Here is a 288,358-nt window from a genome sequence, read left to right on the forward strand (position 1 = left end):
CAGTTTGTCCTGGAGGAACACGTTCTGTATGATCGGTACACCTACTGTCAAAAAATCAAATCACCATTGTTTTGATTTTTGATTTGCTCATTCGATGTTTTTTCGGGCGAGGAGATGTCTCAGTGTGCCACTCCTTATTCTTCCGGTCTGTCTGAGGATCGTACTAAGAAATCCAGTATTCATCGCCTGTCATCAAACGACTGAACCATTCGTCGTCATTGGAAGATCAACGCACGCGTTTCCTTGATTGTCTTTCTGCTCAGTTGTGAGGTTTTTCTTAAACATTTTGTCATAAGCATTTCGCATCTGCAAAAATTCGGTCAAAATTTGTTGTAAAGTGAAAGTGTTTTACAGGTCATCCATCCTCCTTATTGTTAAACATCGGTCTCATCTCACAAGAGCACGCACACGTTCAAGCTTTCCTTACATTTTTAAAGTTGAAGGTGTCTCTGAGAGTGGTTCGTCTTCAACGTGTTCTCGGCCTTCTGAAAATGATTTCTGTCAGGGAGAAAATTGGACTCTTGCGAAGGAGTGTACTGCACAGGTCTGTTTGGACTTCCCAATGGTCGTACACAGTATTTCACAAGTTTAACACAAAACTCTATGGCCTAAGATTCCTCTAAGTTCCGATGCTGCATTTTCATAGCACATAACAAAAACACAACTTTACTGATGGCGCTCTCAAAAATTTGTGATGACTGCTCGGAGCTGAAACTCGGACTCGTCATCTGTAAGGGATGATCACACCGGTCTACACGAGGATAACAACACAGCGTTACCAAATCGGTCGCAATATTCTCAGTCTCATTGCTTCTCTCACACTCTTTGTATGAGGATACTGTCTACGGAACTTATTGCGAATAAATTTGGTAGCACAGTAGCAATTAATTTAAACATCATGCTTGATGGGGCAGCTTTTCACATATACCATATTTGTGACGCCATGTATCACGATCTATGATAGGTATGTGGTTCTTATGCCCACAGCGATTGTTGCCTAACAGTAAGGGACATATCTACGAAGTTCAACTGAAATCACTCCACCCACTGGTTTAGGAGGAGATGTTATAGTACTAGCTAAGAAACGCGGCCCTGCCCAGGTATTCGTTTCGTAAATTTTCTATTAGAAACCAAAAGAAAAAAGTGACATGTTCGTAGCAGACTATTGAAAAAATCTCATTTCATGTTTTCATGAAAACATCTTTGAAATTATGAAATATCCGTGCAAAGAAGTTTGCATAATGTATAAGTACAGTAACCAAATTAAGAAACCTGATCCAGAAGAGTCTTGTGTACGCTGGGTTCACCTGCTCCGCCTGTCTACAATATGGACGCTAACTGTAATGACCTGGCTGCTTTCCACTATTTCCTCCTTCCTCGTTTGACTTCAAATGAAACTGAGCAGCAGCGGAGATACGGGCGGCTCAAGTGAAATACTATTCATTCGAAGCATACGCTTAACTGAAACTTCAAACGATACTATGGATCGCGAAATTTAAGGAATTAACATTTGTCGCAAGAAGGAGATGTGCAATATCAGAAATTCCTCCCCCAATCCGGCTTAATCACTGTGCAGTGCGCTTCCTGTTCTGCAGAAGGAGCAAGAAGTGGCAAAGAGATGTGACGCGTTTATGATAGATTTATATGGAGCAAAGGAGAATCGAGATGTCACCACTGAAATGGAAGATAGAAACAGAGAAAAAAAGGAGCTGCAGTTTTGACTCCTGAAGTAGAAAAAGCAATAAAGGAAATGACGGGACGTAAATCTTCTGGAGTGAATGGTCCTGTTACTGAAGACATCAGCGTATCAATGGAAAAGGCACAGCTTTGTGCAATGGGATATACGTAAATGATACATCGCCGGAAGACATTGTCAAGGCAATGATAGTTCCACTCCCGAAATCATCAGGAACCAAGAAACTCCCAGAATACAGAACAATAAGTATAATCTCTCATGCTGCTCATATTAAACCGTAGACTGGTACGTGTAATGGAAAAGGGCGTAGGAGAAGAGCAATTTGGTTTCAGAAAAGAGAGAGATACACGAGTACCTGTACGTGAGATCCTATAGGACTAATTAGAGTGGTAAGTGGAAGATGTATAGAAAGAATAAAACGAATGAGTTTGTGTTCCACAAATCTTGAAAAAGCATGTGACCGAGAAGAGATGTAAATTCTAAAACTGAAGAAGAGTAACTAAAACAAAAGGTAACCAATTCAGGAGTTGTACGCTAGGCAGAATGTAATCACGAAAGAAATGGTTTGACAGACTAATCTGAAATGTAAATCGGAATAAGACAACGTTGTTGTTGTTACCTAACTTTGTTTCCCATGTACGTCGATGAGGCGTGCCGTGGCTGACATTGCTGCTGTTTGCAGGTTTCCGCCCTCTGTTGGAGGCCAGACCGTATCCTTCAGTTGGCATGGTTGTGGTTGTTTGTCTTCTTCTACTCTTGACTGGATCCACTCGGTTCGCAAGCGTTGCCTGTCTCCCAGTGGCAGCAGCAGCAGCGGTTATCGTAACGTAGTAACTGTTGCCCTATCTGTGGGGTGACGACGTTGTTTTTCAGTGTCGTGTGAGTGTGACTCTTCGCTTAGGGTCTCCGGAGGAGCCAGGTCCAAGCACTGCGAGAACACTCCGGGACCGCTGGCGGCGCGCGTGGACTGCCGGATGGAAGGGCTGTGGTCACGAGGGTGATCCATCTCGTCGAAAACCAGACCCTGCAGGCTTTAAGATGAGTGCATTTCAATTCAAGTAGAGAAATCTCCACCATTGTGACATCTCGCGATTCTCCATTGACTTGGTTTCGTGTTGCTGCTCGTAGTGTCGCCGAGGAGAAGAGCAGCGAGTGGAGTGCTTGGGGAAAGCGGATCTGATTAGCCTTCCTCTACTTCTTATTACTATTTACTGCGTTCAGCTTGTTGCAATTTTTTTTTTTAAGTTGAACCCGCGGTATTTTTCCTGCCTCATGGCCTCTTACGCCCCAGTTGCCTGCCCTGGGGGTTAGTGTGCGTAACGGCAGTGTACGTTTCATCGCCTTGCTGCTGGTGTCCGGTAAGGTGTGTAATTTTGACAGCTGTCGTGATTGTAGGCCGTTTGTGATTCTTCTACTCTGGTGGTAGTGATTCCTTTCTCGTTCCGGACGCTCCAAGCACAGTATTATGGAGGTGTAGTGCAGTCCGCCGGTTCCCGGTTTGGCGTGTTGTTCCATTCCTGCATTTGGTTTATTGGACGTCAGTAGCTTCAGCAAGATTACCATTAGTCATTCGTTAGACTGCCACTAGTCTGGGTTACCATCTTGTGAAGTGAATGCAACTCTTGGCTGCCAATCTCATCGCTCGCGAAAATGTTTGTTGCTGGACCTTCTCAGAGGTCGATTCCTGGAGCACCATCTGTGACTGGTCCTTATGTTTTATTATTGTATTATTTATTACCATACCTTGTAATGCCTACATTAAAGGTTATGTATGTCTAGATAATAGTTCTGGTCGCCTTCTGGAAAAAACTAATAGTGTAAGGGTTGTGTTACAAGATTACCATTAGCTTATTTCACCCGTTTCCTGGTCAGTTGCTTGTTTCTTTAAATTAACCTTTTCTTGCACTTGCTATTTTTTAGCAGGTTTCTAAATTTTTTTTATATAATTGTCGTTCCTGGTGTATATGGCTTTCAGCTGTGATTGTGGTCATATACGTCGAAAATAATTGGATATTTTTATTTTAGCAGTAAGCCTTGAAACCTTATTTATTGCCATTCTTGGCGTCTAATACCTTCTGCTGTGTTTGTGGCCACTGTTTAGTATTTCAGTACCTGTAAGTTGTAATGTCAGCAAGTTCTTAATTTATTTCCATTCTTGGCGTGTAAAGCCTTCAGCCGTGGTCTCAGGGGCTTTTTTTTCTTTTTTTCTTTTTTTTAAAAAAAACATTGTCTGTATCTGTATTTTATGGTGATTTGCTAAACTGTAACGCAAAAAGTGGCTCTGAGCACTATGGGGCTTAACTTATCCGGTCATCAGCGCCCTAAAACTTAGAACTAGTTAAACCTAACTAACCTAAGGACATCACACACATCCATGCCCGAGGCAGGATTCGAACCTGCGACCGTAGCGGTCGCGCCGTTTCAGACTGTAACGGCTGGAGTCGCTTGGCCACTCCGGCCGGCACTGTAACGCACTAAAAACACTGTTATTTACACAGTTTTTTATTCCTGCATTAATAACGTGCGGATTTTTTTCATTTGTTGTTGACTCTGGAATTTTTTTTAAATAAATGTGTCTAACTGCCTTACCAATAGTAACTGATTACGGTCTCGTCCACAATAGTAGTCGAATGTTGCTTTCCCTTGACTATTAGGTGTCAATCGAAGAGTTGGGAATGAAGACGCTAGAAGTAGGGAAGGAATGAGTAAGCATACGAAGCCGCAAGATCAACAACTGCATGAGGTTTTTCTGGCGCCTTACTACTGCTTGGAGGTAAAACAATACATATATGCGTGGTGTCTGTTCTTACGGACATGTTCGAAAGAATAGACACTACATATATATAAGGCGATGAAGGTCATTGGTCCCTGCACTGTAGTTGCTTACCTAAATCGAACTCTTACGGGAATCGGCGAGATGCCTCGAACAACGAGGCTAGTGAGCAGAGTTGTGTGGTATAAATTGAGAATTTGCATTTGACAGAAGGCGTGCTAGGATAGTCCTTGCGGCTGTGGTGACTACCGTGGCGAGATTGTATAGTGGTCAGCGCACATGCCTAGTAAACAGGAGACCCGAGGTCGAATCCCAGTCCGGCACCGATTTTCATCTTGCCATATGATATATATATCAATGCTCACTGGCTAGCTCATGTCATTAAATCGCTTGTGTCTTAAAATAATGTCTGTCAAAAGAGCACTGCATGGCCTTGAATAATGACTGCAAGAGCACGAAATGATGATCCATACGAGGAGATCTACAGAGACGAGAGTTCTTGACAAACAAGAAATGAAAGTAATAACAACAGAATATCAACCTGAACGCGTTGTACGGTACAGATGTTTGTGCAGCCGGGAAGCGGATAACTGGATGTAAGGAAATCAAATAAGATCAAGAACTACAGGGCGAAGCCAGATTTCCAGAAACGAAACGCTTATTGTGAAGCGAAATGGTATTGAAGTTAAGGACAGAAGGGTGACCAAAGGCTTCGTGTGGAATATGTCACTATACCGGTGTGGAAATTGGACACTGAAGAAAAGAGAATGAGACACAACTGAAGCATACAAACTGTGAGTTTGGTGGAGAACAGGGAAAATGAAATGGGCGGAGAAAGAGAAGAATGGTGAAGTAATCCAAATGAAAGAGCAACAAACAATCCCGTAAACTTGGTTAACAAAAGGAAAGCAGACTGTATGGGAAACGTACCGCGACGAAAATTACACCGAAGTGACAAAAGTAATTGGGACACCTCCTAATATCGTGTCGTATCTCCTTTTGCCAGGTGTGTTGCAGTGCCTCGACGCGGCGTGGGCTCAACAAGGCGTTCCACGTCCCCTGCTGAGCTGCCTCTGCAGCCGCCCATAGTTGCGAAAGTGCTGCCAGTGCAGCATTTTTTGCAGGAACTGACCTCTCGATCATGTCGCGTAACTGTTCTGTGGGATTCACGCTGTACGATCTGGGTGGCGAAATCACTCGTTCTAATTCTGCAGAATGTTCTTCAAATCCATCACGAACAATTGTGGAGCTGTGAAATGACGTCGTTGGTCGGGAACACGAAGTCCGTGAATGGCTGCAAATAGTCTCCGAGTAGTCGACCATAACCGAGGACCCAGCCCGTTCTTATAAAGACAGGCCATTATAAGGCCTCCACAAGTTGGGACAGTGCCTTTTTGTTGACAACTTGGGTCCATGGCTTCGTTGGGTGTGCGCCACACTCGAAAGCTACCATTAGCTATTACCAACTGAAATGTGGACTGACGAGGCCAGGGTCTTTCAGTCATCTAGGATCCAACCAACACGGTCACGAACCCAGGAGAGTCGCGGTAGGGGATGTCGTGCTGTTAGGAAACGCACTCTTGTCGGTTGTCTGCTTCCACGGCTCATTAACGCCACATTTCGCAGCTCTTTCCTAACGGATACGTTAGCCATACGTTCCATATTGATTTCTGCGGTTATCTTAAGCAGTGTTGCTCGTCTGTTATCACTGACAATTCTACGCAAACGCCGCTGCTCTCTGCCGTTAAATGAAGGCCGTCGGACACTGCGTTGTCCGTGGTGGGACTGAATGCCTGAAATGTGGTATTCTCGGCACACTCTTGACACTACCAAGCAATATTGACCTCCCTAATGATTTCCGAAACAGAATGTCTAGCACCACGTACCATTCATGATTCAAAGTCGTGCGGCCTTAATCAAATCGGAAATCTTTTCGAATGTGTCACCTGAGTATAAATGAAAGCTTCGCCAATGCATTGCCCTTTTATACTGTGTCTACGCAATACTGCCGCCGTCAGTATGTGTGTTTATCCCTACCCCATGGGTTCTGTCATCTCACTGTAATTGTAGCAACAGCAATCGGAGGCATAGTGACAGGGGTAATGAAAATGACAAGAATTAAACGCTGAAAAGAGGAGCGTACAAGACCACGAAGCATGTGGCCTGGAACAAATGGTTCGAATGGCTCTGAGCACTATGGGACTTAACATCTTAGGTAATCAGACCCCTAGAACTTAGAGCTACTTAAACCTAACTAACCTAAGGACATCACACACATCCATGCCCGAGGGAGGATTCGTACCTGCGACCGTAGCAGTCCCGTGGTTCCGGACTGCACCGTCTAGAACCGCACGACCACCGCGGCCGGCTGGCCTGCAACAGGATCAGACTAAGACAGCAATGATGCCAATAGGCAAAATGCTTTGTGGTGGTAATGATGAAGTATTCACTTTCATTGTGGTTTTGCTCCATTGTTAACGGTGAAGGGCGCCACTGCTGAAAATCAGAAATGGACACAGGACTGCAAGCCACAAGTACCAGACGAAGATGCGCAATCATCCATGAGAAGCAAAATGCTTTCACAATAGCTTAATAAATAACTCGGACAGCCACAGCAGGCTAAAAACGGAGCCCGCACACAGCGCCGTAATCAGAACTAGTGACGTAATGTTGCAGCTGAAAAGACGCACGCTCGCCTTTATTGCCCTGCAGGGAACGGCGCGGCTTTCTGTGCGGTATTAAACCGGGCTTTTATCGCCAGACGTCTACATTATGAGGCCGCGTCCTGCCGATTCCGGGGTGCTGCTTCAGCTGCTGCTGCTATGAGTGGAAATGTGTCCCGACTGCCGGGCAGTGACTTCACGGTGACTTGCCAACTTTTCAAATACAGTCGAATCGCCGTTAATGCCACACAGAAATTCAAAACCGCCGTTCACAGGGAAGCAATGGTTTTACAGGGTTCCCTCTATCGAGAGGGTACGTCGAAAATGCGCAGGATGTCCATAAAGTTTCATTACCATTTCAAAAAATCGCAACATGGGAACTTTCAGAGCAGGGCCAGCCGCGGTGTGCCAGCCCTCACGCGGACCGGATTTGCCGACAGCCTGTGGGTCAAGACGCGGCCTGTCCCGACTTCCCGGTAGCATTAGCTACAGCGCGACATTTCGTTTAGTATTCCGGTGTGCCATTTTCGGTCAGCACAACTCTGGTCACCTGGGCAGAAGCGTGACGTCAACGCTGTTTGCCCTTCGCGATTTGAGCGCGGTATGAAGGATGTCCACAGGTCGAGCGACTGTCAGCACAAAGAAGAGGCACTCTAGCGATCTGTCGTCGCAAGTCTTTAACAACGAATGACAGTGACAGAAGAGAGCGATGAGACTTTTCAATATCTACTATGCAATCACATAATCGATGGATCCAGCAGATTTACTATGAAACGTCTGTACAACACCACACAGAAGGAATTTAAAAATTCATTTAACAATGACAGACCAAAAACATGCCATCGACAGCTGGGATTTATTGTTTTGCGTATCAAAAAGCACTTTGTGCCAAATGTGCAGGTATGCTGCTCGTGAAGAAATTGGTGGTGTGAATAGTGAAATTTCACGTCTCACTCATCGTTCCACTGTAAACTGCAATATTTTTCCATGGGACTCAACGGAGAGTATGGAGACTTTATATATTAGTGCAAAATACCTTCGTTAAGTCGAGGGGCATGCCTGTAAAGATTTTTCCATTTAAAACTAGCTGTTGTTGAAGATATAAAGGAAGAACTATGGCAGTAATGAAAATAAGAACACCCATATTTGACTACAGACTTCGTATTTGCAGGGGACTTGACTGAGCGCTGCTCACTCTAAGTCATTGCAAGGTGAAAAACAACTGCTTTGTGATTTGATGGGAAGGTATTAAAAAGAAAATCGTGTTAAAGGATGGACCCAAACTGACATACATAATCCAGTTCCTTAAGCACATTATCGTTAAAGAGAACGTGATATTTGAGGAAGTCATTGTGGCCTTGAAAGAAGTACTTGAATAGTCTCCCAACTGCTTTGAGGGCACTGCTGATATTACGTCTGTTTCAACTGAAAGCACCCCAGTGCATGTGCAGATGTAACTGATTGACTTGCAGCGTAATTCCCATTTTAATAGCAAATTCAATGAAAAATCATTTTACGTTAAAACGATCCCGGACGTTCACGTTGCTTCCCTGATGTGGAGTTTGCACCCTTTCATAATGAGGTAGCCAAAATGCTACAATAATGCAATTGACATACGTATTAGTATGAGAGACCTTTTTCATTTACGAAACTAAGTAAGTCATGGTTACGCGGCAACCTGAGTGATTCAATCTCTGAAATTCTCTGCAACAGCCCTATTCTGACAGTTTGTACCAAGTAAAAATACACTAAAGTGCCAAAGAAACTGTTATCGGCATGCGTATTCAGATGCAAAGATCTATAAAGAATAAGAATACGAAGCTGAGGTGGAGAACGGCCATATAACACAACGAGTGTCTGCCGCAATTGTTGGATCGGTTATTGCTGGTACACTGGCAGGTTAGCAAGATTTAAGTGAATTTCAACGTGGTGTTAAAGTCGGCGCACAAGCAGTGGGACACAGCGTCTCCGAAGTCACGATGATGTGGGGATTTTCCCGTACGACCATTTCACGAGTACACCGTGAATATATGGAAACTGATAAAACATCAGATCTCTGACATCACTGTGGACGGAAAAATAGCCTGCAAGAACGGGACCAACGACGACTGAAGAGAATCGTTCAACGTGACAGAAGTGCAGCCCTTCCTCAAATTGCTGTAGATTTCAATGTTAAATCGTCAATAACTGCCAGCGCGCGAAGCATTCAAGGAAATATAATCGATATGGACTTTCGAACGCGAAGACCCACTCGTATACCCTTGATGACTGCACGACATGAAGCTTTGCGCTTTGCCTGGGCCTGTCAACTCCGACAGTGGGCTGTTGATGACTGCAAGCATGTTGCTTGGTCGGCGAGTCTCGCTTCGAACTGCATAGAGAGGATGGATGTGCTCGGGTGTAGAGACAAGCTAATGAATCTATGGAACCTGCGCGTCAGCAGGGGACTGCTCGGGCTGATGGAGACTCTGTAATGGTGTCGGACGTGTGTAGTTGGAGTGATATGGCACCCCTGATACGTCTAGATACGACACTGACACGTGACACGTACGTAAACATCATGTCTGATCACCTGCATCCCTTCATGTCCATTGTCCATTCCGATGCACTTGGGCAGTTCCAGCAGGACAATGCGACAACCCCGCCCATGAACCATAGATCTTCGCGTTGGTGGTGAGGCTTGCGTGCCTCAGCGATACAGATAGCCGTACCGTAGGTGCAACCACAATGGAGGGTTATCTGTTGAGAGGCCAGACAAACGTGTGGTTCCTGAAGAGGGGCAGCAACCTTTTCAGTAGTTACAGGAGCAACAGTCTGGATGATCGCCTGATATGGCCTTGTAACATCAACCAAAACGGCCTTGCTGTGCTGGTACTGCAAACAGCTGAAATCAAGGGGAAACTACGGCCGTAATTTTTCCCCATGGCATGCAGTTCTACTGTATGACATCTTCTTGGGTAAAATATTCCGGAGACAAAGTAGTACCCCATTCCGATCTCCTGTCGGGAACTACTCAGGAGAACGTCGATATCCTAGGAGGAACAAAACTGGCGTTCTACGGGTCGGAGCGTGGAATGTCAGATCCGTTAACGGGGCAGGAAAGTTAGAAAATGTAAAAAGGAAATGAATGGGTTAAAGGTAGATATAGTGGGAATTAGTGAAGTTCGGTGGCAGGTAGAAATTTGGAAATTTGTGGCAAGGTCATCGGTCCATAAGCCTGCACAATACTTACTCCAATATAAACTAACTTACGCTATGGACAACACACACACCCATACCCGAGGGAGGACTCGAACCTCCGACGGGGCAGCCGCACGGACCGTGACAAAGCGCCTCAGACCGCGAGGCTACCCCGCGCGGCGGTGGCAGGAGGAACAAGACTTTTGGTCAGGTGAATACAGGGTAATAAATACAAAATCAAGTAGGGGTAATGCAGGAGCCGGTTTAATAATGAATAAAAAAAATTGGAGTGCGGGTAAGCTACTACCAACAGCATAGTGAACGCATTATTGTGGCCAAGATAGACACGAAGCCCATGCCTACTACAGTAGTACAAGTTTATATGCCAACAAACTCTGCAGATGACGAAGAGATTAAAGAAATATATGATGAGAAAAATGAAATTATTCAGATAGTGATAAGAGACGAACATTTAATAGTCATGGTGGACTGTAATTTGATAGTAGGAAAAGGAAGAGAAAGAAAATTAGCAGGCGAATATGGAATGGGGTAAAGAATGAAAGAGGAAGCTGCTTGGACGAATTTTCTACAGCATATAGCTTAATCATACCTAACACTTGGTTTAAGAATCATGAGAGAAGGTTGTATATGTGGAAGAGGCCTGGAGACATTGGAAGGTTTCAGATAGCTTATATAATAGTAAGAAGCGATTTAGGAACCAGGTATGAAACTGTAAGACATTTCCAGGGGCAGTTGTGTACTCTGACCACAATCTATTGGTTATGAGCTGTAGACTAAAACTTAAGGAACCACAAAAAAGTAGGAATTTAAGGTGATGGGACCTGGATTAACTGAAACAACCAGAGGTGGTAGAGAGTTTCAGAATGAGCGTTAGGGAACGATTGACAAGAAGGAGGAAAGAAATACAGCAAACGAAGAATGCGTAGCTTTGAGAGCTGAAATAGTGAAGGCAGCAGAGGATCAAGTAGGTAAAAAGATGAGGGCTAGTACAAATCCTGTGGTAAGAGAAGAGATACTGAATTTAATTGATGAAAGGAGAAAATATAAAAACGCAGTAAATGAAGCAGGCAACAAACTTTTAAATAGTAAGATGTACAGGCACATATCACTAGGGGTGAGATAGATACTGCCTACAGGAAAATTAAGAGACCTTTGGAGAAATAAGAACCACTTGTATGAATATCAAAAGCTCAGATGGAAAACCAGTTCTAAGCAAAGAAGGGAAAGCAGAAAGTTGGCAGGAGTATATAGAAGGTCTATACAAGGGCGAGGTACTTGAGGACAATATCATGGAAATGGAAGAGGATGTAGATGAAGATGAAATGGGAGGTACGATACTGCGTGAAGAGTTTGACAGAGTGATGAAACACGTGAGTCGAAACAAGGCGAATATAATTATTCCAATCCCAAAGAAATCAGGTGTTGACAGGTGTGAAAATTACCGAACTATCAGTTTAATAAGTCACGGCTGCATAATAATGACACGAAATCTTTGCAGACGACAGGAAAACCTGGTAGAAGCCGACCTTGGGGAAGATCAGTTTGGATTCCGTAGAAATGTTGCAGCACGTGAGGCAGTACTGACCCGACGATTTGTCTTAGAAGGTAGATTAAGGAAAGGCAAACCTACTTTTCGAACGTTTGTAGACTTAGAGAAAGTTTTTGACAATGTTGACTGGAATACTCTGTTTCAAATTCTGAAGGTGGTAGGCGTGAAATACAGGGAGCGAAACTCTATTTACAATTTGTACAGAAACCAGGTGGCAGTTATAAGAGTCGATGGGCATGAAATGGAAACTGTGCTTTTGAAGCGAGTTAGACAGGTTTGTAGCCTATTCCCGATGTTATTCAACCTGTATATTGAGCAAGCAGTAAAGGAAACAAAAGAAAAGTAGGAGTAGGAATTAAAATCGACGGAGAAGAAATAAAAATTTTGAGGTTTGCCAGTGACACTGTAATTCTGTCAGAGACAGCAAACGACCTGGAAGAGCTGTTTAGCGGAATGGACAGTGTCTTGAAACGAGGCTATAAGATGAACATCAACAAACTCAAAACGAGGATAATGGAATATAGTCGAATTGAATCAAGTGGTGCTGAGGGAATTTGATTAGGAAATGAGACACTTCAAGTAGTAGATGAGTTTTGCTCTTTGGGGAGCAAAATAACTGATAATCGTCGAAGTAGAGAGGATAGAAAATGTAGACTGACAATGGCAAGGAAATCGTTTCTGAAGAAGAGAAATTTGTTGACATCGAGTATAGATATCTGTGTCGGGGATTCTTTTTCGAAAGTATTTGTATGGAGTGTAGCCACGTATGGAAGTGAAACATTGACGATAAATTGTTTATACAAGAAGAGAATAAAGGTTTTTGGAATGTTGTGTTGCAGAAGAATGCTAACTAATGACGAGGTACTGAATAGAATTGGGGAGATGAGGAAATTGTGGCACATCTTGACTAGAGGAAAGGATCGGTTGGTAGGACCTGTTCTGAGGCATAAAGGGATCACCAATTTAGTATTTTAGGGCCCCCCATGGAGGGTAAAAATCGTAGAGAGAGACCAAGAGATTAATATACTAAGCAGATTCCAAAGGAAGTAGGTACTTCGAGATGAAGAAACTTGCACAGGATAGGGTAGCATGGAGAGCTGCATCTAACCAGTCTCTGGACTGAAGACCACAACAACAATGCGACATCCCAAAATTGTTGCAGAGTGCCTCCAGGAATACTCTTATGAGTTTGAACACTTCCGCTGGCCACCAAATCCTTCAGAGATGAACATTATTGAGCATAATTCGGATCCATTGCAACGTGCTGTTCAGAAGAGGTCTCCAGCCTCTCGTACACGGATTGACGGATAGTCCTTCAGGATTCATGATGTCATTGTTTTCCAGCACTACTTCAAACGTTAGATGAGACCATGATACGTCGTGCTGTGGCACTTCTGCGTGCTCGCGGGGGCTCTACATGATATTTGGCAAGTGTACCAGTTTCTTTGGCTCTTGATTGTAATAGCATGATCTCAGCATGCCAAAAATTATTCAACAGTGCTAAAATTTATTTTGTTTTTGATCTTTGTTGTTGAGAAATATGAAATATAAAACTAAGTCACGCAGTTGCCCCGTCCCCTCCTGCCCCTCCCACCCCCACCCCCACCTCACATTCAGCGTGCTGTAGCACTAGGGGAATGTGGCACTCGTGCCAGAGTATAGCTCATGAGACGATTTCTGGGACACGCCTGTATTAGAGCTAGAGAATCGTGGCATTTTGTATAACATTTCGCAGTTTTGAAGGTGTTCTTCCTTCGTCCTTTGTTGCAATTTGATGTGTAGTTCATCAGAATGGCGATAGATCAGGAGAGGATGCACCGTGTCATCCGGTACTGTGTAACTATTGATGCCTAACTGGGAGCACTCCGCCAGCTGAAATAAGCATAATGAGGTGGCTCAAAACCTTAAAGAGACAGGCAGCGCCAAAGACCTCCCTCAGAGTGGGTGTCCCCCTGTGCCTCATGCACAGATAGGGTACAAACTGCATTTCCATGTGACCCTCGGAAGTACGTTCATCGTGCATCACATGAATTACATGAAACAAGATCAGCTGCCTATAAAGTATAAAAAAACAGTTATGCTTTCTTGCATACAATATGCAAATGGACCAAGTGCTGCTACTGACAATTGTCCACTCACGTATGCATTCATGTGTTCCATGCTAGCCTCCATAAATGGTGACAATAACTACTTGAAAAAGTGGCTGTCTTCTGACAAAGATATTTTCCACATTTCTGTGCATATAACTCGTCACAACCTTAGAATTAGTTTGGTTGGTTTATTTGGGAAGGGAGGGTGGGGGGTGAGAGGCCGAACAGCGAGATCATCGATACCATCGGAATAGGGAATGATGCAGAAGGAAGTTGGCCACACCCTTTCAAAGGAACCATACTAGCATCTGCCTGAAGTCAGTTAGGGAAATCATAGAAAACATAAATCAGTGTTGCCAGATGTGGATTTGAAATGTCGTCCTCCCACTGTGTCACCTTGCTCGCTGAGTTTAGAATATGGGGCTCTGATAAGCCACAGTAGTGGGGCAGTAGGGTTATTGCAGGAAATTTCATGCAACTGTACATGTCATGTTTCGCTGACATCAGCATCAGCACTTCCTTATTTCCGAGGTCATGTGGGGAATCACCTGCCAAGACCAGCGTTGGCTGCAAAGTGTGGCGCTTGAGGTATGGGTCGGGGGATGCTTCATCCAAACTGCCGGAGCACTGTGGGTGGGGTCATGGAGACGGGCTATGTCCTCCCTTCCCTTCCATGGTCTTGGAATGTGATTCCCAGAACGATAAGGAAGTTCTGGCCCTGACGTTTGCGAGATATGATATGTACATTTGCTTGAGATATCCCAGAATAACCTCAAGGTCGGTTCCAAGGTTATCTTGTGTGCCAACTGTCCAGCTACTGATAACCACACAACACAAGTGAACACATCCTTGATAGCTCGAAGCTTAATGTCAGGTATGCCTAATCTCGTTGCAGAGAAACCATAATGGGAAATGTCTAGAATAGTTCCTCCTACCAAAGGCAGAAGAACTGTAGCTAGCATCATCTTCCAGCATGATGGTGCACCTACACAGTGTGGTTTCAATCTGTGGGCTGCGCTTAATCATACATTTCCTGAGAGGTGGTTGTGTCGTGTTGTTCAATCACATGGCCCCCTCGCTCTTCTCATGTCATGAAAAGTGGCTTATTCTTGTGGTGCAGCGTCAAGGACATATCTTCACAAGGCTGGTGAAGACAATTCTACACTTCATGTCCGAATTAACGAGATAATCAAAACTGTTTGATGTTGAAGTGCTGACGAGCGGGGCACGCATTGAAATTCTGCCATAATAGAAAAAAGAACTTTGAAGCTGTTAAACAATTCACAGCAAACCACGATGTGTAACAGTGCGTAATAGTTTCCACGTTATGATTTTTTGATATGACAGCGAGACTATATTATCGGAAAAGTAGTTATGCAAAGACAAATTTAATAATCTTTTCTGTTATTAACTCACACCCACTTATATGTTAGGAACATAACATCATTTCTTGTACACGTAATCAACACTGATGTCCGTAAGCAGGTCCGCCGTGACATACGTAAACAATCCACTACTGCCACAAAGTGCCACACCAACGCAGTTTCCAAAACAGAAAAAAGACTGCTCCTGAGGAGAAAGAAACAATGTCGCTACAAGAAAAAGTCACTTTCGCAAAAGAATATTATGTACAGGCTGTAAGACAGTAGCAACGGCTGGAGACTGTGGTGAATTGCAGAAATATTTCCAAGGCGTCGATGATCCGCACAGTGATCGGCTGTTGATCCTGGACGTAAATAAATCTAACACATTGTGCGTGAATGGGTATGGAAATCCACTACTCTACGATTATATTATTGACAACAAATCATTGGTAACTGTAATTACCATGTAATACCTAGGCGTAGCAGTACAGGACGAAAGTGGAATGAAAGGATGAAACAAGATAAGAGTCAGTGGAAGAACTTTAAGGAAGTAAAACTCATTCACGAAAAACGTGATTTACAAAATACTTGTTCGATCGATTTTTGATTATAGATCTTCAGTCTTCTACCCTTACCAGAATGGATTAATACAAGAGGTAGACAAAATACAATGCCGAGTGGTGCGTTTCGTCACGGGATCGCTTATACGACGCCAGAGTTTTACAGATAGCTCAAAACCTCCAGTGCCAGACGCTATAAAAGTAGTGTTATGTATCACAGAAATGTTTGCTATTAAAGTTGCAACAGTGCGTTGCGGGAAGAGTCGACAAACATGTTGTTTGTTCCCACATACGTATCGCGGATGACAACAACGAGAAAATTTGATAAATTATTTCTCATACAGACATTTATCGGCAATTACTCTTCCATCACGCCATTCGAGAATGGAGAATGGAGGGGACATATGTAAGTGACACCAGAACCACACCCCACCACATACCGTAAGGGGGCTTGCGGAGTACAGATTTAAATATAACTGTACAGTACATCTTTATCTCTAGGTAAATTATTAAAAACAGCAAGAATTTGTTCTCGTCTGGGTCCACTGCGTCATATATGTCATATAAGGACATTGTTATGTCATGAGACCTAGACTCTGCTATGTTTGGTTATATTGTTTGCTACAATATGGCTATTTCGGCTTAACTGACATATTCAGATTGTCTGTGAGAAGTACGAAGTCTGGTACAATATGGCAAATTTTTAAGTTTATAATTTAAACTTTTATAAAATAATGGTGCGCTACATACATCAGGCGTTTTTGATATCTGTATGACATAGTTGTATCAGTTGCTGTCAAATTATTTCATAAGATTACTCCTTTGATACTGCTGAGCTACAATAGGTGTTACATTTTAGTTATAGTAATTAATTATATATTTTTCGAATTTTGAGAGTTTATTTGATAATGAAGTTTCATCATAGCTGCATTGACAGTTGAGTGAGTGACGTTACATGGTTACAGTTTACTTCTGTGGTATTCTCTATGTCACATCTTGCTGTTATAAGACTATATTATATTCCTTGTATGTTTCTTATTTACGAGGTTCTACGGTCATACATGATTTAATCCTATTTTTTCTGGAATTGATTGTGCCAGGTAGTGTTGCGGTCTGTGATGACTGTAACAGTTCGCCGATGTCGTTTAAGTAAATGCAAGCTCTCCATTGGCTACTTTTAATTACGTGTAACATGATCTCTGCTACGTTTCTTGTTTTGGTTTTTCCACTCATCTCTTGTTTGTAAAGATAATTTCAATAAAATTTTGTATGTAATGTTTATGTTTCAAGTCGATCTGTCATTTATAAATTCTTGAGGTTAGTTTTGTGTATTGAAATATATTTCGATTTCGCCAAAAACATTTATTAGCGGTCCTTTATGTGCAATGTGTAAGACCTCGACGGTTCGTTCTATATCGTCCCCTGTATGTCGTTCTGTTTTCAGACGGTGGAAGAAAGTTTGTGAATTACTGTTGCTATCACGAACGCTTTCTCCGTCGAATATTGAAATTCCATCTAGTCTGACGTACGTATAATTTATCATGTACTTCAACTTTGTTTTATATATTCCTAGATTTGAATATGTTGTAGTTTTCAAATCCTAGACTGTACCAAAGAATCAAGATGTCTGTAACCATGTAACCTCGTTGACTTACAGGCAATATAGCTCTCATGAAACGTCATTATCAAATAAACTTTCAAAATTCGACAGCTACATAAATAATTATTCCACCAAAAATCTAACACCAACTATAGCTCCAACAGTATTGAAGGAACAGTGCGATACAATAGTGTGACAGAAACTGAGGCATCGATGTCACATGGGCATCAAGACCATATTTTCTATGTAGCAAACCATTATTCTGTAATAGGTTCAAACATTCACTTAATATTTTGAAATATTACACCATACTACGTACTTTTCATAGATGGCCTGAAGATTGCATTCACACAGAAATAGGTCTATTGTTGTAAACAATATAACGAAACGTAGCATCGTCTATGGTCTTATTACATAACATCAAGATTATTAAGAAGAAAGAGGCACCTATTATTTATACAGCCTATAATGTAATCCTAAAAAATGAGAATTCGTTTAAGTGATAAAAAATGATCTTTTCCCCAGAAAAAATGTACACTATGCGAACACAGAGAGTCAGAAAAATATTTTTTTTCCTGTAAGCTATATTTATATGCATGAAACCTGTACACGAAACCGCAATACATTTTAATTTGTGACTCAATAACGAGATGCGTAAATGAATAATAGGCAGTTAATAAATATGTGACGGGAGACACGATCTATGATATGAATCTGACTGATCTTTGAGAGACCTAAGTCTAAACAAGACCCCAGAGTAGACGACATTCCCCCAGAAGAGTTGACATCCTCCAGAGGGCCAGCCATCACAAAACAATGCAAGACACGTTAGACAGGTGAAATACCCTCAGACGTAAAGCGGAATGTAAAAATTCTAGTTTCAATGAAGGCAAATACTGACAGCTGTAAATATTATCGAACCATCATTTTAATAACTCATGTTTGCGAAACAGTTGTAAGATGCGGAAGGTCTCTTGTTTATTTTTCGTGGTCAGTGAGTTTGATGAGAATTTTTATTCGATGAATCATACCTCATACTTGTACACTGGGCATTGTTCAGACAGACATATTTAATAATCGATACGTTACACCAAGTCATTAATTTGTAGTTGCTAGTGTGGCATTCTCGTATATTTAAGTGACACAGTCTGGTGTCGATCACGCTGCTGAACGGTTTGAAAAAACAACTAGCAGATGCATGATTCTTCGTTTTTGATTTTGGTTGGTTAGTGTGGCTGCTGAGACGAGATGAAACAAAATTACGTGCTCGCATGGCTTGTAATCAGAATCATAGCTTCACCTCTCGTTTATCATTTCAATAATGAGAATCATGGCACAGTCTTATTTCTCTATAGGAAGTGAATTCTGTGTGGACTGTTGTATTAGTTAAAAATCAGTTTCATAATAAAGTTTCTCTAACGCTAGTGCCTTCCAAGTCATTCAATAGGTTCAGTATAGAAAAAGGAAAGTAAAATGAAGGAAATTAATGAAAGACTTTGAGATACGCATGAATGGTGAAGTTAAAGAAGAAGAACGTACAGAATAGCTTTACATCTTCACTCGTAATATATATGTTTCATTAGATTTTTCTCATAAGGTTTTTTTTTCTGTTACGGCACTACAGTTTGCACTTGAATGTTATAAGATGGCATTTTGTGGAAACAGTTCCTTGTGATAGTATTCTTTCCATATTATATAACTTTTCCTTTTAGAAACCAGGGCAAAAGTTAATGAAAATTAAATTGAAGGACATAAGAACCCGTGCAAGCAATGTTACGTGCACAGCGAAGCTCCAAAGCTAAGAAGAGATGAAATAAAATGATGACATTTCCTACTGTTTAATGTTTTTGATGTTACGGTCAAATTTGAATTTAAGTTTTCTGAGTATGTTTGTTATGTCAATGACTTTGAAAACGTAAGATGAAGTATACAGTGTTAATGAACTATTTGTGATACCACGGGATGTCGACTGCGGCGTATTTTCGGTACACAGGTAATAATGGTAACAGCGGAACATAAGAATGATAAATGTAATGCTGATTTGAAACGTAAAATCAATATATTGAGAGTAAATGTGGCAACTGAGTAAAGAGGTTATCTGGTAGTGGAGGAAATACGTGTATTAAAGTAAAAGTATATGACACAATGATCATAAAAGTTATTATAAGTTTATCAGCAATGACAAAATCCGCTACAGTTGTAAAACTATGTTGAGGAGAAATGTGATTTCGGTTGAGAAAGTAAATACGAATTAATAGCAAAGAAAAGTTCATAAAGGTTTAGTGCACGGAAAGGAAATATTGGTTATTTCACTTGTGTGTGTTCTTTGCTGATATCTTTAGCCAAGTTATGTTTCAGCTATTTACTTTGGCTTCATTGAAATAAAAATGTTGAATGTGAAGCGTCAAAACAGGTCATTTATAACATTACTTAACCAGTAAGTCAAGTTTAATTTGCCGTATCATTTAAATATTTATGTGTCTTCCATTTTCTTTGTTAGTATAAATGATATTTGAAGGTTTCTTCTTGTGACTGACTGGTGAATAAAGCGTTTCTGATAGCTTTTTTTTCAGCAGCTCTAGTTCTCTGAATGCATTCGGTAACCCTTTCTATAGTTAGTCCAACTATGGTGGTTCCCTGTCCTCCTTTGTATTGTAGATAATTTCTTCAGTGTCCTCATGTGTATTCGTAGCTTGTTAGCATTTGTTTGTGTTCCATGTGTAGCCGGATAAAATAGTGAAGTAGCTCTAGTGTGTGCATACAAATAACATTTCCCTTTAATTTTTTCTTTCCATTAATTATTAAGATGCAATTTTGACACGTAAAGTTTTGCATATTTTCTTTCGTCACTTACTTTGTCACTTCTGGAATATTTTATCTCTCCTCAGATGCTAGGAATATTATTTTTGTTCTTTTCTGCTGCCATGGCTACACTGCAGTTGCAGTTTTACGTTAATACTTTATGGGAGATTACTATGTTAAACGTTTCCATTTTTACTAAGTTTTTTGTGAGAAAATTTGTTATTTCGATTTAGGTATTACATATGTCACTAGACATGTGACATCTCATGTGCCAATAGATGCAGATTAAGATTGTAATGGATGTTCTGTTATGTTTCATGTTAGGATTGTTGGACCCACTAGGGGGATAACCATCATCAGCAAGGCACATGCACAATTATTATGAAAGATATGGACATTCATTGTGGTAATCCAATGTGGTAGGCACTACTGCATATGACCACAGAGAAAGAGATTTGGCAATGTGGCACCTAATATACAGATACGATGGCCTGTGCTGCCATCAAAAAGATACTGGACATTCTTGGCATTACAGACTGATGTGCTGGTCTGGTAGTGCAAATGAGGCACCAACAGGTTTGTCGCTATTACAATTATGGACTAGTTGACCATCAGAAAGGAATACATCCCATCTGTTTTGCTCGGGCTACAATTATTTGACACATGCTTTCTGTTTCCTGCACCGATATTACTTTTACTGTGCGATGTGACAGTCATTACTGGTTCGGAGAAGATGTTAGATCGGTTGTCAGTAGAAGATGTAACATGTAACTGCCTTCCTAAATCTGCCCTCCAGTTCCATCATGAGTACCGCTTCATCACATAATACCCACTTGAATTTTTTAGTGTGGCCTGTATGTGACAATTTTGTGTTGCACTTTTACTTTCCTCCCAGAGCAGAACGGCGTCACCCATTCCCTCGTTGAATAGGCTTTGTGTTACGCTATGTGTTTCGGTCTTCTCAAACATTTAGTGGCTAGGTAAAACCCTATGTACGTATGCAACTCATATATAACCAAAAAACTAATTTCATTACAACTGCATAAGGCATTTGAGATTTAATTCTTTTCTTACCAGCCACAGTAATTTTCACAACTATTTTGAAGAATTTACTGTGCATTAAGGTAACTTAATCCCACCTTTGTTCAGAATTTCGCTGCAAATTTTCTTCTCTCTTTTTCCTATGAACTTCTACGTAAGAATTTGTCGTATGTTCTTTGATATCAGCAAGAAACATCCTGCCAAATTCTTGTTGGTAAAGGCGGGGTTCTGTAATTTATTATGAGTTTGAGGAAGGCAAATTTTCGATATGATTTTTCTTGATCGTTTCATGTTGGTTTGTTTGAATGTCGAGACAACATTAAACAAATTGACCTGCTCACATAGCTTGGACTCAGTCCTAGATTCACCCTTTCTTTTTCATTTTATCAACGAGTTACTTGGAAGAGTTATACTTTTTATAAGAAGTGAATTTTATACAGATTGTTGTAATCGTTATAAATCAGTTTCATAATAAAGTCTTAAGTGCTAGTTTCTTCTATATAATTCAGTAGGTTCAGTTTCTTTCACCGCCGGCTGATCCCGGCGGAGGTTCGAGTCCTCCCTCGGGCATGGATGTGTGTATTTGTCCTTAGGATAATTTAGGTTAAGTAGTGTGTAAGCCTAGGGACTGATGGCTCCCATAAGATTTCACACACATTTGAACATTTACTTCTTTCACCACCTCCTTACTAAACTTTTATTTCATTTTCGAGAGGCACCAAATTGTGTTTTGTTGATCACAGTTATGTAAGTAAGTGCTTAGCATAGTTACTTTTACATGCACTGCACCTGGACATGGTTTTCTTTAACTGGTTTGCTACTGCGCTACAATCTACAATTCACCACTTTCGAGCAGTACCGAGTTTGCGCTGCCACAAGGTAAGGCAAGACAGTTTGTACGCACCTGCTTAACATAGCTGTTGTGACACAGTAAGACTATTTACACTCAAATATTGCATTCCGAACTACCATCAAGGTCGGTCAGATCATAAGTTTATGCACCCTCCCCCCACCCCCCACCCCCCGTGAACCATGGACCTTGCCGTTGGTAGGGAGGCTTGCGTCCCTCAACGACACAGATAGCCGTACCGTAGGTGCAACCACAACGGAGGGGTATCTCTTGAGAGGCCAGACAAACGTGTGGTTCCTGAAGAGGGGCAGCAGCCTTTTCAGTAGTTGCAGGGGCAACAGTCTGGATGATTGACTAATCTGGCCTTGTAAAACTAACCAAAACGGTCTTGCTTTGCTGGTACTGCGAACGGCTGAAAGCAAGGGGAAACTACAGCCGCAATTCTTCCCGAGGGCATGAAGCTTTACTGTATGATTAAATGATGATGGCGTCCTCTTGGGTAAAATATTTCGGAGGTAAAAAAGTCCCCCATTCGGATCTCCGGGCGGGGACTACTCAGGAGGACGTCGTTATCAGGAGAAAGAAAACTGGCGTTCTACGGATGTGCGCGTGGAATGTCAGATACCTTAATCGGGCAGGTAGGTTAGAAAATTTAAAAAGGAAAGTGGATAGGTTAGAGTTAGATATAGTGGGAATTAGTGAAGTTCGGTGGCAGGAAGAACAAGACTTTTGGTCAGGTGAATACAGGGTTATAAATACAAAATAAAATAGGGATAATGCAGGAGTAGGTTTAATAATGAATAAAAAATATGAGTGCTGGTAAGCTACTACAAACTGCATAGTGAAAGCATTATTGTGGCAAAGATATACACGACGCCCACGCCTATCACAGCAGTACAAGTTTATATGCCAACTAGCTCTGCAGATGATGAAGAAATTGATGAAATGTTAGATGAGACAAAAGAAATTATTCAAATAGTGATGGGAGACGAAAATTTAACAGTCATGGGTGACTGGAATTCGACAGTAGGAAAAGGAAGGAAGGAAACATAGTAAGTGAATATGGATTTGGGCTAAGAAATGAAAGAGGAAGCCGCCTGGTAGAATTTTGCACAGAGCATAACTTAATCATAGCTAACTCTTGATACAAGAATCATGAAAGAAGGTTGTATACATGGAAGAACGAGATACTGAAAGGTTTCAGATAGATTATATAATGGTAAGACAGAGATTTAGGAACAAGGTTTTAAATTATAAGACATTTCCAGGGGCAGATGTGGACTCTGACCACAATCTATCGGTTATGAACTGTAGACTAAAACTGAAGAAACTTCAAAAAGGTGGGAATTTAAGGAGATGGGATCTGGATAAACTGAAAGAACCAGAGGTTGTACAGGGTTTCAGGGAGAGCGTCAGGGAACAATTGACAGGAATGGGGGAAAAACCTACAGTAGAAGAAGAATGGGTAGCTTTGAGGGATGAAAAGTGAAGGAAGCAGAGGATCAAGTACGTAAAAAGACGAGGGCTAGTAGAAATCCTTGGGTAACAGAAGAGATACTGAATTTAATTGATGAAAGGAGAAACTACAAAACTACACTAAGTGAAGCAGGCAAAAAGGAATAAAAACGTCTCAAAAATTAGATCGACAGGAAGTGCAAAATGGCTAAGCAGAGATGGCTAGAGGACAAATGTAAGGATGTAGAGGCTTATCTCACGAGGGGTAAGATAGATACTGCATACAGGAAAATTAAAGAGACGTTTGGAAAAAAGAGAACCACTTGCATGAATATCAAGAGCTCAGATGGAAATCCAGTTTTAGGCAAAGAAGGGAAAGCAGAAACGTGGAAGGAGTATATAGAGGGTCTATAAACGGGCGATGTTCTTGAGGACAATATCATGGAAATGGAAGAGGATGTAGATGAAGATGAAATGGGAGATATGATACTGCGTTAAGAGTTTGACAGAGCACTGGAAGACCTAAGTCGAAACAAGGCCCCGGGAGTAGACAACATTCCATTAGAACTACAGACAGCCCTGGAAGAGCTAGTCCTGACAAAACTCTACCATCTGGTGAGCAAGATGTATGAGACAGGCGAAATTCTGTCAGACCTTAAGAAGTATATAATAATTCCAATTCCAAAGAAAGCAGGAGTTGACAGATGCGAAAATTACCGAACAATCAGTTTAATAAGTCACAGCTGCAAAATACTAACGCGAATTCTTTACAGACGAATGGAAAAACTGGTAGAAGCCGACCTCGGGGAAGATCAGTTTGGATTCCGTAGAAATGTTGGAACACGTGACGCAATACTGACCCTACGACTTATCTTAGAGTAAGGAAAGGCAAACATACGTTTCTAGCGCTTGTAGACTTAGAGAAAGCTTTTGACAATGTTGACTGGAATACTCTCTTTCACATACTGATGGTGGCAGGGGTAATACACAGGGAGCGAAAGGCTATTTACAATTTGTACAGAAACCAGATGGCAGTTATAAGAGTCGAGGGACATGAAAGGGAAACAGTGGTTGGGAATGGTGTGAGACAGGGTTGTAGCCTCTTCCCGATGCTATTCAATCTGTATATTGAGCAAGCAGTAAAGGAAACAAAAGAAACGTTCGGAGTAGGTATTAAAATCCATGGAGAAGAAATGAAAACTTTGAGGTTCGCCAATGACTTTGTAATTCTATCAGAAACAGCAAAGGACATGGAAGAGCAGTTGAAGGAAATGGACAGTGTCTTGAAAGGAGGGTGTAAAATGAACATTAACAAAAGCAAAACAAGGATAATGGAATGTAGTCGAATTAAGTCTGGTGATGCTGAAGGAATTAGATTAGGAAATGAGACACTTAAAGTAGTAAAGGAGTTTGCTATTTGGGGAGCAAACTAACTGATGATGGTCGAAGTAGAGAGGATATAAAATGTAAACTGGCAATGGCAAGGAAAGCGTTTCTGAAGAAGAGAAATTTGTTAACATCGAGTATAGATTTAATTGTTACGAAGTCGTTTCTTAAAGTATTTGTATGGAGTGTAGCCATGTATGGAAGTGAAACGTGGACCATAAATAGTTTAGACAAAAAGAGAATAGAAGCTCTCGAAATGTGGTACTACAAAAGAATGCTGAAGATTCTATGGGTAAATCACATAACTAATGAGGAGGTATTGAATAGAATTGGGGAGGAGTTTGTGGCACAACTTAACTAGAAGAAGGGATCGGTTGGTAGGACATGTTCTGAGGCATCAATGGATCACCAATTTAGTACTGGAGGGCAGCGTGGGGGGTAAAAATCGTAGAGGTAGACCAAGACATGAGTACACTAAGCAGATTCAGAAGGACGTAGGCTGCAGTACGTACTGGGAAGTGAAGAAGCTTGCACAGGATAGAGTAGCATGGAGAGCTGCATCAAACCAGTCTCAGGATTTTTACTATGTTAGTTTTTTGTGTTACGACTGTGAGATACGTACTGTTTCGCATGACATTGTAGCACTGTTCATTGCACTGCGTAATACGTAAAGTCTATTCACCGAGAGCTGGGACGAAACATAAACAGTGTCACGTGAGCGACTACGCTCGTTTCCAGAGAAAGCATTCGGTGTTCACGTGATACGTAGGGGTGTGGAAAATCCTTGGCGCACGCTTTGCAGCTGGCGGCGTTCGGCTGGCTGCCGAGCTGTCACAGCGGACCGTGAGATACCTGGGCAACAATGTACGAAATAAATTTAACAATAATGTTAAACTGAGTTCATTCTGTCGAAGCAGATTTATTTTCATTCAGGTTGCTAACAAAACGCTCTATTAAAACACAATTAATTGTTAATTTTAATAACAATACCAGTAATAATAATGAGAAATGACGAAACAAGGTTCACTCTGTCGACCTTTAACTGTTTTCATTGCGGTTTATAATAAACCGCTCCTCTCTCTCCTCTATAATGCAGTCTAATTTCCACATTTGAGTTTCCACTTTTTCTACGACATGGAGGACGCACTTGTTGCAATCCTCTGCAGTCACTGTTCTTACTGCATCTTCTAGCAGTACTTTAACTTCCGGAATTTTGTATGTTTTGTTTTTCGCTGCAACATAGCCTTTGATTCTGGCCCACACTAACTCGATGGCGTTTAATTCACAGTGGTACGGAGCAATTCTGAGAACAGTTTTTCCTGCATTCTTCGCCATTTCATCTATTGCGTATTCGTTGTGCGCTGTTCTGTGATTTTTAACTATATCTAAAAGTTCTTTCTTCAACATACCGTCTTCGAAATCGATGTTTTTAGATTTTAGCCACTCTGATATTTCGTGCTTATTGGAATTCGCATTGGCAACTTTCTCTTTTCTCCGAGAATGGTACGGCGCGTTATCAAGAACAACAACTGCATTTTCCTGAAGCCGAGGAAGAACATCTTGAAACCACTTCTCGAAGGTTTCGGCGCACGTCTCCTCATGATAATCTCCACTTTTCTTGGATTCGAAAGTCCACAAACATCCTTCAACGAACCCTGCTTTGCTGCCAATGTGTGCGATAATCAGACGTTTCCCTTTACCTGATGGGCCCTTGCTTCCGGTGGGTAACCCGCACAGAAACGCTTGTTTTGAGGAATTTATAGTGTCATCTACCCAGACGTAACTTCGGGTATGTCCTGCGTCCATCCACGTCTCGTCCAAATAGTAAATGGGTCTGCCTTTATCTCTCTACCGTTTAATGGTTCGAAGATAACGCCGCCTCCATAAAATGATGTCATCCCTGTCTATTAGCATGCTATCGCGCCCACGCCGGACATATTTGAAATTCATTTCTCTCAATAACTTATAAAATGTAGTTCTCCAAAAATTGCCCGGATCTGCATCTTCGTTCACGACTCTAAGCACTTTGTCAATTGATGGCAATTCGTTACGAAAAAAGAAATTCGTGTACTTTCCTTCGTATCGCATTTCTATCGAAGTCATCAACATTTTCAGAAAGTTTGTCGTAATTTTCCTTTCTTGGGAGACTTCAAAGAGAGTGTGGCCTTGTACTCACTTATCACACGATGAACTGAAGAACGTCCAACACCTGTAACTGCAGCTGTTTTCGAAACAATGTCACTCATCGACTGCTCTGGATGTAAAAGTTCCGTTTTATACACATTAAGCGCCATGTGCTTCTCAGAAGAGCTTAATGATTTCTTCTTTGGTCGCTTCTTTGGTGGACTTAGAACTGACACGTCGACCTCGCTCGCTGAATCCGTGGATGACATAATGAGGACAGCCGTATGTGACGCTAATGAAATAAGTGAATATATAAAATAAGAAACCATGCGATGCTATTGGATGCGCACATAAATAGTGAATGCTCAGCGTGACTACAAACACATATACTTACTCTAATAATCAACAACGAGTCTTTCAAGCGTCTTTACAGATGAACTTAAGATATCCTGAAATCGCCGCTGTACAACACCCACTAACGAGCTCACACCTGCAACTGAGGCGGCCTGCGGACCGCACAATGTGTCGCTCATAAAGGACAAACGGTTGCACCCATCGCATTCGAACAAACTACAAAATTAAATTCAAACCTTTCTGAAACTTTTCTCGCTTACATCCCCAAAAAAGAATGTAAAGGGAAAAAGTTTGTCGCTTACTATATTTCGGACGATGATTTGGTAACAGTTCTATATCAGACGTGAGATTTTAATTCATTGCTTCACTATTACTGACTCTATTGAGCAGAAAATTTGCAGACGTCATCAACATATAGTACTGAAGGCAATTATAAAATTATTTTGCTGTGTGATGCACAGTTTAGGAGATATGGCGTGATAAATATAGAGTAACGCGAAAAAACAACTTTTCCTGAAAGCTTAAATATTTCTCTTTTTGAGTGACAATAAAATTTAATGTAATGTAAATAAAGGTGTCGGAAGGTAGTTCTAGGATCTCTTTATCATGTTCAGGTACCAAATTATAAAAAACACGACTTCCATTTTTTAATTTCTGACGCCCCTGCCTTGTACACCCCTCGACGGCAGCGCTGTGGTCATGCGCCTTGCCGTGTTTACAGTACGTCTCTTGTTTCGGTGAATGGAGTATAGTTTAACATGATAGCGTCTTTAGTACAGTTTTTGCTTTTTTAGTTCCGTTTTGTAAAAGTTAAATGGAATACAGGTACAAAATTCCACACACACACACACACACACACACAGACAGACAGACAGACACACACATACATACACACACACACACACACACACACACACACACACACATACGGCATTTAAGAATAGGAGACATTTATACAAAATAAAGCAAAAAGACATGAATTATTTATTGAAGAATGGGAAAACTGATGGAAGCTGGCCTCGGTTAAGTTCAGTCTGGGTTCCATGGAAATGCAGGTATGTAGGAACAGACAGGACGATACCTACCCTACGGCTCAAGAAAGGCAAACCCACATTTATACAGTTTCTAGATTCAGAGAATGCTTTTGAAAATGTTGACAAGCATACATTCTTTGAAATGAAATATAGAAGGGGTAAAATACAAGGAACGAAACGATGTTTACCACTTCTACAGAAACCAAAATTCAGTTATAAGAATCGAGATGTTTTAAAGGAAGCAGCAGCTGAGATGTGAGCTAGACAGCGTTGTAGGCAGAGTTGTAGTGTTACGTGCGTCAAATATCTTAGCAGCCACAAGTCGTATGCCGTTTTTCTTTATTTGACTTGTTTCACTAAGTAAACGTAAGCATCTTTAGAAATTTAGCAGCCGCCGGCCGCACGTCAAATTATCTGTCTGTGTATAGCGGAGACGTCCGCGCAGATGTATGACACATACACAAGCGGATATATCTGACGTGTTGCCGGCGTCTGCTAAATTTCTGAAGATGCTAGCGTCTGCCGGTGAAATATGTCAAACAAAGAAAAGCGACTTTTCGCTGCTAACAGTTTTGTTTGTAACGGTCGCCGTTCACCCTATAGGCGTTGAATTTTCTCTCGTGGTAATGTCTCACGTTTCATTTATTTTATCACCGATGATTTTTAATTTTTACCGCTCCTCTCATAGCAAGTTCACCTTCCACGACACATTTTCACGTAAAACACGAATCGGACCTTTTTCCCTCGGCAATTGTGTTTACAAATATTGTTCTTAACACTGCGTTTCGACGTTTCCAGAGGACATTGAACCATTAGTTAGCTTTAGTTTTTCTTCCGCACACTATATTTATACCACTGGGGTCAAGGTATACACTTATTCTGAAATTTGGAGCATCCAAAAATCGTCTTTGATCTGGCGGTCAAACGTATTCCGAGTATCGGTCTACCCATTTTTCTATGACAGTGCGTAAAGTGCTTCTGTGAGAACAACAGTTTGGTCATGATCGAGGCCATGTTTGGAGTCGGTGTTCTGAGCCTTCTACTAAGAGAAGCCAACATCCATCTCATGTGACTTGTCTAGGGCGTTTTGGTTTCGTTATGTATTGGGAAAATACGAGAAGTTCGAAAATGGTTTTATTTTTTTTAATTTATATTAGGCATATTTATTTCAGCTATTTACTCCTAATAGTTGTTAAGATTAATAATTAATTTAGATTCTGCAGTATAACTTATCTTCCGCCGTAGGCAGAGGATGCAGCGAAAATCTCCTAGTACTTTTAATTAATAATTTCGTTATGTAACATTTCTGAAAGTATTTGTATGGAGTGTAGCCATGTATGGAAGTGAAACATGGACGATAAATAGTTTAGACAAGAAGAGAATAGAAGCTTTCGAAATGTGGTGCTACAGAAGTATGCTGAAGATTAGATGGGCAGATCACATAACTAATGAGGAAGTATTGAATAGGATTGGGGAGAAGAGAAGTTTGTGGCACAACTTGACTAGAAGAAGGGATCGGTTGGTAGGACATGTTCTGAGGCATCAAGGGATCACCAATTTAGTATTGGAGGGCAGCGTGGAGGGTAAAAATCGTAGAGGGAGACCAAGAGATGAATACACTAAGCAGAATCAGAAGGATGTAGGTTGCAGTAGGTACTGGGAGATGAAGAAGCTTGCACAGGATAGAGTAGCGTGGAGAGCTGCGTCAAACCAGTCTCAGGACTGAAGACCACAACAACAACTACAACATTTTAATATGTATATCACTACCGGTGACTACTAAATTAGAGTACCCTGATAATTTTACTCCTGCGACTGGATTTCTATTTGACCGTGATCGTGCGTATAATGGTTAAGGTGTCTGACTATTTTCGTTTCTCTAAGGATTTCTATTGAAAGGAAACGATAGCAAAAGATTTGAACGAAGATCCTATAAATTACAAAGTAAACTATAATTACGTAGATGGGAAACGGTCGCCACCCTAATTAGGTAAAGTTGTAACAAATACTGCCACTCTTCATAAAGAAAGCTGACTATTGGTACCTACTTTACTTGACAGTGAAACACAATTTTTGCTTATGGGACACGAGACAGCAGCACACTTTAGCAAACAATATACCAGTGATTTGGAGTGAATAATTCAGTAGGAATATTGAAACGTTATGTCAACAACCGGCACACAGTAGCACTTACTATCTGAACAATGAAACATCAAGGTAATGGTCATCATAAGTAGACGATTTACTTATGGGGGAGCATCACTAACTTGGATATGAGGTTCTTTTATCAGTTTAATTATTGGAAAATACTGCCACTGAAACGCTTTTCAGACAAGTAAATTACCTGCAGTGATTATTATTTGTATTTTCAAGCAGCATTAATTTCCTAGAACTGTTTAGCCCAAATAGGACATGTGATGCCCGGATCTAATAAAGTTTCAATACTTGTAGCTGTTTATTATAGTTCACTCAAGTTATATGTATCAAAGTCGTACTTCTTGAGTTTTGATATTGTAGTATGAAATTTACATCTGGCTCAGCTACTGTCATGGGGACCCGTAAACTACCAGTTACTAGGAACAGATATAGGCTGATGACAACCACTAATAACTACATACACGTTAACTATGCTTTCACGAAAATTGCGTAGAGTGTTTCCAATATAAGGCTCACAGAAGAACTATGTACTTCACTAATGCACGAAGTTCTTTAGCTTTTGTTAAGAAAGATAGCTGCTTTTCAGTTCAATAAAATAGGATATTCGGAAATGTCGTAGCACTTCAGATAGGACCCTGTCTCGGTAAACAACTGAAGATAAAATACGATGCCTCAACACGAAGTTAACAGAACACAAACTTATATAGAAAGAGAAACTGATCCATGAAATTATAAAAAACTCAACCGATTTCTTGGGACGATGGTTGGTGGCAGTGTCGATCTCCTACAGCTATTCAAAAAAAGGCGACAAAAGTATCCATGACTGTTGCTGCGTTATTTGTTCTGAAAATCTCTTCTTAGCATTGGATTTTCGCAGCATGGAGCTAACCAAGGTATGCCATGAATAATACGCCAAATTACTTCCGATCCGAGGCTACATTACATAATCTTGTTGATGTTCTTGCCTCGTTCTCTTCACAAGATGCAAACCCTTTGCCTGCTAGCCGCTAACTAACTCTTGCCACAATCGAACATTTCAGTTCGACTCGCAAGATCCACCTTTTCTATCGCCGCCAAGCCAATATCGTTGTTGAGGGACTTCCCTCTAAGTTTTAGATGATGGAAAACCTTGTTTCCCTATGCATGGAACAGTATTAGCAGTAATATTTTGAGATTTCCATTCATTTACAGAACATTGCTCCTGACATTACATCCTAATTACAGTTCCATAAATGGTCATGAATAATGAGTAAAATATTTATATAGAGGTTACATTAAGGACCATAATCATACAGAAAACACATTAAGCAAAAATAGACGAAGAGGTTAGTTTAGACAATTGTAGGTAATGTCGATAATAATTTTAAGCATATTTATTGATACTGAAGTACTTGTGCCGTTTAAGAGACACGTGAGAAGTGTAAGTGGTGCCCATTTTCGCTTTGCATGCCGAAATTCTTCTGCTGATTGTTTTAAAAAGCACGACCCAAAGACACAAACACATAGGCTGAGAAATGAGAAACGCGCGTATCAAGCAATGTCAGCATTACCAGGGTATTAGACAACTATGGCATTTAACCGTCAAAGAATTTATTCCGATGCTGACTGTTTGAGAAGTTCCCCTTTCTTACTATAACCAAGTCCTGTTGGAATTAAGGCGTATTCTTCATAATTCAGGTACCAGAAAACTTTCAGATGTAGACAAGTAACCATCTGCAGACACAGTAACTCCCGTCAAACACGTACGGACCATTTAAACTTTGCTTCATAACTGCTCACCACGATGTTGCTTCATCAATGTGAACGAGACGTTCAAGAATATGTTAATCCTTCTGGCTTTTTATGTGACCAATGGCGAAAATGCCGGTTGTTAACACACTCTTATATACAACGAAGTTCGTCGCTGGTCACGAAAATCGGGTCTTCTGTCATCACATGATGCATTTGTTCCGAAGAGATTAAACGGTTCGCATCTATTTCAGTTGCTGATCCAAGGCCATTTTATAAGAGCGAGAGAGTTCAAATGAGAAACTGGCCATATGCTGCGGTCAGAAAGATGTGTAGCAGAAGAATGTTTGCATGAGAGCTGATGTGGTATTTTCGACAGCGTGCCTTACTTGCTCAATGTTTTAAGGTACAGCTTGATTATAATCAAACTTTCGCCAGTTGGGAGGGCCCCATGAAAAACGAGTAATCGCAGGATAATGAAACTTTGTGAAAACATCTTTATGGACATGGCGAAGAGAAACAGCGAATAAATCACTGAAAGACACGCACTGTAATTTTAAACGTGAGAGGGTAATACTTGTTAACTGAGGACCATGTTTACGTTCCGGGTTACAAACGTTGTTCAATGTAACGATGATCTGCATCGACGACATCTGGGAACACGATTGAAGACTAGTATACTGCTGTTGGCTACATCCCTCGCTATGCTCATCTTCAACATCCAGTGTCTGTTACCATGCCGTTGATAAAGTCTGTCCTTCAGATAACACCACAGCCAGAAATCAGACGGGATAAAACCTAGTTTTTACTCGTGGTCACGCAGTTTGGAATGATCGGCCAACTATAACTATTCGGGCGTTGAGTAACCGAATAACCTCTAGAGCAATGTGGGGTGGAAGCTCCACTGGGTATGAAAACACATGAGTCAAAAGCACCTCTCTCTCGTACAGCAGCGATCAAATATTGGCGAAGCAGATCAGAGTAACGCGTGCCCTTCGCGCTGCATGCCCTTGGTCCTTGGCGCCAAAAGGCAAGTCATGACACTAACACTACTAACAACGCAAATCCGGCATCGCATAGTCTTCACATTATTTCTATTAAGCTGTGTAGCCATACGGTAAATAGTTTTCTATCGACCTCGGCTAATGTAGCAAAAGTTTAATTATAGCCGCCCTATATTATGACCGGGGATGGACAGCGATACTTTTGACTTTCGGTTCGGGTTGAATCGGTCTCTCCACAGTTTTCCACCCGTCACAAAGTTTTCTTGCCGATGACATTGTCTGATAGTGGAGGCTGAGCTGCAACGCGTGAACCAATACTTAGATACACTGCTTGAAAAAAAAAAATAAATAAAAAAAAATAAAGCACCGAGAAGGCGAGAAGGAAACGAACTGGAACCTTACAGGTTGAAAGAGTATGTAATGTTGGGTGAATACAAAATAGAGATATATTTACAAAGTACTTGTCAGTATGAGCTCACTTATAACTTATGGCATTGCAGGTTGACGAGCCGTAAATTGGGGATCAGCACAGTATTTACCTAAAGAAGCGTGGTAAACCGCCTAAAAATCTCACTCAGGCTGATCAGGGCACGAGCCTCAGATTCGATCTGGGTCTCGCTCAGCTTCCTGTCCTTCAAGCTAGCGCTATGAACGTTGCACTAAAGGGACAGGTCGAAACGTTGTGTTACACGTGATGTATCCATATGTATTATAAAAATGTATGTATGTATGTATGTATTTGAGTGAGTTTCACATCTCCTCCTAAATAACTGGACATATTTCATCCAGACTTCGTATACATGTCTCTTACTGTCAGGCAACAATCACTGGGGTGGGGGGGGGGGTTAACAACCACCTATCTATCATAGTTCAGGAGGTATGACAACATAAACAATGAGATGCGTGAAAAACTTCCATATCGTTAATGACGTTTAAATATATTAGTTCTGTGCTACTGACTTGATCCCCAATATACACTCCTGGAAATTGAAATAAGAACACCGTGAATTCATTGTCCCAGGAAGGGGAAACTTTATTGACACATTCCTGTGGTCAGATACATCACATGATCACACTGACAGAACCACAGGCACATAGACACAGGCAACAGAGCATGCACAATGTCGGCACTAGTACAGTGTATATCCACCTTTCGCAGCAATGCAGGCTGCTATTCACCCATGGAGACGATCGTAGAGATGCTGGATGTAGTCCTGTGGAACGGCTTGCCATGCCATTTCCACCTGGCGCCTCAGTTGGACCAGCGTTCGTGCTGGACGTGCAGACCGCGTGAGACGACGCTTCATCCAGTCCCAAACATGCTCAATGGGGGACAGATCCGGAGATCTTGCTGGCCAGGGTAGTTGACTTACACCTTCTAGAGCACGTTAGGTGGCACGGGATACATGAGGACGTGCATTGTCCTGTCAGAACAGCAAGTTCCCTTGCCGGTCTAGGAATGGTAGAACGATGGGTTCGATGACGGTTTGGATGTACCGTGCACTATTCAGTGTCCCCTCGACGGTCACCAGTGGTGTACGGCCAGTGTAGGAGATCGCTCCCCACACCATGATGCTGGGTGTTGGCCCTGTGTGCCTCGGTCGTATGCAGTCCTGATTGTGGCGCTCACCTGCACGGCGCCAAACACGCATACGACCATCATTGGCACCAAGGCAGAAGCGACTCTCATCGCTGAAGACGACACGTCTACATTCGTCCCTCCATTCAAGCCTGTCGCGACACCACTGGAGGCGGGCTGCACGATGTTGGGGCGTGAGCGGAAGACGGCCTAACGGTGTGCGGGACCGTAGCCCAGCTTCATGGAGACGGTTGCGAATGGTCCTCGCCGATACCCCAGGAGCAACAGTGTCCCTAATTTGCTGGGAAGTGGCGGTGCGGTCCCCTATGGCACTGCGTAGGATCCTACGGTCTTGGCGTGCATACGTGCATCGCTGCGGTCCGGTCCCAGGTCGATGGGCACGTGCACCTTCCGCCGACCACTGGCGACAACATCGATGTACTGTGGAGACCTCACGCCCCACGTGTTGAGCAATTCGGTGGTACGTCCACCCGGCCTCCCGCATGCGCACTATACGCCCTCGCTCAAAGTCCGTCAACTGCACATACGGTTCACGTCCACGCTGTCGCGGCATGGTACCAGTGTTAAAGACTGCGATGGAGCTACGTATGCCACGGCAAACTGGCTGACACTGACGGCGGCGGTGCACAAATGCTGCGCAGCTAGCGCCATTCGACGGCCAACACCGCGGTTCCTGGTGTGTCCGCTGTGCCGTGCGTGTGATCATTGCTTGTACAGCCCTCTCGCAGTGTCCGGAGCAAGTATGGTGGGTCTGACACACCGGTGTCAATGTGTTCTTTTTTCCATTTCCAGGAGTGTATTTCGCAGATAGTATCTACGTGTGCCAGTAAAAGTACCTAAAACACTATATATGGTACCACAGATAGTCCACGAGATATATCATAAACACTGAGGTGCGTGCAAAACTGCCACATCATGCATGACATTAAAATTTATTTATTCTTTGTTCGCCACTCTATTCGCACAAATTTCGCAGACAGTACCCACATATGCTGCCGAATGTGCCTACAAAATTATATCACTGTATTACATATAGTTCAGAACATATGACGTCAAAAACTTAGAGATGCGGACAAAACTGCCGTATCATGCCTCAACTTTAAATTTATTACTTCTTTCGTACTAGCTCTATTCGCAACATATTTCTCAGCCGGCCGCGGTGGCCGTGCGGTTCTGGCGCTGCAGTCCGGAACCGCGGGACTGCTACGGTCGCAGGTTCGAATCCTGCCTCGGGCATGGGTGTGTGTGATGTCCTTAGGTTAGTTAGGTTTAAGTAGTTCTAAGTTCTAGGGGACTTATGGCCTAAGATGTTGAGTCCCATAGTGCTCAGAGCCATTTGAACCATATTTCTCAGACAGTATGTACATATGTCAGTGGATGCAACTACAGAAATATATCATAGTACGACACTAACTGCAAGAGATTTTACGTCACAGACACTGAGATGTGTGAAAAATGTCGCATCCTGCATGAAGTTTTAGTACATTACTCTTTACTACAGATACATTCCTACAATCGTGTCAGCTTAAGAAAATCGGTGACATCTCAAAGCGTTTTTGACAGTTTTAAACTGTGGCGCACGATATACTGCTGACGAAAGTTTTTAAGACGTTTTCACGAATACGAGGAACAACTTTTTTGTATATTATACTACAAGAATGGTTCATTTTTGTTCTGTTTTACTTACTGATAGAAAATTGGCAATAGTGAATACGCTGGCAATGCCGACTATACTAGCTGCTTTCACCGGTGTCCAAAGTTAAAGAAACAGACAGCTGTTTCCCCGTCCTGTGTCTAACTCACGATCCTGCACAGAAGATGGCATTCCGCTCAACAGAAAACCAGCGACTACGTCAGGGCACGTATCGTGCGGGGTAGTACGTGCAGGGTAGTCCCACGTCCACGACCGCCGTGTACACAGTCACAGACGGCGCAGTACAGCACAGAGAAGACGCCTGGAGACACTCTGCTGTGGAGGGCCACTGGAAGAATGGACAGGAAGGAGGACAGTCACAAACTGATTTGGCCGGACAGATTAATGTGAATAGTTCTGTTGTTTCTCGGATGAGGCGACAGTTTATAGAGAGCGAAACTGTATCGCGGAGACCAGAACAGGGCCGACCACGTGTGAGATCAGGAAGAGTGAAGTGTTATTTGGCCGGAAGTGCACCACCTTAGTGCTGCATTGTAACTGGCACGCTGACCTCGCAGCACCCCCTGAACGCGTTGTATCGCGGCGAACGGTGTACAGAAGGCTTCAGCGAAGTGGCCTTTATTGTTGGAGACATACTGTCTGTTTACCTCTAGCGTGTCTTCACAGAAGGGAACATACAGAATGGAGCCGTCAGCACGCCATCTGGACGGTCGAACGAAGGGCCAGTATTCTATTCACAGGTGATTTCCGAATTGGATTTCTCGACACAAATATCGGGGAAAGAGACCGATGTCGAGCAGGATCCCTAGTGGTGTCGGCAGGGATTATGTTGACCACTCGAACACCTCTTCAGGAAATTGTACGGACGGATCAGCAAGATTTAACCTGCTGTCAGGTACCGTGAGGAGATCTCGGGATCTCATGCCCAGTTGTTGCGAGGTGCTGTAGGCCCAAACTTCGTATTGATGGACAATAATGCTCGACCTCATAGAGCACGGGTGTTTCATGTTTTTTTTTTTTTTTTTTTTGGGGAACGGAAGATACAGTACACACGGCGTGGCCTGCCCGCTCTCCCGATTTGAATCCTATGCAGCATGTCTAGGATGCACTAGGAAGACGGCTTGGATCACGTCAGCATCCATCAACCACTCTGCAAGGTTTCTCACCAGCTCTGCAGGAAGAAAGGGCACTATTGCTTCAACATGACATTGATGACATCATTCAGGCCACGTCCCGTCGTTGTCAGGCCAGTATTTGCTGCCATAGATGGCCACGCCCCATACTGGCGTCATTAACCAATTGCCAGGATGTGTGTGCAAATGTGTTAAGTTGGAGAAAAACGAAGAACATTTTTGCCTACCGTTATGCATGTTGGAGTTGATTTAGTTCTGTTTTCTTCGCATTGTTTCTTCTTTACTATCACCCATTTTTACATTTTTGTGGCAAAATAAACGCAACTTTGCCAAATTTCCGTTTGTTGCCTTAATTTTGGATACTAGTATATTAATAAAAGATAAAGTAATGGCTGTCTTAGCCGCGGCCCTTACAAAAACGACTCATCTCGAGAAAGAAGCTGATTACGTTCACTATTAAGGACGGCGGCGACACACTTCGCGTAAGCATCCCGCATGTCCGATACGCAGCGAATAACAGCGTGTGTGCTCTAGGGAGATTAACCCAGATTTCTTGCTACAGCAGGAAAATTACTCAGCCGTTCGGCACGATGATGTGTGCAGACCTATTGCATTCTCCCTTGCTGACGTAGTTTCTCGTTCGTAAGAAGGTCGGGACTGTGTATAAATCGAGTACGTCACTTGCAGAGGCAAAACACGGGGCGATTGTAGGTGAGTCCGCTGTCTCCAGACTCTTCCAGTCTCGACCTCACATGCGACAGCGCGCGGGGTCGCTCAGGCGAATGCAACTGCACGGGGCAGAAGCACAATCTGGGAAACAGTTGCCGATCACATGGCCGGTGCTCCGCATGTCGGAAAAGTACTTCCAATCCAAGGCTGGCGTGTCTCTATGAAACCCCCAGTTTCTCCGACCTTTACGTCTGCGTGCGGCGAGCACTTAGCTGATTGCTTACATTCGGGTCCAGGAGGCACACGTGACAGGCAGTCGTCTGCTGTCCCTCGTGACACACATCTGTCGAATACTAGTTGTGTCTGACAAGTACGTCAGTCACTTTGTACTATCTTAACTTAAGTTTTTGTAATGTAATCATTTTTCTATCGTAACAACAAAATTGGCAGAATGTAAAGAAAGACACATCCCATTACAAGGGTAACTGCATTAGATTATGTAGGATAGGTTTTGGCCACTCTTCCCAAAGTGTACAGAGGAACATTAGTCGACAGTCGCAAGACAAAGAGACAGAAACCCGTCTAGAACGGTAAACGTGAATGAAATTCGTATTAAAATATAGAAATGTGCCTCTTAGCACCAATCTAGGTCTCTTACTGCAGAAGTCTCCACTCTTCAGTTCGAAAACTAGTTTGATGCGGCTTCCCGTGCTTGTCTATTCTATCCAAACCTGTTCGCCTCTGCATAATTACTGCAAACTACATCCATTTCAACCTGTTTATTATATTCAAACTTTCGCCTCAAAAATGGTTCAAATGGCTCTAAGCACTATGGGACTTAACATCGGAGCTCATCAGTCCCCTAGACATAGAACTACTTAAACCTAACTTACGTAAGGACATCTCACACATCCATGCCCGAGGCAGGATTCGGACCTGCGATCGTAGCAGCTAATCTAACTCAGTCACCATGAAACGGCTCCAGTCGACTGCATTCCATTACCCTTCTTTTACATTTGTTAAGGCGTATCTTATTACCTATTTTCAGGACACGATTCAATTGTTTCTTCAAATTATTTTCCGTCTCTGATCTAATTTCAGTTTAACTGACAAATCACGAAATATTTATTTCTGCCTCATCAAATTAATTTCCTGTGAGAAATGTCACAGTACGTAGTAAATGACAGAAAGTCTTCGACTGAAAAATAAGTGATATCTGGCGTTCACCAAGCAACATACTGTGCAGGCGTTTAGCAGATAATTCGGGCAATCCGCTTCGATTTTTTGCAGGTTCAAATGGCTCTGAGCACTACCGGATTTAACATCTGTGGTCATCAGTCCCCTAGAACTTAGAACTACTTAAACCTAACTAACCTAAGGACATCACACACATCCATGCCCGAGGCAGGATTCGAACCAGCGACCACAGCAGTCGCGCGGTTCCGGACTGAGCGCCTAGAACAGCTCGGCCACCGTGGCCGGCTTTTTTTTTTTTTTTTTTTTTTTTTTTTGCAGGCGATGCTGTCTTTTTTCGTCTGGCAAAGCCATCAGAAGACCAAAACGAATTGCAAAGCCACTGAGACATGGTATCTGTATAGTGCGGGATGTGCAATTAACACTAAATAAGGAAGAGTGTGAGTTCATCCGCATGAGTACAAAAAGAAATCAGTTAAATTTAGTTTACACGACAAATTACACCGATCTGAAGGCTGTCAGTTCGATAAAATACCGAGGAATTACAATTATGACCAGCTGAGGTTGGAACGATCACATACATAATGTTGTGGAGAAGGTAAACCAAATACTTCATTTTATTGGCAGAACACTTTGAAAATAGAACAGGTCCATTAAAGAGACTGCCTGCTCTAGGCTTCTTTGTTCTCTGCTGGAGTACTGCTGTGCAGCATTGGATGGACCACAGAGGATTAACGGAGGATATCGACAAAATCACAGAAGGGCACTTGGTTTTATATTACCGGGAAATATGGGAGGGAGAGTCGGCAACCATAAGACGCAGGTGATTTTCGTTGCGGCGAGATCTTTGAAGAAAATGAATTCACAAACTATCTCCTCTGAATGTGAAAATATTTTACTATCACTAATATACATAGGGAGTAATGGCCATCATAATAAAATGAAAGAAATTCGAGCTCCTACAAAAAAATTGTATGTTCATATTTATCACAAGCTGTCAGACAATGGAGCGGCAGAGAAATAAACTGAAGGTAGCTCGAAAAACGCTCTACGAGGCACTTACGTGAAACCTGTAGAGTAGTGATGAAAATGTATATATATTGGCGAATGAAAACCCAAGTACAACAGCTATGCATCACCTACTTGCTTGGGTCCTAATATTGCCGTATCGATTGAGGTAGTCAATGTTACACACTGTCCTTGCAAGAGCACCTCGCGACGTATTCGAGGAGTTTCCCCCTACCTGCCAGAGGGATGATGTGGCTCTAGCAAGATGGGGCTCCAGTGCCATTTGCAGAACCAGTCGTGCTGCATTAATCCGTAGCTTCGGCAATCGGTGTATCGGATGGGGAGGACTTGTAAGTTGGCCAGCAAGATCCCTCCAAGTCACTCCGTTAGACTTCTTCCCCTGCGGCTACGTAAAAACCTACTTCTGTGGACTCAGTGGACGAATTACATGCAAACAATTGTTGCAGTGGCCCACATATACTGAATGCGCAACACACTTTCAATCTAACACTGGACATGATATAACATTTATAGTGACATGAAACTTGGATGATAAAGCGTTCAGACGAGAAGATATTAGAAGTTTTCGGCAGGTCGTCCTATAGGTGAATGTTCATGATTATACGGGTAGACAGAGTTACTAACGAAGAGGTACTGAATTGGGGACAAAATGAATCTCTCGCACACCCGACGAGAAGGAGGCATCCGTTGGAAGAGCATATCCTTACAAGATAAACTCTCAATAGCATCACCCTCAGATTTAGTGGTAAAATAGTACAGTGGATATCCCGTGAAAAACTGAACTCAGATCAGGCATGAAAACAGAGAGAAGCTGTACTGAATTGTGAAAAAAGAAGAAAAATAGAAAAGCAAAATAGAACCGTGAACAATCCAAGCTCAAGATGTGTAGCATCGAGTGAATTTACCTGTACGACGGCGTCGTGTTTGTGTGGTCACGGTATTGGACTGCAAACCGGGATAAACCCGCTCATGTCTTCATCGTACCTTGTTTATTTATTTACACGTCAAGTTCCGTAGGACCAAATTGAGGAGCAACTCTCCAAGGTCATGGAACGTGTCAGTACATGAAATTACAACATAAAAGTAATAACAGATAAAAATAAATGTTCGTGAACCTGAAAAAAGGCAGTCCATAAGTTTAAGTAAACACTATCAGCAATATAATAAGAATCGGCTTAATTTATCAAGGAACTCCTCGACAGCATAGAAGGAGTGACCCATGAGGAAACTCTTGAGTTTAGATTTGAAAGCGCGTGGATTACTGCAAAGATTTTTTAATTCGAGTGGCAGCTTATTCAAAATCTATGCAGCAGTATACTGCACACCTCTTTGCACAAGAGTCGGATCCAAATGCAGGTTTGATTTATACCGAGTGTTAACCGAGTGAAAGCTGCTTATTCTTGGGAATAAACTAATACTGGTAACAAGAAAAGACAATAAGGAATATACGTATTGAGAGGCCAATGTCAAAATACCCAGCCTCGTGAACAGAGGTCGACAAGAAGTTCATGAACTCACACCACTTATTGCCCCAAACCGCCAGTTTCTGAGCCAAAAATATTCTATCAGAATGGGATGAGTTACCCCAAAAATATATAGTACCATACGACACAAGCGAATGACAATAAGCAAAGTAGACTAATTTTCGTATCGAACGATCATTCACTTCTGATACCGTTCGAATAGTAAAAATGGCAGTATTAAGTCTTTGAACCAGATCCTGAGCGTGAGCTTCCCATGACAGCTTACTATCTATCTGAACATCAAGAAATTTGAACTGTTCAGTTTCACTAATCATATGCCCGTTCTGTGAAATTAAATCGTCAGGTTTTATTGAATTGTGTGTTAGAAACTGCAAAAACTGTGTCTTACTGTGATTTAGCGTTAGTTTATTTTCTACAAGCCATGAAGTGAGGTCATGTGCTGCACTATTTGAAACTGAGCCAATGTTGCACGCAACATCCTTTACTACCAAGCTAGTGTCATCAGCAAACAGAAATATTTTAGAGTTAGCCGTAATACTAGAGGGCGTATCATTTATACACTCCTGGAAATTGAAATAAGAACACCGTGAATTCATTGTCCCAGGAAGGGGAAACTTTATTGACACATTCCTGGGGTCAGATACATCACATGATCACACTGACAGAACCACAGGCACATAGACACAGGCAACAGAGCATGCACAATGTCGGCACTAGTACAGTGTATATCCACCTTTCGCAGCAATGCAGGCTGCTATTCTCCCATGGAGACGATCGTAGAGATGCTGGATGTAGTCCTGTGGAACGGCTTGCCATGCCATTTCCACTTGGCGCCTCAGTTGGACCAGCTTTCGTGCTGGACGTGCAGACCGCGTGAGACGACGCTTCATCCAGTCCTAAACATGCTCAATGGGGGACAGATCCGGAGATCTTGCTGGCCAGGGTAGTTGACTTACACCTTCTAGAGCACGTTGGGTGGCACGGGATACATGCGGACGTGCATTGTCCTGTTGGAACAGCAAGTTCCCTTGCCGGTCTAGGAATGGTAGAACGATGGGTTCGATGACGGTTTGGATGTACCGTGCACTATTCAGTGTCCCCTCGACGATCACCAGTGGTGTACGGCCAGTGTAGGAGATCGCTCCCCACACCATGATGCCGGGTGTTGGCCCTGTGTGCCTCGGTCGTATGCAGTCCTGATTGTGGCGCTCACCTGCACGGCGCCAAACACGCATACGACCATCATTGGCACCAAGGCAGAAGCGACTCTCATCGCTGAAGGCGACACGTCTCCATTCGACCCTTCATTCACGCCTGTCGCGACACCACTGGAGGCGGGCTGCACGATGTTGGGGCGTGAGCGGAAGACGGCCTAACGGTGTGCGGGACCGTAGCCCAGCTTCGTGGAGACGGTTGCGAATGGTCCTCGCCGATACCCCAGGAGCAACAGTGTCCCTAATTTGCTGGGAAGTGGCGGTGCGGTCCCCTACGGCACTGCGTAGGATCCTACGGTCTTGGCGTGCATCCGTGCGTCGCTGCGGTCCGGTCCCAGGTCGACGGGCACGTGCACCTTCCGCCGACCACTGGCGACAACATCGATGTACTGTGGAGACCTCACGCCCTACGTGTTGAGCAATTCGGCGGTAAGTCCACCCGGCCTCCCACATGCCCACTATACGCCCTCGCTCAAAGTCCGTCAACTGCACATACGGTTCACGTCCACGCTGTCGCGGCATGCTACCAGTGTTAAAGACTGCGATGGAGCTCCGTATGCCACGGCAAACTGGCTGACACTGACGGCGGCGGTGCACAAATGCTGCGCAGCTAGCGCCATTCGACGGCCAACACCGCGGTTCCTGGTGTGTCCGCTGTGCCGTGCGTGTGATCATTGCTTATACAGCCCTCTCGCAGTGTCCGGAGCAAGTATGGTGGGTCTGACACACCGGTGTCAATGTGTTCGTTTTTCCATTTCCAGGAGTGTATAAATAAGGAACAGGAGTGGCCCCAACACTGATCCCTGGGGCAACCCTCCCCCACCTGACAGTACCCCACTCAGACCCCACATCACAGCCGTTAGTAACATTGTGAATAATGACCTCTTGCTGCATGTTGCTAAAGTAAGAAGTGAACCAATTGTGAGCTAAAATCTTTTCAAAAAATTATGAACATCCCGTCCGGTTATTGACGTTTACGTTCTCCTTCTGTAGTCTCGGCAGTTATACTATTGGTTACAGAATACGTCTCATGTTGTAAGAATGCATTACCGTCCCAAATAAACGTGGTGTATAGTGAGTACAGACAGAGGTCGCATAGGCCCTCTCACAGATATGAAAACCACAAACAAACTGGTGCGAACTACGTTACAACAAAGGAATTCAAGAGGAAAAACTTCCAAAACCGAAGACAAGAGTCATAACATGTGTGGAACTTGTGTATAACAAATTGGAGGTACATATGCACGGAGGTCGGTTCCTTACACTTCACTGTTACTGACGAACGTAACGCTACGATACAGGCACGAATATTGAATACAGTAAAATGACATGTCAATGACCAGACAGACAAAATTCAAAGTTTTGTTAAAAAAAATAGGGGCCGCAAAAGATATTTGGAGCCGGATCTCCCACTTCGCTCTCCAGCATCGTGGCCAGACAACCACGACGCCGCGGCCATTCAGATTCGCTCGATGTTGCACGTCTTGAGCTCAGGCCGTACACTGTATTTATTTTGCTTGTTTTTTCACAGTTCAGTATATCCCCTTTCTGTTTTCGTGCTAGAACTGAGTTCAGTTTTTGACGGACTGACCACTGGGTCATCTTTCCACTAAATCTGAGGGGGACCTGATGTGGAGTTTCCCTTGCTGACTATAAGGAATAGTTAGGTTATTAATGGAGGGAGGGAGACCTAAATTCCGACAAAGTAAACAGGTTGAAACGAATGTAGTTTCCAGTAATTATAAAGGAAAGAAAAAACTTGCACAGGGTATAAGGGCCTGTAAAGCTCAATCGAACAAGTCTTCCGAATTGAAGACGTAAACAACATTGTACACTGATCAGAACAATAATGAAGTGAAACCTAAGTGGCTGTGGTGTATTCTCATTTACGACCAGTGACCTTCTGGACATTCCTTACTCATTCAATATACGTGGTAGGTTGACTAAACTTATTTGTTGTGATAATAACGTACCTGTCTGTTTGGTCATTGGATTCTTGAACACACTGCATACCTGTATGTATTTGATTTAATGAACGGCACGGTGGTGTAGTATATTTGGCACGCCGCTGGTGGGACGGATGTCAGTAAATAAACGGTACAAACAGAAGCAGGCGAGCCGAGGACGAGCGGACAAGGGGCGTCAGTATGTGCGCGAGGCTGTCTACTCCGCGGATGTTTGACCTTGGGTCAGCAGTAACGGCTATTCATAGGGCGGCGGCAGCAGCAGCAGCAGCAGCAGCAGCAGTGCGAACTCGGCGTATACACGGCGGCACACTCGGCTTTTGTGAGCGGGCGATCTGCCAGCGGGGCCGCGGCCCCATCTCCTCCAGTCCGCCTTCTCTCCTTCCCATTGTGTTTATCGCCAAATCACAACAGGAATTCCGCACCCTGAGGTAAACTGTTTTGATGTGGGAATATAATCGACAGTACGACTGCACACACACTGACGTCACAGCTCTCTGTTTTCTTCCAAGTGTGTCAACAGTGAGGAAACAGTGGCGTTGAAAACAGATTTGTAAGCGTGTGTTGGCTCCTCCACGGTGCGAAGGGAAACCTGTCAATAAATCGCAGCGAGATGGCTCAGAAGGTGGGGCCTTACTCGCTTGTGTTTCATGTTTGTAGCAACAGAAGGTTTTCCGTTTCAAACGTTGTACCTCCTGTCTAGTGATTACTCCCAGATTGCTTAACCCTCGTAAAATCTATGACTGCAGTTGGTACCAATTCGCGGATCCCTCCAGTTTGCTATTGCCATTATAGGGTATTTTGTACTTATTTTGTATGTGACATACTGTAACCTCCCCAACATACTTTTTTTCTGAATAAAATTTAGCCCAGATTTATCTCCCACTCTATAAACGTCTACATATTACCGAAATTATGTACCCAAAAACTGTTAACCAAATTCAGTTCGTATGCTAACCTTTGCTTAAAGAGAACCTAATTTGACCGGGTTGACTGGACTACACTCTTTCAAATTCTAAAGGCAGCAGGGGTAAAATACAGGGAGCGAAAGGCTATTTTTAATTTGTACAGAAACCAGATGGCAGTTATAAGAGTCGAGGGGCATGAGAGGGAAGCAGTGGTTGGGAAGGGAGTGAGACAGGGTTGTAGCCTCTCCTCGATGTTACACAATCTGTATATTTAGCAAGCAGTAAAGGAAACAAAAGAAAAATTCGGAGTGGGTATTAAAATCAATGGAGAAGAATAAAAACTTTGCGGTTCGCCGATGACGTTGTAATTCTGTCAGAGACAGCAAAGGACTTGTAAGAGTAGTTGAATGGAATGGACAGTGTCTTGAAAGCAGGATATAAGATGAAAATCAACAAAAGCAAAACGAGGATAATTGACTGTAGTCGAATTAAGTCGGGTGATGCTGAGGGAATTAGATTAGGAAATGAGGCACTTAAAGTAGTAAAGGAGTTTTGCTATTTGGGGAGCAAAATAACTGATGACGGTCGAAGTAGACAGGATATAAAATGTAGACTGGCAATGGCAAGGAAAGCGTTTCTGAAGAAGAGAAATTTGTTAACATCGAGTATAGATTTAAGTGTCAGGAAGTCGTTTCTGAAAATATTTGTATGGAGTGTAGCCATGTATGGAAGTGAAACATGGACGATAAATAGTTTGGGCAAGAAGAGAATAGAAGCTTTCGAAATGTGGTGCTACGGAAGAATGCTGAAGATTAGATGGGTAGATCACATAACTAATGAGGAGGTATTGAATAGAATTGGGGAGAAGAGGAGTTAGTGGTACAACTTGACAAGAAGAGGGGCTCGGTTGGTAGGACATATTCTGAGGCATCAAGGGATCACAAATTTAGCATTGGAGGGCAGCGTGGAGGGTAAAAATCGTAGAGGGAGACCAAGAGATGAATACACTAAGCAGATTCAGTGGGATGTAGGTCGCAGTAAGTACTGGGAGATGAAGAAGCATGCACAGGATAGAGTAGCATGGAGAGCTGCATCAAAACAGTCTCAGGACTGAAGACCACCACAACAACAACAATTTGACCGGAACTGTATGTGATCGGACTGCAGCCTGTCTTATATTATATGCGCAACTTAAGTAAAACAATTATCTGGCCCTAATCAAAATTTCCTCTTACCTCGTGCCTTGACAACATTGTTGCAGACTTCTCGAAAGCACAACAGCAAACAGGAAGCAGGCAGCGGTTAAGCTAGATTGCTGTTCCTAAATAAAATTTCTAACTGTTGCATATCACATGTGCAATGACAAACAATGGGGTGGGGAGAGTTACTCTTCCTATGAAATGATATTCGAAGATAGTGGTTTTAGAATCAATTATTATTCAAAGAGACAGAGTAAACCTTTGTGTGATCTTCACACATGACATAGGTGTGAACAATACTACGAATAACAAAGTGAACAATGATTTAAAAAGGGCACAATATTAACAGAGAATTTCTATAAAAATCTAACAGTTTAATTAGTTATATGTTGATGCATGACTCTGCGATGTGGGAGTAGCTCTGAGCAAGTAAACGAAGTTATCTAGCTCCCAATAATCATTTCTACAAATTATGTGCGCATTGGTGCAGTCTTCCCTCTTCAAGAAAAGTTAACATAATTCATAATTTATATTCATTTCGGTTTCCAGCTTACACAACATATTGATCCCTGCTGTCCTTTACAATAAATATTTCTTCACCAAACAGGCCAAAATCACGCCGGTCGTAGTGGCCGAGCGGTTCTAGGTGCTTCAGTATGGAACCGCACGACCGCTACGGTGGCAGGTTCGAATCCTGCCTCGGGCATGGATGTGTGTGTCGTTCTTAGGTTAGTTAGGTTTAAATAGTTCTAAGTTCTAGGGGCCTGATGACCTCAGATGTTAAGTCCCATAGTGCTCAGAGCCATTTCAACCGTTTGAATTTGAACAAAAATCACACGTCAACACAGCACTACTAAATACGTCCATCACCTACCATACTTCAGCTACGAATGTATCAGACTGGGGAGAAGCAAAAAGTGCCACGACAAGAACAATGATCGTTTAACAGTAATGTAACTTGCTGTTCCTCTGACGTCCATATCGATAACATACAGAAACCAAAATGACATGACCACCTTAGGATACCACTGGAGACCTTATAATAGTAATTAACTAGTCCATAAACTAAAATTATGATTTTCTACAAATAAAATATTGAGCAGTATAATTTACGATGGTTTAGTAACAAGGTAAAATCGCCCACATGAGCTCTCGATGTGAGCTCGACGGTACGGAAAGCCTTCTCTCTCTTTCCACCTTCCGGCGAAGTGCCGGCGTGCCTCAGTCCGTCTCTTTACACAGGGTGATTCAGCTCCCCCTACCGATGCCGTCTTATGTAGATTTCATAAAACACGCACATAATTTTGACATTCTGTTGTTCGCTACCTGCAAAATTATTGAACTACGTAGTTACAAACTACAGCGTCACTCACTTGATTCAACATATCAACGTCACTACCGATATTTGGATTTAGGTTATGACATGTTAAGTATGTCTGCCATCATTGGTGATGATATGGCGCAGAGGAATATCGAAATTCTTCATTACCCGTCCAAGTTACGGAACATCGGTGCTGTAGATTACCTACTGAATGGCTGTTTTCAGCTCAGCAATGATTTTGGGTTTATTGCTGTACAACTTGTCTTTAATATAGCCCCACAAAATGGAGTCGCAAGAATTCAGATCCGGAGACTATAGCGTCCAATCGAGGCCCATGCCAGTGGCCTCTGGGTACCACTGAGGCAGAATGCGGTCCCCAAAGTCCAACTACAGGACATCATTGTTCCGCTTCGATGGGGTCGAGCTCCGTCTTGAATGAACCACATCGTGTCGTAATCAGGGTCACTTTGGATGTTGTTGTTGTGGTCTTCAGTCCTGAGACTGGTTTGATGCAGCTCTCCATGCTACTCTATCCTGTGCAAGCTTCTTCATCTCCCAGTATCTACTGCAACCTACATCCTTCTGAATCTGCTTAGTGTATTCATCTCTTGGTCTCCCTCTACGATTTTTACCCTTTACGCTGCCCTCCAATGCTAAATTTGTGATCCCTTGATACCTCAAAACATGTCCTACCAACCGATCCCTTCTTCTAGTCAAGTTGTGCCACAAATTTTCTTCTCCCCAATCCTATTCAATACCTCCTCATTAGTTACGTGATCTACCCACCTTATCTTCAGCATTCTTCTGTAGCACCACATTTCGAAAGCTTCTGTTCTCTTCTTGTCCAAACTAGTTATCGTCCATTTTTCACTCCATACATGGCTACACTCCATACAAATACTTTCAGAAACGACTTCATGACACTTAAATCTATACTCGATGTTAACAAATTCCTCTTCTTGAGAAGAGGATAATGGGGATAAAATCATCTTTTAAAACCTTCTGGTACCGTTCGGTAGTCTCGATCGCGAAATGCGGATTGTCAGCCCCCCAAAATGGTTCAAATGGCTCTGAGCACTATGGGACTTCTGATGTCATCAGTCCCTTAGAACTTAGAATTACCTAACTAACCTAAGGACATCACAGAAATCCATGACCGAAGCACGATTCTAACCTGTGACCGTAGCGGTCGCGCGGTTCCGGACTGAAGCGCCTAGAACAGCTCGGCCACTCAGGCCGGTTTGGTCCGCAAAATGCGCCTATTTTGCTTATCAACGTACCTACCCAAAAGAAAGTGGGCTTCGTCGCGAAATCAAACCATGCATGCGTATGCTAATTTCCACCATGCCCCGCGGCCAACAGTTGCAGTGTGCACGTCATAACGCAAACAGTTCAGAAGTTATGACGATTTTATTTCATATAGTTCAATAGTTGTCACCCTGCATGAGTTTTACAGCCTAATAGTATCCCAGATAACTGCTTTTACGAAGAATAAATGTATACATAATACACTCCTGGAAATTGAAATAAGAACACTGTGAATTCATTGTCCCAGGAAGGGGAAACTTTATTGACACATTCCTGGGGTCAGATACATCACATGATCACACTGACAGAACCACAGCCACATAGACACAGGCAACAGAGCATGCACAATGTCGGCACTAGTACAGTGTATATACACCTTTCGCAGCAATGCAGGCTGCTATTCTCCCATGGAGACGATCGTAGGGATGCTGGATATAGTCCTGTGGAACGGCTTGCCATGCCATTTCCACCTGGCGCCTCAGTTGGACCAGCGTTCGTGCTGGACGTGCAGACCGCGTGAGACGACGCTTCATCCAGTCCCAAACATGCTCAATGGGGGACGGATCCGGAGATCTTGCTGGCCAGGGTAGTTGACTTACACCTTCTAGAGCACGTTGGGTGGCACGGGATACATGCGGACGTGCATTGTCCTGTTGGAACAGCAAGTTCCCTTGCCGGTCTAGGAATGGTAGAACGATGGGTTCGATGACGGTTTGGATGTACCGTGCACTATTCAGTGTCCCCTCGACGATCACCAGTGGTGTACGGCCAGTGTAGGAGATCGCTCCCCACACCATGATGCCGGGTGTTGGCCCTGTGTGCCTCGGTCGTATGCAGTCCTGATTGTGGCGCTCACCTGCACGGCGCCAAACACGCATACGACCATCATTGGCACCAAGGCAGAAGCGACTCTCATCGCTGAAGACGACACGTCTCCATTCGTCCCTCCATTCACGCCTGTCGCGACACCACTGGAGGCGGGCTGCACGATGTTGGGGCGTGAGCGGAAGACGGCCTAACGGTGTGCGGGACCGTAGCCCAGCTTCATGGAGACGGTTGCGAATGGTCCTCGCCGATACCCCAGGACCAACAGTGTCCCTAATTTGCTGGGAAGTGGCGGTGCGGTCCCCTACGGCACTGCGTAGGATCCTACGGTCTTGGCGTGCATCCGTGCGTCGCTGCGATCCGGTCCCAGGTCGACGGGCACGTGCACCTTCCGCCGACCACTGGCGACAACATCGATGTACTGTGGAGACCTCACGCCCCACGTGTTGAGCAATTCGGCGGTACGTCCACCCGGCCTCCCGCATGCCCACTATACGCCCTCGCTCAAAGTCCGTCAACTGCACATACGGTTCACGTCCACGCTGTCGCGGCATGCTACCAGTGTTAAAGACTGCGATGGAGCTCCGTATGCCACGGCAAACTGGCTGACACTGACGGCGGCGGTGCACAAATGCTGCGCAGCTAGCGCCATTCGACGGCCAACACCGCGGTTCCTGGTGTGTCCGCTGTGCCGTGCGTGTGATCATTGCTTGTACAGCCCTCTCGCAGTGTCCGGAGCAAGTATGGTGGGTCTGACACTCCGGTGTCAATGTGTTCTTTTTTCCATTTCCAGGAGTGTATATGAAGATAGTAACGGTTCCGAAAGAACAGATACCAACGATGGCCGTGCAGGTGTCCCCATTGAGGTATGTCAACGGTACCTGTTGGCAGCTGAGGGTTTCGATTAATTATCATTTCTTTTTAGAGAAGCTGCATGGTCATCGTTGGTATCTGTTCTTTCGGAACAGTTACTATCTTCATATAGTTAAAGGCAACCCGGCCATTGACCTTCTTCTGTTCGAATGCGCACATTTTGCCCGAACTCTTACGGGAATCGTTACCTTAGTTGGCCAGGTTAAGGAGATAGGGAAGCAAACTCGTCTATCGCTTTGTCTAGCGTTAGTGTTCTGCAACGTATTTACAACTAACATGCGTACAAGTTTACACGCACTGAGCTGTTTATTTACACGTACATTCTTTATTTCATCCAAGGGAACAAGGAGGACGAGCCTCATTACAAGGAACTCATGATGCAGGTTTTGTTCACTTTACTTGTCCATAAGCTAATTCTGTTGTGTCGTATTGATATTTTTCAAATGGTTCAAATGGCTCTGAACACTATGGGTCTTAATGTCGGAGGTCTTCAGTCCCCTAGAACTTAGGGCTACTTAAACCTAACTAACCTAAGGACAGCACACACATCCATGCCCGAGGCAGGATTCTAACCTGCGACCGTAGATTTATATTGCCCCATGACAGAACGTCCTATGAACCTACGACATACCCACTGAGCACTCAGTTCTATTCAGAGACAGTAAAAATGGTACGTACATTCTGTCTGCCGCGCTGGATTAGCCGAGCGGTCAAAGGCGCTGCAGTATTGGACTGTGCGGCTGGTCCCGGCGAAGGTTCGAGTCCTTCCTCGGGCATGGGTGTGTGTGTTTGTCCTTAGGATAACTTAGGTTAGGCAGTGTGTAAGCTTAGGGACTGATGAACTTAGCTGTTACGTCCCATAAGATTTCACACACATTTTAACATTTTGACATTGTGTCAACTTTGGTGTATGCAGTTAACTGTGACTGATGTAAATAAAAAAGTACACAGTAACATGATTGTATTCCTATTACCTCCTTAAGGTGGCTTCTCTGACCCCCAGGTTCCCTACCTCAAATTGTTCAGTGGAGCATCCTCTATGCCCTGTCAAATTTTTGCATGGTCTTACGGAAACATCCTGTATGTTATTAAAGGCCTCTCGAAACTTTTTTCTGACTTCTGTGAAGGGTAATCTCAGGAAGATGTTTAGGGATTTTGACACTGTTTTCATCAACAGATAGACTGACTGACGAGTTTGGCCTGTTTGTGCTAGTTATAAATATTTCTTGCAAATTGACTCAGCTATGATGAATTAATATCCGCTAATACTTTTTCCTGTTTATATGTGAAGCCTAATCTCGGGAACTACTTCAGGGATTTTGATACGATTTTCACTAACAGACAGATTAATACACGAGGGACTGTTGTGTATGTAATTTATTATAGCTAAGCTAGCTGCAGACAACCGGCCCCAAGTTAAGCCGGGAAAATATGAATACTGTTCTGTAAACTGTGTTAAACAACAACGATGCGTGGAGCGACGATACAACAGCTTACAGCCAGTAAACATGTTACATATAATAATTCCCGGACAGTTGAAATAATATAAATGTGAGAGTGTACTAGATAACAATAATAAAATACTATTGAGTGGCTGATATAACTTCTTAACTCGGATACTGTTTGACCTGACTGAGTTTCTTTACGTCTCGTAGATAACTAGGACTCAACATGTTAACTTGACACTATGCAACGCTTTCAATTCTGCAAAGCACGGTTGTACTGCGTGTTATATAGCTTACCTAAAGGCAACATTTTATTTACACTGAAAAGTGGTGAATATGCCTACGACACTTTTTCGCCAAGTACGGAATTGTGGCGGGGTCAGGGATTTTCTCTGCCTCGTGATGACTTGGTGTTGTGTGATGTCCTTAGGTTAGTTAGGTTTAAGTAGTTCTAAGTTCTAGGGGACTGATGACCATAGATGTTAAGTCCCATAGTGCTCAGAGCCATTGAACGGAATTGTGAATGAGCAGTTCTTTTGTGATTATCTTTGTGTCTTCTGTTAAGTACTTTAGCTCACCTGGGTAAGATATTAGACTGACGAACAGTAATTAAGAATCTGTCAGCTAAGACAAATCACTGCGACCTCTTTCAGGGATGAATTACAACTTCTTTGTATTCTTCCCTCATCGGGGCATCTGCCATACTCAGAATTATATGTACGTGATTTTAGCACACTAGATAAGATTTTTTGGATACCTTAAAAGGTTAAATGCCTCAAGCTGAAGACGTTCTGTTTCGGTACTTTATGATTTTCGCTGTTTTGATGGTCATAAGCTGAAACGACAGAGTTCATATACGACATGTTGGAGGTGTCAATAAATAAGGTACTTGCAAACTCTGTATATTACGAAGCAAGAAGTAAGAAGTATGAGCTCGCGAAGCCGGTGTGTAGGCCTGGAGCCTCATTCCACAAGTTGAAGAGGCTGACTGTCAGCCACTAAGCGAACCGGCAGCAGACTGTGCCGCACGCCAATTTCAGACCTACGAGGCCATATTTGCATAATGGAGTGGGAAGACAAGTCATGATCGCGGAATTTCAAAGATGCCCCTTGTGAATCGACTGGGAGGCTCCAGCCAGCGACTTCGCAGGTTCATTAACAATCCAACACGCCACTTCCCTGCCATAGGTCTCACCATTGTACAGGGCTATTACAAATGATTGAAGCGATTTCATAAATTCACTGTAGCTCCATTCATTGACATATGGTCACGACACACTACAGATACGTAGAAAAACTCATAAAGTTTTGTTCGGCTGAAGCCGCACTTCAGGTTTCTGCCGCCAGAGCGCTCGAGAACGCAGTGAGACAAAATGGTGACAGGAGCCGAGAAAGCGTATGTCATGCTTGAAATGCACTCACATCAGTCAGTCATAACAGTGCAACGACACTTCAGGACGAAGTTCAACAAAGATCCACCAACTGCTAACTCCATTCGGTGATGGTATGCGCAGTTTAAAGCTTCTGGATGCCTCTTTAAGGGGAAATCAACGGGTCGGCCTGCAGTGAGCGAAGAAACGGTTGAACGCGTGCGGGCAAGTTTCACGCGTAGCCCGCGGAAGTCGACGAATAAATTGGCTCATGCCACAACTGGAGACCGACAGCGCCGACTTCATCTTTCAACAGGATGGTGCTCCACCGCACTTCCATCATGATGTTCGGCATTTCTTAAACAGGAGATTGGAAAACCGATGGATCGGTCGTGGTGGAGATCATGATCAGCAATTCATGTCATGGCCTCCACGCTCTCCCGACTTAACCCCGTGCAATTTCTTTCTGTGGGGTTATGTGAAAGATTCAGTGTTTAAACCTCCTCTACCAAGAAACGTGCCAGAACTGTGATCTCGCATCAACGATGCTTTCGAACTCATTGATGGGGACATGCTGCGCCGAGTGTGGGAGGAACTTGATTATCGGTTTGATGTCTGCCGAATCACTAAAGGGGCACATATCGAACATTTGTGAATGCCTAAAAAAAACTTTTTGAGTTTTTGTATGTGTGTGCAAAGCACTGTGAAAATATCTCAAATAATAAAGTTATTGTAGAGCTGTGAAATTGCTTCAATCATTTGTAATAACCCTGTAGGTCAGTCTTTAATGGCTAATAGTTATTCCAGACGTAGCAGGTTGATATCGATGTATCTTATTGTGCCCGGGGCGCATACCAAGGGCTTGTGAGGTGGGCAACGTTTCGTCCAGTTGACACGCGCACAGAGAGAGAGAGAGAGAGAGAGAGAGAGAGAGAGAGAAGCCCGTTATAATCCTAGTGATCAACATACAAAGGCTTGGGTTCAGAGATACAGTTCTAATCACTGCTAAAAGGCAGTGGAGCTCACATAATGATGTGAACAGAAAGCTGACTGCTGTAATTGAGAACGATGAGATAGTTGGCGTAAATATAAGTGTGTATCTAAGGGATGGGCCAATCAGAACTGGATGCAGCGTATTCTGCGCGACAGGAAACTCAAATATATCGGAAAAGAAATTGGAATTTCATGCGACGTTTTATAAGTAGGTCTCTCTGTGGACCAGTTCCCTCACCTTCCACATGTTACCGAAAACTACAGAGAGAATCTCAAGTAGCTAGTACTTGTGTTTCCAAATCATACTTTCGTCATTAGCGGGGACTCTTAGACATTGAGTAGAATAATTACAGCGAAAAGACGTCTTCCTGAACAACACCAAATACTTTCTCTAAAAACTGTTTAGAATAGTTGTAACAAATGCCCAGGTGCCCATCCATCACATTATGACATGTATTAAATCCAATGGCAGCAAGCAGATGTGTCGTCTATGAACACGTCCACAGTGAAAATGATACCAATGACAAGAAACGATAGCGCGCATTATGGCAGCCTCCGATGCAATTTCCACTTTTCCACGGGTTTTAAGAGTGTGACAGTCACCCCAGCCCCGTGTAACGGCTCTCATAAAGCAGGAGGGCGTAATTTCAAGCACTTTTTGTAACTGTTTTCAAATAAAAATTATAAAACTTCACCCCGACTTCTCATTTACCTTGATACCACAAATACATTCACAACGTTTCACTGCAGACTTATTACCACGATGGCTCGGATGATACGTTGTATGCCTAACCTCTAGGCGGCATGCATCGCTGTTCAATGACGCCTACCGCCGTACGCTAAGGGAAACGGCACATATATATAAAACAGTAGCAGTTTCGAAATATTTAGTGTTCATGCTTATCTACATTAGTATCAAGATATTTGTTGTTACCTGGAGTGGCTATTGGCACACAAGCTCTATTGACAACTGAAGTCTTGTTTATAAGAATTTGCCGGCCGCGGTGGTCTAGCGGTTCTGGCGCTGCAGTCCGGAACCGCGGGACTGCTACGGTCGCAGGTTCACATCCTGCCTCGGGCATGGGTGTGTGTGATGTCCTTAGGTTAGTTAGGTTTAAGTAGTTCTAAGTTCTAGGGGACTTATGACCTAAGATGTTGAGTCCCATAGTGCTCTGATCTATTTGAACCATTTTTTTATAAGAATTTTTTCCTCATACTAGATTGTTCTTCCACTTTGTTGCTATCATTCCAGCCAAGTTTACAGTGCACCAACTTCTTTGAATATTTAATTCCTGCGTCTTTACTGCGACTTTCATAGAATTCTACGACGTTTCTAGTTAACCTGGTTAGTTCTATTCTTTTAATATGCCCACAGAATTTAGACCTGCAGTTTTTCATATCAGAATATGTGTTGGTAGAGTATTCAATTTATTTATATGCACTTGGTCTGTATGTTCCTTCTGCCGTATAATTTGATCCTAAGAAGTTCCAGTTTATTTTTCGTTCCTGCTCTGGAGTGCTTCGATGTCTTTCTATTGATAATGAGTATTTCAGCTCCATGAAGACTCTCTGCTTTAATGACAGTGTTACAATGTTATTATCATTATTAACACCATTATTATCAATTTCTAGCGACCATCCCACATGATACTACTGCATAGTCCCATTTTTTTCTGTTCCGATTATAGCAAATTTATACTACGCAAGACTAGAGTTTTCATAAAACGAGATTTGTTTGATGACTACAGTGCTGCCGCCAAATTTATGAACTACAGTGTACACTTCTCATACCTGACATTATATGAATTTTCCTTATCAGGGTTTTTGAGCGCTGGGCACTCCATGTTTTTTAGAAATACATGCTGGTAAGAACAATTTCAATTTTGTTGCGGTAAATGTCACATAGTTTTGTTAACCAAAGTGCGACAGGATGTATATCAAGGTCAATGACCTATGTCACAAACGTACATAAAGTGTGCCAGACAGCACAGAGGTATTTAGTGGACATTTTAGGGTAAATCTGATCTTAACCTAGGTCAGAAACATCAAAAATATGAGCCAGATAGTTCATAGCTGTAGCACCATCCTAGATTGTGATGTCACTGGCATTGCGGACTTCAGTACCACATTTAAGGGCAGATTTGGTCCAGAACACCCTTCATATACCAGTAGTAGGGATACCAACTGTCTAGCGCATTTTATTTCCACTTGAAATGAGGTCACGTGACGTTACAAAAGTTAACCATGTGCGGTGGATACTACGCATGTAGGCGACCACATTGACACCTGCGTTTTCAGAGATAAGTGGCCGCCATCTTTTATTTTGTCGTCAATTGTATCGCATACCTCAGTAAGTCATTCAAGTACAAATTTCAGCCAGAATACCCAACAAATGGCTGTTAACTGTCTGTGCCAAACAGAACCTCGCTGTAGGCGGTAGTGTAATAACCCTCGTCTTTTACCGATATGAATTTCACGCCAGCGTAATCTTGCATTTTTTTTAATTTCCCACCACCTTGATGACGTCATTGCCCCAGCCTCTAGACAACGCCCAGCTCCTACGTGCCGACAACCCAACGGAAAAATGTCAAAATGAGTCAGATAGATGGTGCTCCTACTAGGTATTTAGTGGGCATTCTTGCACACATTTCACCTCTGTCTTTTCGAATGTCTGGTCACATGAGGTAAATAAAGTGTGCCATATAGTTTACAGGGCTTCTAAGTACAGCTACCAACTATCTGGCGCACTTTATTTTCATTTGTGACCTTATTCGTGTGATTATATACCAAAGAAAAGTAGCAGAACAGCCGTGAGTTTTGAAAAGTTATTTCATTTAAACGACCAGTTTCGGCAATTCATTATTGCCCCTATGCACTCCATGTATAGACAATCATATTATCACTAATCTGTATGCGTGGCCATCCTCCGTAGCCTACACAGAAATACTTGTTTTGCAAATGTACTAAACAAACCAAACTGCAGGAAATACATAATAAGCTCACAGTACTTACCTCTTTAAAAGCACATTATTCAAACAAATAGCTATAAGTAGTGAGAAAAGAATTATAGCGCTTCAGAAAGAAGAAGGAGAAACGCGGTGAACTGCGCGAAAGAAAAAGTTCGGAATTCAACTTTGCGCATATGTTTTTTAAATGAATGGTAGTGCGGCCTCCAGACCAGATGAGAGGAAACGCAGATGCCAAAAACTATGCCCTAGAGTAAGAAAAATGATAAACGCGTTTGGGAAAAGTAAATTAAGTTCCATCAAGGAAAGGCGATTTTATTTACGAAACAAAATGTATCGATACTTGGATAACTGGAGCCACGATTTTCTCGATTCCGTCAATTGGTTTTTTTAATGTTGTTTTCAAGTCTTCGTACCAGACACTCGAAAACGAATTCACGTAATCGAATATTGATGGCTCCAGTTATACATGTATCGATATATCTGATTGTATAACATGGAGTGCATAGGGGCCTGAGGATGGCATTAATGCGATGGCGAAATTCATCGTCTAAATAAAATAACTTCGCAAAACGTACGGCTGTTCGTCGAATTTCCTTTGGTAAATATTTGACAGGCCCCTGATCCGTATCCACAATGGATCAACAAAGATTTTATTCATGTAACGCCAGGAATGTAAACGAAGTGCACTGCATATAGTATATTACGTATACATGTACAGCTGTTATACATGTTTTTATTCACGTTTTTAGTGTTTATGTTTCCCGAGCAACACGCATCTGCCACGACTACGCAGCATCAGATCACGCTTGGACTAGAGATGGGTGATCCGCTCTTGAACTAATTCATAGAGTTGAATCTTTCAAAGGAGTGAACAATCAGTGATTCAGAAAAAAAGAACGGTAGCTCCAAACGTTTCCCACGGCAGAGAGAGAGAGAGAGAGAGAGAGAGACGGAGCATATCAGCAGCGCCTCTGCTGGTCAGAGCACAGTGCACGCCACACAACAGAGCCAGCGCCGGCCTCTGCCCTGCTTCTACCTTGGCTGCCTGCATTGTGCAGTGCCCCATTGGATTTTGTGTTTCACATATGCCGTGCCGTCTCTGTGCGTCGTCTGCCGCTTGCAGTGTCTGGCGCAGCTTAACTTCGCATCGCACTCTGTCGGCGATCGTTTCAGTCGCACGTCCTGCCCTCTGGGCAGTTGATGCGAGCAACAGGACAGAGAGCCACCTAGCGGATAACATAGGAACTACTTGCAACAACCTGCTCGCAAGGGAACGGACGATTTGTCTCGGAGCGGGTGAGTTCACTGCTCCCCCCACCCTCGGAACTCGCCCGCTCAACGTTCACCCCACCGTCTCGACTCTAGCCAGAGCGTTGAGCAAAGCGACTCAGGTGTCACTCTGGTCTCTGCGGTCTCAGCTCACGCAGTAATACAGCTCGTGGCTCGACCTGCTCGACTCAACACATCTGCATCGGAGTTCGTCCCTACTGGATATTGTTCTTCGTAGTAATACTGCTATGTATATTACATTATTATGTTATGTATACATCAATTGTTTTTATTTTATTTTTATTTGTTTAAACTGATTAGATTAGGTTCCTGACGACTCCTCTTACTATAGGATTTTTATTATGGACACTCGAATTTACGCTTTAATTACGAGCGAACCGATAAACGTATCGCAAAATGTGATACACCAATATTTTCCTTGTTTTATTCTGCGTAAGGCTATATGCAGCACTTTCGTTTTACAGTCAAATTTATATTTTTTTTCTTATTCTGGTACGGATTTTGCGATTTTAGGCGTCTTCGGAAGGAAACGTTCACTTTAAAAATATATGGCTTGCGATGTATTTGTATGAGGTTAATGAAATTTTAATACATTATAGCCAAATATATTGTTAATGTAAATCTCAAGTTACAACATTTTCCGATCACCCAAAAAACCATGATAGTGCAAAATAAATCAATAATCAAAAACTTTGGCATATTGTGGAAATTTCAATAAACAATACAAAATTCTTACTCATTACCTGTGTTACTTCAAAATAGGATCAAATAAGATCAAAATACAGGTATAGTACTGGAATAAACTAAGTTTAAAGGGCAATGTTCCTTCCATTTATTTTCTATTGTAAATGAGTGGTGAGTCATGAAAAAGAGCTGATTCATTTCAGGGAGTGAACAGTTCTGATCCAATCTCAGAAAAGAACAGTTTTGCCCATCGCTAGCTTGGACGCCTTGTAGTGTAAGCACCCACTGGCGAGCTCCCGGCTACTGTGTTGTATCAGCAGGTCTGCCGGCGGAAGCAAAAGGGGAATGTAAACCGTCGGGCCGCAAATTAAAGCCCCGTGCCAGATAAGACGACAGGCGTATAAAACACTGTGCGCGCCTCGCCTACTCTGGCCCAGCGACTTCTAATTAGACCCAAATTGCTTGCCTCTTTGCCTCTTTTACGCCCGGCCGAGCGCTACACGAGTCAGATCCGGCCCGTGTGATTTTTGGCGCGGCCTCTCTGCACACAGGGCCGGACATGAGCTGTGCCTCGTCTGTTAAGGACGCCTCTGCTGACGGACGTAAAAAATACCTCTCGTAACTCACCGAATGAGAGGAAGTGGATTCTGCAGATGTGAAAGTGTGGCGGTTATCAAATTACGCTCGAGAAACATTTCAGCGTCGGCAGCCACTGCATGGACGCTCTCGGTGGTTCCTGAAGCCTAAATGTGATTATAATGACGGGAAACAGTTCATGTCTGCAATACTTGCGCAGGATTAGATAATTAAGCGGATAAAATAGTCGTCCCAACACAACAAAATTTGATTTTCAGTACAAAATGTGAGATTACAGTTAAATTTCGAAATATAACCCCGTGATGCCAAAAAGGTTTCAATGTAGCGAACTGTAGAGTGAACAGGCCGCTCCACATAAGATGATGCGGAAAGGCAAAGTTGCACAACGTATATTGTTGAACATCTGAACTTCAAACGTTTTGATCCAATTAAACGTGAAATATGGGTAATATGGCTTGCACTGGGTATAGGGAAATTAGAGAGACCTTTCGAGGAAAGAGAACCTGTATGAATATCAAGAGCTCAGATGGAAACCCAGTTCTAAGCAAAGAAGGGAAAGCAGAAGGGTCGAAGGAGTATATAGAGCATCTATTCAAGGGCAAAGTACTTGAGGACAGTATTATGGAAGTGGAAGAGTACGAAGACGAAGACGAAGTGGGAGGTATGATACTAAGTGAAGAATTTAACAGAGGACTGAAAGATTTAAGTTTAAACTAGGCCCAGGGAGTAGACAAAGTTCCATTACAACTACTGATAGCCTTGGGAGAGCCAGCCCTGACAAAACTTTACCATTTCGTGAGCAAGATGTATGAGACAGGCGAAACATCCTCAGACTTCAAGAAGAATACAATAATTCCAATCCCAAAGAAAACAGGTGTTGACAGATGTGAAAATTACCAAACTATCAGTTTAATAAGTCACGACTGCAAAATACTACTACGAATTCTTTACAGAAGAATGGAAAAACTGGTAGAAGCCAACCTAGGGGAAGATCAATTTGGTCTCCGTACAAATGTTGCAACACGTGGGCAATACTGACCCTACGACTTATCGTAGAAAATAGATAAAGGAAAGGCAAACCTCCGTTTTTAGCATTTGTAGTCTTAGAGAAAGCTTTTGACAGTGTTGACTGGAATACTCTCTTTCAAATTCTGAAGGTGGGAGGGGTAAAATACAGGGGGCGAAAGGCTATTTACAATTTGTACAGAAACCAGACGGCAGTTATAAGAGTCGATGTACATGAAAGGGAAGCAGTGGTTGGGAAGGGAGTGAGACAGAGTTGTAGCCTATCCCCGATGTTATTCAACCTGTATACTGAACAAGCAGTATAGGTAACAAAAGCAAAATTCGGAGTAGGAAATAAAATCCATGGAGAAGAAATATAAATTTTGAGGTTTGTCGATGACATTGTAATTCTGTCAGAGACAGCAAAGGACCTGGAAGAGCAGACGAACGGAATGGACAGTGTCTTGAAACGAACATTAACAAATGGAAAACGAGGATAACTGAATGTAGTCGAATTTAATCGGGTGATGTTGAGGGAATTAAATTAGGAAATGAGACACTTAAAGTAGTAGATAAGTTTTGCTATTTGGGGAGCAAAATAAATGACAATGGTCGAAGTAGGGAGGACATAAAATGTAGACTGGCAATGGCAAGGAAAGCATTTGTGAAGAACAGAAATTTGTTATCATCGAGTGTAGATATACAGGGTGATCATAAATTCAGTATAAATTTGAAAACTGAATAAATCACGGAATAATGTAGATAGAGAGGTAAAATTGATACACATGCTTGGAATGACATGGGGTTTTATTAGAACCAAAAAAATACAAAACTTCAAAAAATGTCCAACCGATGGCCCTTCATATGATCAGAATAGCAATAATTAGCATAACAAAGTAAGACCAAGCAAAGATGATGTTCTTTACAGGAAATTCTCAATATGTCCACCATCATTCCTCAACAATAGCTGTAGTCGAGGAACAATGTTGTGAACAGCACTGTAAAGCATGTCCGGAGTTATGGCGAGGCATTAGCGTTGGATGTTGTCTTTCAGCATCCCCAGAGATGTCGGTCGATCACGATACACTTGCGACCTCAGGTAACCCCAAAGCCAATAATCGCACGGACTGAGGTCTGGGGACCTGGGAGGCCAAGCATGACGAAAGTGGTGGCTCAGCAAACGATCATCACCAAACGACGCGCGCAAGAGATCTTTCACGTGCCATCTGTCGGACATTTCATGAACTTTGTTTTTGTTTTGGTTGTAATAAAACCCCATGTCATTCCAAGCTTGTGTGTCAATTTTTACCTCTCTATCTACATTATTCCGTGGTTTATTAAGTTTTCAAATTTATACTGACTTTTTGATCACCCTGTAAGTGTCAGGAAGTCGTTTCTGAAAGTGCAATATGTGTATGGATTGTAGCCACGTATGGAGGTGAAACATGGGTGATAAATAGTTTAGCCAAGAAGGGAATAGGAGCTTTCGAAATGTGGTGCTACAGAAGAATGCTGAAGATTATATGTGTAGATCACGTAACTAATGAGGAGGTACTGAATAGAACTGGGAAGAAGAGAAACTTGTGGTGCAACTTGACTAGAAGAAGGGATTGGTTGATAGGACATGTTCTGAGACTTGAAGGGATCACTAATTTAGTACTGGAGAGCAGCGTGGACGGTAAAAATGGTAAAGGGAGACCAAGACATGAATACACTAAGCAGATTCAGAACGATGTAGGTTGCAGTAGGTACTGGGAGATGAATAACCTTGCAGAGGATAGAGTAGCATGGAGAGCTGCATCAAACCAGTCTCTGGACCGAAGACCACAACAACAGCAGCTCGTGTAGAAATAATGAGACCGAACTTTCACCAAACTATGGAATAAATCTCTATGTCACAGTTGAGTCACCTTTACTTAAAAGGGTAGATTTGACTCTAAACATTGAATAGATGAGACAAAGAAATATTAAGTGCATAATAGTCAAAAAGAATTTTTGAACATGGACGATAATACTTGAGGACAGAGGGAGGTGGTGGGTGAAACTGGAAACGAAATGCTAATGATGCCGTACAGTTTGGTACTTCCATCCAAACCGTCAATGATGGTTAAATTAGTTTACCGATTGAGGGAAAGATCCAGCAAATGGCGTATGAGCACCAGAACCCTTGCCTAAGCGCATGACGAGTTAAACTAGCTGAGTGCGTGAATTAATTTAAAAAAGCAACACACACACACACACACAGTATATCTTAGAAGAAGGGTGTGGATATGTCTGATGGAATGAAAGTGATCGTGTTCAGATCGAAAGCAGTAATCTGCTGCAATGGATTGCTAGAGTCACACTGAAATATTACATAGCACATACGGAATCTACGTCTGTTGCAGCAAGCATGAGTTTACGCCTCTAGGCCTCACCAGATGTTGAGAGAGCTGAGGTTGCCGTGGTGCATTTGATACGGCTTATATTGTGTAAAGTATTCGAGCCAGTGATAGTGTGTACTATGTAATCTACATTGTCGAATAAATATTGACAGCGTGCTATACTTTGGGCAGGTTCTTCGATGTGATAGACAGTTGGCAGCTGCAAATTTTCATCTCTTTTACATAGTAACTCACTTGACAACTACAAATAAGTGCTCACTTACTAGACAGACAATAACTCTACGATATGAACACGAGGTCAGCGGAGTTACTTTGTCCACTCTCATAGGAGAACTGCACAGGAAACACGTGGCAGGTGAAGTCTGTCTGCAAATTAAAAGCGAGCAGTGCTGCCGGGGGAAGAAGTTGAGCGGCCGCTGTACAGGGTGCCCAAGAATCAATTTTCCCTCCAGCGCTGTAGGATGGAATGCAGAGTTATGCGTAAATTCAGTCCATACGCGTTCCTTGCGTTAGTATTATTGGTAACTCATACCCGCATTCCATATAATCACTTGGTGATAGGTAAATATCCCCGGCATGCTTGTACACTGCGTCGCCAGCGATTCATAAGGCGAGCTGCCGAACGGTCAGTATAATTTTGTGAGACACCGTACAGTTGCTTCTTGGGACGTGGTTGATAAGGTAGAGTTGGGACAAGTCAGATCGCTCTTCACTATTGTGACCTATGAAGGAGGGAAGTGCGTGACCACAATCCGCCGGTCTACGTTACCTCATTCGTGTGTCCTCTTAACCCCTCCACATTGTTACATCCCCAGAACACAATCAATTATTAAGGTTTTCCTACAGTTTCTGTGGTACACAGATTTAATATCTCTTGTTAACCCAATGAATTTAACAAGAAATATCAATCACATGCCATTAAAACACTGTTTTTAGTTCCCTGTGATTTCCCACTCACTATACAGCGGAAAATTTTAGTCTTAGAAGAAAAATGAATAGAATCTTTTCTGCAGGAAATTTAATTTTGTTTGATTTTGCAACGGGAAGCACTTTCGACATACCAAGAAGAAAATTAAAAAGTAACCAATAAACGCCATCATGCAGCACGCTCACACACCACCTGTCAGGATTTTCAGTATGTTCTTCATGACACTCCTCCTACCATTGTACAGAAATTTCCGGCTACACGAATTTTTTCCGTAAATTTTCCTTTGATGACGGTACTATATGACTCAGCTGCTGCTACGCTTACTCCGACAATGGCGATCTTCCACTGCAGCTATATATTGACCTCCTCTTTGAGCATCCTGTTAGTGGCTTGCATTTTCTACCTTTTTAATCGTCAGCGAGTTGTCAGTGTATTAGAACAAAAGATTAAACTCCACATGCACTTCTTCGACAGGATGATTTGAAGTGATGCATCTACGGTGAGTCACAAGTTAGCCGTTCTGCTTAGTAACACAGTTGTTTCACTCTAAAACTTTACTGATTGGTGTTGCAACAAACCATGTCCTTGCTACATCAGCAGGCTCAGTCCCAGGGCAATATGCCGGTTTCCTGTATCTGCGGGAATGAGGCTTCGTTCATGCAAGCTCTTTCCATCGTCCTTCTATCTGGGTGCTGGTCTGAGTCAGCTGTGGTGTATTAGGGACGAATGAGTGTCCCGTATGTTTTCGGGTGTTTTCCAGCTCCTGTTGGAAACATTAAAAGCCGAGACCGAGTTACGTGGCACTGTGGTCAACACACTGGACTCGCACTCGGGAGGACGGCGGTTCAAACCCGCGTCCGGCCATCCTGTTTCAGGTTTTCCGTGATTTCCCTAAATCGCTCCAGGTAAATGCCGGGATGGTTTCCTCGAAAGGGCGCGACCGACTTCCTTCCCATCCTTCACTACTCCGTTGGTACGAATGACCTCCCTGTTTGATTCCTTCACCCAAGTCCACCACCACCTAAAAGCCCACGTTGCGAACAGCTTCATGATGAAGAGAGCTACTTGCAGGAGCACGAATTGGCCGATGGAACTGCTTTAATAATGTCTGAGGCTCACTAGCAGACAACGTTAAATAAACTGCCTGACAGTAAGTGAAGCACCCACAAGGCGTAGTCGGATGTCAAAGCAACTCGTATAGGGGCCCGAACGGCGTACTGTTGTGAAACAGGTGTATCAACACGTGACAGAGCTCGGAAGGGCCCTCATTGTGGGCATACAGTTAGACGGCTGGTCGAATCGTGCGATATCCAGAATCGTGGAACATTCATATGTGACAATTGCCCAATGTTTAACTGCATGCGAACCTCTTGGCAGGGTTACACGTCGTCGATGATCCAATCGATCACGTCTCTCCTTCAGAAGGAAGGATCGCCAAGCACATCGTAAACTCTTCACATCTGTGCCAGCCGCCCAAGAACAAGTGACAGTCTCCCTGCAACATTCTTTATTATTCTGCGCCATTCGTCAGATATTAGCAGCCGGACTAGGGAAGCACAGCACCACTTACAGGCTGCGATTAACGCCACGAGACAAAAAGCTGCGATTCAGGTGATGTCGTGACGGGAAGCATGGACCGGCGATGAATAGCAGCTCGCCGTATTCAGTGATGACTCGCTCTCCTCCACTATACCGGATGGCCGTCGTCAGGTAGTATGGCGCTGACATGGATACAGATCCCATTCTTCCAGAGTTTAGGACAGATATACTGGTATTACTCCTGGCGTCATGGTATGGGAAGCCATCGTGTATGACGCCAGGTCTCGGCTGGTAGTGACTCAGAGAACTGTGACAGCACAACGGTACGCCACGACATTCTGCGTGCTCAAGTGGTGCCGTTTTCCAACAGCAGAATGCTTGTCCACTGGTGACTCGTATTTCTATAAACTGTCCAGGTGCTATGGATGCGCTCTAGCCACCAGAAAATCCCCACATTGTCGCCCATAGAACATGAGCAGCATCACCTCGGACTTGAGTTTTGTTCAAGTGCCAGGACGTCAACGACCAATTACGTCAATTGGGGTCATTTTGTCTCAAGGGAAGATACAACGGCTTCATGACACCCTTTGCAAGAGAATCACTCATATATCCAGACCAGCAGGAGTGAAACGTCATACTGTTAATTGGGTACATAGTGCCAACTTTTTCCAAATATGCCTGTGTTTTGTAATCACTGAAATAACATCACATAGTCCATCAAACAGTCAAGTTCCATTTCACTCCTTCTTTACCGTCTAAGTTCCTCAGTCCTTTTCTCAGGCAACGTATTAAAAATAACTGTGTAGCGGCTTGTAGCTCGTGAAAGCGGCAAGTCCGCCGACAGTCTCCGTGCGGTATATGATGCAAGCTTGGTGCATTATGAGGGGGAGGCAATTTTTGAAATGTATTGCTTAATTCGATAGCGAGTGATCTTTGGTGACCTAACTTTTGAAATACGGAAGGAAGCATGGATGGATCCAGAAGTGCTATCCCATGTAGGGGGCTTCTATCAGACTGCGGTTCCAGTAGCTATCTGGTGGTGGTGCTGAACCATCGTGAGATATAATTGAAGCTAATAAGTCACTTTTTTCCGAGATAATTCAAGTGTGGTGTTCAACAGCGTGACTTCCTTCCCTATTAACATTAAATTGCTACACTGTTTTGTCATCGGCGGAAGCTGCTAGGAGACAGCTGGAGGACTACATATTGCAGTCCAGTGGACCTATCTCGGAATCTTCTTGAGAGCAATTGGATAGCTCCAGGGGTTTCATTATAGACTCCAGCTTAGCGGCTAGACCTCTCTGGCGCGTTCGGTACACAGACTCGTTTTAATAGTGTAGTTGTACTGAGAATTGTTCCTGCTGCGCCGCTAATACTTTTCAAGTTGATCTACTGGGCTGGAATTCTAGTAGTTTATCTCGGGTGCCGCGAATCACTAAGAGTGGTTTGGTTCATGCTGCGGCCGCAACGCACCTGCAGCTATGAGTTTAGGGAAACGAGACGTTTCAGTACCGATACTAGAGAAACGTGGTACGGCTTTCCTCACGTCTGTTTCATTCTCTTGCAAATGATTTTTGGGAAACAAAGTTACACAATGTGTCTCATCCAAGGCAGACATAAAAGGCAAATTCACTCTCAGCGAAAAAGGTTTTCACCAGCAGCAGTGCTGGTATGATACAGTGACCACAAACTGGGAAGAAAACTTTTTGAAGCTCTATGTCTGGAATGCAGCTTTGTATTTTTGTGATACATCGACCGCAGGTAAGCTGGAGAAGATGAAATTATAAGCGTTCGCGTGAGAGAACGCGTGTCTATATGAACTCCGGATCCGGACCAAAAGAGTAATATATGAATCAGCAGAAGTAACTGTTCTGGCAGCCGCTGCAATAACCCCTTACCCCATTTCTCGTGAAATGGAGAGACTGATCGGAATCCCTCGAAGAATTGTGCTGCACATTCTTTGCAGGCGTAAATACCACCCGTATCACGTACTAACTCAAGTGCTTTATGTAAATGCCTTTAAATTTCGCCTGGAATATTGTCAGTGGGTTGTGCAGCAAGGCCATGACTTCGTGCGTGGGGTACTATTTATTGATGATGCCAGGCTTACAAACAATGGGAACATTAACTCACACAACGAACTACTGGTCACCAGAAAACCCACAATGGCTTCGTGAGGTAAACCATGAGTGTCAGTGGAGTGTCAGTTTATGGTGTGGCACTGTAACACATCACACCATTGGCCAGTATTTCAGTGATGGCACTTTTAACAGGCGACGGTATGAGCAGTTCTTCACATGTACCTTACCTGAACTGATGGAAGACCTACCTCTTCATTTGCGTCAAATAACGAGGGTTCAGCACGATGGATGCTACGCGTAATGCCATGGAGGCAAGAGATGCACTGAACCAACAATTCCCAAATCGGTGGATAGTACAAGGCAGTCCTGTTCAGAGGTTTCCAGCCCGGTCGCCTGACCTCACCCACCTGAACATGTTTGTCTGTGGACACGTGAAATATGGTGTATCAGCAGGTTCCAACAACAATGGACAGCATGAAAGCCCGTATTACCGGGGCATGTATGCAATAACACTAGAAGCACAGACAGCAGTCAGTCGACCAGTGTTAGAGCTAGCACAGCAGTGTTGCCATGTAAATGCCAATCCGTTCGATTGTACGTTGTGACATTTCTGACGTGAGATACGTGATTTCACACAAGCGTGTGTTTTGTGTGTTTCTGAGAAGACGTATGTTTGTTTTATAGCAAGTATTGTACGTTTATGTGATCGTTTCATCTCAGTTCCAACGTAGTGATCACAGATGTTCAGTGTCATGGCCTGTATCTGTCATGTACCATTATATAGATCCTTGGTCAGCCATTAATTATGTTTACCCTGACCGGTGATTAAAAAAAAGAAAAAAGAAAATGTGTGAAGGTCTTAAGGGGCCAAACTACTGAGGTCATCGGTAACTAAGCTTACGCACTACTTAATCTAACTTAAACTACCTTACGCTAAGGACAACACACACACACACCCGTGCCCCTCGGGCTCGAACCTCCGACTCCGACGGCGGGGAGGACAAGGCGCCATAGACAGTGCGCATCTGTATTGTTTCCAGTCCACTTAATAACAGTGTAAACATCAATATGTACAGCATCTGCTGCATCGCAGGACGTCAATCACGCCGCTATTACGAGCAACATGTGTTTCACGCTTCCATCACAGGATCTGCACTAGCGACGCATTTCGTCTATTTCAAGTATGTTTCTCTGGATGTAATTGACGCATTTGCGCTGCAACCAGCGTCATTATTTTGCGATATTTTGTATTATTGATAGTGTAAGAAATAATATGTGGTGTCCATTACAAAAAACTTTAGTTTGTGTTGAAAGTAATATTCGCTTACGTTTTCGAATGCCTAATGATATTTACTTTTATAACCGCCTGTCTAACATTCATACCTATGAAAACCATTTTTCAATATCTATTGTCGTTACAGATGTACTTGCACTGAAACGTATATCGCTGAAGGTTCTCTGAAACCGACTGGATCCTAACATCGCTACGGTTATGACTAACACTAATTTTAGTTTTCTGTTATTGGAGCTCATACTGTTTCTGTTCGTCGAGTATTTTCTTGTCAAATTCTGCTGTATGTTATGTCAGCGTCAACCGACAGGATGACGCGGGGCCATATCCATCAATCGCAAGCACTGACATGTCGATATCCAAAAGAGGAGATGAAACTTCGTGGCAGATATCTGCCACACTCCGCTGGAAGGTGGAAAATTCATTCTGAAAAGAGGACCTGTTAATATGTTAGTGTATCACGTGATATTCAATGCTTTCGTAAATATTACAGTGTGTAACACAATTATCGATATTACTTATAGTGATCTTATCTAAATTATTTTTCTGTTTCTATTTAATGTGACTTCTGTATAAGAATTCTCTTTGATGTAACATCGATATAAAAGTTTTATTCTTCATTTAAGATAATTTCTGTAATTGTAATTAGTCTACGAATACAGTTTCGAAGCCGGGCGGTGTGGCCGAGCGGTTCTAGGCTCTTCAGTCTGGAACCGCACGACCGCTACGGCCGCAGGTTCGAATCCTGCCTCGGACATGGATGTGTGTGATGTCCTTAGGTTGGTTAGGTTTAAGTAGTTCTAAGTTCTAGGGGACTGATGACCTCAAAAGTTAAGTCCCATAGTGCTCAGAGCCATTTTTGAACAGTTTCGATAGTAATGTGGTTTAAAAGTGTGTAAAAGCTAAAAAATTAACTGTAATACAGGTTCATGCATAGCGTATGAAGGTTTGTAATCATGTAAAACTTCGAGGTAAGTCTGTCCGCAACGGAACTGGCTAAGAGGGAGTAGAAAAGTAGGATCTGGCGGTCGAACTACAAGGCTCCTGCGCATCTTGTGAACTGAAAGAGGCAAGAAGAACTGCAAGATTAGGTAATATAGCCTCGGATGCGAAAGTAACGCGGCTTATTATGCATGACACACTTCGGTTAGTTCCGTACTATGAAAATCCGACGATAAGAGGGGAATTTCAGAGCTCGTCACACAGCAAGGGCGATGGGTGCTTTTTCCGCCCTTGTCTGAATAGCGCAAGAGATCAGTTGAGTACTGTATAAATGCATAGACCAGTCATGTGGTTGCTTTTTCAAAAATAATGTGGTGTTCTGTAAACTTTATGTTGAGCCACCGTGTCTGATGCTTCGTCATCGGCCTGGATAGTGTCCTGTCCCAGCTGCTACGACGAATTCGAGTCTCCTGTTTTACTGAGCTGAAAAGCAATCATTTTCCTTAACAAACGTTAACAAACCCTATGGTGTTGTAAAGTACGTAATTATTTAGTGAGCATAAGTTTTGAAATACAGCAAGTAATTTTTATGAATGGACAGTTAAAGCATTCATTTCAAAGATTGTTTAAATTAAAATTATAGTATATACAATTTCACACGTAATGGAATTAACAGTGTTTCCCATTTTGTGTTGGACCTATCGTGTTCAGTCGCGAACTGAATCTATCGATAAATTAGTTTATGGGCTCCTATGCTGTTTCTTCAGCTAGATTTAAATCTCATATTACAATAATGACCGTCTCTTGTTATGTAATTACAGTTTGATTGATTACAACCTTGGTTCGACTCCCGTGTATTTTGCTATTGCTTCTTCCCAATAACAGTCTTTCCAGAATCAAAAAATAGTCCGACATATTTCCACTGCTCACAGCCACCGTCACGAAGAAAATCCTTTCACAGGAGTAACATTATCGGCGTAGTACTAATATAATAGAAGCTGGTACTGCTATAAACAGAGAGATGAATTTTACCATGATAGGTGTCTTTTGAGTATTAATCGATTGTACAATAGTGTCATATCTTTGCTCTAGAGCTGTTACATGTGAGCGAGCAGCGATGTTGTAAGCTGTATCGCAGGGTTAGGTAATCATCTTTGGTGTGCGCGTAGGCGCTGTGGCAGATAGTGGTTTGCTGCGTCAAAATGAGGAAGCAGTTGTAACGTTGTGTTTCAAATGTAAAGCCTCAATTTATCGATGTGTTCAATTAACATTATTATGTAATGGTAACTGATCTGGTAAGGATGAAGTGTAATAGAATCTTTAATTTACGTGAAGAGGAATTATAAGGTAATTGTTTTTAAAGACACTCTTTCATTATTGCAGCGCCATTTTTCACCTACCTTTCTCTTAAAATTTTTAATTAATCATGACTTTTTCAAAATTAGGAAAGGAACAAAGTGAGTTCAGAAAATACTTTGATTTGCAACTAACAGAGAACTCACTGCACCTCACGAGCGTCTCTGTGCAGATACAGTAATCTGCAGGTTTTGCACAGCGACGCGCAAGACAGAGCAGTACTTCACCGCGTTATCCAGCTTTTCGGAGAATACAGGTAAGTTCTAAGTCTTTTCTTTTCCTTTTTTTAATTAGGGCCATTTAGAGACAGATTTTTCTGTGTTGTCTATCAGTTTCAGTTCTGGGATCTATGATCTGTTTTGCAAAAGGAATTATAGTAGGTTTTATGTCAAAGTTCGTTATTCGGGCAGTTTATACTGTTAAAAATTATTGCAGTCAGATTATTCAATTAACCCGTATTACAGGCTTGCCTTCAGATGTCAACAGCTCAATTTTCTATTACTATTAATTATCGCTTCTGCACAGCTCTTATTAATCAAAACACAGTACGTCAGTTATCTTTTTATCATTTGAAGAGAACTTTCAGCCAAAGTCGAGAGGATAAATTTGGGAAAGCTTTCGAATTTTATATTCAGAATTTTTCATTTCGTGTCTATCAAGTTCTGAATTATACTCCACATCTCGTAAGAACAATCCAACTCTTGAAATTAAGTTATGCCCTGGCCTTTGAGAGTTGAGAACATAGTGTAGAGGACAGCTTCTTAACTCCCACTGAAATTCCTAAGTAAATGAATTTTGTCGGAGATGATTCCGGAAGCCTTTACCAACTTTAAAGGCCGTTAGTTTATTAGTTTCTAGCAGCGTCTTTCATGATTTAATGCTTAATTTCAATTCTGTTCGGCGAGCGGCTTCCTATCTCTCACTTATAATTGCGTCTGCTAATTCGCGGCCCACTGTCTTTAGAGTTTTGAGCTCCTGCGGCGCTTCTAATCGCATTTGCCTCGGTGCGATAACCTGTTCTGCGGCTGAGCGCGACGAATATTGAAGACTCGCGAAACTTTTCGCTCCGAATTTAATTTCGTTATTCCACTCTTAACTGAATCCCAACTTCTTAACAGATCATATCACCTCATAAGGCCTCATTTTCTGAACTGGGGTTGCAAATGCATTTCTATTTTGCATGTCTGTTTTACCTTATCTTTTCTCCGTGTGATGTCATCGCTGTTACTTCTCCACACTATTTTTACTGTCAGGCAGATGGTATCTACTTCCGCGCATGAAAGCCGGCCTGCGTTGCTTGAAGATGGCATATTGCGTCCAGCATTCTCAGTCATGGCAAAAGCAACTTCTTCAAAAATTTGTGGCGCAGCTGTCCGTTGGCATCTCCCATGATCATTTCGAAAATCGCCAGTTAATTCGAACTGCCGAATCGTGTTCTACAACCCCAGTGCGGAAAGTGTATCTCCCCGTATTCCTTTAATAAGTCCACATTCGCGAAGAGCAGCAGCACTACTGTTGTGTTTTCGTAAAACAGCTTTACGAGGAAAGCCCTGCTCACCGTGTTTAGTCCCACGTTGACTGCCTGTAATGCACACTGATGGTTGTGTTTCATACCTACGCCGGCGTATCAGTACCGGCACGTAAGGGCAAGTAATGACACCAGTACTACTAACAGCGCCAATCATGCAGGGCACTATCTGAACAAAAGAATGATTCAAATGGCTCTGAGCACTATGGGACTCAACATCTTAGGTCATAAGTCCCCTAGAACTTAGAACTACCTAAACCTAACTAACCTAAGGACATCACACACACCCATGCCCGAGGCAGGATTCGAACCTGCGACCGTAGCGGTCCCGCGGTTCCGGACTGCAGCGCCAGGACCGCACGGCCACCGCGGCCGGCACTATCTGAACATCATTCCTATAATGTAGCAAATAAAAAACACCTTCAGCCGTCTACAATTTCATTTTATTTTGCTACCACCTTCTGCGTTACATTATACCATCTTCAGGCCCCCTCACCGAATGATGGGAAGAATCCCAACTCTTGATCAATCGGGGTGGGTTCAGCGTGCAGTCACTGGTATCCCAAGACATCTTTATAACAACACGATCCCTTAGATAATCGTTTTTTCAAAATAGTTTACAGGTACCACTGACTGCTGGCTCCTATTTCGATTGTACAGGAGTCGGGATTCTTCCGACATGTCGGTCAGGGGACCGGAAGATGCCGTAACGAACGCCGAAACTGATAGCAAAATAAAATGAAATTACAAATATAGGTGGCTGAAGGTGTTTCCGATTTCTAGTTTTATGCTGAACAGCCGAGGCACCGCAACCATCCTAGCTAAAGATGGATGTGTGTAGACTTCATTTCTATAAACCTGAGTACCAAAACGGTAGATTGTTTTCCGACTACAGTGACTCACGAAGCGAAAGTTTAATTACAACCACTCTGTACATCAATACTCTGTGGCAGAGGGTATTTCTGGTACCACCAACTGATACCGCTCGCCCCTTTCCCATTTGCGAATGACTGTTGGGAATTTTGATTGTGGGTAATCCTTCGTATTAGCTCAAATTCCTCGAATTTTCTCGTTGTGGTCATTTCGCTAGACGTACGTGGTAATATGTTGTTCGATAGTTCCCAGAACGTACTTCTCTGAATTTCTACAGTTAAAGCCCTCTGTGAGGCAAAACGCCTCTCTCGTAACTTCTGCCACTGGAGTTTGTTGAACACCTACGTAATGCTTACGCGCCGACTGAAAGATCGTACGGGAAAATCCCCACTTCATCGCTATGTCGGAGATGCTGTGTCCCATCACTCGAGGGCCGACTATGACACCACGTTGAGACCCACTTAAATCTTGATAACCTGCCACTGTAGGAGCAGTAACTGATCTAACAACTACACCAGATACTTGTTGCCTTATGTAAGTATTGTCGACCGCAACACCGTATTCTGCCTGTTTACGTATCTCTGCATTTGAATATGTATGCCTATACCAGTTTCTTTGGCGCTTCAGTGTAAATGATTCCACCACACACATAGAAGTTGAATCCTATCAGCCGCCACGTATGTCGGAATCGGAGTGCTAACCTGCGCGGCTATCCGCTCGGGTCAACACTGTTGATATACAGTGTCCAGTGACATTAGAGACTCAATAACCAACTTTTGCAGCATTTTCAGAGTCAGTGATATTTTGGACGGTGCCGACACGGATGTGCGGTCATGCTGACTCCGGTGCCGTGGCCAACTGCCCTAGGTTTCTCGGTTGAGGATCGATGGTGCGAACAGCCCGATGGAACTAAAGCCACAGATTCTCGTTTGGATTTAAATCCGGTGAGACTGTTGGTCGGAAGTACAGTAAACTCATCCTGGTGCTCTACGAGCAACGCACGTATACTGTGAGCTGTGTGACACGCTGCATTGTCCTGCTGGTAGATGCCAAGGAGCCTAGAAAAAACAGATTGAATGTGAGGGTAGACATGGACACCCATGGATAGATGTAGTGGTGATTCATTGTGCCATACAGAATGACGAAAACACTCAGGAAATACCGTGAACACATTTTGCAGCCCATTACGCTTCCTTCTAAGGCATGGACTCTGCCGACGATTGTAGCAGCGTATTTGCTTTCAGGCATTTCAAGCCGTACACCCGAACTGCAATCTGTCTGATGAAGCATGATACGTGAATGATCTAAACAAGCCACCTGTCACCACGTCCGTTCACTTTCCGGAGTGCAAATTCCAGCCTTCGTCACCGATGAAAAGCAGTCAGCACGGGTGCACGAAACAGACGCCTGCTGCTGAAGCCCATAAGCAGTAACGTGTCATGAACGTTCGTTGAGGAGATATTGTTGGTAGTTCCTTGGTTTATCTATGCGGTCAGATGCTCAATAGCTGTACGTTTATTCGTCGTTACACATCGCCACAGCCGTCGTTAACCCTTATCGTGTATGGCCCATTGTGAACCACAAATGACCTTTTCACTTTTGGCCCGAAAGCCAATGATGGTGCCCTTTTGGACGTCAGATAAACCGCTCTGATTCCGCATTACGCCAACGACCGCACTGTATTCCTCGCTTCTCCTACACTAGTGGACCGTGCAATATCGCTACTAACTTAAATTTTGGCAGCAATGAAACTTCCTTAATCTGGTTAAGGGTTCACTTCTGAACATCTTGTAACGAGAGCTTTTAATCGTTAAGAGAACAAAATTTCCAAAAGCTCTTCGCCAATGAGATTTTGGTAAAAAATGTACATCATTCGCTACTTTCGTCGTGTAACCCTTCCCCGAACCCGCTCTACCCATACGGACTTTGCTTTGTGGAGACACTGCGTTAGCAGTGCCAGATAATTTTTCCTAGTCTGTTTCAACTCCCTAACAATATTAAGTCAATATAATGATCGTGACATAGCACATACACTCTAAGACAAAAATTGAAAAAAATAATCGCACAACTAACGAATTATCAGAATGGGATGGTTCAAATGGTTCAAATGGCTCTGAGCACTATGGGACTCAACTGCTGTGGTCATAAGTCCCCTAGAACTTAGAACTACTTAAACCTAACTAACCTAAGGACATCACACACATCCATGCCCGAGGCAGGATTCGAACCTGCGACCGTAGCGGTCGTGCGGTTCCAGACTGTAGCGCCTTTAACCGCTCGGCCACTCCGGCCGGCAGAATGGGATGGAAATCGGTACCTATGATGTACATTTCCAGAGAAACAGATGCTTCCAATTTCAGAAAAATTGGATGAATTATTCTGGAGACACAGCTTCGTAAAGAAACAAGTCATTAATGCGTTGATCCACATCTGGCCCTTATCGAAGCAGTTTTTCGGTTTGGCATTGACTGAGTGTGGTTTTATGTCCTCCTGAGAGACAGCATGACATACTCTTTCCAATTGGCGCAATAGATCGTCAAAATCCGCAGCTGGTAAAAGGCCCTATGGTTAATTCTCCAAACGTTGTCAACTGGGGGTAGATCCGGCGGCCCTGCTGGCCAAGGCAGGATTTGACAAACACAAGCAGTAGAAACGCTCGCCGTGCGCCATAAGGACTTATTTTACTGGAATCTAAGCCCAGCATAGCTTGCCAAGAAGGGCAACAGACCGGGGCGTAGAATGCAGTCGACGTACCGCTGTGATATTAGGATGCCGCGGGTGAGAACCTAAATGGTGCTGCTGTGAAAATAAATGGCACCCGGTGGTCGGGGCGGACGGCCGGCGACAGTCAGGTTGGTACCCCACCGCTGCGCTGTCCGGGGCGACTGCAGACACGTCTTCGCTGACCATCGGAGCTCAGTTTGAATCGGGACTCATCACTGAAGACAGTTCTACTCCAGCCAATGAGATTCCAGGACGAAGCCAACTAAGCGACAGAGATAGACCACCGCACTATTGACCTGCTCAATTTGTGAAGCTCTTTCTCTCTGGTGGATGACATCGGAAGTTCACTGAGGCTTTTTGCAGATGATGCTGTGGTGTATCGAGAGGTTGTAACAATGGAAAACTGTACTGAAATGCAGGAGGATCTGCAGCGAATTGACGCATGGTGCAGGGAATGGCAATTGAATCTCAATGTAGACAAGTGTAATGTGCTGCGAATACACAGAAAGATTTATCCTTTATCATTTAGCTACAAAATAGCAGGTCAGCAACTGGAAGCAGTTAATACCATAAATTATCTGGGAGTACGCATTAGGAGTGATTTAAAATGGAATGATCATATAATGTTGATTGTCGGGAAAGCAGATGCCAGACTGAGATTCATTGGAAGAATCCTAAGGAAATGCAATCCGAAAACAAAGGAAGGAGGTTACAGTACGCTTGTTCGCCCACTGCTTGAATACTGCTCAGCAGTGTGGGATCCGTACCATATAGGGTTGATACAAGACATAGAGAAGATCCAACGGAGAGCAGCGCGCTTCGTTACAGGATCATTTAGTAATCGCGAAAGCGTTACGGAGATGATAGATAAACTCCAGTGGAAGACTCTGCAGGAGAGACGCTCAATAGCTCGGTACGGGCTTTTGTCAAAGTTTCGAGAACATACCTTCACCGAAGAGTCAAGCAGTATATTGCTCCCTCCTACGTATATCTCGCGAAGAGACCATGAGGATAAAATCAGAGAGATTAGAGCCCACACAGAGGCGTACCGACAATCCTCCTTTCCACGAACAATACGAGACTGGAATAGAAGGGAGAACCGATAGAGGTACTCAAGGTACCCTCCGCCACACACCGTCAGGTGGCTTGCGGAGTATGGATGTAGATGTAGATGTAGATGTAGATGTAGAATAAATCATCCAGCTCGACTGAAATGTAAGAATTCATTTATTTACTCATCACTTCCACCGGTTTTAGTTCCATGCAGATAATACCTTCGTGGTGCGTCGTGCCTTTTCTTTTTTATCTAAAGGTGTATTTAAAGTTGAAGATTCACACCGAAAGTTATCAGCCACGAAGTACCGGTGCTAAACGGTTCGCATTGACCCTGTGCCTACAGTCATGTTGTACAAATGGAGATGATGTCTTAATTATTGACGACGCCTTTTGCACAATTATTTTATTAATCTCCATTGCATGATGTAATTTTAGATTTTTTACTTCTGATGAAGGTATATTTATATATACCGAAACCTCGGTCAAGAATTTTAATAAATTTTAATCCTGAAACTGTTTTGGCTGTCATCCTTTATCGTGAAGAATTTCAACAGTTGCTGTTCCAGCCATGTTTAAAATCTTGACTTAATAATTTCCCCCTTATTGGTTTGGGTGAAATAGTTCGATTGTCCAGATGAGATGAAGTAAAGTTATCTGGTCACATAGCTTGGAGCCAGGGTTATAATTCCATCACTCGTTTACCATTCTAGCAACTAATCTCATGGCAGATAATACTTTTCAATATTGATTTTTATGAAGATGGTTGTAATTGTTGGTGAATCAGAGTTTCACAATATAGATTTTGAATTCCAGTCCCTTTCAGTTATTTAATAAGTTGAGTTCCTACCAGCGTCTTCTCACGAAAATTTTGTTTTCAAATTGTACGTCGCCGCATTGCACACAGTGGCTAAAAGTAAAGCGTAATCTACTTAGGCTTTCTGTGCGTCCTTGCATTTCCCTTAAGCAAAGTACTTTTTTCTTAAACTTGTGACTAATTTCAATCAGTACCGAGTTTCCGTTGGCACAAGATGTGTCACGAAAATCTTTTAGGATCAGTACAGTGCAGTGTTACTTTCGATTGTGCCTCATTAAATGTCTGAAATTTTGTTTAGTCAGTTTTGACACTTAAATTTAGAGGCTATTTCCCAGCAGCATCTCGGACATTTGTTCTTTCAAATTTCAATTTGTAATTTTATTGAATTGTTCCATTACTTCGTAGCGTTTTTCTATGCGTGTAATAAACACAACAAACACAACTGACAGAGACATCAATCGTTAGTCATATATTCTCTTCACTATTTACAACTCTGTGCCAACGCTGGGGTAAATTTTTGATTCTGCGACTGTAGAAATCATGATGTTTCGAGGCAAAGAACTCGTCGAGCCATGTTCGGGGCCCATTTTCATCCGGAAAGTGAGTTTCTTGAAGGTTGTTCGACAGAGAGAGGAAAAGGTAAAATTCTGAGGGTGCAAGACATCATGAATAAGGTGGGTGCGGAATGACGTCCCAAACACAAATTCTGTGGTAGTGTTTCGTCAGTCTGGCAGAATGCGGGCGGTTGTTATACTGGAATTGCATCAGTTCACGAGTTCTTCCTCGTCTTTGTTGTTGGGTTTTGTCTGCAAGACAAGTTGTTGGCAACAAATTTCAGCAGTGATGGTTACAACTCGGGGGAACAATTCGTAGGACACCACACCGTCGCTGTTCCACCAGATGTATAATATTACCTGTTGTGGCTGTGCACAGGTCTTTGTATGGGGAGTTACTGTTTTGTTTCCGCTCAACCATTTCTTTCTTTCTCGTATGTTAACATAAAGACGCCATTTCTCTTCACCAGTAACGATCCAGGATAGGAATATCAGTGTCGTTCACGAGCCAGTTGATTTTATTTATTTAATCGTGTGGCTAGGGTCCTCCATTGGGAAGTCCGTTCGCCGGCTGCCGGTCCTTCTATTTGACGCCACTTCGGCGACCTGCAGTCGATGAGGATGATAGGATGATGATGATGATGACAGCACAACACCTAGTCCCTAGGCGGAGAAAATTCCCCGACCCATCCGGGAATTGAACCCGGGCCCAGGGGATTGACAATCCGTCAGGCTGACCATTCAGCTACCGGGGGTGGACAGCCAGTTGATGACAAGGAAGCAATGATACATATATGTTCCCCTGCTGATTTTTGTGATTTTGGCTTACAGAATGCGGTACACATAAACCCGATTTTTGAAGCTTCTACATTACATGCACATATCGAACGATGTGAATGATCAAAGTTCATTGCACTTGCCAGTTATACATTACACGGACGTGGATCATTGTGAATTAATGGATTTAAATGATCTTCGTCAAACCGTCAAGGTCTTTCTCAACGTGGAGAGACACTAATGTCAAAACGATTCCCATCCAAACAAGAAAACAATTTCCTTGCCGAGCACTGGCCAATGGCATTATACCCTTATGTCAAATGTTTCTGAGTGCCTCCACTGCTGTCGCCCCTCTCTTGAAATGAGACACTATAATACGTCAGAAATGATCCGATTTCTCCACTTGGACGCTCCATTTTGAACCGTTTACAGCGCCATCATTATCTCCAAATAAGAAAATAGCAAAATATAAAATAAAATACACTATGTGATCAAAAGTATCCGGACATCCCCAAAAACATACGTTTTTCATATTAGGTGCATTCTGCTGGCACCTAGAGCCAGGTACTCCATGTCAGCGACCCCAGTAATCATTAGACATAGTGAGCAGAATGGGGCGCTCCGCTGAATTCACGGACTTCGAACGTAGTCAGGTGATTGGGTGTCACTTGTGTCATACGTCTAAACGCGTGATTTTCACAATCCTAACATCCCCAGTTCCACTGTCTCCGATGTGATAGTGAAGTGAAAACGTGAAGCAACACGTACAGCACAAAAGCGTACAGGCCGACCTCGTCTGTTGACTGACACAGACCGCAACAGTTACAGACGGTCGTAATGTGTAATAGGCAGACATCTATCCAGACCATCACACAGGAATTCCAAATTCCATCAGGTCCACTGCAAGTACTATGACAGGCGGGAGGTGAGAAAACTTGATTTCATGGACGAGCGGCTGCTCGTAAGCCACATATCACGCCGATAAATGCCAAACGACGCCTCGCTTGGTGTAAGGAGCGTAAACACTGGCCGATTGAACAGTGGAAAAACGATTGCGGAGTGAAGAATCACGGTGCACAGTGTGGCGATCCGATGATCCGATTGCAGGTTGTGGGTATGCCGAATGCCTGGTGAGTGTCATCTGCCAGCGGGTGTAACGCCAACAGTAAAATTCGAAGGCGGTGGTGTGATGGTGTGATCGTGTTTTTCATGGAGGGGCCTTGCACCCCTTGTTGTTTTGCGTGGCACTATCACAGCACAGAGCTAAATTGATGTTTTAAACACCTTCTTGCTTCCCACCGTTGAACAGCAATTCGGGTATGGCGATTGCATCTTTGAACACGATCGAGCACCTCTTCATAATGCACGGCCTGTGGCGGAATGGTTACACGACAATAACGTCCCTGTAATGGACCGACCAGAACAGAGTCCTGACATGAATCCTGTAAATAACCTTTTGGATGTTTTCTAACGGCGACTTCGTGCCAGACCTCACCGACCGACATCCATACCTCTCCTCAGGGCAGCACTTCGTGAAGAATGAGCTGCCATTCCCCAAGAAACTTTCCAGCACCTGACTGAACGTATGCCTGCGAGAGTGGAAGCTGCCATCAAGGCTAAGGGTAGGCCAGCACCATACTGAATTCCGGCATTACCGATGCAGGGCGCCGCGACCTTGTAAGTCATTCTCAGTCAGCTGTCCGGATACTTTTGATCACATAGTGTAGTAACAGCAAACTACAAATAAAAATGACAATCGATAAATGAACAGGAACTCTAAGTTACGTACTATGAGTAGGAAACTGCCTGTTACCAGGCACCTGCTGATTCGCAGTTTCACGCTCCACAACCACTTCTACACATATGCCCATATTAAGGTACTATTCAACAGGAAAATACGATTCAATTTTCTTTATGTACTTACGTTATGCAGACATCGCTGAACAACGAGAGAAATTTTTCCCTCTTTTTCTTTCCTGGTTCATTTATTCTGTATCTGTATCTTTGATAGTTTATAATATTTTTGTTTTCTTCCATTGTATGAAATTTGCTGTTTTTTCCTTTATTTATATTGCTACATGAATCTCTGATTAGGTATGCAAGCACTGTTAAATTAGCAGTTCAGTACAGAATTTCACACGATAGTTTATTTTGTGTACAGTTTCCGGTTTTCGGATTATTTTGTTTAAAGTTAATTCGTATACAGTTATACGGTTTCAGATGGTTTTGGCGAATCATTTTATCAGATATCATTTACATAAGCATACCAAATGCATTGTTTAGGATTACAGTACAGTTACACAGGAAGTGTAAGAACAGCAAGCCACTGCACCTTGATTTGCAGAGCACATCAACAAACCCTGCCCCACTGCCATCAGGTCTGCCCCTGCGTTGGTGGTAGGGGTGTCATGCCGCGCCCTCTGTCAGAGGAAACAGAGGAACTGAGCGAGAGCCGCTTTATGTAGTGGGCAGTGGGCAGAGGGGTTCAGCGGGCAGCGATACAGCTGCCTCCCCGTAAGCCCGCAGCTCTGATCGGACGTTACGCTGGGCGTCGTAAACTCCGTTTACGGGCAACGAGTCGAATGTCAAGGGTCAGCTGGCCCTTCACCAAACCCCCATTATTGTGCGCACAGATATCTTCCAATCTTTTCTATTCTTCCAAGCACCGATGGCAAAATTAGGGAGACAGCCGGTGTCATTAAATTCCTATGAGTAGGAAACTGCCTGTTACCAGGCACCTGCTGATTCGCAGTTTCACGCTCCACAACCACTTCTACACATATGCCCATATTAAGGTACTATTCAACAGGAAAATACGATTCAATTTTCTTTATGTACTTACGTTATGCAGACATCGCTGAAAAACGAGAGAAATTTTTCCCTCTTTTTCTTTCCTGTTTCATTTATTCTGTATCTGTATCTTTGATAGTTTATAATATTTTTGTTTTCTTCTATTGTATGAAATTTGCTGTTTTTCTTCCCTTTATTTATATTGCTACATGAATCTCTGATTAAGTATACAAGTTATTAATATATGTTTATTTTCTTTGTAATACTTCTAATAAATGAACAGTATAAAACTAAATGTAATATGCACATCCGTTGTGTGAACTGTGACGCGGGAGAGATACCGATAGTCACAGTCGAACAGTGTCAGTCAGTGTGTGTGTAGTACCGTGGCGTAAGCGCTTTTATGTTGTGTAATTCTGCCAGACAGAAACGCACGATAACTGAAGGCTCGTTCATATTTCTCGGTCACGGTATAAACTTAATCTCCACGTGGACGTTATCAAACTAAATGTAAGATTATGAATACTGTGAGCTTCATTGAGTGCTTTAAACACCAGTGACAATGCGCACGCGAATGGATCGTGATTGTGGTTGCTAGAACCGAACTGGTTTGCATACAACTGCGTTGCATAGACTGATGCACTTTATAGTTATTATCTTGTTTGCAGCTTAATGAACTGCCTCGCCTGAAAACATTAACTGTCGTCCTGAAGTGTCTCAAACCGTTATGACGTGTGTACTCTTCTCGCCGGAATTGTGAATTCGCGATCGTGGTTGCTAAAAGCGGACGGACTTTAACCTCGTGATCGGCGATTGAAAGTGAATTGTATACTGTTTTAAAAAGCTGTATAGGACGTTAGGAACGGTAAAATATGTGTAAGGAACGTTGTAATCGTACACACAAGAACTTCGATTTGTACAACAATAGCAACGTCTGATCGGCGTGTGACCAACGGAATGATACCGAAGATAACACGACTGCATGGAAAAGCCTACACTAAGCAAGAGGAAATATCAATGGCAGTTTCACGACTGATGGAAATATAATAACTACGCCTCCAGTACAAACGAGCTGGCTCTGATTTCACGACTTTCCGGGTAAAAAAAAAACAGGTAAGCTGCAACGCCAAGCGCTTTGCCCCCTGTGCAGACTTTATAAACATCTCACGCAATTTCAGTTACTCTTTTTCTTTTGTAACGAACCTTTCTTAATATTTGCTTTCTTTAAAAATCTATGTAAATTCAGTGAAGTGAATTATATTCTGTATTGAGGTTGTTGAGCCACTACTAATGTAAGTAGGCTGTTTATGTTTTCTTTATGTAAGTAGGCTGTTTATGTTTTCTTTATGTAAGTAGGCTGTTTATGTTTTCTTATTGGCAACGTTACGTAGCGCTCTATATGAAAATCACTGGCTGTGCTGTGTGCAGTCTGTGGCTAGTTTGCATTGTTGTCTGCCATTGTAGTGTTGGGCAGCGGCAGCTGGATGTGAACAGCGCGTAACGTTGCGCAGTTGGAGGTGAGCCGCCAGCAGTGGTGGATGTGGGGAGAGAGATGGCGGAGTTTTGTAATTTGTCATGAACTGCTATATATATTATGACTATTAAGGTAAATACATTGTTTGTTCTCTATTAATATCTTTCATTTGCTAACTATCCCTATCAGTAGTTAGTGCCTTCCGTAGTTTGAATCTTTTATTTAGCTGGCAGTAGTGGCGCTCGCTGTATTGCAGTAGTTCGAGGAACGAAGATTTTTGGTGAGGTAAGTGATTTGTGAAAGGTATAGGTTAATGTTAGTCAGGGCCATTCTTTTGTAGGGATTTTTGAAAGTCAGATTGCGTTGCGCTAAAAATATTGTGTGTCAGTTTAAGCACAGTCTTGTATAATTGTTCAAAGGGGACGTTACACTAACAACTGTTATTGCTCGGCTTCTGTCATAGTCTTTTGTGTTATTGTCGCTACTATTACACGTGTTTTAACGTGTATTTAGATGATTGAGTTTTTATGCATGTGTGCAGTTATTTATTTCACGGGAAATTTGGTGTTTTGATTTGTTATGTGCCGTTCGCTGTAAGTTGTTGCGTCAACTATTAGATTCCGAGCGCCGACCAATCACAGCAAGCCTGCCGATGCGCTATTGGTGCAAGACACGTTACCGGCGGAAAGATTGATTTTGACATATTTCAGCTATGTAAACTAGGTTTACATTCGTAGTACGTCATATAACGGCTTACGCATGACCAAGTGCGTGTTTATTACGGTTATAACTGAGCAAAATTACAGCCATTTCCTTTATTACTTACAATTTTATCCATGAGATTTTCACTGTATTATGTCCACTTCGTGTTTGTTACCAAATTGTTACCAAATTGAGACGTAGTTACTTCGGAAGTGAAACGGGTTCTTTTGAGTTTAAATAATGAAAATTCACGGGAAAGTAGGTGTCTGAAAACCGTTTTCTTCAATATGTGAAGACGGGCGGAGGACTGAAATTATTGGCAAAACGTGGGGCAAATAATCGAAAATGTCCGGTAGAAGGCAGTAACTACCATTTGGCCCACACATACGCGCGCGCACACACACACACACACACACACACACACACACACACACACACAGCTGTCTGTTTCTCCGCTGATTTACATCAGCCTACTCCAAAGAGGGCGGCTAAGTGTATCCATGGTATGCAGACGTCTGGAACTATCTTTGGCCCATAAATAAGCTGCCAAAGTGTTGACTCGCTAGACTGCTCATTGCCGCGACCTGGTTCGGGCACTGAACATCGCAACTAAGAGGCAGAGTGAGCTTCACACTTTTAAGGTATTCAGAGGCAACATAATACGTGATGTTCTAGAAATGTTACGACAAACTTCGAGGAGTTACAGAGGATGTGCTGAGGATCAAATCCATGATAGTAACCTGTGTCAGAGAGCGTCATCCAACGACGCTACTTAGCGGAAGTAATAGCCGCTCCATGCTTACCGCTAGGCCACCGCTTCGACAGCGAACTGTAAACGATGGCGGCCAGTAAGCAGAACGTCTCGCAATGTTGTTGGGTTATTCAGTGATTGCTACTGCTTGCACGATCGTCAGTGGAGAGTATGCTGCATAGACAGGCCTCGTCTCCTACGAAGATGACGTTCTGTCGCCTCGGTGGATGGTGGTTTCTGACACGGGTTTCCATCTGAAGTTTATTTTTCTTCTGTATACCGAAAAACATAGGAGATTTTGGAGGGTTCTACGAGAAAAATAAACTGTGAAGGAAACCCGTATTCGACACCGTCAACCACCGAGGCAACGGAGTATCGCATTCATAGAAGACGAGACCTTTCTACGCTGCGGCTAACTGCATCTTCACCTCTGGCTGTGGTGGCAATCGGTTGAGATCACTGAATAACAAACAACATTGTGAGGCGTTCCGGCAAGGACCTGTCAGCGTACCGAGTCACATTTGCTGCTGAAAGAGTGGCCTAGAGGCAGGCGCCGGTGTCGCAAACTTCGAGGCTCTGTAGCGGCGTTCGATGACGATTCCGGACACGAGTTCCTACCCTTCCCGATGTGTTCCTCTACACACCCTCTACAGCCCCTCAAAATTTGTCACAATATCCATGGAACACTCTGTGTAGTAGAAATATACCAATAGTTCGTTATCGAACATTTTTACCTGCCTCCCTTCTCATTTCCATTACCATTACTGTGGGTCTATGGATAATAGGGGCATCTCACTCCAACAATATTTTTATGCCAATAATATATCATGATTACAGCGTGTTTCCGTAAGAGCGCGCAAAATTTTTAGAGGAGATAAAGAATGTTCCACTGAACAATTTTAGGTAGGGAACCTGGGGTTGGTGAAGCCAGTTTAAGGAGATATGGAAGTAAACTTGCCTACCGCTTTCTCTATCATTACTGTTTCCCAGCTAATTTACAGCTAACATACGTACAAGTTTAGGTGTACTGTACTGTTACATGTACATTCTTTATTTCCTGAAAGGAAACAAGGAGGACAAGCCAGATATTCTACCTGGCCGTCTGAGTGGCCGCCTGTACTCGAGGTTCGTGCAAAGAGCTCTGCCTGAGTTGTGGGCTGTTCGTGAGAGGACGTTGATACAACACGACGGTGCAATGCCTCACTTCAGTGTGGATGTCCGCAACCGTCTCAGTGCTGTATTTCCTCGTCTCTAGATACGAATGGGACGTCCAATTCCATGGCCTGCCATGTCACCTGACCCGAATCACCTGGATTATTTCCTATGGAGATATCTAAATCCACGTGTGTATGAGAGACCCTAGTGGATACGGAGATGGAATTAGTCGCTAGAATTGTAGATGCCTGTGACGTGATTCGAAACGCGCCGGGGATATTTGTCAGGGTGCGCCAGAATATTGCTCGTCGATGTCATGCTTGCATTAAGGTTGATGGCCTCCAATTTCAGCACATTTTCTGGGATACATTCATTGCGTCAGTGATGGTATTTGCAGTCAACTGTGACTAATGCAACCAGAAGTAGTACACAGTACTGTTGTTTTATTCCTATCATCTCCTTATGATGGCTTCTCCGACGCCAGTTTCCCTACCCCAAACTGCTCAGTGGAAGATTCTCTATGTCCTGTTAAAATTTTGCACGCTCTTACGGAAACACTCCATGTACCAAATTTGTTTGCAATTGCGTTTACAATTTATGTTTTTATGACACGCTTTTCACCCGCACTCTCAGCCATAGGGGTCTTTGAGATGTTTTACTGTACAGTAACCAAGTTTGCCAGAAACTGATTCAGGCGTTACAGAGATATTCTCATATGTAACTGTCTTCATACACCCACCACCTTCACCTAGGGGTGAAACGTCATTGGGACAACCACCAATGAGCCAAGCGAACCAAAAGACTAAGGATTCAATACTGATATCGGCCGTTATAGAATATTTTTGTACTGACCTACGTATGTCCCTAATTTGATTAAAATTGCCCAGACCTTTTTGAGTTATAAATCTATGTCACGCCCTTTTCACCCCTCCCACACGCCTCTCAGACCCACTAACAGGAGTTTATACGAAGAATGAGTTAAGTAAGTGCATAATTTAGTTAAAATTGCCCCAGAAGTTCCTGAGTTATACTTCCGTGTGACGCCCTTTGCAACCCACCCACAGACCTATGGCAGGTGCTTCTCTTCTGAAACTATGTGATGAGTATAACAAGTGTGCCTGAATTCGATCCAGAGGTTCAGAGCTGATGTCGAACGTACATACATACATACATACAATGATATTTATAAACATGCTGGGTGATTCCGTGATGATGTTACAAAGTTTTGGGGATGTTCGATAAGCGCAAAAGTATTCATATCAGGTAAGGAACTCTGCTCTGGAAACGACCGAGTCGAACGTTATAAGCGATAATCGTTTTGATACTTCTGACAGTGGAATACATGACCTGTTGCTACTAGGATGTAACATATCCCACTTCTTATTCGTCGATGGGTGTGGTACCAACATATAGAATCCCCAGACCTCTTTGGAATGAGGGTTCGTGAACACCTGCATCAGACATTCCCTGAATAGTGGAGAGGCAAAGGAGGTCCTGTTTCGTGGTCAGTACCTTATCTCACCCCGTTCAGTATCCTCTTGTGGGGCGATGTGGATAGTCTTGTGTAGGAGACGCCTATGTAGACTGAAGAGGATCTCCAGGCAAGAATTCTCGCTGCCTGCGACACTGTTCAAACGACGCTGGGGGTGTTAGAGTGGGTACAGAAGAACTCTATAGGGCGATGCCGTGCCTGCACTGACCCTTGGGGACTACATTTTGAACAATTGTTGTAAATGTAGTTACCTTGTGAAACTTGTGTAGGTAAACGGAATTCATTGTTGCTGTACCGTAAACTTAGTATTCTCAGTCTCTCTGTCATCAGTTTACGTGCGTTCATCGACAGCACAAATTCTCTGAGGATAATGCGGAATGTTGAGCACAAATTTTGTACGTCATGATCGTGTTTCGGAATACGGTGCCCTCAGTTTGAGGGCTGCTTGAAGCTATGGTCGAAGCTGAGTAGATTTTAGCTCACACCTTTCGACTCGGTCGCTTCTGGACTAGAATTCCTTAGCTCAAATTCAAAGATTTAACCTTCTCCATCATCCCTGAAAGTTTTTGACACAATCACGGAATCATCCTATATACACAAAAGTACCACGACCGATTTGCTGACCGAGGTTATATCATGTTCAACCAATAGCATATCAAGACGAACAGCAAGTCAGAAATGAACCGCCGTCTATCGCGCTGAGGTCTTCAGCATTCCGTGCTGGAAGTGTATTGTTTTGCTCGAACACACATTCAGGAGCAAGGATACCATTTAAGAAGCAAAGTGTACTCACTGTGCGCATGCACACTCGTAGGTTACTTCTTTCTGATAAACATCATTGGTTTGTGGGGCGTTCAACTGCGCGGTCATCAGAGCCCATACAAAGTCACAATTTTTACACAATCTAATTTTTTTTTACACAGTCCAACCTAGCCACTGTCACGAATGATGACGATGATGATGACGAAACGCTGAGGAAAACACAGACACCCAGTCCCCGAGCAGAGAAAATCCCCGAACCGGGCCGGGAATCGAACCCGGGACTCCGTGATCTAGAGGCGGCAACGCTAGCCACTAGACCATGAGCTGCGGACATTGCTTCACTCTGATATAACTCGCACACTTTGCGAAGCTTTTTGTAGACTTACGGCATATTGTATTACTGAAGCACCCGGGTGTTGGAGGTCCAACGACGTATGTTTGTGGTCGCGGTCGGCGGTTGTCGCTACTAGGACCCCGTCAGATGATCTTCCTCCAGCGATCAGGAAAGCGTGTTTGACAGGCCCCCTGCTCATTTCAAGCTTCTAGTTGATATTTTACAGTATGGCGAATGTACCCAAGCACATCGTTTCTCAGGGATAACCAGACGGCGAAAAACTCACTGGCGAATGTCCTCCGCGTCTGTTGGTCAACCACGTTGCGTTTACCGGTATTTACCACCGTGTAGAAGCAGTCTCCGCGATGTCAGAGGGCCACTAACATAAATCTGCGTAAAAGTAGAAAAACATACGCCGAAAAAAGTGTCGCATTGTTAATGCTTTCTGAACATGGATTAAAAACAGTCTTGAGATCGAGTAATGTTTGTTGGTAGACGCTCAAATCTCTCAGTGTGAACTATTCTATGAATACAGTCTAGGTCATTTTCGCACAGTGAGATGCACTGCCTCAAGACATGCAGGATAACGCAGTAGATAAGGTCAGTATTCAGGGATGTGACAGGAACGATCATTCGAAGCAGAAACGTCCGGTCATCATTGGCTGTAAAATGCATACTTGAAGAGGTACGAGCAGTTCTTCTTCACCGATACTGCGAAACAAATATCTTCTACAGCAAGCCGTTTGCTTTCCATATTTCGAGAGGTGTTATTATGCACCAAATAAAGAATAAATTATCTCATAAGCATCGGCCCTAAAATGTATACCTTAAGAGTCATTAGCTCCTATTCAGTATAAGCGATGTGTTTAACAGAAACGAAATCGCAAAAGTACTCATTGCTCGTAATATACTTTAGGACCATTAGGACCCATGTTTACCGGCCTTTTTATTTCGTGTTACTGTCTCTCTTTATATGGAAAGCAAACACGTCGCAGAAGAAGATAGATGTTTCACAGTATCGAAGGCGAAGAAGTGCTCATAGCTCTTAAGGTATGCATTTTACAGCCCATGTTCACTAGGCACTTTTGCCTCGAAATCGTTTCTATTATATATATCAGTAATTACCACTCGTCCTAGGACACACTGTATAGACAGTTACTAACTATAACGCATGAAACTGTGTTAAAACTTTGACGTAAGAGTATACCCCTTAATGAGTAGAATATGAAAGACTTTTTTAAATCCGTTCGATAATTATATAAAATATTGTAAATCCATTTTTTGGTCCCCTGGAAACTGTTACATAGACAATCTGCAATCTGGCCACCGTGACTACTCGGCCGTTTAATGATACAGGTCTCTACCGCGGATTTTTCCCGTACTATTGTCTCTCTCTCTCTCTCTCTCTCTCTCTCTCTCTTTCTCTCTCTCTCTCTCTTTCTCTCTCTCTCTCTCTCTCTCTCTCCCCCTGTGTATGTTTGTGTGTGTGTGTGAGTGTGTGTGTGTGTGTGTGTGTGTGTGTGTGTGTAACTCTATTAACATTACTGTAGCGCCCTGCAATGTTAATCTAAATGTTGTCGCTAATAATGCCAAGTTAGAAGTAAGAGAGAGTCAGAAGGCTATACTACCGTCAGATAAAAAAAAAATTGTCAAAAGAAATCAAAGAATATGTTGCGTGGTATTCATCTGTCAGGAACGAAACTCCTAAAAGGACAGGTTTTCTCCGTGTGAGTCACCTGCTTGATCCTCTTGTCTCCTTGGCTCGTTGCCCCTTTTGTTTGCAACGTCACTGCCGGTAATATAGACGGGCGGATCGATGTTTGAAATATTAACGGCCTCCTGTGAACGGTAGAGCATCACGCGCGACGCGGACTAGCGCCACGTCAGACAAGGACGATCTCTTGTCACTCTTGGCTCTGCTGACCTGAACCAGGGTACCCGGCAGTGGATACAGAAGGCGGCTTCTGGTTCATCGCTTCCCTCCTTCCTGTCAAAAGAGTGACAAAGAACAGCAGTGTGCGAAATGGGGACAGGCTCTTATCTTACAAGGAACTTAAGTTGGTTAGCTGTAAACAGTTTTATCCGCCCAGTTGTTGGACTCTTGGTGGACTGTTGTAGCCTTGACTATGAACGATGACTGTAGGTCCCCTCCAGTTCAGATGAGTACTTGTATGTGTAGCAACAGCTTGTGTCATTTATGTATTCTCGACAGGTAAATTTTGTGTTTATGTTAAAATGGACATTTCACCTAATCAATCGGCAAAATTAGTTGCTCTTTATGAACACACATCTGTGACCTAACAGACTTATCTCTGTTGTTGACGTTAGAAATTTTAGTGTTTCAAGACTTATTACATCATACAGTGATTACGTCATACATTAGAATTCGTCCTCATAAGGCGAGTAATGAGCTTCTGATTTATTGGTTACTGGGATTGAAACTGACTCCAGCGGTATGGTGTAGGCCTCTTGATTATGGCTGGAAGGCACAGAAGCGAATAAAGAAGCACTTCTTAATATTGGTTCGATTGGCTCTGAGCACTATGGGACTTAACTTCTGAGGTCATCAGTCCCCTAGAACTTAGAACTACTTAAACCTAACTAACCTAAGGACATCACTCACATCCATGCCCGAGGCAGGATTCGAACCTGCGACCGTAGCGGTCGCGCGACTCCAGACTGAAGCGCCTAGAACCGCTCGGTCACTCTGGCCGGCACTTGTTAATACTTGTCGTCAAGAAAAGGATGGATGCATGGCCAAAATAAGTAAATGTTGGAGCTTCGATGACTGGAAATCTGTAACTTTCACTGATGAGTCACATTTTATTGTTCAAAGTTATAGAGGAAGTGTTGTCGGGCGAAGCACCCATGAAACAATGAGAACTGAGTATACTGAACAGGCTATAAAATATCTTCCTAAAAAAATGTTTTGGGGTTTCTTCACTGCAAGTGGCCCTGGGGCACCAGTTCCAATCAGCTGATGGCGTGATGAATTCAATCAGAAATTTGTAAATCCGTAGGCGCAGGAACGTGCCGTTCCCACAGACTTTTGCGGATAGTGGAGGAACGTTTCAACGTCACACATCTGAAGCAGTCTATACTTAATGTGTTTCAGTGGCCTGGTATTTCACCAGACTTAAATCCCATTGAGAAGTAGTGGAGTACTCTGAAAAGGCGTCTTGCTAAAATGGACTGTTCAACAAAAGAATTCTTGTCAGTTAATACGGTAAAAGTGTGGATTCATGACACCGAACTACGAAGCGTTTGCTCTAACCTGGTCCAATCTATGCCAAAGTGTGTTCAGGAGTTCATTAAAGCAAAAGGAAGACACATTAGTTATTAATGTTCAGTGAGCTACTAACTGTATTATACATACAGTAATAAATGTGCACAGTTGTCCCAATTAACTGCCACACTACTGTAGGAAGCAATGAGCTGGAAGAGCAAGTGGGGAATCGTGTTCACAGAAATGCTTGCTATAAGTAGCAGAAAGGAAGTGGAAGACTCCCAAGTTTTAGCAACAGTTAGTTTGGTACTGAGATTAGCAGTACAGAAGAAAAATCGCGGTAAGTGTTTATGCAATACACATGAACGACGAAGGTAAGACTACGGTACTCGTAATCTGCGAAGTGAATCGCACTCTTGAACTGATATTGGCCATCCTACTTCTGGGGCTTACAGTACATTCAACAAGCTTACTGTGTACGTTCTGCTTATACACTGAACCATGCTAAGAACCAAGAATCTTGGCTGGGTGCAGTTTATATACATGCCGTTCCCATAGTCTCGACTTGGTTACTAAGGTGTTCATCTCTCTCTGCATATCAGATCACATTCTTCCATAAGTGTAAGAACTGAATTTTCATCTGTTAGTCATTTCTCTTACGAAGTTGAAACCTTCAACAGCTATCTCAGTCACACTTTGGCAAGTTTTTACGTTTTGTTGACACACTTGTGTTACACCTTGTCGTAATATATAGTGCTATATTATCAACGTATTTGTTTCACTGCTAACTTTGTCACATTTATTTTACGACTGTTCACTTAACAACTACTCCATATTACCATATCGATTACAGCGTTCGACTACAACTCCAGCTTATAACGACAGCTTACGTAACAGTTCCTTCCTCTAAAGCAAATTTCATTTGAAACTTCCTGGCAGATTAAAACTGTGTGCCCGACCGAGACTCGAACTCGGGACCTTTGCCTTTCGCGGGCAAGTGCTCTACCAACTGAGCTACCGAAGCACGACTCACGTCCGGTACTCACAGCTTTACTTCTGCCAGTATCTCGTCTCCTACCTTCCAAACTTTACAGTTTCATATCAGCGCACACTGCGCTGCAGAGTGAAAATTTCATTTGTTTGGTTGGTATGTTTGTTGGTTTTTTACAGTTCCTTGAGTTAGAAATAACCAGAGATTCCAACTGAGTCTAACTAATGTGAAAAACTGAATACCTTTAAGAAACGTCATCTGTCCTTCGTCTTTAACTTTTCACAGCAGATTGCAACGCCTTCAGTTGACATGCACTACCAGAGTTCATAGAGTCACTTCGTGAAATTCCGCCATGACGCCACTCAACTTGGGGAAGAAGCACTTGTATACGAATATTTCCAGTCCCTGCAGAATGCTTTTTGACAACTTAACTTAAATGATTGCCATGTAGTGCCGCATTGTATAGGTATTTACCGCATATCATTCTCGGCAACGACGACATTTGTGATAATTACATAAAGAAGCAAGAAATATAAAATTTATAATTAACAGAATTCAAGAAAACTAAGTTCAAAAATCGTTATGCACCCAACATGACTTAATTTCAAACGCCCCTGAACTGCGCATGGTCCTAACCTACTTTGTAATGATATCTTACACAATTTCGGTTCAATGTTCAAAGGCTACTACTGTTACTTCGGTTGCTATGTCTCACACGACAAACAAATGCCATATAACACAAGAATCACATTCACTGATATCGTCAATAATTTATCATCTACTGTGTCTTCTGGACTTTTCCGCACTTCACTACCTTCAGCTTTTTGTACACGTATTTCCCCTGCTGGTTCCTTGTATCGTCAGTGCCTCTTCCATTAGGTGGACTAGGAACGCTCACGGGATCTCATCACAGGGCCTCCTTGTTCTGTTTCTTGTCATTTCGTCTAGCGTTATTCCCAGCCAACCTTCACAGGATGTTTCTGTAACAGCGTGCGAAAACGTAGCAGGGCATAGAGAATGCTCCACTGAACAATTTGAGTAGGGAACCTGTGGTAGAAGAAGCCTGCTTAAACAGTAAGTAAACTTATCTACCGCTTTCTCTAGCATTACTGTTTTCCAGCTTATTTTCAACTAATATGCGAACACGTTCACCCGTGTTGTGCTGTTTATTTACGTGTACGTTCTTCATTTCCTGCGCGGAAACAAGGAGGACGAGCCTGATTACTAGCAAGTCATGATCCAAGTTTTGTTTACTTTACTTATCCGTAAGGCGGCTTTGATGAATCAGATTTACATTGAAAGAACGTGCTGTGAATCAACGACAGACCCATTCATTACTCAGTGCTATTTAGAGACGTACAGTACAATACGTTGGAGCAGTACCGGTTCGGTTCATACTTCCTGGTCGCTGGATTGGAATGGGAGGTCCTTTTCTATGGCTTGCGAGGTCACCTCACTTGAATCCCGTTGATTATTTCCTGTGTGGATATCTGAAGTCACTATTGCATGAGACCCCAGTGGATACGGAGATGGCATTAGTTGCCAAAATTGTAGCTGCCTGTGATACGATTCGAAACACACTTGGGATATTTGTCAGGGTGCGTCAGAATCTTACTCACCCATGTCATGCTTGCATTTAAGTTTATGGCCGTCAGTTTCAGAAAATTTGGTAAGAAACAGTAAAAACGGTACGTTCATTGTGTCAGTGATCCTGTTTGCAGATAACTATTGTAAATAAAAATGTACACAGTAATGTGATTTTATCGTATTATCTACTTAAGCTGGCTTCTCCGTCCCCAGGTTCCCTACCTCAAATTGTTCAGCGGAGGATCCTCTATGTCCTGTTAAACTTTTGCACGCTCTTATGGAAACACCCTTTATAGTAGTAGTGTAAGATTCACTACAAGGTCCTCATATCTCACTTTTCTGTCCCTACTTGCTATCATTCGGATGCATCATTCCTATGTTTATTGGCCAATCCTCCACTGTTTTTAAACTTTTCCCGCAATAAATTTCCATGTTTTACTTCCGTCAGCGAATGCTAGCAGCATACGCCAGTTATAGACATTCCATTTAAGACACATTAGGAATTTAATTCAGAACACAGTGTTACGTTTCCCAAATGAACCCTAAGCTACCTTTATCCTGCTATTTATTTCTCTTCGTGACTACCCGCTTGTTGTTCCTGTTGTCCTCAGTACGGAAATTCGTCAGTAGGTTTTAAAGTCATTTCATTATTAAACTCCCTTACTTTTTTATCGCATGCACTGTCTTGGTGACTTCTGTTGTATGGGCACTAGGTAGTGGCATAAGGCCTGATGCCCACGAAAATAAAACCACAAATAATGTAAACACTGAACGTGAAGACACTTCATATAAATACTTTCAGAAAAAAGCTTCCTGGCACTTACAGGGTGTTTCAAAAATGACCGGTATATTTGAAACGGCAATAAAAACTAAACGAGCAGCGATAGAAATACACCGTTTGTTGCAATATGCTTGGGACTACACTACATTTTCAGGCAGACAAACTTTAGAAATTACAGTAGTTACAATTTTCAACAAGAGATGGCGCTGCGGTCTGGGAAACTCTATAGTACGATATTTTCCACATATCCACCATGCGTAGCAATAATATGGCGTAGTCTCTGAATGAAATTACCCGAAACCTTTGACAACGTGTCTGGCAGAATGGCTTCACATGCAGATGAGATGTACTGCTTCAGCTGTTCAATTGTTTCTGGATTCTGGCGGTACACTTGGTCTTTCAAGTGACCCCACAGAAAGATGTCACAGGGGTTCATGTCTGGCGAATAGGGAGGCCAATCCACGCCGCCTCCTGGATGTTTCGGATAGCCCAAAGCAATCACACGATCATCGAAATATTCATTCAGGAAATTAAAGACGTCGGCCGTGCGATGTGGCCGGGCACCATCTTGCATAAACCACGAGGTGTTCGCAGTGTCGTCTAAGGCAGTTTGTACCGCCACAAATTCACGAAGAATGTCCAGATAGCGTGATGCAGTAATCGTTTCGGATCTGAAAAATGGGCCAATGGTTCCTTTGGAAGAAATGGCGGCCCAGACCAGTACTTTTTGAGGATGCAGGGACGATGGGACTGCAACATGGGGCTTTTCGGTTCCCCATATGCGCCAGTTCTGTTTATTGACGAAGCCGTTCAGGTAAAAATAAGCTTCGTCAGTAAACCAAATGCTCCCCACATGCATATCGCCATCATCAATCCTGTGCACTATATCGTTAGCGAATGTCTCTCGTGCAGCAATGGTAGCGGCGCTGAGGGGTTGCCGTGTTTGAATATTGTATGGATAGAGGTGTAAACTCTGGCGCATGAGACGATACGTGGACGTTGGCGTCATTTGGACCGCAGCTGCAACACAGCGAACGGAAACCCGAGGCCGCTGTCGGATCACCTGCTGCACTAGCTGCGCGTTGCCCTCTGTGGTTGCCGTACGCGGTCGCCCTACCTTTCCAGCACGTTCATCCGTCACGTTCCCAGTCCGTTGAAATTTTTCAAACAGATCCTTTATTGTATCGCTTTTCGGTCCTTTGGTTACATTAAACCCCCGTTGAAAACTTCTTCTTGTTGCAACAACACTGTGTTCTAGGCGGTGGAATTCCAACACCAGAAAAATCCTCTGTTCTAAGGAATAAACCATGTTGTCTACAGCACACTTGCACGTTGTGAACAGCACATGCTTACAGCAGAAAGACGACGTACAGAATGGCGCACCCACAGACTGCGTTGTCTTCTATATCTTTCACATCACTTGCAGCGCCATCTGTTGTTGAGAATTGTAACTACTGTAATTTCGAAAGTTTGTCTGCCTGAAAATGTACTGTTGTCCCAAGCATATTGCAACAAACGGTGTATTTCTATCGCTGCTCGTTTAGTTTTTATTGCCGTTTCAAATATACCTGTCATTTTTGAAACACCCTGTAAATCTACGAGGGTAATCCCAAAAGTAAGGTCTCCAACCTTTTTATAAGTACAGAACTCTGTTTGTGTGGCAGTTGGTCATACTGTTATGAAGAATACTTCACGCTCTGTGTATAAAGATGCGCACGCCGCGCTGGGGCGCTCAGTTGTGGCTTGGCAGCTGCTGAGAATGGAGCTCCCGTTGGATACTACCGTCAAGGGCGAATTGCGCCCAGTTATTCGTTTATTGAACGCAAAGGGCACTGCGCCTACTGAAATCCGGGCAATTCAGAAACGGAGAAGAGGAATGCTGAGCAAGGGCGTACTCATTCCCATGACAACGTTCGCCCACACATCGCTCGGCAAACCGTTGCTCTCCTGCAACAGTTTCGGTGGAACATAACCATCCACCCTCCCTATAGTCCTGATTTGGCACCCAGTGAGTACCACCTGATCCCTAGGTTAAAGGCACATTTGGCCGGAAAGCGATTCAGCTCCGACGACGAGGTGAAAGGAGAGGTTCATAACTTTCTGAACAGCATGGCAGCGAGGTGGTATGACATGGGCATACCAACTACCACAGCGTCTACAAAAATTCATCGACAGAAATGATGATTATGTTGAAAAATAGCTAAATGTTCAAGCTGTAAACGGATGTAAACCATTGTAGAAATAAACAGGTCTGTGTACTTATAACAAAATAGACATTACTTTTTGGATTACCCTCGTATATTCGATGTTAACAAATTTCTCTTCTTCAGAAACACTTTCTTTGCCATTGCCAGTCTACATTTCATATCCTCTCTACTTCGACCATCATCAGTCATTTTGCTCCCCAAATAGCAAAACTCCTTTACTACTTTAAGTGTCTCATTTCCTAATCTAATTCCCTCAGCATCACCCGATTTAATTCGACTACATTCCATTATCCTCGTTTTGCTTTTGTTGATGTTCATCTTATACCCTCCTTTCAAGACACTGTCTATTCCATTCAACTGCTCTTCCAAGCCCTTTGCTATCTGTGACAGTATTACAATGTCATCGGCAAACCTCAAAGTTTTTCTTTCTTCTCCGTGGATTTTAATGCCTACTCCGAGTTTTTCTTTTGTTTCCTTCACTGCTTGCTCAATATATAGATTGAATAACATCGAGGAGAGACTACAACCCTTTCTCACTCCCTTCCCAACCACTACTTCCCTTTCATGTCCCTCGACTCTTATAACTGCCAACTGGTTTCTGTACAAATTGTAAATAGCCTTTCGCTCCCTGTATTTTACCCCTGACACCTTCAGAATTTAAAAGAGAGTATTCCAGTCAACATTGTCAAAAGCTTTCTCTAAGTCTGCAAATGCTAGAAACGTAGGTTTGCCTTTCCTTAATCTTTCTTCTAAGCTAAGTCGTAGTGTCAGTATTGCCTCACGTGTTCCAGTATTTCTACGGAATCCAAACTGATCTTCCCCGAGGTCGGCTTCTACCAGTTTTTCCATTCGTATCTAAAGAATTCACTTTAGTATTTTGCAGCCGTGGCTTATTAAACTGATAGTTCATAGTTCGTGCATTATTTTCGTCTTACTCCAATTAACCTTCGGGCTTGTTTAGGACACTGCAGTCACAAGCGTCATAGCATAGATAGTTCTCAGCAACCATTGCAGGCCTAGGATTTTTGACCATTATTATTACGTACTTGTAGGTAATCATGCCGATATTCTGCTTAATACTTGGATATGTAGTCACTTAACATCTCACCCAGATAGCGGCCGGCGTTAAGACACAAATTCCAGGATCTGTGTGGTGCGCCGGCCTCGGATCGGATCCGCCCGGCGAACCAACGATGAAGTCCGGTGTCCCATTCAGCTTGAATGTGGTTTTGCGGCTGTTCCCCATATCAGACTACATGACTACAGGACTGGTGCCCGCGTACCTATTCAGTGACACAATTTGCCAACATTTTCATCATTTCACACGCGAGAACACTAGACGAGAAAGGGTGAAGTAAGCACTGGCAAATCGAGACTAACACAGAGAAACCGTGAAGATACGGGAAAAATGCGAAGAGAATGAGGAAGAAGAATGATCCGTGCGTGGCTCGTGTTCGTGCCATCTATTACTGAACACCCTGTTTTGACCGTTCTGCCACCTCGTTATGTTAGTTTCAATTACTTTTGTCACTGAGTTGCCGCTCTGCCTGCCCGTGAGCGGCAGCTGCGGCGCTTATTGATATAGGCCCTGCCGTATTATATTTGCTGCATTTGTCGTATGTCGACCAGTTAGTTCGAACGTGCCAGTAATTAGTTCGGACCTGGCAGTGTTTGAGTTGGCACGCGGCACAAGTTCAGTCGGGGCGCAGCAGCAGTGAGGTCCGGACCGCCATGACTCAACCGACGGTTGCCGGCACACATTATTGGAATGGCGACGAAATTGGTTGGTCGTCGGTCGGTCGTCTAGCCGGACGACTCGTATTCTGCCGACGATCGCTCATGGGTTGGCTATGTGTGCCGACTCGTCATTCGTCCCTGTTGTACAGTCACTGCTGTTAGCATTGTCTGGTTCTTCGTGCAAGTGTTCGTGAAACCGTGTGTAGTTTGTGTGAGTTTGACTGACAAGTTATTTTTAATGTTGTCGGCGTACTGGCTCTGAGGAGTCAGTCGGTAGGCGTGGAGCAGCGAAGAATTCTCGGCGGGGCGTAGTTTGGCAGGGGCCCGCTGGCGGTCTCTACACGGTGTCTGAGAGAGTGGCGCTGTTCCCATTGCTACGAGGTCAGTTTCTCAACGACCCTGAACACGAAAGTTGAGTTCTGATTTAACCTACCAGCAAGTCAAGACTGTTCACATTGTGACGTTTGGAATTCGTTGTAGCTGTTGGGATATTCTCGCGAGCAACAACGTGGTTTTCAAGTTGGAAAATTCTAGCCACCCTCCAGTGGAGTTTCACTGTATTTGGTTATCTGAATTGAAGTGCACCAGCGGAATCTTCTGCCTTGTGGCCGTCAACGTTCCGGTTACCTGCCTTGGACGTTGACGTAAGTTTCAGGCATTGTAGTTTCCTCATCGTGTTGTTGCTGTCCAGCACGGTGCGTAGTTTGACAGGTCCGTGTATGGTTGGTTGTGGGCTGTTCCGTTGAACTACCTGTCGTGCCCTGGTCGGGTGAAGTGGAAGTTATCTTGTCGGTGAGTCCGCTGACCGTCGGTCGGTTGGGTTGTCATCGGACCGTGAATGGTTGGCCCGACTGCCTGTCTCAGCTAAGCGGGCGTCAGTGTTTGGATTACAGGCCGACCCTCGAACATCTGGGCGCCCTTGTGTGGACTGCCTCATTTTTTTATTTGTTCTTGTTGTTGGTACTTTTATGGCGTCTAGCCGGTTTTGTGTTTTAAATTAGAGTTGTTTTACGCTTAAGGCCTTCAGCCTAGTTTAAAGTAGGCTACTGTTTCACGTAAGATCTTTGGCATTTAAAATTTTTTTGAATTTTTAGGTCTTCGGCCTTCAGGTAATTTGAATTTAACTTGTTTACTTCAGCCCATTTAAAAACTGTTTTAAGATAAGCCTTGCCTTTTATATTTCTTATTATGTTTTAAGTTACAGACCTTCAGCCGTTGGTCGTCTTGCGGGACTTGATCGTTTCCTTCCTGGCGCGGGGATGTCGGGTAGCGTCTTCCATCTGCGGGGGCGGGTCCGAGCCAGTGTTTCTCTTGTGGCTTTTCTCGGCCGTTGTCTTGCCTTCATTTAGCAGCTACTAGTCAATTTCATTTCGACGTGTGGCTCCCCAGGTTGATGTTTGAGTGGAGGGGGGGGGGGGAGGTTGAGCCGTGCGTAGCTCGTGTTCGGGTCATCTATTACTTAACACCCTGTTTTGACCGTTATGTTAGTTTCAGTTACTTGTGTCACTGAGTTGCTGCTTTTCCTGCTGCTTTGCTTGCCCTGTTCTGCGGGTTTAGCAGGGCGTATTTTTGGTACGGTACTTAATACTGGCCGGCCGAAGTGGCCGTGCGGTTAAAGGCGCTGCAGTCTGGAACCGCAAGACCGCTACGGTCGCAGGTTCGAATCCTGCCTCGGGCACGGATGTTTGTGATGTCCTTAGGTTAGTTAGGTTTAACTAGTTCTAAGTTCTAGGGCACTAATGACCTCAGAAGTTGAGTCCCATAGTGCTCAGAGCCATTTGAACCATTTGAACTTAATACTGATGTCTCCTTTTTTCTTTTGAAGCATTTATAGTCGTAAGATCTAGGAAGATTTATTAAGAAATTAATGGTCAGTAGTGCAAGTTCCATGCGCAGTTACTCAGAAACCACGACCTTGAAACATAGTTGTAACAAATTTTATAATTCTTCATTAATTAACACTGTGATAATGATTTCTTAATTACATCCTTTTAATTGCCGATTATTCTCTTCATAAGAGGTTTTCTTTCTCCATTGACCCTGCAGTTTGTAAGACGTCAAAGTATATGCAGGAATATTTCTAGTCCAATTAAGATGTTACAATTTTTATTTAGCTTGTGACAGCTATTTAGACTACAAGATTGTTTCGACTGACTTTCAAGTGTTGCGTCAAGTTCTTATGACGCACAAAATGCCCTGGAGCTTTTATACCTTGATACAAATCAATATAAGTGTGTCAATTTGCAAGTCTATTTTTGAAGCTTGCATCTGACAGTCGCTGCTCATACTGATTTGTATCAAAATATAAAAGCTCCAGGATGTCTTGTGCATCAAAGAACTAGACTCAGCGCTTGAAGTTGACAGTAAGTCGAAAGAAGCTTGTAGTGTAAATAACCGAAACTAAATAAAGTTGTAGCAGCTAAATTGGACTAGAAGTATTCCTGAATAATACGTTTCTCACCGCTGTATTGTAATGTGCTATAGCTGTGTTTAAATTATGTTATTATGATGCTAGCCAAAATAATTACATAGCACGCCAAGAAAACTGAGATAAGAAAATTAAAATTAAAAAAAAAAAAACAACTTCAACATACATAAGCTAGGAGGGATGCAACCCGCAATGCTTATCCTTTCTTAGTCCATACCACTAGAGGCGCTGCTATCGGTCTGTGTTTCCCTCTTTTAACACGGGAGTTGGCTTCTCTTTCTTGTCGTTCTGTGGTTTCACCTACGGTCCATCAGCGTTTATCAGCGTCAAGTCTGCAGCCGAAGACGCGGCCCAATGGCAGGCACCGGCACCTGTAACTCTGACGCTCTGTAGCGTCGCTCGATGACGTTTTCGGACAGGGGTTTCTATCCTCGATTATGTTCCTGAAGGCACCATGTACAACCCGTCAAAGTTTGGCTCAACAAATCTGGAACACTCTTCATTTATCAGCAGTCACAGTCCCCATCACGTCATTTATGGACGAAATTTCCATTTCTTTGGAGTCGCTAAGTGCTCTCATTATGAAACACTGGACGAATATAATCTGGGTAATTTGCGCTCCATTATAAGCAAAAACCAGTTTTTCGCGCATCTCATTTTTATGACGTCTTAACTCGTGAACTACATGTTGTACAATGATATGATTTATCAGGTAAACTCTGTATGTGTATACTGTCTGAAAAGTGCGCTGCAATTAGAATTAGCAGTAAATAAGAAATAAGTTGAAACGTCATTCCTAAAGCTGATGTTTTACTCCATGAACAGAGGAAATGTACGTGTAATTTTTTATTTTATTTTCATCATTTGGTGGAGAGGCTGTCACCGAGAAAAAGTCCCACAAAGGTTTGGAACAATGTGTAAAATTTGTTGCAAGTCGCTAAAGTGCTCTCATTCTCAAATAGTTGATGAATGAACTCTCGTTAAATTGCGCACAGAGGGTGGGCTGCCTCAAGACGTATACACAGTTTCAACCTTTAATACTCGCATTATCGTGTCAAACGTGTAATATAAAATTATATCTCTAAATGAGTAGATTAGACACAATTTTAATTTTTTTTAAATCGGACAGTAATTATATGAAACGTTGAAAATTAAACTTCCATTGCCCCTGGACGCCGTTAGACACATAATGTAGAAGTGGTTTTGAGTTCTGGGATAGCGGATTTGGTTACGTAGATGTGCTGCTCCAGGAAAGCAACGGAAGGAAGGGGCTACCTGTTGATCGAGAGGCACCGTCTTCACCTGATTTGCTTTGTTAGCCATGGACGCGACTATACTGTAGCAGTGCTACATACAGTATGAGTATCGAAGGAAGTACAGGGAGATTTGGGAAGAGCCTGTACAGTACGCCCTGAGTAGAATGTATGAGTTCTAATTGATGTTCAATAGTTGTTATCCCCTGCGCAGAAAACAGCACGTAGGTCCTGAATCCGTAAACCTGAGTCTGTAATAAACTCATAGCGAAGAACTGATATGGTAAGAACAATTAAATTTTCAATTGGTTTGTTTATATGACATACCACTCGCTTTTTATTAGAAAGAAGCAAAAAATTGCACAATTATTCCACTTTATGAATCAAGTAATTTCCAGTCTTCAGATATTCATAAAAAACATAACAATGAATTGCGTATTTGCGTAATTAGTGTCAAATTCCAGAATGAAATTTTCACTCTGCAGCTGAGTGTGAGCTGATATTGAACTTCCTGGCGGATTACAACTGAACTACTCAAGCACGACTCGGGAGCCGCTTTACTATGAAATTGTTGTCAGTTACACTAAGAAATAACCAGACATTGCCTATTAAATCCTTAACTGATACCGACTAAGGCAGGCAACACGTCTGTCTTCCATGACTGCCGAACCAACTCCGACCTTACAGCCGAACCACTTCGCCCGCCACCCAAGTTGGGCGCGATCCGAAGGTCTCCGAAGTGCTTCGTCCGCCTTCTCGTGTAATTATCGTTTTGTTATTCTGCTGGTTATTAACACTTTTGAAATAATGGAGTGATAGCCTGCTATTGAGAGATGCTTTCACGTGAAATGCAAGTAAATACGCGGTTTAGTTTCTCTAATGTTAGTAACAGAGTTTTATCATTTCGGCGCGCTACTTCCTAACGCGACAGCCAGTCGCAGACGAGGACCACAATAAAGGCTGTCTTTCTCGCGATACCCGTACCGAACAAACCACCTGTCATAGTCACGTCACACCACATTATCTCATCTTGCCAGTGCTTCCTTCTCGACTGCTCTAAGAAGAGCTTTCTGTAGCCGAATATGATGGCTGTAAATCCAGAAATACTACAACGAATATTTCTGTAGATTAGGATCTGAGCGCTGCCTGTAGTCGTACACGTAGAAGCGATGATAACTTTCAGCTTGTAACGGAACATATTAAAGGCTTTACTGTGCCGAAGTATGCGATACCCTCCAAATTCAACCAGTTTAACGTGTATTTATGATTATAGAAAAGTTATTGTGTATGTTAGCAATGATTGCATAAAATGTCTGCATAAACAGTCAACCCATTAAATTATACTGAATAACTGACCCACACAAAAGTTAATATCACTTGATCACTGATACAGCAAATGTCATCATGTAAAAACACTAAGTTCATCTTAAATAATTAATATGAAGTACGAAAAATAGAGGCCAACTTAGGTATTTTGGATCTCCTTAAATAAAAATCACCCAGTGTAACCTATTTGTTCACTAGGAGCGTTTTCACTCAGTATTCACGAAATCAATCCTATTTTAGACGAAAACCAATGTAATTCTTAATAATTCATGTTATTTACTTATTTATGCAAATTAGAGAAGTCAATTGACAAACTTCTAAAAAACGGCCTTTTTGTAACAAAGAATTATTCTGTCAAGTCAACAAATCTGTCTGTCATTTTAATAACATGTTAAATTATGTCACTCGATGCAAATTAATAACTTTTCTGCACAAATTATGATAACAGCTGTACATGTGACTTGTAAACTATATCTCTTTTTAGTAGTTCTTTGACAATGTTATAAATACAAGCAGCAAGAACGGTCGGAAAGGCAGTCGGAATGTCACTTTGGTAAAGTGTGTTTGTGTGTTATTGTTTGAGGTGGATAAACAATGCAAAGAACATGTGACGGAAGTACTTCTTTGTGTTGTGTCATGGTCTTTGGTGGACAGTGGAATTAAGATGGCCACCAGAGTAATAAATATTTGAAGTTTACATATTTGTTGGTTTCGCTCGTTCTTTATCATCAAAAGCATATAAAAAACACGGGACCTCATGTTTTTAACCCTAGACAACCAGATGCAGAGCCAGCATCAGCATCGAGAGACAGCAGCGATCCAGCAAGTAGCAGCGATTACCACAACACAATGCATTTTAATGGCGCCAACCTAACATCAAGTGCTAACAAGCTCCGTAAATGGGAGTGAAATAGTGCGATTATAGCAATTAGCAATATCTACGACCAGGCGACCATTACAAGCTGACGTGTTATTGTCGGCGGTGAGGCGGTCAGTAACGCGCCTGCGGTGCTAAGAATAGACGAAGCCTCAGTTCGTTACTCACCTTTAGTTGTACGTCTTGGCAGGCAGCTGGCGTCCGCAGTGCCTCACACCAGCCGCTGAATGGGCCATCAGTAGTACGACCGCGCCGTCGGCGCCCATAGTGATGAGATGGCGCTGTTCACACTGTACGTACACTGGTGACCGCGACGCTGTTTTGAGCACGTGACGAAATCAGCTGATACAGACGAGTTTGATAATGGGCAGAGCGTTATGGCCCGCCGCATTGGACGAGCATTTCGGAAACGGCGTAGCTGGTCGCCTCTTGGCGCACTACTATCGTGAACATCTGCACTCGTAGAATGTGGTTGAAGGAAGGTGAAGCCACTAGTAGACGACAACGTGTTGGACGTTTACGCAGCAGCCCATAACGTGGAAGTCAAAGCTTCGCCAGCCCTGTGATGCAGAATAAACGGCGATCTGTGCCAGATCTGACGATAGAGCACAGTGCTACTATTCATTTATTTTCTACTTCCTTTTAGTCTGTTGTTGTTGTTGTGGTCTTCAGTCCTGAGACTGGTTTGATGCAGCTCTCCATGCTACTCTATCCTGTGCAAGCTTCTTCATCTCCCAGTACCTACTACAACCTACATCCTTCTAAATCTGCTTAGTGTATTCATCTCTTGGTCTCCCCCTATGATTTTTACCCCCCACGCTGCCCTCCAGTACTAAATTGGTGATCCCTTGATGCCTCAGAACATGTCCTACCAACCGATCCCTTCTTCTCGTCAACTTGTGCCACAAACTTCTCTTCTCCCCAATCCTATTCAATACTTCCTCATTAGTTATGTGATCTACCCATCTAATCTTCAGCATTCTTCTGTAGCACCACATTTCGAAAGCTTCTATTCTCTTCTTGTCCAAACAATTTACCGTCCATGTTTCACTTCCATACATGGCTACACTCCATACAAATACTTTCAGAAATGACTTCCTGACACTTCTGACTTCTGTACTCTAATAAAAGAACAGACCGAAAATTGCACATGAATTGGGATGCATAAAGTACATCTACAACCGCGTTGATACTCCGCAAATCACAGTTAAGTGCCTGGTAGGATTCATTGAACCATCTTCATAATAATTCTCTATTACTGTAGTCTCGAACAGCGCGGGTAAATAAGGAACACCTGTATCTTTCCGGGTGATCTCTGATTTCCCTTATTCTCTATATAGGTCAGTGTGAACAAAAGGAGTGAGTTGGTGATTGAAATTTCTTGAGAAGATTCCGCCGAAAAGAGACACACCTTTATTTTATAATGTTCACCCGAAAACCTGTATCATGTCAGTGACACTCTCTCCTCTACTTCGCGATAATACAAAACGTGTTGTCGTTGTTTGAATTTCTCCAAAGTACTCCGTTAATCCTACCTGGTAAGGATCCAACACCGCGCGACAGTACTCCAAAGGAGGACGGACAAGCGTACGGTAGACAGTCTCTTTAGTAGAACTGTTACATTTTATAAGTGTGTTGCCAATAAACCGCAGTCTTTGATTCGCCTTCGCCACAACGTTTTCTGTCTGTTGTTTCCAATTTCAGTTGTTTGTAATTGTAATTCCTAGGTATTTATTTGAATTTACGGCCTTTAGATTTCACTGATTTGTCGCGTATCCGAAGTTTAACTGTTTCACTTTAGCACTCTTGTGGATGACTTCACACTTTTCGTTATTTAGGGTCAGTTGCCAATTTTTGCACCATGCAGACACCCTTTCTGTATCGTTTTGGTATTTGTTTTGATCTTCTGATGACTTTACTAGACGATAAACAACAACATCATCTGAAACAAACCTAAGACGGCTGCTCAGATTGTCTGCTAAGTCATTCATGTAGATAAGGAACTGCAGGGAGCCTACAAGACTACATTGGGGAACGCCAGAAATCATCAATTATTACGAACTGTGACCTCTCTGACAGGAAATCACGAATCTAGTCACATAACTGAGACGATATTCCATAAGCACGCAATTTCACTTCACGTCGCTTGTGTGGTACAGTGTCTAAAGCCTTCTGGAAATCTAGATACGCGGAATCCATTCGAAATCCCTTGTCAATAGCACTCAACATTTCGTGTGTGTAAAGAGCTAGTTGTGTTTCACAAGATCAATTTTTCCTAAATCCGTGTTGGCTATGTGTCAATAGACTGCTCTCTTCGAGGTAATTCATAATGTTCGAACAGAATTTATGTTCTAAAGTTCTGCTGCATATCGACGTTAATAATAAGGACCTGTAATTTAGTGGATTACTCCTACTACCTTTCTTGAATGTAGGTATGACTCGTTCAACTTCCCAGTCTTTGGGTACGGATCTTTCTTCGTGCGAAAGATTGTATATGATTGTTAAGTATTGAGATTTGCATTACTATACTCTGTGAGGAACCTAATTGGTATACGGTTTGAAATGGAAGACTTGCTTTTATTAAGTGATTTAAGTTTTGTCCCTACTCCGTGGATATCTGTTTCCAAGTTACTCATGTGGGCAGCTGTTCTTGATTCGAATTCTGGAGTAATTACTACGTCTTCTTTGGTGAAGAAATTTCGGAAGGCTGTGTTCAGTAATTCTGCTTTGGCTGCACTGGCCTCGATAGTATTTCCATTGCTATTACGCAGAGAAGAAATTGATTGTGTCTTGCTGCTAGCATACTTCACATACGACCGGAATCTCTTTGCATTTTCTGCCAGGTTTCGAAACAAAGTTTCGTTATGGAAACTATTATAAGCATTCCTCATTGAAGTCCGCACTAAATCTCGAGCTTCTCTATGAGATCGCCATTCTTGGAGATCTTGCGTTCGTTTGAACTTGGCATGTTTGTTTCGTTGGTTCTGCAATAGTGCTCCAACACGTTTTGTGTACCATAGGGGATCATCTCCGTCGTTTGTTAATTTAGTTGGTATAAATCACTCAATTGCTGTTGATACCGTGTAGATTTAATATGATATATGTTTTTATATGATTTCAAATGTGTTAGTAATAACTAAACTTTATGCTACTTAATGGGGGATTAACCTACAAAGACTAACTATATTAAAACAAATAGTAGCTTAAAAAAGTCTGTATAGTAGCATTTGGCCGTCTGGCACATAGATATCCGGAATCCAGAGGGGACGCGCTACTCGTCTATTACAGGATGCGGCATCGTTAGATTGCAAATGTTGTAATGTACAATTCTGGACTACATTACTGCAACACTGTGCTACACAGCACGTACAATACACTACAGTGTTATACTTGATACTAGAACCGAGCTGGATCTCTCATTTGTCTGGGCGGCTACCCCTGGCGCGCTAAGGTGAGGTGCAACTCATTATTAGCAGGGGCTGCTCTCATGTGCCACGTATGGTGTAGCGGTCGAGAGAGGGACGGCTGTTAGGGTGTCAGGCAGTCCTTCCTGGTCCTCCCCGAGGCGCGTCTTCTCCTCACACGATGTAGCAGGTGGATGCTGAGCCGTGTCGCGTCTCGTTATCATGATGTAATAACCCTTTTCGTTGTCTCTCAGACGTTTAGGCTTGCAGTTCGTAAGGTGATGTCTTAACTGTGAGCAAGTTCAGTTTATGCCACAGTTCCAGATAAAGTACTCCAAGTCAGAGAAATTATGTGCAGTCCAAGGTCACGCGCTGCTTAGCACGAAACCCAGTCCACACTAGTTATATAATAATTGTATTTTTTTTTAGTGAGATAATGAAAGGAGATAAGGAAATTTATTGTCTATAATACACCATACAGTCACCATTGATCTTAATTTTACAATTGCCATTTCCGACTTTGGCTCATATAAACAAATATTCATCAGCATTTAATTTCTTCTTCTTCCTCGTTGACAAAATGAATGGCATGCTGGGAACCAATGTACCAAAAGGCTGTTTAGCCAACAGTCCTGTAGTCTCAGTAATACTCAAAGTCTTCCAAGCAGTAATATTGGCATCTGGAAAAGCTTCAAGGCCCCCATAATCTGCGTGGTTGCCCCATACAACAGCCAGTGTCAGCCATGTACCACCTCCAAACACAGCTTCTACACCACAAGTGAAGTCAAGCCGCAGTCCACACATTGGGACGTCCAATTAATTGCTGTTTATTAAACTGTCCAGCCAAGTCAATATCAATTGCTTTTAAGCTCCGATACACAGGTACACCGCGCCGCCAGCGACGGCGGTAACCTAGACGTCGCAGAGGCATTGCTGAGGCTCGTTGACCAAGTGTTTTTCGTGGACTGCGTCTGACCTTCACTTGTGATGTACAATCTGTGTTTGGAGGTTCAACATGGCTTACCTTGGCTGTTGTTTGGGGCAATCGTGCAGACTAAGGTGGCCTTGAAGCGTTTCCAGATGCTAACATTTTGGCCTGAAAGACGTGGATTATTGCGGAGACAGCTGGGATACCAGCAAAAGTTCCCTACGGTACACTTGTTCCCAGTATGCCACTTGTTTTGTCTACCAGAAGAAAGAACAAGTTGAATGCTGTTGAGTATTTGTTTATATGGGCCAAAGTCGGAAATGGCAATTGTAAAATAAAGATCAATGGTGACTGTTGCATTTCAGTATGCATTCCTCTCCTGCTCTGCAACATCTTGTCTAACGGCACACTCCCAGACGATGTCAACGCTCCACATTCTCAAGTGTCCGTGGTGCACTGTAGTATTTTTATTAAGTAGCCGGCATCTCGCAACCATGTCCCGACAGGTAGAGTACAGCTCCCTTGGTGGGAAGGAAGTATGTCTTTCTTTTATGTCAGAAAGGAGCTAGTAGCTTCTCCTCCCTTTTACTGCCCTGTCCCAGATTTCTTGCCATTATCTATCAATGTATGCCTTTATTGCCTTATTCGGTAAGGCTCTTGTGCCCGGCGTCTCCTTTACCTTATCGAATTCACGCTTTTTGAGCCACTATCTTGGACCTCTCTCTCTTACCTCTAGGTCTAGACGTAGCAAACCTTAAATTACCAGCAGCGCCTCAGTCGGCCTGTCAGGAGCAGAACACTCCTCTGCGCTCGACGTAAAGCCTGTGCTGTACTTACCTATCTGGTTTTACAAGCCCACACGCTTGACCCGTAGCCCACAGTAACTAGTACGACTGCGTTGTGGTACGTTCTTATAGCACTTAGTGGCAGCTGAAAACTACTTTGGTCAACTGTTGCTATTTTATTTCGGTTTTTAATGCCTCTGTCAGATGATATTAGTACTTGCATAAAAGTTTCGATTTAGTCGATGTTAATTCCGTGGCACCTATATCTCCTTTTCTTTTACATTCCTTTTCTTTTATTCTGATTGTATGATTTCTCTTCCTTGGTCATGTTCCTTTTCGTAACATATACACTGCTTTGTGCGCTGCTATGGTTAGTTTATTTTCTACATACCAGTTGCTTAGTCTTTCAATAACTGCCCTACTGTTTTCCTCTAATTTAGCCCTTGTGTTAGCAGGTCGTCTTTGTAGGTGATACAGCCTCTAGGAGTTTGTTATACTCTTAAGATCGTACAATAATGGCCGTATGCTAAGATACGAGAACTCTGTATCACAAACAGAGCCTGTGGTCAGCTTTTGTTGACGTCTTTCACTTTTCTTTCCAGGACATTCTAACTGCACCTGCCTGTCTGTACAATAATCTCGTAGACTGTTATAGAGACACAATGGACAGTCAATCTGTCTCAGTCTTTTGAAGAAAGCAGTCCACCACAAATCATCAAACGCCCCAGCAATATCAATCATTATGTATATCACATACTAGTCGAGTAAGGTGTTCACAATATTCATTGCACTATTTATCGCATCCTCGGTAGATTCCCCTTCCTTGAAACCGTACTGCAGGTGGCTTGTGCCTACTGCTTGTCTGTGGTCCCTCAGGCGACGGCACTGAAACTTTTCCTGTAATTTGGCTAGGGCATTTGCCAAACAAATCGGCCTGTGAGATTTAGGTTGTCTTTGGTCTTTGTCTTCTTCCCCTTTTTTTAGTATAATGATATTCGATATAGTCCAGATTCTGTTTACCCAACCCTGCAAATGACATTCGTTTAATAATACTGTAATGCACGGCACAATTCGGTCCAGTAGCCTATGCAACACTTCTGCGAGTGTTCTATTAAGTCCTCGTCTATAAATTCATTACTGTCAGTCTTACTTCCTCCTGGACAAACGGAATCACAGCTGTTATTTACATGCTGCTCTCGTAATTCAGAGCGAAGATGCTGATGGCACTAGCCGGCCAAGGTGGCCGTGCGGTTCTAGGCGCTCAGTCCGGAACCGCGCGACTGCTACGGTCGCAGGTTCGAATCCTGCCTCGGGCGTGGATGTGTGTGATGTCCATAGGTTAGTTACGTTTAAGTAGTTCTAAGTTCTAGGGGATTGATGACCTAAGATGTTAAGTCCCATAGTGCTCAGAGCCATTTGAAACATTTTTTGCTGATGGAACTCTGCCTTTTCCATCGTCGTATAGGTCGGCAACAAAGTTTTAAGTGTGTACTTAGCCGATGTTGCCCAGTCTGACGTCATCATGCCGTCGGATTTGCTCAGGGTTGATACTACAGTAAGAGATCGAACCTTATTTGTTGTAAGTTTGTATAGAAAACCTCAAACACCTCTTGTCCAACGAGTGCCTCGTTTGGTCAGCACAAACTTGAATTTTTGTGCGCGACGACCTGATTGGCTAGCTTCAATAGTACATAACTAGGAAACGGCGCAATGTATCGGATTTTTTTCTTGACGTTTATGTCTCAGAACAGCCCGCCCAGCAACATTCGTACAAGCGTTTAAGACATTATCTGACCACCCTGTATAAAGCATGCTGCGGGACACTTAAAGCAGAGCTGTCATTGTCGTAATGCGACTTATCTGACGTCCTAAAGGGCATGTCATTTGTTTTAGGGCCAAGGGTGGAAGCATTTCCGAAGGAGCTGTGTTTGTAAACAGTTCGCACGCCGCTGTGGTTAAATTATATCGTGCATGGCAGAAAGGCGCTATCCACAACCGGCAATGAGGCGACGGTGGTGCACCGTGCGCGATAGATTACGTGAGGGAGCGATGGTTGCGGAGATGTGTAGAGGCGAACAGATGGGCAACAGTTGAGCAACTGACCGCTCAGCTGAACTGAGGGACTACCATCGGTGTCTCCTCAACGCCAATTCAGCGAACTTTGCTGCGTATGGGCCTTCGCAGCAAGTGTCTGGTTCATGCAGCTATGTTCATTGCTGTTCATTGACGACGAAAGCTGAAATTCGCACGTCAGTGCAGCAAGGTGACGTCTGCTTGGTGAAGACAGGAGACTTTTTTAGATAAATCACATTTTATGCTCCGTAGGAAACATGACCTTTGACGCGTACGGCGAGAACCGTCTGAAACAAAAACCCCTGCATCAATGGTCGGAAGTGTCCAGGTTGGGGAATATTCCTTGCGTGATCTCGTCATTCGGGAAAGCAGAATACATCAACATGAGAATGCATCTATCCTTGGAGACGGTGTCCATCCCTACATTGTTTTCCCTCGACACGATGGCTTCTACCGTCAGGACAATGAACTGTGTGACACAACTCGCAGTGTACGTTCGCAGTACGGAGAGCAACAGGATGAGTGTGCCGTACTCCCCTGGCCACCAAATTCTTCGGATTTGAACCCAATCAAGAATCTGTGGGACCACCTCGATAGGGCTGTTCACTCCATGAATCGTCAACCGGGAATCTGGCACATCTGGAGTCGGAATGGTTCCGCATCAGCCCGCATCTCGTGGTCGTGCGGTAGCGTTCTCGCTTCCCACGCCCGGGTTACCGGCTTCGATTCCCGGCGGGGTCAGGGATTTTCTCTGCCTCGTGATGGCTGGGTGTTGTGTGCTGTCCTTAGGTTAGTTAGGTTTAAGTAGTTCTAAGTTCTAGGGGACTGATGACCATAGATGTTAAGTCCCATAGTGCTCAGAGCCATTTTGGTTCCGCATCCCTGTCGGTACCATACAGAAACTCATGGACTCTCTTCCTGCACCCCTCGAAGCGGTTCGCGATCCAAAATGTGGTCATTCAGGCTTTAGACAAGTGTTTCATTAACGTGGGCAGACACTGTATTTCCTTCGAGCCAACATGACTGATGTGCATTCCGACAAATGACCATGTTGCCTGTTCTCCCGTCGAGCAAGCCACGAAAAATCTAAATCGGAGTGTTTGGAGGGTTCTTAGAAACTTGGTTGTACATAATTCGAATCTGATGCCATAAGTATAGCACCACGTCGCTCTGCACTGCAGATGAAAGACTTAGAGGTCAGCGGTATGCACATATACAGATGGCGTAGTACTGCGCAAACGAGGTATAAAATGGCAGTGCACTGGCGGAGCTCTCATTTATACTCAGGTGATTCATATGAAAAGATTTCCGACGTGATTTGGCCGGACAGCACGAATTAACAGACTCTGAACGCGGAGTGGTTGGTGGGGCGTGAGGCACGAGACATTCCATTTCAGAAATCGTTGGGAAATTTCGTATTCCGCGACACGCGATGTCAAGAGCGTGCCAAGAATATAAAATTTCGGGCATTACCTCTCACCTCGGATAACGCAGTGGCCGACGGCCTTCACCTGACGACCGAGAGCAGCGGCGTTTTCTTAGAGTTGTCAGTGCTAACAGGCAAGCACCACTGCTCGAAAGAACCGCAGAAATCAACGAGGGGCCTACGATGAACGTACTCCTTATGGCAGTGTGGTGAAATGTGGCAGCAGACGACCGAGCCGAGCGCCACTGCTAACAACAGCGACATCGGCCGCAGCACCGCTCCTCGGCTTGTGACCATGTCGGCAGACGACCGAAAAACCGAGGCCTGGTCAGATGATTTCAGGTATCGGTTGGTAAGAGCTGATGGTAGAGTGGCACAGACCCTACGAAGTCATCGACCCAAGTTGTCAACAAAAACTCACTGTGCAAGCTCGTGGTGGCTACATGATAGTGTGAGCTGTGTTTGCATACAATGGACTGGGTTCTCCGGATGCTCAGCTACTTGGAGACCATTTGCAGCCATTCGTGGACGTCGTGTTCCCGAACAACAATGGAAGCTTTTTGGATGACAAGGTGCCATGTCACTAGGCCACAGTTGCCCCCCGATTGGTTTGAAGAACGTTCTGGACAATTCCAGCGAAAGGTTTGGCCACGCAGAGCGGCCGACATGAATTCTTTGGAATATTTACTGGACGTAATCGAGAGATCAGTTCGTGCAAAAATTCCTGCACCGCCAACATTTTCGCAATTGCGGATTGCTACAGAGGCTGCATGGCTCTATCTTCTGCGAGACACTTCCAACCGCTTGTTGAGCGCATGCCACATTGGCTTGCTGCACAACGCCGCTTTTTGTCACCTTACTATCTATTCCGACCTCTCGATCTATTACAGATAGATTGTTTCAGCTGAAAATACTTTGAGAAATGTAACCTGAACTTCTACGTTACAAACATTTATTCTCATGTAACATTACAGATATTTTCAGCCAACACATAAAATTATCCGTCTGTTTAAACATCGATCTGTCGACTTGCATTTACATTGTCAGCTTTCGTCATGTAATTCAAAATTCTCATATTTGGTTTCAGTTTTAGAACCTGTCCACAGCTCTGCTGACAGGTATGGGAAATGAGACAAGTCCTGTTGACCGTCACATAAAAACCGTTTGGATGGAAACCTTTCATGAGATAATTGTGCGAAAGCCTGATAGATCAATCGACACTTTATTCAGAAAAGCCTTTCGAAGCAGCAGGCTTATTTCACTCGAATCAAGAGGTCAAAATACCTTGATCGTATAACTAGTTTTGCTTAACAGATCATGTATTAACTGCCATTGATTAGCTAAAATATGAATAGAGATACATCGATAACCTTCGAAATACATTGCAGCACCACATCCAATTACAGTTTTGTAATGCTCTGATCAGACTGAAGAGTTTAACATACATCAAAATAACTTCAAATTTTTTTTGTTACTTTATAGCGACTTTATTTTTTGTATGTTTCTAGCCCTTCCAGTCGCCTTTCAGCCCGGTTCAATCAGTGACCTACAACAAGATACGCATGCAAGCAGAACCAGTAGTTTTTGAAGGATTCTGAATGATATATGGGAACACTGAATTATTGTGCTATAGACCATTAACATGACTTAAAATTATATGAAACTTATGCAATTCATAAAACACGTGGTAATTCAAATGAAGGGCTTGTCTGACGCCATGTGAATGACCTCACATCATCATCATCATCATCATCATCATCATCATCAATTAAGACTGATTATGCCTTTCAGCGTTCAGTCTGGAGCATAGCCCCCCTTATACAGTTCCTCCATGATCCCCTACTCAGTGCTAACATTGGTGCCTCTTCTGATGTTAAAACTATTACTTCAAAACCATTCTTAACCGAATCCAGGTACCTTCTCCTCGGTCTGCCCCGACTCCTCCTACCCTCTACTGCTGAATCCATGAGTCTCTTGGGTAACCTTGCTTCTCCCATGCGTGTAACATGACTCCACCATCTAAGCCTGTTCGTCCTGACTGCTACATCTATACAGTTCATTCCCAGTCTTTCTTTGATTTCCTCATTGTGGACACCCTCCTGCCATTGTTCCCATCTACTAGTACCTGCAATCATCCTAGCTACTTTCATATCCGTAACCTCAACCTTGTTGATAAGGTAACCTGAATCCACCCAGCTTTCGCTCCCATACAACAAAGTTGGTCGAAAGATTGAACGGTGCACAGATAACTTAGTCTTGGTACTGACTTCCTTCTTGCAGAAGAGAGTAGATCGTAGCTGAGCGCTCACTGCATTAGCTTTGCTACACCTCGCTTCCAGTTCTTTCACCATATTGCCATCCTGTGAGAATATGCATCCTAAGTACTTGAAACCGTTCACCTGTTCTAACTTTGTTCCTCCTATTTGGCACTCAATCCGTTTATATTTCTTTCCCACTGACATTACTTTCGTTTTGGAGATGCTAATCTTCATACCATAGTCCTTACATTTCTGATCTAGCTCTGAAATATTACTTTGCAAACTTTCAATCGAATCTGCCATCACAACTAAGTCAACCGCATATGCAAGACTGCTTATTTTGTGTTCACATATCTTAATCTCACCCAGCCAGTCTATTGTTTTCAACATACGATCCATAAATAATATGAACAACAGTGGAGACAGGTTGCAGCCTTGTCTTACCCCTGAAACTACTCTGAACCATGAACTCAATTTACCGTCAACTCTAACTGCTGCCTGACTATCCATGTAAAGACCTTTAATTGCTTGCAAAAGTTTGCCTCCTATTCCATAATCTTGTAGAACAGACAATAACTTCCTCCTAGGAACCCGGTCATATGCCTTTTCTAGATCTATAAAGCATAGATATTATTACTTATATTACTTGATATTATTACTTATATGAACTACAGTTCACTCTTGTGACCTCACAATACATAAGAAATAAAGAAGTAGCCTGAGCTGAATAGGAGAAGACCTCACACAATACTAATGAAAGTATCAAGTTGGGGCCTTTACAGCTACAGGCGTGTTTGTTTTCAAGATAGCGTTGTATTTTAACAGCCTAGTGTGAAGTTGGAAACACTGATGCTATGAGACAGTTTAGTGCATCTCAATTGATCTGTTGTTTACGTCTTGGAGCCAAATACACAAATATACTGTCACGTTTCGTTTACACATTCAACATCAACTATTATTTAAAGCACAAAAACGGATAGTGGTAGTGAACCTGCAACCTAGGAGAACCATCGATCACAGGGTAAGTAGGGAAACTGTGGTTAGTATGGGCTGGCGTTTAATATGGGCCACAAGGTCTTTCTCGGGTTTGCTGCAGAACTGCCGACCATTGCAGTGCTGGAATAAATATCAGGCATCACACAGTCATTTACTGGAACTTGTACAACGCACCAGTTGAGTTGGTGTCACTAGCAAATACTATATGTTTTTGAGTGTGTTTTGGTGAGAGGTTTATTCTCTTACGGGTACACACATAAATACATACACACGTACACATATACATACAAACATACGTCTCCAGCGACCACAGGCCCTGTAAACTATGTGCTGCTTCCACAAATTGCCTCCATTCCTTTCTGTTTTGTGCTGGGTTCCTCCCGATGCCTTTAATCCCCAGGGCTTCCAGGTCCTCCGCTAGACTGTCAGTCCAGGTCTGCCTCAGACGTGGTCTTTGGTTTCCCCTTGAGTGCCTTCTTCACCTGCCTTTCTCGTACGGACTAAAGGCCACGATCACTGGATTCGTCTGCTCTGTAGCTTCTGTAGGACTGTTAGTTGTTTCATCAGGAGGCTGATTCTCTACATTTTCCTCCTCCTCCATCCTTCGTTATCTAATATCTGTTCCTAAATCTTCCTAATTGTTCTTCTTTTAAATGTTAATAGTTCTTCCTTTTCTCGTTTACTCGTGCTCCAAGTTTCTGAATCATATATGGCCTTTGGGCGTATTATTGTTTTGTAGATTCCCGTCTTAAGGTTCTCTGATACTGATTTTGAGCTGAAACTGTCCCTGAGGAATACACGCATTTCATTCTCACTACTGTTCTTTCCTTGATGCCCATTGCTATGCTGTTGCTATGTAGAACAAAACAGAAATTATGCCACCTATCTCAAGAAATTCTTCCTACTCTTGCCTTCTTCCCTGTTGTATGAACTCCATTTCGTCTTGATTCGCCTTTAGCTAAACATTCTGTGCGTAATTATCCATTTTCTGCTATATTTCTTTCAATTTATGGTTTGATTCATTTAGTAGTACATCATTAGTATTTGTGAGACGATTGATATTATTACCTATATGAACTACAGCTCACTCTTTTTGCCTACATTTCCTTATTACTTTCCCTAAATAAGAAATAATATTTTCATACTAGTATTAATAGTTAAGTAGTCTAATGTACGTTGCACCGTAATAATGAAATTCCGCTCTCTCGAGCCAATTTATGCTGTACCACGTTTTAAAGCGCAATAGCGGCCAAGTATTATAGGTCACATAAGAATTTATTTTTGTTTTGTTTTCAGGACGTAATGACAAGGCTGAAAAATGGGCGTACCCGTGAGAATGGAAGGAAGTGGTTCGAAACTAGACTGACGCGAGCGGTCTCAGGTGTTTTGGAAGCCGAAACGACTGGAAGGGTTGCTGCTGATCGTTTTAATGTTCCTGAAGCTACACTGCAAAGGAGATTGAAATCATTGTAAGCAATCAGCAGTCACCTATGACACCTCAGATGAAGGTTTCTCAAACGCTGAAGAAAATTACGGAGGACTGCTTGTAGCACAATGAGACAGATAAGGGAACGATACTCCGAGACGAGCCCTAGAACGGATAGAATCTGAATGAAGACCAATTGTATGACCAAGGACAAGATGTAGAGACCAGCTGAAGAATAATGTCAACCGTTGAAAACTACAAAGGGAGGAGATGCAAAATTACAGATTGTGGGAGAAAAGAGAACATTGCAAGATGTTCTGTCAGCGAACTCCATAAGCAGGAACATTTCAGGAAGGAGAAGAAGAAGAAGAAAGATTCCAGTTCAATTCCGGTTTCAAAGATGAATTCCTAAAGTTGGCTAAGGATTTGGCAGAAAATTTAAAACTGCCTCACAGAGTTTACAGAGAAAATAAACTGGAAGGTGATAGTTTCTATCAAAACTTTATGAAGAAGCGTCCAAAATGTCTTACAGAAAATCTCAGTCCACAAGTATAATGTGTGGTGTCAGGTTCAGTCGACCATAAGTTGAAACTTTTTTAACAAATATCTTTTCATCTTGTATTTTCGTTACATTTAGCAACGTATATTTTGTTGTATGCCCCATACCACGCGACAGTTTTCTTAACATGTCGAATTGTAAGTTTTAGAAAATCTTTTCTTGCTGTCTTTCGTTTCGGTAAGAAATCTTTTTTTCCATCTTTTTCACAAAAACATGATTCAAGTAGAGGTTTTATGCAGTTATACTTTATTCAAAACAACAACAGACATCCTTAATGCCAGCTTAAGTGGCTCATACTAGCCGACGTTTCCCTACATCCAGAGGAGTTGCGATATAGTGGGGCCTCGTATTAATGCTATTTCAAATAACCATAATATGTGAGTGGGAAAGGATGTGGTTATAATCCTGGTCTTCATTTTCTTTTGTTGCAAGAAAAATACTTGCTAAGTCAGCTAATCCTTCACGGTGAACATCATTATATGTTATATGACGTCAGCGTAGACACCTGCCCATTCATGCACACTTGCACAGGTGTGCTGCCAGCGTAGGCTGTAGTTTCCTCCAGCCAGGAGGCGCTAACGATAAACGTAAACATTCCATGGTACGCAGTCTTTCACTTTCAGTCGACGTGTTTTAATGATACGGTCCCTGTTGCGTCCCTACCACAACGTGCTTCAGAAAAGTGAACAGAATACTCATGACGACAGTGGGCCGAAGAAGAGGAGTAAACAGATCAGAATACAAGTGAAGAGAGGGGAAAGGAAAGAGTGCTAGTCATCTAACTAGACATAACGTAGAATTATCGGTAAAGACACGGGGCAAAACGAGGGAAAGTGGTGTAGGCAATGGTGGTTGGTTTTGAGGAAGCCCAATGGGAGAGCCGTCATTGGTACCAGAATTAGAATCTGTGGATCATTTCATTGTGTATTTATTTGTGAGATATTCTGGGTGTGAAAATGTAATGAGTCATGACATTAGCATTTTTAAGAACTATTACTGAAAATATTTTATTGTACATATTTGTCTGCACGAGCAAGCACATGCTTGTGGACAAATAGGCGGAGTATTTTCATGGTAATAAGACAAAATTTCAGGGGTAGTGGAAAGGATAAATGTTTCAATTTTGGATAAGGAAACTCGGCCTCGAAACGAATGGGTCGAAAGCTGTGAGTGAAAAGGGAAAAAACTGAAGGATATAGAGTGAGAAAATTTAAACTTTACCGTCTACTTTGCCGATGATACAGAATCAAACTGCTCAATTGAAAGGAACATTTGCCAACGGAAAAAGAGGAAATCGCTCCTTTAAAACCATAATGAAGTTTATTTAGGAGTCTAATTTCCGTTCTACTTCGTCGTACAAACTTTCCTTTTCGTTGTTTAGAGTTTTACGTTATTGTAATGCCTGTGTATCTAAAGAGTATGATGCAGTGTTCCTTCAGAGATGCACACATGTCCGTAGGAACAGGCACTGCGGCGAATACAGCCGTTCTGGAAGACAGAAAATTTATTGGCATTTGCGTGCTTGTCCGAAGTAACATTGCACCGTACTTCTTACAAATACAGATACTGCACTATCCGTCGATACCAGGCTAGAGACTTTTGATTAAAATTTCTCCCCTGCTCAGGAATTACGGTATACATGCGACTGCAGGTTAATAACGCATGGACGACTACAGGTGGAAATTTATGTCTGGACCGTGAAGCGTGCACGGATAGCCGAAATGATTAATACCACCGCTCACGACAAGCGAGAACTTAGGAGTCCCGGCTGGGATCGAGTTTCCAGCGTCGTCATTGCAGCCTACAGGTGGAGGCTGCCTGTATTCTCAACTGTGAATGCATTTCCTGTGTTTAGAACTATGTTTTACTTGAAGCCACATGAATGTATATAATGTACGAAAGGAAAATAATATACTGGTGTTTCCTTAAACGTCTGTTATAGTTGGTTGCATTCATTTAGGTTCAATTTTATTTTCGTTATCAACAGTGTGTCTCACTGTACATGTATTCCGCTTTTAGCACCGTCTACGGGCGTGTTCTATGTATTTCTCTTTCAATCTCCTGCATTCTCTTCTGCCTGCGTTATAAAAAAAAATAAGAGCTGACATTGGAGAAGTTTTATCTCTCCCTCTCTCTCTCTCTCTCTCTCTCTCTCTCTCTCCCCTCAGGGACTGTCGTGCTGCAAAGGCTTGCGTGCTCCGTTATGATCCTGAGAGCTGAGAGTGTGGGAGGGCAAGCTGCTGGCAAGACCGCCCAATTTAGACTGGCCAAGCGTCAGTCCACATGGGATCCTGGGCAAAACAGGAATGCAATGAATCCCATAATAGGGGTAGAACGAGTTCCCCTGCGAGAATGAACTCTGAAATGACACTCGGTTGGAGAAAGTTCCACAATAAAGGTGGTCATGGTAATCATCTTCTCCTTATTTATAGTCTAGAGACTATTTTTCTCTGATGCGATACATTATAATTTATTCTCTTTGATACGTAATGGGCGGTAATACAATGCAGCTGCCCATGGAGGTCCAGGTTGAGCGGTAATTTCCGTATGGTAGGTATGCTCATGCATTATCGATGTATGCTGGAAAACATGTTTCCAATTTTAGCTGCCAGGTGACACTGTCTGTGAGACGGTATGACAGGTAATCTGTCGTTTGGCAAGCCATAACGTGAGTCCAAGAGTATGGTTCTCAAGAAGAGAGACCGTGCGTTGTTAGTCAGACCGTTTTGTGTGAACGGCAGCAATTACAGTGCTGCACTGAGAGCGTATCGCCGACTGAAAATGACTCTAAGAAGAGACCCGATGTCATTAAAGGGCTTAAACAAGATGATAAAGAAATTCTAAAACACGGGTGAGCTTGGTGTGGCCTCCTATCCTCGTGGAAGTTATTGACGACGTTGATGCCGCTGTAACTGACCGTGCCGCAGGTGCCCTTCGTACTGTCAGCGCTCGTGCTGTGTCACAACAATTGGCCATTCAGTGGTCAACACTAAGGTAAGTTTTGCGGTGTACTTTATACTGCTACCCGTACGAGATACAGACGATGTTGCGACGGAATTCTCATGATCCGCAGCAAGATTCTGAATTTGCTCTTCAGTTTTTTTGACACGGATCGAAGCTGGTAACATTTGCCGAGGCAACATTCCATGGAGTAATGGGCCATATTTTACTCTACAGGATGCTGCGCATACAGGGCACTGTTGAATTTTGGGTACTGTTAAACCACGTGTTGTACACAACGAGCCACTGAACTCGTCTTATGTGACAGTGTGGTGTGGATTCACAAGCACCTTTATTCTAGATCCGTTTTTCTTGTAAGCAAATGCACCAAGAGGGCCTGTCAGGTATACCGTGACGTCTGCACGTTATCGAGACGTCCTTGCACAGCATGTGATTCCTCATTTGGCAGAGCGCAACAGTGTGGAAGCCACCGTTTTCATGCAAGATGGGGCAATGCCTCTGGACGTTCGCCTAGTGAAAGATCTGCTTAAGGGGCTCCGGAACGCCCTATACTTGCAATGTTAAAATAACGCTTATAAATTCCATCTTTCCTCACAAAGTATTTGAGGTAGGAAGTTGAACATTTTACAGATTATTTATTGGAATATGGGCTACAACTTAACACAGGGATTTTACAAAATTTTAGTTCAGTTATTAAAGATGATTTTTTTCAATTGTAATGAAAATTCACAACAATTTTTTGCAATTTTTTATTTATATATTCAAAAATATACAGTTTTTTGGAAAAAGGCTGTGTTAAATTATGCAGAAGGTACTGTGTAACATTTACTGAAAGTTTGAAACAAATATGTTTGGAAGATCCTTAGAAAACATGTAATTAGTATGAGAAAATAAAAGCTTTGGGAATCGAGCGACAAAGATTGGATTAACTTTTTAGTGCATTCCAGGTCCATAGGATGGATTATCTTCATCCTCTGCAAACTCCTCCTCCAGCTTCCTCTTGTTCCTCCTCCTGTTTACTTTTGCTTGTATTTCTAGACTCTTTACAGCCCTGTCTGCAGCCCGAAGGCGTTCCTTGTCTAAAGCAAGCATCGCTCGTACCATGTTAGAACCTATCTTCCTTCCCATATTTCTAAATACCTTGCACCTTACAATGTTGCCAGCATTGAAAGTCGCAACAGCATCATACACACCAAAGTGAAGTGTTTCTATTCCAACAAATACAGTCTTGGGGATTCTCGACCATATAACACTATTTACACTTTCATTGGGGTTTTGAGTTTTTCCGTGAATACACTTTTCCAACAGTTCAGGTGCTGCTAAGTCTCTGAAAATAGGTTTTATCACCCCCATTACTGCATGAGGCAGACTATGCTTATGAGAGTACACTTCACCAGTTAGCAATCCTTTGTTATATCTAGACCAACTGTCTTCTTCTTTGGGACACAAGCTATGTTGGGGATTTTCATCGGTTGAAGAAGTATGAAAAAAAAGAACCCAAACAGCCTTCTTCATTTCGTCGACACTTTGGATTTCTAATTTCTAATAACTGTACTTTTACTCATTATTATACTTCAACAAAACAGAGACTCAAGAAACAGGATTAATTACGAATATTTTCGAGATAACGACAGAGTAAATAAACATGAAACAATCGACAATCACACCAGCGATATATATTGAACCATCACTGGTTAGCCACAACACATACTTTATCTCACATCACTAAAATGTACCTGATGAACACGGACGTTTATAATAACACCATTTGACAGTATTTTAACAGCGCCACAGTGGGTCACGACCATGTAGAACACATTTCAAAAAAAAATTTAAAAATAGTTGTAGTCTTCGGAATTGAATAAATTATATATCTATTAAAAGTTAATAGTCTGCAGATTCAGAAAACGCAAAAAAGTAAAAATTGAACTTTTCATGATTTTGAGCCTTTCCGGAGCCCCTTAATGCAACCTTCCACGAAGTGTTATTCCTAGAAGGTTTCCAGACCTGCAACATCACCTGATCTGAATCCATGTGACATTCGGCTCTAGGGCTGTCACAAAGAGCGCGTTAGCCAGGGACGCGGCTGGCCGCGGTGGCCGTGCGATTCTAGTCGCTAGTCTGGAACCACGTGACCGCTACGTTCGCAGGTTCGAATCCTGCCTCGGGCATGGATATGTGTGATGTCCTTAGGTTAGTTAGGTTTAGGTAGTTTTAAGTTCTAGGGGACTGATGACCTCAGAAGGTTAAGTCCCATAGCGCTCAGAGCCATTTGAACCAGGGACGCGTTCGGTCTCTACCTGATCGGTAGGCCAGTATACTGTAACACACGGCTCAGATTCCACCGGAACTTCTGCCAACGACCGTTGATGACGTCATTTTACAGACGTAGCAACTCGACGACGTCTCCGGTCCTGTTATTGAGCAAACTGTGTAAGTGGCAGTGAATAATAGTATCAACATTTAGCTTTTCACTCTTGTTTCACCGTTTCTGACCACGTCCCGTTCCTAATCCATGAAACATTTCTATACGTCATTCTATTGCGTTGATAGCGCCAGATTAGTTCCAAAGTTGGAACAAATTTTTTTGTCTAGAGTAAATCGGTTGCGCATTAACGCATTACAATATCTACAACGTTTCGTTAATTACCTCGAACAGTGGACCTCTGCGAGCAGCTGCACTTTATCGTAACCACCCGGAATAATCTGGTGTGGTCGTTTTCCAAAGCAATTATATAAATATTGTGTTAGCTTTATACAGTGATGAGGCAATGATCAGTGCTCAAGGCAAGACTGGTGTTTCGGGAACTTGGCAAGATAAGGAAGGTTATAAGCTGATCAAGACTAATAAGCAGTCAATTCAGGGTCGATGCGAGCCGCAGATTGGGGAATCCACTGCTATTAGAGCCTTTGAAAAAGGGCACGTTGTTATGGCCCGACTCCCTGTAACGAGCGTCTCGGAATCGAGTCAGCTGTTCGACGGCCACTGTGGTGAGTATATACATGTGGACAGTGGTTGCAGGACGGCGAAGCCACGAGAATGCGAGTTCATCACGCACGTCTGGGGTGGGAGCGATTTGCGGCTGATGTGACGACAAAGTAGACTGCTGGTGCAGGCGCAAGTGTTTTGGAGCAGATTGTTCACCGTTTCACCACAAATGTAAGCGTAGCCAAAGCCTAACACACAAACAAAAGCTAAACGAAAGCAAAATTAGCGCAATACTGACATAAGAAGGGCCGTGCATGAAGTATTGAACGAATTCGCAAGTGAAATTCCATCTACTGATCCGACAGAAAATCCTACGGAGTTTTTATCTTATGTTAAGTCAGCGGAAAGAAGCCAGCTTTTCAGGCACTCTGTGACCTCAATGGTTTTTAAACGGATGATGACATAGCGAAGGCTTAAACACTAAACGTCTATTTCCAAAACTCTTTCAAAGAGGAAGATTGCACTGTGGTTCAAATGGTTCAAATGGCTCTGAGCACTATGGGACATAACATCTATGGTCATCAGTCCCCTAGAACTTAGAACTACTTAAACCTAACTAACCTACGGACAGCACACAACACCCAGCCATCACGAGGCAGAGAAAATCCCTGACCCCGCCGGGAATCGAACCCGGGAACTGCACTGTGGTTCCTCCCTTAAATCGTCGCCCGAACGACAAAATTACAGATATCGAAATAAGCGATTAAGGGATAGAAATGGAACTGAAATCACTCCACAGGGTAAGGGCCACTGGACCTAACGGGATACCAGTTCGATTCCACGAAGATTGTGTGAGACAACATGCCTCTCGTCTAGCAGCAGTGTACCGTTGGTCTCTGGAGGAGCGAAGCGATCTTAACGAATGGGGAAAAAAGCACAGGTCATACGTGTTTTCAAAAATATTTGTCTAACAGATGCACAAAATTATAGGTCTATATCTCTGACGTCTGTCTGTCGTAGAATTTTGGAACATTATACTGCAATGCTATGACATTTCTGGGAAAATCTCCATTGTATGAATAAACATGGGTTACGAAAACAAGGCTAGAATGAAATACACTCCCTCTGTTCGTCCACGAGACCACCCATACATCAATAGATTCAGGCGTCCAGGTAAAAGCCGTGTGACTTTCAATACAGTTCCACATAGCCGTCTAATAAATGAAACACAAGCCACGGAATACCAGGCAAACTGTGTCACTGGGTTTCTAGCAAACAGCACAAAGCACGCAATTCAAAACTCGATGTTCAATTTTATTCACACAATCTAAGGACGCTATTAAGAGCTTACTTAATTTTACAGTATACTTGTACATTGAACATTGATAAGCACACACTAATAGAGTATGATCTTTGATACCTGCCTCGAATCTTAATTCTACAGTGCGGAACTTATTAGAAACCGTTACAAGGATGCAGCAATAAAAAGTCCCCTACCCTGTTAGTTAGCTGTGGCAACCAAGCATTTCCGTGGAGCGCTAAACTCTGGTGCAGAAGGTCATGGTTATAGCTGATCTGGAATTAATTTGCATCACCAATGATGGAGAGTGCCCTGGAAGTTGCGTTTTCACTGAAAGAGAATCGCAACGGTTATTGAAAGCATTTTTTGTTGTCCATTAACAGCTAATGGCGGGGTCGCGAGTCGGAAGAACGCCGTCCCGTGTTTACAGAGGGCGGTGCGCTGTCTGTTAACTCGCAGGCAGCACCGTTTGCAGGCGGAAAAAAAAGGAAAAAAAATACTGAACAGCGAACAGAGTATAAGGTATCTTTTATCAAACTTTCCCCCCGCCACTTGCCTCTACGAGACACTAGTACCTCACGAGGGAGAGCTATTAAATAACTTCATATTTATGCGTCACTGGGTAGTGGTTATTATCCAAAGCATTCGTAATGTGATGCCATTTTATTGAAAGTAGCGTAATGCTACTTCTTTCAATCAGTAGTAAGAAAGCAAAGTACGCAAACTACAGCGATGTTATGTCAATCTTCTTTTCAAATAATAATAATCTGCATACGAACGAAATTTGTTGTATTGTTTATAACTATTCCTTTTCCCTATGTGGACGCTAAGCGGTACAAATGTAAGTTCACCGCACTGTGCTCCTGTTTGAGTATATCAGTTTACTTAAGCAGTCAGCATGGCGCGAAACATACCGATAACCAATATTTACTTTTGGCATGTTGAATGAATGGTAATATACAACTATTTTACAAGGAATCTTTAAAAGAAAATAAGAATTCAAATTAATGATCAGATGTGGAAGGTAAAACACTTGTGTCCCGTGCTGTTCGAGTGGATCCTTCTCATATATACTTTTAAAATATATAAGTGTCTTGAAAATACAATGAGTGGCACGAAAGCAACTGCTTCGACAGCCACGTACTGCGTGTGTGCTGCCATTCTCAGCCTTTGAGGGGAAGTTTTTAACGGAGATGTAGGTGGATGTAACACACTGCTGCTGTTATTGACGCATAATAACTCTTTATCATTCACTGCAAAGATAATCATGACTTCAATAGAGTAATTTCATATTTTGTGATCTTTGCAGTCACCGGGAGTAACGTACGCTATAAACAACGAAGCATACACTTTACTGGGTTCTGGAAAAAACAAAGTATGTGGACATACGTGCTGTTCAGAATACTGCTGGAGATGTAAAAAGAAAAAGATGTGCAATTGGTAGTGCACAAAGGTAATAGTACTGGTAGTTTTCCCAATGTCTCCTGTTAGTTCTATCTCGTACGGGACCGATGCTCTTGAACAGTAATGTAAGATGAGACACAGAAGTGGTTTGCAAGCATTCTTAACTGCAGACTTAACGCATTTTCCAGAAATCCTGCCAGTAATTAAGTGAAGTCTGCCAGTTGCCTTGCCAATTACTGGTATTTGTACTCACAGGTATTTGTACAAGTCTATCGGTTCCATTTGTTTAACACTGAGGCTGTAGTAGGATAGTGCTTTTCATCGTTTGTGAGTAGTGCACATTCTATGTTTCTGTAGATTTCTAACAATCTGTCAATGCTAGCACCACTTCGATATTTCATCAAGATCCAGCTGGATATTTGTGTGGATTTTTTTCAGATAGCCTTAATTGTAGAAATGTGCACCATCTGCAAATATTCTCAGCTTAGTTCTGATATTGTCCATCTGATCATTAATATACAATATGGGAAACGATGGTCCCAACACAATTCATTGTGGTACACATGAACCTAGTTATTCTTCTGTCTATGACATTGCGTTATCTCTACTAATAAATCCTCAGTGCAGTCTCAAATTTTGTTTGATACCCCTTACAATCTGTAACATCGATTTTTTCTCGGATCATCAGTATTCTGACCGGTTGGGTGCGGTCCGCCACAAATTCTTTTCCTGTGCCAATGCCCTCCTGTTAGCACTTAGGCCCATCGTCTACAATTATTTGTCAGATATATTCCAGTGTCTGCCGTCCCGTACTGCGGCCCCCCTTGCAATACCATGGAGGTAACTCCTTCATATCTTGATTCATGTCTCATCGCCCTGTTTTCTGCAAGTTCCTCTACCTGCAAATTCTACGGAGAAACTCGTCATGTGTTATCACTCCACATAATTTTCAATATCAGTCTACAGTACTACACCTGAAACATTTCGATTCTTATTTTCTGTTTCTTCCACAGTCCACGATTCACTTCTATACAATGCTGTGGTCCAGATGTACATTCTCAGAAACTTTTTATCAAATGAACTCCCATATCTGATTCAAGTAGTCTTATTTAGGCCCTTTATACCTGTGTCAGTCGTTTTTGTAGGTTCTCAATTCTTCGACAGTCATGTTATATTGCCTCCAACACATCTGAATTCCTTCGCTTCTTCTACGACATAATGCCTCGTTATGAGGTCAATTTTATCACTAATCTCATTTCCACTGTCCCTAATTACTTTTGCTGTCCTTCGGTTTATTCGCAGTGCATATTGTGAGCTCACTGAAGCGTTCAGCCTATTCATTGTCGAGAAGTTGCCGAGAAGTATTCATCACTGTCATAAGTGGCATTCTACCATTTACAGACTACTGTATGAGTTCGAGATAAATGTTTCGACTGCCACTCCTTTATGCCAGCAATTGTCCACGGCTCGTCCCATTAAATTTGGTTTAGCGTCGCTCTTAATTAGTTTTGCCTTTCTACAGTTTACTATCGGTCCATATTCTGTGTTCAACAGACTGCATGAAACATTTATTTTATTTCGGAATTCTTACATATTATGGACATGTATGTATGTATGTATGTATGTATGTAAGTTTCACGTCTCCTACAAAATCACTGGGCCCATTTCAACCAAACTTGGTATATATATGCCTTACTGTCAGGCGAAAATCATTGTGGGGATAAGAACCACGTAACTATCAAAGGGGTGGTGGGGGTGAAAAAGAAATGTATCCCACTGCGCTTGAATTCTCAGATGCAACTCATCCAGTATTTGAGAATCAGAGCAATTAGTGACTTGCAACCATCTTTACATATAATTTCAGACCTTTTCGAAACTTCTTCTCGCTGACAACCCTTACGAAAACGATACAAGGGAAAACACTTATACTACTTTTTCGTTTTTCAAGCAGTAAAAGTACCTTATTATAATTTATTACTTCTTTACTACTAACTGTATTCGTAACACGTTTTATAGACACTATGCACATAAAGCACTGCATGTGAGTGCCAAATTATATCACTGAACGACACATAGTTCAGGAGATATGACATCAGAAACAGTGAGACGTGTGAAAAACTGACGTAGTGTTCGTGACGTTTAAATTTATTACTTCATTGACACTAACCCCATTCGTAACACTTTTTGCAGACAGTACGCACGCACGCCACTGAATGTACCTACAAAACTGTATCATTGTACGGTACCTAGATTAGGAGATATTACGTCATAAACATTAAGCACAAGACTAGACAGTGAGTGGTAAGGGCATGGACGGACGGCTATAAACAAATACCTGGCCAACGCTAGTTAAGCTATAAATTAAAACAAAAAATCATTCCTCCTGATATTCTGCATTTCCTCGAGACGAGTTTGGAACGGAAATCTTTTAACACCATTTCCCGTGTGCAGGAATAATTTTGGGCCCATTGAATCTTGAAGCAACTCCTTTCAAACAATAATAAAATTATTAGTGGTCACCAAAATGTCAATCACCGTCAGAGAAGTTACTTGTTTGGAAGAACGACGCTAGGAATGTAGGAATACTTTGCTGATATCTACACTCCTGGAAATTGAAATAAGAACACCGTGAATTCATTGTCCCAGGAAGGGGAAACTTTATTGACACATTCCTGGGGTCAGATACATCACATGATCACACTGACAGAACCACAGGCACATAGACACAGGCAACAGAGCATGCACAATGTCGGCACTAGTACAGTGTATATCCACCTTTCGCAGCAATGCAGGCTGCTATTCTCCCATGGAGACGATCGTAGAGATGCTGGATGTAGTCCTGTGGAACGGCTTGCCATGCCATTTCCACCTGGCGCCTCAGTTGGACCAGCGTTCGTGCTGGACGTGCAGACCGCATGAGACGACGCTTCATCCAGTCCCAAACATGCTCAATGGGGGACAGATCCGGAGATCTTGCTGGCCAGGGTAGTTGACTTACACCTTCTAGAGCACGTTGGGTGGCACGGGATACATGCGGACGTGCATTGTCCTGTTGGAACAGCAAGTTCCCTTGCCGGTCTAGGAATGGTAGAACGATGGGTTCGATGACGGTTTGGATGTACCGTGCACTATTCAGTGTCCCCTCGACGATCACCAGTGGTGTACGGCCAGTGTAGGAGATCGCTCCCCACACCATGATGCCGGGTGTTGGCCTTGTGTGCCTCGGTCGTATGCAGTCCTGATTGTGGCGCTCACCTGCATGGCGCCAAACACGCATACGACCATCATTGGCACCAAGGCAGAAGCGACTCTCATCGCTGAAGACGACACGTCTCCATTCGTCTCTCCATTCACGCCTGTCGCGACACCACTGGAGGCGGGCTGCACGATGTTGGGGCGTGAGCGGAAGACGGCCTAACGGTGTGCGGGACCGTAGCCCAGCTTCATGGAGACGGTTGCGAATGGTCCCTCGCCGATACCCCAGGAGCAACAGTGTCCCTAATTTGCTGGGAAGTGGCGGTGCGGTCCCCTACGGCACTGCGTAGGATCCTACGGTCTTGGCGTGCATCCGTGCGTCGCTGCGGTCCGGTCCCAGGTCGACGGGCACGTGCACCTTCCGCCGACCACTGGCGACAACATCGATGTACTGTGGAGACCTCACGCCCCACGTGTTGAGCAATTCGGCGGTACGTCCACCCGGCCTCCCGCATGCCCACTATACGCCCTCGCTCAAAGTCCGTCAACTGCACATACGGTTCACGTCCACGCTGTCGCGGCATGCTACCAGTGTTAAAGACTGCGATGGAGCTCCGTATGCCGCGGCAAACTGGCTGACACTGACGGCGGCGGTGCACAAATGCTGCGCAGCTAGCGCCATTCGACGGCCAACACCGGGGTTCCTGGTGTGTCCGCTGTGCCGTGCGTGTGATCATTGCTTGTACAGCCCTCTCGCAGTGTCCGGAGCAAGTATGGTGGGTCTGACACACCGGTGTCAATGTGTTCTTTTTTCCATTTCCAGGAGTGTAGTTGGCGTTTAGGACCAGCCATGTAGTGGCAACCTAAAAGATCTGGAGTGTTCCCTAGTAAGATACATGGTTTTTTGTGAGAAAGGCCGTCTGTAGTGGCAATAGAAAATGATGCCTACTCTTGAAGTCTAGTGCCTTCTTGCTGGATGCGGGTTTTTAAATAGGCCTCGGTAGTTTCACTCAGGCTCACTTTTGTCGGAGTCCTGGAGCAGCCACCACACGGGGCCTGGTGGACAAGCGCCACAGCACGGAGAGCTGCTACGGCCTGCAGGCTGGGTGACGCGACATCAAGTCCCACTGTCGCTCTTCAGCACTAGCGCTTCTCTCTTTGACTCGTATCATCGTCTCACCTTTACACGGGCTTCATTGATCAAATTTCTCTAATTTTTATTTCGACTCATACTTGTAAGCCGGCCGGGATGGCCGAGCGGTTCTAGGCGCTACAGTGTGGAACCGCCCGACCGCTACGGTCGCAGGTTCGAATCATGCCTCGGGCATGGATGTGTGTGGTCTCCTTCATTTAGTTAGGTTTAAGTAGTTCTAAGTTCTAGGGGGCTGATGACCTCAGAAGTTAGGTCCCATAGTGCTCAGAGCCATTTGAACCATACTTGTAAGCTGTGAGCCTGATACGGAACTAATACACTATTTCCTTTTGATTTTAGTTCAGCGTTTCGCTGCTACAGATGTGATTTCTGTACCCCATGCTGAGTGCGACTTTGTTACGGCTGTACGGCTTGCCAAATACTGCTACATGAGCTGAGGGACGGCGTTACGGCCGCTATGAAAGGCTTATCGTCCGTTTTAATAAAAATGTTCGCCGAAAAAGCTTAATTGTTCAACATCTTACTGTCTGACATCTACATCTACATCTACATCTACATCTACATCTACATCTACATCTACATCTAAATAAATACTCCGCAAGCCACCGTAAGGTGCGTGGCGGAGGGTATCCTGTACCACTACTTGTCATTTCCCCTCCTGTTCCACTCGCAAATAGAACCAGTGAAAAACGACTGTCTATATGCCTCTGTATGACCGCTAATTTCTCGTATCTTAATCTTCGTGATCCTTACGCACAACGCTTGTTGGCGGCAGCAGAACCGTTCTGCAGTCACCTTCAAATGCCGGTTCTCTAAATTTTCTCAATAGTGCTTGAACGTCGCCTACCCTCCAGGGATTCCCATTTTTTCTCGTTAGAGGATTGAATTTATTTTCGTTACTAGTCATAGTTACCTGACCTGTCGGATTAAGTAAAACACTGCAGGAATTTTAAAGAGTTTGCAGAGGTAAAAAGCATCGTGTAAACTTAGTGTCTGGTTCACACCCTTCTTCGATAATCCAGATTTAGATTTTCCGTAGTTTCCCTAAATCACTCCAGGCAAATTCTGCAATTGTTCCTTTGAAAGGGCACTACCGATTTCCTTCCCCATCCTTGACACAATCGGAAATTGTGCTCCGTCTATAAAGACCTCGATACTGACGGTTAGTAAAACCCAGTCCACCTCTCCTCGTTCTTCAACTTTGTGTACGGCTGATTTTAGCTCGTACATTGCAGTATATGATATGTACGTATGATATCGAAATTTTATCTAAAAGTGAAAGCATAATGATATCTAATGTCGTTCTCGAATTATTGATTTTTATATCCGACTGACGTTTGCGTAGGACGGGCCTGTTTCCATCCCTGCGCATCGGGAATTATGTGGTCGTGACAACCGTCGCAATTCATAAATGGTTTAAGATTTCGAAACGAAGCTACAAACTGTTTTTATTCGCTGAGATACTGAAGCAACTCGTCCGCAGAAGCAGTGAGAGGTGGACGGCTCAGGACGCATGCAGACGTCCATATCATGCAGAAAAACCCAAGCAGTGCCCGTACACGCGTCCTCAGCACCTGGGGTAGATTCAAATGGTTCAAATGGCTCTGAGCACTATGGGACTTAACATCTGAGGTCATCAGTCCCCTAGAACTTAGAACTACTTGAACCTAACTAACCTAAGGACATCACACACACCCATGTCCGAGGCAGGATTCGAACCTGCGACCGTAGCGGTCGCGCGGTTCCATACTGAAGTGCCTAGAACCGCTCGGCCACACAGGCCGGCCCTGGGGAAGGGCAATTCGGCACATGAATATGCGTCCACAACGGTGAAAAGGCTAACGTTTGTTTTATGTTGCCTTTGCCTTCTAAATCTTGATTTCACAATACATCGAAATTATGGAGTCGAATTTCGGCACATAATTCTTGTGACTGTAGTATTACCCTTCCTGTTCACCCACATTACCATGACTAGCTTCGATTAATCGCTGTTCTAACTAACTGATTGACTCACATCTGCAAGTGGGGTCCAGTCAGATAGTTCCAAGTGGCATCACCTTCATCGGGTTCCATTTCTTAGGGGAAGGGTGGGGCAGACGAGATGTAAGAACACACCAGTTTATTCAACAGGTGTTGCAGTTCTTCCCCACTGTCCCCAATGGCGCCAGTGAATCTTATCATTGGCTTCCTTTCAATATGAATTTTAATAACTCTCCTTACCCGTTTTTATTTTTATTTATTGGCCTCTGGCATTAACCATTTATCCAGAGAAATGAGTAACTACAGATCTGGTATACAATATTATGTACATAGTATAAACGTTGGAAATTACATTAATACCAGTTAAACGTGCACGGTAAACTTTGTAAGTACACGTACTCAACACAGCCATATATCACAACGTCTCACGCTGGATCCTTTGTGTCTGACTTATACCTGGATATCCCCTTCTTGCAGAAAAGCGGCAATACTGGAATAGCCCGGTGTGGACAGCTGCCAAACTGGTCCGTCACAGATGCAACTTAGGGAATTCCTGCTCTGTTCAGCCGGCCGGAGTGGCCGACCAGCTCTAGGCACTTCAGTCTGGAACCGAGCGACCGCTACGGTCGCAGTTCCAAATCCTGCCTCGGGTATCGATGTGTGTGATGTCCTTAGGTTGGTTAGGTTTAAGTAGTTCTAAGTTCTAGGGGAATGATGACCTCAGATGTTAAGTCCCATAGTGCTCAGAGCCATTTGAACCATTTTGAACCTGCTCTGTTCAAGGCCTTGAGAAACTTGCGGCGTTGTCTGTCGTAGATTGAACACTCTATTATCAAATGGTTCAGGACGGCAATTTCAATTCGGTGAATTTCGCAATACGGAGATGGCTGAACTTTCATCCTACACAGATATAAAAGATAACAGCTGTGACAACCCGAGTTAGTATTACAGTAGTGACATATAGAGAGCCTGATTTTGGAGAACCAGATTTTCCGTGGAATGCTCGGCTACATTGCGGCATAATCACTTCCTTTGGACTGTTGTACAATCTCCAGCATCAGTGACAATTCTTGATGGACTTTTTCCTTTACCCCAGCAACAAAATCTGCATGTGCAAGGTAAGTGAAGTAAGGCTGGCCATCAATCAGACTTCGTTTCGTCATGTGTTCCGTCAACTCGTTTCGTGAGATAATAGAGTGCCCCTGGTCCATACCAAACGAACATACTTATGTTGACTTTCAAACTAATAGAGTAACTTGACTAAATAGAGCACATGGCTGTTAGCGTTGGGGTCCCATTGTTTCTTTTCGAGATTCACATTTGCTGTCTTCGAATCCGTGACAAAGACGCCTCGTACTGACTTTCTGCATATCGAAGGGCCTCCTGAATTCAGATGAAGATGCTGGCTTCTGTCGGAAACTTGAACATAGCCAAAGGTAGGCGATCCGCACAGAAGTAAGCAAAGCCGGCGCCATTTCTTGTTTTCAGGTCGTGAATGAATATTTTAACTCATGGCGGGCACGTTGAAACAATGAGATGGGATACGGCAGTAGAGTTAGGGAGAGCTCTGTCCGAGTCTCTGGCGTGACAGAAGACTGTGAGCTGGTAATTCAGTACTCCGTATTCGAAGCAAAATTCAGGACGCAGAGTGTCTTTTAGGATAAGGGGTATCACATACCTTTAGTGTCTGAAACTTTGTTTGTTCTATTAGAGATGCCCTTCTCCTTCGAATTCTATCGATGTACCCGTTGTCTTCAATGAGGCTTCAAGATTTTGAAGGAGAGAACGCTCCTGAAGCTACCTTTTATTTCATTCACTTCTACTTCGATATACACTGAATAGATGAAAGTAATGGGAAACTGATGTGCACATATACAGATTGCAGTAGCATCGCGTACACAAGATTTAAAAGGGCAGTCCCTTCGCAGAGGTGCCAGTTATATTCGGATAACTGATGTGAAAAAGCTTGCAACCTGATTATGGGTGCATGACGGATACGTCGAACACGGAATAGTACGTGGAGCTAGATGCATGGGTCATTCCATTTCGGAAATCGTTAGGGAATTCAGTAAGCCGAGACCCACAGTGTCAAGGGTGTCTCGACAAAACCAAATTCCATGCATTACCTCTCACCATGGGCGGGCTTCACTGAACGACAGGCAGCAGCGTATTTGTGCAAGCGACACTGCTTGAAATAGACGTAGAAATCAATGTGGGACGAACGACGAACGTATCCATTAGGACACTGCGGTGAAATGCGGCTATAACGGGCTATGGCAGCAGACGACCGACGCGAGTGTCTTACCTAATAGCACGACATCATCTGCAGCGCCTCTCCTGGCGTCGTGACAATATCAGTTGGACCCAAGACGACTGGAAATCAGTGGCCTGGTCAGATGAGTCCCAATTTCATTCGGTAAGAGTGCGTTGACAATAAGGCGCTGGGCAAGCTGATGGTGGCTCCATAATAGTGTGGGCTTTGTTTACGTAGAACGGAGTGAGTCCTCTGCTTCAACTGAACCGATCATTGACTGGAAAATCAAATGGTTCAAATGGCTCTGAGCACTACGGGACTTAACATCTGAGGTCAGCAGTCGCCTAGAACTTAGAAGTACGTAAACCTAACTAACCTAAGAACATCACACACATCCATACGCGAGGCAGGATTAGAACCTGCGACCGTACCGGTCTCGCGTTTCCAGACTGTAGCGCCTAGAACCGCTCGGCCACTCCGGCCGGCTGACTGGAAATGCTTGTGTTGTGCTAGCTGAACACCTACAACGGTGGAACTTTCATGAATGACAACACGCCATCTTACCGGGCTTCAGTTGTTCGAGATTGGTGTGGACAATTGGAGCATATGGGCTGGTCGCCCAGACATTAATTTCATGGGACGTTCGATACGTAATCGAGAGATCAGTTCGCGGACAAAATCCTGCACCGGCAACAATTTCGCAGCGTTGGAGGTCCGACACGATATCAGACGGCATCCGAAGACTTGTGTCACGTCAGTGTATAGCAGGGGCGAAAGCTGACCATCGACACAGAATCTGAATGACTGCAGTACAGATACACGTCCGCGGGTTTCGCTGCGAGTGGCGCCGGGACGTGTCCGAGGATAGCGTGGTCGTGGTCGTGGTCCCGAGCGTGGTCGTGGGGACGTTGCGCGGGCGGCCGGAGTGACGTCCGCAATCTCGAGGCCCGGACCGGAACTGAACGGGCGGGCGGAGTGAGGCAGACCTCTCCAGCCACTCTGCGCGGGCCGGCGCGGAGGGCGGAGGCTGGAGGGTGGAGGGCCACTCAGCGCCCTGCAGACGGGCAGGCCGCTCTCCTCGGTCTGCACTTGGGTCGCCACTGTGCGCCGCGCCGCCCAGCTGTCGGCCGCCGCCCCCGCCGCCCCCGCCGCCCCCGCCGCCACCGCCGCCTTTCCACTGTGCTGTTCTACCTGAACTCCAGCGCAGCACCGCCTACGTCTCCCGCCTTTCTCTGCCCCCTCATTCACACTGCTCGCTCACCACGACGTCCCGAATACGCATTGTTCCGGAGACAGTAGTGCCTGATAAAGTGCTCATTCCAATATCCTATACAATGAATCACGCTGGTCGGACAGTGTTCAGCTCCCAGCCAACGTCACCCCATTCCCCGAATCTCCATAACTGACTTCTGAAAACGTCCCACACCCGTTTCACCATTCAGTCCAATTTATTTACTTTAAAAGATAAAAACTACTAATCGTTCCAGAGATTAGTGGAGAACAATGCAAGACCACTATTTGAAAAGTGCAGGACAATGATGGTCATGTGGAAACGGCTCTGAGCACTATGGGACTTAACATCTGAGGGCATCAGTCCCCTAGAACTTAGAACTACTTAAACCTAACTAACCTAAGGACACCACACACAACCATGCCCTAGGCAAGATTCGAACCTGCGACCGTAGCGGTCGCGCAGTTCCAGACTGTAGCGCCTAGAACCGCTCTGCCACACCGGCCGGCTCATGTGGAAACCTATCCATACTTTTCTCACATGGCGACATGAAAGCCACGGATCAAGGCAGTCACGTAGATGTAGTATTTCTTGATTTCCAAAAAGGATTTCACTCAATACCACAACTACGATTATTATCGAAAGTACAATCCCATAGGAGTATCAAGTGAAATTAATAACTCTGATGAGGATGTTTGCTCTGGAGGAAGAAGCGTGTTATCGCCTACTGACGATCATCAACAGATGTAGAAGAGAATTCAGGTGTGCTCAGAGAAATAGTTTGGAACCATTGCTGTTGTACATGACATAATTGGTATAATTCTAGATATTTCTGTTGCTAAACTGAGGACGGTGTACTGAAGAACATCACACCACTATTTACGTCATTCTCACACTAATAATTACAGTCATTAGGAGACGTGTGTCTGTAGGTTCGTTAGCGCCTCCAAGTACACTCCTGGAAATTGAAATAAGAACACCGTGAATTCATTGTCCCAGGAAGGGGAAACTTTATTGACACATTCCTGGGGTCAGATACATCACATGATCACACTGACAGAACCACAGGCACATAGACACAGGCAACAGAGCATGCACAATGTCGGCACTAGTACAGTGTATATCCACCTTTCCAGGCAATGCAGGCTGCTATTCTCCCATGGAGACGATCGTAGAGATGCTGGATGTAGTCCTGTGGAACGGCTTGCCATGCCATTTCCACCTGGCGCCTTAGTTGGACCAGCGTTCGTGCTGGACGTGCAGACCGCGTGAGACGACGCTTCATCCAGTCCCAAACATGCTCAATGGGGGACAGATCCGGAGATCTTGCTGGCCAGGGTAGTTGACCTACACCTTCTAGAGCACGTTGGGTGGCACGGGATACATGCGGACGTGCATTGTCCTGTTGGAACAGCAAGTTCCCTTGCCGGTCTAGGAATGGTAGAACGATGGGTTCGATGACGGTTTGGATGTACCGTGCACTATTCAGTGTCCCCTCGACGATCACCAGTGGTGTACGGCCAGTGTAGGAGATCGCTCCCCACACCATGATGCCGGGTGTTGGCCCTGTGTGCCTCGGTCGTATGCAGTCCTGATTGTGGCGCTCACCTGCACGGCGCCAAACACGCATACGACCATCATTGGCACCAAGGCAGAAGCGACTCTCATCGCTGAAGGCGACACGTCTCCATTCGTCCCTCCATTCACGCCTGTCGCGACACCACTGGAGGCGGGCTGCACGATGTTGGGGCGTGAGCGGAAGACGGCCTAACGGTGTGCGGGACCGTAGCCCAGCTTCATGGAGACGGTTGCGAATGGTCCTCGCCGATACCCCAGGAGCAACAGTGTCCCTAATTTGCTGGGAAGTGGCGGTGCGGTCCCCTACGGCACTGCGTAGGATCCTACGGTCTTGGCGTGCATCCGTGCGTCGCTGCGGTCCGGTCCCAGGTCGACGGGCACGTGCACCTTCCGCCGACCACTGGCGACAACATCGATGTATTGTGGAGACCTCACGCCCCACGTGTTGAGCAATTCGGCGGTACGTCCACCCGGCCTCCCGCATGCCCACTATACGCCCTCGCTCAAAGTCCGTCAACTGCACATACGGTTCACGTCCACGCTGTCGCGGCATGCTACCGGTGTTAAAGACTGCGATGGAGCTCCGTATGCCACGGCAAACTGGCTGACACTGACGGCGGCGGTGCACAAATGCTGCGCAGCTAGCGCCATTCGACGGCCAACACCGCGGTTCCTGTTGTGTCCGCTGTGCCGTGCGTGTGATCATTGCTTGTACAGCCCTCTCGCAGTGTCCGGAGCAAGTATGGTGGGTTTGACACACCGGTGTCAATGTGTTCTTTTTTCCATTTCCAGGAGTGTACAAATGACAGGAACAAGCCATTAATGCCTATTTTCCTCTGTGCAGAAGGCCAGCTGTTGAAGTGTGAATGTGTGGAAGCAAAACGTTTAGTCTATACTGACAGGCGTAGTCCACTTACAAGTAAACCTACCCAAGGGATACACCTCGATTTTGGGTTTGAATATGCAGTTCAGAGCAGAGTAAAATAAGAGACACATATTATTTTATACGTGTCCGTTATATGTGGCCGTTAAGAGGCTGAAACACTATTTGGAAAAATAATAGTTTGTATTTCTGAATGAATACTGCTGAAACGGTAACAGATACAAACAGAAAATTCTATTGCTCTCAATGTACGTTACATCGGTGCACACAGATTTGATAAAACAAAAACAATTTATCTGGAAAACACTTATTAAACAATCCAACGAGACAATTGGCACTGAGGCGCACATATACTGGGCGCACTTTCAGTGATATGAAGTTGTTTGTAGCTTATTTCCGACAAATGCGTCTTTGAAATTCCACTTCGTGATATTTGATTGAATTTGGTATTAACGATGCTATCCTTTTGCCGTTTGTCAAATGTCGAAATGAAAAATAAAGTAGAGGAGAGGGGAGGGGATATCGAAAAAAAATGGATTTCGACAAATTTTCGTGTACCGTTGTAATGTTCATTAAAAACGTACAACTTTTATTTGAAGAGATTTTCCTTCTACGAGTACAAACCTTCTTCCAGCGTTTCAACGGTATTCGTTCAGAAATATTAAACTCAATTTCTTTGAAACGGTTGTTTCGCCCCCTTAATTACCTCTTTGGCATGTATAAAAAGAATACGTAACTCTCATTTCGCCTTAGACTACAACATACTCAAAGCCGATAAGATCGAAGTGTATCCTTCATGTAGATTTACCTGTTGAGGAGTACGACCGCGCAGAAGATATCAGGTCGTAAAGTTTTCATATGTTTGTGGGATGACTTTTCGACGCAGCGAACAAACAACCAACACACTGATGTGTGGACATTTTAAAGTACCACATATAAAAATAGCTGCACTTATTCCGTTACAGCCAGTATATTAAAGACGTTGCACACAATATTAACGGTAATCTTAGACTTCCCGCAGATGATATTAACGGTAATGAAGTACTGTCTAAAAAAGCAACGCAAATATTCTGTCAGATCTTGGCACGATTTGAAAATGATACAAAGATTGGCAATTTTTTTTAAATGTTCGTAAATCACAAAACGAAACAAAACCATGTCGTGTGTGTACAATACCAGTCAGTCACAACTGGAATCGGGTAACTCATATATCTGGAAGTAACCATTTGTAGTGGATTGAAATTGAACAAACAGACAGGCTCAGTCGTACATAAAGCTGGTGGTGGACCTCAGTTCAGTGGTCGAATACATAAAGTTCAATCAGTCTAAAAAGGAGATTACTGACAAATTACTAGTGCGACGCATCCTGCAGTACTTCTCAGTTCCTTGCGACCTGTACCAAACGGAACTAATAGGCCGTATTGAATGCATGGAAAGAAGGAAAATACGAATGGTCATGGTATGTATGAACTGTCTGAGAATTTCATGGATAATCCGAAAAGAATAACGGGTCTAATGAGGAGTAGCCTCTTCCTTGCGCTTCACAGTGGTTTGCGAACTATGCAGATGTGAATGTAAGTTATCTCTTTATCAGTTTAACCTTCCATGAAAGCTATGAAGATCTTCAAAGGAAAAAAAAACATGGACCTGAATTGAACAGAAGTCTGACTGTCGGCGTAAGATCTCCACGCGGTACTGCTTCAACAACAGGCACTGAAAAACAGTACTTTATAAATATCTAAGAATTATGAAAAAGTTTGAAGTTTAGTCAATAAACACAATTGTGATGGTTAATAAAATTAAAAATGAGACACAGGGCTACAAAACTGAAAGAAATAAAGTAAATAAAAATATTCAAGTTTTGTTATTTACGCACCTGAATGACAGAAAACAACTCATTGACCATGTAAATCAGAAAAGGTTCTAACAGAAAAACATCCTTAAAATTAAAGAAAAAGCACAATAACTAGCAGCGCCGTTGTCACGTTTCAACAGCGAAGTGCAGACGGCTGCCGTAACGGTAACGCTGACTGGACGCCACAGCTGCCTACCACTGCGGCGTTGCCACAGAGATGTGAACAAAGAGCGCATTACGTGACTGGGCGTGGCGGACGTGAGAAGCAGCCGCGACAGGTCCACAACAGCTGCCAGGGGTGTTCCTTGCGAAAGGTTTTGTACTGAACATTTAGCATAGTGCAGAAATGAAAAAATTGGTTTATCTAGACGTTCTATTGGAATATGCTCCTGATAGCTCTGAAAGCGGAGAGTGTTGAAAGCACACAGAAGCGATGGACATGTGACAGTGGAACAAACTGAACGGTTTTACGGTATGCTTCATCTTACACTACTGGCCATTAAAATTGCTACACCAAGAAGAAATGCAGATGATAAACGGGAATATTTTGGACAAATATATTACATTAGAACTGACATGTGATTACATTTTCACGCAATTTGGGTGCATAGATCCCGAGAAATCAGTCCCCACAACAACCACCTCTGGCCGTAATAACGGCCCTGATACGCCTGGGCATTGAGTCAAACAGAGCTTGGATGGCGTGTACAGGTACAGCTGCCCATGCAGCTTCAACACGATACTACAGTTCATCAAGAGTAGTGACTGGCGTATTGTGTCGAGCCAGTTGCTCCGCCACCATTGACCAGACGTTTTCAGTTGGTGAGAGATTTTGAGAATGTGCTGGCCAGGGCAGCAGTCGAACATTTTCTGTATCCAGAAAGGCTCGTACACGATCTGCAAAATGCGGTCATACATTATGCTGCTGAAATGTAGGGTTTCGCAGGGATGGAATGAAGGGGAGAGCCACGGGTCGTAACACATCTGAAATGTAACGTCGTCTGTTCAAAGAGTCGTCAATGCGAACAAGAGGTGACTGAGACGAGTAACCAAAGGCACCCCATACCATTACGCCGGGTGATACGCCAGTATGGCGATGACGAATACACGCTTCCAATGTGCGTTCACCGCGATGTCGCCAAACATGGATGCGACCATCATGATGCTGTAAACAGGACCTGTATTCATCCGAAAAAATGACGTTTTGCCATTCGTGCAACCAGGTTCAACGTTGAGTACACCATCGCAGGCGCTTCTGTCTGTGATGCAGCGTCAAGGATAACCGCAGCCATGGTCTCCGAGCTGATAGTCCGTGCTGCTGCAAACGAACGTCGTCGAACTGTTCGTGCAGATGGTTGTTGTCTTGCAAACGTCCCCATCTGTTGAATCAGGCATCGAGACGTGGCTGCATTATGCGTTACAGCCATGCGGATGAGATTCCTGTCATCTCGACTGCTTTTGATACGAGGCCGTTGGGATCCAGCACGGCGTTCCGTATTACCCTTTTGAACCCACCGATTCCATATTCTACTAACAGTTATTGGATCTCGACCATCGCGAGCAGCAATGTCGCGAAACGATAAACCGCAATCGCGATTGGCTGCAATCCGACCTTTATCAAAGTCGGAAACGTTGTGGTATGCATTTCTCCTTCTTACACGAAGCATCACAACAACATTTCACCAGGCAACGGCGGCTAATTGCTGTTTGTGCCGTTGGAAACTTTCCTCATGTCAGCACGTTGTAGGTGTCGCCAATCTTGTGTGAATGCTCCGAAAAGCTAATCATTTGCATATCACAGCATCTTCTTCCTGTCGGTTAAATTTCGCGTCTGTAGCACGTCATCGTCGTGGTGTAGCAATTTTAATGGCCGCTAGTGTAAAAGTTGCATGTGAGTGGGAACACGATACAGTTTCCATAGAAATCGATTTAGGAATGCTGAAGAGTATGGTAGTGGTTCAAAAGCGCAAAATGTGGGAAATGTTATGCATCCGAAAATTAAATAGCAGAAGAAAATTAATTAAGAGAGGAGGATCTACAACGAGAGCAAAAGAAAATAACGTAAATTGAGGGAAAACATAAAATCTCAGAATGATAAACAGATTTTGGTGTAAGACGCCATTACCGACACCTCGCTGCATTTGAATGAGGTTGTGTAACAGGAACCCGAGGTGCTAGGAACATCTAGCAGAAGGAACGCGTCATTGCAGAAGGACTTGTTAGGAATGTAGCCACTGTACATGATTCTTAGCACCGGTGGTCGCGAGAAGGTACAGCCACAAGAAGACCGGACCACAGAGGTGCACGTGGCACTGCCGAGAGGGGAGACCAGCGAGTTCCACGTGTGGCTCTGTGCATCTGCAGTAGCAATTTAATCAGCATTTGGCATCACAATGACACAACGAACTGTAACGAATCGGTTGCTTCGAGGACAGGTCAGAGCCAGACGCCCTGTAGCGTGCATTCCACTCAACCCAAACCACCGCCACTTGAGATTTCAGTAGTGTTGAAAGATCCTTTCATTTGTGACATTCATTTCGCAGATTATGCCTTCGCAGCCGCCGTGACTGCAGTGAAGGGAGAGGCCCTGAGGCAACTGCGTGCAGTCTTCGCCCAAGGCCTGAGCGCAGTCGTACCCACGAACACTCCTCCTGCGACCTCGCGGAAGGACGTTCGCGCGCCTATCCCAGCGGCTGTCCCAGCAGCACTGCAGGTGAGAGGCGCAAAGAAGACAACTCCGCCCCAGCGGAACCGGTGGCGACGCCGACCGCTGCGGGAGCGTCCATCATCGCGACAGCGAGAGCGAACGGCATACATTTCTCCGACGCTGAAGCGGCGCAGCTTACTGAACAAGCGGAGCGTCTCGAAGCTGCAGTGCAGAAGGGCTGCGCCGTGCAGTAGAGGAGGACGCTGAACGGCAGCCGATCGCCGCCGTTCTGCACCAGCCTGATGAAGCTGCACCAAGTCACTGACGACAAGGCGCAGCAGAGGGCCTAACAGCAGCGCATGCGTTGCCGCGCCGAACTTTTATGTTACAGGGAGGAAGCCACTGCGGCCGGCCCAGGAGACTACAAGCGATCCCAGCCGCAGCAACCGGACTGACCCAGCTAACGACCACGCAGTACATAGGTAACGTTGCACGATACCTCACGCTAACCTTCCCTCACCTTGCATGCTCTGTCGCAGCTAGCAACCCGCTACTGCCCTTACTACCCGTCCTACTGTCGCAGAGGTTTTTTTCCCTTGGCGCTGAACTTGGCACTTTTTTTCCTCTGCCCTTACAACCGCTACCCTTCAATCGTTTTCGACCACTTCTATCTCCTGATGGACCTTGTTAATGAGTAATCTTACCCAGATGCATGGATAACATCACAGCCTGCATCCTGTGACGCCTGATTCAAAAACTAACATGTTTACGGAGGTGACAGTAGAACTTTTGGTTTGGTCACCACGTTGGTGTGGGCGTCGAGGGGCCCCATCCTTTCTGCATATTTGGAGTAAATAAACCCATGTATTGGTTAATTGGTCTTATTAGGTGGATCAGAAAGAGAGATACGTGATGATTAGACACATGTCTGAAATAATACGGGCTTTGGTAATGATAATATTTAGTTGCATGCTGTAGGTGTAAGCAAAGTGGATTTTTCCAGTGGAGGCGGGGAGGCGAAGGCCGATGAGCGCCGGATGAGCATTGTGCCCAGGGGAGGCGGCCACTGACCTGCAAGCATCAAAAGGAACGCCGCCGGGTGCCAGGTGACAGAGAGAGGGGAAATGTCGAGCAGACAGAGAGCGTCCAGCGTACGCGCTGGCGCCGCCCGGTCGCGCGCTGTTTTAGCGGCAAATGGGCTGAGTTCTGATTGGGCAGTTCATAAAAGAGTGCGGGAAACGCTGAGGTTCAACGCCCGCTGTTTGGTCAGGGAAATTTTTGGATAGGTGGAGAAATAGTATCACTCCGCGAGTGAGATGTGGGAGATTTTTGCAGCGTCGGGATTGGCTGATTAGAGTTTGGCGGCAAGATCATCGCAAAAGCATCGTGCAGAGCGAGGCAGAGAGGAGAGCGTAGAGGTGGGCCAAACGGTTATTCTGGAGTAACCGTTATCACAGTTCCAGTTATTCTTTGATAACCGTTATCGTTAACGGTTATTAATAACTGCCGAGGTATTTTTCGCTAGCGAATAACGAATACCCCGAGGGGCTACAGTTAAATAACGACATAGTTTGAATCCATCAGTTGAGTTATCAGTATAACTGCGAGTAGTGTGAAATGCCAGGAATGTCGTATGAATCGTATCATAACCTTAGCTTATTAACTCCCGGTACATTTTAGTTGATGTTAGAACGATTATTAGAATTTTGATATTATATGTTTGTAGGTTATCGGTCGCTATTAGAAATATTATCTTCGCAGCTGCGACAGAAAGTACGCAGAACTTCGCCACAGCACTGTTTAAGTAAAATGTTAACAACGTGCGTTTTAAAGTATGAAGTAATATGTAAACTGAGTACTGTAGGTTAAATTCGAAGCTTAATTTCTTGTGCTGCTCACATAAAATAATAAAGTGTACAGCCTTGTAATACAACAAAAAATATACGTAATGTGACAGATTCATTTACTCCTGTGCTGTAAAAACTAGTCCTATTGGGGAAAGTGTGAGTACGCTTGGAAACTGCTCGATTTCTCCAGCTACAGCATGTTTATAAGATATGAAGACATGCAGATCGAAACGGTTGACAGTGTTACATTTCTGGGACTACAACTCGATAATAAATTCAGTTGGGAAGGGCATACCACATTTTTTCACTCTATTATTTCATAAGGGAGCATATTCTGTGGCAACTTATCAAACGTAGCAAAAGTTTTTCGCATCTAAAAGCGTGTAATAAAAATAGTTTGTGGTATAAATTCAAGAACATCATGTAGGAACCACTGCTTCCTAGTATATTTATTCCTTAATGAAATTTGTGGCAAGTATTTCCAACCAATAGCTCAAAACATAATATCAGTACTAGAAATGGGAACAGCAATCTACATAAAGACCTAAAATCACTTACCTTGGTCCGTAAGGGGTCCAATATTCAGGAACATGCATTTTCAATAAACTGCCAGCAAGTCAGCAACCATTAAAAACTTGGTTTCAGATAAAGCACAGTTTACAGTGTGTTTGAAAGACTATTTGATACAGAAGTGTCTGATTCCACCCTCATCAATATGCTGGAAATGATTATTTTAAGTGTCTCTTTGACGTCACTACATACACATGGCAACAAACACGAAGATACATATAAATAATACAATAACATCTCCCACCAAAAATACAATCAAACCAACGGGACAACTGCGGGAAATTGGGGGTTTTAGGGTGAGGACAAGCTAGTAAAAAAAACACACCATGATCCCAAAACACAAAATGAAGAAAAAAAATACAGCATTCTGCTACACACTTCCCTTAAACAATATAGGTCAACCATAGGTGACCATACCAAAACACCAATACCCACAACTAAAAGTACGAAAGTGGGAATCGGACATTTCCCTTGACCTACATAGGTCAACCTCAGATGACGATACTAAAACATCAACACATACAACTATGAAAATGGGAATCGGTCATTTCCAGTGACCTATATAGGTCCACCACAGCTACTGATGCCAAAAAACCAACACCTACAACTGCGAAAAATAAAACCACAATCCCAAAAGTCCACAAATCAATCATCCCTACATAAATTAAATCACATTCAATACTCCATAAATACACAAAACATCACAGCTAGAAAAAAAATTAATTACCACCAGCATAATCCTGCACTGCAGACTAGATCGGCAGCCCCCCCCCCCCCAACACACACACGCACAAAAACCAACTCATAAACACCGTGCCGTAATGTCATTCACACACCACAGCACCTTTACGTCGAAGCAGACGGGTGGAATCTGACGCTTCCATTGACCCCTCCTTCTACTCTGTAGATGAATATCGTAACAGAGACTGATAGACCAGCTTAGGTAAAAGTTCTACTATATTTCAGTTTTGACAGCACTTGGTTGCAACAGTCAAGATCGGGTATTCTGTGTATGATAAATTTATTAAAAGTGCGTAACTGAGTTTTATTCTGACAGTGTATTAATTCTGTAAATATTAGCAGTTACTGTGAAATATTCACATATTTTGACAATCTCCTGACAAATGATGAGGATAATAATTATTATATTCAACTGTATTATGTTATACTTTCTGACATGTTATTTCTGATTCGCGATGGCCAGCGGCTAACTGTATTATGTTATACTTTCTGACATGTTATTTCTGATTCGCGATGGCCAGCGGCTAAATATTTGTTCGCTCCAGTAACTATCGTCTCTGTAATATCACCGGGGTCTAAGACTGGAGTCACTGTATCAGGAACACAGACACACAGCTATTCCGTTACCAACTTCCAGGTTACCTGTAATGGTAGCCCGATAACTGCCAGAGAGCGAGAACTGTGAGCCAACAACGATAACTGCCAGAGGAAAATACCGATCTCTGACAGTTATTTCCATAGTCGCTCAAATTCCGTATGTGGTACCTCTCTTTATACAACCCTTCCAAGCTAAATTGACATATGAGGTGGTGGCTTAAGGGAACGACCGTACTGTACTGCAGCTCCTATCAGCCACCGCTCGGACATTAACTTTATTTAATTGTTTGTGCTAAAAGTTTTTTTTGTTTTTTTTTTGTTTTTGTTTTTTTTTAATGTGGACTGAAGAGATCATCCTTGATGACTTATTCTTCTAGGATGGGATGTAAGGATAAAAGGAAAACACTTTATTTATTACGCATTCAGTTAGGCTTGGGCACGCAATGGGTCCTTTAGCCTGCTGTCTTTGGTGATGTCTATCTCCTGTGGAGGGTGAAATGTGTCAAGGCTGTTATGTGTGACTGCTTCCTCGTGTTATGACAGATTGCCTATGGGGGGTGAAACGTTATTGACTTCGGTACGCGATACTTGTGCCATCTTGCAGGGTTTACCGTTCCTACCGACTGTAATTGTCGAACTTCGTCCCTAAGGGCATCGATCTTGTCAAAAACTCGTAGAGCCTTGTCACGGACCTTCTCTTGTATGGTGGTCTCGTGGAGTGCGGTGCGGATGTCGACGTTTCTTGTCCACCATGGAGCTCCTGTGATCCATCGATAGCAAATGTTTTGCAGCGCTTGGAGTTTGTTGTAGTTGGAGACGCACGTAGTTCCCCACGAGGTGCAGCCATGCAACATTGTGGGTGCCACCGTTGCCTTAAACAAATGGAGTTTTGTCTTAGGGTTGAGATCCTTACTCTTCAGGAACGGAATCAACGACCTGGCCATCTTCTGGGCTGCGGTCTTCTTGTCGTCAATATGCTGCGTAAAGAGTAATTTTTTGTCGAGGTAGACACCGAGATACTTCACTCCCGGCGACCATGGGATAAATTGGTCAGCTATTTGGAGTCTGTCGTTGAGAAATGGTTTCCTCCGTGTGAACAGAACGGCTGCCGTCTTCGTCGGGTTGATCGTTATCTTATTGTGCAGCGCCCAGCGTTCCATTACAGCAAGTTGCTGTTGCATCCTAGCGATGAGCTGGTCCAAGTGTCGTCCAGTTGTCAGAAAGGCCGTATCGTCCGCATAAAAACTCGCCGTAACAAGGGGGACTGTTGGGATGTCATTTATATACAAGTTGAAAAGTAGAGGCTAAATGACAGAGCCCTGCGGAATTCCTGCGGAGATCAGTTTCATTTCGGAGTTTTTATCGTCGACTCGGACATACAGTTTCCTGTCCTGCAGAAAGCTGTCTATGAGTCTAATGTAACAATCCGCAATAGGGGTAGTGCGATGCAGTTTGACGATAAGGTTGGGCCGCCACACCTTATCGTAAGCTTTTTCGATGTCAAGGAAGACACCAATTGTGAAGTGCTGCTTGTTGTATCCTTCTTGTATCCGTTCGGTGATCCGTAGAAGTTGAAGTTCGGCAGATAACTTGTCCTTGAAACCGAATTGTTCGGGTCGTATAACATCATGAGCTGTAAGCGTGTCATGGAGCCTCTTCAACAGCACTCTCTCGAGCACCTTGCCAAGGGTCGGAAAGAGGCTAATTGGCCGGTAACTGTTGGGTTCTGCTGGGTCTTTACCTGGCTTGGGTATTGGAACTACTCGAGCCGTCTTCCATTCCGTAGGAAAATATCCCTGCAGAAGGCAGCTGTTGAGAATCTGGGTAAGGAGCACAGTTGGCTTCCTGGGCAACTGTTTCAAATCGGTGTTGCTTATGGAGTCGTTGCCCGGCGCATTATTCCGAGTCTTCCGGATAATTTTACGGATCTCTGCTGGTGTGGTGAGTTGTGGGCGGCTCTGCACAGGCGCAGCACGAAGAGCAGTCCATTCTGCTGTAACGACGGCTTCCTGTTCCTGCAGGCGGGCGTCGTTCACGGGGGTCGCTGGTGTAGACATCTGTTCTTGGTAAGTCGTAGCATACAGCTCCGCCTGGGCGAGTTCGTCATACAGGAGGCCATCTGGTCCTCTGATGGCTCGTTTAGGTGGCCGCTGGTGTCGTATGTTCTTGACTACCTGCCATTCGTTCTTGGTTCGAAATAAGAATTCATCCATCTTATCTTCCCAGACCTGCTGTCGCCACTCGGCCACTCTCCTGTGCAGTTCTCGTGTTAAGACGTGTGTTTCTCGTCGATCGATCGGGTTTCTATAGCGGAGCCAACGTCGCCTGCTCCTGTTTCTCTGTGTCTTCAGTTCTTGGAGTAGAGGCGGGAACTCGTCGAAAGCTACTACAGGGTAGACCGTGTGAGTAGTTGCCCTCCGTTTGGCTGCCTTTATCTTCTGCGTCAAAGTTTGTACCGCGATGTCGATGGCTTCCGGTGTTGAAACGTCCTGCGTCGGGCAGATATTGTTGTCAAGATATGTCCGAAATTGACCCCAGTTCAGAATTTGTGAGGTTGGGGGCGGAAGGTTGGCCGTTGCGTTTTCCACTATACTGATAACAGGTCGGTGGTCAGACGAAAGATCGTCGACGGTGCGGAGCTGGAGGTTCGTCTCAATATTTTTGATGACAGCAATATCTAGGACGTCTGCTTCTTGCCGATCGACGTAAGGAATCCGTGTGGGCTCTCGTGGGCCGTGGACTGTGATGCCCAGTTCTTCTTCCATGGCAATCAAAGTTCGTCCACGAGGGTTCGTACGCCGGGAATTCCACGCGACGTGCTTGCTGTTAAGGTCACCTCCTAGGAAGATTTTGTCAAAATTGGTGAAGATACTCCGTAAGTCGTCTGGCTCTAGGTTTTTACCGGGGCTGTTGTACGCCGCAATGAAAGTGATGTTGCCAGCGGTCGATCGAACCGTTACCGCTGTTGCCTCCTGATGTTGGAGGTGAGGTAGTGTTTCATGATGGTGCCGCAGTTCCCTTTTAAGCAGAACAGCGGTCCCTCCACCTCGTTGGCCTTGTCTGTCCGTTCTATAGACGTACATGTTACGAAATCTGAGCTCAGTTGTTGGACGAAGTTGCGTCTCCGATACAAGTGCGATGTCGATTTTGTGACGTTGTAAAAATTCAGTGAATTCTGTTTTCTTGTGTTTCATTCCGTTGGCGTTCCATATACAGATTTTCAGGTTTCTCGTGGTCCCAGGGCGATCCATCTTAAGGTGTTCCAAAGGCCTTCAATACACTTTCGATTAAAGAAAGTATCCCCACTAGTTGTTGCTGCACGGCGGTGAGAAGTTTCGCGACATCAGAGAGCGCTGGAGCTATAGACTGCATCAAATGAGCTGGTGAGACGTAGGTTTCCGGTTTCGGTCGGCATGGGGATGCTGCGTGGGCGTATGAATAATGCTGGCGGTGCTGTCGAGGTGGAAGTGCTTCAGGAGGAGGCTGTGTTACTGGCTGCCGTGTCGCCGCCGGCTGTTCTTGTGGCGTTGGCTGACGGTGGGGCGGAGGGTGTGGCGTCAGGTTGGAGTTCCGTATTACACGAGTCCTCCGTTGAGAGGGCTGCGGGGAAGACTGTTGTGTGTATTTCCTGAGAAGTTCCTGGTACTTCTGGCAGCCACGCCACGTGGCAGGATGGTCCTTTTCACAGTTAGCACATTTCGGCGGAGCCCCTCGGGGATGAGTACATGCTGAAGATCGGTGTTGCCCTCCACATCGAACGCAGCGAGCAGGCAAGCTGCAATAATTAGCTGTATGTTCGAATCGCTGGCAGTGGCGACATTGAACAGGTACTTCTTGTCTGTTGTAGGTTTCAATAACGACTTTAGTATATAGAAGGTATTTGATGTCGTAAATCTTGTAGTTTTCCTTTTGGGCTGGCAACGTGACACAGTAGGCATCTTGAGGTCGTAATTCCTTCGTCTTGTCGTCTCGATTTTTAAACTGGTGGACGTTGATGACAGGGAAACCCTTCTCTGTCAGTGCGTCTTTCAGTTCTTCCTCCGTAACTTCGGCAGGTAGACGTTTGACAACCACTTTGAGGTCCTTGTCCTCCGCGGCCTGATGTGTAAAAAAGTGGATGTCATTCGACACAAAGAAATTGATGGCCCGCCGTTGATCTTCATAGGAGTCAAAGTGATATTTGATCCTGTCTCGTTGGTAGATGGCCTTAAGACTGCCGTCAATATTCGCTTTCAGCGCCTTGTTGAGTTCCATGTAGTTCTTGGTATGGTAAATAGTAACGGGCGGGACTTTGCGTAGTAAGTTCCGGCCAGAGCCATCTATCCCATCTTTAGCTGCTTCGAGATTGACATCACTAGTCTGGTCCATACGTTCTGGAGCATCTGTAGTATCTTCCGTCGCAATAGCCGCATAACGGTTGGAAGTTTTCAGTTCTTCTGGACGTTGTCGCTTCCGAGAGTTGTTCTGCTTAGGAGATGCGTTGAGTCGTTTTCTTTGGCGAACTAGTGTAAAATCGCCCTCTCCGTCGGTGGGCTGCATGGTCCAAACTTCTTCAGAGGAGACTCTCTCCATTTCGTCGTCGCGTCGTCGTCTGGTGGAGAAAATTGTTCCACGTCGTCTACTTCTTCTTCATGCTGTGAAGGAGGAACTGTACTAGTGCGGTTGTCGTATACTTGCTGACTTTGCAGAATCATGTGTTGTATTTCACGTCTCAGTTCCCGTTGTTGCCAATCGTTCTGTGTTAGCTGATGTCTCTCGTCAGAGGGGTTTGACTTATGTTGTCCTCCGCTCTGCATTCGCGTATCGCTCGTCGTGGTCCTGTCCTCATTATGTTGCCTGTCAGAATCCGTTGTCGTTGCAGGGGTCGTCGCCGTTGTATCCGTCCTGTTGGGAGCGGCCGCCGGGATGGCCGGCGGGGCAGGCCCCACCGACCGGCCAGCGGCCGGCCCCGGCGCCACCCAACCGGCTGGCTCGGACGCGCGCGTTCCGTTGTCCGCACTCATCGGCATCGCGCGCTGAACTGTGCTAAAAGTAACGAAGGCGCATGATATAGTACACAGTTCGTATCAACAGATGGCGCGCAGTCTCACAGTTACTCCCATGGCCTATAGAACGCCTTCCAAATGGTCTACCCTCTCCTTACAAGGGAACCTCCCCATCACACCCCCCCCACAGATTTAGTTATAAGTTGGCACAGTGGATAGGCCTTGAAAAACTGAACAAAGATCAATCGAGAAAACAGGAAGAAGTTCTGTGGAACTACGAAAAAAATAAACAAAATATACAAACTGGGTACTCGATGCACAAGATATGTAACATCGAGGTTAATGTAAGCGCCGTGGTCCCGTGGTTGGCGTGAGCAGCTGCGGAACGAGAGGTCCTTGGTTCAAATCGTCCATCGAGTGTAAATATTAATTTTTTATTTTCAGACAATTATCAAACTTCAGGCACTCACACATAATGAACTTCGCTCTCCAAAATTCCAGGACATGTTCAGATTTGCTTGGACATATGCAGGATTTGACGGTCTACACACGGAAAAATTTGAAAACGTTAAAAAACATATATTTTGACAGAGCACAGGGAAAACTGTGCGACTGTGAAACTGTTGCATTCATTTGTTGCAGTTTATGTGACAAACATTTATGTTTTCATTACTTTTTTGGGAGTGATTATCACATCCACAAGAAAACCTAAATCGGGCAAGGTAGAAGAATCTTTTTACCCATTCGCCAAGTGTACAAATTAGGTTGGTCGACAACATATTCCTGTGATGTGACGCACATGCCGTCACCAGTGTCGTATAGAATATATCAGACGTGTTTTCCTGTGGAGGAATCGGTTGACCTATGACCTTGCGATCAAATGTTTTCGGTTGCCATTGGAGAGGCACGTCCTTTCGTCTACTAATCGCACGGTTTTGCGGTGCGGTCGCAAACTACAGACACTAAACTTATTACAGTGAACAGAGACGTCAATGAACGAATGGACAGATCATAACTTAGCGAAAATAAAAAATTTAAACTTTTCACTCGAGGGAAGACTTGAACCCAGGACTCCTCGACCCGCAGCTGCTCACGCTAACCACGAGACCATGGCGTTCCTGAGGTCGGAGAATCCGTGATGTTGCATATCTTACGCATGGACTACTGAGTTTGTATATTTTGTTTATTTTTTTCATAGTTCCACACAATTTATTCCTGTTTTCTCCATTGATCTGTGTTCAGTTTTTCAAGCCCTGTCCACTGTGCCAACTTATAACTAAATCTGAGGGGGGTGCGATGGGGAGGTTCCCTTGTTAGTTCCTAGCCAGACCTCCGATGAGTTGACGGGAAAGCGTAGTACGATATTCGGTCAACAGATGGCGCGAGGCACTGTTGACATTAGACAGTTATTGAAACAACTGCCTTTATTAGAGGAACGGCTATCGCAGTAACCGTCACTTTTCAATAACCGGTTATTTCTATCAGTTACGTTATTTTTTGCCACCTCTAGGAGAGCGTCTTGTGCCGTGAAAGCGGACAGTCGCAAAGTTCGGGAGCTCTGAGATAGGGACTTAGATTCTGAATACTGTGCTGTGTATGATCTAGAGTCTGCAGCTGCAGTAGGACATCAGCGTCCACGATAGGCAGTGCATTGACTACTAGTATAATTGCAGTTGATTCCGCCTTATAGGCTGGCAGTCACGTACAAGGCACACTGGGCTGCACCTTAAAGGTTGTTGAACCTGTCTTGAAACCGTTGTATACCATTTAGAGGAAATATAGGGCTTGTGGTATTAGTAGTTTCTGAGTAGTTTATTCTGCTCAAGATATTTGAGAGACTTATCTTAATTCAGCGACTTCGCAGCTGCAGTCGTCACCCCAGCAGTATCGACGGAGCCAGCACACTGGTAGACGGTATTGTAAAACTTGCAGCAGCGGCAGTAAAGCTCAGAAATAGTTGTTGGATCGTGTTCTCGCCATCCACTGAGCATCCGTGCAGTTTTGCTTACGATTCGTTGTCGGTTATTTGTCTTTTTGCATGTTGAATGGTTTGTTTCTTGGTGGTGGTGTCCGAAGTGCGCATCTAACTTCGCATCAGCTTAACATTAAGAGCTGAGAGCCAATCTCACCAGCGTAGTATATCTAAGAACAGTGTACAATTTGTTTAATTTGTTTTCATTCATGATTTGTTCAATATGATCTAATTTCTATAGTGAGATAATTTACAATAAATACAAGTTATTTACAATATCGCTTTTTATTCAGTAATCAGTGGTAGTTAGCCGTGACTTTCACATTAATATATTCTATTCAAGATTAATATCGTCTACTACCCCATCAGAAGCCCTTTACAGTGTCGAGCGAGAGCCCACTGGAGGAGACGGCGGGGGACTTACCACTGCTCGTTCTGTCTCGGTGGCAGGGATGGCCGTGTGTTGGTTAGGAGGAGGGCAGCTGAGGGCCTGCAACCAACCTGTCTGTGCTCTTGACACACTGGACCTACATCTGCAGTCACGCTCTGACGTGCGATTTGGTATAACGCCAGGAGCACTGTCGTGGTTATTCCACGCACCCTGTCTGCAAAATCTGTACTTCAGTCTGGTGATTCGACTTATTATGCTGCCATTCAGGGACAGCGTACCAGGGGATGATATCGAACAAGATAACGCTCGCCCCAATAACGCTCTCGGTAGCCCAACATGTCCTACAGGATGTCGACATCTTGGCTTGCCCTGCTCCATTCCCAGATCTGTCTCTTACCGAGCGCATGCGGGATATCATCGGACGACAACTCCAGATCCATCCATCCTTCACTGTATCGACCGACCAGGTGCAACAGAAGTGGAACTCCATCACACAGACCGATATCATTATAGCACAATTTTAAATAAAAATTGTTGTTGTTGTTGTTGTTGTGGTCTACAGTCCTGAGACTGGTTTGATGCAGCTCTCCATGCTACCCTATCCTGTGCAAGTTTCTTCATCTCCCAGTACCCACTGCAACCTACGTCCTTCTGAATCTGCTTAGTGTATTCATCTCTTGGTCTCCCTCTACGATTTTTACCCTCCACGCTGCCCTCCAATGCTAAATTTGTGATCCCTTGATGCCTCAGAACATGTCCTACCAACCGGTCCCTTCTTCTCGTCAAGTTGTGCCACAAACTCCTCTCCTCCCCAATGCTATTCAATACCTCCTCATTAGTTATGTGATCTACCCATCTAATCTTCAGCATTCTTCTGTAGCACCACATTTCGAAAGCTTCTATTCTCTTCTTGTCCAAACTATTTACCGTCCATGTTTCACTTCCATCCAAATACTTTCAGAAACGACTTCCTGACACTTAAATCTATACTCGATGTTAACAAATTTCTCTTCTTCAGAAATGCTTTCCTTGCCATTGCCAGTCTACATTTTATATCTTCTCTAGCTCGACCATCATCAGAAATTTTGCTCCCCATATAGCAAAACTCCTTTCCTACTTTAAGTGTCTCGTTTCCTAATATAATTCCCTTAGCATCCCCCGATTTAATTCGACTACATTCCATTATCCTCGTTTTGCTTTTGTTGATGTTAATCTTATCTCCTCCTTTCAAGACACTGTCCATTCCATTCAACTGCCCTTCCAAATCCTTTGCTGTCTCTGACAGAATTACAACGTCATCGGTGAACCTCAAAGTTTTTAATTCTTCTCGATGGATTTTAATACCTACTCCGAATTTTTCTTTTGTTTCCTTTATTGCTTGCTCAATATACAGATTGAATAACACTGGGGAGAGGCTACAACCCTGTCTCAGTCCCTTCCCAACCACTGCCATCTGGTTTCTGTACAAATTGTAAATAGCCTTTCGCTCTCTGTATTTTACCTCTGCCACCTTTAGAATTTGGAAGACAGTATTCCAGTCAACATTGTCAAAAGCTTTCTCTAAGTCTACAAATGCTAGAAACGTAGGTTTGCCTTTCCTTAATCTTTCTTCTAAGATAAGTCCTAAGGTCAGTATTGCCTCACGTGTTCCAATATTTCTACGCAATCCAAACTGATCTTCCCCGATGTCGGCTTCTATCAGTTTTTCCATTCGTCTGTAAAGAATTTTGCAGCTGCGACTTATTAAACTGGTAGTTCGTTAATTTTCACATCTGTTAATACCTGCTTTCTTTGGGATTGGAATTATTATGTTCTTCTTGAAGTCTGAGGGTACTTCGCCTGACTCATTCTTCTTCCTTACCAGATGGTAGAGTTTTGTCAGGACTGGCTCTCCCAAGGCCGTCAGTAGTTCTAATGGAGTATGGTCTACTCCCAGGGCCTTATTTCTGATCAGGTCTTTCAGCGCTCTGTCAAACTCTTCACGCAGTATCATACCTCCCATTTCATCTTCATCTACATTCTCTTCCATTTCTATAATATTGTCCTCAAGTACATCGCCCTTGTATAGTCCCTCTATATACTCCTTCCATCTTTCTGCTTTCCCTTCTTTGGTTAGAACTGGGTTTCCATCTGAGCTCTTGATATTCATACAAGTGGTTCTCTTTTCTCCAAAGGTCTCTTTAATTTTCCTGTAGGCAGTATCTATCTTACCCTTAGTGAGATAAGCCTCCACATCCTTACATTTGTCCTCTAACCATCCCTGCTTAGTCATTTTGCTCTTCCTGACGATCTCATTTTTGAGACATTTGTATTCCTTTTTGCCTGCTTCATTTACTGCATTTTTACATTTTCTCCTTTCATCAATTAAATTCAATATCTCTTTTGTTACCCAAGGATTTCTACTAGCCCTCGTCTTTTTACCTACTTGATCCTCTGCTGCCTTCACTACTTCATCCCTCAGAGCTACCCATTCTTCTTCTACTGTACTTCTTTCCCCCACTGCTGTCAATTGTTCCCTTATGCTCTCCCTGAAACACTGTACAACCTCTGGTTTAGTCAGTTTGTCCAGGTTCCATCTCCTTAAATTCTCACCTTTTTGCAGTTTCTTCAGTTTTAATCTGCAGTTCATAACCAATAGATTGTGGTCAGAGTCTACATGTGCCCCTGGAAATATTTTACAATTTGAAACCTGGTTCCTAAATCTCTGTCTTAACATTATATAATCTATCAGATACCTTTTAGTATCTTTGGGATTCTTCCATGTATACAACCTTCTTTTATGATTCTTGAACCAAGTGTTGGGTATGATTAAGTTATGCCCTGTGCAAAATTCTACCAAACGGCTTCCTCTTTCATTTCTTCCCCCCAATCCATATTCACCTACTATGTTTCCTTCTCTCCCTTTTCATACATTTGAATTCCAGTCACGCATGACTATTAAATTTTCGTCTCCCTTGGCTATCTGAATAATTTATTTTATCTCATAATACATTTCATCAATTTCTTCGTCATCTGCAGAGCTAGTTGGCATATAAACTTGTACTACTGTAGTAGGCGTGGGCGTCGTGTCTATGTTGGCCACAATAATACGTTCACTATGCTGTTTGTAGTAGCTTACCCGCACGCCTATTTCTTTTTTTTATTCATTATTAAACCTACTCCTGCATTACCTCTATTTGATTTTGTATTTATAAGCCTGTATTCACGTGATCAAAAGTCTTGTTATTCCTGCCACCGAACTTCACTAATTCCCACTATATCTAACTTTAACCTATCCATTTCCCTTTTTAAATTTTCTAACCTACCTGCTCGATTAAGGGGTCTGACATTCCACTCTCCGATCCGTAGAACGCCAGTTTTCTTTCACCTGATAACGACGTCCTCTTGAGTAGTCCCCGCCCGGAGATCCGAATGGGGGACTATTTTACCTTCGTAATATTTTACCCAAGAGGACGCCATCATCATTTAATCATACAGAAAAGCTACATGCCCTCGGGAAAAATTACGGCTGTAGTTTCCCCTTGCTTTCAGCCGTTCGCAGTACCAGCACAGCAAGGCCGTTTTGGTTAGTGTTACAAGGCCAGATCAGTCAGTCATCCAGACTGTTGCCCTGCAGCTACTGAAACGGCTGCTGCCCCTCTTCAGGAACCACACGTTTGTCTGGCCTCTCAACAGATACCCCTCCGTTGTGGTTGCACCTACGGTACGGCTATGTGTATCGCTGAGGCACGCAGTCCTCCCCACCAACGGCAAGGTCCATGGTTCATGGGGGGACCTTATTATTATTAAATTATTAAATTAAATAAGTAAAAGTTATTAAACAAAAATTTAAAGTGTGGCGGCAGTTAACTTTTAAAATTATTCAAAAATTTGCATTTAATGCCAGAAGTACGAAAAATTACCTCGATGAAAATGATTTATTGACAAACAGCCAAGATGGATTCAGAAAATATCCTTCTTGTGAAACATAACTATCTTTATTCTCCCGAAGTAATAAGTGCTATCCATACATGATGTCAAATTAATTCTATATTTTTGGATCAAATCAAGTTGCTTGCCTATAGAGTATCGTCTCAGTTATGAGACCGGATTCGTGATCACCTGTCGGAAGGTCACAGTTCGTAGCAGCTGATGGAAAGTTATCGACTAAAATAGAGGTCATATCGGGCTTGGACCAATGAATTCTTATAGACCCTCTGCTGTGCCCGATCTACGTAAACGATTTAGGTGACAATCTGAGCAGTTACCTCAAATTGAACGTCTGGATAGGCGATGAACAACAGCAAGTAAAAATTTTAAAAAATTCATAACGCTATGCTGTGTGTAATAATGTTATTTCATTTTGCTAACAATTTCGGTTATGAACCGTCATCAACGGCAGCTGTACAACATAGAAAAGCGGACAATTCGACTATGACAATCAAAATAAGAAAAACAGAAAAAGTATACAATCGATCAAAATGCTCACAAGAATTGTCAAAGATATATCACATTCCTTACATGGTGCAAATGGCTCTGAGCACTATGGGACTTAACTTCTAAGGTCATCAGTCGCCTAGAACTAAGAACTACTTAAACGTAACTAACCTAAGAACATCACACACATCCATGCCCGAGGCAGGATTCGAACCTGCGACCGTAGCGGTCACGCGGTTCCAGACTGTAGCGCCTATAATCGCTCGGCCACTCCAGCCGGGAATTCCGTACCTGCTTTAAAATAAGTTCTCAGAGGAAACCGTAATTGCCAAAATACTACAAAATCGAAAGTTGTAATAAAATAATCTTGCTTATCTGTTACTTCATATTTTATTTTATTGGTGTTTTTATGTAATCTCAGTCAAGTGAAAAACTTTTAATACTTCAGTTTTCTAATGTGATTATCACATACTTATTTAATGGCAACGTCTTCGGATTCGTTCAAGACTGTCATCTTTGTTCTAGAACTCCTTTGGATTGGTTTTCTGTACGTCACGTATTGTTCTTTTGTGAACGTGCCATCATACATTTATCTTGTTGCAATTTTCAATTTTACATTATCTTGGCCATTATGATTTCTAGTGATAAATCATTTTACAGTACGTATGACGTGTGACACATCTGTGATAATTTTCGTGAGTATTTTGATCGATTTTACACGTTTTCTGTTTCTCTTACTTCATTTGGCATTGTCGTATTGTCCACTTTTGTATGTTGTACAGCAACCGTTGATGATGGTTCAGAACCGCAACCGGTAGCAAAATAAAATAACATTACTGCAGACAGCAGTGTGTTATGCATTTATTAAAACGTCTGAGATTGATTGCAGATGATGCTGTCATTTACCGCCTGCTGAAGGATCGAAACTAATAGGAAAATGACTTAGACAAGATATTTCTATGGTGCGAAAAGTGGCAATTGACTCTAAATAATTTAAACCGTTAGGTCGTCCACATGAGTACTAAAACAAATCCACTAAATTTCGTTTACACGATAAATCACACAAATCTGTAGACTGTAAATTCTACTAAATTCTTAGGGATTACAATTATGAACAAGTTAAATTAGAAGGATCAGATAGATAATGTAGTGGGGAAAGAAAACCAAAGACTGCGATGTATTGGCGGAACACTTAGAAAGTGCAACAGGTCTACTAAAGAGACTGCTTACACCACGCTTGTGCGCCCTATTCTGGAGTACTGCTGTGCGGTGCGGTATGTACATCAGATGGGGATGACGGAGGACATGGAAACGTTCAAAGAAGGGCAGCTTGTTCCGTATTATCGCTAAATGGGCAAGAGAGAAATGCGGACATGATAACTGAACTGGGATGGCAGTCATTAAAACAAAGTCGTTTTCGTTGGGGGAGGACCTTCTCGTGAAATTTCAATCACCAAATTTCTCCTCAGAGTGTGAAAATATTTGGTTGGCGTCCACCTATATAGGAAGAGTGTGTAAGTAGGCTGTTTATGTTTTCTTATTGGCAACGTTACGTAGCGCTCTGTATGAAAATCACTGGCTGTGCTGTGTGCAGTCTGTGGCTAGTTTGCATTGTTGTCTGCCATTGTAGTGTTGGGCAGCGGCAGCTGGATGTGAACAGCACGTAGCGTTGCGCAGTTGGAGGTGAGCCGCCAGCAGTGGTGGATGTGGGGAGAGAAATGGCGGAGTTTTGAAATTTGTAAAAATGGATGTCATGAACTGGTGTATATATTATGACTTTTGATGACTAATAAGGTAAATACATTGTTTGTTGTCTATTAAAATCTTTCATTTGCTAACTATGCCTACTAGTAGTTAGTGCCTTCCGTAGTTTGAATCTTTTATTTAGCTGGCAGTAGTGGCGCTCGCTGTATTGCTGTAGCTTGAGTAACGAAGATTTTTGTGAGGTAAGTGATTTGTGAAAGGTATAGGTTAATGTTAGTCAGGGTCATTCTTTTGTAGGGATTTTGAAAGTCAGATTGCGTTGCGCTAAAAATATTGTGTGTCAGTTTAAGCACAGTCGTGTATAATTGTTCTAAGGGGACGTTTCATCTGTCGACCCTTAGCCGAGGATACCTCACTGGAATCTTCTGATTTTTTCTTGTAGTTTGTGTAATTAGTGTAGCTATTGTTTATTGCTAGCGCGTAATTGTAGAGAGAATCTCCTTTGTAGTTGCAGTCTTTCATTATTGTACAGTAAAACAGTTGTGGCATGCATGTAGATTTGCACCAAGTATTTCGCAGCTGCGCTTGCAATTAACTACATATTATTTTCAGTATTATGTTAATGTGTCCTCTTATTGTTCCTCTTCAAATTGTGTTTTCTGTGTTATCGTGTGAAATATTGTGACAATAATGGCGTGTGAAAAACGTAACACTAGGCTCCAAAGTAAACTGAGAAATAATAGTGACGACGAGCATAGCTTATCAGCACCACTGTGTAATGAATTAACAGACATTCGAAGTAGTAATTTATTACTGTGCATAGGGAAATGGAGCGGGCGGCAAATAATGTTGTAGACAGTGAAACAGGTAGTGAACAGGGAAGCATTATCGTTCGATCGGTCGGCAACAGCTCGCCTCAGGAATCCGAAATGACAGGACACAATTTCGCAAAGACTGTAGACTTAGGTTTTGGGTCCTCACCGTTTTCTCAAATGAGTCAAGACACATTTTCTGCTTGTCAAAATGTGAATGCTGCCGGTGAAAACGCACTGCCAAAAAGCCTAGAGAAACAGATTCCAGACACTAATACATTATTATTGCAATTAATGCAACAAATGGAACAAAATCAGAGACAAACACAGCAAAAGCTTCAAAAGTTAGACACAATGGAACAAAATCAGAGACAAATGGGACAAAGGCTTCAAAAGTTAGACACAATGGAACAACACCAGAAACAAACAATGCAAACTAGCCACAGACTGCACACAGCACAGCCAGTGATTTTCATACAGAGTGCTACGTAACGTTGCCAACAAGAAAACATAAACAGCCTACATACAAGTGGAACTCTAGAGAAACAGCTTCACTATGTTTCGATGGACGCTCTGCCAGGCATTTAATTGTGAATTGCAGAGTAATTATGCAGATGTATATGTAGATACAAAAGCAACAGACACATACATTTTTGAAAATACTTTAGGTATGGAAATATGCTTTTTATTTACCTCTCCTTGAAGTAAGTTACGTTATTTTTCCCTTTAAAACGTTGACAACGCTTTTCATGGCTCATGTACAACCGAGAAATCTGGACAAGTATGTAAGATGAAACCTTCCTACCCGGAGATGGACGAAAGTGACAGAGCCGTGTGTCCGTCAGATGCCTCACACTGAGGTAAACCTCTCACACCGGGAGAGTGAAAAACATTCACACGGCCGAATTGGCCGCAGAGGCTGGTTTATTTCAGTTGGTGTATACCGTTCAGAAAATCGAATGAACCAAAAAACAATCGAGTGGCCAATTTATTGTCAAAACGAGACTTCTTCCCCATCACTCCCACCAAAATCTATATTTCATTTTCGGTTGCATCTTAACGCCCATTTAAAAACCGAGTAATGATCCTGAGAGATTTTTGCTATTAATAAAGGGCGTATTCTTGTTTTATTTCATCGCTAGTACGGAGATTTGTGATAGAAATTTAAATATTTATTGCTGTGGTCGAAAGCTATCAGTTCTTGCGGGTGGCATTCACAGTCCATTTATTAGCAAGTTCCGCAATCAAGTGGGTATTAAAGTTGATATTTCATAAAAGTCGACACAGAATAGAGTCACCACGACATAAAATGGCTCCGAACAGCGACCTATAGTAGCAAAATTCCTATCACTACATGTCTTACCAGTCTCCCTTACTTGCATGTTGAAGCGCTAGATCTAACGAGAAACTCAGCACCCATGTTTGTGCTCCCTATACTCTCATTTCTCTTATCGGGCTGCGCTCTTCAGTGCTAAGACAGACACTGGACTCTCATTCAGAAGCATGACGATTGAAATCCCCTGCGATCCATCCAACCATATTAAGGTTTCAGAGGATTTTCCTACATCTCTGCCGGCAAATGACGGAGGTACTTCCTTTGAAATAGGACAGCCCGTTTCCCCATCGTTTCCCGATCTCGTTGTAGACGGGACGTTAAACTCCATGATTCCTTCTTTTTTTTTGTTTACTTGCAATTAAAGAAACAATGATGAAAAGGGGTTACACTGCTTCAACACCTTCTTCCTTGAACTTCCTTTCACAATTGCTATAAGGTTTATGTCGTAACGGTATCTTACTCGGCTGTATTTTGTATATTGTCCCTCATTTACTAACTAAAACATTTATTCCATCTGACAGTGTCGAATATTACATCAGGCTACATTTAAAATACTGCTTCCTTCGTGAATAAAGTAAAATTCAGGAATAATTACATTGCTACATATCCTTCTCGTGATTCTGAAACGAACTCAACTTTTGGACCCTTTGCACTGGTAGCTTATTGTGGTGTCCGCAGACACCTGACACTCGTGAAAAGAATACCACTGTAAGGGTCGAATGACTTTGTACAAGAAACAAGCAAATTTAACAAATCAATAAGTCTATATCGAAAATGGTGTTTATATTTCTAAAAAAATATACATTTGGCTTATAGACTGAGTTTTTTATTAAATTACGATAGAAGATAGCTGTTGTTCCGGTTATAGCTTCAAAATTACGCAAGTTGTTTCACTGTAGCTCGCATTATTGTTTGAAATACACTCTAACAAGAAACCACGTACCACGAAGACGTTATGCCAACTGGTCACAAAGTGATAGTCATATCGACGTGAAACGCAAAATTTTTATCTTTGGAGGCCGATAGATGAATGTGTGACGCTGCAGCGCAATTTGCCCATGCAGCTGGCAAGGACAATAAACACGGGACTTGTCGACACCAGAGCATAAAGTCTTTGCTAATTATGTTCCTTGTAGTTAGCTGGACAGTAACTACGTCGTGCAGGCAGGTGAGTGAAAACTATATGCAAATAACAACACTTGAGAGAGGACGTGCAACCGGGCTCAGAGAAGGCGACTGGAGTAACTGGCAAACACTCGGCATTTGAATAGGAGCTATGCCCCTATTCGACGACGGTGGCAGAAATGACTGAATGACGGCCGAACACCATGTCAAGAACGAAGCGGTGGATCTCGACAGGCGGCAGAGCGTGAGGACTGAGCAACCGTCAGGGAGGCAGTCGGAGCACCGGATCCATTCGACGCGCAGCTCGTGCCTCAGGGACGACAAGGACCTTCAATACGTGGCTCATAGAACTACGGCTCAGCGCACAGCGCCCCTTGCGCTGACTGCTGTTGTCCTCCGTACACCGACAGCTCCATTCTCAGTGGTGTAGGGTACATTCGGCTTGGAATCTCGTTGATTGGAACACAATTGTCTTTATTTATGAGTCCAGCTTTGAACTGACCTCCGATGACCAGCGAAAGCGTGCCTGATACGTCCCAGGCAGCGGTGGGACACGAACCTGGCTGCCGCCCGCCATGCGGCACGACAGCCACGAGTGATATGTCTGGGATGCCACTGCATTACGTAGCAGAACCCTTTTGGACATCATCTGCGACATCCTTAAAGCACAGCGGCACATCGACTACAATCAGCGCTCCGTTTTGTTGCTCTTGATGGCAAGTCATTCCGGACTTACATTTCAGTAGGATAATGCCCGCCCGCACGAGGCGAGATTTTCCACTGCGTGTCCTCGCGCTTGCCAAACTCCACTTTTCCGGCAAGATCGTCGGATCTCTCCCCAACTGAGACGTTTTGGGCTTTATTGGCAAGGCTCTCCGACCAGCTCGAGTTTTTGACAGTCTAACGCCGCCAAATGGACTGCATTTGGCACGATATCCGTCAGGAGGACATCCAACAACCGTCGGTCAATGCCAAGCCGAACAACTGCTTGCATAAGGGTCAGAGGTGTCCGTACGGGCATTGACTTGCCCAGTTTGTGGAGCTCTTTCTTTCGAGTAAATGACCCAGTTTTTTCTGAAATTGTACTCGTTTGTATGTCTGTACATATACATCACATCTACCGACTTTCTTGCTATGCGGATAGTTCCTTCGGAGCAGCTTACTTTAGTGTACTTTATTGAGGCTTTGCTACCTGAACCGGACAGGTGAGACCAATTTGTCAATTTCACAGTTATCTGGGTAGCGTGTTCATTATCTGCTGGCCACTTTGTGACTTCGTGAACAGGTAGAGCAGACCTGCTGACCACCTCGACGGTCACTAAATATTCCTATCCTTATATTATTACAAGTTATTCTTGTTAAGTTCTCAAAATATTAACTCAGACTTCCCATTACAAACCACGAAAATTAGCCCCAAAAATAGCAAACCGGGAAAATAATTTATATTTTTAAACATGGGGAAAGTACTGATAGGTGGTGTAATAGTAAGAAACAGAAAAGTATGGATTGCACGTCCCTGTTTCTCCTCCACCCCCCGTTTCACAAAAGGTATATTTCTTGCATTTTTCAATTTTTGGAATAAATGGTTCATTTATAGCAGAGGAATGTTATAATGAGGCGAAGTTCTTTGTTACAGGTGGACGGTTTCTCATCCATCACGTCCTGCGGCTCAACATGGAACTTTTGGTGACATTTAAGAAACATTAGTATCCTATATTCAGAGACATTATAAAAAAATGTGGCGGTGGTACCTGGAGGATATTCCAACAATTTTCTGAAAAAATAACTGTAATGTTTCAATACGCCTCTACTCGGAAGGACAAGGAAGACCTCGGCATATGGGGATTAAACATCATTCGTTAATGCAAATTTGAATTATGATTTATTAAGATTACAAGAACCCACATAAATTTCTAAACGGAGAGCACAGCAAGGCAAAGATTAGTGTATGATGAAATTTACCAAATATTCTTTACATCAGTCAGGATTTGAGAGTGAAATTACATAATGTTAACGGTGCATGCTTCAAATAAAATCAAACAACTCATAAAAGCTTTTAGCAGTGAGTGAAATAATATGAACAAACTCGAAGTAATACCCAGCTGAAACTTAACTTGGCACATCCAGTGATATTTAAATCAATTGAAGAATGTTTTAAGAAAAGACGTATATAACTACTGTAATAAGAAATGTGAAGATGAAACTACTGCAAAATATTCTGAACATCCTTCTGGTGTTTTCAGGCGGTTCGCACCGGGCCGTAGAACCCCTGACACACTTCACAAGAACGCGGCCAGGTAGCCGTAGGCCTAATTAACTCGTTGTAAAAACATTCATAAGACCATTACGTCAAACACAATAAAATTATTACCCGCAATATAGCGTGATAACAAAAAGCTGAATCTCACACCCTGCAGATTAGATCTAAGGATTAACTGCGCCCCTTCCTCCAGGATAAGTAAGGAAATTCCTGGAACCAAGTGATGTAACAGAGAACTATAATAAATTAATACAATTTCGATTAATTTACCAGACGCAGTAAATTTTTGATTGCAAGACCCTTACTACCGGTCTTAAGTAAACAAACCCAATAATACCTAGAGATCCCAGGATGGACTACCTTCATATGAATAGCTGCAAAATACTTGTATAGCATTAAAAGTCACACAAAATCTTTACGCTGTTCACAACGGCAAAATATACAGAATGTAAGATCGTATGTCCTTATCCACTTGTCTCAGCATAGGACCAACGCAATGAACAGACAGCACGTAATTAGAAGGAAGTTTTACTACGGAAGGCTCAACTTTGTCAAACATATCAAATGATGTAAATAGCGAGATGATTATTAGCGGGTATCGGCTTCCCTTAGAGGTCCACCTAGTTAACAAGCATTACTCAAGTTAGCGCACCTTGCAAAAAACTCGGCTCCGTTTTTTCTCGGAGTCATCAGTCTTCTGATTGGTTTGATGAGGCCCGCCACGGATTCATCTCCTATGCCAACCTCTTCATCTTAGACTACCACTTTCAACCTCCGTCCTCAATTATTTGCTCGATCTATTCCAATCTACGTCTTCCTATAAAGTTTTTGCCCTCTACAGGTCCCTCTAGTACCGTGGAAGTCATTCCCTCATGCCTTAACAATGTCCTATCATTCTGTTCCTTCTCCTTCTCAGTGTTTTTCACATATTCCTTTCCTCTTCGTATCTTCGCAGAAGCTCCTCATTCCTTACCTCATCAGTTCACCTAATTTTCAACATTCGTCTGTAGCATCACATCTCAAATGCTTCGATTCTCCTCTCTTCCGGTTTTCCCATATTGGACTACCATACAATGCTGTGCTCCAAATGTACAGGGTTATTACAAATGATTGAAGCGGTTTCACAGCTCTACAATAACTTCATTATTTGAGATATTTTCACAATGTTTTGCACACACGTACAAAAACTCAAAAAGTCTTTTTAGGCATTCACAAAAATTCGATATGTGCCCCTTTAGTGATTCGGCAGACATCAAGCCGATAATCAAGTTCCTCCCACACTCGGCGCAGCATGTCCCCATCAATGAGTTCGAAAGCATCGTTGATGCGAGCTCGCAGTTCTGGCGCGTTTCTTAGTAGACGAGGTTTAAACACTGAATCTTTCACATAACCCCACAGAAAGAAATCGCATGGTGTTAAGTCGGGAGAGCGTGGAGGCCATGACATGAATTGCTGATCATGATCTCCACCACGACCGATCCATCGGTTTTCCAATCTCCTGTTTAAGAAATGCCGAACATCATGATGGAAGTGCGGTGGAGCACCATCCTGTTGGAAGTTGAAGTCGGCGCTGTCGGTCTCCAGTTCTGGCATGAGCCAATTTTCCGCGGACTACGCGTGAAACTTGTCCGCACGCGTTCAACCGTTTCTTCGCTCACGGCAGGCCGACCCGTTGATTTCCCCTTACAGAGGCATCCAGAAGCTTTAAACTGCGCATACCATCGCCGAATGGAGTTAGCAGTTGGTGGATCTTTGTTGAACTTCGTCCTGAAGTGTCGTTGCACTGTTATGACTGACTGATGTGAGTGCATTTCAAGCACGACATACGCTTTCTCGGCTCCTGTCGCCATTTTGTCTCACTGCGCTCTCGAGCGCTCTGACGGCAGAAACCTGAAGTGCGGCTTCAGCCGAACAAAACTTTATGAGTTTTTCTACGTATCTGTAGTGTGCCGTGACCATATGTCAATGAATGGAGCTACGGTGAATTTATGAAATCGCTTCAATCATTTGTAATAGCCCTGTACATTGTCAGAAATTTCTTCTTCAAGTTATGGCCTGTGTTTGATACTAGTACACTTCTCTTGGCCAGGAATGCCCTTTCTTGCCAGTGCTCGTCTGCTTTTGATGACCTCCTTTCTCCGTCCGTCATTGGTTATTTTGCTGCTTAAGTACTACAATATCTTAGCTTCACGTACTTCGTGACCATCAATCCAGATGTTAAGTTTCTCGCTAACCTCATTTCTGATATTTCGCATTACTTTCGATTTTCGTCGATTTACTCTTAGTCCACGTCCTGCACTTATTAGTCCATTCTGTTCAGCAGATCAAGGGATTCTGCTTCACTTTCACTAAGGATAGCAATTTCATGAGCGAATCGCATAGTTTATATCTTTTGACGTTGAACTTTACTTCTACTCCTGAACCTTTCTTTTATTTCATCATTGCTTCTCCGATGTACAGATTGAACTGTACAGGAGAAAATCTGCATCACTGTCTTACACCTTTTTTAATTCGAACATTTCGTTCTTGGTCGTCTACCGTCATTCTTCCCTCTTGGTTCTTGTACATATTGCATTTTATCCGTCTCTCCCTACAGCATATCCCTATTTTCCTCAGAATTTTGAACATGTTACACCATTTTACACTGTCGAACACCTTTTCCAGGTCGACAGATCCTATGAACGTTTCTTGATTTTTCTTCAGTCCTGCTTCCCTATCAATCGCATCGTCAGAATTGCCCCTCCGTTGCCTTTACCTTTCCTAAGGCCAAACTTACCGTCACCTAACACATTCACAAATTTGTTTTCCGTTCTTCTGTATATTATTCTTGTAAGCAACTTGGATGCATGAGCTGTTAAGCTGATTGTGCGATAGTTCTCGCACTTGTCAACTCTTGCAGTCTTCGGAATTGTGTGGATGATATTTTTCCGATAGTCAAATAGTATGTCGCCGGACCCATACACTCTACACACCAATGTGAATATTTTTTTGCCACTTCCTCCAACTATTTTAGAAATTCTGATGAAATGTTATCTATCCCTTCTGCCTTACTTGATATTTAGTCCTCCAAAGCTCTCTTAAATTCTGATTCTAATACTGCATCCCCTTTGTCTGCTAAATCGTCTCCTGTTTATTTTCTATCACGTCAAACAAATCTTCCCCCTGATAGAGGTCTTCAGTGTAATCTTTCCACCAAGCCGGTTGCTGCAACGTGTCGTAACTGCAGTTACAACAGCGCTGCTGCACTGCTAAATGTAAGCAACCATTTCAAGGCTCGTCACCTTTTATTAATGGAGACACGTAAACATGCAGCTTGCGGTCCTGTGACGGCACGTGGAGCAGAACTCTGGCACAGATGACGGTTTGCAACAACAGTCCGTAGGCCGCGGTGGAAAGGGCCCCTCCTCCCGCAACACCAGCAGCTATGGCGGAACACGGCCCGCTCGCTCGTCGTCGAAAGCACAGCAGCCAAACCGGGACTCGCAGGTGCATTGCGCCCCTCACGAGTTTTCCAGCTAGGCACCGCCTCCGTCCTAGGTCACCCACGGTATGGGACTACAAGTCCCACCGCCACACCTGCACCTGCCCATGTTAGGCAATAAATTCTGCCTGACTCATGTAGTACTATCACCGTCAGAGGGTGGTACGGGACCACAAGTCCCACCGCCACACCTCCAAAGTGAATTGCAGTGACGCAGTCACTGCACAGTGGAAATTTACTGGCCCACCAACACAGTTAGACCGCAACAGACCGGTGATGCTGTATTGTAACCTATCACCTCGGACTACAAGTCCTTTTTAAAAAAAAAAAAAAAAAAAAACGTCCTAGGTGGACTGGCTGCGAGAGAGTAATTCTCGCCTAGAGACTCCCCAGAAGCCGCATGTGGACGCCCGCGCGCACGGAAGCCTGGCGTGACAGGCCGACTCGTGACACGGCTCGACTACATAACGGCAAAAGTTGGTGATGAAGCGGTCACCACGAGAAATTTTCTCCGTGGACGAGACGACAGTATATTGAATCTTAGTCCCCCTTCCTTAGTAATCTCAGCAATTAAGAAAAGTTTGTTACACAGTTTGTACAAAAATTAGACAGTTTTGGTACTTTGGTACTTTGAGAACCATGAAGTACATTTTCACATTGTTGTAAAAGCGATAATGGGTCAAAATTGTAGTTGCGGGATATTAAGATGTCTCGTGTTACTTGCAGCTCATGCTACAGACGACAAAGATATTATCAAGACGAAGGAAAGTAAAGATAGCGTCAGAACGAGATCTTACAGTTCAGCCGTGTCTCGTAAAAGAAAGTTGCAGACTTTCCAACTATTCCACCGATCCCCGAATCTTCATAATATTCCACTAACAGTCACTGATCTAGCTTCGTCTTCTGCGGCCACTGCAAAAGTACGAGAAAAATTCAGCCTCTATCTCTACACAAAGACAGGAAACAGCCCAAATAGTCCTAGTGATGACACCTTAAACGACACCAGATTTCAGTAGATTAGTGGATTTGCGGGTAGACAAGCAGTGCAGTCATATTCTCTCGTTTCCCACTCACTATTGGTGAACCACGTCATCACTCCCACCGAGTATATCCTACGAAACCAGCTGTGGCTGGGGATCAGCTTGGACCCGGAAACTTGTGTTGGAGCGAATGAAACTTATCCCTCTCCACAGTTTACATGAAACGACCCTTAACTCCAGGAAAAAATATTACAAATGATGTCATGTGGCTTATTTGTTCAACAGACATTGAGATATTTTACTGGTGTAGGTAAATGAATTAAAGGCAGTAATTGTTAATTAATTCGACAATAATTTGTAATTCACATGACAAATATAGACGTAAATATTTAGGCGCATAATGTTGGCCAGAAGACTGTATATCAGAATTGCTCTCAATCAACAAATGTTAGTTTTAAAAGGGATTTATCTCTCTCTTTTTTTATACTTCAAATTTTTTTTACCAACGTATATGTGTTACAGATGATTTGTTTCTGTGTGCAACATAAAACTCAAATATTGTGGAGGAGAGAAGAAAGATTTAACTGAACTAAAATCGAAGTTGAAAATCAAACAAAACACGTAGGGTAATGGAGTTTTAATCTGCTAGATGGGATATCTCTAAAACTGCTTATTTTGCTTGAAACTTGCAAATGACTTCCTTTGAGCAGGATTTCATTAGAAATATTTTTGTCGTAGTATATGTCTTCGAAAAATGAACCGTTTTTGCTAAAAATAGAAAAGGTTTAAAAAACTACCCACTATGGTAAGAAACACACTAAGGTATGAAGCTTTCCGTTTATCATTACTACATCCTCTATGTACGTTTTCCCAAAATTTCATAATTTCATATATTATTTCCTCCATGTTTATCAATTATTCTGGAGATATTATAACAAACTACAGCTACATTTCAACTATACAAGCTATTGTACGATATGTAGTGAATAATACAGTTAGCACACGTAACTATCATTACACCAATATCACTGACAAATGATGCATAGAAAATATTGTTCCTAAATGGCAATCCAATATATGTTTAGACCAAAACAATTCGGCGAAAAAAAAATTTCCTGATACCTACAAGCTAACACATACGCTCTGTAACACAGTGCCACTCTGTCCGATATGAGTTTTCTGTTACTCCCCTGTACGTGATATTTATGGATCTGGTTTGCTTATATTTCCGGTATGGCTTACAAAACAGAGCTTTGTAAGTGGTGGTTAGTATGTGACTTTCCGCATACTAGTACGCTCAAAATTTTATAATGCCTGAAATAAAACCTGGAGCAAAACATATGTCTATCATCTGTAACTGTAGTATGCAACCTCACAGATGATCGTCAGAATTCAAATAGTCACAGAAAAGTAGCGACTTCGTCAGTGAAACTCCGCTGGTGGTGGGAGCTTGATTGTTGATGATTGCCATTTAAGGGGCTCCGGAACGCCCTATACTTGCAATGTTAAAATAACGCTTATAAATTACATCTTTCCTCACAAAGTATTTGAGGTAGGAAGTTGAACTTTTTACAGATTATTTATTGGAATGTGGGCTATAACTTAACACAGGGATTTTACAAAATTTTAGTTCAGTTATTAAAGATGATTTTTTTTTCAATTGTAATGAAAATTCACAACATTTTTTTGCAATTTTTTATTTATATATTCGAAAATATACAGTTTTTTGGAAAAAGGCTGTGTTAAATTATGCAGAAACTACTGTGTAACATTTACTGAAAGTTTGAAACAAATATGTTTGGAAGATCCTTAGAAAACATGTAATTGGTATGAGAAAATAAAAGTTTTGGGAATCGAGCGACAAAGATTGGATTAACTCCTCCTCCAGCTTCCTCTTGTTCCTCCTCCTGTTTACTCTTGCTTGTATTTCTAGACTCTTTACAGCCCTGACTGCAGCCCGAAGGCGTTCCTTGTCTAAAGCAAGCATCGCTCGTACCATGTTAGAACCTATCTTCATTCCCATATTTCTAAATACCTTGCACCTTACAATGTTGCCATGATTGAAAGTCGCAACAGCATCATACACACCAAAGTGAAGTGTTTCTATTCCAACAAATACAGTCTTGGGGATTCTCGACCATATAACACTATTTACACTTTCATTGGGGTTTTGAGTTTTTCCGTGAATACACTTTTTCAACAGTTCAGGTGCTGCTAAGTCTCTGAAAATAGGTTAGCCACAACACATACTTTATCTCACATCACTAAAATGTATCTGATGAACACGGACGTTAATAATAACACGATTTGACAGCAGTTTAACAGCGCCACAGTGGGTCACGCCCATGTAGAACACATTTCAAAAAAAATTTAAAAATAGTTGTAGTCTTCGGAATTGAATAAATTATATATCTATTAAAAGGTAATAGTCTGCAGATTCAGAAAACGCAAAAAAGTAAAAATTGAACTTTTCATGATTTTGAGCCTTTTCGGAGCCCCGTAAACCATTCGTCAGTTCATTTTAACGTACGAGTTAGATTGTATACTATACATCATGATATTACCACTTGTTATTGCATCGTACGAGCATGGTAAATACTACCATAAACGTAACAGTGAACTTCAACAAAAACACTTGAGTACGATATCACACAGGAAGGGTAGGATCGCTTCCTCTCCGGTCAGATTTATTTGATTTTATTTACGTATCAGAAATGTAGCGTATCGAGCAAATACCTTTATTTAAGGCTGGCGATGCAGCAGCGTGTTATTGACATTCATTTGTTGACTGTCAAATATTTAAGTCTATGATCTTTTATGCTACTAACAGATCATTTCCTGTCTATATTCAGTCCATAGCTCTGTTTAAGACTTGACCAGACAGAGCAGCGACTGCAATACCGAAAATAACAATGCAGGTGTCTCACCTCTTAGCAAAGCTCAGTAAGGAAGAAGTGAATTTTGCTTTGTGCTTCAAATGCAGCATTCGTCGTGAACAGTGATACTACTGCGTCCTGTTGTCAAGCGGTTAAGGGGCTCCGGAAAGGCTCAAAATCATGAAAAGTTCAATTTTTACTTTTTTGCATTTTCTGAATCTGCAGACTATTACGTTTTAATAGATATATAATTTATTCAATTCCGAAGACTACAACTATTTTTAAATTTTTTTTTGAAATGTGTTCTACATGGGCGTGACCCACTGTGGCGCTGTTAAACTGCTGTCAAATGGTGTTATTATTAACGTCCGTGTTCATCAGGTACATTTTAGTGATGTGGGATAAAGTATGTGTTGTGGCTAACCTGTGATGGTTCAATATATATCGCTGGTGTGATTGTCGATTGTTTCATGTTTATTTACTCTGTCGTTATCTCGAAAATATTCGTAATTAATTCTGTTTCTTGAGTCTCTGTTTTGTTGAAGTACAATAATGAGTAAAAGTAAAGTTGCTGTTGCGACTTTCAATGATGGCAACATTGTAAGGTGCAAGGTATTTAGAAATATGGAAATGAAGATAGGTTCTAACATGGTACGAGCGATGCTTGCTTTAGACAAGGAACGCCTTCGGGCTGCAGACAGGGCTGTAAAGAGTCTAGAAATACAAGCAAGAGTAAACAGGAGGAGGAACAAGAGGAAGCTGGAGGAGGAGTTTGCAGAGGATGAAGATAATCCATCCTATGGACCTGGAATGCACTAAAAAGTTAATCCAATCTTTGTCGCTCGATTCCCAAAACTTTTATTTTCTCATACCAATTACATGTTTTCTAAGGATCTTCCAAACATATTTGTTTCAAACTTTCAGTGAATGTTACACAGTACCTTCTGCATAATTTAACACAGCCTTTTTCTAAAAAACTGTATATTTTTGAATATATAAATAAAAAATTGCAAAAAATGTTGTGAATTTTCATTACAGTTGAAAAAAATCATCTTTAATAACTGAACTAAAATTTTGTAAAATCCCTGTGTTAAGTTGTAGCCCATATTACAATAAATAATCTGTAAAAAGTTCAACTTCCTACCTCAAATACTTTGTGAGGAAAGATGTAATTTATAAGCGTTATTTTAACATTGCAAGTATAGGGCGTTCCGGAGCCCCTTAAAGCGGCTGAGCGGCGCAGAGAGGATACTCACCTCGGGCACCGCGTCTGTCGGCGACAGCGTCACCGGCAGCGTGGACGTCGATGTCGGCGTCATCGTCGCCGTATTCAGCAGCTCGGCGCTCGGGCGCGCCGTCGACATGGCAACCGCGGTGGAGACCTCTGGAACAGGAGGGTAACAATCGTTAACCGCATGCGCTGAAGAATGTAGACGAGAGGGGAGATATTCACTGACAAGCCTAACTGTTCCAGAAAACACTTTCAGCAGTGACAGCACACCGATCAGAATCCATCTAATGTCGCACATATTCATTCTTTACTTAGAGTCAGCCCCAATGCCACTCATTCTCGTGGTTTTTTGTGGGGCTTACGGCTGGTTTGGGGCGTGGTTCCATCTGTTGAAGCCCAGTGTAGAGTGTTTGTTGCCACGGATGAGTGTCGTAATGAGAGGACAGGAGAGGTTAGAATCCACTAACAGCACCCTGCACTGTTTCCCCTACACCATTGCCTTTCCTCTTCGCTTCGGTGTTATCTGCGAGGCGCAGTCAAGAAGTATATATGTATATCAAGCAGTAGAAATGGACACAACCTGCATGATGTCATTTCAGAAACTAGAGGGTCACTGTCAATATGGGTAGGAATACATATCGGGCAATTCATCACTTTCACTGATGGCAGTTCCAGCACTTCCTTATCTCCGCCAAGGTGATTCTAGGAGCCTCATACGGCCGTGTGCACGCTGCCCCACCCACCCCTCTTGCCATTATCACATTTGGCCATGTACGCCAGAGTGATGACATCCTCATCAGCGCTTTCTTATCATCGAGGTCACCCCTCGAAAATTTTGTCAACTACGTTTGCGTCAATGATTTCGCTAAAATCGTTTAAGGACAGGTTCATCAGTCACATTAGTAGGCTCCCTCATATCTACGAATCATTCAGACAGAATATTTGAACAATTGGATTGTGTATTTCTCTATAAATATTACAAACCAAGATTTGCTTATAACATATAAATAATGAATTATTGATTCGTATGGGTTGGACAAGAGTTTTACACCAAATACTATTCTGGAAACCTCGAACAGGCGAAATAAAATAAAGTTTCTCATCCTAGTTGCTTACTGTCAGCAACAGATGGCTTCACTATAGAAAGCGACAAACGTTGAGCCTCTGTACCACATGTTGTTCTCACAGTCACCAATAGATGTCTGTATTGGACAAAACCATACAAAGTTCAGTCTACAAACTAGTGAATGGAACAACCGAATGAAAACAATCGATTCATTCCAATGCTGTAAAACAATCGACTCATTTGGTTGTAGTTTCATCAATTGGTTGAATTATTCATTCATGTTTTGAGTGAAATTAGTCTGTGGCAGCAACAGAATGAAAACAATCGTTCAGTTGGTCGGACCACTCATTCATTCTTCTGCATGACACCCGTATGTGGGAGCAACCGAATGAAAACTGTCGACCCATTGTATCTTTGCATATTGACTAAATTATTCATTCTTTCTTCTCAACTGAAACCAATCAGTAGTTTTTCTGTCAGTGTAACTATGTGTCCATTCTTACAACTGAAACCCCTCTTTAGTGTTTTTTAACTGACTGAGATATCCATTCATTCTTCTGAGTGGAAACTACCTGCAGTACTTTCGTTAGCTGAAAGAAAAGCAGTGCTACATTATACAGCCAAAAAGTAGTCCTACCTCAAGGGTAAGTGAAGACATATCTCAGAGGGTAAGCCAAAGATAAGGTAAATTATCATACATGTTCATTTAATTAAATATTGATTGAAATAATTCTTCTTTTCATCATTTACACTGATTCACGTATTGTTGTGTATTACGTTGTTCCAAGTATAATTAACGCATAACTAATGAAACTGACTATTGCTGGGTTAGGTCTTTCATTTATTCAAATTGCACATCCCAGACAAAACCGTCGAAAACGCCGGACATCTGGATCAAATCAGATAACTGTCCTGGACACACACACACAGCCTGTAGACAATAACTTGGCAGATGGCCATGATGTACCGATTGGAGCGGGGACACGAGAGAAGGGACGTTTCCTGGCTTGCAATTCAGTGCTGGCAATGCCAGCGGTTGCGCGCCTCCTACCGATCGGTAGATTTAAATTACACACGAAAGTAACAAGGATTGTGAAAGTGCATTACCAAAGACTATCGTGTTCAGCTCAACCGCAGTTGTCGATACCACAAAATAAAAACCAACAACTACAAAAATCAGAATCAGGCCGAAACTATCGATATCTCAAGACCAACAACTAAAACAACAAAAATTAGAATCGGACACTTCCGTTAAGTTATGTAGATCAATCACAGCTGACGATACCAAAAACCGAACACCTACACTTGCGATACATAAAATCAAGCCCACAACACATCAAAGACCCCACAAAACATCACAACTCGTGGACAATAGACCCAAAAAAATGACTGCTTATCACGATTAAATTCCGGCGCTACATACTAGGTTAGCCACCCCAATCAAACACACACAGACATACAAAGGAAAAAAACCACAACGAAAAAATACTCGCAAGCCACCTACAACCTACCAACTCCAACCCCAATCATCACCTCCAAAGTTCACCCCCACAAAAGAAAACAAAAATATGACAGCAAATAAAAGCTACAAAATAAACTAAACACAATCACGCCTTACAACTCAAAAACAACCGCAACAAAACAGATCCACTGCGACATAATCATAAAACAACTCGCCCCCACCCAAGCCATTTAAAACCACAACCATTACAGATAAGCTGACCACCCCAAGTACAATACTCCCTCAACTAACCACCCTTGCGCTACGGTCGCAGGTTGGAATCCTGCCTCAGGCACCGATGTGTGTGATGTCCTTAGGTTAGTTAGGTTTAAGTAGTTCTACGTTCCAGGGGACTGATGACCACAGAACTTAAGTCCCATAGTGTTCAGAGCCATTTGAACCATTTAACCCCCTTGGCCTGTACCTCTCACTAACTGCCCTAAAAAAAACGAGAAAAATACAATACACCCCAGGGACGCTCTTCCGCCAGCAATACTCATTTAAATGAGATTTCCGGTTAGAAGAGGGCCTATCCCCCTCCCTATGACTTAACCGCCCACCAAAACCCCTCTATTGTATTGGTGCACGCACCAGTTTTGTAATTTTTTAACTTTAATCTGTGGCCTATATCTAAATGACCATAGCCTCTCTTCCCCAACCACCTATACATCTAGAAAGCATCTAATATTACAGTACTCCCCTCCTCTATATACTCTACAACCAACCCCACCAATTCCCTCTTAGGATGCCCCTACAAAAGTACGAAAACACAATCCGCATACCCAACACTCGAAATAACGGGCCCCTACATCCATAAACCAACCGGAGGCTTACCTCTCCCATACTTTATCTTCCCAAACTGACATTCATCTATCTCTACCACTACCCCCTGCCCACCCAGCGTACTACCCTTATACTTAAAATATTCCAAACGCACTTCTCTACAAAAAGAAAACCAATCTAAAACCGTCCTCTCACTCACTCCAGTCTCATGCGCACAAAAACTGATAGAGGACCTGTAACAAAAATAATAAGTTATCAAAATAATCTCTCTCATAGCCAACCTGGATTTCTCGAACCAGGTACCGCGTCTGATGAAGCGCCATAGATTATCCCTTCGGGCCCGCCACATACAACAGTCCTTGGTCCGAGACGCCGGAACTCTCGCCAAGCTCATGTCATGTTCTCCCTGCACACACTACGTTTCACAATTTCTGCTAAGAGTCCAGACATCTGCAGAAACTTGATGGGAGACATTATGTTCTCGTCCATCTCCGCACACATCCTCGAGCTATTGTATTTTATAGTCACATTCATACCTAACAAAAGAACCCACTCAATAATTTAAACTCTTTACCGCTCGACAAACAGCAAACCAATAACACCTATTGGCAATGCAGTCACCTAAACAAAACAAAAATGTAATTGATAACTCACTGATCCCAATTTCAATTCTTCAATCACAAGCACTCCGAAACACTGGCATTGCCCCTTTTAGAAATCAGGACACCACCAATCGCAACAAGACGACATCTACAAACACAAGCAGCCCACAAAATAAACTCCACGCCGTAACACAACAAGACCACATCTACAAACGCAACAACCTCAAAAACTAAAATCCGCGCCGTAATGACGTCACACACCACAACACACTTACACCGCGCGACAATGCAGACGTGCGGGTTCGGACGCCTTAGTTGACCCCGTGTGGTTGGCGACATAATGCTCACACACAACTAAGGTTCTACTAGCCGCTTAACGGAGTTCAATGTGTAAGGAACCATATTTTCTAGACCCAAATCCGGAACGCATTAAAAATTTGATATTGCAAAAAAGTGTTAATTGGAGACTATGGGTCAAGCTGCTGGAAAACCATTCTGGAGTGTAATTAGCAGTCTTCGAAATGGAGGTAAGAAGGAAATGACAAGTATTTTGGACAGGTCAGGAAAATTGTTGGTGAATCCTGTGGATGCCTTGGGCAGATGGAGGGAATATTTTGAAGAGTTGCTCAATGTAGGTGAAAATGCGATCAATAATGTTTCAGATTTCGAGGTAGAATGGGATAGGAATGATGATGGAAATAGGATCACGTTTGAGGAAGTGGAGAAAATGGTCAATAGATTGCAGTGCAATAAAGCGGCTGGGGTGGATGAAATTAAGTCGGAACTCATCAAATACAGTGGAATGTCAGGTCTTAAATGGATACACAGGATAATTGAAATGGCCTGGGAGTCGGGACAGGTTCCATCAGACTGGACAAAAGCAGTAATCACACCAATCTTTAAACATGGAAACAGAACAGATTGTAACAACTACAGAGGTATCTCTTTAATCAGCGGTGTTGGTAAAATCTTCTCAGGTATTGTTGAAAGGAAAGTGCGAGTATTAGTTGAGGACCAATTGGATGAAAATCAGTGTGGGTTTAGGCCTCTTAGAGGTAGTCAAGACCAGTTCTTTAGCTTACGGCAAATAATGGAGGAGTGTTATGAGTGGAACAGGGAATTGTATCTATGCTTTATAGATCTAGAAAAGGCATATGACCGGGTTCCTAGCAGGAAGTTATTGTCTGTTCTACAAGATTATGGAATAGGAGGCAAACTTTTGCAAGCAATTAAAGGTCTTTACATGGATAGTCAGGCAGCAGTTAGAGTTGACGGTAACTTGAGTTCATGGTTCAGAGTAGTTTCAGGGGTAAGACAAGGCTGCAACCTGTCTCCACTGTTGTTCATATTATTTATGGATCATATGTTGAAAACAATAGACTGGCTGGGTGAGATTAAGATATGTGAACACAAAATAAGCAGTCTTGCATATGCGGATGACTTAGTTGTGATGGCAGATTCGATTGAAAGTTTGCAAAGTAATATTTCAGAGCTAGATCAGAAATGTAAGGACTATGGTATGAAGATTAGCATCTCCAAAACGAAAATAATGTCAGTGGGAAAGAAATATAAACGGATTGAGTGCCAAATAGGAGGAACAAAGTTAGAACAGGTGGACGGTTTCAAGTACTTAGGATGCATATTCTCACAGGATGGCAACATAGTGAAAGAACTGGAAGCGAGGTGTAGCAAAGCTAATGCAGTGAGCGCTCGGCTACGATCTACTCTCTTCTGCAAGAAGGAAGTCAGTACCAAGACTAAGTTATCTGTGCACCGTTCAATCTTTCGACCAACTTTGTTGTATGGGAGCGAAAGCTGGGTGGATTCAGGTTACCTTATCAACAAGGTTGAGATTACGGATATGAAAGTAGCTAGGATGATTGCAGGTACTAGTAGATGGGAACAATGGCAGGAGGGTGTCCACAATGAGGAAATCAAAGAAAAACTGGGAATGAACTCTATAGATGTAGCAGTCAGGGCGAACAGGCTTAGATGGTGGGGTCATGTTACACGCATGGGAGAAGCAAGGTTACCCAAGAGACTCATGGATTCAGCAGTAGAGGGTAGGAAGAGTCGGGGTAGACCAAGGAGAAGGTACCTGGATTCGGTTAAGAATGATTTTGAAGTAATAGGTTTAACATCAGAAGAGGCACCAATGTTAGCACTGAATAGGGGATCATGGAGGAACTGTATAAGGGGGGCTATGCTCCAGACTGAACGCTGAAAGGCATAATCAGTCTTAAATGATGATGATGATGATGATTAAATGTAATAAATGCAAATTATCACTTTAATTTGTTACTAAAAGTTCATTGGCTTGTATTTTATTAATATCTTCTAATATGAGGGAGTGCGAGCAGACATACAGTATTTAATGTGTGGCGATTATTGAACTATGTGAAATGAAATCGTCATAACTTCTGAACGGTTTGTGTTAGGGCGTTCAAACAGCACGGCTGGCAGCAGGGAATGATGGGAATTAGTATGATCTGGTTTAACGACGAAGCCCACTTTCATTTGAATGGGTTTGTCAATATCCAAAATTGACACATTTGGGGTGTGAGTTCGCAATTTTCGCTAGAGTAGTCTCTTCACCCTCAACGGGCTACTGTGTGCTGTGCGATGTCCAGCCACGGAATAACTGGTGCGATATTCCTGGATGGCACGATGACTACCAAACGGCACATGCAGGTTTTGGAAGATGATTTTATCCCCATTAGCCAAAGTGACCCTGATTTCGACAAGATGTAGTTTATCTAAATTGGAGCAGGAGGATGTTTGGTGTCCTGGAGGAGCCCTTTGGCGGCCACATTCTGGCTCTGGGCTACCCAGAGGCCACTCCCATGGGCCTCGATTGGCTGCCATATTCTCCGGATCTGAGCACGTGCGGGCAAAACAGTAACCCCAAAATCACCGGTGTGCTGGAAACAGCCAGTCAGGAGGTCGCCTACAGCATCGGTGTTCCGACACATCAGCGGGTCATGTAGAATTTCGCTATTCGCCATTGGTGACAGCCATATCGAACATGTCATAACCTAAATCCCAATATCTGTGATGCCGTTTACATGTGAAAAAGTGTGTTTCATAATTGTTAAATCTGAAACAAATAGGTGTTCTGAATTACTTTTGAAAAGATTGGGGACAGAGCTACAAAAATCATGACCATCACAAAAAAGCGGTGAGTGGACATGGGTGGTCACCTTAAATGTGTGCGCCTTCTGCAGCACACAGGATACCTAAGCGATATTACACCACTATGTCCGACCTATCATGTACTCGTTAAGATGTGCTGTTGCTGCTCTGATGGGAGTTCACAGTTCCAGCATGTCTCGACCAAAGAAAAAAAAAATCTATTGCGGTTCCGCAGGACCTGGATGTCAGATCTCGTCTGTACTAACCACTCCACACACTCTGTCAACTGCTGGAGGAGGGGTGGGGGCAGTCAGTAACTAACATTGGTAAAAAAGAAAAAAGAAGCTGCTTAAGGTGTGTATAGACATTATGCTGAAAATCGCTCCTTTCCGATTTCTGAAATACGCATGATCAAAATTGAATGATCATTTTGGATCATCCTGTAAGTGTATAGAAGAGCGCCTAAATGCGCTTGACTCTGGGTTTTTAATAGGCTAAAACAAAGGAACTATCTAGCGGCCGGTCTTCATTAAATGAATTGTAACTAAGGTTTATTGCAATCTGTTTATTTCCAAACAATTGAATTTCCCCAGACAAGAAAATAGGTCGAGGTTTTCCCCAGACATTTGTATAAAATCTAGTAGGCATCTAGACGTTCTCCTAATTACCACCAATCCGGCGAAATCCAATGTTGCAAAATTATAACTTTCCCATAAGCTACTTAGCTAAAATATATTTGTGCTCATAGTAACGTTGACCGAGGACGCTCACAGCTTGTTCTGAAGAAGGGTACAAGATGTTATAAAGTAAGTCATCTGATGGATTTTGAGGTATTATCTTAAAAGCGTGTGTTTGTGCCCGACTTGGGAAGGCGAGAACCGTCTTGGTGTGATTCCTCGTCACTTCGAATCGCTTTTGCCAGCCTTTACGCTGTATCTCCACACTTGTCTAGGAGAATGCTGAACTGGTTAACCGTTTCTGCCTCATTTACACGATAGAGAAACGCTTACAACACAAAAAGAAAATCTACATATTAATATTATTATGCAGACACACTTTAACCCACATAAGAGATAAACGTGGGTTGCATCGTCAACATGTGTTTTGTTGGTTTCTGCCTCTTATATGTAAGAAAGTAATACTGCAAGTGATTCTGACATGCCAGAAGCCTAATGAAAACATGGAAGCCTTAACTATTACGTGAATACATGTATACATTGACCAGTGTGTTTACATAAAAATTCTTTTTGACACATACCTCGTCTTGACTGTGGACTCTAAAATATGGGTCAGAGGGAAGGCGAAAATGAAGAAAATGTATCACTTGAAAAACATAATCGATAACAAATACTACAAAAATAGTTGGATACCTAGACGAATTTCAACAGAAAACGGCCATTGTAAGCCAGAAATTAATTATGTTACCACACCTATGATGCTGCAGCTTCCTAAAACGCACCGCAAATTTTAATGTTTACTTAGCAGTGATAAGTAAATAGAGTGCCTTCAATCTGATAATTTGTGTGGTGCCATCACCTAATGATTCTTTCGTTCCTCACCAGCTTAGAGGGGACGGGCTACGGAGATAATGCACCACAAGAAAAAAATGCAGTCGATGGCAAGTGTTACAAACAGATTTCTGATGCATTTGTGGGAAACCAAGACTCACAAAAATAATACTTGTAATTAACTACACCAGCACCTTATTAAATTACCACCACACACACACACACACACACACACACACACACACACACACACACATGCACAACACAGTTGTCTTATGAGGGATGGAAGGAATAAGGTGTTCGATTTTGGGAGGGAATAAGGGTCTACATTACGGTATACCTTTTACACTGGAGAACGACGTGGAATATTTAGACACACACGCACTTATGAGACGACCAAACGCAGTAAAAGTGAGAGATGGGATATTTTTGAAGAGTACTTCAGTGTCGATAACCTGTAAAAAAATAAAATTAGTTACGATTCATTATGAGACGTCTCACACTTTGCAGGATCATAGCCGGAAATGACATTAGAGATCCCACCAACTTATGTTCCTTCTAAAGCTGAAACATACGTTTAATATCAAATCCTCAATCATGTTCGTGTCCTGACGTCCAATAAGCAAAGCTTAAACAAAGTGGCTGTGAATATTAGGGGGTACTGTACTTCAACGTCGCACTGTGTGCGGCTGTGACGCAGAGACGATCATATCGACAGCGTAATACGCGGGAAACAGAGATGAAGTAATGCGATTACAGCTGCAATAGCGATGGCGAATTATCAGTAATAGTCGTAGTAACATAATTATACTCCATAACAGAGTAGTTGAAAATAAAGATGCAAGCTACCGTGTACGTACCTAAACGGTCTTCCACAGGGATCATACACATTATCCATTCTGTAGCTGTCTATTCTGATCTCCAGCTTTGTAAGACCATGTTCTATAGCCAAGGAAGACGTAAAAGTTTCATGTATTCTCATGCCTGGAAACATCATGAATAAATTTGCTCACTCCTGAGCTTGTAATTTGACATGAAAATATATTATACAAGTTTTGTTCAACTGGAAGTCATTCATGTTAAGCAGTCAACCCGAACTCACTTATTGTACAATATAGTCGTTTAATATGTCGTTTAATATGAGAGATGTCACCTCCAAGTGAGTATTATGCTGCACCAAGCAAACTTTATAGAACTACTGGAACAGAATAATTCCTATGACTGTTGCTTGATGGTGAAGCATCATAGAGAGACTCTGATATCCTTTAATGTAGTTTTATTGTGTAGTCTCCTAAGGCAGAATAGTACGTGCATGATGTATATAAATTAATGACTTCATAGCATATTCCACAAAATGACAGCGAATTATAAGGTAGCGGAATAATTTAATGGTAAATCCCGCTATTTGGTTACGATAACGTGCCACTGATGGTACTGTAGAGAACTACCATGTTTCCCCTTGTTTTAATATAGCACTTTCGTGTCGTATTTGTCGGAATCAGAGTAGTTTATTTTAGCCATCTGGTCACAGAATATAGTTAATGATTTAGTTGCATGCCAGTAGACAAACAGCTGAAACGCTATTAAACAACACACAGTGCTTCTATATGTTACTCGTTACGCGACACTACACGGAAGCAATTGGCACATAGTAGAGTCCAACACACCGGAAATACTGTTTGGTAATGTTTAATGCACATAAGGAGTCTGATACAGTGTCATAACACACGATCCATCCTATTCCCAGATATAAGACTATATTGTATTCTTTATTTGAATTCGAGCTGCAAGACGATAACAACAACCTTTTGCAGAGTATGAAACTAATGGAATAACAGCTTGTAACGGTAATACAGACGCATCACATAGGATAGATAAGCATCTCACAATGTCCTATTCCAACAGGGAGCCTCTCTGCATACAGAAAATGCAGTCTGTATGTGATGTCCTGCAGTTTGTTTACAGGAGTATTACGCAGCATGGTTATGTGTGATGCATACGAAAAGAAGGTGGAGATGTAAAACCTCAAAGCCAAGAAACGAAAACTGGAGTATGTTGCGTAAACTACTCTGGAGTCGGTACTTTATCTGTAAACACTGTAGAATAAGACCACCACGTATCTTTTACGTTCTCGCACTGTAAAGCTACACCTAGAGTGTGAAAAAGATCCGTGTATCTACTAAAGTATAACCATAGGTGTCTATCAAACTTTATCGATGTACCGAAGCAAACTGTTTACGCCAGAAGTTACCATATCATGCCCTCACCAGAATGGAATGTGGTGCAATGCAGTTTTGTTGTAACAAGATGACGTATAAAGCAATCGATAGCACAGACTCAACCATAACTATTATAAAACGCTTCATTCTGTAGAAATTGTTTCAGCAGTGTCATTGTCCAAAGACTAGAGCGTAATTCTTAAGACTTCCAGACATATAGTGCATTCAAACAGTAGGAAACAGTTTCACACGTTCGACTTCACTTATCTCTAGCTTAATGCAACACAATGAGGACAAAATAGAACAGTGGCCTACGCATGATTAGTTCTACATTAAACTCCTAGGGAGCAATGCACAGAAGCCTGTTGCCATATTCCTGCGGCGAGTCTCTCTGCATACAGAAAAAAATGACAGTCTACGTGAAGTCTGGCTACTGGTGTAATGTCCCCCCTAAACAGGTTAATGTGCTATGAACACAAGAAGAAATATCGTCTAGATACTTTAGCAGGTCACAGCATTTCCAACAAATATTCTGTCTACTGGTCAAATTTGATGTACGTAGACTAACAGCTATATCACAACGCAAGTGTCAACTAAAGCAGCAAGACAAACTTATTTTTTGCCCCACATGCAATGTTATTACGTAGGTTTTAAGAAAAAAAACTGGTGTATGAAATATAAGTTATCATCTACCTGTCTGCAGTTGTAGCGTGGTTTTAACAGCGGCCTTTTGCAGGAAATGCTATGTGCGACGTGTTTATTGCGATCCCGCGGCAGCGCGTGATAGTGCATACGTTGCGGAAATGGATGTGTCAGCGCTATGACGTGATCGTTTTCTCGAAATTGCACGTATGCACACCAGTGGCACCATCACACAGTCGTCCCTTTTGCAGCAGCCTGCTAGTGGGACGCGTACCATCAATTTCGAGAGGACGATCACGTCACAGCACTGACAGCTGCATTTTCGCAACGTGTGAACTATCGCACGTTGCCGTTGGGGGTCTGCTGCTGCACTAAACACATTTCCTGCGTAAGTTCGGCGTTAAAACCACACCACCATTATAGACAGGCAGACGATACTTTACGTGTGACACACTACGACATAGCATTGTTAGACGCTACTGTGGCGGACACAACGTTTCTGCTGCTGCTTTCAGATAACGCCTGCGTATTGATAGAGGCGTTTGTTTACACACGACTTCCGATTCGACCAGTAGGCGGAATTTTCATTCAGCAAGCTGGGTCTTGAAAATGTACCTAGTTAATACTTTTTTAAAAACTCATAACAAATTAACTTTGATCATGGGTGTTTTTACTCCAGTGGCCAAGATGCGACGATCTTTTTGTGTATGTATGGGGCTCGTCATTGGAATATGACTGCGGGCTCCTAAGAAAGGCTTCCGAATTACTGTTACAACCTGTTATTCCATCGGTTTTAAACGTAGTAAAAACGGTTGTGATGTGGCTATCGATTGTCCTTGAATGTAATAAACGCTCTCGATTCCGACATTTTTCGATCACTACTCCAACTTATGTTTTTTTTACAGTTACAATGTCTGACAAAAGCACTGTCTTCCCAGCGGTCTTCCTTGCTAGTGTTCAGAATAAAGACAAAATCCAGTAAGGTGAATGCACATAATGGCTCTACATCGCTAGAGATATTGCCGTCTTGCTGGCGCTTGATTTCGCGTTCCTACAATTGCGGTTACCTTTTTCTTCGGCTACGTGACACATTAACCCTGCATCCAAGCTGCAGAACTCCTCGCACAGATTGGCATTCTTTTCTGTATGCAAAGAGGCTCTCCATTGGAATACGTTAGCAGGGAGCTATAAGGTGCTTCCAGATTACCGTTATAAGTTGTTATTCCATTAGTTTTAAGGTCTGTAAAATTGGTTGTTATATAGCTGTAAGATGTCATTGATTGCAATAAATGGTCTCTATTCCGACATTCTCGATAAATACTCCAACTTATCGGCATTTGCATTTTCTATGACTGGGAAAAACTCCATCTACCCAGCAGTTTTCTTCGTTAGTGGTAAGAATAAGGGGAAAATCTAATAAGAGTCATCACAGTACTGTGGCGGAAAGATAAATTCCTTCTGCTACTTTCAATATAACACTCGCTTAGTAGCATTAAGAGCTGGATATTCAGGATGGGGCAGGATAAGTTTACGATTGTGGACGGGACCGTAATCAATTACTCTCGGTTGCACAACAAATACGTAAACTTTATTTAAAGAAATTAAAATTTTAAAACAATCTCTTAAAAGAACACAATTGACTGAATGACGCGTGAAAGCTGTATCACAGAAAAAAAATTCCACAATTTTAAAGGCGAAGGCCACCAACAATAACGTAAAACAACAAACGGCTCAAGGCCTGAATTAGAAGTCAGAAGAACAATTCCTAATAGTACATATTAAGTTAAATATCTCGTTTTAAAATAAACTGTAACACGGCTGGAGGCCTTATTATAAAAGACGTGAAATTATAACTCTGCTGAAGGCCACAAACACTTTCAAATCACAAACGGATGAAGGCCTGAATTAGAACTCAGACGAACAATTCCTAATAGCACATATTAAGATAAATACTGTGTTTTACAACAAACTGTAACTCGGCTGAAGGCCTTATTATAAAACACGTGAAATTATTGCTCGGCTGAGTCATAGTTTCCTAGAATGAAGCAGAAGTTTGTTTGTAATACTTGTCATTGATTGTATTTTTTCTTTAGATCATTGTCTTTGCTGCCACTCCTCAAATTTGGGAGGTGAACAAAAGAACCGTTAGGTGATGACAGTACACACATTATCAGATTGAACACTTCACGTGTTTAGATAATGTTGTAAAGTAAACTTTATGTGTTGTGACCCATTTTAGAGTATTGTGACATCATAGATGTGGTAAAATAACTGAACTGAACCATAAGTGTTTTTTCTTGTACCTGAACACAACTCGGTCCTAGATAACCAATGTAAGCATAGCACTTTCCGCATTTCCGACGTATTTTTCAGACGTTTTAGAACAATGTGACATCATACATACGGAAAATAATTAACTTTAGTCTCTGTTGTGTTTTAAACCAAGTGTGGCTCATAGACTTCACTTCGCACGATTTTACCCATTACAGACACCGTTTGGTGACAGTGAGAACGGCTCGTTATAAAGAGACCAAAGTTTTGTCACGCTTTAACAATGGAGCCAACTTTTGGGGGCAGTAAGCGACTGACATCAGCTAAAGTGATGCATTTCCCGATCTTTATTTCCACCCGTACTGGCAGTGACCCACTACTTCAGAATCCTAAGATCTTATTATATACACTCCTGGAAATGGAAAAAAGAACACATTGACACCGGTGTGTCAGACCCACCATACTTGCTCCGGACACTGCGAGGGGGCTGTACAAGCAATGATCACACGCACGGCACAGAGGACACACCAGGACCCGCGGTGTTGGCCGTCGAATGGCGCTAGCTGCGCAGCATTTGTGCACCGCCGCCGTCAGTGTCAGCCAGTTTGCCGTGGCATACGGAGCTCCATCGCAGTCTTTAACACTGGTAGCATGCCGCGACAGCGTGGACGTGAACCGCATGTGCAGTTGACGGACTTTGAACGAGGGCATATAGTGGGCATGCGGGAGGCCGGGTGGACGTACCGCCGAATTGCTCAACACGTGGGGCGTGAGGTCTCCACAGTACATCGATGTTGTCGCCAGTGGTCGGCGGAAGGTGCATGTGCCCGTCGACCTGGGACCGGACCGCAGCGACGCACGGATGCACGCCAAGACCATAGGATCCTACGCAGTGTCGTAGGGGACCGCACCGCCACTTCCCAGCAAAATAGGGACACTGTTGCTCCTGGGGTATCGGCGAGGACCATTCGCAACCGTCTCCATGAAGCTGGGCTACGGTCCCGCACACCGTTAGGCCGTCTTCCGCTCACGCCCCAACATCGTGCAGCCCGCCTCCAGTGGTGTCGCGACAGGCGTGAATGGAGGGACGAATGGAGACGTGTCGTCTTCAGCGATGAGAGTCGCTTCTGCCTTGGTGCCAATGATGGTCGTATGCGTGTTTGGCGCCGTGCAGGTGAGCGCCACAATCAGGACTGCATACGACCGAGGCACACAGGGCCAACACCCGGCATCATGGTGTGGGGAGCGACCTCCTACACTGGCCGTACACCACTGGTGATCGTCGAGGGGACACTGAATAGTGCACGGTACATCCAAACCGTCATCGAACCCATCGTTCTACCATTCCTAGACCGGCAAGGGAACTTGCTGTTCCAACAGGACAATGCACGTCCGCATGTATCCCGAGCCACCCAACGTGCTCTAGAAGGTGTAAGTCAACTACCCTGGCCAGCAAGATCTCCGGATCTGTCCCCCATTGAGCATGTTTGGGACTGGATGAAGCGTCGTCTCACGCGGTCTGCACGTCCAGCACGAACGCTGGTCCAACTGAGGCGCCAGGTGGAAATGGCATGGCAAGCCGTTCCACAGGACTACATCCAGCATCTCTACGATCGTCTCCATGGGAGAATAGCAGCCTGCATTGCTGTGAAAGGTGGATATACACTGTACTAGTGCCGACATTGTGCATGCTCTGTTGCCTGTGTCTATGTGCCTGTGGTTCTGTCAGTGTGATCATGTGATGTATCTGACCCCAGGAATGTGTCAATAAAGTTTCCCCTTCCTGGGACAATGAATTCACGGTGTTCTTATTTCAATTTCCAGGAGTGTAGATTCCTTTTTATGGCTCTTGAACGGCACACGTTTCCTAATGTGTTGTATGAATAATGACGTCTAAATGTTATATAATGTGTGAATTATTACCGATAAAAACAGTGGGATCTTCTTGGAATTCCCTGTAGTGTTGTTTTTAGCATAGTGACTGAAGCCATAATCAGCCGTAAGTACGCATACATGGGAGCACCAAAGAAACTGGTACAGGCAGGCGTATTCTAATACAGAGACACGGTATGTACACAGGCAAAATTCGGCGCTAAGTTAGGCAACGCTTATATCAGTGTCTGGCACAGTTGTTAGATCGGTTACTGCTGCTACAATGGCAGGTTATCAAGATTTAAGTGATTCTGAACATGGTGTTATAGTCGGCGCACAAGCGATGGGACACAGCATCTCAGATGTAGCGAAGTGAGGTTTTTCCCGTACGAACATTTCACGAGCGAACCGTGAATATCATGAATCCGGTAAACATCAAATCTCCGACATCGCTGCGGCCGGAAAAGTATCCTACGAGAACGTCACCAACGACGACTGAAAGGAATCGTTCAACTTAACAGACGTGCAACCCTTCCGCAAATTGCTGCAGATTTCAATTGTGGGACATCAACAAGTGTGAGCGTGCGAACCATTCAACGAAACATCATCGTTATAGGCTTTCGGAGCCGAAGGTCAACTCGTGTACCCTTTATGAGTACACGATAAAAAACTTTACTCCTCGCATGGGCCCGTCAACACTGACATTCGACTGTTGATGACTGGAAACATGTTGCCTGGTTGGACGAGTCTCGTTTCAAATTGTATCGTGCGAATGAGCATGTACTGGCATGGAGAAAATCTCATGAATCCCTGGACCCTACATGGCGTCAAATGGTTCTGAGCGCTATGGGACTGAACATCTATGGTCATCAGTCCTCTAGAACTTAGAACTACTTAAACCTAACTAACCTAAGGACATCACACAACACCCAGTCATCACGAGGCAGAGAAAATCCCTGACCCCGCCGGGAATCGAACCCGGGAACCCGGGCGTGGGAAGCGAGAACGCTACCGCACGACCACGCGCTGCGGACGGACCCTACATGTCACCATTGGGCTGTTCAAGCTGGTGGAGTACCTGTAATGGTGTAGGGCATGTGCAATTGGAGTGATAGGGGATCCCTGATACGTCTAAATACTACTACAACAGCTAACACGTACGTATGCATACTGTCTGATCACCTGCGTCCATTCATGTCCATTGTGGATTCCGACGGACTTGGGCAATTCCAGCAGGGCAAAACGACACTCCACACGTCCAGAACTGCTACAGAGTGGCTCAAGGAACACTCTTCTGAGTTTAAACACTTCCCCTGGCCACCATACTCCCCAAACATGAACATTATTGAGCATATCAGGGACGCTTTGATCCTATTCAGGAGAAATCTCTACCCCCGTCTACTCTTATGGATTTAAGGGCAGCCCTGCAGGATGAATGGAGTCAGTTACTCCAGCACTACTTCAAACATTGGTCGAGTCCATGCCACGTCGTGTTGCGGCACTTCTGTAAGCTCACGGGGGCCTTACACAATATCAGGCATGTTTACCAGTTTCTTTGGCTCTACAGTGTAGTACAATTCATCTCTGCCCCACAGTTCATATCTCGAAAACTCAAAAATGATATGTGCTGAGAATTTGAAATGGTTGAAAAATTTCCCGTATTTTTTTAATGAAATTAGGAGAAAACCACAGACAGCCATATTTACAACCCTTCAGAACGAAGACACAGAAGGCAAAGCTATGAAGAGAATGACATTGAAAACACCTTACCCAGCCGCAAAATCTGTGCGCAATACCGCAGCGAATAGAGGCAGCGTATATGGAAGTGCTTCGACGCCATCCAAGGACCACTGATTCAGGTACCGATTTAGATTCTATTGCCGAGGAGATAGACTGTGGAACGGACCAATGAACTCCTAATGTATACGTTGCGGGCACAATTTGAATTCATACGGCAAACGTTACTGAGTTTCAACATACTTACGTCACTGGCGCTAGCGCAAAACATTACTTATGCAGTGTTTGATACAGCCTTTTCTTTACGAACAGCGATAACCAAAGGAAATTCGTTGCTTTACGGATAGCACAGTATTCTATTTGTTAACTAAGAAATATCCGTGTTCCTATACCCATGCAGCAGATCATTTTCGGGGAATTTCAAGAAATGGGTTGACTAGGAAGTCATCCATCCATTTCATGAGAGGTTACCCTCACCAGTCTATTTTCTAGTAGTTAATACGTAGCATCTAATTCACCACGTCGCTAATGTTGTCCCACACAGCTCCACAGGAGTGCTTCTCAAAAGACAGTATCACATCACTGCTTCTGTGGTAGCGCTTTTGAAAACTGAAACAAAGGAAATTGTACACACTGCATGTGGTGTCACCGCCAGACACCACACTTGCTAGGTGGTAGCCGTTAAATCGGCCGCGGTCCTTTAGTATATGTCGGACCCGTGTGTCGCCATTATCAGTGATTGCAGACCGAGCGCCGCCACACGGCTGGTCTGGTCTAGAGCGACTCCCTAGCACTCGCCCCAGTTGTACAGCCGACTTCGCTAGCGATGGTTCACTGACTACATACGCTCTCATTTGCAGAGACGACAGTTTAGCATAGCCTTCAGCTACGTCATTTGCTACGACCTAGGAAGGCGCCATATTCAGTTATTATACGCACTATGTGAACAGATAATATTGTGACTCATGTACCATCAAGAGCGACGTTCATCATTAATGAATTAGAGTTAAGTATGAAACTAATTACGTCCGCTTTCTGCTACTCATTCCTTGTCATGTTCCAGACCTCACGTCGGTATAGTTCATCCCTCCTCACGCCAGTGAGCTAAAACGCGTGCATTTCGGCCTCCAGTAGTAACATAGTGTTGGCTCTTCAGCCAACACTACACTGTACCCACCTACCTAGAAAGGGAAGCTGTCTTCTCATAGGTACAAGCGACATAGTCACAAATAAGGGGAAGTCAAATAAAAACGAGACAGACGGAAAATAGAACTAACTGTTCATTATTTTGAAAAAGAGCGCCTTAACGGTTAATAAATTTATCCCACTGTGAGGCAAGACGGTCCGTGCCTTCATGGGAAAACGTTTGCTATCGCCTACGGAACCATGACCATACCCGGCGCGGGCCTCTTTGTCTAAGGAGCTAAACTCCGCACCGCACTCCCGTCAGATTTAGTGGTAAGCTGGGCCAGTGGACAGTCTGTCAAAAACTGTACACAGATGAAGCCTGATAACAGGAAGAAGGTGTACCGATATGTGAAAGAAAGCAACATAGAAACAGTGAACGTTCCAAAATGAACAAGTGCAATATCGAGATGACATGAGTGCTATGACGTCATGGTTAAGTGATCACGGTGTTTGCTGCGTGAAGCGGACGAGTCATGTTCAAAACTCCCTGGTCTGGCTTATCTTTATTTTTTACACAAAATTATTAACTTTCCGTCTGGTCACTGAAACGATGGTTCGCTTTCTGTAGTCTTCGCAGTTGTCAAACTGCACATTGGTTATAGCATATGAGTCATGTGCTGTGAATACGTTACCGTCGCAAATAATAGTGACAGCAGACGATATATCACGCAGGTTTCTCACAGAAATGAAAACAACAAATAAACGGGTGTGAATTATGTTACAACAAAGGAATTCAAGAGCCACAACTTCCAAAACGGGATGCAACTTCAAAAACGTTAAAAGCATATGTTTTGACCGAGCACAGAGAGTTTATATAATTGTGAAGCTGTTGCGTTTATTTGTTGCAGCGTATGTGAAAAAATATTATGTTTTCATCATCCTTGTTAGTGATTAAATTCACATTCATACGAAGACCTGTACAGGCAAAGAGGCATACCTGACTCTCTTACCGGTCGTACAAATGAAGTGCGTGGATAAGACATTGCTGTCACGTGACAAACGTATCGTCACTGCTGCCGGGTATGACACAACAGGCGTGTTTTCTGTAGTAGGATTCGGTTGACTTGGAAATTTGGAAATTTGTGGTAAGGTCTTATGGGACCAAACTGCTGAGGTCATCGTTCCCTAAACTTACTCACTACTTAATCTAACTTACAAAAAATGGCACAGAGCACTATGCGACTTAACTTCTGAGGTCATCAGTCGCCTAGAACTTAGAACTAATTAAACCTAACTAACCTAAGGATATCACACACATCCATGACCGAGGCAGGATTCGAACCTGCAACACGCGGTTCCAGACTGAAGCGCCTTTAACCGCACGGCCACACCGGCCGGCAATCTAACTTACACTAAAGACAACACACACACCCATTCCCAAGGGAGAACTCGAACCTCCAATGGGGCAAACCTCCCGGACCGTGACAAGACGCCCAAGTCCGCGCGGCTTGTCGCCTTGTCATAAAACGTTTGCGGTTCCCATTCGAAAGCCACTTCCTTTTGGTTGTTAATAGAGTAGTTGTGCAGAATCATCTGTTAATACAGGTTTCCAGCTTACTCCTCGCTGAGGCAAACGAACGTTACACCACGACACAGACACAAATTTGAATAAAGCGAACAGCGAAAGAAAAGAAAGAGGGAGGGTTGTACGCGGTTCGCCCTCTTGGCAGTACAATATTATAAACACTTAATGACAAACCTATTTCTGTTACCATCTGTTTTTATTGCTCTTCTTGTTCCTGGACAGTTCACTGTTTCTGCTTTTTTTTTTTTTTTTTCACGGTCCAATACACCTCCTTCCTGTTTGGAAGGTAGGAGACGAGGTACTGGCAGAAGTAAAGCTGTGGGGACGGGGCGTGAGTCGTGCTTGGGTAGCTCAGTTGGCACAGTCTGCCTTGGGCAGTGACACAGTGCGGACCGTGTTGCCTGCCGGCCCGCTGTGGTGCGCGCGCCTGTTTGTTTACGCCGGAGCAGCTTCGCGTGTGCGGTGTTCTGAGTCTAGAACGAGATGGCACACTCGTACAGGAAAACGACTTTGAAGTTCAGTTTTGCGAACGACTATACACGACCAAAGGCATACGGGATTGAACGTTTTTGAAGAGAAGAGGTAAAAATCGATCCACAGGAAATCGTAGGAATTCACTTATCGATAGTTTCAAGCGTCGTCTATGTCAAGCTTGTTGACGAGGCTGCTTGTGAAAGACTTCTACAACGATCACCGAACGGGTATTGTTTCTGTCATGCCGACGGAAATGTTGGTGCGGTTACGGTCGATCACGCAGGAATGGGGATCCGCACTATACGAGTCTTCGAACTTCCGTTTGAGGTCCCGTCTGAACTTATTACCGACCATACGGTACAGTTCTATCCCATGTGGACGAAAAAATGGACGAGTTTTACCACATACCCCGTTTTAAATGGGGTGAGACAATCACGGATAGAACTGCGAAAGCACGTCTCCTCTTATCTGTACATAGGAGGTTGTCGAGCGTTTATAATCTATGATGGGTAACCTCGCACTTGCTCGGGGTGCGGGAAAGAAGGTCACGTCCGCTCGGAATGCCTCCAGTGACATTCAGGCACCACAAGAGATGATTGTCTTACCGTTGACCTTTGTGGAAGCCCTGAGAGGCGAAGTGCGGGAGATTTCCGATGGGCACCAGCAGCTGCGCCCTATAGAGAACATGGACACCAACGGACTGGAACCCCGACCACCGGTTCCACCACAGGAGACACAGGACACCACACAAGAGATGCAGCTGACGGCCGCTCCAGGCTCATCCGTGGTGGCTGCCAGTGCTAACACCGAGAGCGTGATAGGCCAAGCCCAAGGCGGAGGATCCCAAACAGCCGATGCGGAAGCAAGGCAACGGAAACAGCGTTCGCCGAAGAGAAGAAAGAAGCGTCGACTGACTTCTGCTGACTATAGCCATAGTCCCGAGGGGACAGTTGACGACAACGACAGTATCGACCTGAGACCAGTGGATTCAACAGATACCGAGATGACGATGCAGGAATTGCAGAGCGACGATAACTTGAACTCTCCCTCTGGTGACCGGAAGGCAGAAGTGGAGATGACAATCAGAGCGGTGACAAAGTTGCCTCCCATCCTTCGGCCAGTTCCGGAAATATGCTGGGGGACTGGGCGCAAGAAATGGACAAACAGGAACAGAATGAAAATACGAACACGACGATTGAGGATAGTCCTGGCCAGAGGCCGGGAGGGGTCGGGGAATGTTCAACAACGATAAACATTAATGGCATTCGGACACCGCTTAAAATTCAAATGCTGAAAGATATGTTACGCGCTCCGGACGTGGATATTGTACTCCCACGTGAAGTGCGTTTCACATCGCCGCCACAGTCCTACGGCTACGAGGCACATTATTCAGTGCACGATGAAAGTGTATGCGGTGTGGCGATCCTCACCAGGGAAGGAATCGGACTGGAGGACGTCATGTCTCTCCCTTCGGCACGTGGCATAGCGATCACTGTCGACGGCGTTCGTTTCATCAATTTATACGCGCCATCTGACTCCACAAAACGAAGAGAAAGGGCGCCCTTTTACACGGAAGAGACAGCACCGTTGTTCGCTGGACGTTATGATAATTACACTCCTGGAAATTGAAATAAGAACACCGTGAATTCATTGTCCCAGGAAGGGGAAACTTTATTGACACATTCCTGGGGTCAGATACATCACATGATCACACTGACAGAACCACAGGCACATAGACACAGGCAACAGAGCATGCACAATGTCGGCACTAGTACAGTGTATATCCACCTTTCGCAGCAATGCAGGCTGCTATTCTCCCATGGAGACGATCGTAGAGATGCTGGATGTAGTCTTGTGGAACGGCTTGCCATGCCATTTCCACCTGGCGCCTCAGTTGGACCAGCGTTCGTGCTGGACGTGCAGACCGCGTGAGACGACGCTTCATCCAGTCCCAAACATGCTCAATGGGGGACAGATCCGGAGATCTTGCTGGCCAGGGTAGTTGACTTACACCTTCTAGAGCACGTTGGGTGGCACGGGACACATGCGGACGTGCATTGTCCTGTTGGAACAGCAAGTTCCCTTACCGGTGTAGGAATGGTAAAACGATGGGTTCGATGACGGTTTGGATGTACCGTGCACTATTCAGTGTCCCCTCGACGATCACCAGTGGTGTACGGCCAGTGTAGGAGATCGCTCCCCACACCACGATGCCGGGTGTTGGCCCTGTGTGCCTCGGTCGTATGCATTCCTGATTGTGGCGCTCACCTGCACGGCGCCAAACACGCATACGACCATCATTGGCATCAAGGTAGAAGCGACTCTCATCGCTGAAGACGACACGTCTCCATTCGTCCCTCCATTCACGCCTGTCGCGACACCACTGGAGGCGGGCTGCACGATGTTGGGGCGTGAGCGGAAGACGGCCTAACGGTGTGCGGGACCGTAGCCCAGCTTCATGGAGACGGTTGCGAATGGTCCTCGCCGATACCCCAGGAGCAACAGTGTCCCTATTTTGCTGGGAAGTGGCGGTGCGGTCCCCTACGGCACCGCGTAGGATCCTACGGTCTTGGCGTGCATCCGTGCGTCGCTGCGGTCCGGTCCCAGGTCGACGGACACGTGCACCTTCCGCCGACCACTGGCGACAACATCGATGTACTGTGGAGACCTCACGCCCCACGTGTTGAGCAATTCGGCGGTACGTCCACCCGGCCTCCCGCATGCCCACTATACGCCCTCGCTCAAAGTCCGTCAACTGCACATACGGTTCACGTCCACGCTGTCGCGGCATACTACCAGTGTTAAAGACTGCGATGGAGCTCCGTATGCCACGGCAAACTGGCTGACACTGACGGCGGCGGTGCACAAATGCTGCGCATTTGTGAACCAGCGTGATATTGCGCATGTGTTTACTGACTATTTCCGCCAGTTATATGGACCTGTACAAGTGAACCACGGCCAACACCGCGGTTCCTGGTGTGTCCGCTGTGCCGTGCGTGTGATCATTGCTTGTACAGCCCTCTCGCAGTGTCCGGAGCAAGTATGGTGGGTCTGACACACCGGTGTCAATGTGTTCTTTTTTCCATTTCCAGGAGTGTATATAGTGGGCGGCGACTTTAATTGTGTCGTCGACAAAAAGGACCAAGTACCTCGTTATGTGCCATGCATGGAACTGCGTGCTTTGATTACCGAAATGGCGCTTATTGATACCTGGGAATTGCAGCATGGTGAGAGACCGGGTTATACGTTTGTAACGGGACATTCGGCGAGTAGACTTGATAGAGTGTATGAGACACGAACTCTACGGACGGCGATACTGGATGCCGAAATCTGGCCAGCTGCTTTTACGGATCTTATGGCGTACGTCTGTACGATTTCAATAACGCGTCAGAAGAAATGGCGGAGTAAGGGTCACTGTAAAATGAATTGCGCACTTTTACGTGACGCTGCATGTCGCCGGTCGATAGAGGTGGACTGGGAGACGTGCGTTCGCCGCCAACGAGCATACACCTCGGTACTCCAGTGGTGGATCAAGTGCGCAAAACCACCGTTACGGAGAACGTTGATGCGATACGGGCAGGACAAAACGCAGTGGAACCGCACGACGGCTGATTTTTATTTTATAGCCCTGAGGGAGCTGATGACCCAACAACCATCGTCGGAAAGGCACACGGCCATGCGCAGGATAAAAGCCAAGTTATTACAGCTGACGAGACTAAGAATGATAGGTGTAATGGTCCGGGCGAGATTGGCGGACACAGTTGCTGCCGAAACCCCCTCCATGCACCACGTAGTACGTGAACGCCAACGACGACGCAGGACATTGATCATGGAACTAATCTCTGAAACTGGCCAGCAAGTTGTGAACCAGCGTGATATTGCGCATGTGTTTACTGACTATTTCCGCCAGTTATATGGACCTGTACAAGTGAACCACGAGACACTACATGATGTCATCTCGGAAATACCAGATAGAGGACCACAACTGGATGCAGAGACTTTCATCACAGCGATAACAGAGGACGAGCTGACAGATGCAGTTACCAGGGGGGCTCAGAACAAGTCCCCAGGACAGGACGGCTTCCCAATTGAATTTTACCGCGCCTTTGCATACCTCATGGGACGGGCCTGGATTCAGATGTACAACGAACTCCTGCTACCGCAGACTGAGATACCTACCGAATTCACGTAGGGTATCATCATCCCAATACCCAAACCACTAGGTGGCAGAAGGCCAGGAGATTGTAGACCACTCACTCTCTTGAACTGCGACCATAAGATTTTCGCGCGAATCCTTGGGGCTCGCCTGCGGTCTTCAATTTCTGATAGACTCCTCATAGATCAAACTTGCCTCGGCGGTAAGAGTAACGTACATACGGCGCTCGGTGACTACCGAGATATCATCGCATTAACAGCGGCATGCCGAGTGCGTGGGGAACTCGTCGCTATTGACTTCGATCATGCGTTCGACAGAGTGGATCATACCTTTTTGCATGCGGTGATGAGCAGATTGGGAATCCCACAGGCCTTCATTCTAGTGATCATGCGACTGTTACACGGCGTGCGATCATAGGTCTCGGTGAATGGGCGGGGCATTGACTACATTGTTATTTCAAGGTCAGTTCGTCAAGGTTGCCCCCTTTCGATATTTTTGTATGCAATGGCTTTGGAACCCTGTCTATGTGGTCTCCGAAGATGGTTGTAGGGAGTGCCGTTGCCACATCTGACCTTTCATTGCCGCGCTTATGCTGACAATGTGATGCTGGTGGCAAGGACACGCGACGAAGTACGTGCGGCATTGGCATGCATACAGCGATGTGGGATGTCGGCGCGAAGCGTGCTTAATCTACAGAAGTCACGCTGCATGAATGTCGGTCGAGGATTACAACCGGGGGAAGAAGGACCGCTCATGTTAGTTAAGACCATAAAATGTCTCGGTGTTACGTTCCACACGGATGTGCAGCGGACAGCAGCAGATAACTACCGACGCATATTGAAGCTGATGCGGACGATGGTGCTGTTACAGAAATTAAGAGCGTTGGATACGATTCAGAGCGTGACCTGCGTTAACGTATACCTAGCACCGAGACTCACCGACGTAGCGCATGTCCTGCCTTTAACGCGCACAATGGCATCACGGATACAAGCAACTTTCGGAACCTACGTGAGTGTGGGACACCTGTTTAAGGCCCAATACACAACGCTTACGCTACCACCTGGAGAGGGTGGACTTGGTCTAGTGAACGTATATGAAAAGGAACGGCGTTATTCGTCAGTACGATTTTACGACAGTGGCGCGGTCAATTTCGCAATATCTCGGGTGCGTTGGCCGATGCACTAGCCCCCACTTCAGTGCTGCCCCCAGTCATTGTGGACCATATTTCATCCAAGATGTCACATTTCAAGTCCTTGTATTTGGAGCTTAGCTATGTCAGAGATTCCTTCCCAACTACACGACTACCGACGACGCGAGATGTATACCAACTCTTACTGCGCCGGTGCCCCAGGAATACCCTGGAAAAGAAGTACCCAGACAAGAACTGGCTACAGATATGGCGCGTTATACGGAACGTTTACCTTCCAAAGTCGGTAAGCTCAACATGGTATGTGGTGGTAAATAGGACGTTCGCAACGAATCAACGGCGGCACGCGATTCATTTGGCAGACACTTCACTATGTTTAGGCTGCGCAACAGTGGACACTGATGAACATCGTTTAGCATGTAGTGGGACGGCTCCAGTGTGGCAATTGACACGACAGATATTAGCGTTCCAGTTACGCTCCGCCCCTCACACAATTTCATCAGACACAATTTTTCCCCCAAGAATCTTATTTTCCGGTCCAAAATCCAATGCGGTGACATGGGTACGGCGAATGGTGGTGGGCTACGTGCATAACGAATCGGAAAAGGACAAAATTGATTATTGTCATTTTCTCCTGGATGGACACACGAAGCTGCAACAGCATAAGAAATATGGGCAAGACTTCGCTAATTACTTGCGACTTTTACCGACACGCCGGCCAGATAGCGTGTGACGGGTGAGAGATGAGATAGACGAAGAAGCCGAGATAGACATCGATCACACTTACGGACCATTAGTTAATTTCGAGAAGACGACCCAGTCTTACACCAACGTCTGAAGAACGAGTCGATAGATGGCTCTCTTGCTCTATCGAACGTCGGGTCGTGAGCAGGTGTCGCGCCCGACACGAATTTCATTTCATTGCTACAGGATCATGTTTCTTTTTTATTTGTACTATCCGCGATGTCTTCATGTCTTTTATTTGGACATTTTCAGTTTTATTAATTTCCTTAATTAATAATTAATTAATTTTCTAATTAGCCACTATTTGTCAACACATGGACAATCTAGACACTACTTATGCGGTAGTACAACAAAATGAATGTCAGCAAAGGTGGTAAGCCTGACATTGGAAATTAAAAAAAAAAAGGTTGGTAGAGCACTTGCCGGCGAAAGGCGAAGGTCCCGAGTTCGAGTCTCGGTCCGGCACACAGTTTCAATCTGCCAGGAAGTTTCAACTGCAAACTTTTTCCATGAAAGCATTGATCATCTTGTCTCATAGTGGAATAAATGTATTAACAACTATAGCGATTACTTTTCTAATAATGAACACTTAACTTTTTTCCCAATCTGTCGGCGTTTTCGTTTGACTGACCCCTACAGTACCCACAAAAAGAAAAAAAAAATAACACCACTCTTGGAAGTCGACTGAACAATTTCTGTTGTTTTTCGTAGCCGTGGTATATTCTTTCTTTGCGCACAGAACATAGGAACAAAACCTGAAACGGCCGCATTCCAAAACTCTTTCGTTGTCTCTGAACATCGATATACGCGAATATCCTTGCATGGGCGAATAAATTCGGCCTTCTCTGTGATTTGATAGGTGAGCCCTTTAGTGTGGTTCTGAGGTGATCATTACAGAGCGGTTCGCGTAATGTAGTTTGGAACGGCTTCAAAGAATGGGTATTTGCGGCTGGGTGCATCTAGAGCAACAGCGTTTTACGATGTAATTGAAAACGTAATGGGCCGTGTCACTGACAGGTGTCCATTAAAGCCACGACACAGAGAAATGAGCCAGCTGGCTGCCAGTGCGGTCGCCCGCCCACCGCCGCTGCGAGACAGAATGTGCTGTGCGGTAAGCGGGACAGAAACGGAGCTCATATTCACCGGATATTAAATATGTTTCCAGTTACCGATATCTTTTTTTGCAACATCGACTTATGTGGTCGCATGAAGTGTAGGCATCTTACATAGTGCAATTCGCAGTTCTGAGTCCCACCTACACATGCATACCTACATTTATAGCCGAAAATAATTCTGAAGAGCATGACGGAGGATACTTTCCGTTGTATGAAAGATTAGAGACCATTCTCGTTCCTTCGATTACTTATCAATATGTTTGTTACAAAATCTACCGCGAGCGCTGTAATCAGCTTAGCAGTTGTCACAGGAGAGATCTGTAGGTGGTTACAGTACGTACCCAGATTCCTCACTAAATACTGTCAGCTTCAAATAACTCCAAAAATATATCAAAATCCCCGGTAAACTATCATGAAGGCTATATCCGTCACTTGAACGCAATAAATAAAACTTTCGGTGGCGGCTGCAAGCAACATTGTAGGTGACTGACAACGGCGTAACAATAAAGTTGGCCCGTTACTATTACACGTCAATTCTCTCTGTAATCTATTATTACTGACAATCGTAAAACACAAAGTAATAACCTTACGCGGAGAGAAAAATTGAAAAACAGAAGTGTCAAAACATGTTTTTCTTTCTTTTAACCATATTAATTCATTAACTCAGACATTTTATAGTAAAATTTAACAATGTTACACAAATAGTATTAAATGCTTTGTTATAAGCTTTCAATTCAGAAACTACACTCAGGTTTACTTATCAAAAAACTGGCAGTTGTACAATCCTCACCACAGGTTCAGATTGTAGGTGTGTAGATCCAAAGTAAATACTACCTAGCTTTTATGGACCCCACACAGTATGGTAGTAGAACCAGCGAGAGGAGTTCCCTGACACCCGGCAGTGCTATTTCCAGTTTTCAGATGCGAAGCAAAAACGGCTGCAAGCGAAAGAAATGGAAGTCATGCGCAGAGAAACGGGCTAACCCTTAAATGTAAGAACTTCGAACGGTTTCCATCTGTTGCTGGGTACGGGGACTATCAAAACTGACATTGGTCTCACCCCTGAATATCACAAATAGTTCAAATGGCTCTGAGCACTATGGGACTTAACACCTTAGGTCATCAGTCCCCTAGAACTAAGAACTACTTAAACCTAACTAACCTAAGGACATCACACACATCCATGCCCGAGGCAGGATTCGAACCTGCGACCGTGGTAGTCGCGCGGTTCCGGACTGAGCGCCTAGAACCGTTAGACCACCGCGGGCGGCCTGAATATCACATTAGAATATTCAGGAGTGAGACAAATCTCAAGTTTGATAGTTCCCGTACCCAGCAACAGATGGCAGAACTTATCCGTAGGCCTTTACACTTGAGGGTCAGCCCGTTTTTCCCTGCGTGTCTTCAATTGTCGTCTATAGAGCTTCGACAACACTGAAGCATTGCCCTAGAGACTTATACAAGATCAAATGGCTCTGAGCACTATGGGACTCAACTGCTGAGGTCATAAGTCCCCTAGAACTTAGAACTACCTAAACCTAACTAACCTAAGGACATCACACACATCCATGCCCGAGGCAGGGTTCGAACCAGCGACATTAGCGGTCGCGCGGTTCCAGACAGTACCGCCTAGAACCGCTCGGCCACACCGGCCGGCTACTTATACAAGATCACCGCCATCTCTTCTACAGGTTAATTTTTGTCACAAATCTCCTATTTAGACATTACATTTTCGTAGTATCCCACCTATGTTTCGAGCACCATCTTTACTTACGACTGAACAAACATTTCATCTCACACCTCCACAAACTGTTGTAAGCAGTTATTTGTATGGCATTACTGATTCCAGTTGCAACTCACTGCATTGGAAAAGGTTTTTTTTAATATGTAAAAGGAAACAATTTTACACCTCTGAGCCTTTAAAGCTTGTTTACGAACTTTGCACCACACTGAAATCTTGCCACAATCAAACTCAATACTAGCGCAGCATTTGTGAGAAATTATTTCATTATACATAACCATGTCATCTCATGTTTTACAATTGTGTTTGTTTTAGATTTATCGTCACTATATGCGATGTACAAAAACTTGAAAATATACACTCCAAGACAAATAAACAACGCACCACGAAGGAATTATACGAATCGGATGGAAATCGGAAGATGTGATGTACATGTACAGATAACGAATAATCATAATTACAGAAAAATTGATTTATTCAAAAGAAAGAGCTTCTCAAATTGAGCAAAATAATAACGAGTTCGTCCACCTGTGGTCCTCATGCAAGCAGTTTTTTCGGATCAAAATTTCAGAAAAACTGGAGAAAGATGTTCACAAACTGAGCAAGTCAACTGGGGTCTCTATGTAAGCGGTTTATCGGCTTGGCGCTGATTGATACAATTGTTGGTTGTCCTCCTGGGGGATACAGTGCAACTTTCATCCAACTGCCACGTTGGATCATGAAAATTCGACTTGGGTTGAGGCCCTCTTCGTAATGCTCCAAACGTTCTCTAATGGTGGTGGGGAGAGGGGGGGTGGCGACCTGGCGACCTTACTGCATACTGACCGAAGTAGTGTTTGGTGGCAATCACGAAGACAAGCTGTAGAAAGTCTTGCCGTGTGCAAGCGTGCTTCATCTTGCTGAAACGTCAGCCCAGGATGGCTTACTTTGAAGGGCAACAGAATGGATCGTTGAATATCATCGACGTACCGATGTGCTGCGAAGGTTTCGCGAATGACAACGAAAGGGATCCTCCTATGAAAAGGAATGGCTCCCCAGAGATTACTCCTGGTTGTCGGGTCGTATGACAGGTGACATTTATCTCCAGACACGTCTTCGGTCTGGCCTCTGTAGCGGAATTGTCTTCAGTGATTAGTCCCGCTTCGAACTGAGCCACGATGACCACATGCACGTTCAGCAATAGTGAAATAATGCCAACAACTTGATCATGGCGGTACAGATGTCGGTGACGCTGATTCGGAAAGAAGGCCATGGACGTCGACAATGGATGACGAACTGTAATGCAGTAGAGGAACTCATCAGAAGCAGTGTGAAATTTTCCGACGATGAGGCGGTTCACAGAGAGGTTCCCGAATGGCTCAGAGGCCAAAGAGTGGTTTTATTCGTCGACGAATTGAAAGATTGTTTTCAGAGACGGTAACTACGATGGAAAATTGTTTCATGTGTTAATGTTACTCTGAGGTGTAGTACAGCTACAGTAAAAGCTACTTGTTGTTGTTGTTGTTGTGGTCTTCAGTCCTGAGACTGGTTTGATGCAGCTCTCCATGCTACTCTATCCTGTGCAAGCTTCTTCATCTCCCAGTACCTACTGCAGCCTACATCCTTCTGAATCTGCTTAGTGTATTCATCTCTTGGTCTCCCCCTACGATTTTTACCCTCCACACTGCCCTCCAATACTAAGTTGGTGATCCCTTGATGCCTCAGAACATGTCCTATCAACCGATCCCTTCTTCTGGTCAAGTTGTGCCACAAACTTCTCTTCTCCGCAATCCTATTCAATACTTCCTCATTAGTTATGTGATCTACCCATCTAATCTTCAGCATTCTTCTGTAGCACCACATTTCGAAAGCTTCTATTCTCTTCTTGTCCAAACTATTTACCGTCCAGGTATTTCACACTCCATACAAATACTTTCAGAAATGACTTCCTCCCTTCAAGACACCATCCATTCCGTTCAACTGCTCTTCCAAGTCCTTTGCTGTCTCTGACAGAATTACAATGTCATCAGCGAACCTCAAAGTTTTTATTTCTTCTCCATGGATTTTAATACCTACTCCGAATTTTTCTTTTGTTTCCTTTACTGCTTGCTCAATATACAGATTGAATAACATCGGGGAGAGGCTACAACCCTGTCTTACTCCATTCCCAACCACTGCTTCCGTTTCATGCCCCTCGATTCTTATAACTGCCATCTGGTTTCTGTACAAATTGTAAATAGCCTTTCGCTCCCTGTATTTTACCCCTGCCAGCTTTAGAATTTGAAAAAGAGTATTCCAGTCAACATTGTCAAAAACTTTCTCTAAGTCTACAAGTGCTAGAAGCGTAGCTTTGACTTTCCTTAATCTTTCTTCTAAGATAAGTCGTAAGGTCAGTATTGCCTCACGTGTTCCAGTATTTCTACGGAATCCAAACTGATCTTCCCCGAGGTCGACTTCTACTAGTTTTTCCATTCGTCTGCAAAGTATTCGTGTTAGTATTTTGCAGCTGTGGCTTATTAAACTGATTGTTCGGTAATTTTCACATCTGTCAACACCTGCTTTCTTTGGAATTGGAATTATTACATTCTTCTTGAAGTCTGAGGGTATTTCGCCTGTTTCATACATCTTGGTCAGCAGATGGTAGAGTTTTGTCAGGACTGGCTCTCCCAAGTCCGTCAGTAGTTCCAATGGAATGTTGTCTACTCCGGGGGCCTTGTTTCGACTCAGGTCTTTCAGTGCTCTGTCAAACTCTTCACGCAGTATCGTATCTCCCATTTCATCTTCATCTACATCCTCTTCCATTTCCATAATATTGTCCTCAAGTACATCGCCCTTGTATAGACCCTCTATATACTCCTTCCACCTTTCTGCTTTCCCTTCTTTGCTTAGAACTGGGTTTCCATCTGAGCTCTTGATGTTCATACAAGTGGTTCTCTTCTCTCCAAAGGTCTCTTTAATTTTCCTGTAGGCAGTATCTATCTTACCCCTAGTTAGATAAGCCTCTACATCCTTACATTTGTCCTCTAGCCATCCCTGCTTAGCCATTTTGCACTTCCTGTCTATCTCATTTTTGAGACGTTTGTATTCCTTTTTGCCTCTTTCATTTACTGCATTTTTATATTTTCTCCTTTCATCAATTAAATTCAATATTTCTTCTGTTACCCAAGGATTTCTACTAGCCCTCGTCTTTTTACCTACTTGATCCTCTGCTGCCTTCACTACTTCATCCCTCAGAGCTACCCATTCTTCTTCTACTGTATTTCTTTCCCCCATTCCTGTCAATTGTTTCCTTATGCTCTCCCTGAAACTGTGTACAACCTCCGGTTCTTTCAGTTTATCCAGGTCCCATCTCCTTAAATTCCCACGTTTTTGCAGTTTCTTCAGTTTTAATCTACAGGTCACAACCAATAGATTGTGGTCAGAGTCCACATCTGCCCCTGGAAATGTCTTACAATTTAAAACCTGGTTCCTAAATCTCTGTCTTACCATTATATAATCTATCTGATACCTTTTAGTATCTCCAGGGTTCTTCCATGTATACAACCTTCCATCATGATTGTTCGATTCCCGGCGGGGTCAGGGATTTTCACCCTGCCTCGAGATGACTGGGTGTTTGTGTTGTCCTCATCATTTCATCATCATCCAGGAAAGTGACGAAATTGGACTTAGCAAAGATTGGGTAATTGTACGGGCGCTGATAACCACGCAGTTGAGCGCCCCACAAACCAAACATCATCATCATCATCATCTATCATGATTCTTAAACCAAGTGTTAGCTATGATTAACTTGTGCTCTGTGCAAAATTCTACCAGCCGGCTTCCTCTTTCATTTCTTACCCCCAATCCATAATCACCTACTACGTTTCCTTCTCTCCCTTTTCCTACACTCGAATTCCAGTCACCCATGACTATTAAATTTTCGTCTCCCTTGACTATCTGAATAATTTCTTTTATTTCATCATACATTTCTTCAATTTCTTCGTCATCTGCAGAGCTAGTTGGCATATAAACTTGTACTACTGTAGTAGGTGTGGGCTTCGTATCTATCTTGGCCACAATAATGCGTTCACTATGCTGTTTGTAGTAGCTTACCCGCATTCCTATTTTCTTATTCATTATTAAACCTACTCCTGCATTACCCCTATTTGACTTTGTGTTTATAACCCTGTAGTCACCTGACCAGAAGTCTTGTTCCTCCTGCCACCGAACTTCACTAATTCCCACTATATTTAACTTTAACCTATCCATTTCCCTTTTTAAATTTTCTAACCTACCTGCCCGATTAAGGGATCTGACATTCCACGCTCCGATCCGTAGAACGCCAGTTTTCTTCCTCCTGATAACGACATCCTCTTGAGTAGTCCCCGCCCGGAGATCCGAATGGGGGACTATTTTACCTCCGGAATATTTTACCCAAGAGGATGCCATCATCATTTTATCATACAGTAAAGCTGCCTGCCCTAGGGAAAAATAACGGCCGTAGTTTCCCCTTGCTTTCAGCCGTTCGCAGTACCAGCACAGCAAGGCCGATTTGGTTATTGTTACAAGGCCAGATCAGTCAATCATCCAGACTGTTGCCCTTGCAACTACTGAAAAGGCTGCTGCCCCTCATCAGGAACCACACGTTTGTCTGGCCTCTCAACAGATACCCCTCCGTTGTGGTTGTACCTACGGTACGGCTACCTGTATCGCTGAGGCACGCAAGCCTCCCCACCAACGGCAAGGTCTATGGTTCATAGGGGGAAAGCTACTTGACGTGGCATAATAATGTGTGACTTGAATTTTAAGTCGTCTTGTAGATACGGGCTACGACAGAGTGGAGGATTATCAAGTGTAATGTTAGGGAAGAATGCTAAAGTTTATATGGCTGGATCGCGTAAGCAATAATGTGGAAGTGCCTCGAATTTGGGAGAGAGAATTTCGCAGTAACCAGTAAAGGTGAACTGAATATGTTTGGAAAAAGAAGATCTTTACTGACAAAACTTTGAAAACTTGCTTGAACATAAATGCAGGTGCTGTTCAGTTTCCATGTTGCGCTGTTGTTTTTGACGAGGAAAGGCAGCTAAGCAATGTCCTCAATGTATAGCAAGCATCCGTCGTGGTGACAACAGTGTCCTGCGTAGTTGCGAGTGCATTATTCGGAGGTATGTAAATTCGAATACTGGTAAATTATTGGTGCTCGTGTGGTGCCTGCTGTTCTGGCGTAACCATAAGGGCGAGAACGAAGATAAAGAAAGCAAGAGAAGAGACTGCGGTGATGCGACGTCGACCAATGGTGCGCTGATTAGGACCATACCACGACGAGAGCGGCCTCTACAAGAAGAGAATATAAGCGCCGCCCCTGCCAGCCCAGCCCGCTCAGTGTCGGCTCAGTGTTGGGACATTATTCACAGAGTATTGGCGCAGTCTAGCAGAGAGTGCTACGATAGCAGTTATTAGTGATCTACAAACTGTGTGACAAACTTGCATTTAGCAAAGGACTCAGATTTATTTGCGTGTCGCCCATCGCTTGCGACCACTTGTCGTAAATACAAGTTACGTAATGTCATTCTTCTTATTTGTAAGAAAATCTATTAATTTCATTTACTTGAACTGACCCACCAGGGTAGCCGAGAGTGCTAATGCGCTGCTTCCTGGACTCGGATGGCGCGCCGGCCCCGGATCGACTCCGCGCGGTGGGTTAACGACGACGGCCGGTATGCCGGCCAGCCTGCCTGTGGTTTTTAGGCGGTTTTCCACATCCCGCTAAGTGAATACCGGACTGGTCCCCACGTTCCGCCTCAGTTACACGCCTCGCAGACATTTGAAAATGTTCGCACCATTCCGTGGCTTACACTAGATGCAGACGACTGGGATACATTAATTCCATCCCGGGTGGTTCGGACTGGCGGGAGGAAGGGCACCCAGCTACCCTCTGCAACTAACACTGCCTAATCAATAGTAACAAGGCCGACCCCACGTTGAAGCAGGACAAAGGCCTCAGCAAAGAAAGAAATGTTACTTGCTTGAATTGTTGTATAGCATTCCCAGAACGCAGCATCCGTTACACACCCTATAAGCGACGAGTGAGCAGGAGCCAACACCTGCTTCCAAAAAAAAAAAAAAAAAAAAAAGGCAGAGTTGAAGTGTTCGGCGCTTCAAGAGACACCTTTCATGCAATGTTGCTTGCCTGTTAGCACTAACAACTCTAAGCAAATTCCGCTGCTTTCGGTCGGTTAAGATTGAGCCGTGGTAAAATTTGCTGTTTTGAAGAGCGCGCCGCATCACATAGTGTAAAGCAGTCGCCTTCCGTTTCTGGCGGTGGCGCCGATATGGCAGTCGCAGCTTTCCTGTCTCCCTGTGGTGGGAAAGGGGAAAAGTTGCCTGTTCACGTGCATTAAAGGGGCGCTATGAGCTCGGCAGGATCAGTCTTCCAGTCTTGGCGAGTCTGGTCAGTTGGTCAGCCGGGTCGGTGTGGGGCAGTCAGTGACTGTCTGCCGTCCGGAGTGGTAGTATGTGTCAGGCCGCCAGTCTGCTCGAGTTAGTTCAGGCAATGGTCATTGGCGGTTGGATCGATCGGTTGGTGGGTCGCGCACTGTGACACAAGATGACTTGTCCGTCTTGAACGTCGGCGCATGTGAAGTCGCCACGTCAGTCCAGTGGGCTGTGCCGTATAGCCAGGGCTAGTGGCTTCGCAGCCGACACGAGAGCAACAGGAGCCCACCTACGACATCGGTCTAGCCAGTGCGAGCTGCGACGCCGTGAGACGGGAGATCGGCGCGCCTTCCTGCGTCCGTTGAAGCGGCTGGCAGCGGGCGGTTCGGGAGAGCGATTTGCGGGTGCTGCGCCAGGTCTTCGCCAGACATCGCAGTTTATTAGAAGTTAAGTGATTCGTGATATGTTGTTTCATTTACTTGATAAATTCTACTTGTTTTCTTGGTCAGTCCCTCGTCCTCAGCTTGCTCGTCTGTCTCTCGTCCGCATTTGTTAGGCAGTTAGTGTCTGTCTGTATTTCTGTCTGTCTACCGTAAGTTAATAGCTGCCTCTGTTATGTTTGTTGGATTCGGTGTTAACGAATTTATTGCTTAAGGTGTAAAGGCCGAGGTCCTGAAATATGTTTTTACCTCGCTTCTCATCTTGAGAGGCGATATGTGTGTAATGTAGAGCGTGTTTGTACATTTTATGTAAGGCTCCATTTCATGGGTTTTTATTTAAATGGTCATTTTAGTATATAAAGTTGCCACTCTTCCACCGTAAAAGTTTTCTTTTAAAAACAAGTTGCACTTTCGATGGCAAGTAATTTCTTTAACGTGAGTGTTTTGTACCATTTCCATCCCTCCTACGGGGTGCATAGTTTATGTGTTTGTGTGAGTTGTTAAAATTTTTAGTTTAATGTAATCTGGTGTGTTGCAGATTTGTACCAGTGTAGTCTTTCAGAGGTTGTTGTGAGCGGTCGTGACTACGGCCGTGTTAAAAGGGAGCGGCAAGGTTCTCAGCCCGAAAGCTCATACTGTCAAAAAAATAATTATTATTTCTGCCTCTGAATAAATTGTAACTTGATATTTAGAGGGTGCTTTGTGATTATAATTTTTAATCTGTTTTTTTTTTAAGAATAATTTTTAGGAATAAAATTTCCATTCGTTGAAAGAAATTTGTTTTCATCACTTACCCACTGGCAGCTACTCCCACGCTTACATAGTGCGATTAAATGTGTTAATGTTCTTGATGAATCGCTAGTAAATGAAGCAAGTTCTTTAAGAAAAGATTTTCGAAATAAATCCACGGTTCAAAGATCTTCGGCCACTGCCCTGTAGGGCGAGGGCCAATGCCTGAAATTTGACACTGTGGATCTCGCAGTATTGATTTCCGTAACGATTTCCGATATGAAGCGAGCCATGCGTCTAGCTGCGACTACCATTCCGAGTTCAAAATCTGTGATGCCCGTCGTACGGCCGTAATCACGTCGGAAACTTTTTTAACATGAATCGCCAGAGTAGAAATGAAATGACAGCTCCGGCAAGGCACTGCCGTTTTATACCTCGTTAACGTGTCACTGCTGCCATCATTATACAGGGTGTTACAAAAAGGTACGGCCAAACTTTCAGGAAACATTCCTCACACGCAAATAAAGAAAAGATGTTATGTGGACATGTGTCCGGAAAGTTTAATTTCCGTGTTGGAGTTCATTTTAGTTTCTTCCACCTACGCTCAATGGAGCACGTTATCATGATTTCATACGGGGTACTCTACCTGTGCTGCTAGAACATGTGCCTTTACAAGTACGACACAACATGTGGTTCATGCACGATGGAGCTCCTGCAGATTTCAGTCGAAGTGTTCGTACGCTTCTCAAGAGCAGATTCGGTGACCGATGGATTGGTAGAGGCAGACCAATTCCATGGCCTCCACGCTCTCCTGACCTCAACACCCTTGACTTTCATTTATGGGGGCATTTGAAAGCTCTTATCTACGCAACCCCGGTACCAAATGTAGAGACTCTTCGTGCTCGTATTGTGGACGGCTGTGATACAATACGCCATTCTCCAGGGCTGCATCAGCGCATCAGGGATTCCACGCGACGGAGGGTGGATGCGTGTATCCTCGCTAACGGAGGACATTTTGAACATTTCCTGTAACAAAGTGTTTGAAGTCACACTGGTACGTTCTGTTGCTGTGTGTTTCCATTCCACGACTAATGTGATTTGAAGAGAAGCAATAAAATGAGCTCTAACATGGAAAGTAAGCGTTTCCGGACACATGTCCACATAACATATTTTCTTTCTTTGTGTGTGAGGAATGTTTCCTGAAAGTTTGGCCGCACCTTTTTGTAGCACCCTGTATATGCATACAGCTGTCTCATGACTTGTCGCCTCATTGTATATCGAGGGCACTTAATTAAGCCCGCAGCTATCGCGTGAAAGCGAGGGGTTACGTGAGTTCTCCTGCAGGGCTGCTGAGAAGGGAACAACAGTACGGAGGGGTCCAGAGGCGCCGAGCCGCGCTGGCTGACGCCTGGGATAGTGGCGGTGACGGCTGCAGCCGCGGCCAGTCACCGCTGTAAACACCTGGGAGCCGCCCGCCACTGTGCGCCGCGGCGGAACGGACGGGCCGCGAGCCACGCAGCGCTCGCAGCCGCCGGCGACTCGAGAACCGCTCCGCCACTCCGCTGCGCTCTACGCTCCTTCCGTGTTAAGGACCCTCACAACGGCCTAACCACTTCCTTCAGACTATTTGCCTCCCCCCCCCTCTCTCTCTCTCTCTCTCTATCTCTCTCTCTCTCTCTCTCTCTCTCTCTCTCTCTCATCAGACTCGGACCTTCTACATCTACATCTACATCTACATCCATACTCCGCAAGCCACCTGACGGTGTGTGGCGGAGTGTACCTCTATCGGTTCTCCCTTCTATTCCAGTCTCGTATTGTTCGTGGAAAGAAGGATTGTCGGATTGCCTCTGTGTTGGCTCTAATATCTCTGATTGTATCCTCATTGTCTCTTCGCGAGATATACGGAGGAGAGAGCAATATACTGCCTGACTCTACGGTGAAGGTATGTTCTCGAAACGTTGACAAAAGCCCGTACCGAGCTACTGAGCGTCTCTCCTGCAGAGTCTTCCACTGGAGTTTACCTATCATCTCCGTAACGCTTTCGCCATTACTAAATGATCCTGTAACGAAGCGCGCTGCTCTCCGTTGGATCTTCTCTATGTCTTGTATCAACCCTATCTGGTACGGATCCCACACTGCTGAGCAGTATTCAAGCAGTGGGCGAACAAGCGTACTGTAACCTACTTCCTTTGTTTTCGGATTGCATTTCCTTAGGATTCTTCCAATGAATCTCAGTCTGGCATCTACTTTACCGACAATCAACTTTATATGATCATTCCATTTTAAATCACTCCTAATGCGTACTCCCAGATAATTTATGGTATTAACTGCTTCCAGCTGCTGACCTGCTATTTTGTAGCTAAATGATAAAGGATCTATCTTTCTGTGTATTCGCAGCACATTACACTTGTCTACATTGAGATTCAATTGCCATTCCCTGCACCATGCGTCAATTCGCTGCAGATCCTCCTGCATTTCAGTACAATTTTCCATTGTTACAACCTCTCGATACACCACAGCATCATCTGCAAAAAGCCTCAGTGAACTTCCGATGTCATCCAGCAGGTCATTTATGTATATTGTGAATAGCAACGGTCCTATGACACTCCCCTGCGGCACACCTGAAATCACCCTTACTTCGGAAGACTTCTCTCCATTGAGAATGACATGCTGCGTCCTGTTATCTAGGAACTCCTCAATCCAATCACACAATTGGTCTGATAGTCCGTATGCTCTTACTTTGTTCATTAAACGACTGTGGGGAACTGTATCGAACGCCTTGCGGAAGTCAAGAAACACGGCATCTACCTGTGAACCCGTGTCTATGGCCCTCTGAGTCTCGTGGACGAATAGCGCGAGCTGGGTTTCACATGACCGTCTTTTTCGAAACCCATCCTGATTCCTACAGAGTAGATTTCTAGTCTCCAGAAAAGTCATTATACTCGAACACAATACGTGTTCCAAAATTCTCCAAGCAGATGCTGACAAACGCCTGGTGCTCTTAAGACTAGCATATCTTGTAAACAGTGATGTTGATGCCATCGACCTTTCTCGTGAAGTGTTTAAAACAGGGCTCGCGCATAATAACATTGCATCAGTGCCGAAATGCGTTCTCGACTTTGTGCTCCGAAGGATTCCATCCAGTCGTTTCGAAGGGGTGGGCGCCTAAGCCGGCTGTCGGATGCCGATTTGCGCACATAGAAGCGTTCTTGGTGCTTTCTCTTCACTGCATAGGATGGCACCGAACACTTCATGCACAATAGCTGCAGAGACATTTTCTTCATAATCAGGCACCTGCGATTATACGCGTTATTATCGGAAGAGGCAAACGAGGAAGTAAAAGTCTCATTAAAATTTGTGCTTGAGAGGACTGCAGGGACCGCGAGCTATTAAAATCACTCAATTAGAGAGCAGAGAACGGGGAAGGAAGCATTTCCCAAGGCTTCATTTCTTGGAAAGACGTGGGAGAAGGAAAATAAAATTTTATTTTTACTTAATATCGCCCATCAGTTTGTCAGGGTACTGCCTCATTATTTCTATATGACCCCTGTTGTCGGTACCACCGACATAACCTTCTACATTACCCGGTTTTGTTTTGAAATATTTCCTTCGGACAACAAGTCATCGGGCTTGTTTTTCTTTCCTTGGTACTTTGTTTATTCGACTACTTCTTTTTCGATACTATAGTGAGAATCTATTGAAACTGACCAACTATATTTGTCGAATTATTGATCGTACCGACATAACCTGTTGACATAATCGTTTACAGACTCACTACCTGTATTCTACAAGTTAATACAAGATATGCGTTTGTGCAAAGGATTTATCTGCCCAACTGCATCTCCCCGCATCGTAGTCATTCAAAATGGGGCCTCCACCTTCAGCGTCTTGCCAGAGTTAAGCAGTATCGGGCGTGCCCTGTACTCGGACAGGTGACCTCTTGTGTACGTAGCACCCTATTGACAATCGTCCCTTTGCCTTACTGCGGTAAACTGCTCAGGCTCACACTAATATGCCCGTATATGGTCAATACGCTGCAATAGAAAGCGAGCACAGTCGGTTTCCATTTGTGTCAAAGGAGCGCATACTCGCTTACACTTTTCGAAACGTGTTCACTAGATGGCCAAGCCACCACGGCAGTAATGAAACAACTGTGCATAAAGTTCCATCGAATGGATGCTATATCCAAAGACGTTCTTTGCTTGGTTCCCACAGACAGCAACAGATCTAACCGGCAACTTTAGGGAAGGTGGATACTAGGCATTCCAGAAAAATGCAGAAGCGACGTATATGCGTATGGCAGATCACCGTAATTCATGGAGAATCTTACAGGGGAATTCCTTTCTTGGGCCAGACTCGTCTTCTCAGAGTAGCACTTGCATCTTACGTACTCAATTATTTGCCGGATGTATTCCAATCTTCCAATCTCTGTTTTCCCTTACAGATTTATCGAGAGAGAGAGAGAGAGGTAGCGCATTGGGTAGCACACTGGACTCGCATTCGGGAGGACGACGGTTCAAACTCACTTGCAGCCATCCTAATTTAGGTTTTCCGTGATTTTCCTCAATCGCTTCGGTTAAATACCGGGATAGTTCCTTTCAAATGTCGCGGCCGATTTCCTTCCCCGTCCTTCCCTAATCCAACCTTGTGCTCCGTCTCTAATGACCTCGTTGTCGACGGGACGTTAAATACTAATCTGCTCCTCCTCCTTACAGCTTCACCCTCAACAGCTCCCACTTATCACCATGGAAGTCATTTCCTGAACTCTTAGCTCATGTTCTGCCATCCTCTCCCTTTTTCTTATCAGTGTAATCCACATGTTTCTCTCCTTGTAGACTATGAAGAGAACTTCTTCATCTGTTCACCGAACTTCCAATATGCTTCTATAGATAAAATCACAAACGCTTCGGTTCTCTTTTGTTTCCGATTGTATGAGTGATATTCTCAAAAAATTCTTCCTTGAATTAAGACATTGTTTTCATACAAGAAGGTTTCTTTTGCCCAGAAATGCCCTCTTTGTCTGTGCTAGTACACTTTTATATAAACGATGCCTCGTCCACCAATTGCTATTTTGCGTAATTCGTTCACTTCGTATATTTTGTGGTCAATGGCTTTGATGTTATATCTGTTGCTAATTTCAATTCCACTACTTGTCATTATCTCTACCTTTCTTTAGTTTACTCTCAATCTGCAGTGTACGCTCATTATTCCGTTAATTCCATTCAACGGATCCTGCAGTTCCTCCTAATTATCACTGACGATAGTTGTCACCCTATCATTCATTCACGCTGAATTTTAATCTCACTCCTGACTGTTTCTTCTATCTTAGTCATTGCTTCTTCGAGTTATTAATTGAACACTAAGGACGAGAGACTACATCTTCGTCTCACACCATTTCTAGTTCGAGCTCTTCGTTTTTGCTCTTCCATTCCTATTTTTCCCTCTTGATTCTCGTACTCAATACATATCACCTCTCTCCCTGTATCTTACACCTGCTCGATCTTCGACCATTTCACATTGTTGAACGCTTTGTATGTAAAAAAAATCGTATGTACTTGTTTTATTTATTCATAAGTTTGTACTGTCCTTGCCTTAAGTCGAATTGATGTTCGTCTAAGAGTTTCGCAGTTCTCTTTATCGAAAACTGAATGTCAAATTTCCAGTGACATAAGAAGGAATATAAAAGACAGAAAACGAATATACTTATCGTCATATTAATAATTTCACGTTGCTAGTTGTTTACAGAACTGGAGGAAGTCTGAATAGCGACTCTTGATAATGGAGAGACACGTGGCTATCAGATAACGTAGTTTTGTGTCCAGTTAATGGCAGAAGAATAGCAGCCATTAACAACTCACACAAACACACATATATCAGAAACACGAAATAAAGTGTGGCACTCAACATGTGTGTTAAAGAAGCAGAAGCTACAGTTACTCACAACAGATGACAACGAAGTTAGCTACCGATACAGGAAGAACCACGAGAAATGACATTTCACCGAAGCTCTCAAGTTTTGGAGTGAAGAGAAGGTTGCCTGGCTTGTCTAAAGTGAGGGATTACAGACGAGGCGGGACGTGTTGTGCCGTCGCCGAATCTTTTTCGGATAAACTGACCGTGCTTGGAATAGGAGCAACTCACAGAGTCAAACTCTGCTCCGGAATACAACCAGTGGTTGAAAAATGTATATTACAGGCAAGATAGGGACCTGAGAACTACAGTGAAATGCAACAGGACTAGTGACCTCGAGGCGTCGCGCTGCTTCCTGCACAATATTCGCAGTTGTTTTTCGCTTCCTTTGTTAACAATGAGACAGGAACAGCAATTTATTGCAGTTTACGTTACGTTAAGTTTAGTAATTTCATTCGGACTAGCTCTCTGACGCAGATATTAACTCTATCTCCTTGTGTGGTAACATCTGTGACAGTTGTATGCTGTTAATAGTGAGAGGGTCGTTTTCCTCTTTGTTCTTGTGTCCTGTAAATTATTATCTGTTACAGAAACTGAATGTGCGCTGACCATATTTGAACTCGGAGAATTATGAGTAAAATGTAAGTTCATTCACTCCAATACCGTTTACTTCAAAGTATGCGATTTACCTGCAATCACAAATTGTAGTAGACAAGGAATAGACATAAATATTATCGATACAAAAGAACAGTTATTTGAGTAGATCATTCTGCCACAGACCAATTGCAATTTCCGACATTTGCGGTAAGTGTTTCATATATTTTTACGTCCCTGCGGCAATAAACAAATACAATCCTTGAATAACAAACAGGGGCGTAGAATATCGTCGACGTACCGCTGTGCTGTAAGGGTGACGCAGGTGACAACTGAATGGGCTGCGCAAGGAAAAGGAATGACACCCAGAGCATCACTGTAGGTCGTTGGGTCGTGTGGCGGGCGACACTCGAGTTTGAATCCCACCACCCTCTCCAGACACGTATTCGCTGGTCATCGGGGCTCAGTTGGAAGCGGGATTCATCACTGAACACAATTCTGCTCCAGCCAACGAGATTCCAGACCGAAGACGTGTCTCGAGACGCCTCGACCAGAGGTGCGATACTGAACTGTCACCTGCCATGCGGCCTGACAACCAGGGGTGATGGGCTGGGGTGCCGCCCTTTTCATAGCAGGACCCGTTTGGTTGTCATTCCTAGCGCTCTTACAGCACAGCGGTACGTCGACGAATTTCTACGCCCTGTTTTGTTGCGCTTCATGGTTAGCCATCCCGAGCTTAAATTTCAGCAAGATAATGTCCGCCAGCACACACCGAGAGTTTCTGCTGCTTGTCTTCGTCATTGTCAAACCAGACCTTGGCCAGCAAAGTGGCCGGAACTCTCTCCAATTGAGAACGCCAACTGGACAGAATTCGGCCCGATATCTCTCAGTTGGACATCCAACAACTACACTCCTGGAAATTGAAATAAGAACACCGTGAATTCATTGTCCCAGGAAGGGGAAACTTTATTGACACATTCCTGGGGTCAGATACATCACATGATCACACTGACAGAACCACAGGCACATAGACACAGGCAACAGAGCATGCACAATGTCGGCACTAGTACAGTGTATATCCACCATTCGCAGCAATGCAGGCTGCTATTCTCCCATGGAGACGATCGTAGAGCTGCTGGATGTAGTCCTGTGGAACGGCTTGCCATGCCATTTCCACCTGGCGCCTCAGTTGGACCAGCGTTCGTGCTGGACGTGCAGACCGCGTGAGACGACGCTTCTTCCAGTCCCAAACATGCTCAATGGGGGACAGATCCGGAGATCTTGCTGGCCAGGGTAGTTGACTTACACCTTCTAGAGCACGTTGGGTGGCACGGGACACATGCGGACGTGCATTGTCCTGTTGGAACAGCAAGTTCCCTTGCCGGTCTAGGAATGGTAGAACGATGGGTTCGATGACGGTTTGGATGTACCGTGCACTATTCAGTGTCCCCTCGACGATCACCAGTGGTGTACGGCCAGTGTAGGAGATCGCTCCCCACACCATGATGCCGGGTGTTGGCCCTGTGTGCCTCGGTCGTATGCAGTCCTGATTGTGGCGCTCACCTGCACGGCGCCAAACACGCATACGACCATCATTGGCACCAAGGCAGAAGCGACTCTCATCGCTGAAGACGACACGTCTCCATTCGTCCCTCCATTCACGCCTGTCGCGACACCACTGGAGGCGGGCTGCACGATGTTGGGGCGTGAGCGGAAGACGGCCTAACGGTGTGCGGGACCGTAGCCCAGCTTCATGGAGACGGTTGCGAATGGTCCTCGCCGATACCCCAGGAGCAACAGTGTCCCCAATTTGCTGGGAAGTGGCAGTGCGGTCCCGTACGGCACTGCGTAGGATCCTACGGTCTTGGCGTGCATCCGTGCGTCGCTGCGGTCCGGTCCCAGGTCGACGGGTACGTGCACCTTCCGCCGACCACTGGCGACAACATCGATGTACTGTGGAGACCTCACGCCCCACGTGTTGAGCAATTCGGCGGTACGTCCACCCGGCCTCCCGCATGCCCACTATACGCCCTCGCTCAAAGTCCGTCAACTGCACATACGGTTCACGTCCACGCTGTCGCGGCATGCTACCAGTGTTAAAGACTGCGATGGAGCTCCGTATGCCTCGGCAAACTGGCTCACACTGACGGCGGCGGTGCACAAATGCTGCGCAGCTAGCGCCATTCGACGGCCAACACCGCGGTTCCTGGTGTGTCCGCTGTGCCGTGCGTGTGATCATTGCTTGTACAGCCCTCTCGCAGTGTCCGGAGCAAGTATGGTGGGTCTGACACACCGGTGTCAATGTGTTCTTTTTTCCATTTCCAGGAGAGTATATCAATCAACGCCGAGCCGAATAAATGCTTGCATAATGGTCAGAAGTGGACGGCGCAATTTGTTTGCCTATTCAGGCAAGTTCTCGTTAACAGAGACGTAAGTCACAGTGACGCAACAGGTTCTGAAAACTATACATATAGACCCTGGGCCCTGTATGAAGACGCGACATTCCTCGGTAGTGGAGTCATTTGCACCTCGATAATGGCATTAACCAGCGGTTGTATTGACTGGATGAAGAGTCATTTTCTTCTCTACAGACACCAGCTGTATTCCGTACTCCTGATACCGATCTGGGATACATCCCAAATTAGGTACGTCAGCTCAAAATATATAATTAATTTAAAGTCGAAGATGTGGTTGTTGTACCAACCATCAACGTCTTATACCTACAAAACTCCGCATTTGTACAAAATCGATGTTTTAAAATTAAAGAATTTAAAGACCGATGAAGAAACTATACCTTGTTATGTTAAGCCACTACAGAATTAGAAGCTTCATAAATGAGCTAAATTTCTCAGAGGAAATGAAATTTCTCAGAGCAGTTAAGGGAAAAAGAAGAATGGACAGAGTAAGGAATGTAGAGATTAGAAAGCAGCTTAAACAAGAAAGTATGAGAGAAGAAATTAAAAAAAGAGATTAAAATGGTATGGGCATATTAAGAGACTCCCCAAAATTATGGAAGAACTAAAGGTGGAACACGGTGGAAAATGGGAGTGAGAATATCAGTGGAAAGGAGAGGTGTGACCTGGCAGCAAGTGGAGGAAGAAAAGTGGTGGGAGGACCGAGCCAAATTGAGAGGACTCGTCAGCACCCAGACTCGGCAATAGCTGGAGCAGGATCTGGATATAGATAGATAGATAGATAAATGAGGTTGTTGTTGTTGTTGTTGTTGTGGTCTTCAGTCCTTAGACTGGTTTGATGCAGCTCTCCATGCTAATCTATACTGTGCAAGCTCCTGCATCTCCCAATACCTACTGCAACCTACATCCTTCTGAATCCGCTTAGTGTATTCATCTCTTGGTCTCCCTCTACGATATTTACCCTCCACGCTGCCCTCCAATGCTAAATTTGTGATCCCTTGATGCCTCAGGAGATGTCCTACCAACCGATCCCTTCTTCTAGTCAAGTTGTGCCACAAACTTCTCTTCTCCCCAATCCTATTCAATACCTCCTCATTAGTTACGTGATCTACCCACCTAATCTTCAACATTCTTCTGTACACAACATTTCGAAAACTTCTATTCTCTTCTTGTCCAAACTATTTATTGTCCATGTTCCACTTCCATACATGGCTACACTCCATACAAATACTTTCAGAAACGACTTCCTGACACTTAAATCTATACTCGAAGTTAACAAATTTCTCTTCTTCAAAAATGCTTTCCTTGCCATTCCCAGTCTACATTTTATATCCTCTCTACTTCGACCATCATCAGTTATTTTGCTCGCCAAATAGCAAAACTCCTTTACTACTTTAAGTGTCTCATTTCCTAATCTAATTCCCTCAGTATCACCCGGCTTAATTCGACTACATTCCATTATCCTCGTTTTGCTTTTGTCGATGTTCATCTTATATCCTCCTTTCAAGACACTGTCCATTCCATTCAACTGCTCTTCCAAGTCCTATGCTGTCTCTGACTGAATTACAATGTCATCGGCGAAACTCAAAGTTTTTATTTCTTCTCCCTGGATTTTAATACCTACTCCGAATTTTTCTTTTGTTTCCTTTACTGCTTGCTCAATATACAGATTGAATAACATCGGGGAGAGGCTACAACCCTGTCCCACTCCCTTCCCAACCACTGCTTCCCTTTCATGCCCCTCGAGTCATAACTGCCATCTGGTTTCTGTACAAATTGTAAATAGCCTTTCGCTCCCTGTATTTTACCCCTGCCACCTTTAGAATTTGAAAGAGAGTATTCCAGTCAACATTGTCAAAATCTTTCTCTAAGTCTGCAAATGGTAGAAACGTAGGTTTGTCTTTCCTTAATCTATTTTCTAAGCTAAGTCGTAGGGTCAGTATTGCCTCACGTGTTCCAACATTTCTACGGAATCCAAACTGATCTTCCCCGAGGTCGGCTTCTACCAGTTTTTCCATTCGTCTGTAAATAATTCGTGTTAGTATTTTGCAGCTGTGACTTATTAAACTGATTGTTCGGTAATTTTCACATCTGTCAACACCTGCTTTCTTTGGGATTGGAATTATTATATTCTTCTTGAAGTCTGAGGGTATTTCGCGTGTCTCGTACATCTTGCTCATCAGATGGTAGAGTTTTGTCAGGACTGGCTCTCCCAGGGCCGTCAGTAGTTCCAATGGAATGTTGTCTACTCCGGGGGCCTTGTTTCGACTCAGATCTTTCAGTGCTCTGTCAGACTCTTCACGCAGTATCGTATCTCCCATTTCATCCTCATCTACATCCTCTTTCATTTCCATAATATTGTCCTCAAGTACATCGCCCTTGTATAAACCCTCTATATACTCCTTCCACCTTTCTGCTTTCCCGTCTTTGCTTAGAACTGGGTTTCCATCTGAGCTCTTGATATTCATACAAGTGGCTCTCTTTTCTCCAAAGGTCTCTTTAATTTTCCTGTAGGCTGTATCTACCTTACCCCTAGTGAGATAAGCCTCCACATCCTTACATTTGTCCTCTAGCCATGCCTGCTTAGCCATTTTGCACTTCCTGTCGATCTCACTTTTGAGACGTTTGTATTCCTTTTTGCCTGCTTCATTTACTGCATTTTTATATTTTCTCCTTTCATCAATTAAATTCAGTATTTCTTCTGTTACCCAAGGATTTCTACTAGCCCTGGTCTTTTTACCTACTTGATCCTCTGCTGCCTTCACTACTTCATCCCTCAGAGCTTCGCATTCGTCTTCTACTGTATTTCTTTCCTCCATTCCTGTCAAGTGTTCCCTTATGCTCTCCCTGAAACTCTGTACAACTTCTGATTTAGTCAGTTTATCTAGGTCCCATCTCCTTAAATTCCCACCTTTTTGCAATGAGGTATTATTTGGTATAACGCTTGATATGTTTTTGAAACAACATATGCTAATTATTTAGTACTTACTGAATCATATTTCCGAAAATAGAAGTTGTTACGATGTTTTACGTTCATACAGTTATCGTTATGGAAATATATATGTGGAGTGTCATTGAGGTTATTAATAAAAAGCGGAATAGAACACAGTACGCACGCGACAACGGCAACACGTACAACATTTTCGATGTATTCGAAGTGCAGAAATCCAATATCGAAAGCTATATTGCTCAAATTATTCAGATGTTTGCCACGAGTTTTTGCGTTATAAGGAGAACATTGAAGTGGAACTCTCTTTCCAAAAGCTACCAGTTTGTAACCTCTTTGTCCCATTAAATTTCACCGTAAAACTCTTTGCGTAGAGAAACAGTAATGAGTTAACAGATGAGACAACGTTGTCGAAATGGTCGGGACAAAAGGAGTTCAGGACAATCTGACAGGCAGGTCATTAAAAACCAAGACTAGTTTCAGCCGTAGAAAGATGGAGAAGAAAATTGACATTCTCCTGAAGACATCTAGAGAAATAAAAGAGAAATAAATCAAAGTGGCAGGACAGGGATCTGAACACTGCAACACCTGCGACTCTGACCTTAGTATCAGTAATGAAACACAACAGAGTAATAAAAAACAGAACGAATAGCAAACATACAACAGCAGATTTTAGGCTTCGTGGACACATAATTCGCTTATACCCATCAGCTGCCGTTCATTACAGCGTATAACGGAAATAAATATTCCTTTCTGGCACATATATGCGTCCTATTACTCAGTCCCCAGTTCATATATGATTATTTCATAACTAAATTTTCTCGCAACTCGACATCCATTAATGTTGTCGTAATAAATTAATAACGTTGAGAACAAAAATGCTATGGAAAATAATGTAAGTGAGAACGAGTAATTTTATTTCGACAAGCGACTTATAGTCCAACTGGTCCACCAGAGTGAACTTTTAGCGAATAACCTGGGCTAAACTATGTACTTAAATGAGGATACATTAATGGAATGTCTGTGCGTTTTTCTCATGCATATGAAATATACAGTATCTTACGCGACTGATACTGTGTTTAAAAGTTGTAATAATACGAGGGGGTACCCATAAAACGGGAATTAATTTTTAAAAGCTATTTATCTTCAAACTGTCTACAAAACCAACTTATGCCCTTCACAACTACTCTCCATTACACCTAGTATATTTGTCCCACCGTTGTTTCCACCACTCGAAACATTTTCCGTAGTGGTCTTTAGAAATGACTGACAGCTCCACCCTCGTTTTTTTCTAGACTCCTTCAGTGTGGTCAAATTGGTGTCCTCACATGCCCCTCTTCATGCGTCAAAATAAGAAAAAATCTCACGGAGACAAGTCGGGACAGTAAGGTGCGTGGGGTAGGGGAACCAAGCCATTTTTTGCTAAAATCTGTCCAACAGAAATGGCTGTGTGTGCAGGTGCGTTGTCGTGGTGGAAGAAACACTCTCCTGTCTGCCACAAATCGGGTCTTTTTTGACGACCGCTGTTACACCAATCTTTTTAAAACTTCCAAATAAAAGGTTTGATTGACAGTCTGAGCTGGGGCAACACTCTCTGACTGTTCCACGCCCTTTGCATCAAAAAGCAAATCGGCATTGTTTTCATGTTTGCTTTGACTATACGACACTCTTTAGGACGTGGTGACCACATCTTCCATTGTTTTGACTGTTGCTTTGTTTCTGGATCGTAACCATGGCACCATAACTCATCATTAGTAATGAGTTTTGACAGAAAATTTGTATCTGTTTTAAGCTGTTTGTTTCAAAGCACGACATGTTTCAGCTCGACGTTGCTTTTGATTTCCAGACAGAACCCGAGGAACAAACTTTGTAGTAACCCTTTCCATTCCCAGTTGTTCCGTTAAAATTAGCTGAACTGAGCTCCAAGACATTCCGCTCATCTCTGATAGATAATAATTTGTCTGTCCACTGCCTGTTAGCTCAAGCTCTCGATTTCTTTCAATATTTTCCTCGATTCGGGCAGCTGATGGACGTGCAGAACGAGGTTTGTCATCAATCGACATGTCATTTTTAAATCGAGCAAGATATTCGTATACTTGAGTTTTATCCGTAGCGTCATCTACGGAAGGAGTTTCCAACATTAAAAGAGCATTTTTACCGAGTAGAAAACTAACTTTCACAGCTGGACCTTGTTCACTTAAACTTGCCACTATAAAAACGAAACAAAAACAAAACAGCGTAAGCAAAAATAGTCACTACAGATGAACAGAAATAGCCAGTTCAAGAACACAGGCGGCACTGAATTGACAATGAATTGCGATATACAAGCCTAGCGGCAGAAATGCGTACTTCACAAGCTCCGCTCGTGATAGTGTGATTCTGTATTTTTTTTTCTTTCTTTTTGGGTGCTCCCCAGTATATTGAGCATCCTTTATACACATTTCCGATATTTTCAAAGATATGATGTAACTAAAACTATACTCTGATGAGCCGAAACGGTATGATCACTGTCTACTGCTACAGTGAACGCCGGCTGCTGGCATTGTGAGTAGGTGACGTCATAACGCCGTGCTCTCATGAGACGCCAGAACGCACGTGGAGGAGGAGTGGCGACGTAACAGCGTGGAGTGCCACTTTCCACTACGCTGCGAAGTGTGAAGTCAGGAATCTGACGTGTCTGATCTTTGTCTCATGGAGAGGAACATGGTCAGTTAGGTGTGACAGCGCTTTAGGTCACAAGCAGAACATACGATCTGCCATATTGTATTCAATTGAACTGCGTATTTGCTGGGTTTTCTTTTTCATATAGTACATGTTATGAATATAACTTGCACCAAAACATCGGTGAATTGAGGATCTCCCGAAAAGGCGTCGTTGTACCTACAACTCGTTATAATAAGACTGCAGGAAACTACATGTTGGTAGCTCAAAAATGGTTCCAATGACTCTGAGCACTATGGGACTCAACATCTGAGCTCATCAGTCCCCTAGAACTTAGAACTACTTAAACCTAACTAACCTAAGGACATCACACACATCCATGCCCGAGGCAGAATTCGAACCTGCGACCGTAGCGGTCACGCGGTTCCAAACTGAAGCGCATAGAAGTGCACGGCCACAACGGCCGGCTACATGTTGGTAGCTAATGACTTTTTGTAGTTGAGGTTTTTAATGTTATAACTTGTGTGCTACCAAAGTACACCATTTCAATGCCACGTCACAATGATAATATATCTAAAGCGCTTCTTTTAGCTACAATTTGGATATTAAATAGCTAATAATGATACTTGAATATACAGTCTTTAGACATTGTGTGGCATATTGAAGCAGTAGCTATGTTGGCAGCGTCGTGAGCTACCAAAAGTTCTGAATGTTAATTGAATAAAAGCATCATCTGCAAAAGTTCGTGTTATTTGTTATAAACAGTGTACTTGCTGTAATTCTTGTTGGAAAGGCCAACGAGTGTCATGCATTTTATCGACTGCTCAAGAAACCAGAAACTCAAAACAAATTGCAAAACGTTTAAGAAAAGATATCTGTAGGGTGTGAAAATTGGCAGTTGACCATAAATAACGAAAAGTGTGAGATCATCGACATGAGTGCTAAAAGGAATCCGTTAAACCCCGGTTACACGATAACTCAGTCACATCTAAGGGTTGTAAATTCAACTAAATACCTAGAAATTACAATTACGAACAACTTAAATTGGAAGGAACACATAGAAAATGTTGTGGGGAAGGCTAACCAGAGACTGCGTTTTATTTGCAGGACACTTAGAAAATATAACAGACCTGCTAAGGAGACTGCCTACACAACGTTTGTCCGTCCCCTTTTGGAATACTCCTGCGCAGTCTGGGATCCTTATAAGATGAGATTAACGGAGTACATCGAGAAAGTTCAAGGAAGGACAACACGTTTTGTATTATCGCGAAATAGGGGAGAGAATGTCACTGAAATGATACAGGTTTTGGGTGGACATCATTAAAAGAAAGAAGTTCCTAGTTGCGGCGAATTCTTTTCACAAAATTTTAAACACCAATTTCCTCCTTCGAATACGAAAATATTTTGTTAATGCCGACCTACATAGGGAGAAACGATTATCGTAATAAAATAAGGGAAATCAGAGCTAGCACGGAAAAATATAGGTGTTAGATTCTTCTGCGCGCTGTACGAGGCTGGAATAATAGAAAATTATAGTGAAAGTGGTTCGATGAACCCGCTGCCAGGCACTTGAATGTGATTTGCAGATTATACATGTAGATGTAGATGTTTCCCCAGTGGCTGCCAGTCTATGTCAGAAAGTAAATGAAGTTACACAATTGAACTATTTTACTATCTTGCCCAGAAGTACCTTTTTCAGTGACAGTGAACAGCTTCCACAGCATTTCTCTATTCCATTCGCACGAAACTGGCCAACAGATCTCGATAATGAAATATATGTTGCGAAGTACATTATTTCCTGACATTTATGTATAACATCTGGTGTGACTCTCTGTTTACTACGTAAGTGTGAAATATTTATGGTGTGAACTGTCAATAAAATCACAGAAAATATTTACAATACTATATCTAAATTTTACCACACTGTATAAAACAGCACAAAATCGACGTGAAATCAACATTTTAGAATTTCACGTGAAATATAACGAGAACAGTCACCAGATATATAGTCACACCAGTGATACGTATATGTCAGGACAAGGCAGACGTACTTCAAACTGGAAATCTTCCGAAACAGCTGACGTAATAATCAATAAATCTATTAACCAGTGATACAGGAACCTTACTTATAACGAACTTTCAGGGCATATATTCCACTACAGGCCCAATCATCAAAAAAATCATTTCAGAGTGTTGGTAGTCAATGCAACATCGAAAATATGGATATTATGTATGCGCAAATTGACTTAAATGCTTTCTCTTAATTATATTCAATTTAAAACCGAAGCTCTGATGAAAATTCAATTGAGTTAGCTAATAACTACCATCAGTAGGTAACTCAGATGGTTGTACAGCATTATGCAATGTTTCTCGACCAGAAATTTCCTGTTCGAGCCATCGACGAGTCCAGAATGTTCTTCGTGATTTTCTCCGCTGTTCTTCGACAATCGCAGAGTTATTGCACCATTTTACGCTCGTCCAGTTGCGTAATGAAATTGCGTGGTCTGCGAGCCAAATAAAGCCGGTAACGGCCGCTTTAGTGCGCTAAGAGATCAAATGTCGCTATCCAGCTCGTCCTGTGTGGTGACGGTGTTGTCTTTTGTACGGTGGATGTTCCGTCCGCGTTCACGTCAACATTAGCTTCCTTCGTCTCATGTGATTACGGATGAAAGAAGATATATAAGCAAAAGAGACCAATTGGAAATTGTTCAAGAGAAGTTACAGGCCGAACAGGAGGAAATGCACTGGCATAAGCGACTCTGAGAAAGGGCACGTTGTTATGACCCGCCGCTTGGTAGCGAACAACTCAGAAACTGGAAACTCCCCATCGCACCCCCCCCCCTTTAGATTTCTTGGTAGAATGGCTCAGCGGATAGCCTGTCAAAAACTGAACACAGATCAAGAATGAAAACAGGGAGAAGGTGTACCGAACTGTGAAAAAAAGAATCAAAGTAGAGACAGTGAGCGGCCCAATCTTAAGTGCAACATCCAGGGTGGTTGACAGCCGTGACGTCGTGGTTAAGTGACTATGCTGTTGGATTACTAAGTGGCCGAAACGTGTTCAAAACTCTCTCGTGCCATTTATTTTCATATTTTTTTCACGACATTACGAACTGACCATCCGGTCATTGAAATTTTTGTTCTCTTTCCGTAGTCTTGGCAATTGTCATACTGTTGTTGTTGTTGTGGTCTTCAGTCCTGAGACTGGTTTGATGCAGCTCTCCATGCTACTCTATCCTGTGCAAGCCTCTTCATCTCCCAGTACCTACTGCAACCTACATCCCTCTGAATCTGCTTAGTGTATTGATCTCTTGGTCTCCCTCTACGATTTTTACCCTCCACGCTGCCCTCCAATGCTAAATTTGTGATCCCTCCATGCCTCAGAACATGTCCTACCAACCGATCCCTTCTTCTAGTCAAGTTGTGCCACAAACTTCTCTTCTCCCCAATCCTATTCAATACCACCTCATTAGTTACGTGATCTACCCACCTTATCTTCAGCATTCTTCTGTAGCACCACATTTCGAAAGCTTCTATTCTCTTCTTGTCCAAACTAGTTATCGTCCATGTCTCACTTCCATACATGGCTACACTCCATACAAATACTTTCAGAAACGACTTCCTGACACCTAAATCTATATTCGATGTTAACAAATTTCTCTTCTTGAGAAACGCTTTCCTTGCCATTGCCAGTCTACATTTTATATCCTCTCTACTTCGACCATCATCGGTTATTTTACTCCCTAAATAGCAAAACTCCTTTACTACTTTAAGTGTCTCATTTCCTAATCTAATTCCCTCAGCATCACCCGACTTAATTTGACTACATTCCATTATCCTCGTTTTGCTTTTGTTGATGTTCATCTTATATCCTCCTTTCAAGACACTGTCCATTCCGTTCAACTGCTCTTCCAAGTCCTTTGCTGTCTCTGACAGAATTACAATGTCATCGGCGAACCTCAAAGTTTTTACTTCTTCTCCATGAATTTTAATACCTACTCCGAATTTGCCTTTTGTTTCCTTTACTGCTTGCTCAATATACAGATTGAATAACATCGGGGAGAGGCAACAACCCTGTCTCACTCCTTTCCCAACCACTGCTTCCCTTTCATGCCCCTCTACTCTTATAACTGCCATCTGGTTTCTGTACAAATTGTAAATAGCCTTTCGTTCCCTGTATTTTACCCCTGCCACCTTCAGAATTTGAAAGAGAGTATTCCAGTCAACATTGTCAAAAGCTTTCTCTAAGTCTACAAATGCTAGAAATGTAGGTTTGCCTTTTCTTAATCTTTCTTCCAAGATAAGTCGTAAGGTCAGTATTGCCTCACGTGTTCCAACATTTCTACGGAATCCAAACTGATCTTCCCCGAGGTCGGCTTCTACCAGTTTTTCCATTCGTCTGTAAAGAATTCGCGTTAGTATTTTGCAGCTGTGACTTATTAAACTGATAGTTCGGTAATTTTCACATCTGTCAACACCTGCTTTCTTTGGGATTGGAATTATTATATTCTTCTTAAAGTCTGAGGGTATTTCGCCTGTCTCATACATCGTGCTCACCAGATGGTAGAGTTTTGTCATGACTGGCTCTCCCGAGGCCATCAGTAGTTCTAATGGAATGTTGTCTACTCCCGGGGCCTTGTTTTGACTCAGGTCTTTCAGTGCTCTGTCAAACTCTTCACGCAGTATCTTATCTCCCATTTCATCTTCATCTACATCCTCTTCCATTTCCATAATATTGTCCTCAAGTACATCGCCCTTGTATAAACCCTCTATATACTCCTTCCACCTTTCTGCCTTCCCTTCTTTGCTTAGAACTGGGTTGCCATCTGAGCTCTTGATATTCATACAAGTGGATCTCTTCTCTCCAAAGGTCTCTTTAATTTTCCTGTAGGCAGTATCTATCTTACCCCTAGTGAGACAAGCCTCTACATCCTTACATTTGTCCTCTAGCCATCCCTGCTTAGCCATTTTGCACTTCCTGCCGATTTCATTTTTGAGACGTTTGTATTCCTTTTTGCCTGCTTCATTTACTGCATTTTTATATTTTCTCCTTTCATCAATTAAATTCAATATTTCTTCTGTTACCCAAGGATTTCTACTAGCCCGCGTCTTTTTACCTACTTGATCCTCTGCTGCCTTCACCACTTCATCCCTCAGAGCTACCCATTCGTCTTCTACTGTATTTCTTTCCCCCATTCCTGTCCATTGTTCCCTAATGCTCTCCCTGAAACTCTCTACAACCTCTGGTTCTTTCAGTTTATCCAGGTCCCATCTCCTTAAATTCCCACCTTTTTGCAGTTTCTTCAGTTTCAATCTGCAGTTCATAACCAATAGATTGTGGTCAGAATCTACATCTGCCCCAGGAAATGTCTTACAATTTAAAACCTGGTTCCTAAATCTCTGTCTTACCATTATATAATCTATCTGAAACCTGTCAGTATCTCCAGGCTTCTTCCATGTATACAGCCTCCTTTCATGATTCTTGAACCAAGTGTTAGCTATGATTAAGTTATGCTCTGTGCAAAATTCTACAAGGCGACTTCCTCTTTCATTCCTTCCCCCCAATCCATATTCACCTACTATGTTTCCTTCTCTCCCTTTTCCTACTGACGAATTCCAGTCACCCATGACTATTAAATTTTCGTCTCCCTTCACTACCTGAATAATTTCTTTTATCTCGTCATACATTTCATCTATTTCTTCATCATCTGCAGAGCTAGTTGGCATATAAACTTGTACTACTGTAGTAGGCATGGGCTTTGTGTCTATCTTGGCCACAATAATGCGTTCACTATGCTGTTTGTAGTAGCTAACCCGCACTCCTATTTTTTTATTCATTATTAAACCTACTCCTGCATTACCCCTATTTGATTTTGTATTTATAACCCTGTAATCACCTGACCAAAAGTCTTGTTCCTCCTGCCATCGAACTTCACTAATTCCCACTATATCTAACTTTAACCTATCCATCTCCCTTTTTAAATTTTCTAACCTACCTGCCCGATTAAGTGATCTGACATTCCACGCTCCGATCCGTAGAACGCCAGTTTTCTTTCTCCTGATAACGACGTCCTCTTGAGTAGTCCCCGCCCGGAGATCCGAATGGGGGACTATTTTACCTCCGGAATATTTTACCCAAGAGGACGCCATCATCATTTAATCATACAGTAGAGCTGCATGTCCTCGGGAAAAATTACGGCTGTAGTTTCCCCTTGCTTTCAGCCGTTCGCAGTACCAGCACAGCAAGGCCGTTTTGGTTAATGTTACAAGGCCAGATCAGTCAATCATCCAGACTGTTGCCCCTGCAACTACTGAAAAGGCTGCTGCCCCTCTTCAGGAACCACATGTTTGTCTGGCCTCTCAACAGATACCCCTCCGTTGTGGTTGTACCTACGGTACGGCCATCTGTATCGCTGAGGCACGCAAGCCTCCCCACCAACGGCAAGGTCCATGGTCCATGTCATACTATACATTGGTTATAGAATGTGAGTCATGTGGCAAGAATACATTACCATCGCAAGTAAATTTGATGAATAGTAAGAGCAGGTGAGACACCACATAGCCGTCTCACACAAATGAAAACAACAAATAAACGGGTGTGAACTCTGTTACAATTAAGGCATTCAAGAGTGAAAACTTCGATACCGGAACGCAGCTCCAAAAACTTTAAAAACATATGTTTTGACAGAGCACAGAGAAACTGTCTGATTGTGAAACTGTTGCGTTCATTTCTTGCAGCTTATGTGACAAACTATTATGTTTCCATCATTTCCTTGCGAGTGATCACATTCGCGTTCATTATAAAAATTATAAATCGGACAAGGAGGTATATCTCATTCACTCACCAGGCCAAGAAATTAGGTGTGTCGATAAGAGATTTTGCCGGTCAGAGTGGCCGAGCGGTTCTAGGCGCTTCAGTCCGGAACCGCGGCACCGCCACGGTCTCAGTTTCGAATCCTGCCTCGGGCATGGATGTGTGTGCTGTTCTTAGGTTAGTTAGGTTTAAGTAGTTCTAAGTTCTAGTGGACTGATGACCTCAGATGTTGAGTCCCATATTGCTCAGAGCCATTAGAAACATTTGATAAGCGATTCCTGTCATATGATACACGTACTGCCATTAATGCTGTGTATGACACACCAGACGTGTTTTTTGGTAGAGGATTGGGTTGACTTGCTGTCTTGTCATCGAACGTTTGCGGTTCCCATTCGAAAGCCATTTTCTTTCGCCTGCTAATAGAATAGTCGTGCAGAAGCGTCTTTCATTGTAGGTCCCTTCCTTACAACTCGCTGTTGCAAACGGAGGTTACACCACGACACGGACAAAATCTGAATGCAGCGGACAGAAAATCAAAATTGTCAGGAAGGAGTTTCGAACATGGCTCCCCCGCTTTTAGGTCCATCGCCGGGACGACTTGATCACGGCGCCGTTGCTCTAGCAAAGTGATTTACGCCGCACTTTCTGTGCTTGGACCAGTCACTCCTGTGTTTGGACCAGTCACTATTTCCTTTTTTTTTTTTTTTTTTTGCAGTTCAGTACACTTTTTTCTTGTTTTAATGGTTCATGCGTGTTAAGATCTTGACGCGTTGTTCGCTGGGCCCTCTTACCACTAAATCTGACGGGGTGGGATGGGGAGATTCCCTTGTCAGAAACGGGAAAGTTGGTCCGCTGCTCACGTGCTAGTGTTGCGATCGTCTGTTTACATTAGCTGAATGACGGCGAAACCACGAGCAGGCGACAAGGTGCTGGGCGTCCACGCCTCGTCACAGAACGTGCAGACGGGAGGGGAACCCGCGATCTGTGGCAGACCTGACAACGGAGCACTGCGCTGGTGTGGGCGCGATTACTTCGGAGCACACAGTTCAGAGCACGTTGCTGAACGTTGCTGAACACCGCAGCTTACAACATCCTCAGTGTTCCACGCTAATCCAACGACATCAGCAGCTGCGACTGGCGTGGGCACTAGGTCTTTTAGATTAAACCTTCGATCGTTGAAAAAAAACCATGCGCTGCGAGGGACATGAAAGGGAAGCAGTGGTTGGGAAGGGAGTGAGACAGGGTTGTAGCCTATCCCCGATGTTGTTCAATCTGAATATTGATCAAGCAGTAAAGGAAACAAAAGAAAAATTCGAGGTATGAATTAAAATCCACGGAGAAGAAATAAAAACTCTGAGGTTCGCCGATGACATTGTAATTCTCATGTCCATTATAATTATCCGGGCTGTTATGCCGTGGTCGGTTGATGAATTCTGTGTCGATTCCCAACGTTTCGTCTCCGACTGCGGGAGACATCTTCAAGGGGGTCCGTAGCTCAATGGAAGGTCCAACACACCCACTGGCTCGCTACTGACTGCCGCTAAATTCCGTGTCCGCGCGCTCCCACGCCGCGGCGTGACGTCACGTGTTTTGAAAACGTCAGTGCAATTGGCCGCTGTCCGTCGCCGTCGATCGCCGTTGCCATCACCCAGTAGTGGGCGGGTGGTACACTTCTTCTTTAACACCGGCATCCATATGCCGTTTAATTTCACACCCTCCTCCTTACGGTTGAAATTATTTGGGTGTTTAGCGATTTCGATTGCCTCCCTGTAGAGCCTTTCGTAATATCCGCTTGTGGCCGCTAGTACTTGCGTCTCCTCGAAACGAATATTGTGGTTCCCTGGCTAGAAAGTGTAGTGGACTGACCCGACAGCCAATCCACTATGACTTGTAGCCGAATAGCACGCGTTTTAGCTCACGCAGACTGGCGTGAGGTCTGGAACAGATTAAAGGAGTTGAGTCTAATAAATAAAGTACGGAGTTGATGTAATACTTAACTTTAATCCACAATTGGAGAACATCGCTCTTGTTGATACATTATATAATCTCAATATAAACTGGTCATGGCGCCTTGCTAGGTCGTAGCAAATGACGTAGCTGAAGGCTATGCTAACTATCGTCTTGGCAAATGAGAGCGTATTTGTCAGTGTAGCTTCGCCAGCAAAGTCGGCTGTACAACTGGGGCGACTGCTAGGAAGTCTCTCTAGACCTGCCGTGTGGCGGCGCTCGGTCTGCAATCACTGACAGTGGCGACACGCGGGTCCGACGTATACTAGCGGACCGCGGCCGATTTAAAGGCTGCCACCTAGCAAGTGTGGTGTTTGGCGGTGACACCACAGAAAGCATGCTCCGCAACAGCTGACCGTTCCATTTCTCCTCTTCTGCAATTTCCCTTATGCTCTTCCAAACGTTTAGAAACAGTTCTTTCAGTGGTACCCACATAAACATCACCACAGCTGCATGGGATCCTATACACTCCAGCTTTTTCCAGTGGTTTGCGAGCGTCCTTGGCAGGCTTAAGGTATTCCTGTATCTTCAAAAAATGGTTCAAATGGCTCTGAGCACTATGGGACTTAACATCTATGGTCATCAGTCCCCTAGAACTTAGAACTGCTTAAACCTATCTAACCTAAGGACAGCACACAACACCCAGCCACCACGAGGCAGAGAAAATCCCTGACCCCGCCGGGAATCGAACCCGGGAAACCGGGTGTGGGAAGCGAGAACGCTACCGCACGACCACGAGATGCGGGCCATGTATCTTCCTGGTGGGCTTGTAAATTACGGTAATATTCCGCTTCGTCAAGATCCTCCCTATTCTCTCCGTTAGATTTTTAACAAACGGCAGGAAAACCTTAGATTTTGCGGTAGCCTGTACGTCAGTATGATTTCTGCGTGGCTGCCTCAACGCACGTTTTATTTCGGCGGACGAATATCCGTTCTTCATTAGTGCATTGTGGAGATGTTTCATCTCAGCGTCGAGCAACTCAGCTTCACAAATATTTCTAGCTCTGTCCGCTATCGTCTTGATAACACCCCGCTTCTGTTGTGGGTGGTGGTTCGAATCCCAGTGCAAATAACGGTCCGTGTGCGTGGGTTTGCGGTGTACTGAGTGTCCCAAACCACCATTTTCGTTTCTAAAAACGAGCACATCGAGGAAATGTAACTTGCCGTCTACCTCCTCCTCCATTGTAAACTGAATTCTCGAGTTTATACTATTCAGATGTTCGTGGAACCGGCTTAGTTCCTCCCTACCATGTCTACACAGCACAAACGTGTCATCCACGTATAGGAACCATACATTTGGTTTTTTGCTGGCAGTACCTAAGGCCTGTTCTTCGAATTTCTCCATAAAGAAGTTTGCAATTACGGGACTTAGGGGGCTTCCCATAGCCACGCCATCCGTTTGCTCATAAAACTGTTCATTCCACTTTAAGTATGTGGTCGTCAAACAACACTTAAACAGTTCTGAAATATCGGCAGGAAAAATTCGATCCAGCTGTTCCAATACATCATTAAGTGGAACCATGGTAAACAGCGATACCACATCGAAGCTGACCAATATGTCCTCCGGCTGGACCACTATGCCATTCAATCTGCTGATTTTTTTTTATTCGTGTCAGAAGCACCATGGATACAGGAATATAAAAAAATGAATAGCACACAGAGAAAAAATTAATTACAGGCATATGAATATATATGTATATAAATATATATACAAATATGTGTGCACAGAAACAAAATGTTATAGGCATTTGGCCCATAAGCGGGCTACGTCGACAGCATTTGGGGTTGTCAACATCAGATCCTCTAAAGTGCAGTGTGAAGGACATTCAGGGCAGTTATACATGTGCTGGGTCGTCTGCACCTCTCCACAGTCGCAGAGATTAGATGTTGTAGAATATCCCCACTTCAGAAGGTTATCTCTTGACCGTGCAGTGTTGGTGCGTAGCCTGTTTAGTGATCTCCAGACCACCCAGTCCTCATCGTAGCCTGGTGCCAATTCTTCCTTTGGTTCCATCCAGTGCCCTTCTCCCGACCGCTTCCATCTCTCCACCCTAGATCCAGGTTGGTCGCTAAAATCTTCGGTTGTTCTGAGAAAACTGCGTCTAGATTTCAAGCGTTTGGTGGCTGGCTGAGTTTTGTGGAGGAGGTGGCTCTCTGCTATTTCAGCCCTCGCTCTTTCACTATAGGCTGCCACTTCTCTTCGCACTGCAGGAGGTGCAATCCCAGCAAGATGGTAGAGCTTGTCTGTTGGCGTCGGTTTCAGACATCCAGTGACGAGCCTGCAGGTCTCGTTCAGAGCAATGTCGACCTGTTTAGCGTGGGTAGAGTTGTACCAGACACTGCTTGCATATTCGCCTGCTGGGAAGCAAACTGCTAGTGCTGTGGTCCTCACTACCTCTGGCTTTGCGCCCCAGGAGGAGTTCGTTATTTTCCGAAGAATATTATTTCTGCCGCTCACCTTCATTTTGGTGTTAATACAGTGCTGTTTATACGTCAGAGCCCTGTCTAGGGTTACTCCTAGGTATTTGGGGTTAACGCAGTGTTCGAGGATTGTGTCCTTCCAGAAGACACGCAGCTTACGGGATGCCTGCTTGTTACGGAGATGGAAGGCGCAAACTTGCGTTTTGCTAGGGTTCGGCTTGAGTTGATTGTCGGCGTAGTAGACTGGCAATGGCAAGGAAAGCATTTCTGAAGAAGAGAAATCTGTTAGCATCGAGTATAGATTTAAGTGTCAGGAAGTCGTTTCTGAAAGTATTTGCATGGAATGTAGCCACGTATGGAAGTGAAACATGGACGAGAAATAGTTTAGATAAGAAGAGAGTAGAAGCTTTCGAAATGTGGTACTACAGAAGAATGCTGAAGATTAGATTGCTAGATCACATAACTCATGAGGACGTATTGAATAGAATTGCAGAGAAGAGAAGTTCGTGGCACAACTTGACTACAAGAGGGGATCGGTTGGTAGGGCATGTTCTGAAGCATCAAGGGATCCCCAATTTAGTATTGGAGGGCAGCGTGCAGGGTAAAAATCGTAGAGGGAGACCAAGAGATAAATACAATAAACAGATTCAGAAGGATGTAGGGTGCAGTAGGTACTGGAAGATGAAGAAACGTGCACAGGATAGAGTAGCATGGTGAGCTGCATCAAACCAGTCTCTGGACTGAAGACCACAACAACAACAACCTAATACGTTCCAAAACGCCACGCATAAATACTGGATTCTTGCGGAGCTCATAGCTCGTTTCTCTTTGTGATAGGAAGGTAGTGTAAAATGGTTTGGATAGGCCAGGGATCAATTGTATACCCAACGGAAGGATCGTTTTACTGTAACTTTCCTACGGTAAAGGGTGAAAGTTTGAATATTACACGCTTCCTCCAGCTTAGGCGAATGGGGCAAATCGGTTGGTTCTTTTTGCATTATACATGATGCTCATTAGGGGGCTTACAAAGGCATCATTAAGTTCATGGACGACTCCTGAGGAATCCTGAAAAACATAGTTTTTGGTTACTAAAACCGAGCCGCTGATTCCAAGCCAGCTATGCACAGCAAATGGCTGAAATGTTCACGACATATTCTCAAGATCCCGATATGGAACAAGATTGAAAATGTTCTTGTTTCTTTATCCGTTTCCGAGATACACAGGTTCAGAGCTACCCTACTCGTACACGTAAAAATCCACGCGAAATCTGATGTGAGGCGAAAACGCAGTTAATAATGTGACCTAGGACGGTGAAATACACTGTTAAGTGTGTCCATTATCATCAGAAGGGAACCCCATGTTGTTCTATTACGGAAGCACATGCCAAATTTATGTTCACGTAAACCAAGTCTGAGATTTAAAATTATTTACATCTGCGTTACTTCACTTTGAAATAAGGAAAGTATCACAATTTTATACATCCATAAAACTCCTTTCATATTATTTATGTGCCCTGTTGTAGGGCGGAAAGGAAGGGAACTGGCCGAAAATTGCTCCTGTCGAATATTCTCCTGTCTATTAAAGGACTCTGACTGAGATGTGGTGTACCAGATGACTCGTAGTACCTGTCTCAGCACGTTTAAAAAATTTCCCAAACATTTTGGCATGGAAATATATTCGCGCTTCTATATGCTGAGAGAATAAGACAATGGGGAATCGGAAAGCGACAGGAAAGTAATAAATACTGAAACATAGTAGACAGTAGTTGTCGTATAGCAAGAACGAAGAGACAATGGCAGTTTGAGAGAAAGATAGAGACACAGTGGCAGTGAAACGTAGCTGACAGTGAGAGAACATTGGCAAGAAAAGAGTGAAGAGACAGTGGCAGTGGGTGAAGAATAAAGAAAAGGATGAAGTGGATGTGGCTGAGAGCCAGCGATAAAGAGAGACAGATCCTATGACTATGATAATGAGGAAGACAGAGAGAATGACACTGAGAAAAGACGGCGGCAGTGAGAAGGAAAGAATAAGATAGAGGCAATAAGAGCGAGCAAGAGGGAGACCTGTGAGAGTGAGAAGAGGCAGTATTAGGAGAATAAAACGAAGGAGACTGTGGCTGTAAGGCAGTGGATAGTGACAGCGACAGTGGGACATACATGAAGGAATAATGACAATGAGTTGGGCTGAATAAGTAAATCAGAATGGGCAAGGTGGGTAGGATGGACATGACGGACTTACAGCGAAGGACTAGTGGGTGTGCGCGAGTTACAGTTAGGGTAGAATGTGGGAATGAGAAGCAGTTTTATGTTAAAACGATTGCGAGTATGTCTGCATGCCAAAAAGTTTTTGGAAAATTTTTAAAGATGTTGAGGACGATAGAAGGTAGCTGGTATCAGATTTTTCAGTCAGAGACTTTTATGGGTTATAAACAGGGCCGCTTGTCATTTTTCTTCTTGCACTGGACTGGTGTTTGCGTCCAGATACGTCGTCATCCAGAGTAAATTGCTCCACACCACGCCACGAACGCAATCTGCTACGGAGTTTCCACCTGGGCTTCCATGGAACTGCTGGTTGTAACCGAAGGCGCCCTTGGTGTGTGTATGGGTCGTCTCCGTAGAACGGCTCGTACATATCGCATTAGGTTTAGATGCTCTGAGGTGGACTGAGGAACTGTGACAGTGCAAACAAATTAGTGACACACTTTCATGTGCTGTGATACTTAACTAAAGTTGTAAAACAACTCGTTGGATGTGCTTGCGGACAGATGCAACTAAGCAGAGGCCTGTCAAAGCATGCATTACTGAATACAATGTCAACAAGAGTATGTACGCCCTGGTAGCCACACTGTCAGTCACCTTAGTAAACATTTGTCCCTAAGCGAAGGCTGCAGACGACTCCACTTGTAGAGGCTTATCTCCACTACGAAATGTAGCTACGAGCACCTACCCTGGGACTCTGTTCTGGAGCTGTCGCACGCCAACGCCGAACATGCGCTGTCCGTTTTTGCCTGTGGCCGCAGCTTATCACAACGCAGAAGTCCATCTCACTGGCGGCAGTGCGGAGGTTGCTGACTGGACCGCAGTTTTGGTTGATTTTGGGGAGGGGACCAAACAGAGAGGTCATCGGTCCCATCCCATTAGGGAAGGACGGGGAAGGAGGTCGGCTGCCTATCAAAGGCCTCGGAAGTACATGCTTCAGATCCTGGTGGTTAATTAGCTGACTTGGGGCAGGGGGCCAAACAGCGATGTCATCGGTCCCATTAGATTAGGAAAAGATGGGGAAGGAAGTCGGCCGTGACCTTTAAAAAAAAAACCTCCTGGCATTTGCCTGAAGTGAATAAGGGAAGTCGCGGGAAACGTAAATCAAGATGACCGGACTCTGGTTTGAGCCGTCGTCCTCCTAAATGCGAGTACATTGTGCTAATCAGTGGGCCACCTCGCTCGGTAATACTAGTGGTAGAAGCAGTTTCCTCCATCAACATTTGGCTTGCACTGGAAGGAAAGGTGGACGCGTAAGATGCCACATCGCCAGTCTTGGCGCGAATGTCCTGGATTAAATTCCAAACCTCCCCAGAGTCTCTCATTTAGTGAAGACATGTGGCACTGTTGACACTGATTCGACCATCGGACGAGGACATTGCCGCTGGCGGCCTCCTCTGTGCTATTCGAGAGAAGTAGGCTACATGCCAGCACATAGTTCCTTCACTCATCGACATTCAACACAAACATGACAGCTAATTATACGCATCTACACTCCTGGAAATTGAAATAAGAACACCGTGAATTCATTGTCCCAGGAAGGGGAAATTTTATTGACACATTCCTGGGGTCAGATACATCACATGATCACACTGACAGAACCACAGGCACATAGACAAAGGAAACAGAGCATGCACAATGTCGGCACTAGTACAGTGTATATCCACCTTTCGCAGCAATGCAGGCTGCTATTCTCCCATGGAGACGATCGTAGAGATGCTGGATGTAGTCCTGTGGAACGGCTTGCCATGCCATTTCCACCTGGCGCCTCAGTTGGACCAGCGTTCGTGCTGGACGTGCAGACCGCGTGAGACGACGCTTCATCCAGTCCCAAACATGCTCAATGGGGGACAGATCCGGAGATCTTGTTGGCCAGGGTAGTTGACTTACACCTTCTAGAGCACGTTGGGTGGCACGGGTTACATGCGGACGTGCATTGTCCTGTTGGAACAGCAAGTTCCCTTGCCGGTCTAGGAATGGTAGAACGATGGGTTCGATGACGGTTTGGATGTACCGTGCACTATTCAGTGTCCCCTCGACGATCACCAGTGGTGTACGGCCAGTGTAGGAGATCGCTCCCCACACCATGATGCCGGGTGTTGGCCCTGTGTGCCTCGGTCGTATGCAGTCCTGATTGTGGCGCTCACCTGCACGGCGCCAAACACGCATACGACCATCATTGGCACCAAGGCAGAAGCGACTCTCATCGCTGAAGACGACACGTCTCCATTCGTCCCTCCATTCACGCCTGTCGCGACACCACTGGAGGCGGGCTGCACGATGTTGGGGCGTGAGCGGAAGACGGCCTAACGGTGTGCGGGACCGTAGCCCAGCTTCATGGAGACGGTTGCGAATGGTCCTCGCCGATACCCCAGGAGCAACAGTGTCCCTAATTTGCTGGGAAGTGGCTGTGCGGTCCCCTACGGCACTGCGTAGGTTCCTACGGTCTTGGCGTGATTCCGTGCGTCGCTGCGGTCCGGTCCCAGGTCGACGGGCACGTGCACCTTCCGCCGACCACTGGCGACAACATCGATGTACTGTGGAAACCTCACGCCCCACGTGTTGAGCAATTCGGCGGTACGTCCACCCGGCCTCCCGCATGCCCACTATACGCCCTCGCTCAAAGTCCGTCAACTGCACATACGGTTCACGTCCACGCTGTCGCGGCATGCTACCAGTGTTAAAGACTGCGATGGAGCTCCGTATGCCACGGCAAACTGGCTGACACTGACGGCGGCGGTGCACAAATGCTGCGCAGCTAGCGCCATTCGACGGCCAACACCGCGGTTCCTGGTGTGTCCGCTGTGCCGTGCGTGTGATCATTGCTTGTACAGCCCTCTCGCAGTGTCCGGAGCAAGTATGGTGGGTCTGACACACCGGTGTCAATGTGTTCTTTTTTCCATTTCCAGGAGTGTATGAGAATCATCCACAGTCGGCAACTTACAAGGCTTGGAAACAGGCCAATACGTCTGGAAGAAGAGCATTTTTTCCGCTTTGGCGAGCGAACAGCCCTACCGTGACTTCCTGCCAATAGTTTCATTAGACTCTTCCTTTCTTTCGCTTCAGCTGCTGCAGAAACTAATTGAGCCAGATTATACTGTCTCTTTCATTACAACAGGTGTCATACACAGATGGAAATAAATAATAATAATATTTCTTGCAACGTAATCGTCAAAGCAGTCCTTAACGTAAAAACAAAAATTTTAGCAATTCTAAGAAAGTAATACGCATACTGTGGAAATACTATCAAATTTAAATTATGCGTTGCATATTAATAGACCTCTTATTTCGACACACTATCGCATACCGACGCACATGAGTCAAATTTCGAAGGTAATAATGAATTTTCTTACAAAGGAAATTATTGTGCAGCGGCATATACATAACCACGTTTCGGTAATGAAAAAAATTACCTTTTCAGTACCTAGTGCATCTATGTCATGATATCGTAACATCTTTAACTTCAAAAGATATAAAAGCTATTGCGAGTTACACTATGTTTTGAGGTATTGTACCCTCACTGACTGATTAATTTATACCAAGTTATGCTATCTTTGGACACATTTTTTCCGCACTACCAAAAGTCTTCTCTGCCACTATGTTCTTCGTATACCTGCCACGGTATAATTTCTGTCTGATTTCATGAGACATAATTCGGTACCTACAGCGGTAAGACGTTGGGCGTGCATTCTGGAGCACGGCGATCCATGTCTCCGCTCAGTCGCTTAGCACAAGGTGCCAGGATGGTTCTTTTGTAAAAGACACGGCCGGTTTCGTTCCCGACCCCTGCTTATTTCAAGCTTGTGCTTGTATCTTGTATGGCTACAGAACCGATACCATTACGATGTATTGAATCTTGCCCTTGACCATCTCTGCTGGCCTCATGAGTACAGGTGGTCCAGGGATGCTCCGTCTGCTGTAGAATGGGACGAGCTTTCAGCGATTAGTAAAATAAATAAAAAATAAAAACAGCGTAAGCAGTTAGTGTGCGCGTTTGTCACATGGAGTGGACAAATTTGGGTCGGGGCGTGGAAATGTTGGCACGAAAAGCGAGAGCGAAGCATTTATTATATAAATAGCATTGCGCAGTGCGGAACAGTAGATTTTTCTCTACCATGACCGACCATAATCAAATGTTTTTCATGAATTTAGTTCTTTTGATCCCTATCAAAACATTCACGAAAGGTTTTTAAAATTAGTGAAATGTGAAATATCGCGGAAACTCAGGAGTTGTATGATTCTGTGTGAATAAAGCGGCCTGTGTTTTCGTTGTGAATTTTCAAATTAACACATGAACTTCAACAGAGAGCTGTAGACGCACTTCCATACGTTAGTATGCTCCAAGGAACATCAGGAATCTATAAACTGCACTGTAGTAACTGCCAGAAATTCTTTATTGGCCAAACAACTAGAACGATTGAATAACTTAAGCAAATCAGCGTTTGTCAACCAAGCTTTAGAAAATAATCATAGATTAGTCAATATAGAAAAGAAACTGCAGATATTGCACCTTACAGATAAGGGTGCCACAATGAATCTCCTAGAGGATATTGAGATTCATGTATGTAAGAACGCTTTTCCTGCTCTCATTCTGAATAAATAAACAGTCATCCACCACCTCCTTCCTAAATAATTTATGACAGATCTTCTCATCGTTTAAATCGACGTAATATCACTGTAGTCGAAGGTAATGGCAGTACTTTAAAAGTAGTCACATAACATTTTTTACCCATCTCGTATGAACGCAGCATAAAGTACTAATAGCTTTATTGTAAAATTCAAATTAAAACGATTTCATAGCCTGGTGTATTAAAACATTACTATTTATAATGTACAATGCAACTATCGATTCAATGTTCAGAATTATATGTATCACTATAACAGGGAACTTATCTTTTTGTGGTTATTTACTGTATGCAATGCACGTTATTATTTATATATATTCTTTGTATGTGTAATCTTAACCATTCAATATATTGACATGTCAGGAATTACTGAAAATAATTTTGCTTTTCTTTCCTTTTTGTGAATTAACTTCACGGCACTAGCAAAGACATGTTTTACTACGCCCATATACACTCACAGCATCGCTGAGATCTTCACCTGTGTAACGTCTTGTTTATGTTGCTCATATGGAGCTAAACCACGCTTTGTAAATGTTTCTGTGTGTGGTTTCCAATGAAAGAAAGAATTGTGTGCTGTAATTGTTTTACCAGCGAAGTGAACACGTCTCACATAGTTACTTTTAAAATTCATAATTAAAACCCAGGGCGATATTGTCACGCAAAATCATACAGAACATCAGTTTTCAACACATTTCAAGTTTTATCAACTTTAAAACCTTTTCGTGAAAGTTTTAATAGAAGTAATAAAAGCTAAATCTCCAGTTAATTCTAAAAAATTGTGAACAAAACATTTTCTGTCAATCCTCTAATGCAGAAAACGAATAATAAATACAAGACGAGGCCCCTGCAAGAAAGGAAGGAAACCTGTAACAACCATCTTAAAATGGAATTGTAAGAAATCAGAATCAATCGTGGTTGAAGCCAAATAAATCCTGTAGACCATACATGCGGCTGGTCGCTGTTTCAGTTATGCACTGAAAAGCCAAGGAAACTTGTACACCTGCCTAATATAGCGTAGGGCCCCAGCAAGCACGCAGAAGTGCCGCAACACGACGTGGCATGGACTCAACTAATGTCTGAAGCAGTGCTGGAGGAAACTGATACCATGAATCCTGCAGGGCTGTCCACAAATCAATAGGACTACGACGGGGTGGAGATCGCTTCTGAGCTGCACGTTGCAAGGCAACCCAGTTATGCTCTGTAATGTTCACGACTGGGGTGTTTGGTGGCCAACGGAAGTGTTTACATTCAGAGGAGTGTTCCTGGAGACACACTGTAGCATTTCTGTACGTGTGGGGTGTCGCATTGTCCTGCTGGAATTGGCCAAGTCCGTCGGAGTGCACAATGGACATGAATGGATGCGAGGTGACCAGACCGGATGCTTACGTTCGGGTCATCTGTCACAGTCGTACCTACACGTATCAGGGATCAATCCTACTGCACACGCCCCATACCATTACAGAGCCTCCACCAAATTGAACAGTCACCTGCTGACATGCGGTGTCCATGGATTCATGAGGTTGTCTCCATACCCGTAGACGTCTATCTGATCGATACAAATTGTAACGAGACTCGTCCGACCGGCAACATGTTTCCAGTCATCAACAGTCCAAGGTCGATATCGAAGGGCTAAGGCGTGGCTTAAAGCTTTGTGTCGTGCAGTCATCAAGGGTAGACGAGTTGGCCTTCGGCTCCGAAAGCTCATACCGATGATGTTTCGTTGAATGATTTGACGCTGACACTTGTTAATGGCCCAGCATTGATATCTGCAGCAATTTGTGGAAGAGCTGCACTTCTGTCACGTTGAACGATTCTCATCAGTCGTCGTTGGTCCCGCTCTTGCAGGATCCTTTTCCGGCCGCAGTGATGTCGGAAAATTGATGTTCGACCTGATTCCTGATATTCACGGTACACTCGTGAAATGACAGTATGGGATAATCCTCACTCCATCGCTACCTGGGAGATGCTGTGTCCCATTGATCATGTGTTGACTAGAACACCACGTTGAGAATCACTTAAATGTTGATAACCCACCATCGTAGCAACAGTAACCTATCTAACAACTGTGCCAGTTTCTTATTGTCTTATGTAGGCGTTGCCGACCGCAGCGTCGTATTCTGCTTGTTTACATATTTTTATATTTGAATACGAATGCCTATACCAGTTTCTCTGGCGCTTCAGTGTAAATCTTATGCTTTTACAGACACGGTTGTCAAAATGAAAGTTTTCAGCAAAATAGAGTACTATGAAAGATGTCTGTAGCACATGCCGTTCATGGTGTTTGCAACATGACGGCAAACAACAGGTCAAAAGTCTTACAGAGCCAATGAACAACTTATAAATTCGTCAATCTTACATGCTACATCTCTAATGACGCGACAATAAACATTCCTTCCTCGAGATCCACAATGGGAAATCGTGAGTTGTGGATCAGCCATTGTAAGTCGTCACCGAGGAACCTGTTGTGTTTATCAACGACGAATAAGCACCGTATGGCACTGCGTTAATCTGTGAAACTCAGTACTGGGCGAGAGATATCGCGCTCTATTTGGGATGAGTCATCCGACTGGCCATGAGATACGGAAGCGCCGCAGGTATTTGATGAACTGCAGCAGAGGAGAGCTGTTGTTGAGCTTTTGATCCCCGCAATAATTCACGCCTGCAGGGAGGACAAGGGATCAGCGGGATGAGAAAGTTATTCGCGCAGCGCGAGCCGTTCCGGAGAATAAAAATAACCTCGTGGAGGTGGTTAGCGCGCGGAGCGGGTCACGGAGTGCCTGTCCCAGTATTTTGGGCAGTAAACAAATAAACCGGCGGCGCTTTATGGGCGACGGGCGCCGCCGAAGCCGCAACGCTCCACCGTATAGAGAGTGAGAGGGCCACTACACAGTCCCTCCCCCCCTCCCATTCGCCTTCCACGACCGACTTACGTCGATATATGAACCCTGCAAGTCTACTTAACGGTTTGTGGTAATCAAGGTCCTTCTGCCGTCACCATCATCTCCCCTTCCCTGTGTGATTCCATACACCTCAAGGGGTGGCGAGACAGTGTTAATACACCCTCGGGGTAGCGAAACAACTTAACGTTAGTTCATTCTTTTCTCACTTCTTGATTTATTATTAAAACACCAAACAGAGATCAATGTTTCCCCTCATATAAACTTTACTTAGTTACCACTTTTCTACCGTGCGCTCATCTTATATTCATCCAGAACTTCTGTATTTATTTGTTTTAAGAAGTAACAGACACATAGCAATCATTCGCAATCCCTTCAGATTTTATTGCTCCTGCGTGTGAAGATTTCGACTATAAATAGCTACCTTCAGTACTAAACTAGAAGGAAACTGCAGTATCAGGCTTAACTTATGTTACATAGCGAACTTTGATTCCATCAGGAACCACTGTGCACTTTACATGGAACAATAAGTAGAACACCATGTTATCCAGCAGCAGCTATCCATTCCGTTCAACGATCATTTGACTTACAATCCAACAAACTAGCGGCAGCACGCGTCACCATAGGATCTTACGAGTGTACTGACATAAGGAAACTGAGGCGGTTGTTTACAGCAAGTACGGGAGCTTTAGTTTATGTCATGTAGTGCAAGTCACGTCCTCTACGTTACAAATTAACTAACAGAGGTTAATTTCAATACAGTATTTTAAAACCCTATTTTCTAAATCACACCACTTCGAAATATTCAAGAAACGCCAACAGAGAACTTGCTTGCTTATAACTTAACGGTGAGGCGATCCACCAGACCTATACAAAGGATCACTAACAGGTTCATACAACTATCCTACACAAAATTGTTATATCAATTTAGAAATAGAAATTGAGAAATTAAAAAGATTTTGTTGAAGTTCGCCTTGATAGAATACAGTTACATACCATTTATAAATCTGTGTAAAGCTAAGACCTAGTGTAGTCACTCATATCACAGTAGTTAAGTGATTCCGAGGTCTGTTCCAAAAATTCCGGAACATTCGTAACTTGGCGGCAACAGAGTGTTGGTGCGAAATGCGGTTGGCATCCCTGCACACGCCTGTGTTTAGTGTGTAACTGACGGAAGTTTCATCGTTGTACGTCTGTTGGTTACCGTTCAGTGCTGTATTGAGCAGAGCGTCGTGTCGCACAGTTTGCGAATTTCGAGATGGCAGAGTTCGAGAAGCACCGCCTCTGCATTGAATTTTGCGTGAAACTCAACGAAACCTTTACAGAGACACACCAAATGATGGAGGAAGCCTAAGGCGATGAGTGCTTAAGCCGTTTAAAAATGGCGGGAAGGAAGTTAAAGTTGACTCTCTTTCGCGACGCCCTTCGACGTCTACCGAAGGATTAGTTCATTATGAATTCGTGCCACAGTTACAACCTGTTAATCGATGGTACTATCGGGATGTGGTGCGACGCCTGCGAGAAAATGTGAGAAGGAAACGAGTCGTGTGAAGTTAGCACCCCTTTTTCGAGAAATATACATTTTTTTCACAGTTCTTGATAGATGTAGCATAGTTCTAGAGTTCTTTGTACAAAATTACAATAGTTCTGCAGAATTTAGCGACGAAAACAACAATACTCGAAAAAATTTTCGTATTGAAAAGAGTCTTTGGCAATTTCCGCAAAATGTGAATAAGTACAAGAGTTCTGAGCACAGTTGTGAACAGAGCTCCAAGAGTTCTATCGAAAATCCAAGTATCATATTTTTGTGCAGCTAATAGTTTACGAGATAATTGCATTTTAATGAGAAAATCTTTTCACTTACTGTGAAGTTGGCACCCTTTTTTTTCAGAAATATATATTTTTTTCAGAGTTCTTGATAGATATGGCATAGTTCTAAAGTTCTTTGTACAAAATTTGAATAGTTCTGCAGAATTTAGCGAAGAAAACAACATTATTCGAAAAATTTTCGTATCGAAAACATTTTTTGTCAATTTTCGCAAAAATTAAACTTGTACAACAGTTCTGAGGACAGTTCTGAACAGAACCCCAAGAGCTCTATCGAAAATCCCAACAACATTTTTCTATGGCGATAATGGTTTCAGATAAATTGATTTAAAATATGGGACACACTTTCTCTACGGAAAATATAAATATATTCGTACAACAGTTCTGATGACAGTTCTGGACACCACGTGAAGAGTTCTATCGAAAATGCTACTAGAATTTTTTTGTGCAGGTAATAGTTTAAGAGATAATTGCAACTAAATAATAATTCCATAAGAACTCCTACTGTGAAGTTGGCACCCTTTTTTTCAGAAATATATATTTTTTTCAGAGTTCTTGATAGATAAGTCTAAGTTCCAGAGTTCTCTGTACAAAATTTCAATAGTTCTGCAGAATTTAGCGAAGAAAACAACAATACTCGAAAAATTTTCGTATCGAAAACATTCTATGGCAATATCCGGAAAATGTAAATAAGTACAAGAGTTCTGAGCATAGTTCTGAACAGAGTCCCAAGAGTTCTTTCGAAAATCCAAGTAACATTTTTTACTGCAGCTACTATTTTACGAGATAATTGCATTTTAATGAGAAAATCTTTCCACTTACTGTGAAGTTGGCACTATTTTTTTCAGAAATATATATTTTTTTCAGAGTTCTTGATAGATATGGCATAGTTATAGAGTTCTTTGTACAAAATTTCAATAGTTCTGCAGAATTTGGCGAGTAAAACAATATCCGAAAAAAATTTCGTATCGAAAACATTCTTCGTCAATTTTCGCAAATTGTAAATAAGTACAACAGTTCTGAGCACAGTTCTGAACAGAACTCCAAGAGTTCTATCGAAAACCCAAGTAACATTTTTTTGTGCAGCTAATAGCTTACGAGATAATTGCAATTTAAGGAGAAAATCTATTCACTTACTGTGAAGTTGGCACCCTTTTTTTCAGAAATGTATACTTTCTTCAGAGTTCTTGATAGATATGCCATAGTTGTAGAGTTCTTTGTACAAAATTTCAATAGTTCTGCAGAATTTGGCGAGTAAAACAATATTCGAAAAAAATTCCGTATCGAAAACATTCTTTGGCAATTTTTGCAAATTGTAAATAAGTACAAGAGTTCTGAGCACAGTTCTGAACAGAATTCCAAGAGTTCTATCGAAAACCCAAGTAACATTTTTTTGTGCAGCTAATAGTTTACGAGATAATTGCAATTTAAGGAGAAAATCTTTTCACTTACTGTGAAGTTGGCACCCTTTTTTTCAGAAATGTATACTTCCTTCAGAGTTCTTGATAGATATGACATAGTTCTAGAGTTCTTTGTACAAAATTTCAATAGTTCTGCAGAATTTAGCTAAGAAAACAACAATACTCGAAAAATTTTCGTATCGAAAACATTGTTTGTCAATTTTCGCAAAAAGTAAATTCGTACAACAGTTCTGAACAGAACACCAATAGCTCTATCGAAAATCCTAATAATATCTTTTTGTGGCGATGATAGTTTATACGGTAACTGCTTTGATGTTAGACCCACTTTCTCCACAGAAAAAGTAAATTCGTTCAACAGTTTTGATGAACAGTTCTGGTTAACACCTCAAGACTTGTATCGATAGTCATAATAACATTTTTTGTGGTTATAATAGTTTGTATGGTAATTGATTAATTGTGGGGCACACTTACTCAAAAAAAAAATGTCGGTTCGTATGTTCTGATGCCAGCTCTGGATAGCATTGTAAGAGTTCTATCGAAAATACTAGTAACATATTCTGTGCAGGTAATTGTTTACGTAGTAACTGCCTTTATTAAGGAATGCTTATGAGCATTTCCCGTGAAGTTTGAACCCCTTTTACGATAAATATACATTTTTTCATAGTTCTTGATATATATGTAATAGTTCTAGATTTCCCTGCTCAAAACAAGAATAGTTCTGCAGAATTTCGGGAAGAAAACAATAACTCGGCAAAATTTTGGTATGGAAAAAAATTATTTGTCAGTTTGTAAAAAATAAATTTGTGTAACAGTTCTGTTGGCAGTTCTGGATAGCACCGGAAGAGTTGCATTGAAAATGATAAGAACATTTTTGTGGCGATAATAGTTTATACGGTAATTGTTTTAATCTGATACTCACTTTCTCTACTATAGCAAAATTCGTAGAATAGTTCTGATGACAGTTTTGAATATCACCCACAGAGTTCTACCAAAAACTATAATAACATTATTTGTGACGATGACATATGAGATAATTAATGTGGGACTCACTTTTGTCATGTAAAAGTAATAAATTCGTACAAAAGGTCTGATGGCATTTCTTAATACGACCCTAAGAGTTCTACCGAAAACTGTAATAATATTTTTTGTGGGGATAACAGTTAATGAGATAATAGCATCTTCGAGAGACCCACTTGGTCTACATTATAATAAATTGGCACAACCCTTTTGCTGACAGCTCAGGATAGTACCGAAAGAGTTATTTTAAAAACCCTCATAACATTTTTATGGTGCCAGTAGATTATGAAATAGATTGTGTGTTCACTCTGCAGTGGGTGTGCGCCGATGTGAAACTTACTGGCAGATAAAAACTGTGTGCCGGACCGGGTCTCTAACCCCAGGCTATGACGAAGGAATATCGTCACAACATCCTTTCGTCCAGGAGTGCTTCTTCTGCAATTTTCGTAGGACAACTTCTACGAAATTGGGAACGGAGGAGATGAAGTACTGCTGGAAGTACAGCTATGAGGACGATCGTAAATTCTCACTTTTATTTTGGAAAACCGAAAATCGAAAACCCGGATGTATATTCTACTAAATACAAAAAATCTAAATGTTCAGCACTATACAAATGCCAGTACACCTTCTTAAGACTGACTGTAGTAACTGTAGGTGGAAGCGTGGGATGTGCACGCTTAGATGATTCAAGGAGAGAAGGCTGGTCAGTGCAAAACAAACAGATGGCTGAGAGAGCGGATACATTCACACGCACCACTAACCAGATGGTGTCACACCTGTCGAGAAGAGCACCAGAGGTACAATGAGCTGTGGTGGAGTGCTGTTGGCGTGGTTACTATGCAACTTACTTGATGGGCATCAATACACCGTTATATTAATGTAAAATACTTGAAAAAACAATGTCATTCACACACTACGAGTTCCTTATCATTCCGTACTAGACTAAATTGCCGGCCTAGTGATAAGCAGCCTATGTATCTCACCGACTACACATCTTCGTGTTATGAGAAAAAAAGAGAAAAATACCTAGGGACACAAAATATGAATTCGGATAAACCGGGAATCTGGATTACTGAGGACCAAATAAACGAGGTTCTTATTTACAAATTTCTAACTTCTTATTAACTTTAATACTGTATCCCCTCAACATAACACATCTATCAGTCATGTATTGAATTAGGATTTAAACATACTAATTAGTTCGCTTGTACAATATATTCAGTAAATATACTTACATTTCTATACATTGTAAAGAATTTTAACTCTCGCTGTAGTGTAACTCATCGAACTTCCACACTTCCTTTCTAACTAGAACAAATGATTGCAACAATATTAACGACAGCAATTTCAAATTTATTCGTTACACACAGCACATGTTTTTATGTATCCTAGCGTCTGGTGATGTTGCCACATAACTTTCATCCATGAGGGTCCTGGGCATATTTTTAGCTGTTAGTGGGTCCTGGATGTCATGAGAGCTCAAAACAATTACTGTTTTACGTAATAAAATTCATCTGGCTCTTCCTGATTCTAAAAATATACACTTCCTGTACAGTACCTCGTAATTCTCGTGTTTAAATGTCATTTTGTTTAATTTGGCGTGCCGCGCCGTATTAGCCGAGCGGTCTAAGGCGCTGCAGTCATGTACTGAGCGGCTGGTCCTGACGGAGGTTCGAGTCCTCCCTCGGGCATGGGTGTGTGTGTTTGTCCTTAGGATAATTTAGGTTAAGTAGTGTGTAAGCTTAGGGACTGATGACCTTAGCAGTTAAGTCCCATAAGATTTCACACACATTTGAACATTTAATTTGGGCAGTTTCCGTAGAACCTCGTTTATGTAATACCTTTGAAGAACCTGTCGACTGTCGTATGTGCAGGAAAAATGTTTACATGGCATAAAACAAAATCAGAATGCGTTTCAACAGTTGCAATACGTTTTAATGGTGGAGTAAAAATGGTTCAAATGGCTCTGAGCACTATGGCACTTAACTTCTGAGGTCATCAGTCCACTATAACTTAGAACTACTTAAACCTAACTAATCTAAGGACATCACACTCATCCATGCCCGAGGCAGGAATCGAACCTGCGACCGGAGCGGTCGCGCGGTTCCAGACTGTAGCGCCTAGAACCGCTCGGCCACTCCGGCCAGCCTGATGGAGTAAAGATTAAAAACAATGAGCAGAACAGGCATCAAAACTAGGAACAACACGAAAATTGTGCTGGTATGGGCGGACAGGCAACATGTTACGTAAACTGAAAAAGCTGCTAAAAGCATGAAAAAGGAGGCCAGAATAACAAAGAAAAGAAGCAAAACTAAAGAAAATGAAAAGGACATGAAAGGTATCAACAAGATTATGGAGCAGGAATGGTTTGCAATGACGTCACTGAGAAGAAAATGACATACAAATCTTTAGTTTCAATTTTCTGCAATCAACGTGTTTGCATACAGAGATACTGTTACCGGTATCTCATCCACTGTTAAAGCTACATAAACAAAGCTATGGATGAATAATAATATAGTGCTTGCCTACACACTGAACCACATTATTCAAGAATGGATTAAATATTTTAAGCTGCAGTATGTCATATTATGTTCTTAAATTATTAGGAGAAAAATTTTTCTCTTAAAATACATTGTTTTTAAAATAATCAAAACATGAAACTGAAAAATATTACTGGTTTGCTGTTTCAACAAGGTAATAATTCAAAGAATAAAATTTGTTTTTTATCTTTTATTTGGAATAGCGTGAAAGTACATTGAACCTAAAATAACAATTACGTGTAATTCTGTAGGTAAGAAAAACATCAATATTCACTCCACAATGTATTCCACAGATTTACAATGTATTTCACCTAGAGCTCACAATATACCAATCCTTTTATTAAAGTTTCATTCCTGAATCTATTGACAGTCTTGCATTATGAAATTTCAAAGTACCAGGAAAAACTACAGGCCGTGATATACAGGTCCCCTTAACAGCTCTTCTTCAGGATACACTAAAACCCAGAAAGAAATACATATGTAGGGAATTTAGTAATAAATAAGCATAGAATTTATGAGGTGTGAAACAACTATGAAAAATAAGTACAAAAAATATATAAGTGACATTTAGGGCATAAAATGCTCTTATTCTAGTAACTAAAACAGGATGGCTCTGGTTCCAGAAACAAAGATACGAAGAACTAACATAAGAGCTGTATTTGTAATATTTAAATATCAACTTTTAGCAATTGCTTACCTTATAAAACAAAGTTCCTATGTAGGAACTACTTGTTTCGTCTCGTCGGTCTTGTAGCTGCCATTTGAAAATTTTCCTGTCTTGACATACATGAAAAGGTGTGGAGAAATTATCGTTTCTTTTGAAACTCTCTGTACTTCTTTATACAGGTCATCGTACTGCTTCCAGTAGGTTCCATCGAAGACATATGCCGTGTAGTGTTTGATGGAGCTATTATAATGAATGGCACCAACGAGAGTGTACTCTTGATTGTCGACTACGATTTCTTTCGTGATCGTTTGCAACACGCATTTCTTCCTTTGGTTCGGTGGAAACTGATCTTCAGTTAGTGGACAAGTTGTTATACCAGTATCCATCATCAAGTAGCATCCGAATTTCTTTTCTTCGACTGCTTCTCCTTTACATTTCTTGCATTTTATAATAGTCTTTAGACCTCCGTTTGTTGCATCTACAGCCTCTTGCATGAAATTATAACCAAGTCTGAAAAGCACATACGTATCAACGGAAATATAATGTAGTTTCACATAGCGTGAATTTAGGCACGTCACACACGATATCTTTTTGTTGCAAATCGGGTTATCTTTTAATATTGTCTCGTATAATTCCCCAACATTCGACTCTGCATTCAGAGACAATATTTTTCGAGAGACTACTCCTTTTTTTAGGAACGGTATCACATATAAAATATCAAATCTCTCCTTAAAATGCTGGGAGTTTATAATTTTTTTGTCCAACACATCCAAAGCCAGATCCAAAAATGGATGGCTCACCATTTGAATGGTACTTTTGAAATCATCACTGAGTGATATTGCTTGCATGAATAAGGTTATCAAAGAATCGAAACCGCACGTTCCCTTCAAGTTGTAGGTAGCAGATTTGAATTTGCTTGAGGACCCATTTGGGAAAAGTGGCAAATTAATGTCTATGAATTTCTTAGTCGAATTCCAGTTTGGGCAATCATCTAAGTACTTTTTCTTGCTCTTAGTTTGCATGCTCGATGTGACAATGATTTCGTTTTGAAGCTTTTTCAGCATTGCACTCCCCTCCATTTTATTGTTACAGGTCTCGCGATTTTCTTCCGTTTTCGAACCACAGGATGAAATTTCATTGACATCCCTGGTGAAGCATGATTCTCGATAGTCTTTTGTGGAATGACATATCTCTTTAGAGTCCAAATTCGGCAGTAAATTATTATCTGAAGAGCGCTGAAAACACACACTCTCACTATTGATTGAGAGACAGTTGTTCTCCGCATTCATAACAAGTGCGCTCGAAGTAGGAGAAAATCTGTGTTCAAAACTATTAAAAATTTTGTTTAACTCTGTCTTATTGGCATCATCGAGTTGGGTCTCACTTCTTAAGGTATTGTTCAGTGTGCTCTCAGAATTATCAAGAATATGATTGCTTTTGGGGTTTGTTATCTTCAGGTTCTTATTTTTTCCTCTCCAGTTTTCTTCTTCATGGTAAGGCAACGATGCTTCAGTTGGTTTGTGCTTCACAGCTTGCTTTGAATCTTGTTTTTCCATCATAAGTGGCGCTAACAGTTTTGTTTCCTCACGCAGCCAATTCAAATGTTGAAAAATGAATTTGTCTACTCGTAAAGGCAGCTTGTCAAAGCCCATTGTCTTTAATTTTGAAAATTGTCCTTCAGTCGCTGCTGACGAACGAATAGATAAAGGAATATGGAAAGAAGGATACATCATAGCTGTCCACAGTGGTATATAGTACATCAACTCTTTCAGCATCTCTGCAGCATTAGGAATGTTGTACGGATTCACATCAAATAGATTGTCATCCTTAGTCTGATTCGCGATGACTTCAGCTTCATTGTAGATACGTTTTGCCCTATCAACCCACGCGTTTGCAGTAGATTCCTTAGAGTTCAAAACTGATTCCAAAAGACAGTCATCATTGTCTTCAACATCATCAGTTTTCTTGTCATCATCTTTATTTTCGTCAATATATGAATGACGTGGACCACCTCTGATAATGTTATCAAGGTGGCGCTGATGTTCCATTGATGCATATTCTTGACCGCACTCATCAATACCAAGATGTTCACTTAACGCAACAACCAAAAGTGAGCGCAAAGCACTTTCAATGTCACGAAAATCTGTCATCATGTAAATATGGGCCAAAACTCGAAGATAAAGTTGTTTGACTTGTGATTTAACTCTCGAGAAGCATTTCCACCTCGAAATCATGACCATAAAATGGTTTAAATCTATTCTCAAACAACACGAGGGTAGAATTACTCTTTCATGCAAAACAATATGACTATAACACCTATTCAAATAATCTGTTAAGTCCGAGCAATTGGCTATTGCTCTAGAAATGGCAACCAACAAAGCCTTACCAAAATCAGTTACCATGATTTTTGGTCTGGGAGCTCCAGATCTGACGATTTCCATAAAGAAAAATGACAAGAATGATGCGTCATGCCTAGAGGATATCATCTGATAAGTTGGGCAACTGATTGATGATCGATTGACGATATTTGGATCTTTACTAGTGACGTTTACTTCGCGGATGCACATGTACTGATACAGGTATATGTACTTTGATTTAATTTCCACACAGTCAGCCCTGTTTGACAGATCCCCAAATCGTGAAATAACTCGAAATGCAACGCCACCTGTAGCATCTACTGAATCGTATACACTGCTATTGATTTGATGACAATATTTGTGCAACTGACTTTGATCTTTCAGCCAATATATACAGAAGAATGGGTCCAATCCGATTGCGTGAATTTCGTCCTGATGGGTTGTATGTTTTGCAATTTGCAGGTTTTCAACAGGCTTACTGGTTGTTATACCAAAACGTTTGTCCCTTTCCTCTTCTTTAGCCTTTCTCAAGACATCAGCATTTGGTAAGTTTGGAGGAATCATGTCTCCAAAAGACATATTTTTCGCTTCATAATTTCGCCAAAGAGCTGCAGGCATCCTGCTATCAACCAATTTAGCAGCTACCTGTTGTCTTCTCGTGCCACGAAGTTGTCTTCTTTTAAGGTGAATAGTATCGTCTGAAAAGTTTGAAAGTCTGCAGTTTATAATAATATCGTTGTCCTTTTTTGGCTTCTTCAGAGCAATCCCTTCGAAAGTGGCTCCGCATTCTGGGCATCTTCCTTTGATCTTCAAGAAATACTTCGAACTTGAACTTTCACATACTTTCGCGTATTTGAAAGAAAAGGCACATGGAATTTTGTGATGTTCATAAATTTTATGAGCCATCAAATCGGTCCATTTCCCTATTTCCAGTCTTGAAGGCTTTCCAAGTTTCCTCTTTGTTGGTTTTATGGTAGACCATTTTTCTGCTGACAGTAGTAAGTCGAATTGCTTTGTCATGTCCTTGTTGCACGAAGAACCAAAATCATTCCACGACTCATCTTTGCTGTCGTCGTCTTTTTCTTCAACGAAACATTCCAGCCTGAAAGTGTTTCTAACAAAAGCAAGCAGATCGTGACGATCTTCTTTAATTGTTGTGTAAATATGTTTTGAAGACATTTTCGAGCCGATGTCGGCCATGGCATCGGACAGTTTTTGGAAGACCGGATGAGACGGAGTGAATTGAATGCCTCTATCATCGATTACTTTAAATTCCTCCATGCTGAGAAGACGTTTCAATTCTGGTAGATTGTACATTTTTATGGGTGTTCTGGTTCATAAATATCACTTACACAACAGCACCGACTGCACAACGGGCAACGACTGCACAAGAGCTCTGACTGAACGAGCATAACGATTATTCCATGAGAGTGAGCAGTATTGTTACGTTTAGTCATTAGGGGCAGATCAAGGAGCGAAATGCAGCGCTGGCGGGCGGCTTCACACGACGCGGCGCGCGCCACCCAAAAAGTGCAGCTGTTGTCATTAGCCTTGATGCTACCGTGAGAAGCTTTGATGCTACCTCTATTGTAACTACTACACTGACGTCATTTTCCGATTGTTTAAAAGACGCAGTTCACGTGTTCATTGTTTTCAGATGTAGTGCCACGACTTTTGCATTGTTGCTGTGCTTTATTTATTATTTTTTGGTCTTGAGAGGTCTCAGGGACGTATCATAGTTTTCATTATCCTTCCATCGGGCGCAGCTGTTCAGATTGACACGTGTCGAAATTTTCTGTAAATTACTTTTCAACAATTTGCAGTATTGGCGCTGCTTGGTTAACAGATTCCCTTCTCCGTATGCTTTTCATTGTTGTGTGTTGTGAAATACGAAAGGGCGCAGTGGATAAAAACGAGCAATTACTTGTCAACAATTGGCAGCACTGGCGCCTTCTCGTTATAGCTTCCTTTCTCGGTATACCTTTCATTCTTGTATGATTCAGTATCGACGCTAATGCTCTCTTGATGAGATATGAGCCGATTGCTCGTTTTTATCCACTGTGCCCTTTCGTATTTCATTTCAGCGATTAATTTATTTGTTTATCAACATAGTAAGTTGTACAAAGCTAATCCAGAATGTAAACTGCACTTAAATTCTGTTTGAACTGTTTAACCGTCAGTGTCCGCTGTCTGAACGTCAAATATCAGATTAATACACTGTGCCTGGTTGCGTTATGTTTTAGGAATTTTATTATTTTAAGTGGGAAGTACTAGATAATGTTGAAGAAACCCAAAGCATATTGTTCGAAGAGCATAATATTATTCGAAATTTACCTGTACCAATAGGTGAAGCCAAAACAGCCTTTGTGATGCTGTAACTACCTCATAGATAACGATATTTGTCTATTGTAGTTTTATATTCCAATCAGAATTTTCAGAGCATCAAAGCCTCATTTCAGCATGAGAGAGGGGTAAAATCAATAGGTGATATTGAATTGAAAGCCTTCATCAGTCTCTTGTTTTTAATTGTTCTTAACAAAAGTAACAGATAAAGCCTGGAAGATCTATGTGGAACTGATGGTGATGGCACTGAAAAATTTTACCTCGCAAATGAACATAAAACGTTTCAAATTTATTCTGGAGAGCCATAGGTTTTACAGTCGCGCTATTTGTGATGAAAAGAGACAATTAGACAAGCTAACAGCTATTCGGGAAATATTTACTGTGTTTGTACGCAACTACCACAAATCTTACACCCTCGGAGAAAATGTTACAGTAGACAAGAAGCTGGAAGGATTCTGTGGAAGGTATAGTTTTCGCCAATATGTATCAATCAAAACAAACGAGTATGGATTCTTAAGTGTGGATTCTTAAGTATTTTACCTGTACAATTTGGAAATATACTCTGTGTTGCAACCACAAGGATTTACCAACTGAGCAATAAACATTTTGATGTTGTTCTGTGACTGCGTAAACCTATATATCAGTCAGGTCGAAATGTGAAAGCGGACAACTGGTTTACTAGTACTGGAATGATAATAGAGCTATGAAGGGAGAATTTTTCTTTTGTTGGCATGATGAAGAAAAACAAGCTTGGAGATTTCTCCAGAGTTTGCTATCAGTAAAAGAAGGGCTGCCCACATTTCCTTTTTTGGCTTCCACAAGACTGAACTCTAGTTTCCTCCGTACCTAAAAAGGGGAAGTGAGTGATCCAGGCATCACGTTTGTATGAATATAATTCGATAGATGCTGACATTGTAGATAAACGGAAGCCATCCACCGTAAATTTTACAATAGCGTTAAGTGTGGTATTTTCACAGCGGATCAGCCGAATGCTTTGTACATCGCTGCAAGAAATGTGCGCCGCTGGTCAATGGTTATATTTTTGTAATGATCAGTACAGTTGGAATGTATGCACAAGTGATTTATTGTGGCAACAGTAAGAATTGTATCAGAAGGAAAGGCTTCCTGAATCAGATATGTTATACAATGTGGTTTTCTTCGCTAAATTCTGCAGAACTATTGAAATTTTGTACAGAGAACTCTAGAACTATGACTTATCTATCAAGAACTCTGAAAAAAATACATATTTCTGAAAAAAAGGGTGCCAGCTTCACAGTAGGAGCTCTTATGGAGTTCTTAATTAAGTTGCAATTACCTCTTAAACTATTACCTGCACAAAAAAATTCTACTAAGATTTTCGATAGAACTCTTCACGTGGTGTCCAGAACTGTCCTCAGAACTGTTGTACAGGTTTAATTTTTGCGAAAATTGACAAAAAATGTTTCGATACGAAAATTCTTTCGAGTATTGTTGTTTTCTTCACTTAATTCTGCAGAACTATTGAAATTTTGTACAAAGAACTCTACAACTATGGCATATCTATCAAGAACTCTGAAGAAAGTATACATTTCTGAAAAAAAGGGTGCCAACTTCACAGTAAGTGAATAGATTTTCTCCTTAAATTGCAATTATCTCGTAAGCTATTAGCTGCACAAAAAAATGTTACTTGGGTTTTCGATAGAACTCTTGGAGTTCTGTTCAGAACTGTGCTCAGAACTCTTGTACTTATTTACAATTTGCGAAAATTGACGAAGAATGTTTTCGATACGAAATTTTTTTCGAATATTGTTTTCCTCGCCAAATTCTGCAGAACTATTGAAATTTTGTACAAAGAACTCTACAACTATGGCATATCTATCAAGAACTCTGAAGAAAGTATACATTTCTGAAAAAAAGGGTGCCAACTTCACAGTAAGTGAATAGATTTTCTCCTTAAATTGCAATTATCTCGTAAGCTATTAGCTGCACAAAAAAATGTTATTTGGGTTTTCGATAGAACTCTTGGAGTTCTGTTCAGAACTGTGCTCAGAACTGTTGTACTTATTTACAATTTGCGAAAATTGCCAAAGAATGTTTTCGATACGAAAATTTTTTCGAGTATTGTTGTTTTCCTCGCTAAATTCTGCAGAACTATTCAAATTTTGTACAAAGAACTCTAGAACTATGGCATATCTATCAAGAACTCTGAAAATAATATACATTTCTGAAAAAAAGGGTGCCAACTTCACAGTAAATGAAAAGATTTTCTCCTTAAATTGCAATTATCTCGTAAACTATCAGCTGCACAAAAAAATGTTACTTGGATTTTCGAAAGAACTCTTGGAGCTCTGTTCAGAGCTGTGCTCAGAACTCTTGTACTTATTTACATTTTGCGGAAATTGTCAGAGAATGTTTTCGATACGAAAATTTTTTCGAGTATTGTTGTTTTCTTCGTTACATTTTGCAGAACTATTGAAATTTTGTGCAAAGAACTCTAGAACTATGGCACATCTAACAAGAACTGTGAAAAAAATGTATATTTCTCGAAAAAGGGGTGCTAACTTCACACGACTAAGGAAACGGCCTGAAATGTGACAATTCGTGGTCCTTGCGTGACGATAACGCAGCCGCACATTCATCCCTGTTGGTGCGTGACTGTTGCACAAAAAATGAAATCACTGTGCAGCCTCATCCTCCGTACTCTCCAGACCTGACTTCTGTGGACTTTTCTTTTTATATCCAAAGTTGAAAACCCCTTTGAAAGGATAGATTTGCAACGATGGATGAAATAAAAGAAAATTCGCAGACGGCGCTTCGCGCGATCTAGCAAAAATCGTACCAAGACTGCTTGCGGAAATGGAAACGGCGAGTATTTCGTAGGAGACCATGCACAATAAGTAAAACTTAAGAGTAGAAAAAATATTGTGGACAAAGTCCAGCAAATTTTTACTAAAGCTCCTGGTAAAAGAAATATAAAATTCCATACAAACAATTTTTATAAAGACCTGTTAACATAATAGTGAAATAATGAAGATCAGCATGACAAGCCTGATTTAATCAGGTACAGTTAATAAAATATACAAACGCCTTCGTATTGATGTAAAATGTTATACACAAACGTATGATGTAGTTCCAACTGCGTTATGCTGTCTGCAGAACGACGGTAAAACAAACTGTCATTTTACCTAGCCTTTAAGGCTAGAATTTGAATAGTGATTTACCTGTATCTTGATAAAATAGATATTGTATTGAACTCTGCGAACGAAGTGTAAGACAAAACGATCCACTAATAACCGTAAGTCACGTTCTCAAGTAATAGCGTGCCAACTGTTGTCCTTTTAAAGGCAGACCGAAATTGCCATATTAGATCCCTCCTGGGTCGTAACGTCTCTTGCGCCGAAACCTTGGGCGTATTTGGACTAATGGGGTTGATGAAAGAAATCAGGTGACTTGTGCTGCTGCACGTTTGTTGGCTTGTAACTGTAGTGGTATAATGACCAGGATGAATAGCTCCTATTGGATAACATGGTGTTTTACTTATTGTTCTGCGTAAAGTGAATTAATTCTCATTGTGTAATTTCCTTGTATTTTAGCACTGAAGACCTTTATTTAGAGCCGTAGTCTGGATATGCAAGAGTAAGAAAACCTAATAGGATTGCGAGTGATTGCTTTGTACCTCTCCTTGCTTACTGTCTACGGTCGCTGTGCACAACGGTCCCTAACAGAATCAAAGTTGGTTTGTTTATTTTACTGAGAAGCTCATCGTATTCCGCAAATTGTGTTGTTTTATAATACATAATACACATTCCATACAGTAAGAAAAATTCCTCATACCACTGATAAACTATCAGGTGAAAACTATCTCGACACCTATTACTGGACTTCAACATGGCGTGTGCTCTTCGCGTTCATGACGGCTCCAACTCGGCTGAGAACACTTGCAGTGAGGTGTGTGAATGTGTCCGGAGGACTGGTAACCCTTTTTCCCTCAAGAGCCGAAACCAAAGAAGGTTGTGGTGTTGGATGTGAATCTGACATTCTAATACGTCCCACAGATATTCCAGTGGGCTCAAGTCGCAACTTTGAGCAGGTCAGTCATTTTCTGGAATATTATGGTCCAAAGACCACTGAACTGCAGATATCGCTTTATGAAAGGGTCATTGACATTGTAATATAAATAACCATCGCCTGCGAAGAGTTCCTCTACTGTGCGTATTACACAGTGCTGTTAAACGTATTCATATACTTCCGCATTTAACGTTTGTTTAAGCGAAATAAGGGGACCACGCCACGAAAACCACTACTATACCTTAACAGCAGCCTCCCCGCACTTCACTGTTGGCACTCTACACGATGGCAGGTGACGTTCTCCAGGCTTCCGTCGAGTCTAAAGCCTTCCACAGGATTGCCACGAGTGTAGCGTGATGCACGACTCCAAATCACTCGTTTCCGAACATCTACCGTCCAGTGCCGTTGCTCTTTACTCCAACTCCAGTGTCCCTTAGCACCGAATAAGGAAATGCGTGGAAAATGAGAAGCTGCTCCACCACAGTGCCCTACTCCTTTCAACTGCGCGTGTACACTAACTGTATCAGCTGGACTGCTGGCAGCATCCGCTACTCACGACCGATTCAAAAAATGGTTCAAATGGCTCTGAGCACTATGGGACTTAACATCTATGGTCATCAGTCCCCTATAACTTAGAACTACTTAAACCTAACTAACCTAAGGACAGCACACAACACCCAGTCATCACGAGGCAGAGAAAATCCCTGACCCCGCCGGGAATCGAACCCGTGATACCCGGCCGTGGGAAGCGAGAACGCTACCGCACGACCACGAGCTGCGGACTCACGACCGATTCCTTCTGTTTGTGTAATGCGGCTTTCTGCAAGTACCCTTGCATTTATGGACTGTCCCTCTCCGCCAGTACATGAGGTCTGACTTGTTTTAGCTGTAGCGTTTCTGCTTCAAACCCGCGTCACAGACACTCGACTTGGCGAGCTGTAGTAGGGTTGAAATGTCTCTGGTGGATTTGTTACTCTGGAAGTCGCTGAGCTTTCCCGTTACTGTTTCTGCGCTGACAGCACAGTAATCCTTGCCTTCTTATACAGCGGGTCTGCCACTTGTTGCGTGTGGTGGTTAATTGCATATCTCATGGGGGGGGGGGGGGGGGGCAGAATAATTTTGATCCACTAGTGTATACAATTTATTATATGTTTTCCTGTTACAAAAAATGGTTCAAATGGCTCTGAGCACTATGGGACTTAACAAAAAATGGTTCAAATGGGTCTGAGCACTATGGGACTTAACAGCTGAAGTCATCAGTACCCTAGAACTTAGGACTACTTAAACCTAACTAACCTAAGGATCACACACATCCATGCCCGAGGCAGGATTCGAACCTGCGACCGTAGGGGACTTAACATGTGAGGCCCTCAGTCCCCTAGAACTTAGAACTACTTAAACCTAACTAACCTAAGGACATCACACACATCCATGCCCGTGGCAGGATTCGAACCTGCGACCGTAGCGGTCGCGCGGTTCCAGACTGAAGCGCCTAGAACTGCCGCCTTCCGACACCTCTTGATGTTATTGTTTAGTACTCATGTCTTGCATGAAATCACTTTCTTTGAAAGCCTTAATTTAAATTGTTATATAGGATATTACGTTGTTTTACCACATACATGTTATTTTTTTGTTTGTGTAATTCTTTGCTAATGTTTTCCCCCCTCTTCCACTTCACCTTCGTGTGCGCATATGCACGTACACACACACACACACACACACGTGGTATTTAGCGTTACTGTTTCTCTGGTTTATTCAAAAAATGGCTCTGAGCACTATGGGACTTAACATCTATGGTCATCAGTCCCCTAGAACTTAGTACTACTTAAACCTAACTAACCTAAGGACATCACACACATCCATTCCCGAAGCAGGATTCGAACCTGCGACCGTAGCAGTCGCGCGGTTCCGGACTGCGCGCCTAGAACCGCTAGACCACCGCGGCCGGCCCTCTGGTTTATTCCTTCTACATTCATTTACTCTTTGGCATTTTGATTAACGTTTCCAAACAACTCTCAAAGATGACATTCACTCTGTGTTTCTACCCGACACTCGATGTGCACCACCTTTCCCAATGGAGTTCATTAATTTGCATCTTCCTTGATGAAGGTGGTCAGTTAAAATCTGTAGATGCCATTGCAAACCGAAAACCGTTTCACGAAATAAATAAATTCTGTAGAACATCTCTAATAACGTCCTTCTAATTTATAATTATGGTCTCACTTAAGTCACTTAATAAAGACCAGTGTTTCGGTTCAAACCTTATACCAGTCACGTTCCTTTCAAAATATACTGATGAAAAACCTCCAACTAAGCGATTCGCAACAATTGCCCGTTCGACGAAACATCCGTACTTGATGGTTCTAATGGCTCTGAGCACTATGGGACTCAACATCTTAGGTCATAAGTCCCCTAGAACTTAGAACTACTTAAACCTAACTAACCTAAGGACATCACACACACCCATGCCCGAGGCAGGATTCGGACCTGCGACCGTAGCAGTCCCGCGGTTCCGGACTGCAGCGCCAGAACCGCTAGACCACCGCGGCCGGCCATTCGTACTTGACGACCGGAAAGTTGGACAGGTCATATCAATAGACAATCACCAGCTTTCTCCTCCCAATACCAAAATATTTTGCCTACTTCCTCCAGCATACGTAGAAATGACGATAATTGTCGGGAGACGTAGTCTACATTAGTTGTACACCACTCTTACTTGTTAAGTTCAAGGTGGATGAAGAAAATCATGAGTGAGAGAGAGATGAGCTTTTAGGAGGACAATGTACGCTGTACGCACTTCTCGCGTACCGAATTCTCTCTGCAGACTCTTCTGGGGAAAAAGATCGGCAGATGTATTTTGAGAATATATGGAACAATCTCAACCAGTTTCTGGTTCTAGTCGGTATTATCGACAGCGTTCCTTCGGAAATTGCGGAACCATGTTCACTTCAAGTGCGAAACGGTCTCCTCAGAATGATAAATGACACCAGTAAGATGGTGCTTACGTATTACAGACTGAAAGAAGATAGAAATTGTTTTCAAATTATTGACCAAGAGAGTGGGTTCATACCTGGATGGGTATGTCCTTCTGATCATATGTTGTGGTCTTCTATTGTTTGATGCAGCACTTCGCGTTAGGCCATCGTGCGCAAGCGCCTTCATTCCCCTCATAACTACTGCAACATGCACTCATCTCAAGTTGTTTATGGAGTGAACCCATGGTCTAGCTTTAAAATTTTTATCGCCCACATATCCTTCCATTACCAAATTATCAATTCCTTTATGCGTCGGTACGTGTCCCATCAACCGATCTCGTCCTTCAGTCAAGTTATGCCACTAATTTCTTTCTTCCATAATTAGATTCACTTCCTCCGCATTATTTATCTCATCTACCCATCTAATCTTCATCACTGTTCCGAGGCACCACATTTCTGAAGCCTCTCCTCGCCTGAACTGCTTATCGACCGCATTTCACATCCATACACGGCTATACTCCAGACAAATACCTTCAGAAAAGAATCCATAACATTTAAATTTGTATTCCATGTTAATAAATTATTCACTTTAAGGAATGAAACTTCCTGGCAGATTAAAACTGTGTGCCCGGCCGAGACTCGAACTCGGGACCTTTGCCTTTCGCTTGCAAGTGCTCTACCAACTGAGCTACCGAAGCACGACTCACGCCCCGTACTCAGAGCTTTACTTCTGTCAGTACCTCGTCACCTACCTTTCAAACTGTACAGAAGCTCTCCTGCGAACCTTGCAGAACTAGCACTCCTGAAAGAAAGGATATTGCGGAGACATGGCTTAGCCACAGTCTGGGGGTTGTTTCCAGAATGAGATTTTCACTCTGCAGCGGAGTGTGCGCTGATATGAAACTTCCTGGCACATTAAAACTGTGTGCCCGACCGGGCGTGAGTCGTGCTTCGGTAGCTCAGTTGGTAGAGCACTTGCCCGCGAAAGGCAAAGGTCCCGAGTTCGAGTCTCGGTCGGGCACACAGTTTTAATCTGCCAGGAAGTTTCATATCAGCGCACACTACGCTGCAGAGTGAAAATCTCATTCTGGAGTTTCAGGAATGATTTTCTTGCTATTGGAAGTCTGCAAATTATATCCACTTCCACCTTCGTTAGTTATTTTGCTACCCAGATAGCATAACTCGTTTTTTACCTTTAGTGTCTCAGTTCCCACTCTGATTCCCTCAGCATCGTCCGATTTAATTCAGCTATGAGGGGCACTCAAATGAAGATCGTACTCCTGCCACACTGGTACCGCGGCAAGGTTCCATCAGAAAGAAACTACCACACACGTTAAGACATTTATTCCACTGGCAGACGAGACGATTAATTCATGTTTCGCAGAGCGCAGTCGGACGCTGACGCATCAACAACCGCAGCTACTCTTGCGCTTCCCCCCCCCCGCGGCTGAAACTTGCGTCCAGGTATGTCGTTTTTCATGTCGCCAAAGATGTGAAAACCACACGACGAAAGTTCCTGGGTGTGCTGAGACTTTTGCAGTCTTTCCCAACCAAATGGTTGAAGCGTAGTCTTCGTTCTTCTGGTGCGGAGGATATCGTTGAACAGAATGATTCCCTCCGACAGCAGTTGAGAGAGTCTTTACTTTAAAGCGCGTTACAGTGTCTGCAAAGTTTCTTGACAGCGCTGCGCACTGATTGTGGTTTCAGTCTATCGAGGAAGTGCACGAGTAGGTGCGGTTGTCGATTCGATAATGGCCAACAGGAATCGATCGTCTCGTCTCCCTGTGGGATAAATGTCTTAACGCCCATACTTCTGAATGCAACCATCAAACGATCCAGTTGTGGTGGGTGCTCGGTTTTCATTTGAGTGCCTCTTATACATTCCATTTCCCGTTCTATATTTTTGATCGTGTTAATGTGAAACTTATAACTTGTTTTCAAGGCACATGTCCTCCCGATCAACATATTTCCAAGTTCTTTGCCATCTTTCACAGAATTAAGTCATCGATAAACCTCAGATTTTTAATTTCCTCGCCGTGAACTTTGATTCCTAAAGCAAATTTCTTTACTATACACAGTGAATCAGGAGCAAAGGTACATACTTTGAGGGATGCTAGTATTAATGATTCAGAACAAAAAATTTTACATGTTCACATGTCATATAACAAATGATTTCCGAGGTAGAACACATTTAATGTACATTGTCATTAATTTCTGTGTTATTCAAACACTGTCTGTTTACAGCGTAGCACAGTAGTGTTGAGAAAGCTGAAACGAACAATTTGATACACCACACTCGGCGTCTATCAATTCACGGAACTACCGAAGACTGACCTACAAAAGGTACCTAAGCTACAGCTCCCAGGATATTCCGTGCTCTCGCGCTCTCGCGCTCTCTTGACACAAACTATTAGCCCTGGAGAGGAAATGGATAGGGCGTTTTTTGTGGGAAGTTTAATGTAGTTCAACTTTTTTGGAACGACACATTTTCGCTGAAGGGTGCGGTTTTCGAGTTTTTCAAGAAAATCGTACAAAAGTGATAATAAATGTGTTCTTTTTCTGAAACCATTCGAAATAGAGCATATCTGCATAAGAAGATTCTTGTTTAGAATCACTAACACTGTCACCCCTACATCTACACATGCCATCAACATAGCTTTGCCTGTATCCAAAGGTGAGCTGTATGGCCGCTATTACCTTTTGTATGCCTAAATTATCCCGAAACCAATCCAGTCTTCCATCGACGTTGGCCTCCACCTGTCTTTTCAATCTTTGTGATGTAATGTACATATTCCATAACATGTGAAAAGTCATGGAGTAAATACAATTGCTTTACTGCTACCTTAACACTAAAACCTTCAAACTTCGAGGGATCTAACACAGTCCACCCATCATATGCGCAGAACGTGTAATTATATCGGAGTAGTAATTTCGCTAAGTTCCAGCGTAAAATGTAATCAATTTTCTGACCAGCACAATTAATTTTTAACTTTTATTTGTAGAAATATACATATCACTTTTCTTAATGAATATGTGTGCTTTTACCCTGTCCCGTTGTAAATAATCCACAAAAAGGTCATCGACGACATATTATGTGCGGAATTTGATCAACGATCAAGTACGGGCTGGTAAAATTCGCGGAAGTGTGTGTGGGCTATGGGTATCGTATGGCAGCGAAACTTGGTAGATGTGCTAATGAGTTAATGCGTAACAGATTTATGCGGGAAAGCACGTCATTTCCAGCTTTGGCCAGCAGGTGCACTGTACACCATTTGTACGTCATTCGACATCTGGAGGAGGAAGGCGTCCTGTCCCGGTGCACGATATTCGACGAGGCTGCTGTCGCTGTAACTGACCACGAGGCCAGTGCCCCGGCGGTGCTAGTGCTCGTGCACTGCTACGAGAATTTTCCATCCCATGGTCAACAGTACAGACAGTTTCGCGGCCTGTTTAACACTGGTACTCAAACGAGCGGCTGAAAGCAAGGGGAAACTACGGCCGTAATTTTTCCCGAGGGCCTCCAGCTTTACTGTATGGTTAATGATGATGGCGTCCTCTTGGGTAAAATATTCCGGAGGTAAAATAGTGCCCCGTTCGGATCTCCGGGCGGGGACTACTCAAGAGGATGTCGTTATCAGGAGAAAGAAAACTGGCGTCCTACGGATCGGAGCGTGGAATGTCAGATCCCTTAATCGGGCAGGTAGGTTAGAAAATTTAAAAAGGGAAATGGATAGGTTAAAGTTAGATATAGTGGGACTTAGTGAAGTTCGGTGGCAGGAGGAACAGGACTTCTGGTCAGGTGACTACAGGGTTATAAACACAAAGTCAAATAGGGGTAATGCAGGAGTAGGTTTAATAATGAATGGGAAAATAGCAATGCGGGTAAGCTACTACAAACAGCATAGTGAACGCATTATTGTGGCCAAGATAGATACGAAGCCCACACCTACTACAGCAGTACAAGTTTATATGCCAACTAGCTCTGCAGATGACGAAGAAATTGAAGAAATGTATGATGAAATAAAAGAAAATATTCAGATAGTGAAGTGAGACGAAAATTTAATAGTCATGGGTGACTGGAATTCAAGTGTAGGAAAAGGAAGAGAAGGAAACGTAGTAGGTGAATATGGATTGGGGCTAAGAAACGAAAGAGGAAGCCGCCTGCGCAGAGCACAACTTAATCATAGCTAACACTTGGTTCAAGAATCATGACAGAAGGTTGTATACATGGAAGAACCCTGGATATACTGAAAGGTATCAGATACATTATACAATGGTAATACAGAGATTTAGGAAACAGGTTTTAAATTGTAAGACATTTCCAGGGGCAGATGTGGACTCTGACCACAATCTATTGGTTATGAACTGTAGATTAAAACTCGAAGAAACTGCAAAAAGGTGGGAATTTAAGGAGATGGGACTTGGATAAACTGAAAGAACCAGAGGTTGTACAGTTTCAGGGAGAGCATAAGGGAACAATTGACAGGAATGGGGGAAAGAAATACAGTAGAAGAGGAATGGGTAGCTTTGAGGGATGAAGTAGTGAAGGCAGCAGAGGAAAAAGTAGGTAAAAAGACCAGAGCTAGTAGAAATCCTTGGGTAACAGAAGAAATATTGAATTTAATTGATGAAAGGAGAAAATATAAAAATGCAGTAAATAAAGCAGGCAAAAAGGAATACAAACGTCACAAAAATGAGATCGACAGGAAATGCAAAATGGCTAAGGAGGGATGGCCAGAGGACAAATGTAAGGATGTAGAGGCTTATCTCACTAGGGGTAAGATAGATACTGCCTACAGGAAAATTAAAGAGACCTTTGGAGATAAGAGAACCACTGGTATGAACATCAAGAGCTCATACGGAAACCCAGTTCTAAGCAAAGAAGGGAAAGCAGAAAGGTGGAAGGAGTATATAGAGTGTCTATACAAGGGCGATGTACTTGAGGACCATATTATGGACATGGAAGAGGATGTAGATGAAGATAAAATGGGAGATACGATACTGCGTGAAGAGTTTGACAGAGCACTGAAAGACCTGAGTCGAAACAAGGCCCCCGGAGTAGACAACATTCCATTGGAACTACTGACGGCCTTGGGAGTGCCAGTCCTGACAAAACTCTACCATCTGGTGAGCAAGATGTATGAAACAGGTGAAATACCCTCAGACTTCAAGAAGAATATAATAATTCCAATCCCAAAGAAAGCATGTGTTGACAGATTACCGAACAATCAGTTTAATAAGCCACAGCTGCAAAATACTAACACGAATTCTTTACAGACGAATGGAAAAACTAGTAGAAGCCGACCTCGGGGAAGATCAGTTTGAATTCCGTAGAAATACTGGAACACGTGAGGCAATGCTGACCCTACGAGTTATCTTAGAAGAAAGATTAAGGAAAGGCAAACCTACGTTTCTAGGATTTGTAGACTTAGAGAAAGCTTTTGACAATGTTGACTGGAATAATGTCTTTCAAATTCTAAAGGTGGCAGGGGTAAAATGCAGGGAGCGAAAGGCTATTTACAATTTGTACAGAAACCAGATGGCAGTTATAAGAGTCGAGGGACATGAAAGGGAAGCAGCGGTTGGGAAGGGAGTAAGACAGGGTTGTAGCTTCTCCCCGATGTTATTCAATATGTATATTGAGCAAGCAGTAAAGGAAACAAAAGAAAAATTCAGAGTAGGAATTGAAATCCATGGAGAAGAAATAAAAACTTTGAGGTTCGCCGATGACATTGTAATTCTGTCAGAGACGGCAAAGGACTTGGAAGAGTAGTTGAATGGAATGGATGGTGTCTTGAAGGGAGGATATAAGATGAACATCAACAAAAGCAAAACGAGGATAATGGACAGTAGTCGAATTAAGTCGGGTGATGTTGAGGGTATTAGATTGGGAAATGAGACACTTAAAGTAGTAAAGGAGTTTTGCTATTTGGGGAGCAAAATAACTGATGATGGTCGAAGTAGAGAGGATATAAAATGTAGACTGGCAATGGCAAGGAAAGCGTTTCTGAAGAAGAGAAATTTGTTAACATCGAGTATAGATTTAAGTATCAGGAAGTCATTTCTGAAAGTATTTGTATGGCATGTAGCCATGTATGGAAGTGAAACATGGACGGGAAATAGTTTGGACAAGAAGAGAATAGAAGCTTTCGAAATGTGGTGCTACAGAAGAATGCTGAAGATTAGATGGGTAAATCACATAACTAATGAGGAAGTATTGAATAGGATTGGGGAGAAGAGAAGTTTGTGGCACAACTTGACCAGAAGAAGGGATCGGTTGGTAGGACATGTTCTGAGGCATCAAGGGATCACCAATTTAGTATTGGAGGGCAGCTTGGAGGGTAAAAATCGTAGGGGGAGACCAAGAGATGAATACACTAAGCAGATTCAGAAGGATGTAGGTTGCAGTAGGTACTGGGAGATGAAGAAGCTTGTACAGGATAGAGTAGCATGGAGAGCTGCATCAAACCAGTCTCAGGACTGAAGACCACAACAACAAACAACTCAAACGAGATCCAGACGGGGCAGCAAGAGAAACCTCACGATCCGCGACAACTTTCCGAATTTACTCTTCGATTTGCGGCCCGGATCGAAGTTGATAACATGTAGCCAGGTAATATTCTGTGTATGTAATGACGAGGCGCACGTAGCACCACAGGGTGTTGTGAATACACAGAACTGCCGAATTCAGGGCACTGTTAAAGCACGCATTGTGTACAAAGATCCATTGCACACCCCGTATGTGACCGTGTGGCGTGGATCCACAAACACCTTCATTTCTGGTCTGCTCTTCTTCGAAGAGAATACGCCCAAACGGCCTGTGAGGTGTACCGTGACGTCTGCACCTTACAAATTGGAAATTTGTGGTAAGTGCTATGGGACCAAACTGCTGAGGTCATCGGTCCCAAGGCTTACAAACTACTTAATCTAACTAAAACTAACTTACGCTAAAGACTACACATACGCCCATGCCCGAGGGAGGACTCGAACATCCTACGGGTGTAGCCTCGCGAAACGTGGCAAAGCGCCCAGACAGCACGGCTACAACGAACGGCCCTGCACCTTACAGAGACCTCCTTGTACATAGTGTTGTGGCGTATCAAGACAGCCACGCCACTCGGCAGTAGCGGAAATGCACGCGTTAAATTCAAGCAGGCTTGCTGAGGTCTGAAACAGGATACGTAATGAATGCTTTAAAGAAAAGTACGTAGCTTCTGTAATACTTAACTTTAATCCATCATTTGTATACAGCATTCTTGATGATACAAGTGAGACTCTCTCTAGAAATGGTTAATGGCGCCTTGCTAGGTCGTAGCCATGGACTTAGCTGAAGGCTATTCTAACTGTCTCTCGGCAAATGAGAGAAAGGCTTCGTCAGTGTAGTCGTTAGCAAAGTCGTCGTACAACTGGGGCGAGTGCTAGTCCGTCTCTCTAGACCTGCCGTGTGGTGGCGCTCGGTCTGCAATTACTGACAGTGGCGACACGCGGGTCCGACATGTACTAATGGACCGCGGCCGATTTAAAGCTACCACCTAGCAAGTGTGGTGTCTGGCGGTGACACCACACATAGTGTTATTCCTGCTTTGCAAGAGCACAACTGTGTGGAAAACACGCTTTTCATGCAAGATGGGACACCTCCTCAAGTCGCTCGCCAAGTGAAGAACCTGCCTGATGCAACTTTCCACAAATATGTTAACTCTACAGATTTAGAAGAAGCATGGCCTGCGAGATCTATTGATCTTAATCCATGTGACCTTTGGCTTTGGTGGTATCTACTGTAAAAGAACGCGTTTGCCCAGGACACGTTCGGCCTCCACCTGATCTGAAGGCCAGGATACAGGAACACGTTGCTCAAATTCCACCAGAATTGCTGCGAGCAACTGTTGATAACGTCGTTTTACGGACGCAGCATCTCGTCAACGCCTCCGGCGCACGTATTGAACAAATTGTGTAGGATAATAAAATCATTTGTCTGAACTTTTCTGCCCACGTCCCATTTCTAATCCATTACATATGGAAACATTTCTGTATGTCATTTTTGCTCCTACAGCGTCAGATTTGCACCTGTTGATGTGCAGTAAAGCATTAGCGTGTCTACCAAGCTTCGTTGCCGTACGATAATTACAGCCCACATTGGACATCCGAGAGAAGCTGTCCTTTAATTATAAGCGCAGTGGGTGTGAGCGCGGTGAACCTCAAGACCACCAGCACATACTCAACTGCATCAAGCTGTCAGAACCTCAGAACCTGCTTCCATGGACAATGATAAGGCAGTCTGTGCAGCGGAATTCTGGGCAGCACACGGAATGTAAATATGCACATATACTTTGTGTGTGTGTGTGTGTGTGTGTGTGTGTGTGTGATAGAGAGAGAGAGAGAGACAGAGAGCGGGAGAGAGGGGGGGGAGGAGATATTATGTATAATATACTCTGCTGTAGACATGTATAAATAAATAAATAATTATAACTACCAGGCAGTAACAAAATATAAGCGCCGCAAACCACTGTCCCACTCTTGGGAGAATATGCCCTGAAAACATCTGGCCTTCTTTATCAAGTGCACGAAAACACGTAACTCAGGATACTGTTCCTGTGTTTTCCCGTGCACTTGAAGCCCGACGGTCTGTGTTCTGTCTTAATAAGTATCTACCAAACGTCTGAGCTTAACAAATACGGACACCGTAGTGTTATAACTTTTCAACACGGTATCAGTCACTACAGTAAAGAAGAGTCCTTAAAGGTATCAATCTTTGCGTAAAGTGTGCTATGTACTGAGCTCTGCAGTAACACGTTCGCCGTTCGTTACGTGGCATACAAAATTCGTACTTTAATTAAAAATTTTGTCAGGTGCGATTAGGACTTGCACTCTGAGGGTTCCGTGCAAACTACATTGTGTATGTGGACAGTCCGTCCACATGGGAATTCGAGAATCTCGACGACTTTTTCTGGTACCGACACTGATAGTAGCAAAATATCAGTGCCGGCAATTCCAAAACTTTAGAGAGTGTCTTAATTATAAGTCTGAAGGCGGATAGAAATGAGGAAAGAAATTTTTTGTGAGATATAAATAAAAAGTAACCATTTTCGGATTTTTTTTCCTCTACTCGTTCTGTAAAACCTAGCTTCCTGCCTACCTTATTGATTTGAAGGAGTAAGTTTGCAATTCTCAAACTGTGTGACGTAAACGGCTGTATCTGTTGATTTCACTGACTTACAAGCCTAATATTTTTGCATTAGCAAGGGAATACCCTAGTATGTGACATAAATTTTATCTTGTTAATGATGCCATGGTGTACGGTAAGGTGTCGAAGTTGAGTGACAGCAAGAAGATACAAGACGACTTCGACAAAATTTCCAGTGGGTTTGATGAACGGCAGCTAGCCCTAAATGTGGAAAAATGTTAAGTTGATGCGGATGAAGAGGAAGATCAAACCTGTAATATTCAGATACAGTATTACTACTGTCCTGCTTAACACAGTCTCGTTTAAATATCTGGGCGTAACGTTGCAAAGCGATGGGAGATGGATGGAGTATGTGAGAACTGCGGTAGGGAAGACGAATGGTCGACTTCGGTTTATTGGAAGAGTTTTAGGAAAGAGCGGTTCGTCTGTAAAGGAGACTGCATAAAGGACGCTGGTGCGACCTGTTCTTGAGTGCTAGTCGAGTGTGTGGTATTTGTAACAGATCGGACTGAAGGAAGACAACGAAGCAGTTCAGGCGCCGGCTGCTAGATTTGCTGCAGGTAGGTTCGAACAACACGTAAGTGTTACGGAGATGATTCTGAAACTGAAATGGGAATCTCTGGATGGAAGGCGACATTCTTCACGAAAAACACTACTGAGAAAATGTAGAGAACTGGCATTCGAAGCGACTGCCGAACGATTCTATTGCGCGTAAGGGCCACGAAGATAAGATACGAGAAATTAGGTCTCATACGCTCTATTCGTTACTGAAACAGGAAAAGAAATTACTAGCACTCTCCACGACTCACCGTATGGTCACTTGCACAGTAGATGTAGATGTACCCGTCGCTGAAAATAATGCATCTTAACAGAGAAATGGACAGACAAGACTGTTGGATTACAAGTTTTCTTGTGAGATAATTACAAATTAACCACTTTCGGTTTTTTCCTGTAGTTTTACTGTGAACCCATGCTTCTTTCCATATTTACATAATTGCAGGCCAAAGGGAAGTACCACATAGATCTCGATGATTGAGTTTGCGAATATCAAAATATGTAATGTAATTCACCGTCCATTTTGATTTCATTGACTTAGAAACTTCTGTTTTTTTGTATCGCCAAGGGATAGCAGACATATGCAAGTGGTATATGCCCGAGGCAGGATTCGAACCTGCGACCGTAGCTGTCCCGCGGTTCCGAACTGCAGCGCCAGAACCGCTAGACCACCGCGGCCGGCTACGCTTTAACAGATTGGGTACGAAACCCGAAGAACAATAGCATAATATCGCTTAAACATATACCTGTACGATATCTTATCATCTGACTTCCGTCCTTACGGTCAGCAAAGAAAACAAAGCTTATTGACAAGTCATAACTACAGTCATGTTTGCAATACACAAAAATCCAAAATTTTAAAAAGTATAGCACTCAGTTTATTTTGATAATGATTGTACGAGATTAAAATGCCATGTAAATTTTATAGAATATTAATGAAGCACAATTTAACGAAATACATGACTTGCAAGCTCACCAGGAACCTTAGAAGACAGGGTATCCAAAATGGATTTCAAACTTTGACAGACTTGCTGGATTGAGTATTTATGAAGATTAAAAAAATATTTAAATAGCATTGGAATTTAAAAACACACGATTTTCAAAATGATTGAGAACGTTATTCCATTTGGATTTTTACACAATTAAAATAATAAATAATAGTGCTAGAAAGCTACGTTCAGAATAAATCAAACTTTTTGAAATATAGTTTCGTCGACCGACTTTAAAAAAGAGTACAGTGAAATGCAAAAACATCAAATTATATTTTCCAAAAATATTGGTGATTACACCATTTACTCTCGAAAATAATGAACTTAGCCCTTTTTTCATTATGAATCCTGTTCTGAAAGTAAGATAAAATGTAATCACTCTGTGGCTACTGCAAGACTGTTAAGCTTATTTATGTTACCAGACCCAGACGCATTTTTAAGTACACATCTATGCTCTATAGTTGTTGTGTACATAGTTCCGCGTAGTTAGCGCGTACACAACTTTCCCACTATAGCTCACTCCGCTAAGCACAACAGCGCAGGCGCAGCGCTCGTCCGTCTCCGCACTACGAGATGGCGCTGCCCTAGAGGCGGACCAAGTTCTGCTTCCGCCGATCCGCGTATTAATATGTAACGCAGCCAACGAGATTGCTGCAACGTATAACCTTTTCTCCTCGCGGATCACACTCGCGCAGTGATACATGAATGCGCGAGGTATTATAACGAGTGTACAGACCTCCGGTTAGTCAAATAATCTGATGGTGTGTGTACCGAAGGTCTTACAGTACGCACACCGCAATAGGGTTGCGCAATTGTGGTACCTGTTGTGAAATGCGTTGTTATTCTGAGGCAAACAGAATTTAGTAGTGGAATAAATCCATCTTATCAAATGAATTATGCAGACAGCATTTTTATTTGAAACACCATAACAAGCTATTATACAACAACTGGATGAAACAAAATTGGATTCTGAAGTAGTCAACAACGCATTCCTTCGCCTGCATAACGGACACTAAGTACATATTTCTTCGACATCACTTTCCTTTTCTCTCAAATTTGGAGTTCATTGGGCTAACGTCACGAAATCCATGACAGCACTCAGGGATCCCAGGTCAAAATTGGGAGTGACAGTTCAGTACACATAATACAGCAACACTTCAATTAGATTCCTAATATCGAATTTTATTCATAATATTGGACATAACTGATACAGATATAGATGTGCGTCATAAAACGACAAATCAAAACTGCTGTCGGACCGGTACTCCAACCCGGATTTCCCACTTATCTCGACCTGTTGCCTTACCACTTAGGCTATCCGAGGATGTTTCACAGACCGACGCGAACTTTAAAATGTCACATACCTACCAACTTCTTATGTAGTATTTTATTATTATAATTAATGTGCAGCTACCCACACAGATCCAATATGGGTTGTAATTATCGTATGGAAGCGAAATTTCTAGATGTACTGATGTGGAACTGATGTACACTAGAAAATAATTGCCTACCAGGTGCAGGTCTGGCGCTATATAGTATCTAGTCGACATCAGTAGTAAGGTAAGGAGGTTTTTGGCGCATGACGCCATCCAAGATGGCGGCCATGGCGTCAGCTAATGACGCCAGTATCATTATCCAAGATGGTCCCTGCCATGCCCCCTGCTTGGAAGTTTGATTTTGGCAGGATTTTAAATTATGTGCTTCTATGGGTCACCAGGCAGTCCTGTGCCCCCCCTCCCCCTTTCTGACTTTTTGTGTGACGGCGTGTTATCCTCTCGGAAAATGGGGGGGGAGGGGGAGGAATTTCGAATTTTGGAGGAAATTTTGCTCTAAGAGCATACTTGTGCAGCTGAGGGGAATTAGCATGGTGTTGCCCCCACTAGAGACTGCTTGAGATGTCATTCAATTCGAATGTAATATGTATAAATTTGTAGAAATTTCTTTAAATCTGATTAAATTTCCTTAAATTTGTTTAAATTTGTTATCTACCTACAGCAGTAGCGGGTTGGTGCGGTGTTACCAGCACAAGAGGCCGAGATACCAGTGCTTGTTGAGCTGTCGGCGTGGAAGGAGCTTGTGTTCAATTATCAAGATTTTGGTGCCAGACAGAGAAGTTTTAATAGCTGTTTTACATGCACTCATTCAGCCGAGGAGTCCATCCATAGCACACTTTATGAAGAATGGAAGCGAGCATTAATGCTTGAACATATGAAGAGGAAGAATACAGTCCTGTGACACATTTTTCCATCAGCTGCGATAGCATGTATTGGCTTTGATTACCTGAGCTGTGGGGTGATTTTAGTAGTCATCTGTAGTGAACTCCGATGCAAAACAGCGATAGATGCTGTATGCTTACAGGTGATATACTTTTTAAACTCCTCTCTATTCAACACCAGCATCTTGTCAGTTCAACATATTTCCCACCAAAAAGAATATAGGTAGTACGTTACACCCCAGCCTTTTTCCCACCAACTTATGGGTGTAGGGTAGAGTTTTAGTGTTTCTGTCGCTGATATCGAGTGGTATTGCGAAATTATTCTGTAGCTGGATAACACCAGTTGAATGGTATCGTCAGTTTTTTTGCACTGGATTACTATTTTATGCCATCCTTGTGCAGCACTATACATATAGTTGTTAACTAGGATCGATCTTTGTGATTAATTACGTAATTAGGATCGATATTTGCGTCAGTTTCCCGACCAAAATAAATAAAGTACACTAGCCTAACTTTCCTCTCCCGCATGTGGACAGCACTTAGGCTTTCCATCCAGTAGACTCAGGGTCGAATACGTGATAGGCTGCGTTTTTTACGTGCACTGCATTGTCTTCGGGTGTTTAAGCGTTGTGTGTGTATGTTTGCATACTGTTCCACATGCATTATTTCGGTGATATACGAGTAGTTTTCACGTCTGTAAGCTGTGTACTGGATTATATCGGTAATTCACAAGTTGTTTGCACCTCTGCACATCAGTGGACTGCATTATTTACTAGTAGTTCCCAGGTCTGAAAATGTATATTGTGACCCAAAGCACGTCAGGGTGAGTGTTTGCTATCAGCACAATTAATAAACTACGTGAAATCTGTTCCTAAACAAATTATTACAAAAATAAATAAATTACACTTCTTCCTCTCTCCAGCAGCACAGAATTGGCTGAGTCCTTTTCCCGCCATTTCCTCCCGCTAGACTGCAGGGGAGGGGGGGTGGGGATGGGGAGGCTGGGGCACACATGCAGGTGAGAAAAACCTGTGACGTTGTCATGATGCCGTGCTCCTATTGACTAAATTGCACGATAACGTGAACTATCGTGACGCCCTCTAGGGGGGAATCGCGAACTAGCTCAGTTGTTTGGTCTGCTGGATAGGAAGAAGTTGTCTCTTGTGGGGTCGGCACTTATATGTGGTTTTAGAAATGACAGACAGTTCCAGAAGAGACAGATGTTTCCATGCATTGTGTAATGCATCGTAATGCAAAGCATTTACTTGCAGGAGTGTATTCTTCCTCTTTGTATGTTCAAGCATTAATGCTCACTTCCATTTTTCATGCACTGTGCTGTGGTTGCACTCCTCAACTGAATGAGTGTTTGTAATACAGCTATTAAAACTCCTCTGTCTGGCACCAACATCTTGCTCCTTCCACATCGACAGCTCAACAAGCACTGATATCTCAGCCTCTTGTGCCGGTCACACCACACTAACCCATTACTGCTGTAGATAGATCATAAATTTAAACAAGTTTCAAAATATTTAAAGAAACTTAAATAAATTTAAGCAAATTTCAACAAATTTATAGAAATTATATTCGAACTAATTGACATCAAGAGCAGTCTCTAGTGGGGGCAACTCCATACTAACTCCCCTCAGCTGCATGAGTAAGTTCTTAGAGCAAAATGTCCTCCAAAATTCGATATTTCCGCCTACTTTCCTAAAGGATAACGCGTCATCACGTAAAAAGTCGGAAGGATGGGACAGGAGACTGCCACGTGACGTGTACTAGCACATAATTTCTCACCAAAATTCAATCTTCCCGCCCTGAGGGCATGGCAGGGGGCATGGCACTTTCCTGCCAAAAGCCACCATCTCGGATAACGGTACTAGCGTCATCAGCTGACGTCACGGCCGCCATCTTCGATGACGTAATGCGCCAAAAACCCCTTACCCGACTACTGATGTCTCCAGAGCTGATATTGAAAAATTTGTATAAGTGGCAAGTAATAATAAAATCAACATTATGTCTTCCTCACTTGACTAATCTTTTCCACCTACATTCCTTTCCTAATCCATTACATATGAAAAACAATCCTATACATCTTTCTTGCATTCACAGCGCTATAGTTGCAGCTGGTGGCCAAAATTGGAATTAATATCTTCCTGGCATACAGTGGTTCTGCATTAACGTGCTGCAGTACCCGCTGAAGTTTCGCTGCCACACGATAATTACAGCCCTCACTGGACCTCTGTGAGTAGCTGAACTTTAATTGTAACCAACTGTACTACCTAAGAAATACATGGGTATGTGACAGTGAAGTTGAATTTCTGGAATAAATTTCGATATTTGGAAGTGTTCTTAGTCACCAAGTATAACGCTTGACTAAGTCCGAAAAACATAAGACTAAGTTCGGGTACGTGCTTCACAATTAAATGACGGAGAGTCGCACCTGTGCAAGAAACTGACAGATTAATTACATTTATGTCCATCAGTCCATATTCCATAAACAGTTCCTCATTTTGCTGTAAATTTAGCGGAGTCATATTTTTTGAATGTATTTTGTCTAATTTTGTATATAAACACCTCAGTTCTCACTTAATACAATGTTTTCATACGAATGACAAATCCTTTTAATCCATCATCCATGACCAGATTTAATTGCGTCATCCTGTTTGCTTAGGTAGCTGCAGATCCAACAGCTAATCTACGTTCTTGGTGTTTCTCGTAACGCTCCAGAAGCCCTCGTACCAGTAACATTCCTTCACGGTTTATTGTTTTTCTTGGACGAAGGCTGTAAATATAATATGACGAGAGCTCCTCTGATCTTCAGGAAATTGTTCTTGGAACTTCCCCGTGGTAGCGATTCTCGTAAAGCTTCAACGATATTTGTTTTGTTTGGCTCTCAGACGGCTATCTGTGTGAAAGTCAGCCGTGAGAACGTTTGGTCGCCAAGTTTCTCCGAAATTTTTAGATGTGGACTACGAAAAGTTCTGCACCTAGTAACTTCAATAATGTCTAGGTTGATATTTGTTATGATAAATAAGCTGGTTCTCCATGCTCACGTAGTATCTTCAGCTATTTGCTGTTGAATACACGATCTGCAAAATTTTATTCCACCCTTAAACGGAATTGGAAATAAACAGTATCCTGAGTGGCGTCAATGAAGTAAGGAAAGATGTGCATAGTCGCGCAAGCAGGAAGAGTAGCTATAGTAGATAAAAAAAGAAGCAAGAATCGTTTTCAGCTTTCTGATTTTCTCTACTTCTACTTTTCTTATTAAATAATCGCTTCATTGTTCAATCTAAGTAAAACATGCGAGTAATTTTAATACCTTAATTTTGAATGACACCAACAATTTGTGACCCAGCTGGTTATTTTGCTCCTCAATTAGCAAAACCCAATTTAATTCTCGTGTCTATGCTATTAAATGGCTAAAATGGTCACCGTGTCATCACGTCTTAGGTATAGATGCCTATCTAACAGCTCGCAGTGGCAATAAAATATGAGTTTCTGTACTTGATATATTTACTGACTGAATTTAAAAATTTAAAATTCAGTCATAACCTACTTATTAAGAAATACAATTTTACATTAAAAGTTTAACACAATACCTGATGCATTAAAGTTAGAAAGTGTGTCTATGTCGTGAGGTAGTGTAACTCATGGCGCCGAGGTTACCCAGACTATGTTCATTCAGTATTTAAGTATGAGAGCACTTAGTGAACTCCAAAAGACTTAACGCATAATTTTAAAACTCTTTGAAACTTTTGTCGTTGACACCACCACAAAACAATGAAATGAAAAACGTTTATCGCTAACTACATTTTCGCTGTTCACGCAGTAAAACCTTAGCATCAGGTATGACTTTTTAATTCATTACTTCTTTTGTGCTAACTCTATTTGCGGCGCATTTTACAGACAGCATCCACATTTACCACTGTATATATCTACATAATTATATCATTAAACGACACTTATTACAGGAGATATGACACACTGAGGTGAGCGAGAAACTAGTTTTTCCGAAACGAAGCGATTCAGTTCATTAACGAATCGGTGGTTGGGTTGTTGTTCATCATTTGAGTTGCCTTCACTAAATTCTATTACCTTTGTTATATGCTTATAAATTTTGATCTTTTAATTTGTTTTCGGGATTAAATACATTCCGTTCAATCGAAATTTCAAGTTATTTGCTGTTTGTACATAAAAAATCGGAAAAATCACTGTTTAATTGCAAATGTTGTAATACCAGTTGTGCAAAATGCTTATCGAATAGCTTAGTTGATTGGCTGTACATATTGCAACAGATGTACTCAGTTTTATTTTTGAGGCAATGGGTTACCAAGCACATTTGTTTCTCGACAGACGACCTGTGGCTGTTATTATTATCGATACTCTGCTAACATGTTTCGTACTTGTGTTGGAAACGCGAGCCATGTAGAAACGGAGAAATAATGTTTCTTGTGTTACAAAACACTAACGTGCAGGCTGTGCTGTAGGTCATATCGTAGCCTCGCAGCGGGGATTGCAAAATTGGAGGTGGAAAAGACGATATTCGCCAATTAGTGATTTCAGAACTAAGGAGTTCGGTCTGGCACGGTCGAGCTGCCACGATGGACAGGTCGAGAACATTTGGATCACCATCCTTCATTTACTGTTTTGACACTGGATCAGATGAGCTATGATGCTGATTCGTTAATAGTGAAGATACGCTTTGACTATTAACATCGCAACATCATTAATGCAGCATGCAACAAACGACATACTGGTATGAAGTATACAACTCCAGTAATACAAATAATAAGAGCTTCATTGGAATCGAAAATGGAAGCTAGGAGTGCCGCCTCTTAAAAAGCTGCACAGAAGAAAAAATTATGTAGTGTTCCTCTCAAGTGGGAACCACATTTGAATGTTGTATGTTGGGAGATAGTCGTTATATGCGCCATGTGAGCAGTATCGTGATCCATTAGGAGTGGTGTTCATCGTCGCCCCGTATCGCTGCTTGCGTTGGTCGGCATCCCACCGCTGCCACCCCAGTATACAGTCAGTGGCTTCAGGAGGTCCACACTGAACGTCACACGGGATGTCGACAGCCGCACGCGTCTAGCGCCTGAGAGGACAGACGTATTGTTCGCTCGGTCGTGCAGGATCGTACACCCGCGTCACATCCCTTGGGTCATTAATTGGGCCTTTTAGCAGCATAACAACAAGCAATATGGACACTTTTTTCCACTTGATGCATCTGTTTCGTGGTCCACCACCTAAATTCTTACGGTGGGACGTGTGGCCGCTTAGCCGCTGTGTGTGGCTGCAGACAAGGCGGAACTAGCAGCTCAGTCGTGTCTCAGCCGTGGTAGCGACTGTCGCATTGTGGGTGATTGTACTTTATATAATCATTGAAAGTAGTAGTTCTCAAGAAACGGCCCTTTTAAGGGCCACAAATACTACACATTGATCTTGCCAAAAGCCGAGAAGCGATTCTTCTTGGTGTTGTAGCTCTCTGGGGCACTCTGGGATGCTCTCTGGGCACTCTGTGCTGCTCTCTGGGAGGCTCAATAGATGTCGAGCACAGTCTCTGATTGGCTGACGTGTTTTTGGCGCCAGATTCGAATTGGGTTTGTGCTCCGCGCCCCGGCCAGCGCTCCGCCCTCGGAGTTTTTTACTTCTGTGTCAAGGAATTTGTGTAAACAGAGAACACTAATACCTCATTGTGCACTCTTACCGCCGTGCGACGATCACAGTAAAGTGTCAAGCAGAACGTCCACGACCAAGAGCCTTTTCATTTGAACAGTTCGTACGAGAGGATCTGCGTCTGAACCCCCTTGATACGATCGGAATACATTTTTCCGTTACAGGCAGTGTTTTATACGTTAAGATGTCGACGGAGGCGCCTTGCGCTGAAGGTGTCCAGTGACATGCCAGCGACTAATAATGATGGGGACTAATAAACGTGCTGACCATAGCCACGGCGCTGTACGTCTGCGCCCAAGTAAACTCGGGCGTCTCTGCACGCACAGCCTTATTGGACTCCGTTTCCAAGACTTTGCGCCGGTCACTTCGTCCTTCCCATCTTTGGTTTCGAACATTCCATCTCCCTTTTTATCATATCCGACGACTGTTCCTGTATTTCAGTTAAGTCTACCGGTCCTTACCACTTCCAACCCGAGCGAGGTGGCGCAGTGGTTAGCGCACTGGACTCGCATTCGGGAGGACGACGGTTCAATCCCGTCTCCGGCCATCCTGATTTAGGTTTTCCGTAATTTCCCTAAATC

General features: G+C 43.3%; 1 non-coding gene across 1 annotated transcript; it reads left to right on the forward strand.

The window, feature by feature from the left end:
• The first annotated feature begins 288,251 nt into the window (after nucleotides 1-288,251).
• Nucleotides 288,252-288,324, forward strand: Trnaa-cgc (transfer RNA alanine (anticodon CGC)). Its single transcript has one exon. It is a non-coding gene; the product is annotated as a tRNA-Ala (tRNA).
• The last annotated feature ends 34 nt before the right edge of the window (nucleotides 288,325-288,358 follow it).

The sequence above is a fragment of the Schistocerca cancellata genome, chromosome 3 (assembly GCF_023864275.1).
Source record: "Schistocerca cancellata isolate TAMUIC-IGC-003103 chromosome 3, iqSchCanc2.1, whole genome shotgun sequence".
NCBI lineage: Eukaryota > Metazoa > Arthropoda > Insecta > Orthoptera > Acrididae > Schistocerca > Schistocerca cancellata.